The 243,793-nt window shown below is 39.0% G+C and overlaps 1 protein-coding gene across 2 annotated transcripts; it reads right to left on the bottom strand.

Moving 5' to 3' along the window:
* Positions 1-1,683: 1,683 nt before the first annotated feature.
* On the bottom strand, positions 1,684-148,534 carry NTNG1 (netrin G1; the record flags this gene model as incomplete). 2 transcript variants are annotated; one of them, XM_080348839.1, is made up of 7 exons in its annotated part: positions 1,684-1,910; positions 25,885-26,022; positions 31,577-31,744; positions 48,297-48,323; positions 58,578-58,750; positions 87,549-88,189; positions 148,289-148,534. In XM_080348839.1, 7 exons carry the CDS (start codon positions 148,532-148,534, stop codon positions 1,684-1,686), a joined length of 1,620 nt encoding a protein of 539 aa, XP_080204965.1. The 2 variants fall into 2 exon arrangements, with proteins under 2 accessions (XP_080204965.1, XP_080204966.1); XM_080348840.1 differs by lacking the exons at positions 25,885-26,022; positions 31,577-31,744.
* Between the last annotated feature and the right edge of the window lie 95,259 nt (positions 148,535-243,793).

Here is a 243,793-nt window from a genome sequence, read left to right as displayed (position 1 = left end):
CCTCTCTATTCTTGTTATCCTTTTCTGTCACACACAGTAATTGGCCTAATAAAAGGCAGAAACAAGAATTTATTACACCTTGGGCAATACTTGAAACAAACTTTATTTGCTGGAGCAGCACTTTTTATCTACTCGCTGCTGTATATTTTGACATTCCTTCTAAATATTAAATTTAACTTTATTAAAAGTTAAATCTTGGCACTTTTTTTTTTGTGATTGCTGCTGTTTTTGCAGTTTCTAAGGCAGACTAGTACATATATAAACATATTTTAATGAAGCTTTTGGAGAAACAATATAAGCTGTGGCTATATTTGCTTCACTGCTGCCAGAATCTACAAAAATGGTATGAATTAAAGACCAGCTTCTGTAATACTGGGTAAATTAGTCCTGGAATAATTTCTGTGATGAATTGAGAGAACAAAGATGAGAACTATTCAACTCTTCATATCTTTTCCAAGCTTGGGATTTGATGAGATTTTCCTCAAACAAATGATGCCTTTTACATTTAAAATAATTTGCAAAAACAATGATGGTAGTAAAAATAAAACCAGGTTAGATTGTCATGATGTAATTTCCACTGTTGAATCTGTTTTTCTTCCACATAGCACGTGGTTAAATGATCAAATTTATGTTTGTTTTCTAAAAAGGCCTTAAGAAATAGCAATACATCTTCCTGGAACTGTTTATGCAGGAATTTTTATTCTTTGAAATCTTCCAGTGTTAAAGCAACAAGAAAACATTTAGAATGTCCTTTGGTGGAATATTATTACACTCATTATATATGTAAACTGATATTCTTTGATGCCAGCACGTTGCCCATACAGAGAAATCTCTGCACAATTAAATGAAACAAAAAATAAAAGGACTAAATAAAAAGTAATATTTTTCTCTTATCTGATTAGAATTAAATACATTAACAAATTGTCTGGTAACACAAATAGGCAATAATACAAAAAATCTACATTGTACATTATTTCAAGAAAAATAACTTCATTTGAATACAAAAGGATAAATACACTTTTTTCCTATAGTCACTCTTGTACAGTAGGTGAACACAGCATCTCCCTGATGCAGTGCTGCTAAGGTATACAAGGATATGACTGGCTTGAGTGGTACTCGGGAGGCTGTTACACATGTGCATCACTAACATCAGACAAAGAAACCTTTCAACCAACAAGGGTTACAGAGCAACGTTCACTAAAGCACAGGTTGGAAAGGATTTGGGGATTGAAGCAGGCCAATATGGCAGCTTTTACAAGATTTCCTTATACCCACAATGCACTGACAGCAAAGAATGCCTTTATTTGGTCGGTCCACACACTGGGCGGAGGTACAGCGCCGCACCGTATAGGAGTAGCAAACGTCTTTTAAATTCTCTTCCCATCCTGGGGGCTGTCAAAGCCGGTTCAGTCCTGTGCAAGCTTTGCAGCCAGCAGTGGTTTGACAGAATAGGCAGGTGCCAACTTGTCTGGAGTCAGAGGTGAACAGTCTTGACTCAGAGCCCCATCCGTAACTGATTAATATGGCTTAGTTCAGTTCGGCCCTCTGATTTTTGTATGTGGTTATTTTTTTCTCTTTTTGCCTTTTTAAATTTCAGTAGCAAACGCTTGGATTCTGTTTTGTTTTCATGTGGCACGTTCATTTGCAGCAGTCTGAATGTGATGCCATCATCCATAACAGAGTCTAGCACGGACAGAGCCCCGTTGCTCCCAGCAGAGCAGTCAGCAGCAGTAGAGGCCCCTGTGATATTGCTCCCTGGCCAGAGTTCTGGCCACAGCCTCCTGGATCCCTTTCACACTTCAACTTCTCGCATAAAATGCCCGTGTAAGCTGGAGGGCACTGGCATCGCACATTGTTGATGCATGTTCCTCCATTCTGGCAATGCAGTAGTTCGTTGTCACATACATTTGCTGCAAGATAGCAGGGAAGGGAGGGAAAGAAAAGCAGAATAAATATAAATTCCTCTACAGGAGAAAATTGATGTTAAAACCAGAATTTAAACACTACCTCCCCCTTCTTCCTGAGACATGGGAACAGGAGATGTAATTTTTTTTAACACTTCAAGTCTGAATTTTTTATTTTATTTAATATTGGCTCATCCTTTTTAATTTTAAGATGTGTTCTTGAAGAACCATATCATTCATTTCAGACCACTGACTGTAAGAATATTAATGAATTAATAATAGTAAGGATTATTAATGAAATAATATGAATATTTATTTCTGCCTAGTACCAGTGTCTGCATACCTGTGTCTACTGGAACTGTAGTTGGTTGTGTTGTTATGTGAAAGGGACAACGTATCTACAGCTTTTGGAAAGCATGAATAGTGGTTAAAAATGCAACATGGCTTTGCTGAAGCAAAAAGATCTGTATGAGGAGGCAGGGGTTCATAATCAAGAACTGCATATATTAATGATCTGAAAAAATTATGCAAAAAAGGGCAAGCACAGGCAGGAAGTTCAGCATGCTATTCAATGGGGATTATATGGTATATATGTATGAAAATAAAAGATAATGTTGTTGTTTCCATTACAGATCAAATATTCTTAATTAGAATTGCTCCTTTGGTACAAGGGTAACTGGCTTCTTAAAACTATCTTAGATATTGTAGTCTGATATAATAATTTTGGAAATCAGATTTGACAAAAGAGTTAAGAGAAAGTAAGATGGGCAAAGTTTTTAGAACTGCATAATGTTGTCATATTTGAAAAACTGGCGACTTTACTTTGTATTACTTAATATCAATTGAAATACTTCACTGGGTAAAGATATAGAGAGATGAGGAACATACTACTTAAATGTGTCAATCTGTGTTTTATTCCAGGTGGTATCACTAGTAGAATACGTGCTCAATTACAGCTCTCTCTTCCATAGGAGTGGTGATTTTAGTAAAGTTTTTACATGTACTATCTAGGCAGAATGTAACAGTAAAAATTTTCCCTCAGGGAATGAAGGAAAGGGTTAATAGGTCTAGAAGCAGACGCAACATTGTAAGCTGTTTATGCATACCTTAGCCTGGCAATACCTTAAATAATTAAGAACAGGGAAAATATTGTCAATTTTACTTTAAACATTGTTACTTGTTGTTAGAAGAAAGTACAGTTTCATGAATGGTAATTTACTTATTTTTAAAAGCAACCCAAATAGTATGAGAACTAAAAGCAGTCCGGGTTCTTAAGTGATGCAATTCTACATAAATCTATACAGTTTTGTGCACCAGCAACCTTACTGGCAATCTCATCTGTCCTGACTTGCTTTCAGAAAATTAATTTTCTTACTCTAGAACAGGGGTGTCAAACTCATTTTGGGGCCACATCAGCCTCGGGGTTGCCTTCCAAGGACCGAATGTAATTTTAGGACTGTATAAATGTAACTACTCCCTCCTTAGAAGGCAACCGCAAAGCTGATGTGGCACAGGGAAAAATTAGTTTGACACCCATGGTCTAGAAGGACTCTCTGACAACTTCTTTCTAATGTTCTGCATCCAAGTGGGTGAAATAATAATGCAGTATGTTAGAAACTTGTACATGCAATTGAGAGAACAGTTAGATATTTTTTTCAGTGATTTCTTTAGCAAAGTTTTTTTACTAAGTACTACGAATTTAAGATTGTTGTCCAGTTTCTGAATCGTAATGTCAAAATTTGAATACTAAGGTACAACAAAACCCACATATTATTGACAGCCATATGTCTGTATCTTAACACTCTCTATATACATTACAGAAAAGTGTTTACATTATGTACAAGAAACAGTAAATCATCACCAAATAAATGTGATGAGATAAACAACCCAGAAAAATATACTGCCAACATGCCAAAAAAATTAACTATATTTTAAAAGTTGATATTTGAGTTACATCTCTTATAATTGCGGATGCATAGCCTTAGAGCTGACTTTATTATTCATATTGTGCATATTTAGCTGTATCAACATGCAAAATCAAAATACTTTATCTGATGGTACAGCTACTGAATCTGCTTGTTCTAGACTGCGCATTGCTGGGATGCTTCCTGCAGTTCAGGCAATGGTGACGTATCTGTCCATCAATACTGACCATTGTTTGCCTTGAATAACTGGGTGGAAATAAGTAGTTAATTACATACCACTTCTTAAACAACAAATGACATATTTCACTTTGTGTTTCGCCCTGAATAAGTTACCCAAATTTTTCCAAGTATTCAGTAAACCAAATTTATTTTCCAATAACTTTCCTCTTTTAAAACTAATTTTGATAATTATAGCCTCTTATTTTATGAGGCCATCAGCCCAGCTTCTGATCTAGAGTTGTGGGGTGCTGGATAAGCCTGGCTGAAGTTGTGCTGTGCTATGTGCCAGCTGTTCTCCTGACATGCTGGTGGAGGCTGCTATCAAATGCCTCTAATCATTGCTGTCTGCAACATCCTGGGTACAGTGTTAGAGTTTAAAATCAGCCTATTTATTTCCTCTTCATTACTCCGGCATGCTTTTAAAAGCTTGCCCGCAGAAACATTAAAGTAAAAAAGATCTTAATGGTCTCAGCAAGCTACTATGCAGCTGAAAATTCTGGAATTGCTAAACTTCTGTTGTCACAGCTTTCCTCTCTTTATTTTAATTCTTGTATCTCCTTCTCTTGCACACACACACGTACACGCATACATGTGTCATGTAGGTAGCAATTGTGGTGATTCGGAACTTAAATGAAGTTAAATTATCAAAATTTTCTGAAACTCCATTATTTATTTTTTGCCAATTTTGTTTTAATTTTATTCTGACCAACTCTAATACCATTTCCAGCTTCCCGAAAGCATGGTCAGGATTACTTTAAAAACTTTAATATTAACTAATTATGTTTACTCAGTTTAGGAATTGGATTAGTTATAGCTTATGAGTATAGCACATCAGCAGCATAAAGAAAAGTACTTTCACTGGAGCACTTTGACCAGAATTTAAAACAAAATTTATGCCTTAAACAAAAGTAGTCGGCATGCTGCCAAGACAAAAGCAAGGCAAGTATATTAACTGTTGTTATGAAAATTAACAATGTTTCTAATATTACCAGAGAATTTGGCTAGGATACATGTTCTAACACAATTAAGAAGTGGAGAAGGCAATGACCCAGGAGCTGCTGGGCAGTGCAGGAAGATCCAGGATCTTGCAGACCCCTTGCTCTGTAACCCAAGGAGAGCTGGTGCGGGGGTGCAGGCAGGGCTGGAGGGCAAAGGCAGCAGAAGCAGCGAGCCAGGCAATTCAGGGCTTTCCTGCCCCTTGTGCCCCTCCTGCCTGCCATGCCCTTGCCCCTTCTTATACTCCAAGCCCTGCAATGTTGCCTGCACTGCTGAGAGATGTTGAACCAGCTCTGCCTCATCTTCATTATTAAAAGCAACCATAATGAAAAATTAGTTTGAATTAATCTGAAAAGCATCAGGTATCAAGTTCTGATCAAAGAACAAAACATGGAGAAGTGATGCAAGTAAAAGAACGAATTCTGTAGTAATTGTACACATCTATTAAGATTTGTGTGGCTGAGCTAGTTGTGGATTTCCTGGCAGATCTTCATTAATTAGAAGATATGACATCAAACCGATCATTTAAGAAACAAAACAGAGATATCTGATTTGCTCTGGAGAGCCTTGCAGGCCTTTTTGGGGTATATTTCTGAGCTTAGTCTCCAGGTCTGTGCTACTGTGGGAAGTTATATATTTAAAGTAAAATAAAGGAAAATTATAAATGTCATTTTCATAATTCCATTTAAAATCCAAGCTATGGTCTAAGTATGGAATCCTTGAAACACTATACAAAGGAGACAGAAAAAAGCCACATGTAAAAATGAATAGCTGTTTGAAGCTTCTCTGTCCTTGGGGTAACCCCTCACCCCCCAACCAACACCTTGCAAACAATGTCCTGCAATTATTAAGAATTATTATTTTTAATTAAAATGTAAACATATTTTCCAAAGTAATCATTAATAAAATATTGAAGCTTCTTTTTTAGGATAAGACCTCTATGAATGATGATGAAAGATGCCTTCTCATAAGTCACAAAATATTCTTCATTTGTAATTCCAAAGTTGTTACATTTGGTAATGGAATATAAACAGAAAACAAGGGGAAAATATCCAGTCTTTCAACCACCTAAAGCAATTCAAGGGGTAAGTGATGTTCTACTGTTTCATAGAATTGATATTGGGTATTCAATGAAGTGTGTTAAGAGTAGCTTAGTTGTTTGATAAATGTCGACTTTCATCTTAAATGTTCAAATCTGAGTAATACATGAAAATTTCTGAGTCTGGCAAAATTCAACTCTAATACCTTTGCAGCTTCTTGAAAGAAAAGAGATGGACAACTGTGGCTGATTCTGCACATGCACAGGTCTTCTGGTCTGCCTGCTGCTCAGACAGAAGCACAATACGCTACTGGACTTAAACATAGCTTCTTTTCTCCTACTGTCTTTCCAGAAAGCCATCCAGGAAAGGATAAAATACATTTTGTTCCTTTCTTTGTGCTACCTTAATTTTTGTACAGCTTCCCTACAGTAGCATCTTATTCAGTGGGGGTTAGTCACATGAATAAGAAAAAAAGGACAGGCTATTCACCTATAAAATAAAAGAAATGAATGTATTCAAAAGGACACTTTTGTGATCTGGGATAGGTGGTGTTCACTTCCTGAATCAAGATTTGGATTTATTATGACATTTTCATTATTATAGGAACAACATAAAGACCATGAATGATAAAGTCACAGAAAGAAAACATTTTATTAGACATCCTTGCTTCTTTTCTTGAATTCAATAAATGTTTTGTATGACCTTTCTCATCACTGTTTTTCTTCAGCATGTGTTTTGGTATCATTTAACAGCCTTGTTTCTCTCTCTCTCTCTCTCTCTCTCTCTCTCTCTCTCTTTCTTTTTAAAACCATCTCTTCACTTCTCTCCTCTTTGTCTCCCAGATCATGAGTATTATAGTCCCTGGACAGGTTGGTGGGTTGACAGCTCTGAATCTATTACACAACATTTTGGTCTATTCTAAAGCACTGATGCAAGCTTTGACCCTACTGCTGCAGTGAATTTTTCACACTGTTCATCAGCAGTTTGTGTGAATGGCACTACTGAAATCATGAGGATTTTGTGACCTTGGATTCCACCTGGTGTTCATAACTTTGAGAGCATGCAGGTTGAGTAGCTGAAGAAATTATTCTTGACTGCATCTGTTTCCTTGGTACTTCTTATCTAGTAAAGAATGTGAATTCATTTATGTGGAAGTTTTCAGCACACATTCTACACATTCTAACAGAATATTCTGTCTCGGCACAGGAAGTGAGTAAAAAACCAAGCACAGTGAAACCCATATTTTCAATAATGATGTTCATAGGTAGCTTCAATATATGCAGTGGTGGTCTATATATAGACTGTGTGAACAGCACATTGAAGGACCATGAAAAAATGAGGAGGTTTCATCTCGCTACATAAAGAAGTTCAGCATATTGAGGCCAAGCACAAGTGATTTCTTGTCAAATACAGAATTAGTTCCTACGAATAATATAAAGATTCTGTAACTATCAGGCATTATTCTCTAAAAATGTGGTCACTTAATAAATGGTAAAAACAATTACTGAATGAAATTGCAACAAATGAGGAAGCTTGTGTGTATACCTAATAAGAATGCAGATATTTACGCATACATATAGCAAACATGCACAAGGAAACCTCTGCAGTTGTGAAGGTATTAGTAATATTTTCCCCATAATTTTTTAAATAAACATTAATCAAATTGTGGAATGCAAAACACTTAGGTCTCATTCAAATGCAAAGGTTTAAAATTGTTTCCGGTTGTCTGAGAATATAAGTGACCACAATAAAAATATTTTGAAGTTGCCAGAGTTAACAACAACAAATTATTTCCATTATTGAAAACAATCCTAAAACCACAATATGTGCTTACTGTGTGTTAAAGATCTCTGTGTGGAGCTCCGCTGACTCATAAGATTTCACCCATATAACATAAATGTTAGGAATGAACATACAAGGGCATGGGGAAAACTTGCGAGTAGTCAGGCTTCTGAAAGCAGCTGTCATTTCCTCTTACAAATAGTGTTGCACAGCAAATGACAAAGCAAATTTTTGTACCTTAAGTATCATATTAATTTGCATAATCAGTGGTAATAACAGAAGTATCATATTAATTTGCATAATCAGTGGTAATAACAGACTGGGAGGTTTTGTCACTTAGATTTCTCCCCCTGCCTGTCTCCAAATTAGATCTACTGTTAGATTATTGTTAGATTTTTATTGTTACCAATTACAGTTAGTGCCAAATAGTTTTTAAATGTGTTGCTACCACAAATACACGTCAGTGTTGATCAGACTTCTTCAGTGGTTTTAAATTACAGATGTACCTGATAAGAAAAGCAGCTATTGCTCTTTTAAATGAGATATTCATAATGACTTTTTTTTTTTTTTTTTTTTTTTCCAGTGATGCTAACTCAACATTTGCTGTAGTGGGATCAGGAAGACTGTCTTAGAATACTGTCAAATCAAGACGAGGTAGATGTTCTGATTGCATGAAAGGAAAACTGGTTTGTGCTTGTCTACCAAGGCACATTCTGAAGTTAGGACAAAAAAAAGCAGTTTAGACAAGTACAAGCCTAAAATGTATCTTACTGTGTCAAAATGACAAACATTAATGCCAAGATCTCCAGTGCAAAGTTGAAACAATGTTGTGATTAATTATATTGCCAACAATACAAAGACAGAAACATTGACCAGGTGAGAGTAGTTTCTAAAGGCAGACATCTGCATTGTGACTTGTCTTGGCAATGCCCACTGGAGGCACAATTGAAATAACGCTTGATTTTTTAGCAAACCAGTTTTATTAATTTATCAGGGAGTAAATGAATAGGTGGCTAATGGAGGTGCTGTATTTGCTGAAAAATTCTGGTAGAGTTTTTACGTTGTTTGCCTACATGTAATTTCTGTTCCTTCTGCACAATTCTCACTACAAAGCTAAGCCAGTTCTAACCAAATTGCAGAAAGAGCCTTCAGAGTTTCCACAAGAAGATGCAGAAGCTGTTCAGAGTTTTCCCTCATGCCCAGCCACAGAACGGATGGTGATTCCTCTTTCCTGTAAATAGGTACCAATTTATCCCAGCATCCACATGGGTACGCTTAATTGATTACGCTTCACTACTGAAAGAGCAAAATCCTCTACAGAACAAATTTTATTTTAACCATGATGTATGGATACGAGAGGCAGAAAGTTACCCTATTTCATGGATTGTGCCTGTATTTTCTCAGTTTCCATCTCTATTCTTAATCTAAAATATTTGGATTTAATTAATAAAAGATAATGAGAAGAAGCACACCAAATCTGTCACAGGGACAAGACGGAGAACTGAATTTGGAATTGATACTTGTGCATCACAGAGAAGCCATAGCAGCTTTGACAGAAGCAACACAAGATTGTGTGTTAAAATGGTTGAAAACAAATCCAGATTTAGTTATCTAAGAATTATGGCTGAGATAATACCTTTCAATCTTCCTCAGTTTCAGGAAATGATAGATTAGCCTTTCAGTTTTCTGATTTTGATGGTTCCAATTTTACACTTCTCCAAAAGGAGGATGATTCCCAAAGTGGGGGAAAAAAAATCCCCATTCTTTTTATTGCTTTGCTTATAAAGAAGGACCACTGAATTGGTATGACCCTCATCATATTTTAGTATGATCTCAGGAGAGCAATAAGCTACATCTTAGCTTTAGTTACTCCAAAGGGACTATGTACTCGCATCATTCATATTCCACTTACAAAGCTGTAAGCTGCACTGCCATTATTTCTAGGTTCCTGTAGATAAATGAACATTATTACATGATCTGTCTTCTCTTTCCTTAACTACGAAGAGAAGCAATGAATCTACAGGTTTGGGGGTTTTTTTGTGTGTGGTGGTGTGGTGTTTTTTTTTTTTGTCTAGTGTCAACAGCAAGGTCAGGGTTTGGATATAGCAGCCTTCAATAAAAACTAGCTAAGCACAAAAACTCAGATACAGAAGAAGTGGTCATCAAAAGGCCCTGTGAACAGTTGGAGGCTGAGATTTGGTTCCCTAAATATAAGTAGCTACTGCCATGAGAGGTGCCGAAGGGCATTTCAGACATTTACAGGGAGCTGGCAGGTATGTTGTAAGACCTGTGAGAGATTTTGGTATGTGGGAGTGGTGGCAGGGGTCTGCCAGGGGTGTGCCTGTCTGTCTTGGGTGGCTGTTGGGGTCCTGGCTTTGCCTGAACAGCAGCATTTTCAGTTTCATGCACAGCAACAGTATTTTCTTAAAAGTTCCCAAGAACTATCAAACAGAGCTGCAACAAGTATCGCTTCTACATGGCATGAAAAGGCAGAAAGCCTGGAGAGCAAACCAAAGCAGGAGCATGCAAAGGTCAGCAATTCAAATATGTGATTATGAGTTATATAAAAGGCTGAATGTTCTGTACCCTTGGCTGCTAGGCTGCTTGACTTGCAATAACGTTTTGGACACTAAACCCCACAAATAATTTGTTTTCAAAGATAATAGTTCCTCTTTCTGCCATTCTTCCCAATTAATGCTGCATTGAAGACTTTTGAAACTCATGAAATAGCTCCACAAACTTATTACTTTATTTGGCAGCAAAAATAGAGAAGATGATCACAACTGAAAATAGTTCCTAATGATTTGGGGGATTAGAGTTATTCTAATAATTATTTCACTTTTTTTTGGGGGGGGGGGCGGGGGGGTTGGGGAGAAGGGGAGAGAGTGAGAGAATGTGCTGGTGGCTTCTATTAATAATGACATTAATTCCACAGTAGTACTAATCTGAGGACATATGTTGGATATATTGTTATTCCTCAAAACAACGGCATGGCCCCAGATCCCGAACTTCTTTTTAGACCCAACTTAAAATTATTGCAGAGAGCTGCTGGGTGAAAATATCAAGATTAAATTGTGATCTTATGTTGTTTAATGGCAGTATTTTTAAAAATTTATTCTCTCCTAATTTTTTGCTTCCTAAATACAGGATGTTTCAAAAAGATGGACTCAATTTGAAAACACTCTTTCTTTGAAATCGGGTTCATCATTTTGAAACACCCTGCAGAAGATGCATTTGTGTGTGTACTCTCTGGCAATTTGAGCAAAAGTGTTCATTATGTGTTTGATAAAGAAAAGGAGGATGATGAGTTATTTAAAGTTTTTACTGTGCAACACACTGTAGTTGTTGTAGCTTAATAGCACATGTCCTGGCTTTGGCTTTACAAATGAGCTAAATTTTTAATAGTCAGTTTAGTATCACTCAGATGGAGCAAGGTTGGTTCTGCAGATTTTATTTCATATTGCTGTGTATAGCAAACATTGTGTAGAAAAATTCTTTGAATTCAAAGTAATAATTTTGCATTGTAATGGCTACTTTTAAAGCAGACTTAGTTGTATTTCTTTCTTTTTCACACAAAGATTGTTATATTCATGTCAAGTTAAACTTTGAACACTGCTATTCTAAAGTTGTGATCTAAAATAATTTGAATTTTGCAAACTTTCTTCTTGCTACTTTGTCTTAAAGCCAATTGCATGGGGCATTTTGAAAAAATAGTAGCAAAATCTACTAGAAATATATGTTATGACCAACTTCCACACTACATCAAATGGCATTTATAATGGAAACATCAGGAATCTTTAACTACACTATCAAAGATATTGAAATGGAATGGCTGTGTAACTAAAAAAAGGGAGTGTGGCTTATAATCATCCATGTTATAGGGGCCACAAGTAAAGATAAAGCCAAGTTTATATGTATCTGTGATTATATGTTCCTCTTGAGTGCATTTTTCAAAGCAGAGATTTAAGGTACCACAATAATCCTCTACTATAGGAGACCAAAACACCAATGTGCAAACTAATGGTGTAGAATCTCTCAGATGAACATTCAGAATTCATGTGAATGTTAATCGCAATGGTAAAGGCAAAAGGTAAAGATAAAATGTTTATATAGTTCTTACAAAACATACGAAATGTGAGGTGGGTTTGCTGTTGTTGTTAAAGCAACAATGCTGGGAATCAGGAGATCTTTCTGAATCTGCAGTGACTTGTTTTGAATGTGGTTGAAATGCTTCAGAGTGCTTTTGTTGCGCTAGCTTTGGAACGGGGATAAAAACGCTGCCCTGTAGGTCTCTCAAAGCTCTTCAGAGTAAGAATTGTTATTGCCAGCGAACAATTGAGAAGTTGATGCCAAGGAAAGTCAAATGATTTACCTACACTAACAAAAGAAGGGAACAAATCCAGGTCTTGTGAATCGCAGTTCTATTTACTAGATTCCGCTGTTTATTAGATAAATGCAACAGCAGAGTTGATTACTGTTTCCAAGGGAGTTTGGAGACTCTCAGCTAGAAGAAGACTTATAAACTACAAAGTTTAAAAAAGGAATATGCAATCTTGTCCACTTAAATGTTATGTGCAATTGCATAAGATGTCTAAATATTCTGCCAGTTAGAAATATCTATGTCATGTATGTACCTCCTTCTAATCTTGCAAGTCAGAACTTTAGCAGCTTTACCATGTTCCCAATATACAAATATAAAGATTTTCAAATGGTTTTTTATTCCCCCTTGCTTTAGCTTGGCCTTGAAAATTATCATCTGTTATTGTCTATTTTTAATTATTACAGAAAAATTAAAAAATGGCACTCAACAGGCAGATTCTTGTATCATAATTCCTTCCTGAGATATGCCAGATACTAATATGCTCTCCTGTAAGTGGGGTTTTAATTGGTGTAATGCTTTACTTTCCTACTCTTTTAATCAGAATATCAATAAGATGATTCAAACAGCTGGCATATAGCACTCAGCAAAAATGGGAACTAATAAATTAATGTATCAAATAATCAAAGCTATTAGCTGCTTCATGATAGTTTCCATCAACAGTATTTATTGCTACACACAGACTTGCTCTAGGTATCATTGTGCACTTACCTTCATGACAGAGCAGCCACTAGATGGGAAAAGAGATACAATAGACACTTTCCAACACAGACCTGTTCAGGCGCAGTAGTTTTTCTGCAATGTGCTACACAGATGTAACAATGTGGTAGACTTAGCCAATGTTTTGGCTGAAAAGAGTATTGGTGTGTGTGGGTTTTTTTTAAACTGACTTATATCATTCAGCAAAAATATCCAAAAGATGCTCGCACCAAAAGATAAAATAACTGTTTATCTAATTGCATTGCCTCTTAACAAAATTTCAGAGGCTCTGATTATTTGTCTTTTCAAAAGCAACACTTTGATAAGTATGCTGTTAGAATTTGTAATTAAATATTACACACTGACCAATACAAACGAAGACTGCATACAGGCAACCTACATATTTTTCACAATATTATTATGCAGGCTACTACTACTAAGTTATTGCAATAGTAACAGGATTGCACTAATCTCACTTAACCAACTCTACAGTTTTGCCATAATACAATGTAGAAAACACCTCAATAACAACAGACCTGGTTTAGACTCAGAAAGAGAGCACTCAACATTTGCTTGTTTGGGTTAATGTCTGAAAAGTTCTTTCTACACCTGTATGACCTAAAGATGATACCTCTAAATATGGATGTTATTGCTTACTATCACACAATGTTTAGATAATTCAGGATATTGAAAAGTACAGAGTTAAAAGACACTCATGAGTAAGAACTATTTCCCTCTGTGCTTTATATCTTGCATTACTTCTGATGTGCTGATTAACATATTTCTGTTAATCAACCCTGATGCACAAAGGTGTTAAGATTTAATTATTAGTGAAGACTAAAATAACCTGATATCCACAAGGAAAAGATAACTGCAAAATATTATTTCACTTCAAAGTACTTGCTTTATTTTATTTAAAATATTTTCCCCAGTTTTTAGATTTTCAAGTTGTGCCGGAATTGAAAAATAACAAAGCTATCTATATTAAACTAAACAAAATAAAATCCTTTATAATCACTGTGTTATATATTTGTAAAGATACATTGTAAACCTCATGATGAAAAGAGGTAATTGTGCTACTCAAAAAGTCTTCCATTCACACTTAAGACTGAAAAGCCAAGGCCTTGGTCATTTTCATAGGCTCCTGAGAAGCTGTGGACATAACAATGTTACAAACTCATATACTCACCTTTGGACTAGAGAAGGAAGGGTCACACAAGAAATGCTCAATTTTTATGAAAATGCACTTTTATAATGTCGTATATTCTTTTAATACATAATGCCTTTGTAGAACTCTCAGAGAAAATTGAAACGGATTTCTGCTAAATAGAATTTGGATGAAGCTCAATTTCCTGACAAGTTTACCTCTTTGGGTCCAGTCCCGTCCCCTGTCACCCCGGCTTGTGTAACCTGAAGCCCCCAACTCCTTTCACATGCTTATCCTTCTCTTTCAGCAGCCATGGCAATGGGAATCTGACTTCTCTGATCACAGCTCCTCCAGAACTGTGTGTATTCATTTACATTCCCTCCTACAGTGGTATCCAGCGTTTGCTGTGTGCCTGTGCAGAGTGATGGCTTATGGGTGACATGATATTGGAGGACAAGCAAAGGCTGTCATTCCAGGTAGGGCAGCTTTTTGTAGGACTGGTCTGTGTCTGGACCCTTGTTGGGTCAATCACTGAGGCTTAAACACCAAGCCTCCTCCTACTCCATGAAGCTCCATGTCAAGCCCAGCTACCCAGCTCTGGGTCAACCTCAGCACAAATGTGACATTTTCCACAGGAGAAACTTCAGTGTGATTTCTGCTCAGGTTTGAACTACAGGCCCAGTGAAGTGAGAGCATGAGAGGAGTGTGAAATGCAAAGCTCCGATGCTGCCTGCGTGAGACAGCATTTCTCAAGTGGTAACATGGCAGGTCTGAGTGGGATGATGGTTTTCTGAAGACTGCAAGAAAGCTACAGAATTGAGTAGCTGTTAGGCTACAAGAGAAAGATGCGTGCTAAAGGGAAGTGGTGGAAACTGGAACAGACGGGTTTGGGCCAAAGCCAGGATGGGTGGGAGGAGGTGAGGGAGGTACTCAACAGATCTTGGCTGGCTCAATGTTTTGTATTTGCAAAACAGTTAAGGTCTTCTAATGGTGCAGAGCAGCGTGGGCTGCAGCATCATCACTGAGCTGTCATATTGCCACTGAATAAAAGAGAAGATATAACTGGAGTACACTTCTTTAAGCACCTTTTCAGTTGTGTTTTAAATCAGTAATAGTTTTGCATGAACTAGCAAAGCTCTTGGGTCATTGCAGAAAAATTATAGCCGTGTATAGCTTTATTTTGATAGGTGGTGTAAATCTTGGCCCAGTTTTTCAAACCTATGCAGAAGTTATGCTGTGTACGTGCAGCCTTTCATGTTTCTCCCCAGTTGTGTACAAAACGACATGGTTGCATATGCAATTTGAAGCATTTCAAAACATTTGGCTCAAGTTTTGAGCCATTTGTGTTGCAATGCACCATTGTAATCTGTCTGTAAAGCTATGTGGAATAAGACACTTTTTCTGAGAACTGAAGCCTCCTTGCAGAGAGCTGCACTTCGCTGCACAATCTCAATGTAATGGGGCTGATTTACAGATGCTATGTTTGCCCTCAAATGAATTTCCTTGCACTAACGGCTTCAGTTTAAATCTCATTGTGGGATTCTCCTGTTCTTGAAATCAGTGGGAAGGAAGCCAGATTTTTGATCCTTGTGAGAGTAACTTGTTCTTTTTGGATGCTAGTCAGAGCTTATTGCCTCACTATCAAAATGCAGCTTCAGCTCTTTAAAGAAAGAGCTACATGTGGTGAAACTCTACTCTCCTTGGAAATGAAATTCTAAACTCTTCAAAGTAAGAGTCCTGTTTCAAGGATCTTCTGGCTTAAAAGGGAAGTTCATTTCCCATTTTTTTTTTTTTTTTTTTTTTCCCTAAACACATCAGAAAGAGAAACTTTCTAGGAAGTCTTTAGGACAAATGATTTGTGTTTAAGGAAGGGAAGGGAAAAATCTATGAAGTATTAACTATGGAAGAGCTGTAGAAGGTTACCAGGCTCTTGCCTATGTTGACAGGAGCATGTTCTGAAGGTGTGTAACAGTTTATACAAACCATTCTTAAAAACCAGAAGATTGTCTGTTGCATCAGGTCACCAGAAGCAAATAATATTGATCCCAAAATTTTGAAAAAATGCAGAAACAAATTTCTCGCTGTTACCCGTGATTGTACTAATTCAATTGCCAAGATGGGCTTGATAACTACAAGAAGGGACTATGGCAGATGTGCTATTTATGAAGAGCTCCAAGGAGCTTTGGAGGAACTATGGACTAGCAAGTAAATCTTCTGCAGCAAGCAAGTTGAAATGAAGACTAGAATTGGCAGATAGATGAATAAACGTGATGAGCACGGAAGAGTGAACTTTTTGTAGAGGAAACTAACGGTGTAAAAACCTAGTAGATGATTTTTCTTTAAAGGGATCAGTAAGTAAATGGATGCAAATTTTTTTTTAATTGAATAATCATGGATTGAATAATAGGAAACAGGGTAAGAATACATGTCAGAGACTACTAATCAGTCCTGTAACGACTGTGTCAGGACTTAATGCATGCAGAATTGTGCTAGAAAAGTGAGTGAAAAGTAATGTAATAAAGTTTGCTCATATTACAAAAGTATTGTGACTGTAAAGACTTTCAGAAGAATTTCTAAGGTTCAAGAACAGTGCACTTGATACTTTGCTTTTACCATTTAGGAAAGAGTCCTTAAGAGTAGTTCAGGGCATTTCATTGAAAATGTTGACTTAATGTTCTTCATCAGTCTAAAAGGCAAATAGATTCTTGAATTTTTTAGGACTGGAAAAGAAGAATGAAGTGGAAAACAGCACGATGTCAGCATGTAACTTCATGATGAGCCCATCTCTTGAACACTGCATGAAGTCCTGCATATTGAAAAAGGTATATAGTACTACCAAAAAAAAGTAGAATGAAGAGTGATGATATATATAAGCAGCTCCTGTAAAAGGAGAGCTTAAACAGATTAGGCTTCTTCAGCGTAAAAAAGGGAAGCTAGACTGAAGGAAAACAGACATCTGTAAAATCACAAATGTTATGGAAAATGTGAATTGGAAATGATTACTCATTTATTCTTATTACCTTTTCCTCCTAAGACCTAGGGAGTACCAAGTGAAATTGTCGGCCAGTCAGTTAAAACAAAGAAATAATAATAATAATAATAATAATAATAATAATAATAATGTTTTAAATATTTATTATTATTATTTATTATTATACTTTGCATAATAGTGAACTTGTGCCCAGCATGTCTGGATAAAAAAATAATAAATCTCTCAAGAAGTGATTAGGCACGTAGTGAATGAAAGGCTCATGGAGACCAAATAAATATAAACATACTGATGAACCCTTTGGCTAAAAAAAAAAATCCATAAGCTGTAGCCCCCTGCAGTTTGGATGCCTGTGCTGAATTCTAGCCCAGTACTGTCAAATAGGGGACAATGGGGTAAATTGATCCCTGGTCTAACTCAGTACAGGCTTCCTAATTTTCTGCTGTAAGATGTTCTACTGTTTATTAGCATGCAGGTGAGAAGATAACACATGACTCACAGGAGTGAAAAGTTTTGAAGACCAGCTCTAAAATGGGCTAGGTAAGGTGGCTGGAAAACAATAGAGTGAAGTAGGAATCATGAAATGTAAATGCCACTTCTATTAAGTGTTTTAATTAATAGCTCAGATCTTGAAAGGTCTTTATTTTTTTCAGAAATTCATTGCTGAAGTACTCAAGCTATTGATAATAAATAATAGCTCCTTTATTTCAACTAAATTTGTTTGAAATCTTCATGATGAGATTTTTTTCTTTTTCACCTCTATAGATTACTCATAACAAGTAGTGTAAATGAGTTAAGACATGTAAAATATTTTGGAAAGTACTTGTAATAGTAGTAGTATGTAATTAAAAAGCCTTGAGTTTGTTAGCTGTTATATACTACAATACTCAGCTCTTCAGAAATACAAACCTGAAGTTAGAAATATTGATTACTTTAGGATTATGTCCATTCAGCATGTTTAAATTCAGGGCAGAAACACATCAGGTGTGCCCCTGTACTTAAAATATCTCAGAAATCCATTCAAGGTGGAAGCTAGTCCTTTAAAACCTAAATTTACAGGTAGGCTGAATCTTGGTATACCTACTTCCATGGCATCCATTTATTAACACATTATATTAAAAGGCATTTTTAATAATACTTTCAATAACACTGGGGGGGGGGGCTTACCTTCTGTGAGGGGAGGCAGTCAGCACCTTGCAAGTTCAACCTATCAGTTCCTTCTAAACTAAACTTTGGTTTTCATATTGCCATCATTTTAAACAGGAGGACCTCTTGGGAAAGATGTGTTTGCACTTGTGTAAATGAAGCTAAAACAATAACTGAAGTCTTAGTGAGCATGTGCTGGTGTCAGCAATGCCATCAATTGCATTGATGTCAGGATAGGAAGTGTTGACTGTCTTTAATTGCCTCAGGTCAGTAGTTTTTATCTGCAGTTAAGTAGGATAGAGGTTATTTCACTTACTCCTAAATGATCCTTGTGAGTTGCCTTCATAAAAATGTTTCTGGGTGTGTCTGTGCTGCTATTACATCTTTATTTCTGTCCTCATAAAAAGGCAGCGAGCAGGCAAATTACATAGAAGTTATGGCCACTGAGCAGGCGTAAAAGGAAAACATGACAGATTTTTTCAGAGGAAAAGCAGCCCTGCTCATCACTGTTCAAACAAACATTTAAAAATTCATAACAACTAACTGAGTTATAAGTTTCCCCTTCAGTGTTTCCAAATGTGAACAGATTAAATGGTAATTGCTATCAAGCTTTATGTTCTATTTCATGTACCTAATAAAAGTTTATCTAGTGGAGCTTACTTTGTATCTTTTTGATCTATTCCTAACTGACTGCAATATACTATATTAAAATATTTATCATTGTGCTATCAAATATTAACCATTTTAAAGTCATCTGATGAAAGCAAACAAATAATGCTACTTGTTTAACTTTTCATGAATTCCTAATATTTAGTTGTTCAGAACTCTCCCATGATACAGCACAAAAAATACTGAAGACCCTAGAAATCATATTCACTCTTTTGAAGCCGAGATGTTTGGAAGTGCACTCTGCTCACGTCCATCACCACTGTTCGTTTTGACTCTGCATGCTGAATCCTAGTTTTCCCTTCTGTAAAAATTTATGATTCTGCTTCAGTACAAGAGAATTTTAGACTTCTTATTCTTATTCTTATTCTTATTCTTATTATTAATTTTGGGAGAGTAAAGAAAAGGTTTTTAGGAAGTTTCCTTAATTATCCACCTGCTCATCTATCTGAAATTGTGGCTTTGTGTGATAAAAATGCCAGTGACTTGCTAGACCAGAACATGAGTGATCAAATGATGGGAAGAGGGGAATACCGATCCCACAGATATGCTCCACTTGCCTGGCAGCCTGGTCCTGCAGAACTGCTGGCTGCCAGGGGCACATCACCCCCCGCTGAGTGCGCTATGCTCTCCCAGGCTGCTCCTGCTTGCTCAACCCATTGATGATTCATATCACAGAAATAACACAGCAGAAAACTATGATTTGTTTGGTTAGTGTCCTGCTGAGTTAGATCTGAAATGGTTCAATGAAAGGTCAAACAAATGCCTGAGAGATTGCTAGGGGCATGGGACTAAATAGCTGGGAACTGGGAGAAGAGGGATTGCAGCACTTGCAATTAGAGCAGTTTAGACAGCCATGGAATAGCAGCTTTGAAGCTGACATCAGGGCAGGATCAAGAGAACAACCTGTTTGCACCAATCCAATCCTTCACCTTGTTGGGGAAAAATTGTTCTATTAAAGGTCAGCTGTGTAAATGTTGCTACTGAAACATTTCTTTTCACTTTGGAGAAAGCAAGTGTGATCGCCAGGTTATCAGAGTAAATCTCCTGAAGTGAAGAACTGCAGTCTCTTCAGAGCCTGGTGCTTCTTAATAAGATGTTAACTGTGCTAACTAACCCCCTTTTCTATGCCTCATTCTCCACTTGATTTACGACCTGTTATTTTCTTTGGCTTCCCCACACACAGATGTTACCTAGTTCACAATCCCCATCCTGTTCATAGCAGCCTGTCTTCCAGCACAGAGCCACTGAGATCATGTCCTGGAGATCTCACCAATGCCCCTCAAGTCTATTCCCTCTGCAGGTTCCTCCATTTCCACAATATTTCACAGACTTTGTAGGCAGCAGTACTAAAAGCAGCTTGAGACTTAATCCCCAAGCTAGGCATGCTTCACTAACTATGTAGATCTGTATAATAACTATATAGAGAAAACGTTCTATATTTTCATCTTCTCTATGCTCTTCATAGAGAAAAGATGCTTCACTTAATATTTTTTGTTAAATACAGTGTTCGTATTCTGATATGTTTATTCTAACTAAAATGTCCCCCATCCAGAGAGATATCAACCTTCTTTTTCTCCTTCAAATCCAATATTTCATGAAAAAATAATACCATTCAATGAAATTCATACTTTGGTAAACAATTTTCTATGTATCCCTGCTTATGGTTATTTTGTAGGTCATGCGTTTTGGAATGAGTGTGTTACTATGCATATTCACATTGTCTTTTCTCAGGTTTAAAAGACTCAGGCTATCACTATGGCATTACATGTGTAAGTCATCAGCATGCTTCCCCTGAGGTGAGTGGCATCAGTGTTCTACATCATCTGAGAATCAGGCTCAATAACACTGTAATTTTGTTTGCCATCTTGCCTTGCTTCCCTTTTGTCTGTAAGCCACACTTGCCTTGAGTTGCAGCAGTGGGATTCTGGATTTATTTAAGGAGAATTATTCTGTATTTAAATTTGGAGTCATTTGAAGCAGAGTCTGCTCCTTTTACATCCAAACTCCTATATGCACACAATTTCTTTAGTCTGCATAACAATCATGTAAGACAGCTATTGTGAAATTGGTATTTCATTTATCAGGACCAGGGGAAGATCATTCCCTGGGGACAGCAATGTTCAGCCCCATCAGAACTTTATCATTTTCAGTAAATTATTTCTACATTTTACTTCCCTCCAGCTCCCAGAGTGGCAGTGCACTCTTGCTGCAGCTGCATCAGTCCTGGCACCAAAACACCCTGGAACTGAAAGTACATACAGCACCTGTGCAGAGGGGAAATCCCCGTATCCCCACCAGCTAAAAGCACTAAAACTGCTACTGGCAAAAAGATGTAAAAGTTAGAGATGGATTGTCTATGGCCCCCCACGCAGGCAGTTGCAAAGGTGAACTGGAAGCCAGGGCATCCTGGTTCTGAATTTTTATTTCTTTTTTTACAGAGTATAGTTCCCCAGGCACAAGTTCTATGTGTAGCTATTGAAGAACTCACAGGATATGTCTTTGCACAAACATATAAAAGATCAATAACTTTCAAGGGGGGAGACAATTACATTTATGTATTTATCTAGAAAGAAGTGCAAGATGTATTTTTCCTTTTTTTTTTTAAAAAAAAAAAAGAAATGGAAGGTAACATATCTTGCTGAATTGTAAACACAAACTTCCAAAAGCAAACGTTAATATAAGTTCCAGGGTTACAATTTCAGGCTTCATTTTCTCAGAAATTCAATCTGCATGATGATTTTGATCAAACGCCTCAGCTTCTAACATTTGTAACATATTATAAAATGCAAACAAAAAAAGCTTATATTTAAATAATCATATAATAAGTTGAATGTACACTGTGACAGAATATGAATTATCTAACAGGATGCAGAGTAATAAAAGTTCAGTCTGGAAGACAGATACAAGCCCTGAGCGCAGTTTGAGCATTGAAGATAAGAGTGTAATCCTTTGCTGGATTTAATAAAAACTATTTTAAATGAATTAAAAATGGTAAAATAAAATAAACTATTGAGAGTTTTGATGCAAGGCATTTGGGTGAAAACTCATTTGCTAATTGTTTAAGTTTTACACCATTAAACCAAGATGATTTACAACAGTGATTCACAATAAATGATGCACTGAATTTAACTCAGCTACAAGCTACCATTGGTAACTCTTGTATTCAGTCTAGGACTTTGTGGGGCTGCGTGTTCAATGGCTGTATTTGCTCATTGACTATAAGGGAGACAGTGGATAATATTAATCATTGGACCTTTTCTCACCTTTTTCCCTGTGGGATGATCACATCTAATGAAAATTTGAGCTGTGTTGGTTAACTGAGATAGCAAAAGAGTCACTTTTCTTTGGTGGATTGGACAAATATGCAACTGGTTTGGGAATCAATTCTTGTGTGTGTGAAATTAAAGGGTGTTATTTTTAAATGTTCCTGTTTGTATGCAACAGGATTTAGTCACCTGAAATGTCATAGCCAAGAAATACAAAAGATGCAACACTGTGAGCAATACACTCAGGAAAGCAAACAAATGTTTCTGCTTAATATTTTTCTGTCATCCATTTCTTTAAACTCAGGCAGTTCTTTGTGTAAGTATTTCTACCTTTATTTACAGGTTCATCATATCACAAAGCACTATGTTCAATTTAAGACTGGCCCAAAACAGTTGTATTTGCTGGTTAAATTTCTTGCCAAGCACAGAGCTTTGCCTTCTGTTTTCATGTTCATTTTTAAAGGAAATTTGTTAATTTCTATGAAATAGAAAAGTGAAAAAGAGCTATGTATTTTCTCATGTTTCTGGAACTCTAAAAGAGATCCAGGTCCAGACTCTCGGTTCTGAATTAATTCCTTGTGCTTTGATCTGTGTATGTGGCCTGGTGAGAAAACCATTGTCAGTGCCTGGGAGGGAGCCAGAGAGCTGAGCCCCAGCAGCTCCCCTGCACGCACAACGCCTGTGGCATCAACGGTACTGGGGAGGGCTTAGAAGTAGCGCAAGGCACAGTCACATCTACTGTGCCTCTTTTTCCGAGGGCAGCAAACCTTCCTGTACCAACCAGCCCTGCTGACTGCTGTGTCTATGCAGCATAAACCCTGAATTCAGTAAGATAACAGCTGTTATCACGGTGCTTTTTATCTGTGAGGCAAAGCCTAAAATTGCATCTGACCTGTGTATGCACAGAGACACGAGATCCTCAAAGGTTTTAGATGAAATCAGCAAGAGTGAGGTACCTAAATAATACTTCTGAACATAATAGCTTGTGTCTTTTGCTCATGTATGGTATAAGGTAGACTACGAACAGTAATTTATCAAATGATAAATTGTGAATCATAGAAAACACCACAAAACTTTAGTTTTTTTCCCAAATAGGATTACTAATATATAAAACTAAACCACTCCATTTACCAACACAATCATACAAGTAATTCAACGAGCCATGGTATAGATCAAACTTAGTTACAGGTCAAAATTTTTGTTGCCCTAGGTCAATGATTTTTAGCATCAAAGCTCCATAAGAATAGATTTTCTTAACAATGCCGATAGGCTATGTATAACAAAAAGTAAACAAACACATATTGGTCTGTTGAGTGTGTGTATCCATCTTTGCGTATATACATCTCTGTATAGCATAAGCTTAGGGAAATAGATCAAAACCACATGCTACATGTCCACACAAATAATCTTTTTGAGCTTTGCTTGAATTGCCACACTACAAAATTAAATGAATGAAAGGACTTGAAATGAGATTTAAATCAGTGTGTGCTTGGTACAACATGACAATTTGATGTCTGTTTCATAAAAACTGACACCTTTATCTCGTTGTTTTTCTTCTGAACTTAATTAGATAATTTGGTCTAACTTGGAGAATATCTAACAGTTGCACAACCAGACTGAGATTTGTTCAGAAAATTACAACACAGTGAGAGAAACTTAATTAGTTTTGTCAGCAAATATAAAGGCCGTAGCTTGCATTTCCAGAAACTGTCTAACGCTTTTACAAATACTCTGATTCAGCTAAAATCAGGTTAATTGTATGCTGGGCTCAAAAAATCCTCATTAAAGGAACATTATTTGGGTTATAATGTCCAAATCTGAAAAAATAAGAAATACTGCAATTAATAAGATATTGATTTGACAAGCTGGTATGTATATGATATTATATTAATTGTATGACTGTAAAATTTGCTTCACAGACCTTCAGACCTGTTCAATATCTCAGCTACTTAATACCTTTTTTTAGACCTGATGTGTGGACATGCTCTTCACTGTACTGCATTCAAATTTTACTGCAGAGAATCATATTGATTTGCCTTTTTTTTTTCTTTTCTTCCCCCCTGTGGTTCATGTTACTACAATATCTCAATGTTTCACAAATTCTACTGCTTATTTTGCTGGTATCTAGGGTAAGGTATGGGGGGGTGATAATCTCCTTCTGCATAAGGGGTACAAGGCAGAAGGATGTCTTGTGATTTCTGAGTGCTTTTTTTGAGATACCTAAGATCTGATTTTTCAAAATATTACTAAAAGAGAGCTATGAGATTCAAAACACTATCACTCCTGCTTTCTTCTGCAAGTGCTCTATAATCTTGTGACTCAAAACTCAAGTGCAAGTATCCAGAAAATGAGAATACAATTAACAACCCCATGGGAAAACTATGGTTTAAATAACCTGACAAATAGAAACGGGAGCTTTCTGGCAGAAGCTGAGAAAGTCCAATTTTCTCGGATAATATTTAATTCTGTTGCCCACACAAACTTCCTTTCTCTTCATGTACTAGCTTTAATGTTAATTGGATAAACACCACAGTCTGAAATGCCTTATTTATTGTTTTTCTTCCCAGATATATTCACTGAACTGTCACAAACCCAGATTTTCTACTTCAGAGGTACTTATCACTTGGAGAGGCAACAGTAATCACCAGTTTGTTTTGTTTTGATTTCCCTGCCCCTCCTTTTCGCCTTTTGTTGTTGTTGGTTTTGTTTGTTTGTTTGCTTTTTGTTTAAATTTCTAATATTTGCATTTGTTTTAGAGCACTTAGGCCATTTGTGTGGATGTAAAGCCAATTTTACAATAGTTGGCTAATCAGTGTCTAATTACATTCTGTTTTGTGTTTCTCAGTTAAGAATCAAAAGCAAGCTCTTGTAAAAAAAAATCTCTTTTTTATAACGCGTGTGTAAGAATGCAGAGAGGCGGGGAGAAAAGGTGAAAAACAAACATGAGGGGACTCTCCAGATTTTCTGGAAGTAGATACTTAAAATGGTTATAAAGAATTAATCTTAAGAATTTACTACAAAATGCATTTGCAATAAAAGTCCAATCCTGTACATACCAATGTGATATTTCCACTCACTTATTTACAAGACCTGTTAACCAGAAGAGAGCCTTAATATGCAATTAGGCATTGAGACTACATGTGCTCTAGCAATATTTCTGCAAATTTTCCGCTCTTATTTTTAAGGATATTAAGCATACCTTCAATTTTTTTTACTTTTAGCTTTTGTCTGGTTTCATTATTTATAACAGGTAATGAGCCAGTGTTTTGCAGTTTTATTGTCCAAGGACATAGTTTTAAGCTATAAAAGCATAGTTAAGTCACCCAAGCAATTGAAGTTTAGTACAGAAGAAAGTGAACACGCAGAGAAGTCACCTTTTGTATTTTAGTAAGAATTTTAAATTTGGAGTTAATATCCTGATGGTTTAGTATACAAAACTTATTTCATAGCTTGCAAGATACACATACTGACATATTACAGTGGGAGCTCCTCCAGGCATTAGCAAGAGAAAGAGAGAGGACAATGAATCCCTATTGAAATAAATGGATGGCACAGTCAACTTACTGTCCTCATCTGGAAGCCTCCAAAGAGGCTGAGGCATGATGTCATTCTTACAGCTCATAGAGCATTTTGCTCATTTTCTGCCCTTAAGTAGCTGCACGTGACAACATACAGACGCAGAGGCAGCAAAGTTGCGGGAGAGGGGCGACTCTGAGTTACTTACGTTGACAGCCCAAGCTGTGCCAGATATATCCCGGCAGACATTTATCACATTTAGGCCCTGATGTTCCCTCCTTACACTCACAAAATCCTCTGTCATTACAGCGATCATGGACTGAACCAAAAGGGTTACAATAACAGTCTGCAGAAACAAGACAACACATACACACTGGATTCAGGTCCACATATGGTGGCAATTCATTCAATACCAATAAAAGGTGCACTTCCAGCACTAGAGGTAAAGGAAGACTGTCTATTAAGGATATCTAGAGTAGTGAATATAACTAATATAGGTCCATTTATTTGTTTGCATATGTCATTTCAGGAAGAGATATTTTACGACGTGAAGAGAAAAAGTAAACAGAAGAGGTGTAAAGGCAGAAGATACCATGGCCTTTGAGGATAACTGATTGTAATAGATTCTCTTTTGGTAAGAAATTTTTGACAATTTAATGAATATTAGAAAAGCTTTGTATAGTATGGATATATCAAAGTGCCATCATGGTAAAATGTTTTGCATTATTAAAATAGGCTTGTTTATATTACTCAATATTTTCAGAAGTGCTGAATGTCTTTACAGGGCTATAGAAATGCACTTTACTTATTTCTAAGATAGTCTTCCTTTATAGTTTTGAGCAGTATAATAATTTCTGTGGATAGTTGCCATTAAATTGATGAGATTGTATTTATCAGTGATGTTAATAAACCTTTTACGTATTCCACAATGAAAAGCTTGAGGTGAGAAGTAACGTAATGCAAAACTTAACTTATCAGAACTGGCTTTATGCTGCCATTTTCATTTCTCTCACCTCCCAGTGTGCAGATGGAAAATGCAGTGAGGCTCATTTCCTACTGCATATTTTCCATGTGTATTCACCTAATAAAGAATGGCTAGGGTAACCCATTTCCTCCCACAACACTTACTGTGTTGTTCATTCACAGCCCTTCAATGCAATTACAATATCTGTGTTCAGCTTCCAGCTAGCTGAACAAAGAAGACAAGACAGTAGGTAGCAGAGCTCATTTTTGGCACTCCTTTGGTTTATTTATTACTTTTTTTTTTTTTAAATGAAGGGCTGATTCTTATCTGTATGTAGACCCATGTAGACCCAGAGTAACGCTACTGCCAGTTGAGATCACAGACACATTTTGGCAGCATCTGATCTCTGCTGCTGTTGAAGGCAAAAGATACACAAATCGATTCCTGAATCTGGGCAACCTGCTGAGAGTCTGGCTTTATGTCTGTGAATCAGTGGTATTTTGATGACTACCTTTGGCAATTGTTCCCTAGCATTAGGTTAAACCTCAGCAATACTGTAAATAAAAAAAAAATGGAGTTGAACTTGGAAGGAAAATATTAAAAAAAATCCAATGGAAAAACTGTAACAGGAAAAAAAATACCAGGAAGATATTTGTCATCTGTTGTCTCAGTGTTTATTAATTATAAATTACAGATGGCACTTCGAACATTTGGCATGCTGAAGAAGAATAGTTACCTTTGGCAAACAGAGTTCCACAATAATAATAGAGTCAATTAGCTAGGAACACTCATTAATGAAGTTGAAAACTGACATGCCAAAAATACTGTGCAAGACTGAGGAGAATTATAGCACAGTGAGTGCCATTTGAGAAGCTGGCAATTCTGGTGTTAATCAAATGCATGAAATGTTGATATAAACAGGCATAGAACTGAGATACATGTTGAATGCAGGAAGTAAAATTTGCTTGAAGAGTGTTTATAGAAAACCTTGAAAGACAAAAACTTTGGAATTACATTAGAAAATAGAGGGCCTGATTCTTATACATTAAAAATAACTTAGTTGGACATAATGGAGTTACAGTGATTTAAACAAGCGTTTGTGAAAGAAATCTCTGGCCTGTGATGTTGAATGTGATAGATATATAATATTTTCAAGAGAACAAGAACCTGATGCTGAACCAGTGAAAGCTTTCCTACTGAACTCTATCACATAAATACGTAAGAAGTACCAGGCCCATCTTGTGCTGTTTAAGGGAAAGTAGATATTGGAAACAAAACTTAAGCCAGGCTCTTTTACAAAAGTAGTGTCAAATCAGAACACAGACTCAGTAACCTTTAGTAACTGAATCTAGCCTTCATCTTTTCCAATACACATTTGATACAAGAAATATATAACCTACAGAGGTGCACTGAACACCTATTGTCCAACACAATATCGCAGGCTGTGGAACACTTGCTAAGAACTGTCAAATACCCAAGACCTTGAACAGCTCAAAAGCCACAATTCCAGTGTGCCACATGGAGGCAGTATCTCCAACACCCTTAAACAACAGGGTATTAAACAACATTAAATGAACATTCCTAGATCATCATAGTAAGCATATCACACACCAGGTTCCAGGGTGGGGAAAAAACCTGTAGATCTGAACTGGGAGGGAATTTTCCTCCTAACCTACATCTGGTGACTGAAGGATATGAAGATGACAGTAGCAGTCATTTGTTGACTGAGATTCAATATATCAACATGATGCTTCCAACAAAACACAATGAAAATAAGTAAAAAAAGGTGAAAATGGGCTGAAGCTTGCAGGCTTGCCGCTTATCAGTCTGAGCTGACAGTGGCTACAGGACAACCCTCAGGGTTCTCTTAACCGTATGTCATTAGGGTATCTGAAGGTCTCACGGGTGTTAATTGAAGCTTAAGCCTAAGTGACCGCAAGGTTGGCTTTCTTATAAGTGTGCCACTGATTACCATTTCAGGATTTATGTTGTAAAACAAAGGAAATGTTTTATTACTCTGGGTCTACTTGGTGGTTTCCATGCTATCCATGCTTGCCAGTGTGTATATTCACTGAAATGAAGAATTATTAGAATTTTATCAAGACCTTGTAAAAAGGAAAAGCTCTTGAAGTTGTTAAATTCTTTTTCACTGTAAGCATGTCAAGTGAACTATTTTTAACTTTAAAATACTTTATTTAGAAACTGCAATTGCCCATATAAGGTAATTTTGCAGTTAACTGACAAATCCACAAATTTCTGATGTTTCATTTTAGGAAATAAAATTTATTTTGCTTCCAAAGACATTAAGGGCATCATGAAATTAGATTTAAGCCCACTGTATAAAGAGTTGCATTTGGGTCATTGGTAAAAACCTTCTCAGTATTTCAATTCTTTGTAACTTGTTGTTTTTAAAAATGAAACATTTTACATTTTCTCCATTTAGTTAGTATCAGCTAAGATTCAAAGATGTGTTATCCATGTACTTACCACAAATATTTATGAAAACTATATAAGCAGGTTTGATAAATCAGAGCCAAAGCCCTGTTAGCTGCCATTAAACTAGCTTATCCAAACATTACTCACTTTTCTACATATATGGCTAAAGAAAAAAAAAAAAATTAACCTGACAAAATGACTTTAATACAAGAATAAGACTTGCACATGTCACTAGAAATCAGCTCATTAAAAAGTTCATGCCAATGTTCCACTTGTACTTAAAACCCAAAACACCGCTTTAAAACTTAGAGGAAAAAGAAATGAGCATTTCCAATAGAGCAAGACCCTTTGTGCTTGACATAGAAGGATGGTGAATGCATCAACTCTTTCCGAGGTGAAAATACTCTACATTTTCCCTGATTAAATCTTAGGAGCCCCAGTCCAGGAAAGCACTTTAAGCACAAACTCCTCTGTTTTCTGAAACTTAGGTATCTGCTTCCCTTCGCAGACTTTAAAAAAGAAGTATAAGAAAGTGTTCTTAAGTTGGCAAATTGGCTAGGATACGTATATTTTGTATACAGTATGATCACTATGTTCCTGAAAACTGTTTTAGTCCAACAAGAATATGATTTATTTACCTAATCTGTAGCAAAGCTGGGTTTGATTTTATAGTCACCTTGCATGGTATGATTCTTATGGGAGCCCAAGCGAATTCTGCTTGCATTAAAGTGGGAAAGTCAGCAAATGCATCACATTGCCTTCCCCCCCCCCCCCCCCCCCCCCGTTATTTTAAGATTCTTGTTAAATGAAAGAATTTTAAATTTTATTTCTGCAGAGTCTGGGCAATTTCGATGTGCACAGTAATTTTACTAAGACATTCAAAATACATCACTTGCAAATGAATTTAAAATTTACTCATTTTTGACCCCTGGTTTATTAACTTCCTTGCCTTACATAGCTGCAGCTGCTGTCTTAGCACTTCAGTGTGCAGGAAAAACAGCTTATTGAATGAGCTGATGAAAAATCCCAAATAGAGTAATTCATTGTCACATTCATTAAACCTATTTAGGCAGCTGAAATTATACAGATCTGATGTCATACTAATGATGTCCATCATCTACATCAAACAAATACGAGGGACAGTGTTTTCTTCTCCAAGAACGTTTGATTGGGTTAATCTCCTCAGCACTGTCATAAAAAATCATGATTTGTCTATTAAAGTTCTTATTAGCTCAGACTAATTAATGTTAAAGGAGATCATGCATTTTCTGAATGTGTTACCAAGTAAAGTTAAAAGAAGGACATGGGAAATGAAGTGTGTGGATGGATCTCGGTGTTTACCACAAAATAAAATGTGAATCTGTCAAGCTGCAGACTGAAAAAAATTGCAGCAAACTTTAGTTTCTAGCTTGAATCTCAGCAATTGATTGTAACGAATATTAAAAACATAATTTATTCACCCATAGTCTATTTTGGCATGAAAAGATCCTAGAAGTACTCATTATTTTTGCTTCCTGCAAAATGGAAAGAAAAAAAAAATCACAATGAAAATCCAGAACAGGTTCTACTGATGCTTATGTCCATAGGAAATATTATATCATGAATTTCTCCACCTCTGTCTGTTATTAGAGCAGTGCCTTTTGTGGCTGCCAGTTCGCTACTGGCCATTGTTTGAGGCTTCCTTCATTGACTACGTTCAGTCTTCATTTAATGTGTCCTAACTTTTGCTATGTACTGTCTGTGGTGACATGATAACAATGCATATTCTTTTAGTGTCATAGAGATCTTATATTTTTTCCTATTATGCTTTTCTTATTATGTTCTGACATTTTCTTATATTCTGCATTTTGGATGTCTGTAGCAGATGCTAGGTCCAATGCACTGTTTTCATCTAGGAATCCCTTTTCTAAATCGACATTGTGTCAAACTGATCTGACAAATTCTGCTGCCAATTATGGGCATAATTTCAGTTTCTCCTCTAAGGAGAAGGGAGGTAATGGTACACTTACAGCCCTGTGCCTGGGAGCAGAATTAGCTGCAACATTTTTTTATGAAATGTAAGTGAATAAAAGGGGTTGATAAACACCACTCCCCATTTCCTCCTTATGCAGCTGGCAACTTTTGCAGGTCTCCAGGCAAGTATTCAAGAGTCTATACTAATAATTCTGGAAGTTAGACTAGGAACAGGTATATTTATGACTCAACCCTTCAGTTTTCATGTGTGCAACTCTACAGTGGCTCCCTCCTGTGGAAGGGCAGCACAGCCAGTTTCTCATGGGCTTCCAGGGAACGTCTGGGTGGTTCATTGCACTATATAAATTCAAAATACCTCCTTGGGGCTACGGGGGCAATGAAAATGAGGTGAAAAGTCTACACAGATGCTCTTATCCATTGAAAAAGCTCATTGTGGCTCAACTGGCAAGAAAGCAGCAGTGGTCCCTAGCAGCTGCCAGTAGCTGAAAAGGCACAGAAGAAAAGCCGCAGTTATCCCGGGACTGACCTATGCACACATTTTCATCGTCCAGCTCTGCAGAAGCATTTCTGAAGTAGCCCAGCCTGCATAACTCACAGTGCTGACCTCTAGTGTTGTGCTTACAGCTCACGCAAATGACCGTATTGAGCAGCTCGATGTAACTGCACCGGTTGGAGTGCCCGAAGCATTCACAGTCTTTCAAGGAAGAACAGAAATGTATACAAAATGTATACAGCAGCAGAGTCATAGCACATTACATGCTTAGTAAAAATGAACCATGAATAGAAGTATGAATGAATGGCACATACATGTTAATCAATGTAACATGGACAACAGCAGATGTTTATCTGCAATGAAAGTGAAGTTTGTTTCAGGCAGGTTAGCGTGACCCGACGACCATGGCATGACGTCAAAGGCTGGCTGTTGTTGGCAGAGCTGATGGAACTGAAGCATTTGCAGTTGTAAACCTTTCAGGGGTACTGGAGGCTCAGTTTCTGCTGATAGAAATGCATACCTTTTGCAGTCGAGATGAGTATAAATCAAGACATGGGAAAATCTTCCTCAGATTAAAAATATTAAATGCAGTAGACAAAACTGTCAAACTTCATCATGCTTAAATCCACACCCATACGCAAAATGAAAGCTTTGTTCCAACATAAATGGTGAATATACAAAAATACTACTGAAATTGGGGTATTCTAACTGATAGGCACCTCGGGAACCAGACTGTTTTATTTCAAGACCAAACAAATCTGTATTTTGACAGTTTTGGCCAGCACCTCCTAAAACAATTTACAGAGAAGAAAAGGAAAGAGAGGTGTTATTTAAGAGCTACTTCTACTAAACTGTAAGCATTAACCCATTTTTATATTCTGAGATGAAAAAAAATAGGGCTAGAAAAGATCATGATAACTCTGAAATGTGTACTGAATAGAAAGCATGAGTACTGCAGCCATCTGAAATGCAGCTGACATGACAGCTGCTTTTTAAAAACCTCTTCATTAAACAGAGAAAGCTAGTATGTTTTAGTCTTTAATCACAAGCAATGCTTGGCTTTATGCAGAAAGACAGAAATTAGAAGTGTACCAATATAGTTAGAGAAGGCACAGCTATGTTTTTTGTACAAAGCTTGTCTAAGTCTGATCACTCAGCTCGGAGTCTGAGCCCAGAATGAATGCAGGAAAGGTTATTAGGATGATCAGAGAAGTAGAGAACCTATTTAAAAAGTGAAGACTAGGATAATTTGGCTTGTGTATTCCAGGAAACTGAAGACAAGAGATATCACTGGGCTATGCATACATCAAGGAGATAGCCTTCTGCCCTCCTAAGTGAATATCTGCACCAGTGGACACCACTGGCATAAGAACAAATGAATGTTAACTGGCCATTGAGAAATTTCAGCTGGAAATTAGGAGATGGTATCTAGCCATGAGGGCACTGGGCTTCTCGAACACTTCCAATTTGTAGCAAAACCACTGATACTTTAGAGATGTAGTTTATTAACTGGTGAAAGAGATTATGGAATGTTTCCTGCAGCAATGGAGTACTGGATGCAGTGACTTGGAAAGGTTTCAAGGTCTTGAAGTTAACTTAACCTGTAATTAGATAAAGCTGTAGCAGAGAGTGTAAAATATTTCCATATATGCCAGGGGCCAGTCCCTGTGCTGCCTTTCCTGTGGTATGCTGCTGAGTGAGTGGGGCCACCTCCTGAGCCCATGGACTGCTGGAATAGGGTGCCAAATACAATATTTGTGCCTGTCTGTATTTTTATGAAGGAATAGCAATGCACACCTAATACATACATATTTCTTTAGCTGTTGTCTGATGTAGTAGACCGTAAATGGAGAGCATCTTTTCTTACACTGTACAACAGTTAGCATAACGTGTTTCAGTGTTCAAGAGCTGCCTTTCTGCTGCCAGGAAACATTAATTCAATTTGCATATAAACATTTAGTTAACATACATGCATTCTTGTTCTCTTCAGAGTTATGTTGCTAAACTGATGTTTTGTGGTTCACACCAACCTGACAATTTTGATGCCTGTAACTGCTGGAGCACAATAAAACATTTGGTGTATCATGTTAACACTTGACATAATTGAGTGGGGAGGAAAAAAAGTGTTAATGTTTGTTGTCTTTGCAGCTGGTTGGTATGATTCAGCATCTCAGCCACCTAGCAGCATTTCTCCCGTAGTATACCCAGTTCGCTTGAGCAAAAACTGTGTGGGGCAGAAGCAACAGATCTAAAAATGGAAACGCACTAGCAAACAGGAGTTGCAGGAAAAATTATTACAATTGTAAGTTATTATGTATTTGCTTTTTTAAATAAGGAAGACTGGTTAGTGATAAGCAACCTGATCCCTCTGAATCTCAGAATGTAGGTGAATTTAGAAGAAATAACATACCTTGCTTTTTGAATCAGTAACAGGCAGCAGAATATTACATTTTTATATTTCAAAAATATGCAGACTATATAGAATTGCCAGTAAATCAGCATATATTATATAATATTTTGTGTTTAAAGTAGCAGAAAGAAATCGAGAATATTCTGTGAATGAATGACTGCACTACTTTCACCCTGAAACTGTGATATGACCTTCAATAGTATTACTACTACTCATAAATAGTCATTACAAAAGCACAGGAAACAAAGCTGCACATAAAATAACTCACTCTGATCCAAGTTCTGATTTGGACTGAAGAAACTTCTAATAATTATGAGGGATTTAGTTTGATGTACACACATGTTCCTAAATGTATACAGAAGGGCTACTTAGGTTCAGATGTGGCTTATCAACATTAAAGGTTAGCAATGAGACCAATTCTTATACTTGGTTGCACTCCTATGGGTATTCCTCTTTTGTAATAACTGTGCTGTGTGAAAGAAAGCTTTTGTTTCGAAGTTAGCTTATCAGAAAGCTACGTGAGATGCTACCCTCAACCACTCACACATAACATGTAGAATTGTATTCAGCATCATGCCAGCTGGGAAGGTAATACCTGTCAGTGCTGTATGGCCTTTCTAGCTTATGTGGTTCATCTTAACCAGCACGCCAAGAGCAGAAAACAGCCTGCTTATGGGCTTGTCAGAAACACAGCTTAAGGTTTTTAGGTACATGTCTCTGGCTACCAGCCCAACCACTTTCATGCACTGACAAAGTCATGAAATCATTGAAAGAGATAGGGAAGTATCAAAATCAGGCTGCAAATGGTTCACCAACAATGAAGTGACATGAACTTACAGTGGTAGAAAATGCTGCTTTCAGTTCTGAGTACAACATGTCAGACAAGACACAGATAAACTAGAGACAATTTAAAGCTGAATAACAATAAGGAGTAAATTGTTTGGAAAATAAAACCTCAGAAGAGAGCTAAAGATAGGTTTAATGCGAGGGAAAAGGGGAGAAGAGATAGCCATGTTAGATTTGATAATTGTCTTTGGATGATTTAGGAGCTGACAAATCCCTTGCCAACTCACAGAAAGATTGACTGTATGATCCTTTAAAGACTATTTTCAACACAATGATTCTATTGCAACAATCTTGATCCCATTGTAGAAAGCATGATAAAATTACCCATGGAAGGGAGGCTCATAAAGAAACTGATAATTTACATGTTTTGTTTCTATAAACTGAATACCTTTTTTCCCCATTATAATGCTAGGCATTTTCATCTTTGAGATGACATACTATTGTGCTGGGGGCACAAGGTTCAACTGAAGCTTCAGCTGCAACCAATAAAACATGAAACATAATCACATGAAACAATAGTAAACACATGGAAGGGAAGCATCGCTTTTCAACTAAGACAGATAATACATGAAACAGCTACCACTGTCATTTTCTAATTAAAAGCACAAAAAGTCTTTCAAGAAAAGTGTATTCAGAAATTATTATATTTTTTTCTTTTTTTATTTTCCAGTAACTCTGTGTTTCTCCTCCATACACTAACAAAAGGTAAACAAAGGAGATTTCATTGTAACCTTAGAAATGACCTGCTTCATAACAAACAGTACAGCTTGTTATCAGGATCTCATCAAATGTACCAAACTAAGTTCAAATATTTCTTAATATCCCTTTTTTTCTTAATATATATTTCATGAATAATGAGATATTCACAATACCTACAGAAAGACAAAACATCTTTATACATACTCTTTACAGATAATTTGATGAGGAAAAACAATGAGAAGGTCTCAGGGTTCAGACTGTGAATGACAGATATACAAATGACACAAGTTGCCTGTAAGAGCAAATATTGGCATCCTTCATTATGCCCATCTAATTCCATTGTTTTGATAAAACACTGAAACATCAGTTCGAAATATAATGCCTGTATTCTGAATTTGCACACTGTTACGATAAAATGAAGATGTAAGGCACACTTACAATGCACTAAAAGACATAACTATGCATTACACTCCGTGGCATTTATAGACACTTCTCGAGGATACGGACAACAATTTTTAATGTATTGTTTGCCCTCAACTAATCTGCTTATGTATCCTTTTGTACAATTTATGCATATCAGTGAGGAAAAAAAGACTCTAACAAGCGTCTCCTTCCTAGGCAGCAATCTGAATAGTCATATTCATACATTTAACTCCCTTAAAAACAAATTCCATGTCACCTTATATGCCAACAGTGACTGTCGAAGAAGCGTATTTATTATTTTATTTGTATGGTTTATGTGACTTAATGCTTCTGTTGTTGTTAATGAAGATGCCTCACCAGTAAGCTGATGGGTACACTTCACAGATATTCCAGATTCATACAGTGCAATGTTTTCACAACACAGAGCACTATGGAATCACTGTATGAATCCAAGAATTCCTACCTCTCTTGTGGTTTGCAACTTGAACAGAAGAAACAGTTGACATAGCTAATTTGGGAGCAACTGGATAGGTAATAAAATGAACAGTAAATTAGAAAAGATATCACATAGGAACAAATCAAAAGATCAAAATATTTTCTAACTTTTAAATTAACTTTAACAATGGCTACTATTTTATAAGGAAAGAGTGAAAGGGAAAATGAGTTATATACTATCAACCATTGAATCATTTGAGCTATAATATCCAAGATAAACGGAACATAACTCACATCTAGACACTTCAACAGTTTTGTGTTAGAGGTTATTTGATGATTTCTCCCAGTCCATGACTAATGACTATATGATAACCAGAATGGTCTGCAAAGGGTTTTGTTAAATTTACATGTATATTTTTTTCTGGCCTAATAGCATAAACAAAGAAAACACAATAAAATAATGTTAGGAATAGGCAGATTTCTGTAATTATTCTCTTCATACACTAGCCTTGAGTGGAATATTTAATTTACAATAAATGTTAAACACTGCAACAGCATGCTCTAACACATAATCTGAATAGAAATGCTTTTAAGCTTTTCTGTTTTGTGCTCCCTAAAAAAAAATAAATTCCTAAACCTCTTATTTTTGGGGGAGAAACACTGAATAGTAATTTTGTGCTGTTCAAGATGTATTTTGCAATGAAGTTTTAGATCCCAAGCAGTATAATTAAGCTATGAAATCCATGAGAAATGCTAATTATCATTTCAGTGGGAATGTTTTGATTTAAAATTCCTGTGAATAATGTAGGCTAATTCTTACAGAGAGCAGAGGAGCAGAGATCAGTCTGGGGTTGTTTTTGTTTGTTTAAGGAACACATGCAAAAGCTTGGAAAATATAATGCAGGCTAAATGAAGTTATCTGAATACTAAGTATCACTTAATCAGGGATATTTAATTTAGAATATATGCAGATAATGCAAACTAAAGTACATTGCTAATACTTACAGAGAGCACAGATCAATTAGTGTTTTCTGTTTTGTTGGGCACATTGAGACTTGTATATATAACACAGTAGATTCTATGTATATGTTTTGATATGGCCACTGTGATCAATAGATTTAACTACCGCCCTTCCAATGTTATTCCCCAACAGATTCCCAGTACATCTTGTTCAGTTTAGTAGCTATTTTCTAGATCACCTTTTCACTAATTTTATTCTCCATTAGTATGTGTTATAGCACAGAAAGGACACCCTTTAAGAGCCAAAGCAAGCCACAGGCCAAATTTCTGCACAGATTTTTTTTGAGCAAAGGGCAGTAAATAACGAGAACAAAAGGATGTTATTTTTTATAACGAACAATCATTTTGAGATGTGAAGTATAGCTGAATACAACTTCAAATAATAAAGCATCTTACTTTTATTAGTCATCTTAAAAAGTTGTTCTGTCTCATTTAATGCTAATCAATATGCCACCGCCTGTGTGTAATCTTTTGTGTGTCACTCACACTGCAGACAGTTGTGAATCTGTCCTGCAGAGAACCTGCTTGTATTGCGGATGGCAGGCAAGCTAAGAATGCCTCTTAGCTCATTTCGGAAAACAAAGTGGAAAGAAGACATTAAAATGGGTTTGATGTAGACAATGACAATCTTTCTCACTCAAGAATCTCAAAACTTGCTCAAAATATAGAGTGTTGTCTAAACAAGTGCAACATTATCTAGAGTTTTCTACATATCAGTACTTATAACCTGTGCATCTACTTTTCCAGACTTTTTGCAGTGATGATGTGCACAATCTGAGTGTTGGAAGACTTTTCAGGTAAGATTTTGTTTATGGTTATTTTCTCCAGAATAGTATTACTTAGCATCCTAAGAAAAATTATTTGGATTATAATTGTTACTATTTTTGCCACCACGTGGGACTTCCTGAAAGGAATTTCGGTAATTTTAGACCACTAGGAATTTTACAGCATCCTACCTTGGTTTGGTTTAGAAACCTCAAGGGAAGAAATATTCGGCCATATCCTATCAAACTTTGAAGGATCTGCATGCATCAGGAAAAATCAGGTTTTGTTATTTACATCTGTTATATTGTTCTAAACAGGCAAGCATATGGACAAAGACATAGAATACAAACACCCACTACTGGACTAGTCTAGGTTGCACTTGAGCAGTACATGACTCCACAGTGAACAAGAAAACAAGCAATTGATGACTCCCAAAACACCAAATGGACATAAAATACTGTGCATAGCAATTTATCTTCTGTTGTTTAAAATATAATTTTTCTTGGTGAGAAGATATCCTAGACCAATATATGTGATTCTAACACCAGAAACAAAACAGGAACATATTCTGTTAAATCTTTGTAGAGATAAAATGACAATATCAGACAAATATGGATGTCTTACCAAAGATTTATACCTTACCATAATAGCCTGGTTTAGGGCCTTTCGAGTAAATTATATTTGTGTTATCAGAAGAAATACATTTACCTGCAGAGAGGGCTTTTTCTTTTCCTCTCCCATTTTGTGTATTGTGGCTGTTTCCTATCACCTCTACTGCTATATTTTACAGTTTGATTTTTTTAATAAGAACATTGAATGATTCCATTTCTTATAGGCTCTACGTAATGTGTTACCTACACATAGAAGCATTGTGTCTCTCAGCAAAATAATTAATTATGTTTCTTCATAGCTTCATCTCCTTTGGTCAATGTGCTTCAGGGATGGGGTAGTGGGGAGTGATAATCCTTAGCAGAATGGTACTCAGTGTTGGAGCTGGGGTTATGTAAAGGGGATGGGGTTGTGGGAGGAGGAAAGCAAGCTTTTACTTGGGCCTTGATCTAGGAAATGGTATTTATACTCTCCTTATCTTTCTGTTATAATCTTTCATCTGTCTAGGTTTAAACGTCAGATCTGGACCACATTTTTATCATCTTCTGTGAGTACTGCAGTGGTTGCGTCCCTTCTGAGCTGAGCAGAGTCTTTCTTAATTGTCACATCAACCTAAATAGTGGTGATATTAGCTGGGAGAGAGCTATTTCTTCATTTCTCCATGCAAGGAACTTGAGCAGTGAGTAGATTGGAGTTGTCACAACCTGGTTGCCATTAAGGGTCTTCTAGGTCTTTTGGAATAAGGTGTGTTTCACTGTTATGTCCACCTTAGCAGAAGACCTGCAGGGATGCTATGACAAAAATGATTTCAAACATCTGATGTGGAAAGAGGACATGATTTTTTTTCCATAGTATTTTCTGACTCATTTGTTAAGGTGAAGAGAAATCAGCTGTGTGGGGATGGCTGTCCCAGAAGTGCTCCCCTACAGGGAACAATTCAAGGAAAGGATGATGACCTGTATTGTGCCATTTACTGTCAGATAGTCTTCTGCAATTAAATCGGTCAAGTTGTGATGTAATCTCATCATTACATCATATTCTTGCATTTTTGTGCTTTACAGTCAAGAACATGGGAGAACGAAAAACTGAGTCAGTGTGGTAGATTCTCAAACAGTCTACGTATCGATCAAAAATAACTTGCCTCTACTGGTCAGATCCACCAATTCACACACATAGGAAGTGCAAACACAGTAGGCAGATTGTATGACAAAAAGTATCCAAAAGTTGTACTTACTGAGGTGGCATGAGAACCCTAGCCCACTGAAAGACTGTAATTCCATGCACCTGAGACACCACATTCCTCCTGGAACACTGACTGGTTATGTTAAAGAAGTTTCAAGCACACACAGACAAATTACTTGCACAGTTAATTCACTGTTAAAGTTTTGGTAGCTTTAGGAACACTTAAGTTTGACCTAAAGATTTTAAAGAAACTGGACATTAGAGAATACATATAAAAATCAGGAGCTAAAAAAGGAAAAGCAATCTTTATTAACTAAATTGTCCTGTTGTCCCATGACCCTTTTTCTCTTTTAGCCATCGCGCAACATCAGGTTTATTGCATAAAACCTGTAACATTTCAAATCAGAGCTTCAAATATCCTGCTTTTGTTGTTGAATACTGTGTAGCACACCTACTCCAAAAATTCACATGCACAATGGTCTTCAACTGAAATGGCCTAGATATTACCAGAAGTAATAACATCAAAGCTTTGTAATGCCTTAGGACTAACCTTCTGGAGTATCTTTCATTTAATTCACTATAATTCCTATAAAGGAAATAAAATATTTTATATAATCGGATTAATATAATCAATAATATTTCACATACAATCTTATTCTGATGATTATTTCCCAAGTAACCTTGTCTTGTCCAAATACAATCATTGTATGACAGCAAAATCAGTGTTTCATATTTCTTACTAATCCTATAAATGTTATAGATCTGTGCTCATTTTTGCAAACTTACTTAAGATGGAGGTTGTGACTTACTGCAAAATAATTAAAAATTCCCTGACCCTTCAAATTAGATTACATAGAGCTGAGTTTCTTAATGAACACTCAAAACAATAAAGAGCATGTTTACAGTGCCTGAGGATTACCAATTAATTATTATTAGTAGTGATTATTACTAGTTATTAGTGATAATTATAAGCATCTTAGAAGGGACTTCTAAATGTCATTTGTTCCACCCTTTACTTATAGCAGGGTCAACTTCAAAGTTAGATGAGGTTGTTCAGAGTCATATCCAGCTGAGACCAGCTGCTGTCTTAAGTGTATCTGGGCTGCTTGATAATGTGGTTTATGCTCCCAAGGATTTAATGCTTCTATTATGTGCCTTTTTTTTTTTTTTTTTTTTTTTTTTTTACACTTTGGTAAAGATAGTATTTTTTTTCCTTAAATCCTTATTCATGGAATGTATTAACACCAAGATTACAGGTTTCTTGTTATCAAGGCTTTTCTTTTTTTGAAACGTTATATTTTTATTATCATTATTATTTAAATTGAGACAACATAAAATGCTTTATCTACAAAGGTAGGTGGAGATGTCTAAGTCAAAGAATGTTGACTGCCATTCCCACAAGTATATTGGAGCACATGAGTCATCCTTTGAACAGACACTAAGAAGATTCATTTAGCAGCTAGTTATTCTTTTATAACTTGTGAAAATATTTCTAGTCCTCAGTGATTACCACTAGAGTTTTATTTATAGAGAAGTTGACTCAAACCAAGCTTTTCCAGAACAGTTCCATGTATGGACACTGTATTCTGTAATTAAAGCAATTATTTGCCAGAATAGTTAATGAATTTTGGTATAGGTATTCTAGAATATATAGAGATTTACTGTAATATATTCTATGCCTGTCATTCTGGGCAAACAAGGCTACAAAAGGTGAAAAAGAGTTTCCAGAAGTACATTTTTGTGTTATTATTTAAAAGTGAAGCTACTGTAGGCAACTTTAAGAGTAGAGGTATGTGAGCTATATGAGTGAGCAGAAGATCAGATATGGTATTTTAAATTTGCATTGGAAATTTCTGCATTTTTCATTACTATTGTTCCAAAGCTGATTATATCCAGAAGGTAACTCTTGGGAAAAAAAATAAATCTTACTTTCAGGAAGTAAGGAGAAACTGATTGCATGGTATTTTTTAGGTATATGACACTTTCCTTTCTTTTTTTTTTGGATATACATTATCGGAATTGCCCATGATATAAAATAAAGTCTGTCTTAAATATTCACTGGAAATGCAGTCTGCACCATGGGCTACATTATGTTTTCAGATTGGGGAAACAGTGGAAATGAACAGGTAGTTTCAGCCTGATTCCAACCAGACAGCTGAACAGAAAAAACACCTTTCACGATGTCAGCAGAAATTAATCAGCACTTTGCCGATTTCTCACTGCAACAAAGTCCTGAGCTGACAGTAAAATGAAAATGCATTCTCAGTGAGAGGGGTGTCCTTCCTTGGGGATGAAGAGCACAGCTGATGGCCTGTATGAAGACTACATTTTTGCCTGGGCATCTGCAGTCTATGGCAGACTTAGTGCATTTTCATCTCCTGAACTGTTTCTGCTGACCTGGTCCACAAAAAAGGTATTTGCTGAAAATTACTAATACTAAATCCATAAGTCTAAAATAATGCTTATTCTGATGGCAGACAGGGAACACTTATGTTGACAACTATCGTTCCTTAATTTATAATAACAATAAGGAACCCTAGTGAGGGACTCTGATTAAGATGTTTTTTAACTTTCATTTGACTTCTATTTAAAGCACAAAAAAGCATTAAAAATGTTAATGTAAGCTTAATGATTTTAGTAGAAGTCCATGTTTCTAGTCATAGAAAACAGGCCTTGCACTCCCTGTTTTAAACCATGAATTGAGAGCAAATATCTGCTCTAAAATACAGATGTCTGCTGAGCACAACAGAATTATACTTATGAAGGTGGGTTTAATTATTAATATTAGAGAAAAAAAATAGGATTAATTAAAAAGAACACTCACTGAAATCAATGGCAGATTTAGTAACTGCTGGCATAACTGAGTATTTATATCAGATCATATTCCATCACCTATTGCAAAAATTACACTATCATTATTACAGAATTTCTATCTCATTAGATATGGTTGAATTTATGATAACCTACCTCACATAAAATTTGCCTTTCAACATTTTTATAACACTGCAAAATCTAACCCATCAAAAGGGAAGAAATAGTGAAAAAGTTTTTTAAAAAATCACCCCTTTATTAAGTTTTAAAAATATATTTGGCCAATATTAGGCAATTTTTTTGGAGCAATGTAGGAAGTTTCATACCTGTTCCTTTGAAGAAAGGAGAATTCTGCATATATGTGAAGATGTGGTTGTTTTATGGCAGCTCCTCAGCCATAACAGCTTTTCTAACTGTTGGAAAAATTTAAATGTAATTAGTCCTTTATGTGTCCACTTGTCTTAGAGTAAAATAAAGTGATCTTTTTATAGGCTTAAAAAAATATCCAATGATCCAGCTCTGGAAACTTTTAGATATCACCAAAAAAATCCACTGATTTTAACACATGTGTTGGCTAATTCTCAAACTAATGAGATCTGAGGGAATATTCTTAAATTGTAAGTATTTCCACTAAAATGATTGCAAAAGTGCGCAATGAATTCAGTTATTTTTGGAAGGAAATATTTATTTACTTTCTCATGACCAAAAAAGTAAATTATTTCATTTATAGTTTGTGGAGGTTGTTCCTTTTTATTTTGACTGATTCTGTGTTTTCCTACAAAGATGCTGAAATTGGCTGGTCAACTAGGATTATTGTACAGTAATTCACAACTGATGAAGAACAGTAAATCAAGATCTATTTTAAAAATCAGCATGCTGATTTGGAAACTTCATTCTTCCCTTACACTCTGTGAAATAAACTGATTACATGTCTAAGGGACAGAAGAAGAGGAGAGGGTAAAGTATAGAAGTGCATTTTTTCCCTGCAATTTCTTTCCAAGCTTTATAGATAATTATATTTTACAATATCTATGCAGATCACATCCACTCTCTATAAACTTCTCTGAGTAACTGTAGCTAAACTTACATATTGCAAATGCAATGTGTACATATTGAAATGTTGATATCTTCTTTTCCATAGTGTCCTATCACTTGATTGTTTATTTATGGTTAAAACAAAGATAACTGTGCACTAAGCAATTTCCCACATATTACAGCAAATAAAAAAGTACTGAAAAGACAGTTTGACTGATACATTGTTTCTAACTAATCAAAAATGCTGAAGGTAAACTGGGATGATCAATACCAAACTGTATGTGGCCATGCCTACTAGACTGGTGAGAATAGCTCTTCTTATCTGTTAAAATTGGTGGATCTGGCAAAACAAAATCAAAAGCTCCCTCAAATCCCACCCACCAACCCATCAGAGCTCCCCAGAGTAGTGTCGGTGGTTCCCAACCCTGCACTTGAAATCTCTCTGCACAGAGACAGTTTGTGCTCAGTGTTGGGGTCAGCGTAGGTGCTCTACTTACTGCTCTTCAAGGGCAAAATCCTACTTATACAGAAGAAAACTGGCTTTTTAAATGATTCCTAACAGGAAAATAAACTATTCATGATGTCTTTTATTGGAATGTTAAATTTCTTTCAGATCCAGTGTTTAAATGAGGGCATTATACCACGTAGGGTATCAGTATTTTCTTTCAACCTAGTAATGTTTTAATATAATGGAAAATCCAATTGTTAAAGTGAAAAATTCTGAGTGCTTCAAAGTATTACAGGAGGGAAAAAAAATACTGGCTTGATATTGTAATCAATTACTTAGATAAGTCCATTGCCTTTGACTAGGAGCCTGATTAGCAGTATTATTTATTAAGAAGTCAGATTTGGATAAAATTGAATTGAAATGAGAATATTTTGCTAGTATGTCCAGAATAATATAGTTTGAAGACAATATTTAAATGTTCTAAGGAGATAAACATCTTAATGGTCTCTCAACAGTACAGCTCTCTCTGTAAAACTTGACCTCAAATAATAATAGAAAGTAATGTACAACCTAGTTATGCATGTTTATATCCTACTGATGTATGTGGGTGTTGTGTATACTCTAGTTCAGAGCTTGGCATTATCATGGCATTGATCCCATAACTAAATTTAATGAGAAAACTTGGTTACTGCAAGGGAGCAAAATCAGGTCCAAAATACTTTGTATTGCTATAAAACAAACAAACAAAAAATAATCCACTAGTATTTACTCTCACAACCTTTAAAGGTATATATTTACCACATTAACATTTCATAATAAATATGTAAAACAAATAAAGCTGCACACGCATGCTGACACTATTTTAGTTCTAGAAAAATACCTACTAGATCTTTCAAGGTTAAGAAAACAATAATAGTGGTCATTCAGATTTTTTTTCACTTCTGTGTCTTGCATTTGTTGTAATAAAAAAAAAAAAAAAAGTTCTCTTAATTTAAAATTGGCTATAAAGAAGAACAAAAACATAGGACCAAAGCAGAAAATACCATCTGATTATTGTGATTGTATCTTGCACTTCAGTGCACGGTCTGTCTCTAAACTCTGGCTCATCTGCCACCAGCCGGCTTTAAGGTGATAATCACCCACACAGAGCTATTTGCACATCACGTCTATCCTATCCTGTATCTAATTATACCCTTTATAACAAACTGCTTAGCATAATTAGTGGAGATATGCTTTACAGGAATAAAGACAGAAGCTATAGTTTAGAAGATTCAGCTTTTCAAAGGCATACATGTACAGATTAGTAACCTTGGTATATGGTTACAATAATGAACATTTTGATGCTTTAGTCTATGTAAAATTGGTTCAATCATTACTTTAGCAAGTACAATAATGTAGTTTTCGGAATATTTACATACTATATATAAGCATTGTTTAAAATTATGAAGTGGTTTTGGGACTCATTAATTGCGAACACTTTCACCAGTATTTTTCCAGACATGGCTGAAAAATGCTGAAAAGGCCAGCGCTGGAATCAAGAATGCTGGAAATGATCAAAGAACCTATTATTCAACTGATAGACAACAGCAGGTACAAATGACCTTAATGGGAAAGCTCTGATTTTTTTTTTTTTTTTTTTTTTTTTTTTTTGTCTTTTTCTCCTAGATGATCAGAAAGGATGTTTACTTAATGACCACTGTCTTCAAACTTTAGTGATGAGCTGCTTTAGCACAAGATCCTTTGAGGTAAAAAAGGAATAGAGAATGATATGTGCACACAGGTAAATATATTTAATTTCTTGTTTCTTGCTTTCAGTGCAGTCTTAAATTGTTAAATGAACATCACTTGCAGTGGCATCTTCTTTGTGTGCTGGCAGTTTAGTCTTGATAACCCCCTGCCCCAGTGCCATCCTCCTCCTATACTAGGAAAAGCTTGAAGCACACAGAAGCCAATAACCCCCCGTTAGTGTTTGCTGCCAGGCAAAATAAAACCCAAACTGTATCTCCTGAGAGTAACTTGGAGACTTCCTGTCCCCAGATGGGGAAAAACTCTGCTGATATGAACGCAAACATCATATTAGCATAGACAAAAGAAGAAAACATGCAGAATCCATTAAAGCAGCCACAACTAGTCAATCTTGTTTGGTTTTATGTGTTAATTGTACTTCTGTTAAATTCTCTTAGAGACTAGGATAAATTTAAGGGTTCTATCCTTGTTTAACAATAATTCTGCTGTTTCTATTTTATAGGAAAGGTCTTCAGAACATTGTGCAAGTAGAACTATTTTCTCCCTGAGGTATTTAAGAAAAAAAATACATGACAAAAAACCAGCAGAGTATCAGTATTTACTTGTGCTCATGAAGAGATGTTCATGTTTCACCCTTTCCAAGTAGGCAAAGAAATTTGTTGAATTTTACCTCATATTATTCCAAGACATTTACAGCAGAGTAAAGATAAAGCATAGACTTGCAGAAACTCTTGTATTTCCTATGGAATGTTAAACAGAATTTTCTCCATTTGTAACAGATAAACTGTACTAATCACCCCAGTGTAAAATACAAGGAGGTCAACAATGCATCCTTTCAGGTCACCATTGTTTAAAAGGTATTTGAGTTTCCCTATTAAGTTTTCAAAGGCCAACATCTGCTGATGCTCAGAAATGGTAGATGTGATGACAAAGGCTGTATGGAGTGTGAAGTGATAAAACAACCATAGAGTCCATGCAACACAGTACTAAGATACTACAGCACAACCAAACTCCAAAGAGCTATTTTCCCATTCATCCCATTTCTGCTATTAATGGCAGGAATACTCCTGAGGACAGTGATATAAACTTCTCTTTAATTTAGTTCATTTTTTGGCTTATAAAATATGTGTATAAACACAAGGCTTTGAAAATAGCGCATCACTATGCATTTGCAGTCATGCAATACGAAGGGAGATAGTACAGTGGGAAAACTACATTATTAAGATTGAAGGCTTTCATTCACACGTTATTGATGCTGTTTCACTATTTCAAGCTGCAAAACAGATGCTGCAGCATTCAGCTGTCAAATCTCCTCTCATTTGCAAGGAGGCTACTTTTGATGGCATTTAGCTTGCTGTCTAGAGCTTAACAAATCAGCACCATTCATGAGCTTAAGTAAACTGAGCTAATTTATAAATTGACAGACCTGGCCCTGCATCATAAAAAGCTAGGCGGTTTTATCCAAATTATTAGAAACTTTTCAGTTGGACAACAGGTATGGCAAATTGCATTTTACTACTGTGATAGTCCTGCATCACACAAGTCATGTCTAAAGCCTCTGCAAAGCTGTGGGGAATATTCTTTCAGTCAACTACAGCAGAATCCCATTTCTGTCTCCCTCCTTTATTTGTAATCAGCTAACATATTGTGGCTATGTGCACTTCTCAGCTATGGAACTCGGCTGGACTCAGAGCTGAGCTACTGTGCACTTAGTCCCTTTAAGTGTTCGATGTAATCATCACTTTCACTGATATAGTAGTTCTTTACATAACAGAGTTATAGTTTTGTTGTAGTTTAAGTGTAATATTTTGGTGCTTTAATTGCATATAGGAAAGCAAGATTTTTGAAGGAACACAATTCTGTTTATTTTGTGGAGCAAAGCCCAGTTCAAATGCTGCTGGAGTTAATGCAAAGATTCCAACAGATACATTGCATTTGCTAAGCTACTTCATAAAAATGATAACTCTTCCATTTATAAACTCTTCCATTTGCTCTTCAAATTTACACACACATGAAAATTAACACTTTTTTTTTGGGAAAAGATGCTCAACAAATAGTGTCTTAATTCTCTGTATAACACTCAGTTTTATAGCGCTCAGTTTTCCTCTGTGATCAGAACTGATCAGAAAATCTGCAGTTGAAGGCAGATGTGTTGTCAGGAGTGACATTCTCTCTGACCATACAACAGAGGAAGGCCAATACACAGCCCCTGCACTACAGAGCATGTTTTCAGAGGAACATCAACGACAACAGAAAGGGATGGTGGGAAATTAGATCCAGGAAGCTGAATGACAATGCAAAACAATACTGGTTTCATTACTTACTACCAATACTGGAAATACTGGGTATACCTGTAGAGAAAGAAAACAAAAAAGTATAGTTAGCTGTTTGCTGTGGTTCACCGAGCTGTTACATCTAAGATTCTGAAAAATGTTCATCCTAATTTTCAGAATATTACATCAATACATAATTAAACCAAAGCAACTAGCAATATGTACCCAGTCCTTTATAAATGCAGAGTCTTTAGATTTTTCAGTACAAGGCTGCAGGGACCACTAAAATGTATTGACAGATGGGGATTTCTGGGACCTACACCAACTCTCTGAACTTCATGAATTTCTTCAGAACAATTTTATATTTCAACTAATCAGCCATTAGGTTTAATGCTCTAGATAAAAATATCAGTCATGCATATATTATGCAGATCTAGGAGAATAATATAACCAAGGGATAGATGCATTCCTAACTGCTTTGGCCAGCTGCTTAAATCAGTTCTGTCGCATTAACTGTGTATAGCTATTTTTTTCCTCTTTTACCTGTTGGTTATCTAAATTAAGCTATAGAAAAAAAAGGTAACTGAGCGAAATGATCTAATGCATTAGGTTGGTCTTATTGACTAAGCTTCTCATTGATTTTTTTTTTTTTTTTTTCCTCCTCTGGCTTTCATTTCAATTCCTAAGTTGAATTAATGCAAGAAAACCATTCCAGAGGCAGGTGAGCTTCACCAGAAGAGGTGGAGCTGCTGAAGAAGAAAACTCCTCTGCAGGTTTAGAAATGTGGGATCTCGTGTTGCATGATGCAGTCCCAACATGTAGCTTTTTGTCGAGTCTGTCATGAAAGGTGTTTAGCACAAAAATATGGACACAAAATCTTTCCTGAAATGCCATTTTATTTAAATTAAATGGCATTACTAATGGCACTATTGCTAGTTGCTCGGGTTAAAGTCACAAATTACATATTGATATTTATATCCTGGATATTTTCATCCTCTTAGTTAAATACAGTTTGCCTTTTGTTAGTTTTATTGATCTTTGATGGCATGCATTTTACTGCAGAAATCTGTCTGTGTCTCCATTAAACATCTGCTGTACTTCTTTCAACATCTATCTTGAAGTTCCTTCTTACTGTGAGATGCTATGGACCTCATTCTGCAATTAAGCAAACTGGAGTGAAGTTTATCTTGGAGATAAATGATATTCACTGTAAGCAAGGTAGTAGAGCCAAGCTGGGAACACTTCTGAGTGGCATCCTAAGACAATGCTGAAGTAATTGTATTTGCAAAATGGCAACCATAACCAGGTCTTTTGTGTTTCAACACAACAGTCCTGGGGCATATATTAGACTTGCAGCTCTCTGGTTTCAAATGCTATGGAACTGGTGGTCTGGCACAATGCTGGACACTGCATTGCAGACAGCACCTGCTGCTAACCGAGCCCCACACTCAGATGCTGTTTACAAACTTAATTATTTCTACATCTGCTGAGATTAACATGTATTGTCCAAAATTGTAGAATTATGAGGTATTAAAAGCTAAATAAAAATATCTAAATGTAAAAAAAAGTCTTTTTTCCAGTTAGGATAAAGTAAGAGAACTTCTGTTCTTTTGTCTTAATTGTTAAAAAGGCAATCAAATTTTCAAATAATTTTCCCTGATGTTTCAATAGCAGCTTGTTTACATTTTTGCAAGTCATTGTAGCTGTTTTAAATTAGCAGGAGTCATTTTGCTTCATACACTGACGAAAACTGCACAAATATTAGATAAAATACAGATCCTGTGTTCTCGCACTCACACTTTCACTGTGAAAATGGTATTTGTATTTCCTCTGGGTATACTCCCCCGCCTCAAACCTCTTTCTCTCCCACACTCACTCACAAATATCCTTTCCTTTCCCTCCTGAACAGATTGTAGCAAAGGGAGAGGTTTTCCTGCAAGCCTGCTCTCCTCATTTTACTGCATTTCAAAATTTTCAATGAATTCAGTGATAAATGCTTCCTGGGCAGAGAATAATGAAAACGAGATGCCTGCTAGCCTGAAGGGCTCTGTGTTAACCTTGCAAAGTTGTCTTCAGGTTCTGTTTGAAAAGCTCTTTAGCTATTTCTGTTCAGAGTTTCTGGGTTGGTGTGATCTTCTGCAAGCAGCTTGATTTTTGAAATACCAGGTATCCCTGTGTGTGGTGAGTGGCCTTGATAGTGCACTACTTTATGTTCTTTCTGCTAACAAGAGTGAGAATGGCACTTCTAAGTTTGTATGGCAAAGAACTGGGTATGTAGGGCCACAAAGCAGGATACATTAACACTCTATAAAAACTGCACATATGAAGAAAAATTATTCTTAGGAAGAGTGTTCCTGTGATATCTGGAGTTACATACTGAGGCTGTCTCTCGAATTCACCTGAGCTGTATTTGGTGCAAGACTCAGGTAAGGAGGCACAGGAGGTGGGATTCTGCCTTTCCCCCTCTGTCATTGTGGCGGCAGGTGGGGGCCCCACCACACAGCTCCTCCCGTGGCACCACCACTGGGACACCAACGGGCTGCGGGACTCATCCCACCCTGCTGGCCCTTTGGGTGGGAACAGGTATGTTATGTGACATGGGTCCTTTCCAGTCAGCCTTCCATTGAAATCTGCAGCAGTGAAATGATGTGAACAGGATGTAGAGAGAGATGAAGAATCCCATTACTTCCCTTGATGCACAGCTCTGTTCAGCTAGACATAAAGGGTAAATAAAACCAAGTGATTGCATTTATGTATATTCAGTTATTAAACCGAAGTAATGCTCTAAGTTTTCTTCCAGTTGAAATCACTGGGATGGTTACTAATGGTAACAGTTTTATAGTGAGGAAACAGCAAGTAAAGCGTGCAAAGAAAATTCAGTGGTGGCTACTGCCCCTGAAACAGCAAACATTGCAGAAGAGTCTCTAATACTATTTATTATTTTTTACTTGACTGGAGGATGGTGGTTTGGTATATTACATGTTCACTTAAGTTCATCTAAATATACATGCATTACTTGAGAGTAAAATATCTGATGTTTTCCTTTCATATGGTCTTCTGCATCTGCTCTGTAATTTTCTCCTTTCCCTTTTTTCCAGAAATGGGTTGTTTTAGCTGTTAGCTACCATGGAGCTGACTATTGAGAATGGAAAAAAAAGCAAATCAGATGCTAGCAAAGAAAGCAAGTTTTTTATTTCTTCTATAGTTTGTGTTGGTGTGAAACCTACAACACAAAGGAACAGCGTCAGCCTTTCAGTGAGAAGGGCCACACTGCTGCTTCCAGTCTTGGGGTGGGTCACAGCCTGCAGTCCCTTATTATCTCCATTGTCAATGCCTGACTGCCCTTCCCACCAGCAGCGCAATTAATGCAGTCAGGCTGCACTTCTTCCTGAGTAGGGAGCATGTGTGGGATGAAGGAATTATTCTTTGAAGTCTGTCTTGGCTACCATCTTTCTCATAGGCTTCTCTACCTCTTCACCACAGGCTGAACATACGGCTGCTGTATGAGAGGGAACCAGGGACAGGCTCCTGCTGCTACCAAAACACTACACCCAGCTCACAGCTTGCTCACATTTGGGGAAAAGTGTCAGCAAGAGCTTAGTGAAATATCCAGATAAGGTGAATACAGCCCAGAGACTGAGAATTAAGACTGCCTCCTGTGAAGACATGGCAGGATACGATAGTGAATAATGCAGTGCAAGTTTAGATTAATTTTAATTGCAGATCAAAGCTGTGTGAGAGCTTTTCTGACAAAGGAGATGTCACTCTACACCTCACATTTTAAATCTTAAACAGGAACAAAATATAGAGCTGTATTTTGTAGCAAAGAGTCAAAGCAGGTTATTAATGCCACATCTGATCTTTTGCTAGAATTATCTGTGCTGCAGCATGACAGCACTCCCTGCAGTGGGTCTTTTTCCCTTTGCAGCTCCTCCACTGACGCATGATTGCAACATCAGATCCTCAGCATCAGTTTCAGAAGTTCTCTAGTAATTTAAAGCCCTGAGAAGCTGGAGGAACCTAGGATTTTTGATCCCTCAAAGGGATTGATTGTTATGATCACAGGAGTAAACTTTTTGTGTATTTTCAAACCTGTATTCAGTCAAAGGATCATAGACAGTGAAAACCACAATTCTTAGAAAATTTTGCATGTGTTTCATTGTAAGAGTCCTAGAATTCCTGTTACTGGTAATTTTGCAGTTGCTTGCTCTATAAAGATTGAAAAATTCTCAATACCCAGAAAAATAACTGCTTAGATCAAGTTTGTTATCCTCCTCCCCTGCTTTCTCAAGCAATATCACCACAAATAAATAGGACAGAGAAAATATTCAGTTACTGGTTTATTGGGTAACTCCTTTTAAAATCTGGACCTTTCATCATGATGTTTTAGTGATTTTTTTCAAGTAATCATAATTAATTGATAGAATATTGGATATTAGCAACTTTGAAAGTCCAAAACTCAGATAATTTCTACAACTTTGAGTATCTTCTAACAGACACTTTCCTTCACATACTGCTGCTTAAGGACTAGAAACATCTTTCATTGCTCCTCTTTACTGTATATGGCAAAAACAGAGTTGTTTGAAACCAGTGACAGGGATGGAAGGAATTAATTTCCCGGCAACAGATGCCACCATAACCAGCACAAACAACGAACTCAGCAGTGTCATGCAAGAGGATAGAGTGCTGGAGCATAATTTTTCAAGCTTCATAAAAAAAAAAATACAGCACATGTTATTTATAGTGCATTGGTTTTTAGGTATGTACCTGCAGTGTCTTGCTGCCCATTGCGCTGGATACCTAGCTGGAGGCAAGTTAGTTTATCATTTGCAGGTTTTCCTGACACTTCTGTCTTCCTGAGTGCTCTTTATTCACTACACTTTGCCCCTACTGCCAAGTTTCCCAGTCTGACACAGCTCTTGTGTGACATCTTCCTGTGGCTTTATGTCTTCTGTGAGCTTCATGGACCAAAATTAATATGTAATATAAAATAGGAACAATAAGAGCTTTGTTTTTTGTAACGTATGGCATCCATATCTTACTGGTTTTTTATGGAAGATGTTAGCAAAATCATCAAGGAACAACATTTTCTCTTTAAGCTGGAGTGCCCCATTCCTTCAAATCATGCAGGATCACCTCCTCTACTTCAGTCATCAAAGTAGGCACTGAAAAACTCCTTCCAGTTGTTCGAGAGAATGGGACCCATAGAAAATGGAACACTATCTACTTTGTGAGTCTGCTTTGACAGGACAGCAGGATGTGTGGTCTCTTCAGTTGCAGGCATACATGCTATTTAGATTCCTGAGCAGAAAGTCTGCCATCACACAGTCTCTTGGCCAACTTTGTTTACCCTGGTCCTTCAAGATGGCTTTGTGTCAGCAAACATTCATGGGGAAAACTACAAACACAGATGAGGGCAATCAGTGCAATACTTCAAGTGCCACATTTCTTGCCAGAAACTCTTTCAGTGGCAGCTGTGCTGCAGTGATGCCTCGTAAGTCTTTTCCCATTCAGGCAGGATTAAGGGTGTGCTGCTGAGACAGAAACTGTACTATCACAGAGGGGGACTCACTGCAGGAGCAATTTGGTAGACTGATTGAGAGTCTCTGCCTAACTGTTGACCAAAAAGAACCACCAGTGTTCCCTGTGCCTCGCTCAATCCTTTGTTTCATGTTGAACTATGAAATTAGGAAAGTCATGTAACAGCTGGGAGGCGGTTTTGGCTGAGTGTCAAGCACTTCTGGTACACGCTATTGGTTGTGGAGGGACTGACAAAAAGTGAGCAGGCTTTGATGGGTTGCAGTCCAGCACAGGCTTAGACAGCTCTGTCTGATGGAGCAAGGAACATAAGTGCCAAAAATGGTCTAAACAACAGGAGGAAGAATAGGGCTAGTGCTGTCAGACACACACGACTGCTGAGGAGAAAAGCTATCTTGTAATACCAAGTGTAGAGAAATGCAATAAGTTCACTTAGAGTGTCAAAACATATTGCAGAACAAACTATCCATAGAATGTGGCAGCATGAGGGAATAAATGCAATCACAAAATAGTCAATAAGATAGAGTGAAAATATAAAATAAATGCTATGTGGGAGACAAATGTGGAAATATTGTTAGTGCCAGTAAACAACAGAGTACTTGGTGTCTTTCACAAGTAAAGCACAAAAAAATTGTTTTGGGTTCTTCTGAAAAACTCATCTTGACTTAAAATGAGAAGGATAAAGAAAACAGCTTTAGATCAAGATTTAGGCTATGACTGGAATATAATCTAGAATGGTCTTGTATTTCATAGGCTGGAGGTTGAAAAGGTGTAATAAAGTCTTATTGGCCACAAAAAAATGGCAGAAGCAGAACAGTGGAAACAAGAGAAGTTCCAGTTTGGAAAGATTTGGAAATGGACATTATGCTACCTGTTGAATCGGAGCAAATTTCCTAAATTCAGAGTATCTTCATCTCAAGAAAAAGGATCTTTTTATTTTGTGGGAAAAAAAAGTTACTGTGTGTTTCATTTATACAACTATTTTTAGCTGTATCTTATGTAAGCACACTTACGTAAAAAAAAAAAAAAATCAAATCTATTTAAAATTGTAAATATTTTGGTCTTAGATGGAAAAGATAGACTCTGAAAACTGGATGAAGGAAGAGAATCAAAGGGGCACTATATTACTGGATTATACAAAGTGGCCCCAGGGAATTAAAACAATCTATCACGGGAAGTTTAGGGTCAAACCAGATAAGTTAATTCTATCAACATGTTTCAGCAACTATTTACAGAATTCACACCTGACGAGGGGGAGTGTAATGCTGGGCCTGCATTGTTGACCACATGATGGAAACGGTGACATAAATGCAACAAGGTAAATGAAATTACATCGGCTGTGCAGAGAGTTCACACGATAATGCAAAATTTAATGTGCCGCAACATATGTGGCATTAAATCAGGTAGTGAAAAAAGAAATTAGACTTATGCATACCATAAATGGTTGCTGCTTGTAGCAAGTAATCAGACAACCCACTGGAAGAGAAGCTGATTTAGTTCTGAGTACCACATAGGATCCGATTCAAGTAGTTATCAGAGAAACACTTCTGGATTGAAAGTCAACATACTTGTTGAGAAGAAAAAGGATTAAAAAAACCGCCACTGCAGTAATATTTAACTTTCAGAGAGAGAGCAGATAAAAATGAGGAAGCTAGTTAAACAAATAATGAAAAGAACAGCTAAAAAGATGTAATGCAACAGCATGGCAGTAAGCCAGAGATAAAGTGTATGCGAAACTCAGAACAATCGTATGTGACTCATCAATTAAAAAAAAAATTAAAAAATCAATGATCTTATAAACAAACAAAAAAATTTGACACCCAATCCAAAAAAACAGAATGAAAATGATTTTGGGAAGACACCCTTCCAAAGTGCAAGTCATCTCAGTGGAGAAAGATAGAGAAAAATAAAAAAGGTATAAAATCTGTCAAGTTAAATATAAACCACAGTATTTTGAGAACTTACTACATACATAAAAGTTAATAAATTTTTTTTTCTTTAATAACCACACTAGAAGCAGGAGGACTCCTAGACAGGTGATTGGGTAGATAGACAATCAAAGTATGAAAGTATTGAATGCTAAATGAATTGTTTTCACTGATGTTTACAACAAGGAAATTTAGAGAGATTCTCCCAATCCGAGGAAGTTTCTCAATGTTTGTCATCATCTGAAGGTGTAGATGTAAATAATGTAAATCATTTCAAACAATAAGAATTGCCATAAGGTGATGTTCACCCAAGAAGTGCTTAAAGGAGGTCAAATATGACATTTCTGAAATAACTACTGTAACATATAACCTGTCACTTATGTCAGCCTTGATGCCAGAATAACTGTTTTAACTGAGGCACAGTCTTTAAAAAGGACTCAAGGGCCGACCTTGTAACAACAAAATATAAAGCAGACACATCTTTTGTGCCATTGTAAAAGATACATATTTTTCCCATGTCCAGAACATCATGTGTAGTTTTAGCCTCATCAGATAAAAAAATGACATCACAGAATTAGAAGAGAGCAAGGAATCACAGATGACCAGAGATGTGGTGTGTTTTTTTATATGATAAGATTAAATAGATTAAGATTTGTCATTTAGAAAATAGGTTGGAGGAGTGGACACGTCGAGTCTATGTAACGATAAATAGTACAACGGATGTAAATTCAGATGCGTTATTTTCTGCTTCTTCCTGTCTGAGAAGGTACAGGCTTAACCATAGAAAAACATTTAAAGGAAACAAAAGAAAATACGTTTCACTCATTATGTCATAAAAATGTGAAATGTATTGCCATAAGATGTCACTGAGATCAAGTATGGAAGCCTGGTCTCTCTCTCCACTCAGCAGCTAGCAACCCCTGCGGGTATGATGGAGGGTGCAGCTCAGAAAGCCAGTTTATTGCTGGCAACTGGGACAGAAAAGAAGAAATCCTTCATACTGTTTCCTGTTTGCCAGAAATTCCTGCTGCTGATCACTGCTGAAGTCAGGATTTGAGGGTAAGTGGAGCATTTGTCAGCTCAAACAAGGTTATATTTTGATGATGCTATCATAATAATAGTAAAAATAATAATTAAAACCGTAAAATACTGCCTGTTACTTGCAAAATATTTTGATTTTTTGATGGAACTGCATATCTGATGGAATTCAGTAATGCTGAAATTTGTTTTAACAAGCTTCAGGCATCCTTTTGGTGGGTGCTAATTCCACTGTTCCATCTGGTGTGTGCTTAGTGGATTGGAAATAAAGTAACTGGCGTAACAAGCTGCATTTAGAAAGATACCTGTTTTCATGTTCAGAGGCATCTTGTCACTAGTTTAGATGATTGCTGGGGTAGCAATTGCATTATATATGTGTGTGTGTGTAATTCTGTGATATTTATTTATATACACACATACATATGTATGTATATGTGAGTATGTGTGCATATGTGTGTATATATATAATATATATAAATCAAACCAATCTGGTAAAGCTCACGATTTTTTCCAAACTTTGAAGTATTAATTATGTGAGCCACACTCACTTTTTATAACGTGAAAAAATGAATACTCTTACAAAATGTTTTTTCCCTGCTTTTTGGAAGTTCATTCTTTTTCTGCTCAGTAAGAATTTTATCATAACTTCATGCCCCCACACTTCACGGTTCGTTACTTGGTCTATTACTCTCTCATTTAAGTTGATAAGGTCCCACTTCCTATGATATTTATTTTTGAGGTTTGATTCTTCACAGCTGCTGCTTTGAAGTCTTAGATAACATTCTGAGCATTGCACATTGCTCCTGGTTTTAAACTTTTCATTCAACGGCAGTACATAGCTCTGTTTCTCCAAAATATCTTTTCAGTAAATTGTTATAATCTATTATTCTAAAATGACTGTTTTGCTTTTAATCAGGGCAAAACTGTGGACTCTTTTCTTAAAAGAACCTAGTAATTTCTATCAAAGGGTTTGGTGATTTATCCTCATCTTCTTCAATCCTTTTTTCAAAGGAATTTAAGTCTGTTACTCAGTTCAGGAGGATTCTGAATCACTGTGTATTTCATACACGCATGAAAGGCAGAACTGATGCTCATTCTTGTCTTAGTGCCCTTTCTTTCAGCACCATGTTCTTTTTGACCCAGTCCTGTCCGGGATCAGGAAATGCAACTGTCAATAACTTCCTTTCAATATTATGGAAGTGTGCTGGAATAGTATGTGTGTTGTTGACTGACTATTAGCTGAAAACAAGTAGATATAAAAACTCAGCTTTTCCCCTTCAACACATGCAGTAATCTAAAAGAGTGCATGTGAATCTGGACTGCAGGTCAACATCAGGTAAAAACTTCCTTTATCAACCATTTGATCTTTAGTTATTAATTGGAAAAATGGAGAGAAAATGAGCAAGGACCTCAGCACGCACGTTGAGCTGAGCTTGTTTTGAATCTCTAGACAATAAGGCTGTATGAATGGAGAGCTGAGGGCACCATGGCCGGAGCAGTACTGCTGATACTCCCACTTGTTTCTCTGTGTGCTGTTTTTATGTGAGGGGTCATAATTTTTTCATTCCTTAGTCCTTTCTGTACAGTGTCCAGGGATTTGTCTATACAAACACACAGGTCTCATCATGCAAGTTATTTACAACCATGTGAGAACACACATGATGTATACTTACAATTAACACTTAGAATTGGACACCTTGTCAATGCAATTATATGCATTGGTTCATAAATAAATGACAAACTTTTGCCAGCATTAATCTTCCTTCAGAGTCATGATAAGGTGCAGAATTCTAACAATGAAATATCCTTATTATACAGTACTACTTACAGATATTAGCAGTGCCTTTAGGTATAGGCAGATAAGAACCAGGGCTCCATGGTCGGCCCTGGTAATTCTTCTTGCATTTTCCACAGTCTGGGCCAGTTGTATTATGCTCACATTCACAAAGTAGTCTTTTGTTTTCTTCTTTACAGCCAGTAGCATGAAGGTTGCACTTACACCTATTTTTAAAAGGCAGAAACAAAAAAAAAAAGTGGCATATTATTTAGAGGTGAGTTTTAGTTCAGATTAAGTCTTAGTAAAGCATATCCTATGGCAACCACTCTATTTCTGTGTGTTGTGCCCATATTATTGTTTCAGCATGCTTTACAAGACATCACTCAAATAGCATGTTGTAATATCTTCAGCTCATGCAGGTCTAAAAGCAATAATTTCACCAAGAGTCCAAGGTGCTGAATCTTTTCTTTTTTTCACTAACGCAGCTCCACTGAGATCAACTAAATTATTCATAATTTTCACTACAGACAGGTCTATAATCTTGCAAAAATTCAATAGTTGCTCACTACTCCTAGGAACAAAACCAAATCCTCTGCTTATGTCCTTAGAGAATCTGGCCCAAACTAAGATCCAAATTAGGCCCTGGGAGTCTGAGAAAACAGACTTCAATTAAATATCTTTTGCAATGCCACACTTCAGTAGAAGGCAAGCTCACTATAATGGTGTTTCGCCATCCTTGTTCAGCTAGCACTCTTTTGCTCAGAAAAGCTTTTTTTTTGCCTGCTTTAATTTTATATAGTTGTGGTAGGCTGGAGATCAGAGGAATTTTTCTTGGCATTTTTAGTTTTACTTAGGAAAGAACACCTGATGGAACCTTGTGAGATAATCATCAGATAAACCAAATTCTGCATCTGATCTTAGAACAATTGTATTTTCCTTATTTTCCCCTCTTCCCCTGAAACTAGGACACTTGCAGAATGGGAAGCTAGTTTCATAAACAGTAAGGTATTGTCACCTTTTCCATCCCTTTCCAATGCATGTCAAAACTGGCTAAAATCTGTTTCTGTTTGGGTCTGGAGAGAAAACTAGTGTTTAATGACGCTGTCTGTTTGTTTTCCTAACGATTGTACATCTAGTAATTTAAAGGGTTCTCATGTGGGTATTTGTCACCTGTTCCATACAGTGACCAATAATTAGAGCAAAACAACACATGGAATGGCCAAGTGCAAATTAACAGCTGTCAAGCTGACTTCCATTTGGAGGGAATATGACCTGAAGCAACTGGCCACATACATACATATCCCTAGGGTAAAACAATCTTGCAGTTGTCATAAGTGGCTGCTGGAGAATATCTACAAGAATCTGTAAGGCAGTAGATGGTGGAGCATTCTCCTCAATGCTAGAAATGAGGCAGATTACACTGCTGTTACTTGACTGATGCTCATTCTAAAGAAAAGTATGTTCAGCACCTTTCAAATTGAAATTACCAAAATGTATTGAATATGCTAGACAAAAGAAAGTGTGATTTATTTCATTTCCAAAATATTGATGTTTAAAGACAACATCAGTTGTAAAGTACGTTTTCAATGACGAGCCACTGCAGAATGAAAGATGCCTGTTTGGGTGTCAGTGGATAAGATATGCCTATTCCTATAGAGACTGAAGATTTTGGTAAGTGACACTGCTATTAAGAAAAGTAACAACTGGCTTTACTGTACACAGGAATATGAAAATGGAAGACTTCCAAACAGGAGAGACAAACAATAATGACAAGACCAGAAAATAGAGTCAGAGGAGAAAGAAGCAGGAGAATCTGTGGAGTCACGAGAATCAGTGAGACAGAGGAACCAACGGGATTTCTTTCAGGGTGAGATTTCTGTTTTATTGGAGGGACTCGTCGGTGTCAGAGGCAGCCAGTTGGTCTGGGCAGGAAGAAAATGGCAGCTGGTTCTAACGAAAAGCTGGAGGTCCAGGGGCTCTGAAAAGGTGCTGCAGATTGGTGGGGAAACATAAATGCAAGAACACCTGCTAATTGGTGTAAATGTGCACAGCTCTTTTAATAAGCACTCTTCCTCAGGTTTTTTTGCATGGTTAAAAGTCTTGGGTGGACTCTGGCCTTCTCCATCTCCCTCTGCTTCTATCCAGTCCTGCCCCATGCCTCTTCATATATATATTTATATGTATGAATGCATATACGCATACACAAACAATTCCCATAAATTCTCATGCATATTGATTTCCTTTTATTTCCCACATTCCCTAACTCCACTGTGATCCACCTCTTCACATGTTGCCTCCTCCTTTTCCTTATTTCCGAGGCACAAGAGCATGGCCAGCACAGAAGAGCTCCGCTGCCTGTTCTGCTGCCCAGTTTGTTAATTTTTTAGGGCAAGATTGCTGCAGAAGAAACGCTTCTCAGCCCAGAGTGGTGGCATCGTGCCATGGCAGCTGTTCTGTGGTCCGCACAGCAGGGCCTACGCTGTATGGTGATTGGCAGGGTTTCCGCATCTTCTCCAATTTCAGCCACCAAGCATCACCAGACAAAGGGAAACTACAGATTTTGGAGGTCTATGTTTGTGACAAATACGGGCAAGTTTTCAGAAAAACAGCAAAATGCATTTTTTGGTGGAAGTATTTGGGGACTTTCTGTCAAATTTAAAAGCCTATTAACTGAGATTTAACACAATCAACCCTCATATGGGCATTCAGAAGAAACACATAAAACAGAATGTAGGGATATCTCAGCCTTCTGAAATGTGGGAATTGCTTAAATGGCTCTTCCTGCCCTAAACCAGTAGAATAATCACAGACTCATTCAGTCCCTGCAAATTAACTTATTTAGATGCTTTATACATATTTGTGAAAGCCTCCCCAGCAGAATCTTCTAGAATGCTGCATCCTACCTTAAAAGAGAATTCCAAATAATACCATGTTTAAGAGAAAAGAGAGCAAACTTTCTACTTGCTCCAATTAAATAAGAAAACAACAAAGAATTCCCCCAACCCCACCGTACAAAACAAACAAACAATCCAAAATGACAACAAAAAACCCCACAGCAATGAAGAGAGAGATGTAGCCATCTAGGAGTATGATTTAAAGTGAATGAGAGTAAACAACAAATATGATCACTGAAGAATATAAAGGACTGATCTAAAACATTTGTGGGCAGAGGATAGGGCCAAAACCTAACATTAACCAAGTAGTAAAAGAAGAGCCAGTAACGCTACATAATCCTAAAAACCTTCAGAATAATTCAAATTTAGCTGTGTATACAATTTCCAAGCAGAAGAAAGTAATGAACAAATGTGATCACTGTGGTTTTCTACAAGACTAGCTACAGACCAAAGATCAAGGTTAAAAAAATTCATTTCTATTAAAAACATCAAATGTAGAGTTAATGAGAGCTACTTAAACCAGGCAAAAAGACAAATGTTTAAAAAACCCCAACAAACCCAAACTGTAAAAGGTCAGACAATGTGGAGCAAAAAACATTACCTTTGCCACCTTAGTGTGCAGGCAACGTAAAAGTTAGGTTTAGTTTATGATCATTAAAATTATACAAGTACAAAAAAATCTGTAGATTAATGAAATCTAGAGAGATTAAATTATTGTTCTTGTTCTTGTCAGTGTCAGTAACTACACAAAGGGAGTAAAAGACCAGTAGGATAAGAAGAAAAAAGACATTCAGGGGACTGAACCACAGAGACTGATTCTTCGCTTTCTTGCACCAATTTTTGCTGAGGTCACTTCACAGATCTCAGAGAGGTTAATCGTGATTTCCACAGCAAATCAAGGACGTAGCTGAATACTGAATGAGTGAAAAATTCAGGCAGTGCTAAAACTGAAAGAGAACAAAAAGCATCTGTAGAAAGCAAACTGAACATGAGGTAGAGGGTACCGTGTCTGGGGGAAAACAAGCCAATATCAAATTCTGTGCTGCATGTGGAGAGACATTTTTGCTGAAACAGGGAAATAAAATTTTGTATACTTCTGTTTTTTCAGGAAGGCTGCACTAGGAATTGGGCAATCTGTCCCAGGGACCTCATCAGAGTGTGGGTATGGACAATCTCAGAGACTTCTGCAAAGAAGAGAGATGCCTGTTGTGCTTGAGAGACAGACTTCTCTGGATGGATGAATGAAAAAGGTAAATGTGTGTAGCGGAGCTGAGAGATAACTCGAGTACAATAAAAAGGTACTTCTACTGGTGGGATAAGCAGTAAGAAAAACTGAAATATTTAAGGTTACAGAAAGAAGACTACTTAGGTGAAAGTATCATCCAGATGGACTAGAAGAGAACTATGCTTGTGAGATATATTGGACCGTGAGCAGTGTGAAAAGAAAGCAGCAGAGCCTGGACATTTAGGCATTTCAGATAACTGTGAATCAGCTGGGCGCCACTGATCCAGTGCAACTGACTTGGCTTTCTATCAAATCACTGTCAGGATGCGGAAATCAGTTTCCTATGGAAGACTGCAGAAATTCAGAGTTCTTCAGCTGTCTCAATATTTTTTTAAGGAAGGCTACCATTCTTTTCTGCTTCAGAGGTAAGGAAATATTTTGTTATCTTATATGAATACCCATTATAATAAACTATTACTGAAAATCCTTGGTATCGTTTGTAATGTCTTTAATCACTTACTTTGAAAGGTTGTTCCTAGCTGTTACTGGTTTAAATCTGAGACAGTAAAAAAAAAAGGCTTAATTAGATTTACATACAAAACACATTTAACACAAAATTTTGCATCGCCCTTGTAGATGTTTCCATTAGAAGAATGAGGTCACTATGGCTGCATAAGAATGGAGAAGTTCTGAAAACCGAAAGAACTGCTTCCACATCCAGTGTGCTAAATTCCAGATGACAATATTTCATGCCTATACAGTTTCTTGAAATACAAAGAAAAGTCAAAGTGCTTTATAATATATTATGTATACATGCCCAGAAATGGGTAGCAGTGGGTGGGTAGCAGCTGCTTGGCATGTCAAGTGGGTTTGCATGTGTACTGGGAAGGGATGATTGAGGGGGCTGTAAAAAGCAGAGCAGGTTTGAGAATACAGGTTAAGGTACGGCAAATGTAAGAGGATGTATGCTGCAGCCTTTGCACTGCACTGGCAAACAGCCTAAGGGCAAAATCCTGCATAAGGATGAAATAAATGTTATGGCCAAAGTGCAGTTCTGAGATCCAGTATATGCTCACCATAAATGGCATTGCTGATGTCTAATGCCTTGTACATCTTTACAAGGAATATCTGAAGTCCGTGATTAGAAATATCAGCAACTCCATAGGCAATTAGGTTATGTATGGGGAGATACAGGCCTTGGAACAGCTTTCTACCTGAAGGGAACAGCTGTTTGCCTGTTATATCTGGGGACAGTTTTCCAGATCTTTTTTTGTTGATCATTGTGGGAACAGCTCTGTCAGTGCTGAGCTTGTGGAGGTGAACATCACGTCCTCACAACACTCATCTGCGATTTGAAACATCCCGATGTTCCCACAGCTCAGCTGATATCTGTCTTTCCAGTTCAACCTGAGAGGAGTCTTCCTAAGCACCCTGGTTACAGCACATGCAAGTACACATTTCCATCCAACGTGCAAATTCAATTTTGAATCGCTGGAGATTGATATTGCTGTCCAATGCTATAAACTCTAATTGTGTGGGAGAACAAATTTGTTTTTCTGACCACTCATCTTTGACAGAGTCATTATTTTGTCATAAAGCAACTGAAATGATATTTTTGGCAGTTAGATAAGGGGTGGGAAGCACTCTGGTGTGTTGAAGGAGCAGTGCTGTTGTAGTGGGAGCAGGAGCCCCAGGCATGGTGCATTCCTCACGGACTATTTACATACAGAAAATTGACATTAAAATGATGTAAATATCGCAAAGGTAATTGCTAGTAGTGTCCTCGTGCTTCTGCATGTGAGTGCCAACCAACAGACTGGGGGTCACATGAGGGGATAATTTATGTTGAAGAGATCATTCATGAGAAAGAAAGACAAGAGAAGCTCTTTGATATATTTTTAACGACTAGCCATATGTTCCTCCCTTAGATACATCTTTGGATCATTCTAGGTCATCACCAAAGTTTAGAAAATCAACTTAAAACCAACTTGTAACCCCTCTGCACAGACTCTTCACTTTTACATGCCACAAGTCCAGTCTCTGCTCCCAGGTGAGTAAAGCCTGAACTTGCAGAGGAGTTGGGACATTTGCTCTTCACACTACTGCCCACACAACATGGTGCACACACAAAGTAAAATACCACCCTGTGCAGTTTTAATTAGGCATTTTAAATCACTGTTAGCAATGTTAGGAGCCTTAGTCAGCACCCCAGTGCTAGCAACTACCTCCAGCACCTTGTCACAAATGTCCTAAAGGACTTGGCCGTGCTTAGCATGACATCAATCGTGTTAAGGCTGTCATCTACATTCTGCCTCTTCAGCTTACTAATGACCTTGAGGCAGCTGCACCAGTGAGATTTAGTTTTGTAATGTAATGTAGACAAAGATGAAAATTCCACATTGTAAATACATTTTAAGTGACACCCCAGCCATGAAGGAGGAAAATATGTCAGCTGAGAAAGCAGGTTTGTTTTTTTTTGTTTTTTTTTACACTTTATGAGACAAATTCATCAGATTGAGAAACTGTGCACAGGTAAATGACAAAACTCTTGTACCACTGAGTGTACAAGGTAAACATCATGGACATACTTAGATAAGTCTGGTTTTCCTTTAAATCTCTCTAACAAGTGGAACATCTTTTCACAGAGGCTCACAGCCTCAGAAACATCACGTCTACTGGATATTATTGCTCATTATATCATAGTATTTTTCCATGTCATGTCAAAAAAAAAGGTATGCTGGTTCTTACTATAATTTCCAAAGCTTAATGGATATCTACACAGCCTTACTATTGAAGCAGATTTGTAGGGATGAAAACAAGTATAAAGGACACTATTGTGAAGAAATAAAATGATTGTTGGCCAATTTGTTTCTGTGAGGATGGAACAGGCAGTGAGAACACACACATAAAAGAGGTAACAAGATAATTACTGCAATCTGGGCTATCGGTGCTCACTACAGAGAATTCTGAAGAAGTTCTGAGCTAAAAGGGTGAAAAAAACTACAGACATTGGCAATCAGAAAATGGCCTGGGTTGCTGGCTGCAAGTAGGTCTGCCGAACAAATGTTCCAGCTAACACAAAGCAGAATAGTAAATTCTGGTTTTCATTCAGCATGTTTTGAGCAATATGAATATCTCAGGCCCATGTTGCTGTACAGAATCCAAGCCCAAAAAGGGTACTACATCTTTTTCTGGAAATTATGTATAAGACCCCTGTGGTCTTCTGGTAAAATGTAGCCACGGTAGTGAGAGTAATGAGATGGGAGCCCTTTCATTTGTTTATTTCTGGAAACACATTTGGTCACCAGTCTTTTTCCATGTCCCTTTTCCTGAATTTATCTAATACATCATAATCTCCCACTGAAAAAAAAGATTCCTTTGTGGAATGGGGCTACAACAATAATAAAGGATAAAAAAATTCAATAATAACAAATATAACTTTGTATAGGTAGATATATTATTCTTTCATTTGCAAAGCAAGGACTAATGTTGGATCAGGTTTTTAAGCTTCTTAAATCTGTAAGTAGCTTTGTGGCTAGAAAAGAAGTTTAACCTGTGCTCAGTAATCCTGCTGCACCTTAGTACCTTAAAATCTAGAGATTTACAGAAGCCTCTTCAACTTTATTCTTTACTGTTTAGTTTTTGCTGCTAAATTTGGGAGGAAATTGAATTAGATTCCCACAGGCAGTATGGAAAATTGGGGAAAATAGCTTCTCATCTTCCTCAGCTGAATATAATATATCTAGTGGGGAACAGCAAAACCCAGGCACAGAGAGGATGTTTGCTTTGCTTTCTCAGTGGCCTACTTCCAAGCAGTGTGGAGAGCCTGAAATGAAAAAACAAAATCCAGAAGGGCAGCATAATTCCCTTTCCCACAGGAACGAGGACTTTCCAAGACTCACAGAAAGTGTGCAGGTCATGGAATTGACCACTGTTTGCACTAAGCCAGCCCAAAAATAAGAGCACTAAAGCACTAAATTGAATTATTAACATTTTGATAAGACTTATTGTGTTCACACACTAGTACACATTTCTATATATTCTGATTATTTAAATGGGGACTACTGTGAAGTAAAATGCTGCTCAATACGAACAAGAACTACAGGATCATTACTGATTGATTTGTATCTCAGCCTGTATCTGATTCCTACATTGCCTGATGGACGGATTCCTTTTGAGGCCTGACATTAGTGGGGCAGGTCCTTTTGGCTTCACTGCTCCTTTCCCCCACCCCTTTCAGAGAGATGGCCACAAGCAACCTGATCTTGCCCAATGAACAGTAAATGTTTCTGAAATGCAGTAGTTTACTAGATGACCTCCTTCCAAACAAAGAGAGGCAACTGAAAATATTTACAGGCTATATCAGCACCACTCAGAACTTAAACACAGAAAGGAAGAGGCAGTGACCTATTGAAGCTCTTATAAACACCTTCGTATTTAAGCATTTGAAACTATTCTGATTTCTTGGCTAGATATAAAATGTTACAGACCTCAGCCTCTTAGGTCAAAAGTCTAAAAATAACCCAGCGATGCTTATACCTAGTAGAATAGAAAAGCTAATTCTGAGTCCGAGTTATTTCAGTTTACCACATTAAAAAAAACAAAAACAAACTATCCTTAATATTAAATACTTAGATACACCCAGCCGAGTGGAATGGCCAAACGCTTTTTCTAATTTCCATTCCACATTCTCTAAGTGTTAAAGCCAAAATAAATCTGCCTGGAAATATAGTTGCTGTTATCTGCTATAGAGAACTGACTTCCATCTCCTTCCCAAATACTCATTTTTGCTTTTTCCTCAGAGATATTAGTTTTCACGGAAATGTGTCAATAAAAAGAGTGGCTACAAAATCTGCTAGAGCTTGCCAGCAGCATGTTCTGCAAATAATTTCACCCATGAACACAGTTTGCCGTATTCTTAGCTGATGTAAATCCAGTAGAATCAATGAAATTATGTTAGTTCACACTGTTTGAAATGTGCCCTAATATGTTTCCAGTTTTCATTCATTATCCTAGGTGCAGTGGCTGTACTTTAAGATAATGGCAGATAATATTTTTATAATTTTAAATGGCAGGCCCAAGATCTTGATAAAGCATTGGATGGAAAGTTGGTATCAGTGGAGGATAGGGAGCCCAGGTGCCATGTGCTTTTAGGGACATGACTGCTGAGAAGGTAGGATGCTGGTATTTTACATTGTTCACATGTGTCTGTTTTGCTCTAATCTTTAACCTCAGAAATAGGAAACTATTATTAACTACCCGAAGGATGCCGAAACCGGGGACTATGGCAATCACATCTCTCCCAGAGAGAAAGGAAAATCTCTTGCTAAGGTGAAGATGAACAATGATGGTTACTTTCAGTGCTACCAACTGATTGTTTAACAGTAGTGATTGTTTTGGTAGGTTCATGTAAGAGTCCATCTCTTGCATACACTGATGGGATGGGAGAGTGGGAAGCCTGTGTGTTGCAGAGGTACTGCACAGTGTAGGTGTTCTGAGCTGTCATGGTGTATCATACATGTTTTAATTGACTTGTCATGGTCTGTCTGACGGTGCAAAAAAATAAGGGAGTATGCTGGCTGAGGCTGGCTACTGCTTATTGCCATCAGGATATTAAAGAAGCTAAGTATTTAAATTTTTTTTTGCTTCTGTCCAACCTTTTGCTTAGCCAGCCTTAGTTTGCCATCCATCCGTTGGGCAGCAAGTCAATATACACCAACAGATACCCTAGACCCACGTTCTGTTTTAATCACTATGATACCATCCGGCAGAATTTAATTACTGTATCACAGTGGCTGTAAAAGTCTGTACCACAACCTGCTAGATTGTTGTTGTGGTTTAACCTGGTAGGCAGCTAAACACCACACAGCTCTTTGCTCACTTCCCACCCCAGTGGGTTGGAGGAGAGAACTGGAAAAGAAGCAAACCTTGTAGGTTAAGATGAAAACATTTTAATAGGACAGGAAGGGAAATAATACTACTAATAAAATATTTAAAACAAGTGATGCACAATGCAATTGCTCACAACCCATTGACTATACCTAGGCAGTTCCTGAGCAGTGGTTGCTACCCTCCAGCCAACTCCCCAGGTTTATATACTGAGCATAATGTCATATAGTATGAAATGTCCCTTCGGCCAGTCTGGGTCAGCTGTGCCCTCTCCCAGCTTCTTGTGCACTGCCAGCCTCCTTGCTGAAAAAATCCTTGATTTGGTATAAACGTTGCTTAGAAACAATTAAAACATTAGTGTATTATCAACATTATTCTCATACTAAATCCAAACCACTGCACTATACCAGCTATTAGGACAAAAATTAGCTCTATCCCAGCTGCAACCAGGGCAACTATTAAGAATGTGACTCACAAGCCTCAGATGAAAGCTGCAGCAATATATCACTGCAAAGTTTCATAGCTTACAAACTTAAGAACAGAAGTTAAAAAGTCTTTAGGAGTCACTATTTCTTCTCTTTTCTCCTGATACAGATCTGAGCACTAGATTTGAAAGTCCTGGCATTGTGTTAATGTACATCACCACTTTTAAGTTTATTCAGAGACCAATTTTTCTGGATTTAATTTAATTAATACCAGTCTTACATCTGCTTAGCAGCAATCCCAAGAAAACTGCTCTAAGATGCTCTAAGAAGTGATTACACCAAACTTCCTGTCTTTATTTGTAAGTAGCATTTCACAGTATCAGCTGCCAGCTGGCACCCTGAATTATTTTTCCCAGCACAACACTGAAAAGGAACAATTTATTGTGTGGGAGGTCTAAAACTGTGGTCATTAAATTACCATCCAAGTGGACATGCTTCCAATACCATTCAAAAACGTTACTTACCTCTCTGCAATGGGAAAACTTTTATTCTCACATGTGGCAATAGCCCAACTGAGCTGTTACAAATTTGTGTCCATGACGAATGTTGGACAGACCTGGCTGAAGCAGAAATATCTTTACTTTAAGCTTACAGAAGGACTCAGGATGTAGCACCTATTGTGTCACAGTAGGGAATAAAGTATTTTCCTGAGCCATTGTCAGTGGAGCAGCATTTCTGCTACATGAGAAAAGGGCAAGGTTACTTTCATACTGATTTCAATAACTTTTTGAGGACTATAATAGAGAAAAGCAGCATAAAAATATCCATCGTGCATGCAGAATTCGACACCAGGGAAACCAGTTCTGTGAAGCAGTACATCTGCTGCTCTTTTCAAAAGATTTTAAAGCATTTCTGTTTAAGAGACCTCCTATGGACTCATTTATATGCTTGAATGTGCCCTTAGTAGTTACTGCTGCAGGGACGCTATATATGGCAGAGGGAGGTATGGGCTGTAATGGGTGGCCTCTGGGGAAGAGAAAATATGCCGTGTGCTGCTCTGAGCAATACTCCCTGGAGGAGCAGTCATCGTCAGCCTTAACTCAGCACAGGAGCACGTCATGGTCCTGGCTGGGTGTCCTTTTGCACCCAGCGAGGACAGGCCCCCCGGTCAGCTGCAGCATCTGTTGGGGCAGGGTCCCTGCCTGTGGGCACAGAAGAGGTGCAGAATAGCCCACACCACATACATCTACTCTTGGACAAGAGTTTTCACTTGAAAAAGTGAGATGTGATAACTTTAATCCATCAAACAGCTCAGTCCTGTTCCTACTGCAGTCAGTAACAGGAAAGGCCTTTCTGTGGGTCCTGTTATCAGGATTTAGTGAGGGACCTTCTCCCCTCCTCATTCTCTGATAGCTATCTGCTGTGACCAGCTTTGGTTTTAAGCCCTGTTGTCAAGTTTATGTCTGTAGGTGAGAGGATTTTATACATCAAGCAAAGCCCTGAGGAGACTTCCACCTCCCTTCAAAAAAAATACAGAGGCCAGGGAAAGATTTGTTTCCAAGAAGAAAATGAGTAATAATTCAGAGAAGAAAAAAAGCGAATTAGAACCGTTTGCTCATGGTGGCTCGTGCGCAGCACCTGGCCGGGCAGGTTCCTGCAGCCACGTGGGACATGCCAGGGAAGCTGAGTCGGAACAAGGGGTAGGAGCCAGCAGGAAAGCTTTGGGCACTTGATCAGGAGACCCCACCTACCTCCCTTTGAAAACTGCCAGAAAGAACTTTCCTCCAAAGAGAAAAGGGGTATTGAACATATCCTTGGGATTTTTTTGGTACATATTTTGGCCGTTTTTTGCTTCAGGTGTACCACCAATATGCACAACCAGCAATAAAGCACATATGAAGAACAAAGGCTGAGTTCTCCTTCCAGTTAAATTCTGTTAATAAATATAGTTACACACAACAGCCCCTGAAAATTCCAGGACTTAAGCACTTTAAAAATGACATGTACTTCAAAATCAGATTTCCTTTTTTTTTTTTTTTTTTTTAATTTGTCTTGTTTTATAGGAAATGTGTGAGGGAAAGGTAAAGAACTGTTGATAAATGCTCACTTTAATTTTCATTATTACCAAGAGATGTCTAGGTGCTGACCAAATATTTTGAAAAGCCACCAGGATAAGTGAGGGTGCAGCAGGAATGTCATTCAGTTGGTCTCTTTTAAGAATCCAAACATAAAAACTTTTGGCATATGATTTGGTGGCCTGTCCTCTTCCTAGATATTTTAAAATTATATATATGTAAAATATTTTTGAATTGTTAATACACTGCCTAGCCCCAAATTAACACTTGATTCTGAGAAGTAGTTTGTAACATTCCTCTTTTCAGGCTTATACCTTGCTCCTCATCTGCAGAGAAGCTACTGCCCAAGAATCATCTCTGCAAACACTCTAAAGGCACCTTTTTACCCAGGTAAACTGTGTCCTGCTGTTCTGCTGGTTATAGCTGATATTACTTCTAGGTGTTACCTGAGTTTAAGGACTTTGAATCACCTCTCTCCCTCTGCAGTGCTGCTATCATTACCAGAAAAAGAAGCACCGGGCAGGTTGCTGTGTGCACCAGCTCCGGTCTCCTGGCCATTGTCCTCTGCTGGTATCTCCCTTAGGTGCTGCTCAGAACTGCTTACTATGAGGACAGGTTAATTGATCTCTTGCTGAAAAATCACGTTGCTGAACTTGAACTTTAGGGATAATTATAAGGCAGCTATATTATTTTCTGGAGTGTGTTTGAAGGTATTCATGAATAAACTACCAAAGTTAAGAGTACATAACCAACTGTTCAGAGCAAATGAAGCCAACTTAAACGTTTCAAAAGTGGTTTTGTTCTGGTATTTTCATGCATTTCATGAGGGTTGATTTTGAAAATGCTTAGGCCTCATGGCTCCATCTAAAATAATTGGGAAGTGGTGGATTGGAGGCTTCTCTTTACCAAAACAGACACTCCAAATCCACTTTAAAATATATAGATATTTTTTGTTTTCTCTTTTTTTTTCCCTTTTTCTCTTTTAGTTTTCCATCTCAATTGGAGGTCATAATTTGAAGGAGAAAAGTGGGAAAATGGATCAGAACATTTCTCATTGTTTATCATGCAAGCCTCAACTTTAAAACTTTTAAATTCCATACAGTATAATCTCCTTGCCACAGAATGATTCCCTCTGGAATTATTATGATAAGAATTATTTGCCAGTAGAGCTGTGCAAATAATCGATTTTTCAGTTCACCGACTAAACTGAAAAAAAAAATGGGAGAGAAAATAATTTGTGTCAAATGAAATGTTTAGTTTTATTTTCAGGTTTTTACTCCATTTTTAGAAATTATTTTTGACAATTTGTCAAACAAAAATATTTCCAAAAGAAAAATCGTGCCTTTTTGAGCTTTCACAAAAAAGTTAGTCAAAAGTGTTTATTAATGTGGCTTGAATTCTGAAGATACTTTTAGTCATCCCTGACAGAATTTTCTTCTGTGAATAATTTATACTTAAAGAATACTAATCCTTTCTCCTGATGAAGAAAACTAGATGAGAAGTGAGCAGGTTCTGTCTGTGTGTCATGTTTGAAGTATGCCAAAAGCAACTTAGCATTCAATAGCTAACTTAGATACTGAAAAAGAGCTATTGGGTCACCTTATCTCTAACCCTGTTGGTATTAAGATAACAACATAGCAGAATGAAATTATTTGCTGGGACTAATTTTAAATTCTTCAGGAAAAAAAAGTTCTAACTGTATCTTTTCTTTTTAATTTGGGAAAATAGTTCTTCTTTCACCTACTGTATTTCAGTTCCTGGATTTGTGTAGAGAAAGCTTTCTTTTTCAAAAATACCATATGATTACTGTTTAATTATAGACACTACTTATTGTTATCTTGAAGCCATTAAATTGGTTAGCTTCTGCAAACATTTTATTATGTTTTATTAAAGTCGGTGGAATTATACAAAGGTGGGAAAATTACAAATGCTGTTTAGTATTAGAAAGCTTGAGATAGATGATATCATGGGTCAAATTTACTGGCTTTTTACAAAACAAACAAACAAACAAACAAAAAACCACAAAAAACCAAACAACTGAATTTAGCAAATTAATAGAGAGTGTGGGTATGACTCCTAATGGATGATCTGGCCTTCTCAGAGGTGGATGGCCAGAGCTTGGCAGTCCTCAGCACTTTTCAGATGCAGCTGCAAAGGACCTCTTAGACTCAAGATGGGTAGGGAGAGAGGAGACCTGGCCCCTGGCATTGGCCTTGGAGCAGCAAGCAGGAGACACGTATGGACAAGCACGTACACTGGCCCATCAGAGCACCAGTAGTGCTGACTGATTTTCCTCCAGTGCCAAACCAGGTCTGCCCCTGGCTTTAATACTTGCCCTAGCCTCAAACTCCTGTGACATGGGACAACAGACTGTGAACATCTATCGTTGTGAAATGGGGTTGATGATACTGCTTTGATATTATTCCGTAAGTTTAAGTGACAAAGGACTGGTAGTTTCAAAGCAAAGTCTTAAGATTCTGACCTAATGCCAGACTAGAATAAAATAGTGATTGCTTTTGGCCTTCAAGTGCACTGAAGCATTTATTATTCGTGTTTGTTTTTAACAAATACTGGGCAAATCAAAGAATGTTCAGACAGAGGCTAGAGCTGAGCTGCACTGTCCACTGAGGGGTCGGGAACACGTTTTTGTTGTCTATGAAAACAGGCATGCCGGGAGGTTGAATTTGATCCAGTGACTATAAAATTCCATGTCCCACAAGAACTAAACAACTTCATTTATATTTCAAATGTTTCAGATCAATACTTCCCTTCATATTCTGTGACCCCCACCAGGAAACTCTTATAACTGTAAATATAAGGAGCAGATTGCAAGTTATGAATAATGTAAGGTTTTCATGGGGGAAAGCAAAATGTGAAATACTGCTGACAAAAACAATCAGTATATGTTTATACTGAAGAACAAACCGTTGCAATTCTATTTTGTATAACATAGCTTTTAAAATTCTATGCAAACTTTTCAGTTTCCCCTGAAATGTCAAGCAGCCTTCCTCAGCCTCAAACTCCCATGGAAAATGTACAGGCTGTTTCTGTTCTCAAAGTATGTTTGAACTAATCTGGAAGTAAAAGGTATGCACATGTATAAAAAACAAATATAATACAATACTAGAGAACTGATAGATGCAGGTAAAGAACCTAGATTTTAAGGAAAAAAAGTCACTAATACAGGGATGTCTAACAGCATCTCTTTCTTGACCAGCAGCTTATTACAAGGAAAAGATCTAGCAAGGCTGGAAAGGATCCTGTGTGGGACATGGACAGTCAGATGGTGAACAATAGCTTCCTTGCATTATAGCATTCTTCAGGGCATGGACTTATGGACACTGCTGTTCAAAATGAATTGTTTTTTGTTTGCACACTGATAGAGAGTTGCCATCCACAAAAGAAGAGGAGGGATTTGTTCTGAAGACCTGATGAGCAAGAAAGAGGCGAGGTGCCTTGAGAGGAATCTAACAAGAACTCCTGCATGACACAGAGCTTTATCCTTAATGAACTTGAGCATAATTATCAGAAACCTCCTGAATTATGCCAATGAAATCCCAGAAGGAAAGAATAATGGACACTTTATTAGGAAATATTTTTGTAAACAGTACTTCTGGAGATGAAGGAGTTTGTTTCTGATGTTTTAATACTGTGTTCTTTCTCAGACACCAACAGAGTTGCAGAGATGAAGGATACAGGTCCCCTGGTATTTAGGATGGTGCCCACAGACGTCATGACTTTTTGTCCCCACCCTTACAGCTCATCATCTTTCCTCATCTATTTTCACGTCTGCTCAGCATCTCCTCCTGTTGGCCTACACAAGCCAGGAGAGGAGCATTGCACAGGACTCTGAAGTGACTCCAGATCTTGTTTAAGCTGTTCTCTGCTTTCATACAGGGCAGAAAAGCTCAGGAGATGAAAAGGGCAGAACTTTGTGTATTTTCTGCTGTATACAGATTTATCATGATACACAGCAAATTGACTGAACCAAATGACTTAGTGGCCTTATATCATGAAGAGAACAAGCTTCTGGCACTTGCCCAAGCTTCTTGTAACAGAAGTTGAATGCAACTTTCAGTATATAGCTTTTTTATTATTTTTTTCCTACGCAAATCATTCCTGTATTTTGTGTCAGTTTTAGCCCTTCATGATAATCTCTGTGCTTTCAGATGCTGAAACCTCTGAAGACAAAGGACTTCATACAATAAGGAAGAAAAGTCTTAGTCTGTAACAGGCTTCTCCTGAGATGCATGTACTGCAGACTGTGAGCTCTGATAACACTGGTGACAAAACAGCCATTCCCACCCAGTGTTATTGGCACCTGCTTCTGCAGCTGCCAGGCAGGACAGTGCCCTGGGCTGCTGCCCACAAGCTTCTTAGGATGCAGTCTCACCTACGCCTCACAGCAATTTGTTTCCTCTTCTGTTTGCCTGAAGTAATTATAGCAGCTGAATTTTCAGACCTGTTTTTTTGGTGTTTTTGTTGATGTTGTTTGTTTGTGGGCTTTTTTGTTGTTTCGTTTTGTGGGGTTTTTTTTGTTTTGTTTTGTTTTGTTTGTTCATTTGTTTTTTAATGTGCTAAGCTTATAAGGATATAAAAAAGTATACATTTTATGTGTTAGGAATTAGGCAGAAACTCCTGTATACAGGGCATTGAGACTGGACTTTATGTTCTATTAATTGTGTTTGCATTGCAGCAATATTTGCACAATACTCTAAAAGGCCTCTCTCTTGTTACAGCATACACTCAGCCCATTTTAAATTGCAGAACCTTTTCTCCGGGGGTAAGCCCTTTATTGATGGTCCTAATATGCGCAAGAGATTTTTAAAAAGTCTTGTTATAATAAAATACAGTTGAAATTTACAAAATCTTGAATTTTTTCCAAGAGCCAGCACTAAGCTGCCTTTAGGTGTTTAATTTTATGTGGCAAATGCCTCTAAAAACATAACACGACGCTTTTTGTACGAAGCCTTTAGACAGAGCATATGTACCTCCTCTCCACAATTCACAAGCAGGCTGATTGTCAGCCACACTCATTGTGCATTTGTAAGTCAAAACTGGCTGTGACTCTACAGTGAGGAAACCAATGAATTACATTCAAGGTATATACTTCACCTGCTTTTGGAATCAAGACACATAACGTTTTGTCATTCTGGTGGTATCACTCTCCTGCATCTCTCCTATTTAAAGCATGTATATTTTATGAAGCATTAACAGACAAACAAATGTATAAATGACAAAATCCAAGGATTCATTAGTCTCCAAAAGTAGCCATTGGAATGAAGAAAGATTTCAGAACCTAATCTCTCAATACAGTGCCTCTGTATCTGTAAAAACCAAAAGTCCAGATGTATATTTTAAGATATGAAGTCTAAAACATGTACATGTCAGACCTGAGGCTGTTGCCGTCATCCACCGGAAAGGGCAAGACTTGGAAAGGATCACCACATTGAGGGCTACTTCTGCAGCGATCAGCTGATCTACCTGATCAGAATGTAAAATGATACAAAAGTGGATTGGGTGTGTAAGGACACAAGGGTGTGTAAGGAAAATGGGGATGACACTTCCCCCCCCGAGATATAGTGTGTAGATTGGGTTAAACATTTTCAGTAGCAAAATATTAGCAGTTAATGATACTCAGATTGTTTGATCTTTAGCTCATTAATAACTGTAACACACCATTCTGGAACCACAGCTTCCCATCTTTTAATTCTCCTGTGCTGCAGAGAGGAAGGAGCTGCCCTTGCTGGCAGACTGCGATTCCTATGGGATACAAGTGATTAAAAATGTAACTGGCTCCTTGCTGTTCTGCTGTCCTGCTGGAAGAATTATTTCAGGAGCATTCAAAGGAAGGGAGGCATGGTTCCATAAGCACAGTATCTTTAATGAAGCTTGTTAAATGATAAACAATTTTCTGCAACAACAAAGAATAATAGGTTTGCTTTGTCATTGTAAATCGAGGTGTTCCTGCCAAAGGCGTCCATTCCTTCTTTGAGCCACACAGGCAGTGACTCCTCATGCTGTACAACTGAAGGAGTGATGAGCACCATAAGAGAAGCAAAGACAGTGAGAAATGAGCAGCTGGACACAGGCATGGTGTGGGAGGAGGGAAGGAGGATTTCCAAAAGTGGGTCACTAACAAAACAGATGAGTTCTCATACTGCAGCTCTGTCCCCATCTCAACTGACATTGCTGTACCCTGTTCTCACTATCTCTGCTCTCCAGCGGTGCAGAAAGTCCCAGGACCTGCTGTGCTCTAAAAGGGGGACAAGAAGAATAATTAATATTTTTTTTTTTACCCAAGCCAATTCCTGGTTGTGCATATATGGCAAAATCAACACCCCTAGCTCCAAGCATGGGAAGAAGAAGCCCTCAGTTTGTTAAATACAATGAGAAGATCTAGAGCCAATTAAAATGTGATGAGGCTATAAAAATACAGCCAAGGTAAGTAAGGCTAAAAAACCTCAAACCTCTCAAATGACTCTCCCCAAAGAAACAACAGATGGGAAGCATTCAATGGCCAGGATGTTTGTGTTGCAGTGGATGCTACCAGCAGTCATCAAATAAAACCTAAAGGATCAGCTACTGAGGAATGAATTTCATGTTCCCTCTCCTGCACAAAACACTATCAGAGGTTTCTGGACTTCAGTTCACACTTGTGTGGCTTGACCTGCCTTTTCTGAACAGGCCTAAAAAAAGCCCTACAGAAGCACCACCAAATTAAAGAAGATAAAATTAATATGCTTATGATGAATTTGGTAAACACCATCTCAAAGTCTAAGGATTCTTAATGCATGGGAGAGTTAAATGGGAAAATGAGTAAAATCAGTTTTACCAAATATAAAAGTCAGAAACAATAAATGATCCTGCGACCATTCTGTCTCTGGTAATGTGCATTAAAATATATATAAAGTGTTCTGGGAACTGAAGCAATGCTTCAGTTCAATAAAACTAATGCAGTTAAAGAGAAAGAAACCTGTCTTTCCCCTGCTTGCAATTTCAAATGAGAGCTTCCTAAAACTTGTGACCATTGCTGGAATCCAATTCAGGACCCTGGATTATCAAATTCTCAGCTCTGGCACTCTGCCTTTGAGGTATTATAAAGTTCTGCTCATCACACCAGCTCTGTCTATAAATGCTCCAGATAACTTTAAAGTGCAGACACACCATTTTGAAACAGGCAGGTATTCACTGTGAATCAAAATGGCATCACCAAATTTGTGCAGCCTTCAGACTGTGCTTCTTTTATTGCAGGGCAACAAAGGAAAACGTGTTAGCATGAAGTCTGCCTGTAACATTTTTTTAAACTTGAAAAGCTTTGCAGGACAGCACACCTACACAAAGCCGCAGGTTTCTGAGACCTTGTAGAGCAAGTATCTTATTCTGTAATTCATCCCAGGGCTATGAAATGGACAGGCTAATGAGCTCTCCTGCAGCCTCTTGCCCTGCAGGTGCTTCTCTGGAAGCACAATCTTAAATCAGACACTGCCATGCCAGATGTAAACCCCCAACCAAACACCAACCCCTCCTTCCCAACGTGGCTTAAGAGAGCCACAGCCACACTAGAATCTGACTGATGAAAGCACAAACTTCTTTTCCATTCAGACAGTGGGAGCTGAATTAATTCCTCAGCTTCTTTAGCGCTGAGAGCCATGTCTTGGGAATTCAGTACAGGAACGTATTAATCACTCTGATAGGCAATAATGCAATATATTACTGATGGGGGAGCCAGCACATCAGCACTGTGACAGTGACCCTGACCAGCAGATGACTGAAAGGATAAGGAGAGAAGGAGCTGCTCTAGCTTGAAGGCGCAGCCTCAACTTTGGCAGGCAGTCCTTCACTCTTGTCCCAGTACTAATTTTCCACTGCATTACTTTGCCACTTGGGTATCCAGAAATGCTCATTACTAAGGTATGTGACAGCTCCTGATAATACATGTCTGTGGCAAAATAATTGATCCCTCTTTGCAGCGGTGATCTCTAACATTCATAGGCCATGGTAGGTTATTAGATGGAAGGCATCCTTTGATGGCCTCTAGTGTAATATGTTTCCAGACAGCAATGTGCCAACTATCTATCAGTGACAAAATAATGTCATCCCTGGAAAAGGGCCTGGCAGCAGGGGCTGAGGAAGGAAGAGCATTTAGTTGTATTTGTAGATGAAAAGATGCCCTAAGAAAAGGCGCCAGCCTGATTATTTATTTGCTGTTCAAAAGTGCTCAGTACAACCTAAGAAAAAGATCAGGCTCTGAGACACGGTGGTTCACATTGCTGTTACCAACTCTAGCCTTGAAGTCAAGTTCATGCAGAAGAACAAAATTATCTCTTCAAATATGTAGTTTACTTCTGAAAATGAAAAGGGTAAGAGATGTATTAGTAATGTTGGCGTTAGTGGAAGCAGCTGGTTTTAGCTATTTGGTATTTCAGGGATGTGAGTTTAGCATCATTATTAGAAGTACAGCTTACTGTATTCCTATGCTAACTTTCCAACAGTGAGCAGATGGTTACCCTATTACCAACCATTTGCATTTAACATATTGTAATGATTTATATACCACATGTCACCTAGCAAAGTGAAAACAGTTGATGGCAACTAATTAGTTGAGTGTGAAGACACATATCTCAATGTATATATCCTTATTGTGATCAAATTTTATCTTTTTGGCCATTAATAGATTTAATGTGCAGTGTAACAGAAATATTGATGGGAGTTAAATGTGAACTGCTATGTTCCTCCGTCATCGGGACAGCATCGCTGTCATTAATATCTGTACCAGTACTCCCGTTACAACCCTGTTTTATGAGAGATGGTGCAGGGAGGACAGATTATCAAAATCCATTGTGCTTCTCTACCGATCTTTCTTAAGTGTATTTCAAAGTACTTTACAAATCTTAATATATCATACTGGCTCACATTACAGGTCAACACTCATCTAGAGAGGATGGAAGCAGGAATACTGCATGGCAGAGAGGAAAGACACTCTGCATAGCTCCCATAAAGACAGAAATGGATTTAAAGGTGAAAATGAAGAGAATCACAAGGTCTTCTAGGGCATTTACAAGGAAGAAGCAGACAACTATTGACATTCACACAAACATCAAACTTGGAGGATAGAGTCAAGGGTTCAAAGAAAAAGCATAATTTTAGAAAACTGCCCTCCAGCACTGGGATATGGGCACGTGTATGTACCATATGTATTGCATTTTCCGTAGTATGTCCCAATGCCTGATCTGCCTTAACCCACAGTATGAAGCTATGGATTATCAGCCTCCTCCTGAGATGTTTTTGTTTGTTTTTAGGCTTGTTTTAAAATAGTGGTCATCACCCAAGAAGTGTCAAAATAATCATCAGCTACATTACTCGAGTATGGCAGCATTTCCAGCATAAAAGTTCTAACAATCATTCCTTTTTGTTAGTTACTACCTGCTTACAAGTCTGGATGAACTGTTGTGCAAGCAACCAGATGCTGTTCACGGACAGACTTTAAGGCTCCAAGAACTCAATATGCTACAAAAATTAAAAGTAGGCTCATACAGGAGTGGTAGTATGTCAAGAAGTTCTCCAGTTCCTGCTCTCTCCTAATGTCATTAGGATGCCTCTTGCCGCTGAGCATCCTTTCATTTCTGCCATGTCCCATGAACCTAACCAGGACACAGCCTGTTCTCCTGCAAAGGGCTGCAGTTCACATTAAGCATTCCTGAATGCATTAGCAGCCAGACTTTCTCTTGGGAGAGCTACCTGCAGCATGACCCCTCATCTCTTTCTCCCTGACCATGTTGCTACCTGTTAAATTCACAGCATTGCAGTTCTGTTTCTTTTTATTTTATTTTTTTTTTTCCAGTAGATCCTTCTTTACTTTTTTTTTTTTTTTTTCCATTAACAAGATTATATTCTATGAAAACAGAGTTACAGCAGTGTTGAAAACTTCCCTTGTTGTTCAGCCCAGTTAACAAGATGTTTCACCTGTGTTTTACTGAGGATCTTTGGAGCTGACTTGTTTGCACTACAGCCTGCTGTGATCAGGTAGGAACAATGATGATTCCCTTTGTGCATGGGTCCCTGGTACTGCTGAGGCGCATTAATCCCAGAAAAGGACTTGAGTGAAGGAGAGGAAGGGTTGTCACAGACCTGTTAGACCTTTACCTTTACTAATTCACTTTCCAATTATCTGAATAGGTGTTTTCATGTGACTGAATCACAGGACCTAGCAGAACTGTCCTGCTTTACATCAGCCTTATTACACAAAGAGAATGAAAAGACTGAGAGGTGTGGGGTTTTTTTTTCTCATTTCTTTTAAACAGAAGCTGGGACAGCCTCCTTAGTTTTGTCTTCCCTCCTTTACTTTCTTCCTTCTGTCCTCCCTCTCCATCACTGGTTTTCTCTCACTCCTCCTACATTGAATGCATTTGAAACTCATTGGTTCAGTGTGGGTAACTTCACAGGAATTAATCCTGATTTACAGGGTGGCATCTGAAACTAGTATCAGGTCTAGTCTCTTGTTTCAATACTTCTCTTAATGTGTAGGGAGCAATACACAGTATTTACCATGGCATTGTACTAGAGGGAAATAAGATAAAAGGCAGCAAGTTTAACTCTTTTAGTTTCAAGTATTTCCCTAAATCATGGATCAATGATGTTTCATTTATTACAACTAAGAAAAAGATGAACATAAAAAGAGAAACAACACTTGTGTCAAGAGAAGGCAAGTGGATATTCTAGGTTCAACTACTATCTTCTGAGGCCCTTGACACACCGAGGAGCATCCAGGAAATATCATCTCCTAAGTGAGTGTAATTAGATACTGGGGTGGACAAAACTAACAGCAGGTAATCTCACCACACTGGCACCCTTGAAAGAGATCAGAATGTTAAATTAAAAAACAAGGAAAAAAAATTAAAAAGAAAACTCTACAAGTTGATAGTTCCTGTTACTTGTGAAATAGTTGGAAATTTTTGAACTTTTAAGATTATAATGTATTGTATCACTCAAGCTTTAACTTCAACCTGAAGGACATCCCTGTGCCAAGAATCATTTGTATATGTGATCCAGCAGATCCTTAAGCTTATTTCAGTGTTTGCATTAAATTGAAGTCTTTTGAAATGAAACGCTTAAAGAAAAGAAAGTTTCTGCAAGATATTGGAATCCCTGACTTTATTTAGAAAGGCTCTTTGAATAGCTTTTCAGCATAAAAAGTAATACAGAAAAAAAATTCTCATTTCTTTCATCAGGATTTTCATCTCTGCTCCTTTAATGTTCAATGGCAGAGTGATTTATACTACAGAAAGGCTTGCTGTCTCTCCTCAAACACACTGATCCTGCATGATACTGAGCTTCCTTGAAAGACAGCTGGGGGAGACCAATATGGAAATACTTGACATCTTGCAAAACAGGCCAAGAAAAAGTGATCGAATGCTAAAGAGCAAAGGTGGTGAGTTAAACCTGGTGATTTAAACCCATGAGTTTTTAAAGTGTATAGCAGAACTAGACACCTGGTCAGCTGTCCAGACTCTAATACTCTGCTCCCCTTCCAGCCACTACAAGACTGAGGCCACTCTGAGCTAATGTACAGGACTTGTGCCACCAGGATGGAGGGTGGAAACCAGTATTATTTGAACATGGGCAGGAGTAAAACCCACTCAGGACACCTGTACTGAGTGAACCATTGGGGAGTGCTCAGGTGTGAATAAACACAGTAACCATTTAATTATTTCAATTCCTGATGACCCTAGAAAATGAAGGACTATTTTCCTTAGTGACATATTGCAGTAGATATATTAAAAAGCTAATGGCACTTGGGAGTTAAAGATAAATTGACATGCTCTTAAATACATACATGCTTTTTTTCTTTCCCATTCTCTAAGGAGTTTTTAATTTAATTGGGGAAACTGCTAGATTCCCTCCATATACTAGTGAAAATCTCAAAGGAGAACCAGCTTCTAATGCAAGTGTTCTCATAAAACAAAGAGTATTCAAGTACAGTAACTAAATACTAGAAACTAGAATGGTATTCTGTTGTATTCTTAAAAGCTTGAAACCTACATATCTTCATATTGATGGTCTGGTTCTGAACTGAACATTAATGAAAACATTTTCTATTCTAAATAAAACTAAAGCACTTCTACATTACCACTTCCCTAGGGCCAAGTTCTGTTTCGGGGTAAATTACAGAGAGATATTATTACGATGTTGTCAAGCGTATGCCAGAATAACATACAGATTTAATCCAATCAATCCATCCATGGAATGGATCTGCAGAATTAGCAAGAGGATTGAACCTGGTACCATCCAGCTTTCCTGGCATGACCATCCGCTGAAAGCTGCCATGTGACACCCGGCTCAGGGTGCAGCTCAGCTCTTGTCAAGAGGACGGGCACCCACCTACCCCCAATCCACTGCAGCCACACTCACTTGTTCGGGGTCACAGCTGGCAGGAGGGGCAGGCCAAATAAAACAACAAAAAAGACCCAGCCTCTTTATTAGTAAATATGCTTTCCTTCAGAGTAATCTAGTCAGATTCCAAGATGGATTTAAATTTAGAAGAGAAAATGTGCGAGCAAAAAACTGTTAAAACTGAGGATACTTTTCACTTGGTAATGTTAGAGGTTTCTATTTCTGTTTCAACTGCAACTGTAGCTGAGACTGGGTCAGAAAACCCTGGGGCTTAAATACAGAAGCTTCAAGGTGAGAAGAATGTAAAAATAAGTTCAGTAACATTGTATAGAGGCTGGATATTCTGGTTTCAGAAGAAAACTGGTGGTTCTTAGATAAAAATATAATCACCCAAAGGCAATAAGATCCTTTGTTTCAGCCAGTTAGCCATTCAGTCACCCAATGGAGTAATGTTTTTTTACTAGTATCTGGAATTACAGTTAATTTATAGTGTATAAATGTACACATCACTGACAATATAACAAGTAAAACAAAAGTACTTTGGAATGAACACCATTAAACCTTTAGCAGCCTGAACCAAAAACTGCTAGGAATCTTTTGCTTGGCTTCAAAGGAATTATTATCAGCATTTTAGTGAACTTCTTAAAAAAAACCCCAAAATGTTAAAAAAGGGAGTGGTGCCTCACAGCTTGCTGCCAGGACTGTCCTTCACATAGAATTGAAGACAGGCAGAGCTGCAGGCAGGGAAACCAGAGAAACCTTCCTGAGGTTATGGCACAGCACACCCTCTGATTCTCCACAGCAAGGCCAGATGAGGGGAGAATGTCTGCTCTTTCTTGGTTTCCCATCCCAGAAGACTTTATTTATGCATTAGTTGACCTTTCTAGCCGTTAGGAACATCTTGCTTCAGCAGTTAATTAACACAAGTGCAATAATTTAATACAGCTAATGCTACTTGATGCCCTTTAATGTACCTTCCATTAGTGATATTATTGTAGTATTACCCTGTAAATTAAAATGAGATCAAGACTAAGAGAGGCTCTCTTTAATTAAGATACTGGCACACTGCATCGCCCATTATTCACTAGAAAAAATCACCAAGATTTAGTGAAGCAGACCATCGGTAAGTCAGAATTAGTTCATGTGGATTATTAGGTTTCTTGAATAATGCGTGCACAATGGGGTTGCTGAAATTGTTAACAGCCATGTTTCCTTTTTTTCATCATCTTAATAAATACACAATAGAAGTGTTAAATTGAAGATGAATAAACATGTGGTAATAGAGGATGTAAGGTGTTCATTGAGAGTGCACAGGCTTTTATCTCTAATGCAACATCCATCGGGCTTATTTCATGCCAAAATGCAAAGCAATGACAAAACAAACCCTATATTAAGAGGGTAAATGTCCTATATATAATTTATTGTGACGTATTAACCACTCTAACATCTTGCATATTAAATATGGCAGCTTTGAGACAGATACTTTTCACTGTCATGGATCTTTAAAATACAGTGTGAATCAAATTTCATTTTATGCTGCCTTTGGTGATTTTAACTATATTTAACCTACAGGTTACTTTTTTTCAGTAAAAGGACTAGCTTTAAAATGTGTCTGCTAGCATCACTCATCCACCAGGTGACAAGCTCCTTGGTAATGTTCCTTTGTATCCTGTCCTCATGGAACAGCCCAGTCTAACTTTACTAAATGTATATAAATATGTAGGTCTCAAATCCCTGAATATGAAACATTAGTAGCAAAAAAAAATAAGTAAATTGTAACTTCCAGTTAACATTGTAAAATAACTGCAAGGGCTGGAAAGCTCAGCTGAATCAGAAAAGGCAGCACAAATGCCCTGGTAACCCTTGCTCCCCTCTGTCACATCCTCGTGCTCAGGGCATGCCAGTGCACATGATTAATGATCCTGATTTGGAGACTCTTTTTGGGGGCCCTGTAAGTTTCTTGTATTAAACCAAAAATACCCCAAACTGGGTGACAGTGGGCCTATTGCAAGTTACCTTTGGTACAACTAGGTAATTGGGCTGTGTACTGGAGCTCCACAGCTACTTAGCAGTAAGCAAGGCCATAAATTCTTTAACAAGAAGGGCTCACTATGTATGCAAGGAAAGGCCACCAAATCCCTAAAGAGCTGTTCTCCTCATTAGCAGAAAAGTGATAAGAATTCACATGAATCTAATCTAGTGAGACACTATTACACATCAGATATTTCTTTTAAAGCATGTGTCCAATTACTGCAGCATTTAGACAACTAGCATCAGCATCAGATAACTTCTCTGTACAGTCATGCTTCATTTTTATAGATGTTTTCTCACAAGATTGCCATGTCCCAGATGTGGTTGGAAGGTTTCTATTTCTAATTTGCATGCTATGCACTTTTTTTTAATCCTCCAGATGCTTTCTTTGATAAAGTACTGATAGCCTAATTAAAGTCAGACTAAGATCCAAATGGGTTTTCAGATGGGGAACAGCTTTTCCTTAAAGCAGAAGGACCTTCAGATTCTGAGCTTTGATATGATACCTCTGTAGAGCTAACCTATGTGGAGGCAATGGAGGAAGGATACACATTGAATAGAACACGTTATTTTTTTTATATACTGAAGCTAATGTTACTAAACTATGTCAAAGAGTATCTGAAGCTATCCATGATCCACTTATCCCTCTCAGGAGACTTCTGAAAAATAGTTTACAATGTAACTAATGAGAGTTACAATAAGAATTCTGAAAACATTGATAGTTCTCTTATGCTTTCACATGTTTAATTAGTGATTCTGTGTGTACGCATATGTATTTGGTGTGGACAGAGAAGACTGTAACTACATGATAAATCTATGGTCCTAAGAAATGTATTTTGTTGTTACATTAGAATATATCAGCACTGCAAAAACATGCATTTAAATCTGTATACGGCATCAACTCTTCCTTTATATTAGGAAGAACTCCTTTAGAGGAATATTTTTCAAAAGATTACATCCCAGTAATTTGATTCTATTTTGAATTCGTGTATCAATTTTTGCAATATGGAAATGCTTATGAATATGAAAGGCTTGTATAAAGGTGGTAGAAAATGTCAAACTCACTACAGGAGAAATAAAAATATAGTCACCTCTGTTTTATATAATAACTGTCTCTATTTTTTTTCACTCAGTCCCATGTCTGCAAAAAACGCCCTGTCCTTCCCAGATAAATTAGCTTTTCTGTTTGTTCTGATACTTAGCTTCTTAAAAAAAAAAAAAAAGTATTTTTAAAAAGGAAGATAGGTACTCTCTGTAGAAGAAACAGCAGAAGGAAAAGGTGCAATAGAGAGGTGAGACAATTGTTAATACAGAAGGTCCCATGTATTTCTTCTGAACAGATTTGCATCCAAAATACATGTAAAGGTTATCACCCTCCTGCTTGAGATCATCAGTCAGTTGCTAGTTTGAGTTGAGAAGAAAGCTTCCTGATAGGAATGTCATTACACAGTTATTATTTTTGGGACTATGACACCTGATACTAGTCACTGCTTGCCCCAGAGGGACTATTTGTCTTGAACCCAGCTGAGTAATCATAGTTATTTTATTCAGATCAGTCTCTCCAAAACACTGTTGTTTCGTTCCAATTTACTTCAGCTTCACTTTTTTCAGAGCTAATTAAAGTACCTGGAATGGACTCTACTCTCTGCTGCCTTCCCTTTTTGTAGGCAGTTCATAGCCAGACCTAGGGGGAAGGGTCTGTGCAAAGGCTGCTGTATCAATCACAGCTTGCATTGAAGGCCTAAAAAAGTGAGATGATAAACCAGAACCTCTTTTTTCAGTTAACTGCCACCAGATGAGGCTCCTGCTGTAGAAATGCAGAAAATGTCCTAATGCCAGGGAGAATTCCTGAGCCAACACAGGAAACGGCTAATACTGTCCTGCTTGTGAGATCTAGGGCTGAAGGCCCCAGGCTAGTGGCAGTGAACACCCAGAAACTTGTGTGTGACCAGAAACAGACTTCAACTGAGCCAGATTTCCATGAACATTTCTTGGCAGAAAGTGTTGTCATGTTTGCGGAAATACATGGTTTTGAATAACTTCTAAAACCAAACATACATGCCTGTTTCTAAAGGTACATAATCTCTTACCTTCCGTATACCCTTATGTCTGAAATTGCATAAAAGTAGCGTGCCAGGTGTTGCTCATCTACATATATTTCTCCAGTTGCTGGCCTAAGCAGTCTTATCCTCAGATCTGTGATGGTAAAGAAATCTCTTAACTTCTTGGTTGTGTCAAGCTGGCCGTAAAGAGAAGCCATGTTATGAAGCCGAGGTCCAGCAAAAAAAGCAAATCGATCTTTGATTTCAAAGTGGATTATTTTACTATTTGTCATGTACCCAGTAGAGTATTCCTCTGTGCAAATGATTTCTAGGACTGTTTGCTGCGATAAATCCCTCACTGATTTTGGATCCATGTGGAAAGCATCTAAGCAGTCCGTGGCATAGTATTGGTAGGGCTGCCATGTTCGTCCATAGTCGAGTGATTTCTCCAGGATCATTTGGTCTGGACGGCCAGATTCAAAAGTGATAACTATGTTATCTGTCAGCTCAATAGTTTTGTTCCAGGAAAGTGTAATATTAACATGAAGAGGCTTTGGATAATCCTTCCAAGTTGTGGACTGCCAAAATGTGGAGGGATGTCTTCCTTCAAGATCAAACATCAGTTCTGGAGGATGAGCCAGTTCTTGGGTACTCGCATCACATTCATTGTTGCACATGTAGGGGTTCCCCTGGAAAAGAGCAAAGCAGTGTTACAAGAGGCACAGTACAGGTGACTAACACATAAAGATGTTTCTTGTCTGGCATATGAGAACTGCTGCTTTTTCTCCAAGCATGAAACCAAAAAATAAAACAGAAATGCTTTCAAGGAATACCTTTTTCTTACTGAGATTTATCTTGGGTATTTTACCTGTTGAAGTAAATGTACAAACACATACATATACAGCACCCTTGCTTCTGTAACATAATCATTTTTCTTGGTAAGTTTTAGAGAAAGAAAAGTGTTTATTTACTCTGAACGACTTAGACCAGTGATTGGGTCACAAAAGACCTAGAACAGTAAGCATGTCTCTAATAGCTTTGTAACTCCGACTCTTCCTAGAAAGATGCAGCAGCCAAAGAAAATTTATTTTTAAAACAAGTATGTTCCTCAAGAGCTCCACTCACAAAAGGAGTAATTTTTAGGGCAAGTGTTTTAAGGTCAGCTGTGCAGCCTGTGTATACTCAGTACGAACCAGGACCCAGTACACTTTCAGGTTTCCTTTCAACTGGGCGTGAAATTTATCATGCTTAACTGTGCTCCCAGCTTAGCACTGGCTTCCCTTAAAACATGTACGCTCACCACCAAAAGCCATTAGAAAAACAATGCTTTGCCAGCTCTGAGGCTTGATTTAGACATCTGCTGTCTTATTACAGGGTAGTGAAATACTTCAGGAAAGACTTTTCATGAGACATTGGCTCCGATTTTTCAGGACAAGATAATCCCGCACTTGATTAGGTGGAAGATGTCAGTGGCTCCAGCTGGAATGCTGCCGAGGTGGTTGGAGCTCTGAACAGGAGGCTGAGTTAAAAACAGCAACACAAAAAGCTTGCCAATAGTACGCAGCTTTTACTGTTGCTTGTCTTCTATTGCGAAGTGAAAGTGAATTATTCTCTTCCTGGCCTTTTGATGCATTAACTTGCACACTACGATCTTCTGCTTCTTCACAAAGGCTATTTTGTCTGTAGATTGGGGATATCTTGCAGCAGTTGCCAAGATATCAGACTCTGTAGGCTGCACTGAATTACGTCTATCAAATTTCAGCTTTCAACAGTATATTAATATTTTGCTATTTGTTCATTCTGCGTTTGTTCCAGAGAGCAACCACTGCTCTGTATCCTTCCCTCTGCCTTACACATGGATTGTGGAAGAAGCTACGCCTCTCTTCACTGACGGCCAGCACTGCCGGGGAAAAGGATGCACATGCCTGTACCTAGCAGTGCTTGATAGGGGCATAAGTGCAGCTATTATTGTCATTAATCAGAAACCTACCCTGAAAATAGGACAAGCCCTGGTATGATAATCAACCTTTTCTTTTCTTTTCTTATAATTACAGTTATGCTTCTCTCCATCTCCAGGCCTCAGAGCAATGAAGTGATTCAATGCCATCCAGTGTGGGAAATGGGTTTCAAACATGACTTTCCACCTTAGTCACTGCTCTGCTCCCACCAAACACAAGAAAAAGGCCTCTGCACTCACTTGGACCTCCCCACCAGCAACTTCCTCTTACCTGGGCAGGAAAATACTATTTGCTTTCTCTCTCTTTCCCATTGATACAGCTGAATGCTAAAACTGACAACGATTGATTGGGACTTGAAGTTAGAAAAAACTACAGGACAACAAAAAGGGTTATTTGAGAAGCAGCACACTGCTTCAAAGCCTGCAGCTGTAACTGAAAATACTCTGTAAAACATGTCTATAATAAGTCCCTATAACAGCTCTGATTTCCAGCACACGGTTGGTATTTCTATGCCTTCCTTTTGAATAAAACAGTGAAAATCAAAAATAAATTTCAAGTAGAATAAACATCATTTTTTTTATTATTATTTCAGCTCCATTTAATATATCAGACACAAATTCCAAGATTTGCTAACCTTTTTTTTTCCTTAGAGAAAATACACATATTGTGAAATCTGTAAGGTTCCAGAGCCTTTGACTATAGGTAAATATCAGTTTTGCAGAAAAGTTACGTAAATTTGACCAGAGTTACATAAATCACACCTTTCTGAAGTTTACTAGAAAAATCGGATCACTTCTGTGCCTGTCACCATGAAGCTGCCTGTGTACCTATAATGTATATGCTTCTGTCATCACTTTGGCAAAAGCAGCTTCACTGGGAGGTCATGGGTATCGGAACACAGCAAATAAATACTCCTGGGCAGGCAGACAGGTGCATTAAGCACTGCTGAGGGATGGCTTTGGTTTCCTACTCTATAAGCAGTCATCGAGCCTGTTGTGATTTTTCGTGTTGAAAACTAAAGCTGCTCTGATCTGCCAGTCCCCAGATGCTGGAGGAGGCTTGTTTTATGACTTCCAGCGGGTAACACAGATTGTGTGAGAAGTATTGCTTCTTTCTGTATATGACTTGATTTCTTTTGCTCCATTTTCTTTCACCTTTTCCTTTTTAGCAAAAGCTAAGGTACCAATATAATCAGAGAACACTGGGAGCTGGGGCTCTCAAAAAAACCAAGCTAGTGGGAATGCAGTAAGATCATGCAAACTGGTAGCGACAAGGTACCTTAAAAGAATGGTGCAGTGAACACTAAAAATCAGCCCTAATGTGCTCCTGAATGGTAGTCTATATCTCTGTTGGCACAAAGCTTTTTGGGAAAGATAATGTTAGTCCAATTAATGGCAGAATATAGTGAGAAATGGGTCAGAATCACAGTGTTGACCTGCACCTGAAACTCTTACCATTGGTAACATCAATGGCACAACCTACCACTAAAACACTGAGGTAAGAATATCACTGCAGATGAGAATCCTAATAAAAACCTTCAGGCATATCCTCCCAAAATAATTTAATTATTCTTCTAATTCTATAGCATGCAATTCTCTTTTGAGTTTTGAATGATTTGATGATGCCAAAATAACCTGTGTGGAGTTCAGTATCTTACAGAGGAAATTAGGAGAAAAAACAATCTAAGCTGATATAAACTGATAAAATAATATCCTGAATTTTAACACAGGGAGTGGGAAAGAAATTATGAGTTTAGGTAAGTTCCCCTCTGCCTACTGACATGGCAGTCACTGACATAATTTTGAAATATTTAATGTGATTATTGCTTCAGAGGCTTGGAGTCAGATTCCCTCTTTTAAACTGTTTAAACTGTTTTCAAACTATTTTTAAACTGGTTTTAAACTGTTTCTAATTAATCTTAAATAAAATTTACATGTTAAATGATACTTACATTACCAAAATAGCGTAAAGGGATGTTACCCTGCATGAACGTCCTTTAGTACATGTTAGTATGAAAACAATTAATTTAACTGAGATTAGTTACATATCTCAATGTCTTGATCTCTGTGGTAATCCTCTTTAAGACCTCTGGAAAATGAATACAACAAAGAGAAGCTTTCCCCAGTTTGTGAAAACTAAGCCCATTCTGTGTTGGGGACATCCAAAGGACCAGAGCATTAGCAGCTGTAAGTAATTTTGTGACCAGCAGGCAGCCATAAACAGATCTTAATTTAAGCCTTCCAAGTAGTAGCTCTTCAGCTGCACAAGGTGGAAAATATTTATAACTTTTCAAAATGATATTTAAGCCATTAGGAGATTTCTAAATAATTAAACACTAATAAATACTTCTAAACACTTTACTGCCAATTAGTGTAAAAGGTAGCTGAGGCTTTCCCAACACCACAACCATCTAAAAGAAACCCACTATTTTCCTGTACAGTAATTGGAGGTTGACATTAAATAGCTCCTTGCAGGCAGGAGGCAGGCAAATTAAGTTTCTATTTATTTTGTTTTAGGCCACTCAAGGAATTAAAAATATTACCAAAACTACTGACATAGTCTAAAAGTTTTGGCTTTAGGAAGAGGTACCTGTTTTGTAGGCACAGCAAGGGCACGTGGCAGTATCATGCTCAGCCCCAGCTGGATAAAGCAGAGTTACCTGAGAAGCTGCTGGATGGTACCAGTATGGCTTCCCCTCAATTAGCTGGATTTAGTTTGTTTCAGCACACAATGATGTCTGTTTGTGCTAGCCAGCTTGAACTTCTATAGTGGCGTCTGAGGTGTTCTGCAGGTGTCATTGCCTGGGATGGGGCTCTGGGGCTGGCCTCGCTCCCACTGGGAAGGAGCATGTCTTGCCAAGTGCATCTTCAGGGCAACTCACTGATGGATAGGACAGTGACCCTAAAGTGAGGATTTTGGTTAAAAGCAGAGGTCTAGCAGTAGGATGAGCTTTAAACATCAGCAGAGGAGCCAGCAGGGGTGCTGCAGCTGCCGTTCAAGGGTTGAAGTCCAAGCACTGCCATCTCTCATCAGGATGGCTCCTCAGTGGCATCCACACAGGCTTAGGGCTTGATTGAAGATGTTGTTTCTTTCAGTTCACTTCCTGTCCACACTAACACCTCATGGACTATTTTACTCAGAAACAAAGACAGAGGGGCTTAACTTTTCAGCAACGTGAATATTGGAAGATGGATCATAGGCTACAGGCTGTAATAGACACCTGATTAATTCCCTACAGAGGATTATAACTTGCATTTTCAAGCTTGTGAAGGTTGCTGAGGTCAGGCAGGCCAAGATTTTAAGAAGGAGAAAAATAAATTTTTGAGAAGCGAGTCACAGCAACCAATTTTTATATCATTGCCTCGAGGCAGTTAGCTTAGGTGCACAAGACAAGAAATAAATACAACCTGACTCACATTTGGAGTGAGGCTGCGCAGTTAATTACTGCATTCAAGTCATACTTTTGGAAATAATAGAGTATTTCTGTTTTCCTTTCCAAGAGGTCATTAGAAGTAGTTCATTTCGTACTGTGCCATACATTGTAGATGACTAATTAGACAGAAATAGCTAACAGCAACAATTGCCCTAATGCTTACATTTTGCACATGGTTTCTAACCAGGATTACATGTTTACCACAACAGTGCCAGATTATGAAACCATCAATTGGGAGAAATTAGGTATTGTCCTACTAAGGGCAAACAGTTAGCGTGATGCAGGACCGGCAAGGCACAGAACCTGTCGCGTGGTAATTGATGTTATCAAACTCACTACATTGATTAGCTGGTTTGAGAGCATCTTGGTCAATGTCTGCAGAATTATTGTGATCAAGACAGGGATGGCTGTAGACAAGAACATTTTACCATCAATAGCCTTTCATCACTGCAATGACAGCATTTTAAGTTACAGTGATTTAAGTTAAGTAATAAAAATACTAAAATCTCAGTGGAAGATTTGATGCTCTTTCACAGAACTCCCAAGTGAGAGGATGGCCAGACAAGCACTTCGAACTCTGAGCTGTAGGCTGAAGAGTGTACATCCTCCAAAAACAGCAAAAAGAAAATAAGAGCATGTTTAAATCAATAACTTCTGGGGAGACTTAAAAAGATTAAATCAGGGAGGATCTGACTGGCCAAAAATAAAGAATAATGCTTAGCAACTTCTTGCACTTTTAAAATTGAAAGTACACTGCAGATTATGGACCTGATCCTCCAACAAACTCAATGCAAGCGAGCCGTTAAAGTTCCGATACTGAAAAAATATTTAAGTCTCTGAAGATCTGGCACTTTGCCTTGCGGAACACAGACCTAGCTAATTAATCTTCATGACAACACCTCCATGAGGTACGGGATCCTATCCCAAATTTACATATAGATGCAGAATTAGAGATAAATGCTTTTGCATTATGAACTCTGTAATCCCTGACTATATTGTACTGTTTCTTCCAAAGCCTTTTGGTAGATCACGTGAAATCATTCTTGGCACTCAGAGTAGCTCTCAGATCATGAGATCATGCCTCTCTTCAATAGCATGAACTGAAAATGTATAATAGTAAAACTTTTTAATATTTGTAGCACCAAATGCATTGGTTCATTTGGCAAAGGCACTTAATTCCTAGCAGAACATTCTCTCCTTTTAGTTACTCTAGTTAGTTTTTGAAAATGCTTTCCAATTTACCTTATGAGGCAAATGGAGTTATGTTTCCTCTGAAATATCTCTACCCACTTTTTAGGGAGACAAGTCCACTTAATCATAGTTAGTAATATTATGCTTCTGAAGCTATCTTTGACTTGGCAACCTTGCTGAGGTTCTTTTGACCACTTGATCATTCTGGCATTAACAGTACCTTAAGGCAGCTCTACTGGCACTGACCTAAGTGTGGTTTTGTTATTTCAGAATCTCAATATTGGTGTTTTCCTCTTGTATCAGCAGGTATCTGGCAATATAATTGCTTTCCCATTTATAGCTTTTGCAATGTCATGAGATACATAACACTGGAACCCCATCATGCTGAGGTCTGGCTGAACAGTACAACAGATGTTCCAAGAAAACCTGGGTTTCTTTATACACCAGATGCATATTTGTGTTTGAGAAACTGAAATTCCCAGGGATGCAGCACCCCTTTCTCTCAACTCATTGGCAACTGTCCTGGGAAAGCTCCTTGAAAAGGGCAGCAGAGGGTATTATCTCTAGCTTCATGCTCAGCTCACGTTGGTGCATTTTTGTCTGAGCTGCAATTCCAGCTGTTCTGTTGCCCTGAAGGAGCTCTGGCAAGGAAGTTGTGGTGGAGATATGGAGGGTTTCCTCAACTGGGAATAGCTTCTAGTATCAATAGCAACAACCTTGGGTGTCTCTACCTTACATTTTGTTGTCTGATAACAGATTTCACCTATCTCACATTCGGATCATTTTGGACTATCCATGAATTTAGAATGGGAGCCATTTTGGGGTGTAATAGAAAAATGGAGATGTCTACAACACTGCAGTTGAAAGGTGTCATCCATCTCTGGGCAAGGCAAAGCCAGCGCAAAGGCAAGTAGGTCCCTTATCATGGACAGATGGTCTCAGCTATTGAGGTGATCATAGAGGGAACGTGAGCATCAAAAAACTGAGAAATCCAATAATTTTGGTGGTGAAAGGGGGAATCAGGGTACTGAGAACAGCCCCCCCCCCCCAATTCTTTGTATATGTGTGTGTGGTTTTTGATTATTGCATTCAGATTTTTGGTCCACAAATGAAATCTGGGGATAGCAAAAAGCCTGAGAAACATATTGTGAGAGCAAGGAGGGTCCCAGCAGCCCTTAATATCCCTGACCAGTCCCTTCTGGGCATCAGGTGCTAAGAACTCTCACCAGCCCCACCTGGACCCTGGCCCAGGCACTATTTGAGCTCAGGCTGGGTCTTTCATTTTGCCTTTTTTCTTGGGTGGGTTTGTGCTGTAACCATATCTCCTGCTGCTCCTGATGAGGCTCCCTTTATGGCTCTTCTTTCTCTACTACTTGTGCCTGGGGCTGCTGATGGGCCATTTGTGTCTCCTGGCTGTGCCAGGCCATGTGGAATGTAGGTGAGGGCATGTCTGGTGCTGGAGTGGTCCTCTGCTTCCATGTGTACCCATGTGTTGGGACACTCTGCTCCTGCTGCTTCCTGGTAATTGCTGAGGTATGTGCAATGAGTGAGGAGATGGACATAACAGAAATGCAAAGCTCTACAGCTTGCTCTAGGCAATAGTGGGGTAGATTTATATTAGCTGAGTATGAAATCAGATAATGGGATTTCATATTATGGGACCATAGAAATTTTGTGTTGGAAAAAATTTCAGGAAGACTCATGGTGTGAGGAAACTGGAACACTGCAGTCTGGGTGGGCTCCTACACCATGCTGCTGAGGGTGAGCCACCAAACCATCCCATGCAGGACAGGGTGATCACTGTGAGCTGCACTTGGCTGGTGCTTCCTCTCAATCGGTGAGATATATGCAAGTGGCATGAGGTTCTCTTCTGGTAGTTAACACAATTAATTAAATTTAACTTGTCCTATGGTTTTATTGTGCACAGACACACATAATGCCTTGCAACAGTGATGGAGGCAGGTGGGACATGATGGCTGTGGCTTCTGCAAATGGTTGCTCTTTCCAACTGGTTCCCAAGGGAGGTCCGTCTTCTGCACCTGTGGTCCCTACTTCTGTGGTAAGGGTTTCCTTGTCTTTCTGGTGGATAGCTCTTGAGTAATTTCTGTGGAGGCTCATGAGAAATATTGATGCCATGAGTCCTGGCAATTGAGTTCCTTCAGGTACAAGTCAAAAATTTCAACCTGATTTCTGTAAAAATCAAGTGAAGTGAGCACAAGAGAGCACCAATGTGATGATTACCTGATGAACAGCTCTTTACATAGACTATTCATCACAGTCCTAAAAAAGTCACAGTCATGCATATACTAACCCTTGATGAGGTTAGACATGAGCAGTGTAGAAACACAATTCTAAAGTTATTGAAAAATGAATGTGCGGGTTTGTAATGACTTAAATGAAAACTATGTGGGTCTGGATTTCTCTAGTAAAGGACAGAATTATAATTATTTTTGTTTATATGTTGAAAAGAGTTACAGTGAAAACTGTTTTTGATCAAGCTATTACTGGTTAGTAATATCTTATGGCGGTAAGATTTTGGATATAACAGGATGGGCTTACACTGCAGTTTAAAACTCTTTTGTCCTTAATATAGCTGGTCTAAAACTCTGTGATCAAATTATCACTTAAATAGCTTAATGGTAATGTTTCATGCATTATTTACTAATTGAGAAAGATGCACAAAACCCCCTTATCTTTTTTCTCTTAGCCATGGTAATTTTCAATCTGGTAGGTTTCTAAAACACTATGTTGCTCATTAGCATAGCTTCAAGAATTATCTGACTGTCCACCAAAGCAGATTGTCATGTCTTTTTAATAGGACACATCTCTTCTACAGTGTCCAGCTATTCAGAGTGGAGTGGAAGACTGTATTCGATTTTACAAAAGCACATACAGAAATGTACAGTGCAAAAAACCCAGCTATTGCTAAATAATCAAAGCTTTTTTGTCTATTCCTACTGTATTTAAGTATGGAGTAATAACAAAAGTCCATACTAGTACAGGCTGTCACTATAAAGCAAATACTATGAAGAAAAACTTCTTTAAAATGATGTCCACTTAACCTCTATATTATTGGCTTCTGTGCAAGTTCAAACTAGGTAATGGAAGTCTGAAATGCCAATGTCCCACTAGGATAATGGTAAAAACAACTTGAGCACTTAATCATGGGGTTCATACAATAGCTCAATATACCTGTTAGGCTTGGCTGACTGAACAACATGATAGGTAATATGCTTTATAATTAGTGCTGAATAATTTAGCAGTCTTCGGATTCAGTGATACTCAAATTGTGGTTACAGAGCAGTATCATACAGTTACAAATGGGTGGTTTGAAGGCCACATTTGTAAAGGTGGATGTAAGGCTGCATGTATGCAGACAGGCACAGAGGGTTCCTGTCTCATGGGGCCTTGCAGCCACTTGCTTGCCTGTGGTCATACCTTCTCATGGCACCGCAAAACAGACCAAGGGCTTCCAGTTGCTAATGCTAATTTTGGGCTAAATTGGAATAAGCCTATTCTTAAAAAACAAACAAACAAAACCATAACTCCTCTGGCTTTGAGGAAGGCCTTAAAAACATTGGGAAAAAAATTAAGAAATCCTATTGTGCCACTTTTCTTTCCAGTCTAGTAAACCTGGGACATCCCACCTTTGGGCCTAGCAATTATTCCTCTATGTGGTGAGCTGGGTGAGAGGGCTGATGTATCTGAACAGCAAGTACTTTTTTCTCCAGTCTTAGTTTTCCACTGGATCAAGTCTCTGATCTGATGTACTGCTTGGCCAGGTCAGTGCTGACACTGCCAGAAGGGATGCAACAGCTGGAGACAGAGCGAAGTAATGCAGATGGACTGAGTGGCTTAAGGGTGACATGAAAATGCACCCTAAATTGTGAACAAAGAGCTAAATTATGACTGTGCTGTCATACTCATGCTTATCTGTTAAAAGGTCATTTGCACATACAAACAGCTACTCGTGTGTGAGTGTTATTTATGTTGTGAAAGATTGTTCTGGGGGTGTAAATATGTATTGGACTTGGGCACAAGCAGTTCTGTCCCAAGAAAATTACTTTCTCTACGTATGTCACCCAAGACATCATTATTATTTTATTCTTACAAAAGGCAGTGGGATTTAGGACAACAAATTCAGATTATTTTCTTTCCCACAGATGTAAACACAGCACCTGCAAATGCTACTGGAGTCTGCGCTGAGGCTATTTCTATGGCAATCTCTACAATCTAAATTCAGGTATGAAAAATTCTGATTTTTCTACAGACAGTATTTTTTTTCTCAGTATGTACATGTCTGTGAGCATGCTTCAGTTTTTTTTTTTTTTTTTTTACTTTGCTTCAATTGAAAATATTATTCTTTCTTAAAATGGAACTGTAGTATATGCTACACCTGGGAAGTACAGCTGAGTCTGATGGAAGGTATGTTATCTCATTATGACTGTAGGTTTTGTGTTTTACTCTGAATACTGGCAAACTGTCATGATGAAGATTGAGATACCAAAATGTACTGTATCAAGCTATTTTGGCTGACGCAAAGTTTATACAAAACTGTTTTCATGCACCAAAACACACAACTCCTATACCAGGAAGCTAAAAGGTGAAATAACAAAACCAAACCCCAAACATAACTGGCTTTGTAAAGACAGAGTCCTTTTTTTAAGTATTCACCCTCAGAAAACTGACCTTACAATTTATTTCCCACTTATAATTTCTGCCAATTTAAGAGATGCTATCTGCTTGCATAAATGTGCAGCTACAACAGTCATTCTGCATAGTCTGTGGGATATTGTGTATGAATTATGGCAAGACAAGGAGCAAAAGGATACCAAATCCTCCATGGTATTCATTAATTGTTGCCAGTGACAAACCACTGTCAGCTTTAATAGTTTTCCTGGGGTGATTCCTGCTTCCTCTGTGGGAGACTTTTAAGACTGGTAGAGAAGATTCCTAAGTAGTAGGAATAGTTAAATAACCTTTGTCAAATGTGACAAAAAACATATTTAGAAAAAAAAAAGTATCTCAAATTTTGCTTAATTTCTTCCAAAAGAAATTCATCTTCTTAGAAGACATGGTCTAATCAAATACCTGTACAGGCTACCAAATAACGTGTATATTCATGAGAATAGTACCAGAATAATAAATTGATGTTTTACTGTTCATCACAATGAGACAAACTCTGAGTGCAATTCAATAAACAGTAAATTCCCCAAATCTGAAGAGTCTTCTACATTGTTGTCATTGGAAGTAGACAGTTTTGGTAAGTCAAGGCAAGCTGTCTTTCTCAACTATGATAGTCCCTTATTTTGTGATAGTAATCACACCAGTTTTAATATGCTACCAATGTAATAGGATGTAGAAATGTAGTGTACTTGCTATGAATAAGGATAACAAAACTCTATCACGTAAAGCTATAAGAAAACTTTATCAATCCATGTTTATTTAATGCCTTGCATATTACTTTTCAGCTGTGAATCTCCAAATTACTTACAAGCAGGCGTGTTCAGCTGCCTGCAGTTGCAGCTGGGGGATATCAGAGAGAGGTGAGGTAATCAGTGTTCAGATAACTGGTGGCTGGGCCTGGAACTGACCCTTTTCCTTTGTCTCACACGCCTTTTTTTCCAAAGAGAATTTTTTTTGGTCTTTGTATTAATTCTATGCCTAATGCCATAGAGAAAAGAAACTGCAAAGCCAGACAACAAATAAAAGCAACTAAAGAGACTGAAGAAATTCTTTTCTTGTTGGGGATGTCTCAGCTGTGCTTCTGGGACTGTCTGCATCTGTAGGCATTGTTCATCCCACTCCAAAGTGTTATTGATTCTGTGCCTGTAGATTCCATGCAAAATTGTATTTCTACAATAAATGTAATTTTATTTCTTATTATTAATGACAGTATTGTTTTTGACAATTTCTGACCTACTCCTGTATTACCAATGTATCTACTGCCATTATTAATAAACTTTAGAGCTGGTGGGTTAACACTGAATGTCAACACCACAATTAGAATTGTTGACGTTATGCAGAAACACTGCTTTTAATATATTAAAAAAATCTGTCTTACTATTGCCACAGAATCTGCACTCATTTCTATTGTATTTGATCATTTTCTGTAACAGACTTCCCGGGCTCAGAGGACCGTTGCGTCTATGTGAGCCACTTAAAGGAAGAATGAAAAAGAAGATAAACAAAAATGGCAAATGTAAGTGAAATCTAATTTCACCTCATTTCTCTTAAAAGGTGGACTATGCTGTTTTCCCTTAATTTGTGCTTGTCAGGATGATAAAATAAATATTTTTAATGAATCACAGTGTATACCTACATAGCATGGAATTGTTACAGAAACAAATTTAAAAGTTGAATTTGATTATACAATGGAGGGACGTCTTATTAGTATTCCCAATGAACTGTGTGATGTCTCTGCATGTTCAGATAATAGCACATAGTGCTTCGAAAAAAAATGAAGACGCTCATCAAATCCACATTAGGATACTGCACCAATATAAGTAATTCAATCAGAAAAACATACGGTATCTTTTGAGGAAGGGTTGCAAACTTTGTGATAAACTAGTAATTTGTTCAGTTCTGTGCTGAAGATTGTAATATAATTTCCTTTATTCCATATATCCATGACGAAGAATAACTGCACAGCTCTGAAAAATATACAATCATTTCCCAAAATAATTTGTACTGATTGTTATCTGCAAATTTACAGTTCAGGTATGGCATGTGTTTGCACTGACTGCTAACAACCTGTCATTTTTCAAGACTTATTTTGTCGCAGCATGTTGAAATTTGGACGGGTAGCAGGGCAGGGGGAAGGAAAGCAGCTGCTCAGCCATGCAGAGGGCAGGGATGTAATTCCTGCATGATCCCTGCCACTGCCTCTCGAGCTCTGCTGCCTCAGCTATGAGACTCAGAGCAATGGGAACTGGGAATAAAACCAGCCCCCAAAATATTTCATGGCCTCAGTTACTATCCCAAATGACACAGACTACCTCCCAAGTCTGAATGAGAATCTTCTATATGAAATAAAACAGGAGCATTTCCAAGTGTAAGAAAGGCTTATGATAGCATTTGTAATACTTTCAGTTAATGTATCAGATGTGTAGTGTGCAAGCAACTGCCCTGAACTCTGTTAAACTTTCTTCCTGAGTTGATTGTAAAGTAATTCAAATCTGAAGAGATTTCTTTAACCATGTGGTAAGACTGCTGCAATGTAATGTTCCACTTTGAATCTCTGTATGCCTCCACTCCAAGGAGGAGTTGTTGGCACATTAATTGGGCTAGGTCCTGCAACCTCGTTAGTAAGAACAGTGCAGCCTGGGCCATGTGGTGGTGCTCAGCATTTTGATGCTGTTTGCCTACACAGATGTTGTTCTTTAACTGTGCTGTTAAACTTCTACTGAGATAGAGCCTGGGTGTATATGCTAGGATGAGACAATCATAACTAATGAATATTATAGAATGAATATAACCTAGAAAAAATATTTTACATTTGGTAGACATTAGGTAGGGAAGATTCTTACAAGGAGAGACTGAATTTACTTTTTCTATAGTGGAAAAAATACACTTTCTACAATTGCCTGCTGGGACGCCTGAAGGTAAAGTTTAAGGACAGGGATTCTTTTATCCTAATACATTTCAATCTATTACAGAGTAAGTTGATAAGAAGAGCTCCAAGTATGCTTCTTTCCACCATACCAGCTTGGGAAGTAATAAATTACAGCATATTATGTTCCCTATCAGTTCTACCCATCACAGCCTTGTCTTACAGAAGAAGTGATAAAGAGAAACACCTCAAATAAAGTAATACAATTAACTGCTGCCATTTGAAATCTGAAAAATTGCATTTCCTTATCCCAGTCTGTCTAGCTGTTCAATCATTTTTTTGAGGAAAAAATGCTGTTTAATGACTAGCTGGTTTATGGTAGGACCACTTTCTAACAGTCCCTTCTTCTTGCAGTGGTACAGGAAAGGCCAAAACCTTGCACCAGCCACCAGTATCCCAGCTGCACAGCACAGAGGTCAGGGATGCTCAGGAGTGTACCAGGACAGCCCAGCTCCATCTCCAGCTGCCTTGGTGAGAAGCATGATTGGTGACATCAGCTCCCTAACACTTGGATGTGCCTCTGATGTCAGTTGCTCTTGTGGCTGGGTAAGGCAGCACTCAAAGGCAGAAAAGCACAAAGTTGCCTTGCCACAATGATAGATATGCCTCCATGTATTCCTATGGTTACTCTGTAATTTAAACAATTGTGCCATGCAGCATTTATCTTTAAAGGGAGTTTTAGGTCCCACTTTTTACTAAAGGAGCTATATGAAGTGCACTTATTAGAGGGAAAAATAGCTGTATATAAAATGAGTTGTTACTTGTAAGGGTGTAAAAATAAAATCCCTCAGAGGGTGGGGTATTCTTTCCTGACACTGAATTTAGGGCTGCACTATTCTACAAATCAAAGCCATATGCCTCTTTAGATATGCAGTATTTACATTTTTAATATAAAAATACTTTGCATATACCATCCGAGTATTTTCAGGCCCTAATAAAGTGTTTTAAGGACAAAAAGTGGCATAGCAGTACTTATAACATACAAAATCACCCTGTTTAACATGGCCATCTGTGATATGGTAATGCACAAATAAAAGAACGAAAAGCATCTTGAAAAGATTTATGCCCTTAGATTCCTTCATTTTTATTTCTCCTAAATTTTTGATTGAACATTTACTGAAAGTGCTGCAGCCAAATCAATGGAAAATAATTCTAAATCTTAGCTTATGACTGAAGTCAACAGAGAGCTCTAGGTAATTTTAAATGGATTTAAGACTATTTTTGTGAATTTTGTTATATAGCATTTTAATACATTATTGAAATAAAGAATACTTTATGTGGGCGTTTGCCAATTCAAAATGTTGGCGAACAATTAAAATGTACATAAGAAGAAAGCAAGCCTCTGAAGTTATTATATCTTTGATTTTAATAACTTGTAGTGACATACTAAGGTTATTTTAAATGACTTATTAGCATAAGTTATTTGACAAGCAAGCTGAGAGATACTTGTCTTTGTCATAGAAGATATTTAAAAGAAATAATCTGCTTTTTATTTCCTCCTTGCAAATATTTGTGACTCTACCACCATCTATATCTCTATATGTATCTGTATATATTTTGGAACACAGTACTGACTAGCTTTAGATTATAAAATCAATTCTTCCATTTGACATTATGCCCAGTAGAGTTCCTTTCTAAAGTTCCAATATTTCTTAGACAGCTTTTCTAGACCTAATTTTGTAAACATTATTTTGCAGATGTATGAGTTAGAAACTTGAGAGTTGCAATAATAAATATTTAAGTCTGCAAAAAGCTTTAACTCTAGCTTAGCATTTTCTGTAGGGTCCTGTACTCCTCAAACCTGGAGAAGCTGCCTGTGTGTATGTGGATGACTAGAAACCTGGCTGATGCCAACATTTTGTGTATGATGCTCAAAAATAGGATCTTCTGTGTTGTTGTGTGGGTTTTTTTTTTTTTTTCTGGTATCTGCAAGCACATAAGATGAAAACCATTTTAAACTGTAGGTTGAATATAAGAAGATGTATTTATTTATTATAAAATAACCTTATGCCACAGAAAATATTTTATTAGGACTATATGGTTTTATTTAAATTCACTGAAGTTCCTTTCAATAAGGCAAATCCTATCCTGGGATTCAATTAATTTAATTCCTAGTCAAGAATTCACTGAAACCAACAGATGTTCTTACTGAATAAAACCTGAATAGCAATCGAATAAAAGCTTCAGGAGATATCCCAGTATTTATGAGGTCCCAGATCATCCTGTCACTTCCCAGCAGCTTTTAGCTCCATGTACATCACACTTCTCTGAAGCTGGCCTGCTTTGCCATCAGCTGCTCTTCTCTGATGCTGGTAGAGGAAAGTGACTTGCACCAGTTTTTGAGTGAGAAAAACTAAGAGTCACCACTGTGCTCCTGGAGCTTGGAGATGAGGCAGGGCTGAGGATGAGGTCCCTGTGTGCTCCAGGGCTGTGGGGAGCCTGTGTGACTGGGGAACAGCAGGCACAGCCCCATCTGAAGGCAGACAAGTCAGAAAAGCAAGTAAGTGACTAGAGTACATCTGAAGAGTAACTGTGTTTCTCCTAGCATAAGGCAAGTCTGTTTCACAGCAGTGCTTGCCTTCCCAGGTATTACCTTTTGTTAAAGAAATGCTTTATTATAGAACAGCTGTCACAGATGATATAATTGCTATCACTTTGATATCTTAATTAAATTACACCACAGGCTATAAGTCCTTCAGGGCACCTTCATTTAAGTTGCTTGATGTTTGTCAGTCACCATCATGAATAGAATTTTGGTTTTTTTCAATACCTCCTACAAATGCATGGCTCTATTAGCTGAGGCTAGGCTAGCAGGGCAAAGCCAGGCATGGGCTGATGTAGCTATGAGAGATGAACAGACTGAAAAGGCCAATTTGTGGAGGTTCTGACTAGCTTTTTTGCAATAATGAAGATCATCCTGCAGAGGAGTTTAGGGTAAGTTATCTGGTAATGGTGCTGAAATTCTGATTTTGTACTGGACAGCCTACATTTGCTGTGAAAAAGCACATTATATGCCAAAGATGGATTCTAAACTCAGTGTTTCTCATCCCACTATTAATTCCTATTTGTAGCTGAGGAGACTGCTAGCCCATTTTCAGCCTACCTTGAGGTCCAAAAGACGTAACTATGTTGAATACCATGGATCTGAGTAAAATGTTTAGAGTTCATTTACATTAACAAGAGTAATGTTATGGTCTAAGCTGAACAGAGAAAGAAATCAGAGCTTTGTGTGGGATGTTGAATATGTTAACTATTTCTATTTGTTTACACATGGGTATTGCAGCATGTCAGTGAGTGGGCTGAGCCTGCAGCCTGCTGAGGGGCATTGCTCAAATGGCACTGAAGACAACCCCTGCATGAGGCACTCCCTCCCCATCTTGACACTGTTTTGATACACCTGATTGTCAGTTTTATTATTTTGTTGATAGCCAGCTGCTCTTCTGTCACCATCATGATGAGATGCTGTCATGCACTGCTTTTAGCAAAGCTCAGGTATTTACTTTTTGCTGTGCCTTGGAGAAGGGGATACAGAACAGTTACATTCTGGAACACAAACTGGAACACAGGAGGTTCCACTTAAATATAAGAAGAAACTTCACAGTGAGGGTGACAGAGCACTGAAACAGGCTGCCCAGGGGGGATGTGGAGTCTCCTTCTCTGCAGACATTCAAACCCGCCTGGACACATTCCTGTGTAACCTCATCTAGGTGTTCCTGCTCCAGCAGGGGGATTGGGCTAGATGATCCTTTGAGGTTCATTCCAGTCCCTAACAATCTGTAATCCTACAGTCTTGAGTAAATCAGGAGTACAAAAACTTCAGGTGTGTGGATGAGTTTTTGTTAGATGGAGATTTGTTGTTGAACTAGCCAGGCCCAAAGGAATTTCAAGGCCACCTCAGAAAGCTGAAAATAGGACCTGCTATGAGGGCGAGTCAGTTTTACAATAACAGAGCCTCAACATGACGTAAATCAACAGACCTATCAGCAGTGACACTCCAGCGCGTGGACAGCTCATGAACATAGATGATATCCAATTAGTGAATGGAGTGTGGATGCATGATCAAAGGATAGTTGCATATATAAGGAGGCTTGTTTCTGCAATAAATGGCTCTAGCATGATTCACATTGAATCAGAGTGCAGGGTCCTTTATTTGCTCCAACAGAGGTGTTGCAAGGAATAACAAGAAGGTTAGGCCTTGTATGTGTCTGGTGTTGTTACTCTGGTGTTTGGGATGGACAGGACCTTTATGTATCCCTCTTAACTCCCACTAAAGACTGTGCGAACCTTTGCATGGATTAAAATTGAAGCAAATTTGCTTCAAGACACTGAATTACGTAAACAGCACCACAAGTCTGTAAAATGAAATTATCCCACAAGAAATAGTAGAAAAAAAATAAAGGGACACATTGTGTTCAATGGGGAATACTGTAAAATCATTTTTTTTTAATGATGAATAATTGTAAAGGTTAAAAGAATGACATTATGGTGATAAGTGATGTACCCCTCCAGTCATCTCAGATGCGGACTTCTCTCCCACTGTGTTTTATTGTTTGGAATTATTTTATTACTGGACTTCACTTAATGTAAAATTAATTATTCCTTATTATATCTGCATTTTTTAAAAGAAACACCAATTATGAAGTGTGACATTTAAAATAATTCACCAAGTGAGTTTAATTAAATTATGAATAGACAGAATGTTCTGCAAATAGAACTTCTGCTTAGCGAGCAGGCTGCAGCCTGCTGCCTGCACGGTGTTAGCAGAACAGGCAGTAATAGTGTGCGGTATGCTAGACTTTGGAAATGAAACTTTGCTGAACTGGTGAAATACCAAGTATGATAATTAAATGTAAGAGAGATCTTCCAAGAAAATATACTATTCATCCATTATAGCAGCACCCAAGACTCCTTAGTGTTTCCATGCTTTGTATTTTTAAAATACTTCTTTAAAGGGCAGCAGCAGTATAAATGAAGCCAATGGTGGGAAGGCTGCATGAAGGATTTATTTTGGGTTTTGAATCCCTAGAAGAGCAGATGAGTAAGAAGGGCTGGGGAAGGCTTACTTAATTTTTGCAATTATGCAAGACAAACCAAGTACTTGCAAGGAAAATACAATTGCCTTAGTACAGTTAGGTTTTCAATTTAGAAGAAATTCATGTTTTTTCAGTTCTCACATGACATAATGCAGAAGTTACATACAAATGAGATTCTGTGCTACATATTTAAACTACTCCATAGCTTGAGGCAAGATCATCTTTAGCCTCCCGAATGGTATCAACAGTGGCTGAATAAAATCTCTGGAAAAATATACACTTAGTCTTTAGTGCTGTGAAAATCTAGTTAAAATCTGTACTACATTGCTTACATTCTCATCTTTACCGAAGTATTACGGGAAATCCGTGTCAGTCAGTATAAAGTGGGAATAACTTTTGTCTATTAAAGATACAGGTAGACCAAAAAATTAGGAGATCCTCAAACATGTATTAGGTTTCCCTGTGGTGTCTTTCATTAAAATAAATTTTCTTTGAAAAATGCATTAAGATTTCAGAAGGTGAAGATTTTGATACTCAAATATGTGTTAACTAAATTGTGTTTGGTTCCTTGACAAATCACAACTGATGCTTGTACCATTATTGGGATTTTTTCTTGTCAAAGTGCCACAAAATGGTCAACTGCTTTGGAAGTGGAATGTTTGAGGGACAGAGGAGCAGTTCTCAGGCAGCGCTTTTCATGGGAAGCATTTACTGACACATGCTGTTGCAAACCTTCTGGCCAGAGAATAAAATGTGAATTCTTTATTCACAGCTGAAAGCCTTCATTTCAAAAAGTAGCCTCCCTGAAGTCACTGCAACTATATCTGAGAGGCAATCCTGTGAACGACCTGCGATGCTGTATAAATGTGATCAGTGACCAGAGTGCTGCAGGAGTGCGTGTTTTACAGGAATCCAGCTCTAAGGCACTGCAGTCCTTCCTCCTGCTCTGCTACAGGTAGGCTGTGGGGTCTGTCCTTGGCCAAGAAAGTGCTCTGAAAAGAAAGTCACTGGGCGGGGTGGGAGTCGAGGGGAAGTGTACAACTAAATTTTGAAACAAGTTAGTGACAACTGTAGGCAACATCAGGTAAAACTAAAATAGAGAGGTGATAATGGTATGAAACAGGAAAGGAGGAGTGTGAAGAATTGAGGTAATCAGAAAAAAAAAAAAGAAGGCAAAAACCAATTGAAGTTTAAAAGTAACTACTTCTTTTTGTTATTGTGTTCCTCCTCCTTAATCCTCAATCCTCGTTTCATGTCATTCCCCTGAATATAAAAGCCATGGAGTCACAGCCAGATCTTCATTTCCTAAATGGTAAGATGGTAGTGGAAGTCCTGCTGGTTCCTCGTAAAAACCGGTGATGGAGAAGTTATGCTGTTAATGCACACCTACTTATTTGCTATGAGTATGCAGAAGGTCTGGCTTATCAGGCATTCTGAGGGAAACACCCAGAGGTAGTTTACTTATTCACTAGGCCAAGCATCTTTCCAGGCAAGACTCTGGCTAAAAAGTACCTTTTCCCGCCCTTTTCACCTTCAGCCTTCTTCCTGGTTTTCACAGATATTTGGCTATGGTTCCTTTCCTTTTCCTAGAATGTGATGCTGTAGCAAAAAGTACTTGTGCCAATTTCTCCTCATAACTTTGTTTCTGACCACTCAAGCCCATAGTCACTATTTTAGTCGTGGTCCCAATTTCTTCGCTGCAGGAAGTGGAATTGCCCTCAGAAGGACAACCATTATAATCAGCAACAAAGTGATGAATATTTCACCCACCCTTAATCCAGCGGATATACTCACATAGGAAACTCAAGGAATAACTACAACCAAAAAATGCCAATCTATGCCAGTGAGACTCTATAATGTGTTGATAACATTAGCAATGAAAGTGTGGGGTAATAGGATCACACATTCCTTGGAGTTCCCAGAGGTCTTGGCCTCTCATTCTGACCTTTTTTTAATATGTGCTAACAAAGTCCAAATAGCATAACTACATTCATGCACACAAAATCACACCTTCATTTTGCTATGTGTGAGATAAAGAATTGAGCTTCTGATATGAAGGCGGCAGCCTATCTACAAGGAGGAATTTTGCACACAAGAAGAAAAGCATAAGAAAATAAAAAGTCACTGTTTAAAGATGGGCAAAGAAAATGAGATGGAAAAATGTTAGATTTAAAAAAAAAAAAGGGAATTACCATTAAGTCATTTTCCCTGCTGCCTAATTTCTCATTCCTCCATCTTGGTGAACATTATGCTAAATGACAAAACAAGCGGTAAAGATCATGACAAGAACTCATGCAGAAAAGCCAAAACTGCAACTTTGTAAGTCCTCTTTTTCCTTCCCTCTTTTCCCCAAAAGTCTAAAGATGCTCTTATAGAGAGTTTGTGAACCAGAAGTGGGCTCTTAATTTATTTTTATGGCTTGCAATACTAAGAAATTTTACATAATGTGCCATTTTTTAAAATGTGATGCATAAGAATATCGACAAGGAAAATTTGCTGGTTTACTTTTTTTTTTTTTTAATCTTTCGTTTCAGTACCTTATACATTTGTTGTAGTAAACAGTTGTTTATGATCGTGTGGTGGTGTTTGGACAAATAATGAAGAACAGGTCAGGAAATAAGGACTGAGAATCCATCTGGCTAATTAAAATATTTCAAATGGCTACAGGAGATAGAAGAAAACCTAATGGTTCACATTTGCCTTTATCCTTCACGGAGTCCAAGGATGTCCCCTAATCTGACTTACACTTGAATTTATTATTGAATTCCTTTAAAGCTAATGTGTCTAAAAATACCTGTAAAATCTCCCAGATACTAACTGGAACATTGTGCTTTTTTTCACAGGAAGCCTCATATTCCCACTTCTGCCTCAAACCAGCCAATTTCTAGAAGAAACATCAAAGGTTCACTGTGTTTGCCTGTAAAGCCTGGGTCACTCTGTTGTCAAATGATGAGATTCATGGAAGGCATGGAAACTTGGATTTTTGCAAATGTCATGACAGGTACAGCAAGGATTCAGGTGAGCTGTTCTGTGAATCATTTTCCTCATCTACACAGTTCTGCTAACTGGCATTTTTCTGTATGCTTTTTAATTTCTTTTCCCTTACTGTAACTATGAGAGGTCCATTAGTGCCTACGGCTACATTACTATCTCTAGACTCAGGCACCTTAAATGTCTGGTTTATGCATCTTCTATATTGTATCTTGGTATTAATGCAGACATATGTCATGGCTTTTCGCTGTGGCATGTGTAGGTATCCTCACCTCTCAGTGGCCCTGCCTGGCCTCAGTACGTTTGCAAATGCTGAAGCCCAAAAGATGCTTTCCCCACAGAAACCACAAGGTATTATAAATGTAACAAGTAATCAATCTTCTAAACAGCAATCAGGAAACCTCTTAACGAACATCCTACGCAAACACAATAATTAATCTAAGCTATGACCTGAATAGCAATTAATATAATCAGCTTCAAATGCTGTGCCTACTGTACTCATTTTTTGGCTGTCACAGTTAGGATGTTATATACAATATAAACACATTGGTTTGTTTTGAAGAATAATAATTTCAGGAGAGAAAGGTGACACAAATGTTTGTTTTAGGCAGATCAGGTTGTTTGTTCCTATGTGTTCAAATTAAAGCAAAACAATGTCAATATCCCAGCAGAACAAAAGAATATATACACTTAGAGACTAAAAAAAGCCCAACCCACCAAACGTAACACAGAACACCCAGCAAACCCAGTTCTCTAACCACAAAGCCTCAGACAAGCAATTGTGGTCTGTGAACGTTAAGTGGCAGAAAAGAGATGTGTTTGGGCACAGCCTCAATTTAGGCATTGTAAACTTAGCTTTCCTTTATTAATTAGGGGGACACGTCATGTTGAAAACTACAGGCTGATCCACAGCCAGTTTAAGTCAGCCTAGTGCCATTTTACTGATCTAGTCCAGTAATGCAATTTTTTTAGGACAGTATATTTCCTTCTCTGAAATAGTACGTGACATTTAAAAATTTTACAAAGTGCGTGAATTTTGAAGGTTTTCTTCACTTTGCAATCATGTTGGGCAATAAAAGCAGGCAGGAAGGTTTCACTTCCCAGGGGGCAGGCTGGGAGCACCTGTGCACAGTAACATTTAAAAAGCGATACTGCAGAGGTGTTTTTAAATAGGATCAAGAGTGCTCTCCTGAAGGACTAAAATAATGCACTTATCTTCCATACACACTTCTAACAACATTTTCTTTTTCACAGCTTTTCTTTTTACAAATCCTAACTACTAAAATTGACATCGGAAATGCCTAAAGAAATGTGGCTGAAAATAAGCTCCTCCTCAGACAAACACAGGTGACTCTTTCTAACTTTCAGTATCTGATATGTTTAAGTATGGAACTTCCTTCATACTTTTTATTTATTTAGCTTGGCTTTCATTTCAAAATGATTGGGGGGAAAAAAGGAATTCCTTGTCTTTTCCCTGGTGGTAGCCCAAACTAAGTTGAGTATTGGGCAGATGTTCTCTAGGGACTGTCAAAAAATGCTAATCATGACATTTTTCTCAAATGACACTGAAATTTTCTTGTGAATCATTAGATCCATCACTTAAATTTAACTACGCACTTACATTTAACTATGCACGTTATACCAGGTACATGAAAAGATAGGGCTGGCCAAAGGATGGAAATCCTGGCAGGTAACCGTTGCATAGTTACATGTCAAGAAGAAAATCTGCATGATTAATTGAACTTAAAATATATTTTATTCAAAATTTTTTCTTTTCAATAATTATTTTCTGCTCTTCTCTGTGGTGTCTCCACAGACAGCTCTTGTTTCACTTCCTTTACCACACTTCAAAACACATCTATGTTTTCCTTCTCCATATAGTGTAAAAGTAAAAAAAGTTATTTTCCTAATTTCTCAGCTGTTGAAAGAGCACCTGTTGCCATTTCCATAGTGGCCTACACTTTCTTTCCCTTCATCAAAGAAGGAATTAGCAGCTCCCAAATTTTATTTTATTTTATTTTATTTTATTTTATTTTATTTTATTTTAATTTTTTGTTTTTTTGGTCCTCCATTCCACAGAAAATGCAGTTTTTAGGAAGGAAGCCTCTTTATTCCCTCTGTCCTCCCTGTAACAACACCGGGGCATCTCCTTTGGATTTCTCTTATGTGTTAGTACCAGCAAGAGCTCCTTCTTCCTCCTGACTCCCGCAAACACGTTCACATGCGGGTTCCACTGCCCCAGGGAGCCGTGCAGCCACGCTGCCCCGCAGCCAGCCTCGGGGGATCTGCTCCTCCACCTTCGGAGCCATAAGGCAGGCAGATGGGTTCTCAGATGGTGACGGGGACAGCGAGGCACAGGATGTGCAGAAGCCTCCCTTGTAGAGAGTGAATGGGAACAGACTGTGAAAGGGCGGTCAGGCAGTTTTCAGTCATGTTTTGAAGAGGACAGAAATGGTAGCTCGTGAAGGAGCCCGAGATTTCAAAGTCTGGGCTCTGAGATGGACATCAAACTGAAAAGGTTTAAATTTTAAAACTTTACTTGAAAGAAAATTTCCACCAATAATAATTTCTGTATCTAGCATCTAAGTTGTTAAAAATGTTGACACAAGACACTCTAAGATTTTTTTTGAGTGGGCATGAAAAAAGAAGAAAAAAAAGTGGAATACACAGAAGCAAGGAGTGGCAGCACTAGACAGACCATGACTTTTATTCATGAGATTTTCATAGCTGTGGCAAAATCAACCTGACATTTTATTTCAATGATAACACTTGCTATTAAAACAAACAAAAGCCAAACCAAAACCCAAATAGAGTCTATCTCTAACCAGTTCAGTTGCTATGCTATAAATGAGTAGAGTAAGGGTGTTGAAGGTATCCCTGCTGAAATGTAAAATGCAAGCACTGAGAAGCTAGTGAAGCTGCATGAAAGCATACCAGCTGGGCTGGGACAAGAAAGGAGAGAGGTCAGGAACTCTGAAAAGAATGAGGTTCAATACAGAAGTCTTGAGAGGAATGAATTCAAGTCCTATGGAGAAAAGAAAACTACCTTAGATGAATCATCAGAAGCAGTTACCTGTTATAAAAATAATAGTGCTTGCTCTGTTGCTCAAGTTTCTTTTTATTTTTTTTTTTCCTCTTTTCCTTTCCTTCTCTGCATTCCATTGATAGATAACAGATTAAAAAAAAAAAAAAAATCCATGTTTTTTTTTTGTTGTTGTTGTTTGCTTGTTTGTTTGTTTGATTTTTGCCTCTGGGTGCTATTTTAAAACTGCTAAAATCTGGCAAGAGGAAGAAGGCTAGAAAAATAAAATAGTAAAAATGTTAAAAGTATATTCAGCAGCCAGGAAGCTGACCCAAAACTTCAGGTAACAAGTTCATGCAGATGTCAACCTAAAGTTCAGATGGATCAACATTTCAAGTGAATTTTCTGCAGGGTTTTTAGAGAGAAAGGTAAGAAACAAGGCAATAAAACTAGAAGAAAGGTTTCAAGTTTACATTGGGCAGGCAGTCGGCTCTACAGCTTGACTTAGCTGGAAGGGATATTCAAATAGCCAAGATTTTTTCTCTCTGCAACTTTCTCAATTAGAAATGGTTTCTTAATCAAGGGGAAATAGTGAGGAACCCCACTAATAGACTTTCCCTCTGAAGAATGGACTAGTTTCCTTAGACTTGGCATCAAGCAAGAGCTCCAGTACCAATCCCAGGCTACGTGCGAGGTGCAGAGGGAAGGTAAGGAAGCACAAAGCCCACTCTGTCTCATCCCCTGCTCTCCCATCTCTCTGTCCTTCCTGAAGCCCAAATTTTGTCTAAATGCTTCAAGAGCCCTTACCATGGTAGGGCCTGGGGCACAGGGACCATTAGCCATTTCTGAAAAATACTACTATTGATAGAGAAAAGGAGAGCAAACCTGTACTAATTCTGGTAAAAACACTGATGTTAATCTCGATTTAACTCATGCAAATGAGAGCACAGTGTGGACCTTAAGAGCTGGAGAATAGTAATTACCATACAAAAGGCTGCATCGTGTAAAACTAACATTTATAAAGTCTCCTCATTCAAATCTTTAGCTCTAAGGAATCTTTGTATTTTCAACATAGTTACAGCTATGATGTGCAATGAGATACGATGCATACTAAAGACCTCATCTATCAACTAGTAATAGGCAGGAATGAAAGATGAATACCTAATGTATGACTGACATGTTCTCCAGTGAGAATGGCTAGATATTTTAAGTGCATGTCTGTGTTTCTGGGGAAGACGCAGTGAGCTGCTTGATGCCCACAGCAGTTGGCACTGAACAGTTGGCAGCTTTTTCATCTCCCTCTCAGGAGAGTGCCCACTTTACACCAGGGTTTGGTTTCATGTTTAAATCTCACACAGAACCTGCCATGGAGAATGACACTTCTAGTTGGGGAAGAGACATTCAGCAAAAGCACCCATGTCAGATGTTGTGAGAAAGAAATATTGCCTGTGCAGCTTAAGTGACTGCTCAGAAATAGGTTAAGCCTCCTGTGGCATGGTCATCTGAGGATTTGGTGGGGCTTAGGGGGCTGTATGCACACATGCACAGGTGCAAGCTTGCATTCTGATGGCAGGGCAAGAGAAGCCTGTCCCCAGCCCCAGCACAGGAGCACAAGGTGGCAGGGGAACAGTGAGTGGGGCCACTCTCCACTCCCATGTCTTACCAGGTACCTCCGTTCAGAGGTAGTTATATCTAAGGGGGCTTAATGCTCTGACCATGTGAATGCAAGTGCATATCATAGACCTGTTGATAATCTAAACCCTCAAGTGCATAGATGCCCTTACAGTTTACTTCATGTTTAGACACTTGAAATAAAGACCAATGAAGCTTTTCCATTAGAGAAGTTGTTTTTGATAAACACTTCACTACAAAAAGCCAAAAGCCAGCAAGACTGCATTCCTTATACACATAACAACAGCTAACACATGCAGTACAAACATATCTATTATTTACAAGCCACCTATCAGCACCAGGAGTGAACCAGGCTGAATCTTATCAGCAAAACTGCTTTGACACCAAGCTGCTTTTCTCACAGATAAAGTTTTCCCGGATTCTGCCAGGCTCTGCAATGACAATGGGAGGAATGTGCAGGACGGCATACAATGTCTCCACAAACAAGCACAGAGAAGCAGACTGTGCTAATCATGAGCTGCTGGCACACTCTTAACCTTCTCACCAGCAGCTGTGGAAATACTCTTTTTTTCAGATCTGATAAAAAAAGAACCACAGTTTTATTCTTTTCTTCAAAAAGTTCCAGAAACAGCAATATGACCTTTCATGGAATGGTATAGAAAATGGGAGAGAGAATGGGTCCTTTGAAATGGCAAATCAATGGGGGGAACAGAAACAGAATTCATCAGTGAAAAATTCTCTTATGAAATCCATTGCCCTGGTAAAATTTGCACTTGATGCATTAGGGAATAAATCGGCTATCATTCTGTGGTAGGAGAGTCACAGCAGTGAGTACTGCAGTCTTTAACAGGGACACACAACTCGGGATATTTTGAGCTCAGCATTTTACATAAGTGAAGAGCCTAATCCTGTACATGCAAGACTCTGGAGCAATGGAGAAAGCAGAAGAAGGAATCACCTAATTTTCACATGTCCCTGTGGCTCCTGCATGGAAATAAAACGAACAGAAGATAAGCTGGCTGTGTGTGCCACTAGCCAGGCGGCTGGCACGGCAGTCTTGCCAGGGCACTGCCACCTGGCTCTTCTGTGTGCTTGTCAAGGTAAAGACTGATGGTCATGAAGAAGAAAACCTGAACTTGTTGGTCCTCTCTGACAGTCTAACACACCTTTTGAGAAATGTTTTAGAAACTGTATATCACACAGTTGAGGATTTTTAAGCAGAGTTTGTGGAATTCGGTGGCAGTTAACAGGAACACTAAAGGCAAAAAGAGCTGGATTGATGTAGTGTCTTGGACTGCAGATATTAGTCATATAATCACACCAAAACCTTACGAGTTAAGCTTGTAAGATACCTAAATGTTAGAGGTACAGAGCATCAACAGCAAAAGTAAAAGCATAATTTGAATGGTGGAACAGTCTGAGTTTTAAGAACAGGGATATAACAAACACACACCTTGGTGGAGCATCAACTCCAAAACCATTGCCCTGTCTTTCCCTCCTGAGCAACCCAAGCTCAGGACAAGGCACCACCAGAGCCTGTCTTCAGCCAGCAAAGCAGCCACAGCCTGCAGCCCCACCACCAGGTCTGGTGTCTGTTATCCTTGAGGCATAAAGGGGCTATTTCTATCATCCTTTTGGTGCTGAGATATAACTTGGGAAAGAAGTTCTAGTAAGATGTAAGAGCATCATGTATCAAAGGAGTTGGTTGTCTTGGTTTTGTTAAAAACAAGTTTCTCTTTTAGTGATTTTGCCTGTCAGCTAAAGCCTTCATATTAGCTGCATTTTCCTGGAGAACCAGACACATGTTTTGGTAAACCTAGCAAAGGAATGCAAACTTATTGATAAGCATGGATGGACATCTCGCGAGAGGGGCGATGAGAAACAAGTGACCAAGAAACTGACCAACAGTGTATAACATTCCATTCACGTGAATACTTCATATAAAAGTGGGAGATCACGAGGATCTCGTCCCTTTTCCTTTCCTTTTCCCTTCTGTTTATGGCCGACATTAGGAGAGGATCTTGCTAGTCGTGCCTGCAAACTGAGGCCTAGTGAGAGACTGAATCCAGCTCCGGTTGGCTGCAGAGTCTAATCCAGGACTTTGGTTGCCAGCTCTGCAGTTGCTGAGACTTTCAAGATTGGTTTTGTATATTTTGTATTATTTTCTCTATTCTTATTAGTAGCATTAGTAAAACATTGTTAATTTTTCCAACTCTCTTCTGTCTATCCTTCTTTTCCTCCCGATCGCCTGTTCTTAGTGGGAAGGGGGGAAGAGGGAGGGGCAAAAGGGTGAAGTGGGGGGGAGAGGAGGTTAACAATACATCTGCCAGGGCTTTATTGTCACCCCGCAATCTAAACCCTCGACATTGGTTAAAGCCCTTTGTCCTACACCTGATGTGATTTATCCTCTTAATCTACATCTGAATGTAGTTGAAAGTACTCTATTTAATGTTCCACCATACATGAAAAAGGTGATCTCTGGTCCCCTGGGAACCTTGTCTTTCATTTCAGTGCAGCCCAGATTACCAGTTTGCTCTTGAATTGATGCAATTTTCATTATAGCTGATCATGGTTAATCTTATTCACGATTTCTGGGTTTCTGCGGGGAAATCTCAAGAGTGAAGTGTTATTATGTCAGACAATGTATAGATCCATTTAGCACTGCAGAGCCATACAGGAACCATGAGAAACCCACTGAAGGTACTCATGATGGGGTGAGGGGAAAATACTGTGTAGTTGGCTGAAAGCAGTTTGCAATCCAGCAAGAACTGGAAAAAAATAAATTTCCAGATACTCAATGATGCTGTGACTCAGTCACGAGATTGAAACAAGAAGTCTCAGGAAACAGCTTTAACTAATGAAAAGCAAGGTATTGAACTTAGCATCTTATGAATTGCTAACTTCTCTCTGTAAGGATTATATTCTAACTGGTGGAGGGTTTTTTGTTTTGGTTTAGATTTTTTTTTTTTTTGTCATAACCATTGAATCAGTCATAAGGAATAAAATATATTTATTAGAAAATTCATATTCATTAGAAAACGCACAAAGCCAGGAAGTATGTTTCTGTTTTTGAAATGAATATATTTCATTTTTTCTCTTGATTTCTCTAAGCAACTGCAGCGTGATATGATATCACAGTAACATCTGGTAGATAAGTAAGTCTAAATGGAAAATGCCAGAACCACCAATAAGTAAATATGTGTAAAGGTATTTGATTTTTGGAAAAGGGCCAGTAAGGTTTCAAATCTTTCCATATCACACCTATTAAATATAGCTATATGTCCAGGTGTATCAAATACAATGTAGAGTATTTGATGAAGATGGTGAGCATGCTAAAGGAAACAGGGAATTAATATTATTTTCCGATCAGAAGATAAAAAGATGTATCTGCTGAAAATTACTAGAGCCCACGCTAATATAAAGTTTTCTGTACAGTCTTATAGGTGTCATCTTCCAGCAAAGCCAGAGTCCTTTGGGAATCAGAAATACTTCATGCTTTTAAAGTCTTTATGAATCCAGTATGAAAAGAAATCATAGCACAGCAGTATGCTTAGAAGTAATCTCAAAACTAGTATTCTTTTAAAATGCTAACAAAATTTATAATTCATGGTAGTAAAACTCAAATTCAGTGCACATTTTTTTTTCCTTCTGGTGACATTATTAAACAAATAAGTAAAACACCTCTCAGATTTATCTGTGCTTTGTTATTTGAATGAGTTTTAGCCAATTAGTGCTGAAGATAAAAACCTCAAATTAGTCCCTGTATAAAATAGAAATATTCAAGGCTTTTTTTCCTCTCTCTCTTTTTTTTTTTTTTCTTTTTTTTTTTTTTCTCCTCCCTTCATCATCTATATGTAGGACACTATTTGGGATTTAGTTCACTGCTGCCAGTGTAGGTCTGCCTGATGGTTACTCAGGCTGCTTCTCTTGTGCAGGGTGTCAGAAACAAACATTAGAGAAACAAACAGAGGAAAAAAACAACTAACCGTTATAGCTAGAGCCACAGAAATTGCTGGGAGGATTAGGCAGGCACCACAGCTGAAAACGTTCTTGCCTTTTTAAAAATATAATTATGTTTCAATTTGATACTGTCACTACAAAACAACGCAAGCCAACATTTAATTGATGACAACAGTAAATTCTTAAAAGACTAGTCTTCAAGTTTATATAGATGTTGCTTTTTCAGAACTGAAATACTTCAAAGCAGAGAGATAACATGTTGAAAGGTGCATGGTTTGTTAGCAGTAAATAGAGGTAAATACGATCCCATGCTCCCCGCTCTGCCATTTATGTAGAGGAGCTGGCTGGACTGCTGGTTCTTCTGTCCAAGAATACATTAGCAATTCATCAAAAGAGCAAATGTCATTATACACTGGAAGCCCAGGGAATTATTTTGCATTTGATTTCCAGCTCTGATAGCATTATTATTGATTTAAATATTCTCCAGCATAACATGCACTAGACACAAAAGATCATTGTATTTTTGAACTGCCAATCACAGTAATCCTGAGTTGCTCGAATACTGATGGCTTTAATAAAATTGAATATACAAACCCCTTAGGGTCAGATTGCTGGCCTATTAACTAATGAACTTCTACAGAAGCTCCAAGACTAAGGTGTAATTGCTGAAATATCTACAAATGCAATCCTAAAATAGCTGTACCAGTATACTGTATACAAAAAAGCCAGGAATCCTTTACTGCAAAAATCTGTTTTATGCAAAAATAGTGCAAATGAGGAAGGAAACATTTCCTTGTGTTGCCTATCTCCAGTAAATAATGGTACAGTGAGGTCAGCACAGAGAGGTCAGGCGCAATCACAGTTCAGCCTTCGCTAGGGACTGGGACCAGGCCTCCCTGGGAGCGCAAACTGCTGCTGCCTCCATTAAAAATTTCCATTTTATGAGGAAAAACAGAAGAAGACTAAACAGGTAGAGAAAAAAATCGATAATTTTGTCTTAATGTGTAAAGGATGTTTTACCGTGTTCCTTAAAAATGCAAGTTTGTGCCTTATTTAAAGCGGAAACCTATCTTGCTGCACAACTGGAAGTTAGCCAGGTGCTGGGGCTCCTGGGCAATAAGAATGTTCCTCTGAACATCTCCAAGAGACACCATGCACTTCAGAGTCCACCTGGCATGACCTGGGGGGGACGGTGCCTGTAGTACATGGCCACAGTATCTTCGGGGACTGGCTGCTGTGGGTTCAGCAGTCTGGAAGTGCAAGAGTTACTGCTGATATGAATGGTCCAGATGAAGGAGTAAGTTGCAAGTGCACAAAATGGGCATCCCAAGCTGCCTCATGAAGCTTAGGATGTTGCAGAAAACAAGGACTTGTGAATAGCCTTTGGTCCTCTCAAAGAATAAACTATGTAAGTAATTGCCTGAATGTGAAAGAGACTTGGCAGGAGACTGGGTCACAAACCAATTTTGACAGTGGTTAGCAAGCTGTCCAAAAGAAAGATGGGAAGTTGTTTCTGCAGCTAGTGAGACACTATATTCTACCATGGGTGGGACAGGCAGGGCTATGGCTTGCAGCAATTTAAGGCTGCACATGGATTTCAATCAACACAGCTGCCGAAGGACCTAGGGAAAGGAAATAAAAAGATCTCATGGCTCCATGTAGGTGTTTCTGAGAGAGCCAGCTGGGATGTTCTCACAAGGCCAAGATAAAATAATGAGTGAGAGTGAGAATTTGGTATGAGACAGCACAAGTTTACTATTCCATGGTTAGTCTGTTTATAACTAGTATTGGATATAGAGGAGAACTGATGCTGAAGGAATTTGATCCCTATCTCTGTAAATGCAAAAACTATAAGCAAACAAACAAACAAACAAAAAAAACCACAAAAATACCCAAAGCCAAAATAAAAAACTATAACAGAGAAGGACCTTTGTTTAGATAAATGCACCCATCCAAAACCGACAGATATGAAGTGCTGCTGAAGCCAGACACAATGACACTTCCAGCTCACAAAGGGCTTTGACATCTTTTCCCCCATGACTCTGGCTGGAGGCATGGAAGTCACAGCCCCTCCCTGGAGGGCAGAGACCCCCAGCAGAGCTGGCATACTAGACCGGCTGCTCGCTTCAGTGCAAAATTCATCAGCTTACCCCAGTGGCAGCGGATTAAGCTAAACCAGGACATCTCAGGCTGAAGCAGTGGTGGAGTCCCCTCTGTGGTCTCTGCTAAGGGGAAATGGGCAATAACCACAGCAAGGGTGGAGCGGAGGAGATGGGACATCTACAGAAATGCAGACTACTGCTATTTTCCAGTGCCTGTTGGCAGATCTCAGCTTTGTCACAGTTAGCCATAGACAGGTTACAATTATTTTCTGTTTTCTTTTATTCTCACTTAGTGAATTACACAGGAAAAGTTTTGTTAATCAGAACTAACTTGTTTCTGCCACACTGGTAATTACATACATAACTGCCTACGTGCTATATAAAAATTTGATGATCCCATACCTAGAAAAACGTGTGTGGGCTACGGAAAGAGTGGGTTGAAGACAGGTACAAATAGCATTGGTTCAGTTAGCTTGTCTGAATGTTAAGCTTCAGTGTGTTATTCTAAGACACCTATTTATTTATGAGTTTGGAGTCTTACAATACAAAATACGTACTTTTTAAATAAAATTAGAGTAACCTCTACTGAGAAGCATAAAAAATCCCACTTCAGATATCCAAGGGTGACAGTGGATTTTCTCTGCTTGATTTATTTTGTGAAGTTTTATCCACCTACATCTTTCTCAGGTGCTACCATTCTGATTCTAGTTTCACATTTTAAAGACAGTATTACCCTTCTAAAAGGAGGCATTCTTAAAATCCTATGTAATCTCAACAGTAGCCTGTCACTTCTAAGAACTGTAAGTGTAAAAAAGCAGTGCACAAATATATTTTCCATTGCTTAAAAACACAATTCTGTTAGAACGCTCAATTTCTGAATAACTAAAGCGTGACTATCATAACATACATTTATATTTTCAGTCGAATTTTTTAAGTTCACTTCCTTTGAGAGCCATGGTGCAAGCCTCTCCTCACTATGGACCCAGCTTTCACGAATGAGGCAATAATTAGGTGTGGATGCTTTTCCTGTTTGAGATGCTCCACAAATTTACCCAATTAAGCTCAGTGATGGTTATTATTAACTAAGAGCTTAAATGAGCATGTCAAGGTTGGTCTGTGGGTGTTACTGAAGGTTTGGGAGGTTCTGATGGCTGTTGGTCACTTCTGAACAAGGTAAATTTCAAATTAATTGAATAGGACTTGGTTGGGTTTTTTTTTATTGTTACTTTAGAATTTTGTGTATATTAAGTTATGGATAACATACTGGCTGCCTATGAAATGCTATTTCTGTCCTTGTGGCTACCTGTAGAAATTTCTCTGTGTGTGTTGGTGTATGTTCCTGCTAGAAGTGTTCTTAGCAAGTGGTGATGTGGGAAGCCAGAGGAGTAAGTTGGTAGGGAAGCAATTGCTTGTTTGAGGTTGTGTTGTTGCTGGAGCTGGTACCAATGCTATGGGTCTGTTCTGGATGCCCTTGGTGGAAGTGCTTTGACTCAGTTATGTAGTAATGTTGGTTCTCAAGCTTTCAGGTATGAAGGATTGTGAGGTTGTGTGCTGTGTCCACTTAGCTCACTAGGAAAGGCTGCAATGGCTCATGGATAGCAAGTCAAAGAGCAAACCTGGTGTGCAGGGCAGCAGCAGGAGTGTGCCCACAGTGCTAGAGTATCCAAAATCAGAAATTCTTTTTTTCTAATATGAAATTTGATATGTTCTGTGGAAGAAAACAGACCTCTAACAATGTGTTTTAAAAACTTGCTGATGAGATACTTAAGTTCAAGTAAAAAGGGCTCTATAGTAACGAAAAGTTACCCTATTCTATAAAGGAATAGTAAGAGACTGCACTTGACATCAGATGCTCTAAAAGCACCTGGCTGCGATATCAACTGCTTTCCAAGATGTTGTGAGCACACATCTTCCAGTAAGTGATGTCAAATATCAGTTGCTAAAACTTTATCAGAAAAGCTTCTTTCTAGATGAATTTGAGAATGTCCATGCTGTATTGCACATAAAACTAATTTCTGAGCACGTCCTTAAGCTTTGAGGAGTTGAGTGCCTACTAAAACATTTTTGAAATATTTTCTATAGCAAATAAAAATCCTTTCAAGTTAATACAAGAGTCGCAGAGACGGCATGATGCCTGTGGAGCAGAAACTTCCATGGGGGGTGAAAAAACCCCCGCCATATTAGTATGCAAAAATAATAGAGTTGAAACACTACAAATATTTATATGCCACTCCATAAATCACTGTTGTGTCCTCTCTTAAAATATGCTTTTGTTTCTTTCACCTGCCATAGAACATAGCAGAAATAGAAAAGACTCAAAATCAGGTGATGGAAATAATTAGATGTCTGGGCTGGCTTCTAGAGGAGGAAAAATGAGAGCTTGGTATAATATTTGTTGTCTAGGGAGAGATACAACAGCATAGTGTGGCTTGCGCAAAAGTAATAAATGAAGTGGTCTATTGGTTCTTTTACATAATTAAATGAGACAAATCAGTGAAACAAAGAGGCAATATATTTTAAAATGTATTACTGATGGAACTTCTGTGATGTTTACTTGAAAGCCTGGGAACTGCAAAAATGATGACAAACACATGAAGTAGAAATGAAAGGGAGCACTGCTTAGGTCAAGGTAGATTCTGGATTGATGTTAGTTGTTGCAGAAAGAAGGATTTAGGACTGAAAGAGTATAAAACAGCTATTTAAAACTTGAAAAAAAGTAACAACTCTGTTTCAAAAAATGTTTTCAATTCTCAAAAGGTTGAATTCATCCCCTGAACAGCAGCTACAAAGTACACACAAGCTGAATTTGGTTCTGGAAGTGTATGACTTTCTTTCATCTTCAAGGTTTTATTATTTTTTTTTTTTTTTAAAAGCTTGGACTGAGTTGTTATTCTCAGTGCAGTCCCATATGCTTTAATGTGGCTATCGTTTTTTATTTGTGCACTTTAGTTAAATGCATTAGTAATGTATCAGAGGTGACCTTGTATGGGATAACTTTGAGAGCAGGAGAATATTACAGTATTATGAAAGCAAATCTAATTAAAATGATATCAAGTTAATAAAGACTGAGTGTTAAGTAAAAACCAAGAAAAACATATGCTCAGGGAGGGCACTGACTCTAAAGGGAACTATGTAGTGAATGCTGTTATTCTGACACAAACGTTCTGAACTGGTTTTGCTTTAAGTATGTCTATTGCTATGGGCGTTTGCAGCTGAATACAGTTAGCATGTTTTGCTTTGTCAATACAGAGCAAACTATTTTGCAGATGCCTTCTATTACCGTATTTAAAAAAAAATCCATTAGGAAATATTTAGTCAATAGTGATTGCAAAGTGCAAATCAACTGAAATAGGAAATAAGAAATTAGTACTTTTCTTAAAGCATGGTAGACTTGATTATCCATTTACATCAGTGCTACAGGACTGCAAGAGACCTGTAAAACACTAAAATACAGAAACAGCACAACTTGCTGTACAATACAGGCTCCAGCCCATTCTCTTGGATGTTGGATGAAAAACTCCCTTTATGTGACAGTGATGCTACTGGATGTACGGAGCAGCTGTGGTTACTGATAATGATGAGCAGAGCTGTGTGGAGCACAGGGCTAATGTGGCTCTTCCACGAGGTTTGTGTGAGGGGATACAGCATCACTGCCTTGTCCCAGGAGTACCATGGGCTCAGTCTCCTCCACCCAAGCTGATATGACCAGGCTGGCCCTGCCCTTGGTACCAAAGATGTGCTGCTGTGTCTGAGCCTGGAAAGCATCATAGATGCTATGAAAACCTGTTCCTTCCCTAGCCGTGTGAATGATACATAGCAGATATACAGAGGTTGTGCTTATGGTACTGGAAGCCCCAAGAAAAGAGGCATATTTATATCCACTGACAACGCAGAGCAGCAAAATGTGTCAAACTCTGGCTCCTCACTTGCACTGAAAACTCAGAAAATGCTATCATTACAGCCTTATGCACAATATTGCCTGAGGATGCAATTTGCACATCCTCAGGAAAACTAGTGATTATTTCAGCATGGCCAGAAGACAAACTCCTGACAAAATAGAAACAGAATGGAAAAAACAACAAACAAACAAAAACAAACAAAAATACCCCACCCCAACACATCCATAGCAGAAACACCAACAACACATGAATCTGATTAAATGCTGCCCTCACTGAGAACTGAGCTTTATATGCAGAAGCTGTGCCATGCGTCAAATAAACACTCAAGCTATTTAACCCACATATGGTTAAACTGAAAATTGCATTATCTCCTTTTTAGCCTAAATTACGGGCAGACCTTGGCATACGAAGCCTGACTTTGGAAATGTGCCGACCACATGTCGCTGCATCTTTGCAGTGATGATGTGATTTCGACTAGCACGCGGTGGTGCAAGAGGGATGCTGACTGTAAAGAGCAATCCCATCACCTGACAATAGCTCCATGATGAAATGGAGCTTACACAGATTAAAGAAGGAAGGACAATAACTCATCAGAAAAAGCAGAACTGTCTGCATAATTACTTGAAAAATGTCTTGGCCACCACCTTTTATGACACCTGGAGGGTATAAACATGTCCACAGTTTTAATTAATTTTACCTCTTCTTTCATTGCATCTGTATAGCCTGGAGAAATGGAATTCTAATGAAATTACTGTCAGGCATTTCTACTCTAGTTCGAAACACACTTTAGCAATAACCAGAAAATGAGGCATTTCCATGGGTTTAATTAGGGAGAGTGTACTTGGAAAAATACTTCCCTACAATTATAATTATTCCAAATTGAGCCACAGTGTAAACTCCCTTCTCTTAATTCATATAATAGTGTTTTTTCATATCCATTTTAATTTAAAAAGATAATGGAGTGAGCTTTTCCCTGGGGCAAAGCAGAGTTACGGTGAAAATCCTTCTCTTGGTATTTTGAAAGTGGCAACAGCATAAGCTCACACCTTTGACCTTGCAGTTCTGGAATTCTCATCTAAAATTGATGAGTGAGTGAGATCCTTGAATTTATTCTGCTGAAAACAACATATTTTTATAATGACGTTTATAAATGTACCACTAATTGCCCACCATTCTAAATTGCCACAGAAAAATGAAAGGAACAGAGGTCTTTCTCACCTTTTTTTTTTTTTGTTTGTTTGTTTTTGTTTTTTGCTTTTTTTTTTTTTTTTTTTTGGGAGGCGGGTGGCAAACAGGTTTGCTTGTATTCTTTGGAAACACTAAGTAGGAGCTGCTGTCTTCTCAAATACAGCCTGGTTTTGTGCTGAAGCTTAAGGTACCTCTTTCCTCTTCCACATAGGTCTAGAGAAAAGTCATGCTTGCACTGGTCTAAAGCAGATAAAATGGAAATAAACCCCTAAATACAAATTTTAGATAGAAATCTAATATTATCTAATGCTTGCAATAGTCATTTGTTATGTAACCCTTCTGCACCTGGAGTCTTTAACTCCTTTCTGAGATCTGAGCTAGCTATAAATCTGTTGTTTAGATGTTGCTGTGTTAGTTACAAACCCAAGCACTTGGGTAACAGCAGCCTAGCTTTGGCAATGCAGTGCTCATCATGGGCTAATTGACCTTGCTGAGAGTGCACTAGCTCCATCAGATGACTTATGGTATCCATGCTACATCACTATCATATTTCTATGATATGGTCTTTCCTATCCATCTTCCCAGTTAAACTCTCATTCAGGCTCTCACCATACCATGTCTTGATTACGGGAGCAACCTTTACTCTGGCCTTGACAAATGCAATCTTGCCCTGTTGATAACCATCCAGAATGCTGCTGTGAAGATAATTTTTCTAGCTCATTGCTTCAGACACCACAGGCTCCCATTGCACTCCAGCACCAATCCCCCTCCTTCATCTCATCAACCATCAGCTGTTTGCCCTCACTTTCAAAACCATTCACAGCCTATTCCCACTCACCTCCAGTTTGATATCGGGAAGCCAACTCTTTGCTTTTATCAACGCCTGATGATAAAAACCTTCGTTCTTCATCTGTTTGATTTTTATTCATTTTTTTATTACACAGACAACCTCATACTTTCTCCCATGCTGCTTTTCATGCTTGAGAGTTCTCCATAAAAATCAATAAAATGAGATAATGAATCTGCTTAAGTTGATCTCCCTAAAAGCCTCTCTTTTGCAGTAATGACTACTGGAAATGTGACACTAAATAGTAATCACGTGTTATATAATGACTACTGTCTGTCATGCTGACTAGTGTTGACCCTTTACCACTTTGTGCTTTACAACATGTCCGTACCTGTTGTCTCCTTAAAATGAGAGTCTACGTTTGGGTTAAGGCATCATCCAGATGTTTGAACAGCACCTAGCTAGCACAAGAAGGGCTTGCAAATACAAGCGGTCCTATTAATAAACAATACAGTTGTATAAATAATTTTATAGTGGTGGTATAGAAACTACTCACTTAGGAACCAGCCAGTTAAACTCCCATATTTGCTAAGTTTATGGAAATGATGTATGGTTAAGTGCTGATGCAGTGTAATACTACCCTGTCTAACTTCCCCACAACTTTTTAGCTGTTGTAACTGTTGGTTATTCTTGTGCTGTTTTGGTGTTCAGAGAACTCAGAGTCCCTTGTGACAAAAAAGGATGAGAGGCATGGAAAGATTTTTAGACTAAGAGAATCTGAAAAGGCTGGACTGCTTAGCTGAACAAGGTGATATGTGAGAAATAACAGGAAACATTGTCTATTAAGTTGCAATAACAGCACCATCAACTTTTTTGTTGTTTTAACTTATTGGAATGCATGAGTTGTAACAGTGATCTTTTAAATGTAGCTGGCATGGCAAACACAAGAGCTATTCCTTGAAAGCTACCACAGTGACTGACTTTTAAGAATTCTGTAAAAAAGCAGGAACTTTCATGTTCTGAGATACTAAGTGTAGCCTCTAAAGCTCTAAAAATTAAAAGGTACCTAAAGTGAACAGTGAGACAGTTAAAGGAAATAATAATTATGGTTTCCCGTAACTTTCTTACATTAATTTTCCTCTGGGAGAATCCTTAATCACAGTGTTAATTAAGAGCTTGCACACTAAAGTGTTTAGAAACAATGTGGGAAGTCACGAGCTCATACACGGAAATGGAGCAAGATGAGGTGTAGGTGTTCACTCCCATTCATTGTAATTCCTGAAACTACAGGGATTGTCACAAGAACTTCAGATGAACTTGAAAGATCACAATATACACCACATTGAGCCAGAGGTCTTCAGGCTTTAGAGAGTACTCCTATCACGCACTTAATCCACTACACAAATATTAAGTGCAATGGAAGTCATGAGACTGCACATCTGCATTTCTCAGAAACAGTCTTCCAACTTCACTCTGTGCTTCAGCTCACGGTAAGAAACTGAAGCATCACCTACCACTGTACATCTTCATTTCTGGCCCTTGTAATTTAGATTAATACATGCATCTATAAGATTGCTGTCAGCCTCCCCAGTTACATGTGAGTCATTGCTCTGGAGAAGGGACTGACTCCATGCACTCGCAGTTCTCCACATTTATCACACAAAACACCTACAAATGCATTGGTCTGCTCTGAAGGGCAAGAAGCAGCACTGAAAAGGAACAACAGAAGGGAGTATTTTAAACTTAAGATAATGCTATTCTTAGCTGGCAAGACTTGTGGTTCTGATCCATCTCAGACACATAGCCAACAGTGAGCTATCTGGCTGCATGAATTCCCCTGCTTTTCTTCTCTTAGTTAAATCTGATTCAAATGCACACTCTGGTACTTGGGAACATCATGTGGATTTGCAAAACTTTCTGAAAGACTTCCTGTCCATTAGCCATTGGCTGCTTTACAAAAAGGCATAAAGATAGCATTTTCCTCTTGTAACAGATGCAATCTTCTTGCAGTGTTGTTCATACCGTTCGAAGGAAAGCAATATTCCATTTCTTGGATTCACTGAAATAGTGCTATCTCTCAACATAAACTGAAAATATATTTGGAACTTAATTTGGTTCAGCCTTCAGAATTTCACACGAGGGATGAACATAGGATGATCAGCTTTCTGTAATTAGTGAGGTGTGTTAGAAGGGGCTGGATCCTGCAAGGTCATCTGTGCAGCAAACAACTGTGGTTTTGTAGTGCCAAGAAGCACCTAAGATCTGCTCTTGGCATGACCCACTAGACTGACAGTTTTATTTCAGTTGTCATTCTTGAAGCTCATATGAAACAGCTTCACATTTTTATTTTATGAATATATTGTGGAAATTGCTGCCCACAGTGGAGTGAATCCACATATTTTGGTTTCCACTTTAAGTTCCTCACAAATGAAGAGGGAGAAAAGTAGTCGTAAGAAGTGTTTCATCCTGATTAAGGCTTGGAACAACTCTAGGTGTAATTCAATGCATTCCTAAAGGCTGCTCTAGCTCGTGTTGGTTACACAAGTCCCAGCACACTGGCTGCACTGTCTGGAAGGGTTTTTCTGAGGTTCATTCCATGTCTTCCAGCTGCTGGGATGGCCTGTCCCCTGAATGTGCTTCTGAAACAGGAGGAGGATCAAAGAGCAGATGGTACTGAGCTGGCTTTGTCAGTTCTTTGTCACTGGAGGAATTGTTCTGTGCCAGTAAAAATCCTCTGCTCCATCCTCAAATCTGCTTTTTGGCTACTTTGCATGGCCAAACCAGCATGGAACAGCCAAACCAGGGTCTAGGCACTTCTACAGTGACTTTGGTGGATTCGCTCCAAACTCTCCCAGGTGTGGCTGAGGGTGTCAAGAAGCTCATGGCAGATGAAATAGGTGGTTTGTAATGAATGAGGCAGAGGTGTGCAGTAAATTCACCAGAGACACTGTGGTAAGCCTCAAAAGAGACAGAGCTCTCATATCCATTGATGAGTGAAGATAAAAAAAATATTGCACATCTGCTCTCCTCATTTTGCAGTAGACAAGGACATTTTTAAGGGTAAATATTGCTTAGAATAATCCATTGTGCAGAAGCCTTTGGATTATCCAGCACTTCTATGACACACTTCAGAATGTCTACCTTGAGTTCTATCAAAGGACTGTCCACAAACATCTTCCTAAGAAAATAATTAGGAAACCCACTCTATATTTCAAGATCTGAGCAGAATACTTTAAGAAACTTAACAGGGAGCAGGAGCAAGCTGCTGGATGAGTGGTGACAAGGTGTTTCATAACTGAAGATCTGCAAACCCTTGCTGACAGCAAGATCAGCACAGCGAGACCAGTGTTCAAGGAAAGATATTTTAAGTCTGGTAGAAATTTTACGGCTCTTCTACAACCCAAATCATTACAGAACCAGTTAAGGCAATTTTTGTTTCTGAAGGGCAGCATCTGGCCTACTTGGCACACTTTAAAATTTTAAATGTCTGTTTTTCAAAGCAAAAAGCATAACAAAAGTATATAACTCAAACTGGCAGAACACTATACTTTGGATGACATTTTGTAGTTAATAACAATTTAACACAGCATAACCTCAACTTCTGCTATGCTTCAGCCTGTTGCAACCTAGAAAAGTATCCCACAGTTTAGAATAAAATGCTAAGAGATCTTTAAAAGCAGTGGTACTACCCATCTCTGTTCTTACAGGAGCAGTGGCTTCTGCAATGTTATTACTGACTGTTTTTAGCATTTGATGTTTATTGTAAACAGACAAGATTCTGAAATTGTAAGGGAATGTGAGAGGTAACATCTTGGTTGCAGCACTACAAAATTTATGCTATAGTTCTGTCTGTTCGCAAGATAAGAAAATAAAAAGACTACAAACTTTAGAAAACTTGTAACAAATTCACTGCAATTAGTGGGAGTTTCACTTGTGTCTCCATTCACATGAAAAGCCTTCCCTGGGGCTGAACCTGACCCTGCCTTGTGCAGGACTGGCTCCTGCTTTATTCATCCCTTGCTTTCCCCCAGGTTTGCATTCAGTATTACTTAGACATTCTTTTCCTTTCACAAACTGCCCAAACATAATCTGGGCACATCTCAGAGAGCTAAGCTGTGCCTGAGCAACATGATTGAGCACCAGCTGCCTTTTTTTGTCCTCAGGTACCATGATACTCTTCTACTAGGTACATTCTGGAAAAATATGGGTAGCCCCCCCATGCCCAGGAACCATCAGACCCCAGGATGTGTATGCACACTGTGGGCTGGCGAAAAGACAGATTGGCTAATTCCTCATTTATGTTGATGTATTTAAGCTTCTTCCTAACTATATTTTGACCTCAGTAGAGAAAAAGGAGTCATGTGGCATCTTCTACCCCTGACAACTGCTGTTAGTGCAATCAGTGCGTTATCTAGGTGATTTATTTAGATTCAGCTGTGTCCTAACTTGTGGTAAACTCAATTACAATTAAGCTGTGTATTAGGCGAGGTCCTCGTATAAGCTGGTTTCATTTTTATAAGGCATTTGCATTGTATTTTCTGCCATTTCATCTGTAAGTGGTGTTATGTCCTGTTCAGGGCCATTGCCTTTTTCACATTCTAATCTGAGTTCAATGTGAATTTGTCTAGCATGCCTTCCCACCCCACCCTCCCTGTAATTGGACAGCTACAGCATCAGCCATATAGCCATGCCATAAGTACAATAAAAAATAGAATTAATGCACAACCTTCAGCTTCAGCACCTCATCTTGCTGAAGTCAGCCTTCAGATCACCACTTTTTAATTACTTTTTACATTTGTGTTTCAATTATACTGTAAGCTATTTAAAAATAAGGACAATACCTTCCCGTATTTTTGTACAATATCCAGCCTAGTGAAGCACCAAGCTTAACTGAGGGCTTTGAGAGTCAGAATAAACCACTATTTGTTTTAGCCATTTGCTGACCTATGAGGTAAATGATGGTTAAGGAAATGGCTCTGGGTGTCAGTGGCATTTTCTAAGGTGTTTATCATGTATATTTTTCTCAGAAAAGCATATATGAAATTACACCTGTTTATGCATTCTAGAATTCTGATTTCCTCGGACAGCTTTCTGTATTTAATAACAGGATGAAAGAGCTCAATAGTGTCCTCCACCAATTATGCATTCCCCCTCAATGCACTATGGACAGAAGAGTGATATCCCTTCCTTTTTACAGTATAGATTTCTGAATCAAATATTAATGCTAAGCAAAATGTAAATTGGTTCATAAAGCTTAGAAAAGAACAAGAGTGTTCGAAGTTTTCTAGGGCTATTCTAATTCTCAACTTTACTGTGTGAACATGTTACTTAACAGAAGGTATATAGTTCTTAAAAGCCTACTGCTTAAGAATACTGAATGGAAAAAATAAATTGTAGATACTGTCCAATCACACATAATCATTGCAGCTTTTTTACAAGCTTTTACTTTTGAATAGTAACCTCAGAACAACAGGGAAAAAGATCAGAGCAATCTAATCACAAAAAATGACAAAGTATAGAATTATGGCTTTGATTTAAAAATTACTTGTAAAATTGCAATGATAAACAAATTAGCACCCTTTTACTATGCAGTAAATAGCCACACTTTGTTACAGAAAGAGCAAAAGAATGTAATTTCTGTAGGCATTTAAGATGGGACAAAATATGGGGCAGCAGACAATGGAGACTTAATCCCAAATTAACACTATTAATACCATAAAAACTCAGCAATTCTGCAAATTCTCTACATCCTCTGCCTGGAAATGGAGACGACCAAAATGAGATGCAAATCAGTGCCTTTATCTAATGAATAATGCAAATGAGCGTTCCTCTTATGGTGCAGCAGTCTGCAGGAATCCTCTCTGCCTCACCTCACATTTCTTGTGGATTTAAGCACCATGTGTCAGAAGAAATTAGAGAATGGAATTGCCAAGAAATGACAAAGCCTTAGAGCCCCAAGTCAGTGCAGACAGCAAGGTACATTAAGATGCATGGTAGAGAGGAGAAGTGAGCAGACATTTCATTAAAATAAAAATGTTACTATTTTTTCTTCACCTAGTTAATGGAGTCGTATGACATTGTAGTCTGCAATTATTTGTGTGGCTACTAGTTAGAAACACCCTCTAAAATGATGCCGAGGTGGGATCTCAAAAACTTACAAAATCTCAAAATCTTTCAGGTTTGTTGTGTGTGTTGTTGTTTGTTTGTTGTTGTGTTTTTGTGGTTTGTTGTTTTTTTTTTTTTTTTTATTGCCACTGCTCTTTTATCTCTCTGGTATCAGTTAACTGCATCAGCATTTTTCTCATAGCATTACAGAGCACACTGCATCTTACCCATTAGTCACAAGCCTCTCTGTAACTCTTGATTAGCATCTAACATTACCCTCCAAAAATATTCTCAAGCAAACAAACCTGAAGGCGTGCCAGCCCTGAAATTAACTTTTTTTTTCTTCTTCCCCAATCGTTATTTTGCCTTAATGCATTTGTGATTCAGAATCCAGTACCAATTTAATCTGCTCCATTAAAACCTCTTAGCACAGGGACCAGTCGTGCTGCCACTATGGTCAAGTCCCTTTTCCTTGTAATTGAATCAGGTCCCCAACCCAGGGATTTGTGAAACCTAATGCTTTTCTGGTAATCTCTTAAAATATAGAGCAGGTAAACTCAATCTAACAAAGCCATTTGCTCCTCAGACATCTTCTTATTTATCAGTTACAGAGCAGGGAACGAACAGCCCAACTGTGAAAGGGATCTTCAAGGATCTAGGATATTGGGAGGGGATTCCTCTTTACTGAGATGCACAGGGGATATGCAGGGGCTACGGGGCTCAGGCAAGAACATTTTGGGGTGGAGGGAAATTGCCTTTCCCTTGAAAATGGAAGGTCACCCCGAAGTTCCGCACTGCAAAGCTGAGAATGTAATGCAATCACTAAACTTCAGGGTGCAAATCATACATGACACAACCTTAGGGCTGTGTTCCTGTTTTTCACTGAGCTGTGTTGTAAACTAGCAGGCAACAAATCAGGGTTTTGATTCAGTAGCCCATCAAACAGATAAATCTATGTACTAAGCAAAAGGAGAGATTAGATATATCTTACTATATGTCCTTTCAGGAAGTGTGGGGAGAAAAAAAAAACAACAACACACACACACACACAAAACAAAACAAAAAACCCAACCCCTTTTTCTCACAAGCTGACAAAGACATCATTGCTATTTATGGTTGCGCTTCAGTTCATCAGTTGGAGGCACGCTGCAGAAGATGCTAAAGCACTAGCGACATTGCTACTAAATTAAGAGCTTACAGTTTCTTTTTAATAGTTGAAAGCAAAGGCAGCTTGTTGCAAACTTCATAAGAGGAAAAAAAAGCCCAACTATATTATTTTGGATGGATTTTCTCTCAGCTTAGTCCTCATGAATCAAGGGGGAATTGCCTGGGATACAGGTCTATAAGGAATTTGGTGTGAACTCCATAAAAATGGGACTTGCAATCAATACAGCATTTTTGCTCTCCTAAATTAGAAGGACATGGATAGGTTCTCTGCTCCCATTCCTTTTAGCAGTTACCATGCCAGGAACATACAGAGTTTGGGCTTCTGAAATAACCATAGAGAAAAAACTACTGTTAAAGCAACCTATGCAGTTGATTTGAAGCAGGGAGACAATTAAAGCACAGCATTTCTGAAAGAGTAATAAAAATGTCACTGCAAATGACGGATTGTTACAAATCCTTGGCTTCTTCCTACCACTGCAATAGAATATGGTGTTAAATCAGTTCCAAGAGATTATTACTGGTATATGTTATTTTCACAAACCCAAGGAATTGAGTATTATTTCATAAATCAACTGCAGTTTAAAATTAGATTTTTTTTCCCTGACTTTAGTTCTGTGACCTTTACGCATACAATTAACCAAAAGAAAATTATTTAAAAAAATAAAAGTTGGAATCTGACTCAAACTGAGAAAAGCTAAACACATTCCACTAAAAAAAAAAAAAAAAGTCAAACAAAAAAACCAACCAACACCACAAGAAAACAAACTGGAAAATACCTCTTCTGTGGCTGCAGATCTGCCCAATGCCCATAAAGTCCACTGATTGCAGAATAAGATGTTGAGCCACAGATACTGATGAATCAGACTCTCATTTCTCATTAGCTTAAGGCCTTGCAAATTACTTGTAAAGCGTGCCTGTATTTTGTGTTGTTTACTTTCTCTATTGCTTTTTTGTATAAAGCATTAAGAAACCTAGGACAGAAAACTATAAATTATTAAAATCAACAGTAACTGAACCCAACTACCTGGCATGTGGAGATCTATGAAGTGCAAGACTTAAGGAAGCATATGTATTGTCAGATACAGCAGTATCATAGGCTTAATTATAAGTTTCTCTCCTTCATGAGCTTACTGGACAGATAGTGTCTTCTAATGAAGCCTGTATGATACTACTATTGGAAACTGACAAGAACTTCTTGCACAGCAAAAAGCTGATTTCCCCTGCAAACAAATTATCCAAGAATACTCTGAGATTTGCACAGAAATAAGGAGTCTCTGTCCTCCTCTTCTGAGATGCAACATGGGTACGTGCTTCTCTCCACACACACAGAGGTTGCTTAGGGGCTGCAGCACTTCCTGGGACACTGGGCATGAGTTGGATCAAAGACCAGTGTTACCTTGCAGATTGCCAGTACAAGCTCAAGGAAGAAGTTTTATCACCCTGTTCTTTAACTGCACACCTTTGCTATAGCTGCACTGTCAATGGCCACATGTATTTCCCAGCGGAACACTGTGGATCTGATCCTTGGTGAAGAGGGATATTTTTAAATTCCAAAGGTGTTTCCAATTTATGATTTATTTAATCATTGTAAAAGTAAACATGTTCTACCTTTCTTGCAAGGCTTTATATTTATATTTGGTTATAATTATAAACAACCCAATTACTAATCCAGAGTAAAGGAACTGACAGCAAAGGCTTGCTTAGCGTCACCCTTACATCTGTTTTGAGGCCCTGGACATTGGCTAGGTTGACAGCTGAAAAAAACCCAACTGTGACTGGCTTACATGCCAGGAGTTTACATAAGCTCATGTAAAGTGGTGTTATTTAAAAAAAAAAAAAAAAAAGTTAAAATAGGTCATCAGAGGTGCCATTTATCTCTCTAATTTGTGAAAAGTTTTGTGTGTGTGTTTTTTTTTTTTTTTTCTTTTGGTCAGCTTCTGTAAATCTTCTTTTGGGGTATCAGAAGGAACTGTACTGGCAGGAGGAGGATGCTGACAAAATTACATTAGCATAGGTGCAGTGACCTTGAGGATGGGAACTGAAAAAAGAAAAACAAACCCTGAGGCTAAGGTTAAATTCATTGGGGCTCTGCTTCTGTCTGATTTTTGTTTCTGATCTTATGCACAATTTTATCATTCCATCACTTATCAGTACAAGGCCCTTGATGAGATACAATCACCAGAATGACATTCACTCCAAATTCTTAGTTAGATTGTTATTGATCAGGAGAGTCGAATGCTGCCTGTAGAAAGGCTATGCCTGCTTTCTCTGCACTCCTGCTATGTATATATACTGTCTTGGAGACTGTGCCTAGGAAAAGCAGCATGATGGAGTCCTTATAAACCAATCCACATTTTGGTACATGCTTCTCCCATCCTACTGCTGAACTTCTTAACCTTAAGACTTCAAAAGGATTTCAAAAACATTTCACCTGTTCCCATCTAAGGTGCACAACTGAAAGTCTGCACTATTTAAAAAGAAAGCCCAAAAAATTATAGGAGAAGGGCAAGTTAGAACAAATCCATCAGCTCTGGTGGCTTCTCCAGCTGCAGAGCCCTTAAGGTGTGAGGAGAGAGGGAGTCAGGAGGAAGGCAGGCTTTTGTGTTCTTTGGAGCAACTCCCCATTTCTCTCTTCAGTCTTCCTTTTCTTCACCATTTTCAAGAGTTTCCATTTCAGCAAGGCTGGAGAGAGGGACTGGCTCTGGGGACAGGTGCAGGTGTGGCACAGGTGGCAGATGTATGGAGCCACATTCTCCATGGTGGTTGCACCATCCCATTCAATACATGTACACCACTTTACACCAGCTGAGGACTTGTAGAAACAACTTGTAGAAGGAGGGGAAACAAATATGTGCATGGCTTCAAAAACCAAAAAAAAATGCTTGTGAATTTCAGATATAAATCTTTTGTCCATTGTTTAATGATTAAAAATGGCATGCTCTCTACTACAGCTTAAAATTTCACAAAGTGTTATACTGAAAACACTATCTTATCTGGTTAATGAAAAAAGGGAACGGCTGAACTCTTGTTTGGGGACTTGCTTTTAAAGCTATAAAACCTGAGGTTCATAACTGATGATGCTTAGCTAATGCTGAGTGCTGCAACCGATGATGGTGCAATTATGGAGAACTATGAGAAGACCATTCAATAATAGCCTTCTCTCATTTTTAATTATTTACAAATAAGCCATGAGATGCATAAAGCTAAAGTAATATATTTTTATATGCAAACCCCAATATGTATTCTATGTATGTATTCTAGCTGGCACTTTCCAGCTAGAAGGTCTAGAATATGTTTTTGGTGCATGCCCCAAGATTGCCAAAACTGTACCCAAGAAAAAAATGCACCACTTTAACCAAATCCTGTCCTGTCACTAGAGATAATGAGCCTTGCACTGAAGCTCACAGGAGTAAAGTAATCCAAGACCAAGCACTAATACTATGTGTAAAGATTTTATAACTGAAAAAGGCTGGAAATAACCAAACTTCAGTGAAATTGACTCTGACAAGAAAAAAGATTAAAAGATAAAGTCATACTGTTAATTTTGCTTTTAATTAAGATGACTTTAAAGTTTCTAGTTGAGAGTTTCAAACTGATACAGTACAGAGGGTAATATGCACTTTGAGGGAAGTAATATTTGGGTATGATCCATTGCTGTCAGTAGAAGTCCTTCTTTTGACTTATACAGGGCGCATTAATTTCAATGGAAGATCATATTTTAAGTTCTGTTTATGGAAAGTCAAACACTGACTCTTAGGCATGAAATATATCACCTTTACCTACTTCTTAGTTATTGAAGGATACCTTTTTTTAAAAAAAATCATCGAAGCCAGTGCTTCAGATAACAAAAAGCTTGTATGTTCTTTTACTTTCAAAAGCTTATCTTGCTTCTATTTCAGGAAAAAGAGGACTCCAGGTACAACCTGGTAGCAAAAATTTTTCTCAGAATTTTAGTGAGGAAAGCTACAGTGCTTGAACGCCTTAAACCCATTACTTAACGGTTCTGAAAGTCTGAGCAAACTCTTGCAAAGTGAGACACCTTGCTAGGCTATTTCTGCAGGCTATCCCTACAGTATTCATACTGCTTGGCAGATCCATATGGTCAAGGAAGCCAAGAGGCATGTCAAAGTCTGGAAGGCTGTGATAAAAATAGATGAGGGAAAATAGCACATGTAGAAAGAGCTGTTTTAGCAGTCAAAAAATGATATTCTGTACTTTTTTTCTACAGCTATGCACATTGTTGTTTCTAAAAGATGAGGGCTTTTGTGTAACTCTTTGCTACTCCTTTTCTTTTACTTATTTTTTTTATCACTTATTTTTTCCCAATGATTTGTAAATGTCTCCCACAAACAGATCTGTTTCTAGCTTTCACTGGAGGAAAGTGCCTTATGAGCAGGTGTAGATGGTAAAAATCAAATTGATGAGTTAAAATGATGGCTCCTGACAGTTTTACAGATAAAAATCTAAAATGCACCAGGATGCTGGAAAGACACAGTGTGTACATGTAAGAAAACGCTTCTCTCATCATAATAGTGTTCTCTTTTAAATATTTTACAACTACTTAGCTATAAAAATTCTCCTTAGGCTGAATTCTGACATAAAGTATCTCTGATATAGTAGATTTCTTGCTTGTAATAAACATAATTAAAATTCCTTTGCAACCTTTTCTTTCCTCACCTTTTTTATTCCTAAATTCCCTATAAACAATCTACGTAAAGAACTAGTAGATAAGAAATAAAGCAATTTTACAGAAAATATGATACAGCAAACATCAAAGCTACATGAGATTACTGATGCACATTGCCAAGCCAGCTCAATGCCAAGGATTTTCACGTCCCTAGCTGTATTTGTACTTGTGGATCAAGACTGTGTCACTACAAGTGACCTGTGAAAATACAAACTTTTATAGTTAAAATGTGTATCAACAGCCATCATTTCTACATGTAAATCGGGTACAGAACTACTTCTTACTTTTCATGTAGTAAGATTAGCATCCCAGTGCATCTCATCAGTCAATGACCTTAATAGTATCTGGGATTATTTCTGACTTTCAGATCCAGCTAGTACTTACAGGCCTTGAAAAAAGTCAAGAAATACTTGTTTTAACACGTTTTTTTCCTGGTTTTAGCTCCTTTTAAATAAGTATGTGGGTTTTTTCTGTATTGGAAATCACAGCTTTGGCAAAACAGTATCGGTATTGTTTAAAAAAAAACCAAAAAACAAAAACAAAACAGCAGTGGTACTTGCACTAAAATTCAGCAGCTCCCACAATTTCAGCCCCTTCTAAACTCTGTGGATAAAAGCAAATGACAGGTTTTCATCCTTGCATAAGGAGATGGGCAATTTCCATACTTTGTCAACAGGGACTGCTAGTGCTTGTCCAGATTTCTCCCCCTCTGCCCCAGAGCATAGAGCAGAAGGGATGAAAGAGCCTGATTATCATTTCAGTCTGTACATTTATTTTTTTCCTTGAATGTTCTGGCAGAATACTGTGGACTTAAATGTTTGCGTGGGGCAACTTTGAGCTGTATTTGGGAGTGTTTGGTTTGTAAGTAACATACATGTCTAAATGTTAAAATCATTTGGGAGTCCACTTACTGACTTCTGCTTTCTTGAAGGACTCCAGGGCAGCCCACTAACTAGAAGATTTGTCCAGACGTACACAGGGTCTGCAGAACTCTTGGCTGAGTTCACTTGGCTTACTTTCAACTAAGATGCTTACAAAGGGAAATTTTAATACATGGAAGTGCCTGAGGAACCTGCTTTTAGTTTCCAGTGATCCTTAGCTGTTACATAGTACAAGCCCTGTAAAAAAAAAAAAAAAAAAAAAAAAAAAACCAAAAAACAAAACAAAAAAACGAAACATGACACTATGGGGTTTAGAGATGTATAGGTACTAAATGAAGGAAAAATTGTTTGTCCAGATAATCTGGACAAACCTGAGCAGGATAAAATCAGTAGCTCTGCTCAGTTGTGCTAAGTAAATCCAAAATTCACATTCTGAGAATTGTCCATCACAATGGGAGGAAAAATACTATACTCCTTGTATACTGTCCTCAAAATGAGACAGCAGCTTGGAAAGCCCAGTGCTGCACAGCTCACTTGGGACCATAAGGCATCACACCCCTGACCAAGATGTGCAAAAGTAAAGCAGCTGCACCCCATGCAGGGAGTGATCCCACACCACTGCCCCTCTGGGCTGACTGTGTGACACCAGCAGATTAGAAAGCAAAGGTCATTCTGCTGAAAGGTGGATTTATCCCCCTGGAAAAATACAATCTCAGTTTAAGGTTTCTAGGAGAGAAGGAGTGGGGTCACCTGCTACCATCATCCCTGAGCCCAGGAGGATAGAGGGTGACATGCTGTCTTACTCCAAATGAGGAGTGCCAGCTAGGCTGCTGCTTTACTGCATTGTCCCTCTAACCCAGCAAATCCTGTTAGGAGAGTCTGCCTGCAGTGAGCTACAGGCTTGAGATCACCTCTGCCTCACCATAAGAAGTACAAGTTACAATACATTGCTAGTAAAGATTTTATTTATAAAGTAGTATTGTTTTACTGCAGAAGGTGGCACTAAAGGTGCTGCTGAGAGGACATTTCTGATCCAGCTGCACTGACAGCAAGCCATTCAGATTCCTCTGTGGATGTCAGAGTATCCATTTTACAGTGGAAGCCATTTATTTCTTTATAAAATTGCTGTTTCCACACCAAAATAAGACTAACTGGTCAAGTTTCTGCAGAGTACTTGGGCAGCTTCTCCCAGATATTCCCCTCAGCTGGTTGGGGAAGCCAATTCGGAGGGCCTAGGGTGCTGAGGGCAGCAGGGGGTACACCAGCTCGCATGTTTGCAAGAATCTCATCCACAAAGCCGAAATTGCCCCAGTGAGAGGATGCACATGGCTTTCTGGGCTGTAAGCGCACATTGCCCGATCATAGAATAGTTTGCGTTGGAAGGGACCTTTCAAGGTCATCTAGTCCAATCCCCCTGCCATGAGCAGGGACATCTTCAACTATACCAGGTTGCTCAGAGCACTGTCCAGCCTGGGACCTTGAATGTTTCCTGGAATGAAGCATCTACCACCTCTCTGGGCAACCTGTGCCAGTGTTTCACCACCCTCATTGTAAAAAATGTCTTCCTCATGTCCAGCCTGAATCTCCCCTCCTTTATTTTAAAACAATTACCTCTTAACAGGCCCTGATAAAAAACAAAACAAAAAAGATGTCCCCATCTTTTCGTATAGCTTTTCATCAACAACAGCCCCAATTCCCTCTCTTCAGGGCTGCTGTCAATCTATTCTCTGCCCGGCCTATATTTCTGCTTGGGGTTACCCCAACCCATGTGCAGGACCTTGCACTCAGCCTTATTGAACTTCATGAGGTTCACACAGGCCCACCTCTCAAGCCTGTCAGGGTCTCCCTGGATGGTGTCCTTTCCCCTCCAGCATGACTGCTACACCATGCAGCTTCATGTCATCAGCAAACTTGCTGAGGTTGTACCCAATCCCACTGTCCATGTTGCCAACAAAGATGTTAAACAGTGCTGGTTCCAATACTGATCCCTGAGGAACATCAGTCATTGCTGATCTCTACTGGGACATTGAGCCATTGACCGCAACTCTTTGAGTGTGACCATCCAGCCGATTCCTTATCCACTGAATGATCTATCAATCAAATCCATGCCTCTCCAATATAGAGACAAAGATGTTGTGTGGGTCAGTACTAACTGCTTTGCACAACTCCAGCTAGATGATGTGAGTGGCTTTTCTCTTATCTGCCAACACTGTAACCCTGTTGTAGAAGGCCACCAAATTTGTCAGGCATGATTTGCCCTTATAAGCCATGCTGGCTGTTGCCAATCATGTCCTTATTTTCCACGTGCCTCAGCATAGTTTCTAGAAGGACTGGTTCCATGATCTTGCTGGGCATAGAGGTGAAGCTGACTGGTCTGTAGTTCCCTGAGTCCTTATTTCACTTTTTAAAAATGGAGGTTATATTTTCCCTCTTCTAGTCAGTGGGAACTTCACTGGACTGCCGTGACTTTTGAAATATGATGTGGCTTAACAACTTCATCTGTCAGTTCCCTCAAGACCTGTGTATGCACCTCATCAGGTCCTATGGACCTGTACACCTTCAGGTTCCTTAGATGGTCTCAAAATAATCATTTATTGATCACTGTGTTAGCTACAAATGTCTAATATTTTCAGTTAACTTCAGGGGAATAAACAAAATAGGAGAGCAAGTACCAAACAGAATAAAGGCAGTGTTAAAAGCAGCAGTTAAACAGTTTCTATTAAGTGAATTTATAAAATATACATCTTGTTAAAAGAATGTGCTTTTACCCATAGTAGTGATATATGCCTTAAAACTCTGCAACTGAAAATAAGTAGAAGTCCTTGACTTTGTTTAGGAGCCTTATTTCACTCCCAAATATTTTTAACAACTTAAGTTTTTGTGGGCGTGCTTTTGCTTTGTTTAAGGTTTGAAAACATTCCAGTACCCAAAGTGTAACTGAGGAGAAAAAAAAAAAAGGCAACCGGGTAGAGATTTGTTAATGATTTACTGGGGAATCTTGATGTGTGATAATGAATAGACTGCAAATCTCTTTTACTGGAAATCCTCAGTTTTGTTTTATGAGAAATTTTTAATTTGCTTCCAGTTGGAAGAAAAGAGATTTTTTACCAAAACATTAAAAAAAAAAATAAAAAAAATCCTGCTGTCGCTAAGGATATATTTTTTTTCTCCTCTTTTATGAAATGAAGAACTCCTTTCCCAGGGGCCTGAGGAACAAGAAGCCTTGGAAGTGTCTGCGGGCAGGCTGCTACCACAGGCACAGGTAGGCTGTCGCCTCCGCGCTGCCCCACAGGAGGGAGCTGGGGGGTACAGCAGGAGCAGAGGGTGTGGTGCGTGTTTCTTGCTCTCCTCCTGCTAGCTGCTCTAGTCCGAGGCTGGAAGTTAGGGACCAAAGTGCTGCTTGGATGGGAGCAGCCACGTCAGTGGGGCAGTGAGGGTGTCCTGCCGTATGCGGGGGAGAGGAGAAGGGGTGGTGGGGCTGTAGCTCACCACATAGGTCTTGTGGTACTAGAAATGAAATACCAAGTAACTTAAGAGGAAACACTAAAATACAAACTCTATCTCCTGAAGGATAATGTTCTTTCCAATAATGACAAAACAACACTTGTATTAATTAAAAGTACTCAAAACAGTTCAAAATAGATGAATGCAGGTATTGTACAACTCAAAGTTGTTGCAGATTTACATACTTTTAAAGATTGCAACTATGAAAATCCACATTAAACAAGACAGTAACAATAGTCTCATCTTTAACTCCCTGTTCCTGTTCTACCCCATGCTACCTAATAAGATTGCGTAGATGGAACTAAAATGAAGGATTTGATATCCTTATTCAGCCCATGAAAGAAAAAAAGATTTTTTTCTATTCAACATCTCTTAATGGTTCAAAACTGTTTTAAAATGTCTTACCCAATAATGCATTTATGCATGTCAAAATGCTTCCAAAACTATATTTCACATTTTGATTTATATGTTACTTAGAAGAATATCTCTTCATTTAATTATTTCAGTAAACATAATAATGGTATTGCTAACTACACTATGGAGTATTTTCCCTTTTTTAAGGAATATGAGCCTACTTGTAATTAAAGGAATGCTATATTAATGATGCTGAATGTCTCAGAGGGAAAAATTTAATGTCTACCTCATAATATTATACCAGAATTACATGCACAGAAGACATTTTAATAATCTTTGTTTCTTAATTTAGTTTTGATTTGCTATGAAATACAGAGGAGCACTCAAGGGCTCAAATTTCTACTGTAATCAACATTTCTGCTTTATAAATTGTACAAATGCACAGGACTCCTGTCTGTAGCCTTCTTTTCAAGCTTCTGTTTGAACTATGAAGGAAATTAGATGCAGGCAGTGACAATTGCCAATAATTTCATTATTTTTTAACCACTGGGATGTGGGATGGTGTTATGATAACTAGATCAAAGCATAAGCAGAAAATTGTATTTTTATGTTGCCATTTCAGCTGCAAACACAGCTCAGTAATGTAAATTTCACCTCCAGTTTACAAATTAAAGGAATAGCCACTAGGAGTCTCCTGGTTAAGTTTTTGATAAATTTGCACACTAATCTTGGCTAAGGGAATACAAACCCCATACTAAAAGCTGGATTTCAGGGCACTGGGACCCCTGAGCCATGAGCAGCACCGCAGGGGCTCCTGATGCTCATATTGAGGCCACAGCCAGCAAATGTCTTAGAAACAAATAAGTCAGAAGCATCCTGTGTGCTGTTCTTGCAGGGCAAAAGATGAAAAGTCAGATTTGTTTCATTTTATAACCAGAGTTTTGTGAAATTGTAACAGGCACTTAGAAAGAGGGAAGTAGAAGATTTCACTAACTGTTAGTTACTCCCAGGGATTTAAAGGAGATTTGTTTTGTAAACTGCAATGCTGCAGGCCACAAGAACTAGCACCCCCCAAGTACTTGAAAATTTGCTTACAGTACCTCTGCAAAGTGAATCCTGCAGTTCTGAAAATGTGAAGTAGCTTCTTTGTCTTCTCCCTTTCCCCTTCCTTCTCCTCCTAGGCCAACTAAGCACAAGCGTGTGGTGCCAGACACATTCTTACCAATGCCAAATGCTCCAAGTTCATGAATTACAGACCCACAGGAATGGTCACACTGGCTCAAACACTGTGACCATCCAGTCCAGTTCTGTGACTGACAAAGAATGGCCAAATTTCCTTGAAGAAATGCCACAGAAAGCAGACATGCATCACCTGCCAGCACATATGCCTCACTCAAAGCAGCAAGAGATTGCTTTAAAATGTACAGTGAAGCCAGAGGTGACCAGTCAACCCCTTCTGCAGGGGGCTGGTTATCCCACAGATAGGAGGAATGCTGCCTGTTGGGGAAGGATGTTGTCACATCCTCCTTACAGACACAAGCAGCTCTATGGCCAAAAACCATGAGCATTCACCACTCTAAGCCATTGGTTTGTTTATATGTTTCTTTCATGTCTCTCTCCTCTTAAGCAAAATCCTTTCCCAAGCTCTAAAAATCCTGAGCAACTTTAAACAAATTTTAAACAAATATTTTAGATTTTAAACAAATAACAATTTAGAAAGATATTTATTTGGCTTCTGCTTTTTGAGCCTCTCTGTTTCATTTTCAAACTTTTCTCTGCAACCAGAAGGACTAAGAAAATAAAGACGATGTTTTAAATGAAAGCTGAGAATCTCACATAATCACAGGACTCCATGGGTTTGAAGTTTCAGAATAATATCACGAGTTGTCAATACTGAATGTCACTAGGAACTATAATGTTATTCTCAGAATAGATTGCATAAAAGCAATTGTGGGATAGTTTTCCTGATGCATGTTCCCTGTAGTACCTACAGACACTGTGATGGAGGGACAACCCAAAGGTACTTACAGGTGGTGAGCTGCCACATTCTGGGTTTAGCTACTTGACTAGAGGAGTATTGCACTTTGCAACAAATCTGCATGTGCAAAACCTTGTTATTTGGTCTGTTAACTAAATAAGCTCATAGAGTAAAAATTTGTAATGGACTTGTAGCAACACTTAAGTCCCTGGGGAATATGCAGAAATAAGTAGGAAGCAAATTCTACCATTAACTTCCCATCTCCTCTGTATTGTATGCTTGCACGCATTGCAACACACAATTGCATTGTGCATTATTGTAGATTCTTATCATGTCCCTCTCACAAAATGCCTTAGATTTTATCATAATCTCCCAGCAGGACTTGGGTGAACATCTCAGTCTGGTTGTGTTTCAGGGATATAATCTATACCACACTGATAGCTGACACAGACTCGAAAGCTAGTACCTAAATCTGTGGTGAACAGAAAGTTACTAAACCTGATCAGAGAACTGACATAGAAACAAAACAGGAGGCTGCTTCAACCTCCACCTCTTCCTGTAGAAGCAGTCCCGGCTGTTCGGCACCCTTGCTTATTGTTAGGATATCTGAAAGGATCCTCATCTCCTCCAAGGCAGCATTAACCTGATTTCAATAACAAAACACCAGTACGCAGGTTTACCATGGAAATATTAAACACTTACAACAATAAAACTAAACATTTGTATAAGTCTGTTTGGCACTTCACCATGCTGAAAAGGAACCATTGGATCTCCGACATTTCAAATTTGGGACTTCTTTAGTGAAAGGCCAAGACTAACAGAAAAGCATTCTTCCCCACTGCACATCTTCTCCAAGTATGCCAGTGCTATCTTAACTGACTTTCTAAGACTAAAAATGAGCACAAAAATAAAAGATCTAATTGGGAAATGCCAAAGGTTTGCCCCCATAAATATGTAAAACCTCATTTTGAAGAAAATGTGTAATTTCTACATGTAGATACAGTACACAGACATGAAGCATTTTTAGGGATGAGAATGCTCTACTGCTGTGCGATACCTCAGAAACATCAAATATTTCTGTCATTTTCCTAATGTTTCAAGTAAGTCAAGCCATTACCATGCATATCTGAATATAGTGTTATATGTACAATATAAATCTACACTGAATGAAAATACAGCAGCTTATGATATAGGAGTCGGTCACTCTACACTCACAGCACTAAATACACACTCTCACTGTGCGCTCGCTCTCTCCCCAGTTCTTCCTCTTTCCCTACTTCTCACGTCAGGATTCTGATGGCCTTCTGCATCTCAAGGGCTTCAACAGCAAGTGAACTATAGTTGTAACCTCAGTTCATTCCCAAGCGAACTTTCATCCTCCATCAAAGACCTTGCTAGGTGAAATGTCTTCAGAGGGAGATCTGGCACCATTTTTAATGCTTAATCAAAATGTCTTTTGGTTGTTTTGTTTTTTGGTGTTTTTTTTTTTTTAATTTGTATTTTTGTTGCTTTTTTTGTTTTGTTTTTTGTATGGCATGGTGTTTTGTTTTGGTTTGGTTTTTTTCTGTTTTGTTTTCTGGTTTAAAATAATTATTCTAACTAGAGAGTAGACTGATAACCAAGGCATTCAGAAACTTAATTACTTAAGACAAGAACTGCTGCAATGTTTATCTGCACTAAAAGGAAGAAACAAGTTTTGTTGGGCAGTTTATTTTGCATTAAAAGAACATCTTTTCTTATTCACTACAAGATGAGTTACTAAATGTCACTGATTGAGGGCTAAATCACAGCTATTATTATTGCAAGGGAGAAAATACATTTCAGGATAAAGAAAAAGACCATATTATCCAGGGCATGTTGTTTTTATTTGTTTCTAAACAGTGGCTGCTTGAAGCTGCTTGGAGCTTTAAAGTGTTAAAGCCACATCAGCAGAGATGGATTAGTGGGCAGAGAGCACATGGTGCAGTCAAAGGTTCACAGTGAATATAATTTATTCACATAGCTCTGCAAGTTATCACGTGGCTGTTACCATAATGTATGTGGGAAGCAGCTTCATGTGTGCACATAATGCCCTAAATGTATATGTGGTTGGACCTGAACTCCTTACAGAACAGTAGTGGTTGAAAATGATACCATAAGGCATTTGAAAGCAAATTTCCTTCCTGTGGGGATGTTGTCACAAAGCAATGATGACTTGTACACAGGCAAATAAATATCTTGTAGACTTTTTTCAGTTACGATAACATCACTTACTAAAACTCATTAGGTTTTGAAATCTAAATTATGTAGGTAGTGATATATGTTCCTGGTGTTTTATTAATAGATTTAGGTACATATGTCTTGCACCTCAAACTCATGTTTTTTAGTCAAGGAATACTGTATTTTCAACTCAATAATTAACAAATATTCAGTGGCAAAGAAAATCAATTCTCCATGTCTGAAGGAGAAATAGGTTACCTACAAGCTGAAGATTTCCTTTAACTTGAATGACTTCTTACAGGACAATCTAGGAAACACTTTGGAGAACCACAGCTGTAAAAGGCTGATATATATAGCATCTGCTCATTTTTTCATACCTGTACAGTTATTTACCAAGCTCAAAATTTCCAAAACCAGTCTCAAATTTTAGAAGCATCTGAATTAAGGGACTTGACTTTGGTCTCTTTTAGTTGGTTGGAATGCCTACAATTTCAGTTAAAGAAGAAAGCTGTCAGTAGGTGGTAGAGGTGGCCCCCACCTGGAGGTGTGTCTTCCTCCACTGTCCATACACGCAGGTATGGACCTGCTGTGCCATAGCAAAGCTTCAGCAACACCTCCTGCAGCCATGTGGGCTTGCTGGAAAGACTCCACCAGCCCAGCTCCCACCACCACTTTTTAAGCTTCTGGGGTTTGAGTTTCTAACAACAGTCTCATGTTTGGAAATGATGCTGCATTATACCACTCTATGATGCTTTCAGGTGATCGTATTTGAAATAATTCACTCAAGTCTTTTGTGACCCAGGCAAACACACCCCAGCTATGGGTTAATGCACTAGGAGTTTTATGCTGCTTTCTTTCAAGTCATTAAAAGTTGACCTAGAAAGACATTGAATTCAGGCAAAGTCATGTTAGGTCCCTATAAGCAGAACATCTCATTGCCCAGCTTAATGTGCTGCTCAGCATCTTGCTCAGCAGAACCTTTCACATTTGGAGTAAGATGCAGGTTTTCTTGGATAATTACACGTGCACACTAGAGCTTCCATTTTGAAGCCATCTATCACAAATATATACTTGCTAATTATGTAAAATGAAAAGCTTGCCTTACCATTGCGCAGAAAGTCTCAGGAGGATCTCCACACGTTATGTCTGGGGGATCCAGAGTCACTTTTACATATTTGATCATGTCTCTGGCTTCTGGCTGGCAGGCCATGTAATCCCATACTTTTCCTTCTTCTGTGTAAATCTGTGTCTTACATACGTCATAGTGTCCCCACACAGAAGGGTAGTGCTGCATCACGGAGGATACGGTAACCCAGAGGGTGTGAAGTGACAGGAATCTTGACAAATACATTTCTAAATCCTTGTACGTCACCTTCGTAAGGAGGCTCAGTACTGGTATATGTGCAGTCTATAGATTATACATATACATACATATATATGTATATATTTTATAAAATAGGTTCCAAGTCAAATGTGAAGCATTAGGATAGAGTGTTCATTTCACTAATTGAAGACTTTGGTAGAAGTCACCCAGACCCCAATGACAGCTTTTCACAGCAATGCAGTGCTTGTCCTTTGTCTCATAACTTATCTGTCAGGGCTTCTTGTAAAAGATGTCCAATAGCAGATAATTTGCAAAGTTGCAGGTCTTCAGCTACACTGTCGATAACCCTGAGTGATCCTCCGTGTTCAGGGCTTGCAGGGGATACCCAGGCACACTGATAAATCAGTATCCGAAGCAAAAGAATGAGTGTCTACGGGCTGGTGTCTGTTTCTCATCAATCATTCTCTTCTTCTGGCACCAGCACCCTTTTAGAAACAATAAGAGTTAGAGTTATTGTCCAAGAATCAATGCATTACAAAATATGAGATATGTTGACATTTTGGAGGTTTGATGCAATATAAAGCAAACTGGTATAACATGGCTAACCTTTACTGTGGGTGCTGTGCTAGAATGAACAAACTACCAAAATCATTCACAGTGAAAAGTATTTTGACATGAAGGATCTAACTCTTCTCTAACAAAGACAGATTTATAACATTCCAGGTGAGTTACAGGTTTATGTTTTCAAAACTGTATTTTCACCCTAGCAAAACCAGAGAGTGAACTACCAAGCAAAACCGTTGATCACAGAGGCAGGCAGGAGAGCAGGCAGCCCAGCTCTGCGGGGCAGCTGCAGGAAGGCTGTTTTATAATATTAAAGTGACACAGAGATGGGTAGCAGTGCTACCAGGTGCTGATAGTCCCCTGATAAGATGACCTCAGCAAGCTCCAAAAGCCTTATCTTATGCATTTCTTAGTTGTGTTTGGGTTTTGGTTGGTTGTTTGTGTTTGGTGGGTGTTTTTGTGGTTTTCTTTTTTTTGTTTGGTTGGTGGGGTTTTTTTGTGGTTTTTTTTGGTTGTTGTTTTTTTTTTTTAATTTTATTTTTAATTTTTCTTGGTTTTTTTTTGTAACAGAGATATTGCATGCACACTTCCGTTTCCTTGAATTTTTTATTAGTATTGGAAGAGCTTTGCTGCCTTTTTTTTTTTCTTTGAACTGTATTTGCTTATCACACTGATGATAAACTACTGATAAAGATAATGGTTCATTTGTAGGTTACTATAAGGATGCTTTCCCCCTCTGTTATGGCAGTCTTATTTTCCTAGGTTTGTGGGTGGGGGGTACCTGTGTACTCAGTGTTTATTTCATAGCTGGTATACACACTTTTCTCTCATCAGAAAACAACTAGAAATTCCCTCAGTTTGTACTACCTCAATCATGCTATCAAAGGTACAAAATCCTAGGATGTTATTAAAATGACTTAAAATATATATATTTGCTAAAAAACACAGGTAAAAATACAAATTATGTACAAGGGAAACTGCAAAGAGGGAGGAAGTACCCTAAGCATGGAGAAGGAAAACCAGGGCTAAGTACTCCAACTCTTTTCTCCCAGCCTGTGCTGGGTGTCAACCCATGCCAGCCACGGATGGGGAGCCAGGACACAGGGGTCTCTGCAGGAGAAGGATTTCATCCAGCTGCTGCAGCACCTCTGCACTCGTCTGGATGATAAAATCTCAGAAAACCCGTCAGACAGAAATTAAGAAACAACCGTAAGCCACCACTTTCTGCAGCCTGCTTTGTTTGTTCCCCGTTTTAAATTACACCTAGTGTCATAAGCTCCCTTCTGTACCCCCAAGCCACAAGAAGGGTATATGACCTAATGAGCTCCTCAGCATGTTACTTTGGTAATACACATTTTTAAAACTTCAAAGCTATTCGCAAATGGCCTCCCTGTATTTAAATAATGCTTCATCTTAAATTGAGCTAAACTACAGATACTGTGAAATGCCAACAGATGGTTGAATTGTGTTTCCATAGCAAAGTAATTTACAATAATTGCTGTATGGACGTAAATGCAATTTTCTATTATATTCATTTTATCAAGTGTTACCATACAACTCTCATATACTTTATCAGAATATGCAGAGAACATTTGAATTTTCATGCAATAACAATTCTTGATTAGTTCAAATATATTTAAGCTTCAAATCTGAATTTGACACAAAAGCAGGAATATCTAAGATCAAATTAAAATCAAATCTTTTTAAGAAGCACACTGTGTAGTATTACTGTTTTGGTCAGTGACCTTATATCCTTTTTTTTTTTTTATTTTCAGTGGGAATGTTTACTTATTATATTGAAATTTAGTAATTCAGAGAACACTTTCTGTGTCATTCTAAAGACACCTTATGCACTATTCCTCTAGTCCTTTCCAATGTTTTCACTATTTTGCAGGTGAAAAAAACCACCCCCCAAACTCCATAGCTTAGAAATACTAAAGGGCAACAACTACTCTGCTAAAAATGGAGCCAAATTACTTTAAATTTGTGACAAATCAAAACATACTCTGTATGGGAGAAGGCTTGGTCATAGCTGTAATTAACAGAAGGGGAATATCATGTTTCTGTGTAGAAATAAGAAGTTACTGTTTAATTGTCTTTAGACTAAAAGCCTGTATATTCAGGCAAAAGTAGATTTGTTTTTTTTATTATTTTCCTTGATAGCTCTTCAGTTGCCCAAAACCTTTTATAACTGCTGAGACTTGGATCCACTAATAAACAGGACTGGAATAGACTAAAATAACGCGAAACAAGCCCCTACCTTAGCACAGTGTGCTAAAATACTTCCCATATAACGAATTCTCATTAAAGTAAGCTAGAGTCATAATGATGGTCGTTACACAGAATTATACACTAAAACATCGATCGAATTTAGTGCACTGACAACGAAAAAGCGCAGAGGAGCGCAAGACATCTGAGCATTAGGCAGCTGTAGCAGTGTACGACAGACATTCCTGACAAGAAGCCGCCAATTACAGCTTAAATTTCTGGCATATAACTGGTTCTGATTAATAGTTCTCCATTACATTACAGACATATTATTAATGTATTAAAAATGTCAAGCTTTGGCAAGAACTAATACGGCATGGCTCAGTTAGTCTGCAATATCTTCTTTTAATGAGCTTCCATTGATACAGATAAATATATTGACCAAAGCACATTAAGGATCATGTGCTGAGCACTGCTGGGGTTTTTCTGATGGAGCTATACGATTTGTCTTGCTTATACTTGTTCCTGCAGAGTCACCTATGCTATACATTCTACATTTCAGTGGTCTATTGCTAAGGACACATCTATTTGAATTATTCTGTAAAAACAAAACCCCCACAACCAAAAATGTTTAGAATGACATTTCTCAAGTTTACAGCTGTACCAGTTGCATAGCACAAAGCTTCTAGCTGTAGGCAACACAAAGCAATGGTTTTTTTGTCCCCTGTAAAGCCTGTGCCTTTGACCTTACAAAAAAGCAATTAAACAAATCAGGAATAACTAATGTCTGGTGCCTCAATCCCCTGAAACCCACTGTGCTCTGCTAGTCACATACCTCAGGTGTTAGGGGGCCATGGGGCTGGCAAAGAGGGGGAGCAGCACCATCCTTACTGACTGAGGGTGAGGGAATGGGGAACTGCTGGGAGGACATTAGGTAAAGTACGCAGAGCCTCTGGAGCATGGTGTTCCTGGAGATCTCCATTGTGGGGCAATAGCGGTATGAACCGCAGGACATTTCAAGCCTTGAACATTCTCATGTGCTATAGCCTCTGATAATATGGAAAATGCTGAGACACATGGGAGGTACCAGTGTCAAAGGCCATTTCTGCTGTCTCTGCCATCCCCCAGAGCCCTGCTCTGTCTGCAAAGTGCTGGACGCTCAGGCCACAGTGACTATGTTATAGCCGTTTGAGAAGAATGGCACGCAGCTGATCCCCCAGACTAAAATCAGCTGTGAAGGCAGCTCTGAGCACATGCATCCCTTCCCAGGTGGGTAAGTCACACCTCACGCTGCAGGTTGAGCAGATACCCCCTTCACAAACCAGCTAAAATGCATCTTGGCAGAATGGGTGCTAGTAAAGAACTTCAGGTCTTGTCAGGGGTTGTTAGAAGACACTTCTCTTTTTCTTTCCGTCACTGTGAAAATCCACTCCATTCCTCAAATCACTCCCTCAGCACAAACAGTGTTGATTTGGTTCAAATTGGAACACAAAAGGTTCCACTTAAATTTGAGAAGAAACTTCTTCTCAATAAGTGTAACAGAGCACTGGAACAGGCTGCCCAGGGAGGTTGTGGAGTCCCCTACTCTGGAAACATTCAAAACCTGCCTGGACACCTTCTTGTGTAACCTCATCTAGGTGTTCCTGCTCCAGCAGGGGGATTGGACTAGATGATCTTTCGAGGTCCCTTCCAATCCCTGACATTCTGTGATTCTGTGACACACTACACAAGCTCCCTGCTGGGAAGTCCCTGTGCCTGCTGGGAGCCCACTGTGAGCTCCTGGCCTCCCTTTTTGGCAAACAGCAGGTAAAGGAGGTAATAAAATAGCAAGGGATTGCCTCTCACATAGAATGTGCCTTTGATAAAGTGTAAACTGCCACTGTGCACAAGTAAGAATGAGAGCCAAACCCCCAGTAATTATAACGGATGGCAGCCTGAGGAGAACTGGCTAAAATTATGAAGCACGGCAAGGGGTGCTGGCTGCAACCTCCCAGCACTGGCACCTCCAGAACAGGTTTGTTTTTTTTTTTTCCAAAGGATACATGTTTTAAGTTTTTATCCTTAACAGCTTCACCAGATGAATGTATCTAATCCAGGTCAGATAAAAAGATCCTTTGTGTCCACTCCAGTTCTTAATTATTTAAAGGCAGTTTACAATGTATAAAAGTACCTGCGAGTTAAAATATTTAATAAAAAACAAGTGGTTTATACTTTGCTACACCTAGAAAACTTGAGAACCTGGCACATGTAAAGTTCCAGTACTTAAAATAAACCCATACTAGCCTCTTTTATAAATACAAAATTATTCAGCTATGCAAAGAGAAAGAGACCCTGTACTTAATGATTTTATACACACCTTCCACCATACTTGCATGAAATACAGTATATTCCAAACAATTGCTGTGGTGCCTTTGGATTCAAATGCTGCTCCAAAGTTTAGGTTCTATTTTTATCTGGCTTATTTAACTATTTAGCAGAGAAAGATTTCTTTGCCTCAGGAGGAATTTAAAATGTCAATACCTATTGGCTGAAGAAAATAAAACACAGCATTCTGCTAGAAAACAACTGGGATTCAGCACTATACTTAAAGTATTTCTGGTTTTCCTACATAATTCTTTGCTGAGTGACACCTACTGCCATTATTTGACAGGTACCATCAGCTGTCAGCATATAGAGTAAAAGCACTTCGGCTACTAAAATTTTAGAGCCTTCATACTTACCTGTTTTAAGTTCTTCCTCCAGAATCTTTATAATTGTGGCTTCTTGCCTCAAATATCTCTGTACCTAGTATCAATCTGTTCTGCCAGTTTTTTTCCCCAGAGTTAGCATTTGGAGCAGTTGCAGGTTTTTTTTATTGTTATTTTTCACCCTCAATAAGGTAATACCCGCTCCTCAAGCAGTGTATCCTGGGTACAGGGCTACCAGGCTTTCAAGTTGTGATGTGGGTGATGTCTTTCAAACTGCAAGTTCTTAGCCTAAAAAACGAATGAAAATGAAAGGCTACTGGACCCTAAATTTTTTCTGTGCTATTGCTGGATTTTACATACGGAGCTAGAAAGTTCATGCCACTTCTTATCAGTGTCACAGGGCTGAGGGTGGATAGGAAAGTCCATGACTCCATGAGAATATCCCCACTAACTGCTGGAATCGCTCTGGTAAACATCCTTTAAAACTCCAAAAATATGCCAGAAATAAATATTTCTTTGTTTCCAAAAAACCCCGAAATGAAACAACCCCCACATGCGCACAAAAAAACAAGCCAGGGAAAGTTCTGCTGTGGTTTTCTTCCCTTCAACTGGCTGCCCAGCCCACAGCTTCTCATCCTTAACCGCATTGTCCTTAGGCATGACAATGATTTATTCCCTCTTTAAAAGCATCTCCGCTGTTTGTTTCACTCACTGTCTCTGCTAACATCTCCGCAGAAGTCAGGCTGGCTCCTAGCACATCAGATCCAGAATATTGAGAAGTTGATTGCAGAACAATAAAAGTATATTCAGCAGAGGCGGAAAATGCACATGCACGAACTTTGAGAGTACAAAAGCATCTGTTTTATCGGGTTTAGCTGATCTGCACCGCTCACCGCCATGTGGGGTTTTTTAGAGGCTTTTTGTGTGTGAGCGGTTAGAAAAGCCGCCTGCAGTTTCCGATGCCAGGGAGGGAACTGTTTCCAGGTTCAGCACCAGTGAGCTGTCCGCAGCTCCCCGGCCAGCGCGGCTGCTCCCGGCACCACCGCTTAAACGGGACTTTCGTTCTTCCTCGCCCCCGTCGGGCGGGAAAATGCGCGTGGAGGGGCGGGTGCCGGCGCGCGGGCCGGGCCCGGCCCCTCCCTCGGGACTCTCCCACCGCCCGCGCGCCGCGGCCGCGCCCCTTCAAAGCCCGGCGCGAGGCCCGGGGGACCCGACCCCAGCTCCGCGGAGGAGGCAGCGCCGCGCAGGTACCGGCGCCGCGCAGGTACCGCCCCGCCCCGGTCCCGGCCCCCGCCGCGTTTCGCTCCGCGCGGGCGGCAGGGGGCGCGCGGCCCGCGCCGATCCGCCCTCGGTCCACGGCCCGGGCCTCCCGTGGGAGGTGGGGGGACACGGTGGGGGACGCCGCGCACACAGCGGCATAGCACAGAGCCGGGCCGCGCAGCCCCGCGTCCCATCCCATCCCGTCCCGGCGTGCGCGGGGTTGCGGGCGGTACTCACCCCTCGAGCTCGCCCTCGCCTCACCGCGGGGCGGCGCGGAGCTGCCGCGGCGCCGGGACGTGCTGGGGCTCCCTCGGCGGCGGCATGAGGGGCCGCGGCGCGGGCGGGGTGCGCTTCTCCCCGGGAAAGTTGCCGGCGAGGCGCGAGGGCTCGGCGGGGCGCGGGCGGGCGGCCCTAGGCACTTGTCGGCGTCGAAGTTTGGCGGTGCGCGGGCGGCGGGCGATGAGCGGCGGGTCGGGCGAGCGGCTGGGCGGGCGGGCTGCCGCTCTCCTCCGGCGCTCGGCGGTGCGCGGGCGCGCAGACCATCGCCGCGGACGCGGGCGCCGCGCAGGTGCTGCCCGCCGGGGCTCCCCGCCCGTCGCCGCCTCTCAGGGCGGGGGCGTCCCCGCGCGGAGCGGCCGTTGCATGAGGCGCTGGGCGCGGGGCTGCGGCGCGCGGGTCTCCGGCTTCGCGGCCAAACTTCGGGCGGCGGCGGCGCCTCCTCACTTCGGAGCGAGCTCCTCGCGACTGCCGGCGCGCGGGGCGGCGGCGGCTACCCCACCTCCGGGCCCGCGCCACGCGCGGCCCTAGCGCCGCCGCCGCGCCCGCCCCCCCGCCGCCGCGCTCCCCGCCCCGCCGCCCCCGCCGAGCGCACCGCCGCGGCGGGGGAGGGAGGGCACCCTCGGCGCCGCCCGCCCCGCGCAGGGGACCCGCCGCCCTCCTGTCCGCAGCCCCAGTGGGAACGGGAGCCGCCCAGCCCGGCAGCGCCGGCTCCGGCGGGGCTGCGGCTGCTCCGTTCCTGCTGGAGCAGCCTTAATTTTCCTTTGGGGTTTCGGGTTCAGCCCGATAACACGCACACGGAGGCCGCCTGAAGTGCTTCTGCTGTCCGAGCCCGGGCGGGCTGAGCCCAGCGCCCTCCCGCAGCGGCGCTCGGGCGCGGGGACAGGGCAGCGTCTCACCCGCCCCGCCGGAGGGTCCCTCCGCAGGGCTGGAGGTGCCTGGAAAGCGCTGGTCTCTTCTCTGCCCACAGCACCAAAGTGCCAGCGAAACAGAGAGAGCGCGTTACTTGTGCTGTTGTGGTGCTACTGTGACCGCCCCGCTCGTACCAGCTCTTCTGGGCTCCAGAAAGATGTGAAAACTCCGGCCTCACGGTGTGCTTTGCCTGCCCAGTTCCCTCCTGCACCCGCTTCGCTTCTGAGAGGCGTACACAGTTCTCCCCTTCAGACTTCTCCAGGCTGTAAAACGGTGTCTAATAATGATTAGTGAGTCCCGTGTAGGAATTGTGCTTACTCCTGGCAGCTACCTGGTTACTGAATTTGACCGACTCCAGATGCCAGCTCTGGGAAGCCAGGCACTGGTTGTATTGTGAACGCCCAGGAGCCTGCGTGTTTTGCATTTTAAGAAGTGTTAAATGCATTTATGTAGGTAATGTTACCATTGTATTTGGTTGACAAAATTTGGCATTTTGAAGTGCCAATATGTAACCAGATGGAATGAGACAGTGGATTTCTGGTAGACTAACAGACTTGTTCTCCATTTGGGCTGTGGAATCTGGTAGGTTGTGTGAATAACTGGCAGGATCCATTTAGAAGGACTTTTTACTTCTTCCCTTTATGGACAGGTAAACCAGCAGAATCAAAAGTATGCCTTCTAGTTCCTCCCAGCTTTTGTTTTCTCATGTGGGCAGTGGTGTTGCTTTGCACTTTCCATTCGTCCTCTGGCATCTCTGTGGCTGTGTTAGCAGAGGTGCCACATACATGGAAAAGCCCTTTTTGTAGGAAAGCCAGGAATGATCAAAGGGGTGGGGAAATTTAGCTTTGGGGTTTTTCAGCCCCTAAAGCAGTTCTTGCTTTGTTTGCAGCCTCCTGGTGCAGGAAAATTGTCCTTGAGCTGGTACAAAAGGATAGAAGATGAAAATCAGTAGTTTTCTTTTACAACTTGAGCTGGAAGTGTGTCAGGCATCAAGGCTCCTTAGGGTCTTTTGTAAAGGAAAGGGGCATGGTTTCACTGCAGTTGAAAGAAATGGGTTGTTTCCCTATTTACAAGACGGATGGCTGTACGGCAAAATGCAAGACACTGTATGCAGTGAGCCAAGTCCCTGCAGCAGCACGTGCGGGTGGACCAGCCCTGCTGCCCATGATAGCTGTTGGGGATGTTTGCCCAGAGGTGCCCCAGGCTGGTGGCTTTGGCTGGCTGCAGACAGGTCTGGCTTGGCTGTTTGCAGATGCCGCAAGGTGAAGGCTTTGTGACTGCTTGAGGATGGCTCTCTTGCTTTATTCTTGAATTGGGAAGAGAAAGCCTCCTTTCCATGCATGGAGAGCACAGCTCTTCATGTTATGATAATGCCAGTGACAGAGGTGTACTTGGTGGACAGCAGAAATGAGCATGCCATACGCACCCACTCTGCACCTTGTGCTGCTCAGGTGACATGCCCTAAACATTACCTATGAGGTAGTGTTGGAAGTTTCCCGTTCTCTGTGCCAGCTCTTTGGCCTGTCTGCTGAGACTATCACTTGGCTGGTGGGACTGGCTGTCCACAAAGATTAAAGGCAGGACCAAGTCATTTGATATGTCAAACATCATTAAGTTCTTATGCTAATGATATTAGCCCCTTCTGTATCAAAGCTGGAGCAGCTGGTTTGAGTGCAGAGTCTCCAAGTCTGAGATCAGATGTCCCATACTGGTGAAAATGATGGCCAAAAATCAAATCCAGTCCGACAATGAGGCCAGACTTCACAGCCAAATTTTAAGCTCATCAGAAAAAGGGATCTGATTTAAATTCTTTGTCAAAGGCTGTTGCAAGGATGGAAAAGCAGATGGAATTCAACAGCTAGAGGAGACTTGCCTGTGTTGTTTTTGTTCTTGTTGGAATCATAAACTAGAATAAAATAGGGAAAAGATTATGCCTTTTAAATCAAACTGAAAATACTGCACGAATGCCTGTATTGAATTTCTGACAGTCCCTTTAGTAGTGAGTAACAGTTGTTCACATGTAAATGGACTGGGCAACTTGCTGCCGCATCACCTTGAGACTGGTCTTTAGCAGGATTCCTAAAGCAGATTTGATATTTAGACAGAAATAAGATTATAAATATTCCATTCTAACTTTGGTTAAAGGTAAAGGCTACTGCAGGTCCCATTACCTGCCTGAGTAGGTTGGAAATTGGCTAAAATGAAGATTTAGCCAGTCAATAAATACCAAAGCATGGAAAGTCACAAAACTGAGAATGCGTTATCTTGAAAGTGCTTCCAGCAGTATTTCTTATGTCTTCCCAGTAATAGCTGGTATTGGCCTCTAGCGGAATGAGGGAAAGGGATTAATTTTTGATTACTGGCCTGAACATGGGAGCACCTATGCCTGTTAGGATACTCCTTGCTACAAGGCATAATTTCTACTGGAAGCAGCATAAATTGCTGACACAGAAGTGGTATCACTGATTACAAACTTTTCTGTGAAACACCAGCTGAACTACGAGTTTTTAACCAAGTCCTAAACCTAATCAAGCTTTGCATGATTTCAAGCTGCAGTTTAGATATTTAATGCATCCCCTCATGTGCCATTATGAACCTTTTATTACCTGCTCTAGTCTGAGTTGACCTCTAATGATACAGCAGAATTATTTTACAGATGCATTTCCTGCAGCAGAGGACCACTGCACTGGACAGCAGCAGAGTCCCCTGACTTTACCTGAAGTAGCAGGTGTCCCTGGAAAAGTGTCTGAAGTCACAGTCAGTAGTGGTATTGGAGGCCTGAAGTGAAATATGTGGACATTGATGTGATGCAGTTGCTGAGGCCTGACCTCAAAACAAAGAGGCTGATCACGGTGGGGCTGGTGCCCTGGCAGGGCAGCAGGATCAGGCAGTGGGCGCAGCCGCTCAGGGCTGAGCGGTGGCAGGGGAGGTCCCCCTGTGCGGAGCAGGGATCTCTGTGCTGTGGAGCTGCTGCCCGCTCCATGGGCTGCTCTGCTCCTCCAGCACAGTACACGCACATTTCTGAACTTCTTTTGCTGTTGGCTAAAGGAGTTTTGCAAAGGTTTTGCAAAGCAGCAGGCAAGAGGTGCTGGAGGCAAGAGCAGGAGGAGTGCTAGTTTGCCCTTGCCTCTCCCTGCTGGCCTGAGACAGGGGTAGAAATAGCCAAGAAATAGCAAACTCTCCCAGAGGCAGAGTTTGTGTGTCCACTTTATTGCTGGTTTGCCCACAGTAGTTTAACCTTCTATAAAGTCAAGTGGTTGGTGAGGATTTGAATGTTGGTCTGGACTTGCAACTTTAGTGCCTCCAGCAGCTTATTTTCCAGCAGAATGATTGGAAAACTGTATTGAGATAAATGACAAAATCAAAAGGTTTCTGCATTTGTGCAGTCAGGGGGACAAATCCTGACTCTATTCAGGAAGACAGCAAAAATGCAGACATCTCCAAGCAGTGTTTTGCCACTGCTTGAGCTCCAAAACAGCTTGGAGGCAGCGAACAGGGAGACTACTGAAAAAAAAAATGTCACCCCTTGCTCTTAAACCTCCATCACAGTACACTTTGCAAGAGGTTTTCTCTGAGCAGGATGAATGGCAGAACAGAAAGATGCTGGCAGCTACAAGTGCCTTGTCTAGACCAGGACTTCCATCATAGCGCTCTGCCCAGAGCCAACCCGTCTAGCTGCGCTGGGAAGTTTTGATGGAAAAGGCCAGTGGAGGCACGCAGCACTCTCAAAAGCCCTCCAGCCCCTGAGTAAGGTAATCTGGGTGGCCACCTGGGAGTATGATGTTGCACTGATGAGCATTACACAGAGAGATATGTGAGTCTGACATCCTACTCCTGCCTCAATTTCCATATGGCTTGATAATGACATTTTCTCCTTAGAGAGTAAGGAGATCTTTCCCAGTCATGTTTCAGGGCTGAAAGCTACTCTGAACAGGACATCTTGGTCTGAAATCTTGAAAATGGGTATGTATGAAATCTGGGAGAGAGGCTACCTCATCAGCAGGGCTTTTCATTTGACTGGGATTATTTCCTGATGGCAGGGCGCAGGACCTCATAACTTATTCCTCACTTTAGGATAGAAAATGAACCATTTCAGGTCTTCTGGGAGAAGTGCTGTTGTAATTCCTGAGCAGATCTCTGGGGAATGAGGACAAAGGAGTTGCATGAGGTGTGCCCTCAGTGAGAAGGCAAAGTCAGTTATTTGATATACAAAGGGTTATTCTTAAATATTGGACTTGTTGATTCAGAGGTACATGTAAATTACAGACTGGATTTCCACTCGCAGGATGAAAAACGTTTTGTCCTAATAATAAATACCAAATCTCTGCTGTTTCCATTTACATAACACACATGACACAATGTATAAATCCTTGACAATATTTTTTCAGAATTTAGCAGCTTGTTTTTCTGCAAACATAAACATTTATTTTTGGTGTTAATAATTAATAATATGCCACATGCCCATAATAAATGCAAAACCTAATCTTGTATAGACATAAATGTGTCTGCCAAAGTGGTCTTTCTATGCTGTAAATGACTTTCACAAAGTGGCAGCATACATCCTATTTTCAATCACTCGTGATTTGTTTTGTGAACAAACATGTCATTAAACTAAACGTTTTCTTTTCAAAGGAACTAATACTTCACACATTCTTTTTTTTTTTTTTTTTTTTTTCAGAAGAAAATTAGTCTATAATTATTAAAAAAGAGGAAGTGGCTAATATCAAAATCCCAGCAATGGAGGGATGTGAACGTGAGATACAAGAGCATCAGTGCTCATCTCTCCAGTGGAAAGAGTGAAACGACCTCTTGGGGTCAGTCACTCCTGTGGTTGGGCAGAGAATGACTCCACATGGTGCAGAACAAGATACTAGAGTGGTGCAGAGTGGCAGATGTAGGTACACCCTTCTCTCACCTACTGATTCCTCTCTTCAGAGCTCAGTATTTTTAGGTTTTATTATTTCATAGAAACCAGCAGTAGCTGGGTAACCTCCTGACAAAGCCTTTGGGTTGTATTGCTCTTAATGGCTGTCCCACTGGCGGCCGGCAACACAGGTGCTCTGGGTTATGGTGTGACGGCCCTTCCTGACTGTGAGCACAGCTGGCAGCAGCCACCGGGCTGAGAGCTGGAGCTCTGGTCATGAGCCCCACTCAACAAATTGCACAGTGTTTTAACACTGGTAAAAGATGGAATGTAGTTTGTCTTCTCATCAGTTGAGCCACATGTAACTTCGGTTTGCTAAACTGCACTGGAAATAGCTGACTTTCCAGAGGAGGTTGAGCTGACGCTTTGGGAAAGGTAGTGATATGCTCATACCAGAGACTGATTTATTAGTCTGTTGTGTGAAGACTTCCTAGTTTCTGTGCTTTTTCTGCTCTTATTCATTCTGTTCCAACCAACTGATAACTCTCATCTTTGTCGAAGATTTAGCTATTCAGTTCATTGGTTATGGTTAGTAGTGTGGATGACATGAGGGTGCCCAGAAATTCGTCAAACCATCCAGAAAAAGTAAACCTTAATATTCCAGCATGAAATAAGAGAGGAGATGGAAGAGATTTATCTGGAGCATTTTCACGTTATCATTATGCATTCTGTAGAAGACAAAGATCATAAAAGTCCAATTGCTATTCATGGGCCAGCCCTTACTGATCAAATGAAAATAGAGCGCCCTAATGAGGGTGGTTTCAGAGTAACCAGGCTGTGCTGACTCACCCATTTTTACAGTGACGAACTCCCTGACTGGTATTTCCAAAGTGTTTTGGAGGAAAGTGTTCAAAATTTACTCTTTTCTGAATTTCTCTCTGCTCACTTCACCTTCTTCTTGGGCACCTTTTCTGCTGGAAACCCACAGGCATGTAGAGCTTCATGGAGGCTCATGTTGCTGTAATGTATCTGAGTCCCGGGGGAGCCTCGTCACCCGTGTGGGTGACCATAGGGTACAGCTGTCAATACAGTTGATTAAAAATGTACACAGCAGAGGTTTTTTTGCATCTTCAAAAAAGGCTTTTAAGAATGAGATGTTCTATAGCAATGGCCAGCACCAATGCAAACTTCAGCAATTTTTCAAGCATAATAGTAAGCATAATATATTATAAAATGGAATAGATTATTTGCTCCAAAATATTGAGCCTGTTTTTGAAATGGAGGTTCCTTTTTTTAACTCTGTGTTTTGAAAATATTTCGTGTGCTTTTAGGTTTTTTTTTTTTTGGGTTGTTTGTTTGGGGTTTTTTTGTTTGTTTTTAGCAGATAGACTTGTCAGATTTTGGAGTCAGGCACTGTTTCTTACATTTATATATAGAACCTAACACTGCTCTCATCTGAGTTATGCATCTAAGGCTGGACTGGCTATATATATTACACACAGTCATTAACAAAAATTCATCACCTGTTTTCAGATATCTTCTAGCTGTTAATACTATCCTAAACATCTTTCCTTTTCAAAAATAGCTGTTTAAAGATGCATAGCTCTCATAGTATGTATGTGATAGGTAGCCACTCCAAATTCAGTTCCCAAATGGAGCCTAATGTTTGGGTACAATGATGATTACATTTACTGTGTTAAAGAACTAGCTATATTCTGTTCCCTCAGCAGGGTAAAAGGCATGCATTGAGAATGACTGGTAATTTTTCCAATCCCACATGCATTCCTACACAAATATGGACATTACTTAGTACCAATTTTAATCAGCCCAATATTCTAATATTGAATAGAAAGACTCCAGGGATGATTTTCATTGTTCTATTCTTGATGAATTTCTTTCATGAAGGAAAAGCAAAACCTAACATTCCAGAGTGAATTACAGTAGTGCTCTGACATGGGATAAAAATACAAGAATATTGGGCAGAGGCAGTATTTGAAATTGTCTTATCCCTCCCAATGAAAAGGAGAAATAAGTATATAAAAACATTTACTGCTTGAAAACATGGATTATGAAGAGGCGGTTTTGGTTGTTCATATGACAGGAGTTTGGGACTCCTGGAAAGAGTAGTAGGGAAAACTCAATTTTCATATGGTTGAATGACACTTTTGTCAGGTAACCATTAGTTTTGATTTGTGATATACCATTATAAGCCAGTGAAGGGCAGCACTAACCAACTGTTTTAGGTAACTAGAAAGATCACTAATTTTATTTTAAAGTTTAAAATGATATAAACATTAATTGTTTGGTTGGATTTGCTATGAAATTGTTTGCATTCCTGTGTTAGTGCGAAACAGTAACTTTAAGAGCATTCTGTAATCATCAGAGTGGAATCCTGCAGCTACAAATTAACAGCTTACTTATAATGGATTTTAGGAAAGGGCATTTAATTTATTGAAAAGCTGAATCTCTTGCTAAGAGTATGGTCAGTTCAATTGCTTTATTAGGTTATACCATAGGATCTACGCATCAAAACAGATTTTAGCAGATTGAATTATGGTTCATATCAGAAATATGTCAAGGATAATACAGATATTTTTGTAGTTCAAAACTCTGGAGGTATGGTTTTCTACACAAATTGGTAGATGAGATTAATTCATTTATTTCTGAAATTTCCTTCAGCATTTTTTTATAGGAAATAATGATTGCTATATCTGATAAACTCATCTTTATACTCAATATAGCAGGATATTGGAAAGAACTTTCATTGGCAAATTTTTTTCCTCATGTCTGAAAATTTAAATGTAAACGGGTACAAACTCTTTCAAAATTCTGTCTTATTTACTATGGTGTTTGGGAGGGAATAAATTAGAAGGTATTCTACCATTTAGTCTCATTTTAAATATTCTATGCCCATGTGCACATCTAAAAATCACTTTAACAACTTCCCCCCCCAACACCCGCCCCCAGCAAAAATGTCTTGGCTTTCCATAGGAAGATGTGTTATACTATAAGTTCATGCACACAATAGTTCATCTATTGGCTTGTAAAAGCAAAGCTGTACATCATTCTGAATTTGAAGTATTTGTCGTGGCTGTGAAAAGCAGATGAATCAATCCTGTTAGATGATTAACTGAATAACTGAATACCCTGTAAGTACAGAACTTCACTGTGATTTTATAGTAGGGAAGGGTCTCTCCATTCGTATTCAAATAGCTATCAACAATATTAATTAGCAGCATTGTTCCTTTTTACAGAGCAAATAATTATTCTAATACTAGGAGTATTTTAGCGCTAAAGAGATTGCAAGCATACACACACTCAGGCTTACTGTCTTCTTCCCCTCTGCGCTGCCCGCTGTCGCCTCTGGCTGCCCTGCCAGTCCATGGTGGGTTGTGCAGACCCAAGGTGGTCCCAAGGCTGCAGAGAGATGGAGAACATGCCCAGGGTCTCCAGGAGCAGCTCTGAGTGGCGTGACTCCTGCTGACCCTTTGGGTGGTACACTGCCGATTAGCTTTGTAGGCACATGGTAAAGATTAGCCTAAGGCCCAGCCGTCGGGAAAGCCCTTACTTATTAATCCAAAAGCACCTATTTACCTCAGAAGCTTTGGGGTGTGATACATGTATGAATAATCATTCTGTATACCTCTGCTGTGAGCAAAAAGCCAGTTTAACAGAAAAGTTATAAACAGTTGCTAGAGTTAACAGAACTTCTTGCTTTATCTGGATTTTTTTTGTTGTTGTTTTATGCACTCTGAATATTTAAGGTACCAATGTGAATTCAGATTGTGCCTCTTAATGTGTACTTGCAATGTTTTGCAGTAGGGCTTTTTAAAGATGTCTTCACAGAAGTCTTTCTGGTGTACAGCTGGACTACCTGCCAAAAAGGGTCCAAGTGGTGGAGAACAGGGTAGGAATGACATCCATGGCACTCCAGGCACAGAAAAGCAGGTATTTAATTTAAGCGAGTTACTTTGGCTCTCTGGTGTGAGGGGATGAGGTAGGTGAAGGTTCCTGTCAGGAAAGAGAGCTGAATTAGGGAAGATTCATTGCAGAGAGGACTCAACTGGGAGCCTTGTGGCTTGGGGCAGGCTCCAGGAGAGTGATCCCCTGGGCCCTGTCACTGCAGCCACAGGACAGCTCTGCTAAACCACTTTTGAGAGTGGTGCTGCTTTTATTTCCTCACCCTCTCTTTCACACACATATGTAATACCTTCAGCCTTGCGGTAGTGGAGGGAGGTTGCCAAGGCCAAGATGACTCTAGTTGTTTTCTTTCTCTAGCAGGCTTGTGTACTAACTAAACATAAATATCAGGATTTTCACATTCCTATAGTCAACAATATTTATTCATATTTTAAATTTCACCTGTGTTGCAAGACATTTATTACTATAGTTAATGTGCAAGAGTGTCCAATTAAGTCAGGAAAAATTCCCCTTCTCCTTTTAAGGAATTAAAATAATATTTTGTGGGATGCATCTGAGACACTGGTTACAAATTAAAATAGCCACATTTGCTGCAATAATGGTTTTTATGTTGGAGAACCACACCAATAGATAAGATTATAGAGAAGACAAATCAATCAACAAATGAATTAAATTATTAAAAGCTTAAGCTGACACTGAAGTTTATATGTTTACTCTGATATGTAAAACATCTATTGATCTGAAGTTTCATCAGTAATATTTACACATTTATTCTCATTTACATCATTATTATTGTGTTATCGTGTTAAAAGTATGCTAGGTTACCCACGTGGCCCCCTGGCACTTCAGCCTGAGCACTGATTACCCCTGATTGCCCAAGCTGCTGCTGTTGTTCAGAGACCTTGAGGAGCTCTGCATTCCTTGCTTCCATGCATTGGTGGGGCTTCCATCTAAAAGAAACACCCAAACAAAAACAAACAAAAAACCCAGACAAACACACACTCTCCTCCTGCTTCACCCTCCACCCCAACAAACATGGCAACAACCAACCAACCAAAAAAACACAAACAAAAATAATAAAAAAAAACCTATTTCCCCCAGGTGAAATGATACCATGTCTGTACCTTGGCTCACTAGCTGTGGTGCTTGTTGTGCATGAGGGGAAGCTGAGAAGTGCAGGTGAGGCTGTCCCTGGGTATGGAAAGTGCTGCCACCTCCCAAGTGGCTGTGTCCTCCCAGACAACATTGTCTTTCTCAGCAAGAGAGCAGAGAAGGCCAGGGAGCACAGACTGCCGGTGTCTGGCATGAACAAGAGCTGGAGGAGAGGGAAGGCAGGAGGAGGTCAGAACCGTCTAAAACATGGACCAGCCTCAGGCTTGTGAGCTCAGACCACAGGGCAGTCTGTCTCTGGAGATTTCTTTTGTTTGTTTTCTGTGTTTCTCCAGGGCATGTAAAAGTAAGGTTTCTGTGGGTAAGTATTTTTCTTAATCTCTTCTTCTTCATTTTCTTGACACATCCTCTGAAAAGGCATTGTGTTGGACATCACACACAGTTGTGACCTTGATGCTGCTGGGGAAGGGTACATGCATGCCCTCTCCTCCTCTGAGTTTGGACCTTTTGTGGGGTCCAAGGACTGATTTTGGGAACTGAGAGGATGGGTACTTGCTGTACCAGGCTCCAAAAAGGCATGTGAAGAGAACAAAAGATGTGAACCTTGAATTTTCTCTTATAAAAGAGAGCTTGAAATAGACTGCTTACAACAGACAAGTAATTCCAGAAAAGCAAAACTGGATCATGCTGAACCTGGGATTTGTTAAGAGCAGAAGGCTGGGTGATGGGCACAGTCTGCTGGTAAAGTATGAAAAATCTCCAAAGGCAAATAGTTTAACAGAATTTTATTTTTTTTTTCTTTTTAAGACTTAAGCACAAAGAAAAAAGATTAGAAATAAAAGTTTCTGAAACCAGAAGTTAAATGCCAAGGGCATGCATCTAACATCCATCTGTAGTTGGGGCTAAAGCCATAACTGCTTTCAACAGATGCAGGGGCAGATTTGGCTCTTCTGAAGAAACCTGCAATGTGTCCTTTGGGCCTTCTACCCCCTATTTGGCTCTTTGATTTCAGCAGCTTTGTTTACTGAAGCTGTGACTTTAAGTATTGGCCATGTGTATCCTTCTGACTGTCTGGTTTTCAGTGCCTCTCTATATTTTTTCCTGAACAGAAAAATTGCAGTTAAAATTATACGAAGAACATACAATTCGCCATTGAAGCAGTAGAGCACAAAGAGCATAGCCAACATATGTTAGAACATAGACTGAAATACTTGTTCTCATTTTTCATATTCTTCACCTAATGCCTGAAATCACAAGCTATATCCAAGCTGAGAAACATTGTATGCTTGACTGATATATATTACAACATATAAAAAATATATTATTTATAGTGAGTCATAAATATATTATTTTACATTTGTAAATATTTGGTGCCATGGATCTAACCAATATTTTTACAGGAAATAAGAGTATGCTACTTTGATTGCAATCTGAAGTGAGCCTGCTGGAACAACCCATAACGGGCACCACCAGCAGGCAAGATGGGGCAGGGGAGCCGGTGGGAAGATGCTAAATACTGCTATGAGAGTTGAGGCAGTACAGCTTGTAACTGCACATGCTGAAGCTTGTAGGTAACTCTACTTAGGTGAGTTATTTCATTTTAGTTCCTAAGGGTTCTTTTGTCTTTGTAATTGCGTTCTCTTGTAAAAAAAATATGGAGGATGTCTTACCAAACAGAAAACACAGTCTTTTACAATAGGGAATTGCAATATTTAGGGTCATGTCATAGCAGAAGTTGTTGCCTGAACATCTATTTACTTCTGAGGAACTTGGTCCAGCTGCCCTGAAATAGCTGCTTACTCTTTTCAGATTCTTATAAAAAATTCTATTATAATGGGGATCTTAACTAGTTTTTGGTTGAGGTTTTTTTGTTTTTTTTAAAGGCCACATTTTGTTCAGCCCAGCAATCTGAGAGTTGGAAAGATGAGAATTTCTCAACATGAACAGCTTGAAATGTATTTTAAGAGAAAGCCATTAGAAACATTGTTTTCTAATACATTTCACAGTTTATTGGTGCTGAGTAGTGCAAAAAATCTTGAAGAAATACATCTAGCGTCATTTTGTCACTGGACCATCATAGAAAGTGTGATTAGTCTCATAATGAATAATAAACAATGTGCAGCTGGAACTGCAGGGAGGAAGCATGTGCATGACTGCAATAGCAATCTCATGGGCTAATTGTGGCTGTTATGGCTCTCCCCTCCCCCAAATGCAGAAATGAGCAACTAGTGGCATGAACAATTGCTGTTCCATCATCTTTCAAATACAGGCTGCTAAAAGAGTATGGGAAGTGAATTGAGATATGTGTAAAAAGTGAGATTAATATGGAAAGTCTGTTCCCTTGGTGTGGTGCTCTCTAGGATAACTTGTGTGTGATTGTCTCGCTGCAGCCAAGGTCTTATCATTATCACCATCAGATTCATCCACTTGCTTATTTCTACATCCTTTTATTCACAACAAATAAAACCCAAAAGGTCCATTTCAGCTGTATGTATGTCCTCCAGCCGACCTAATAACTTCAGCTGTTTTCTCCTGCAGGTAGGCTTCTTTACTCTCATCTACCATGTAGATCTCTAAAACGTTGTGGGAATTGCTTAAGCAACATTGGTGCATCAGATAAGAGAGAGGCATTTACTGTGGAACAGATAAAGAACATTTCTTGCCTTTTAACAGTTTGGCATCAATTAGTTAATAGATGGTTAGTGGTTCATGTAGCTTGATGGATCCTTGGCAGCATCCTGAGAAGGTCGGAATCCTTGGGTGGTGGTATTGCAGCATGGTGACATAATATATATGACATCATCCTCTACCACAGTGGTTGTTAGCAGGAGGATAGAATTAATCCAGCAGCCTGAGGATTTCTGGAGAAAGTATTCTAGTTATTTTTTTCCTGGCAGATACTGAAAAGCATAAAGGTACAAGTAGGATGAAGTTCTTGTTAATGCCATCTTTGCTCCACTCTGTATGGTTTATTAACCATAGCTCAGTGATCTCTCCATATCTGCACTTCTCAATCCCATTGCCAATTACTGGAACCAGCCACTCTCCATATGTATTTTAGAAGTTAGTCTCTGATTATTAAATCATGACTGCATGTTAACACCCATTATTTTTATAAACCCACTGCAGATTCCCATGCATTATAAATAAATTGTATTAACTCCAGTTCATATGAAATATTTATAAATATTATGGAAAGGGCTCACTTTCTGTGCGTAGTTATTAGACATTTTGGATTATAGAAGATTGCAAATGGTCAATTATGTAAAATTATGAGAATACAGGCTTAAAGCTAGGTTCATAATCCTATGATGAGAGACACACAAAACCAAGATTCCAACTGGGTTCAAGAAGAGTGACATGCTTTATGTTTCTTAATTATCTTTATTTCCCAGTAGTATTGCTATTGCCAGAGCTCAATTTACTATGTGCCAATGAAAGAGTAATAAGTTGCAGAGACACTCCTATATCAGATGAGAGAGTTTCACTCTCCTCTGTTGTCAGAACACAAACCCGTAGAGGGCAGATGATTTTAACTATACTGTGTTTGACTCCAAGCAATTTTGGAGTTTGGGCAAAATTCAGTTGTGAGGTAAATGATTCTTACCAAAAACCCTGCTGGACATGGGCCATGAGTCTGCTGATGTCACTGAATGTTCAGCAGCTAACAGGAATTACAGTTTTTTATTTTTTAAATTTTTTTTATTTTTTTTCCAAATCTAGGTCATAACTCCCAACTGAGTCTTTCAAAATATCCCCCAGTGCAGTAATAAAAACTAGAAGCCAGAGCAGGAGTACTGAGGCCGATGGTTCGCAGTGCTCTGGTTTATAGAGTAGAGAAGGACATGGCTGAGTGGCAGGAAGAATTTCTCTTAAATATTCATCCAGGTTGCACTGAATCCAGTGGAAAGCATATTTGCTTCCCTGGGAGAACCTGGGGAGACCAGTGACAAATACCTCCAAAACTCTCTGACTGGTCTGTCCGAGCTGACCTGTTGTACAGCTGCCCATTAGGTTGCCTACCAGGGATTAGAAGCTTTAGAAACTTCTCAATTTTACCTTTTTGTTTTGGTAAGGAAGCTCTTCTAAGAGGACTTGGTACAGTCTTTTACATAAACATGATAAATGTGTTTACCCAACCTCCTCTCATCCACAGCTACCTTCTAACTAAATCTAGGTTATGTCCATAGTTAGAAAACTTTATTAATAAGCAAGTTAAATGTTTGTACAGCACCTTGAAGCTGTAAAGTGTTGTCTAAATCCTGAGTACTAGCAAGTCTCTCAACAATCATGCAGCATGTTTATAAAAATGTTTGATGTCCTCAGAACATTTTGACTAAGTGGAGCATATTTCCTGTTGAGAATAGATTTTGCTGGTTGGAAACCATGCCGTATCAAATGCAGACTGCTGTCACAGCATCCAGTTCAGGAAAATAACAACATAAAGAAACATAATTTGAAGTGTTAAAACTGCATTTTCTAAATATTTGGTAGCAGGAGTAAAAGATTTCAAAGAATCCCCTCTTCCTTGTTTAATGTGAATCATGTCGCTTTGATGATTCTAGGAGCACCTGTGAGTTCTATTATAGTGATATTGCATTTGACTGTAGTTAATGGTCTGACTATTTTTATTATGTATTTTTGTGAGTTTATCATTTGGACATTTTAAAATGGAAACATAATGAAAATCGTAATAGAATTAGGAAGCTTTTCTCCAGAAGAATAATTTTTTCCATAGCTTGCTCCCACTGATACCATTTTTCTCATCCTAGTTCAGCAGAGTAGTGTGCTGCCTTTGGGAACACCAGGACTCGCTGTGACCTCCAGAACTGCAGTCCTGGAAAAGATTTGCTCTAAACTGGTCTTGCTGTCACCATAGTTGCAGGAGAGATGTAATAAGATGCATTATAGGACTAAGAGAAAATATGGTGTAAGTCAGAGTCCTCTTCTATTTTCACACTTAAGACAGTGACTTCTTCCTGTATATACTGGGCTGTACTTTATTACTATAAGCTTTCTTTGACTTAAAATATCTTTAGTATTCTGATTCTTGAGTGTCGAAGCTGTCAGGCAGTGCCTCAGCAGGCAGAATCTATTTTTTTCCAGGGAAATATTCCACATCATTACAATGCTTTTCAACCCCAACTAAAGATAGTTTATGAACTACAATGCCATTGCTAATGCCAGTAAGAGGTCACATTTTGCCATAACGGGGAAGAAAAATTGTGCCTAAGAACACCAGAGAATGCAGGTAAATTTTGGGTAAAGAGCTGTTAGACTTCTAACAGCCATGTCAGAATTCATATGCTTGTAATTGAAAACTGATACTGGATAATTACGCCATGCCAACAGATAGCCTCAAAGACATGCTGCCAAGGATACAGCCTGCTATTCATGGCATTAAAAAAGCATTAAGCTAGAAAACTCTGAATTGCTCACCATTAGGCTGGCTCTGCTGCCACCGAAGTCAAAAGTAGAACTGTCAGCCTCCATAGGAACCCTGCTGCACTACTGACACACGTGTCAGATAATTTCATCATTAATTGCATGACCAAATATCTTAATTGTAAATCTGACTCAGTCTTACTTATCGGTAACATATTAAAAGTACAGAGGGGCAAAGAGCAACTGTTCTTGCTATGAATATCAAGCTTTCAGCATTATGCTTTTTTTTTTTTTTTTTTTTTACCAGATGAAATTAAAGTTTAGAGGAGACAGAGAAAACCCCATTCAGAATAGCAATCTGATAAGAAGTAGCTGTTTGCGCTATGATTAGCAAGTCGCCTAAGTAATATTTAAGAGAATAATTCCATGAACTATTGCACCAGTCTGCTTATGTTTTGCTTTCCCTCCACTCCCTGGGAGCCACTTGGCTCTAGCACAGGAGATAAATCATGACAGGTCAGGCTGCCAAAGGCTGCCCATGTACTGCTGATACTGTACTGATATAGTACTGCTTGGGTCCCCAGCACCATCCGGGTGGCACAGCGGCTTTTCTGGCAAAAACCAGCCAGCCTAAAATTCTCCTTTTGCAGCTTCACTATCTTTTGTCATACTACTCTCTGAGACCATTATTAATCCCCATCTTTTATGTCAACTGTTACCCTGAAAAGCATTTCTAAATGGTGCTCAGGTCCCTGGGAGCTCCCCCCTTCCAAGCTTCTGCCAGTTGCTTCCTGCAGTTGCACTTTGTAAGCCAAAGGCAAATTTTTTCTGCTGTTCTTGCTTTTAGTTCTATTTTCCCTGATATTTTCTATCCTATGGAAATCAGATGGCAGACAGAACTACAGATGGAATTGAACTGAGTAATACTCAAATTTATTATTCCAGACTTCTACCTAAGTTTTGCATATCTGAAAGATGGTAATGATTTTAATGTGGGTAATTTATAATTGGTACAACCTTTACTTGTCTCACCGTTTCCCCTCTCTTACCAACCTGAGGCCAAGCCCATAGAATAGAAACATCTTCCACTTCTCTGCCTAATGCTGTATTGAGACCTGCTGGTTTCTCTGCCTATGGTCCCACACCTGCAGCATGGCTCTACATCCTCAGACTTTGCTTAGCTATCTCATGGGTTTTGTATTAAATATATGAGATGGTGTCACAGACAAGTTAAGCTGTCTTCAGCATGTGCTTTTTGCTCCCGTAACACAGCAACCACAGGAATAAGCTGCTCTGCTTTAGCCTACTCGTGCTAATCTGGACACCTCATACCCTGCCACAGGGCTTCTGATTAGCCAAATACGTATTCATCCCATACCTGCCTAAATCTCTGATATTCTGTTTACTTTAAACCTTCTTTTGCAGATGAATCTTTTGATGTGTCATTTGGGTGTAGAAGCTTCTCTTCCTTTTCTGTGGATGCCTTTCAGTTGAGGTAGCCCATCAGTGCAGGCTGCCTGGTCCTGTGTGACCTCAAAGGACTTTTTGTCCACAAGAACTTCAAATCACTATTTAAGCTGATTAGTAAAGAGCATTTACTACAGATATGAAAATCCTGAACACTTAAGAGATCTTCACACTGCATAACGTATTATGCAGCATCTACGCTGTTTGTCTTTTTTTTTCTGAGATAGTCAAATAGGTTTTATAATTTCAGCTCTCACCATGAACAATTTCCATTTCTAGTGTTGGTCAAATGTTTTCTGGTGATTCCTGAAGCTTCCTGGCTGTCACTTGGGGTAGCGACCCAAACTGTGTTTTTGATGCATGCAATTTCCTTCTTGAGAATTATTAGGAATCCTAATACAGAGTTGGGAGATAGCTGTAATTTGTTTCCAGGCACCGAGCTTCTTCACCCACCAGGTTGTCCAGTTGGGCAAAGTTGCAGTATCTAAAGTACCTGTTTTGTTTCATATGGAACAATGATCACAACATGGATCCTCTTCTTGTTTCTTCAGTAAATATTAAAACCTTTTTTCATTCTTTACTGGGTGAAATCCTGTACTAATTTACATGAATGTAATTGTACTGATGTCTATTGGATTATATGGTTAAAACTGAGCAGAATTTAATTTATTACATTTTGTTAAGTTAAATGCAATTTCTAATTAAAAAGTAGTAGTTCCTATGATACTCTTTGCATTCTTTGTAGCATGTGTGCATTTAAAGAAAAGCACAGTATATATTGAGATCATAGTAACTGGCATGAGGGTTTCCAGAGCAATTACTTTAACTGAAATCTACAGTAAATAGAAAAATAAAGCTCAAGGTAAATATCGGTAGCTTTATAGCTCCCCATAGCACAACAGGGAGTGCTACGGGAAAGCAGTCAATTTCTATGCAGGCTTTATTTTTCAGCACTTGTTTTCTGGTGGATATAGCGATCTGGAACTGAAAATGCACAAAACCAGTTGCTTTCACATAAGCAAAATGCTTTCTCCAGCACTCCTGTCCAAGTGCCTGATCAAGAAATGGCCGGTGGGACATGGAAGAGAACCCCAAGCTACATCTCTCTTAGCCTGGCTGGAATGAGGCCCCCATGGCACGTTTGTGTTCTGCTGGTCACTGTGAGACCCCTGCCTGTCCCAGCCGAGGTGGTGCGTCCACAGTGTGAGGTGGGCTGGATCCGTGTGGGATGGGGAGGGGCCCAGGGGGTGCAGCTTGGCCTCTGCCAGAGGTGAACACTGCTGCTACTCTTATCCCTTGGAACTGTCCCATCTAATCAACCTTTAAACCTTCCTTCACCTGGTTCCAGTTCTAGCTCTCTAACTTTATTCTTCTGTTACTATGGACAACACTTACAGATAGAATATTCCTCTGCAAAGTATATGAAGAGAATTGTACTTCCCAGTACTTATTAACAGGCTATCTGGATGTGACTTCATTAGGAGTTATAATAATAAATTTGCATTAAAATACATGAATGATTTAGCTGTTGAAATATTCTTAATTAACAAAATTAACAATATCCGTTTCACCAACAAGTGAAAGAAAGTAATCAAGCATAGGTGGATGAAGTTGTTTGATTTTGACAAGAAGTATGAATTGCACTTTCTTAAACCAGAGTGTTTCCCAGTCCCCCACCCCACTCTGAAATTCGGAGTGCAGGGCCAGAAGGAGCCTGAGATCAGCCAGTTAAACCTTCTCTTTCTGTTACACCTTTCAGTTTCTCCCCATTTGCTATCAGGCTCAATAACTTGCTGAATTAATAATTAAAAATATGTTCTTAATTTTTAGTTTGAATTAATCTGCCTTTGCTTTTCAGCCCTTGCTTCTTGTTACACTTTTTTCTGCTAGATTAAAGATCCCTTTAGTGCCTGGTATTTTCTCCCCATGAGGTGCTTATCTGTTGTAATCAACTCACCACTCAATCTTCTTCTTGGTAAGATAAACAGATTGAGCTGTTCAGGTCTCTCACTGAAAGGTATTTCCTCAGCCTAAAATAATGTATGTGAGCCTCTTCTGCGCATTTTTTTTTTTTTTTTTTAATATCCTCTGCCTTACACAGTTTCTCATATATAACGGAGCAATCTACCACAAAAATAGCCTCCTTTTGTTTTTTTTTTTCTCCACCGCTGAGGAACAATCATCATACAATGACCCTATGCAAGCCTCAAAATAACAAGAACTGGATTTCTTTTGACAGCATTCATTTATTAAGCAGTGAGGCCAGATGAACATATCTGAATCTTCGTCCTTTGCTTTTGTGTGAACAAGATTGCAGTAAAATCCTCTGATTCTTTGGAGGGGCAGGGTGAACAGTGGACCATGTCCCCAGCAGAGTCCATCTGGCTGTGTCACAGCTGCTCGCATGTTGGACTTGAACCTGGAAGCTTTGTGGAAGGAACAGGAATCGTGCCCAGCACTGGGACAACATTGGGGATCACACTGTGGCCAGCCCTGCTGCACCCAACCTGGGAGCACGCTAATACTATAGAAATGTGGTGTTTTTAAACATATCCAATACCAACCAGTAGCAAACATATTGTGGGTGCTAAGCGCTCTGGAGCGCGAGGCGAGTCGGCGAACTGAGTACAGCTGGGACTGCAGCTGTTGGGTTTGTCCCTGCTGTGCAGGGCAGGGCTGAGAGCAGAAAGAAACTGCTTCCACCCTTGCAGACCCCTTGTTTACTACTCTTGTGATACTCACTGTTATGGTTGTTAGAGACATGGTTCAAGAACCAAATGATATCAGCCGTCCTAAATTTAAAACAATTGCAATTTGCCCAGATTTGGTAATTACCTCACTTTAAAACAAAGAGTAAGTTGTACATAATGAAAAAGACAGTTTTAGGGATAGTAAAAAGAGCTGAAGAATAAAAGACGTACTAATTAAGTTTCTCTCCAATCTATATACCTAGTGGAATCAAACTGCCTTTTAGAAGTCAAAGCAAATTACAGGTGAGTTCCTCCTGATGCTGTCACACAGAACCTGGCTTTTCTGCTGTCTGCACCCACAAATCTCCATGTGAGTGCAGGGAAGCTGCCTGCAAAGACTTCACTGCATGGCCAAAAATTCCTGCATTCTTATACGGGAATGCTGTATATGGTGAAACACGTGGCATTCATGCTTTCAGCTACTGAGGAACTGAGGAGATAATGTGCTGGGTTTTCAGTAGTCATCTATGACTGAACAGTCATGGTTCCACAGTTTTTCCATGCTGTTTAAAAAAAGGTATTTAAGAAATTGTTAATACCACATTTACAAACCTTGATCCTTTTGATGTGATGACAGGAGGTCAAGCTTGGAGGTGGTGTCACAAACAGAAAGATATGAGTGTTCGCATATAGAAGTATTCATTAATGACTCATAAGCTAGTATGCCTGGCTACTAATTGGAGATTTTTGTGCAGAAGGATTGTGTTTATGGGCTCCATACAATCTAACTTATTTTCATTCTGCTGCTTGTGAGGCTTTTTGGCAGGAAGAACTCATTAATCAAAATCCTTCCTTTTGTAAATGATGGTATTGGGAGTGTAGGGAGAGATGAGGGCAGGTAGAACATGCATCTGAAATGCCAGAAAGATGCTGCACTGATATAGCTCATACCACGAAATAGTAAAAGGGATGTCAGACACAAGCAAAGGCTCTATTCTAGTGCTTCTTATGTCAGTGCATCATCGATGAAACCCAGTTCTTCTGCGTGTGAAATCTGAAATTACACTTTTATGATCCTTTTATATTTGTTAATTTTTTTAAAGCCATGCAAGCTGAAATCCTGTCTGCTTATCATCCAAGTATTTGAATTAACATTTTACGTTCCTGGCTAATTCAATTTTCTCATTGTCTCAGGGTTCTTGTTGGAGTTGGGATTTGTTGAGGAGCTATGGGATTTGGACAGGGAGCCTGATCCTGCTCCAGTAGGGTACGGGGTACCCCCTTTCTGCTCACCTGCAGTGGTTGCTCTCCAGCTGCCAGAGGCTGCGCAGGACAGCAGTGGAGTGTATGGAGTACATAGAAACAGAGTACTGCTATATATGGGCTTAACCACATGCAAGGGAAAGCTGCAAACACTTCCTTGGCTTGCGTCCCCTCAAGCTAAGGCCTCTGCTGTTCTCACATTTTATTGTTCTTGAGCAAGAAACAGATTAATTTAAACAGATTAAAAAGACATCTCCACCCTTTTAAAGCACTGAATTATGCATTCTCTGAAACAGTTTACTTGGCACAGAAAACTTGGTATTTAAGCTCTTTTTGCTTACATCGTAGGCTAACAGATAGGGATTTCACATGTTTCTATTGGCAGAACCACCTTTTAAGCCAGATTGATCTATTTTTAAAGACAATAAATACAACATTGACCCTGTCTGCTAGCTTACTTTACAGATTCATTAACACTTCCCTATGTTGTATTATTTATTGTCCTATATAGTTATGCAGAGAGAGCTCCAGCCGTTGTACTGTAAAGCAGATACACAGACTAAAAGCAGTTGCTGTTAACGAGAAAGCTCACCTACCACTCACATATCAAGGATGTTATTAAAAGCAGTAGGATGTGTGCAACTTTGGTGGAGGATGAATTTTTGTCTGTAATCAATATAGGAAAAATGGGCTGGATGGTTGGCCACAAACCTGACCAGATCATCTTCCATGGCAGCACTTTGTGAAGAATGTTAGAGAAATTAACTCATATCCTTCTGATTAACCAGCTTTTCAAAGTGCAACATAAGCTCTTTACTCTTTGGAATGGAATACTTACAAGGAGGGTAGAGATTTGGTTTTAATGGAGGTAATCATCTAATAAATTACTTCTGACCAAGGGGAGACTTGGAGGGGCAAGGTAATCCCAGAGTAAAGTTGATTTAACTTCTCCATTATCCTCAGGAAGGCTCTGGGATCTGAGTTTTGAAGGGCTGTATATGATGTTTTTAAAAGGTTTCAGCAGAGGCTTAAACTCCTATAATGTTAAATATGTTTTCTGAAGCAATCTGATTCTCACACCAGGGGTGAGACATGAGCAACGTTTTTGTGCATACCCTAGCGCAGATGACATTTGCTTTTTGACAAGGTTACAAGATGCAAATATATATATATATATTTTTTTTTTTTCTCTAAGTACAGTCCATTACTTTCCCAATTAGCAACAAACAGGTGTTTTACATTTTCTTCCAGAATGCAGCAATGTAGGCGTAGGGAACTTGTGCTTTCAGTTTGCTTCCTAGTGGGCACCACTGTCCGTCAACGCTGCACTCAATGCAACCCCTGCCTGGGTGCCTGAGGTCTGGCATGCAGCATGTTGGCAGGGGATGCTGGCAAGTCTCTTGGTGTAGCTGGCTGCCCTCACTGCCCTATGCATAAAGAGCATATGACTCTGCAAATCTTGAGAGCCAGCACCTTTTTATTTGGGTACAAGAAGGAAACCTGAGGTTGTCATTTTTCAACAGGACATATTGATTTGCATCACAAGGCTGGGAAGAAAACATGCATTTCATCTGCTTTGACAGTTGGCCTTCTGAATTACACTTATAAGCCGTATTAGCCCAGTGCCCTTTGGCAGAGAGGAGCAGGGGTTGGTAGCGTTGTTCTGGCTGATCAGGGACAATGCATGGCTCTGGATTTCTGCATTCTCTTCAGCACTTCAGTGGCATTTATAAACGTGATGGTTACGAATTAGCTCAGCTATTTACAGGCTGGGTTGCGCATGGCTCACTGACAGGGATGGTGCAATAAATTTCTTTTCTTCCCTTCACTTAGTGTTTGATATCCACCAGGAAAGCTGCAGCAGCCAAATATGATAGTGGTCACAAGCCTCGCTAAGAGACTGCTGATCTATTTGCCTTGCTAATTTCTGTAGACAGTTATGTTTGCATCTGCGGTCAGTCTCGGCAGGAGGATCTTCCTTTTACAACCCTATGCAGTCATGTTATGGGATAATGAAGATGAAGGAGGCTGCACAGCTGAATTCCTGCCCTTGCAGAGGGCTGCACCTCACCTTTGTTAGTTGTTGTTCGGGTGCTAATGGTGCTTGCATCTTTCACATGGCCTGTTTGATTGGTGTTCCCTGCTGGATGAGGCTCTGTGAGGAACAGTAACGCATGGTGAGAAGTTCACGTAGCCCCTGCACCACTACTTTGTCTTCCTTAGTAGGAATAGGGGAAAAATAAACCACAACCACTCAGCTATTTCTTTCCAGAAATTTGTCTCTATATTCTACTTAGCTTGAAAGTTTAAGTTTTTGCTGATTTTTTTCTGTTGTAATAGAAGTGAGCTTTTCCTTAGATGGTACTGGTATGTCTGTATAGGAGGGTGTGCAGAAGGCACCTGGTTAAGTGGGAAAAGTGGAGAGGGGAGCTCAGCTGTAAAAGCGGGGGGAGCAGTGAGCAGCCACAGCCTCAAGTATGCCCAGGATGTGGGAGAGAGTAGGCTTCTCCAGCCCTGCTTTGTCTTGCAGCAGGTTGTGTGCTATCAAGGTTGAGCCTAGGCATTCATCCAGACTGGGCCACGCTATGAGGGGCCGGCAGGCACTTGCCCATGTCCCCTTTCCTTGGCAAGAGTTCCTGCAGGCCACTAAGGGGTTAAGCAGAGGAGGCACATTCCTTCCTCCAGACACTAGAAAGGCTGGCTGGTGCCTCCTATATCAGCCATTAAAATTTCTGCGTCCTTATTGATGCTGGTGAGGTTCCCTGCTGCATCACAAACATCTAATGGTCTTGCAGTAGGGAGATGCTTCCCCCCACTCAGTGCCGGGCCAGACCTGGGCTCCCCTTGTCAGACCTCGCCTCTGCAACACCTGTTGTAAACGCTTAATCATACCCCTTATGTTACATATTGTGGGTTTGTGGCACCAAGTGGAGAACTGGTGTGGAAAACTACTTTCTGTCTTATAAGAGTTATTTCTGTGATAAATGCATGTTTACACATGCACATCCCTTCAGACTGTTAGAAAGTGATCTCTTTTAATCTCTGCAATACCTCCTGTACAGTTCTGCACAGTCACCACCAAAATCGGTTATTGTGGAAAATCCTTCCCCTTCTGCCCCCTCACATTGCTAAAATCCAATTTTAGCCTGGGAAAAAATGATTTAAAGGATTCATGTGGGCAGGGTGAATTTTGTGACAGACTGGTCCAGAGCTCCATCCTGGAAGCAGTCCTGCCTCTCAGCTGAGCCACTGCAGGATTTGTAATTTTTATGTATTAGTGATCTGGCACCTTTCTCTGGCATCTTATGCCATACAAAATTAGCCCAGCATATGGGTACTGTAAATTGGAGGACATAGGTTTGAGTAATGAACAAACAGTGACTACGCTAATTGGCTTCATGGGCACGGAGTTCGGTGTCTGCAGAGTAGAATCACCTCAGCTGTTTTACAATGAATAATAAAAATGAGAGTTCCTGATTTGGGGATTTTTTATTTGTTTTGGCAATGGCAAATATTTCCAACCTCCTACTTCTTGTGATGAGAGTTTGTGCAACCCAATTCTCTGCATGTTGTAATGAATGGCTCTTACAAATAGGTGAGCCAACATCTTTTTCCTTTGAGTTTTTAATGTAGCTGAGGTTGATCATAAATAGCAACACATCCAAAGGTGTTCATCAAGTTCTAACATCAAAACAGTAAGGAAAGCAGGAATCGCTGTGCTCATAAGAGCTGTAAATATAAGACTGAATATCAATTTTCAAAAAATAAAGCTTGCTATAAAAAGAAAACCCCAGAAAGATATATTTTACAATAAGATTTATTTTACAAATTTCTACTGACTACAGTGGTTTCTAAGCTTGCCAGGCTGAATTTTGTTATTTTTTTTAGCTGCAAATATTTTCATGACCCTTATTCTTCCTCTACCTGATCCTAGTTTTGCAGCCCATGATCACTGCTGGCTCCTGTGCCGGGGTGACCTGCTGCACCCACAAACACGGAGGCAGCAGCAGCGCCAACTCCCTAACCCAGCCTGGCTCCTAAATCCCACTCAGCAAAAACACCCGATTGTTGCAGGGCTGAGCATGTTCTTTGTCCTTCCAAAAGTCCTGGGCCCTGCCAGGTGGGAATGGCAGATCCTGTGTGGATTGGGAAGCTGGGATGTGTGTGGGAAGCTGTTTGCTGCCATTGAGGTCCCTGTTCTCAGTGAAGCTCTTGCCAAACACCAGTATTGGGATTTAGTGCTTCTGCTCTTTGTTACTTTGATGCAGGCTGATCTTGTGCAAAGTGAGTGCAAGGAATTTCAGTTATTCTCTCACTATTAAAAAAAAAAAGGGGAGGGGAGAGAGAAAAGGAGGGAAAAAGATGACTTTGCCTTGCAAAAGCTAGTTCCCTGTGAGCAAGTGTGCATTTTCCTCAATGCTGTACAAACACTCTTCAGTACTCACATTTAATTTTATGATCTGTGTTTTGGGGAACATAGAAAGTGATATTCCAAATAGGGTATTTTGGATGTGGTTTCTTTGGGTTATGGAGGTATTCAGAAATTGAGAAGTGGGATCTAAGTGCAGTCTATGGAGGGCTAGTCTTGAACACCAAGTATCTGCATTTCAGGTGCTACTCCTGTAGTTTTAACTGCTAATAAATGAAGGTATTTGATAGTTATATCTGTCCTGGATGAGAGAGAGCTGTTGCAGCTCTCACTTAAATATTTTTCCAAGTTGATCATAAATCATAATTAATAAGGATAGATTATTATTTATAGCAAATGAGCTAGATAAATCCTTAGAACATCAGTACTACAATAACAATACTATTAGGCTCTTACATATACATGTACATATATACACGTATATCTCCATTATAAAGGCTTGTATTCATAAGCAGATTGTTTAGGATATTTCTTAAGGGTTTTAGCTTTGTAATGATCATCACAGTATCAAGTAGGGGCATAACAGAAAGGAGAATTGAAGTTTTTAGGAGAGTTTATTTTAGAAGGATAATGTATTTTATTAGATCAGCAGTTTTAGTTGGAAAACACTGGCATATTTTGGTCTTAGGTCTCTCTCAGCCTTGCAACAATACTGCCTCTTTAATGCAATGCGCGCACTCTTTTTCCTGTTGTTATTTATGTTGCTGCTTGGGTTCACCCGCTAATCATGAACAATTAAAAACACTTTTTTGTTCCTTCAAATTGCACCTCTGTGTAATCATCTGTGGGAATTAAGTCCTGACAGTGGCCTCTCTAGCCAGAGCCATGCTCACAGTGTATGTTGCTTAGGGATTTCCTGTTTATGGCTGTACGTAGCTCTCCTTGGTTATTTTTCAGACATACTGTTCTTTTCTTAAAATTGGATTGCAGAGTGCTGCTCGTCTCACAACTCATGCAATAGGATCAGGAGAGCAGCAAATGCTCCTGGCCAGTGTTTTATATCACCAGCTGATCTGCTCTTTGTTAGAGGAGTCTGTTTGTTACTCTCCATGTACCTCCATTGGTGAGCAATGACTTCATCTGCTGGGAAAGCAAGTAACCTAATTTTGAGTAATTTTTTAGAAGAGTCATGGCTACAGTCTCCTGCTGGCTTTGATATCTGCAAGATTTTATGAAGTAAAGGATCTGCTCTCCTTCCCAAATGGTAACTTCTGTCTTGATGACAATCTGAGGATTATGAGAAGAATCAGGTGGGTGATGCCATGGTAGTGAGAAGTTAATCTAAACATGAGCACAGGCCTTAAAAGCAAAAAATCATGATCTACACTTGTTATTTTGGCTGTCCTGTAGTTATAATGAATTTTTATATACAGCACATGCAACAATAATGTATACTTGATACTCTGATAGATGACTGAGAACAGCCACTTATTTTGCAACCTGAGCATCAAACACTTTCACCCTTTCTAGTACATAATTTTTAATCCTTTCCAAACAAAGCAGCACAGTTCAGGCAGTGCAAAGCTTGGAAGGTAGCATGATGATGAAGATTGAACAACTTAATTGTGTTCTAGATAGAAAGTGCCAAAAGGAATCAATGATACAGGAGCCAATAAGAAGCACAGCTTGGGCAGTCACACTCTCGCTTTGCATCAGAGAATAGGGTGGTTTGTAATTTAGTATTGCTGCACCAAGTATTTTTTCTTTTTCTTCCACAGAGGTGCTCATAGGAGAAATTCACAAACCTTTACAAATGTTTAAAGTAAGTTTCAGGTTACCTTTATTATTATTCCATTTTTTTATGAGTTTATCAAGTGAAACACCATTTTTTTAGATGATCAGACTTTGGTCCAATGCATAAAATAAATCTGAAATGCCTCATTCAATTTAATAGTTGTCTATATATCCTAAAAGGAAATCATAAGTAAAATAGTTTAACTGCATTTTTCAGGTCACAAGCAGAAGCTTGGTGAACAGCATTTTCCGATTCTAATATTTTTAACTGCTTTGTTTTGCACAAAGAAATTAAGTGCACAAATTATAAGTGTGTTTAATTATATAATATGTAGCAATTTCATGCAGACAGTAAGAAAGTAGCTTAATATGTTTTCAAATAAATAGAAGCATACCCTTTATGTTACCTGCTTGATGTGATCCATTGAATATCAAGGGCTACAGTGGCAAATCTATAAGAAAAGAAACAATAATGAAGATAAAAATGCCTGAACGAGAGAGACATAAGTTTCCAGCTAGAGATTAACCTCTCTATAGGCCCTTTTAGAACGTAATGGATTTACTCATCCCAGAGCTGGGTTGATGGTCACCCCCACACAAGTACTGTTAGAAATAATCAAGTATACCATAACAGCACTTCACACATTATTGCTTTAATTGTATACAAATAGACTGAATAGATGTTGTATCAGTACTTCTAGATATCCATTTTAGCTGCTCCATGAGTTTAAAAAAAAATAGAAAAAGAGGATGAAAAGACACTTTTCATCCCGAGGCAAGAATCATTTCACTTGCTTCTGGTCTGGGCCACAGTAGCTCAGAAATACCATAGAACAATTTAGCAGAGAACGAAAAAATATTTCTGCATCTGACTGTAAATCCAGCAGTAATTTGGTTTATCCAAACTGAATTATCTCACAGGTACTGTTATGTTTAACACTCCCAGACTTTCAGCAAATGCCATGGGCTCTTTAGCAGTCACTGTCCCTGGGACCATGGCTTTGTGATTCCCTGCAGCTTGGCTGCCTGGCAGCACAGCCACCTGCTTCCCACACACGCACTGGGATTTCTCCTGAGAGATTGTGTTGGATCTCTGACTCTTCCTCTCACAGACATTTTTTATTGTGTGAGAGTAGCAGGAGCATCCCTGCTGGAGCTGGAACCTCTTGGCATAGCTTTTGCTTGTGACATTGCCATTCTGAGATGCCCCAGCCAGGGTCTCTGCCAGGAGCAGGGCAGCAGCCAGGGGCGGAGGGGCTGGGGCAGCCATCCTGCCAGCATGGGTGCCCATAGAGGCTCCTGTGCATCACTTGCCACCTTGGCAGCTTGCTGTGTAAATGCTACACTGCTCCCTGCGCAGTGATATACCTCCAAATCAGCCCTTGGAGGGCCTCATTTGACCAGTGCCACCTTCCATCTTCCTATGTCTTTCTGAAGCTGAAGGAGAAGAATGTTGGTGTGATGCAGGGTGCCAGCTGCCCACTCTGTCCCTCCTCCCCAGGGCTCTAGGTGGGTTCCTGATGAAACAGTGATGCTGGGACAGATCCTGTTCCTGGAAGAAGCCGCCTTTCCTGGTGGATCAGTGGCATGGTTTTCAGGAGCTGTTTAGGTGTCTCCCCTCTGTCTTGTGAATCAGTGAACCTCAGGGCACTTTGCGTGTTGTTTGCCAGCTCTTGTGTTACTGGCAACACTTGCCATGCTTCGCTGTCGGATGTGCCTTGAACATGATGGGGTGTGTAGCCAGGCTGGGCAAGTGTCTTCTCACGGATGTTGCAGGGCATTGCTGGCTCTTCCACTTCATTTCCTTAAACTTAATTAGATGCAAAATGGAAACCTGTGCCTTTAAATGCTGAGTATAAAGCTTGCATTAGTCTGGAACTGGAATAAACCGTGTACATAATTCTCATTAAAAAAGGCAGTCTGCTCAGGTAAAACAAGCAGATGAGTATATAAGGCAGTAAAAAGCAAAAAATCAGAAAAGCACGAGCAGTTCCTGTACTCATTCATGGCAGCAATTTACTGTTCCCTCCCTGCTCCCACCCCCTGTCTGAAACCAAATTGTACTTTCATGGAAGAATAGTTATAATTTGGTATTACCTCAGGTTCAAATTAGAATGGAAGCTGGTATTTTCAACAGCTCTGCAAGAGAAAAGTCTTCTAAAGACTTTTAGATCAGAAATGCTGCTCCATTAGTCAGAAGCAATTTCACATGTTAACATAAAATCTCTCATTTAGAATCAGCAAACAAAAATAAAAATAATTATTTCAAAATAAGAACTATCTTGAAACTTTACTTTAAAGCAGTTGTTCTTCAGTTGTCCTGGGTGGAAGATAAAGACCTTTAAACAAAATTGAGTTATTCCTATGGAGAAATAATATATTGACAATGCTGTATTTTGCAAAGGAAGAATCTTATTGCCTAAGAGATGTGAAATTGGAGAAAGAACCAAAGCTATATTGTTAGGCCATGTTAAAATACATTTGAAAGTGTTGGTGTGCAAAAGCTGGAGCTACAGTCTGCCTGCTCTTTCTGAAACCACAGAGAGTGGCCTGAACTCTGGTGATGGTAGAGATTTAGTGTGGTGCAGGGGCAAGAAACAATGATGTTTGTCCAAGTAACCTTGGCCCCAGCTGGTGAGCAGGTCCCCTGTCTCTGCTGGTGGCACCTGTCCTGTGGTGCCACTGACACCGAGACAGCAGCCCCAGCTCCAGCCTCTCTGGCTGACGGGGCTGGTGGGACAGGGTTGGATGGCCCTGCCCTCAGAAATGACCCCACTGCCCCGTATGCCCTATCCAGGTTTGAGCTGCCAGTGAAGGAGAATCAATACTGCCTGGGAAAACTTGTGTTTCTTTAATTGCCAAAATGTGTTGATTGATACATTTTATATGATTGCTACTAATTTACCGACAAATCATGTTGGGGAAAGCTGCAGAGTGCACTGACTGACATTTCTATGCTTTGACTTACTAGAAGCAGCACCAACTCGCTTGCTTAAGACAAAAAGATCTGAATTACGTTTTAGCAAGTGTTAGGGCTCCCTTGGGCAAAAGTCTTACTCGAGGAGGGTAAAGGAACAGAAAGATGGTAGCTCCCCTGGGTAATCATACAAGGAGCTAAATTCAAAACAGTTGTAATTTAGCAAAAAAAGATAGATTCATTGTGACAGTTTATTGTTTGGAGTTTATAAAATGCAGGAGGAGGAGGCCAAGAGACCAACTAGGGGAAGGACAAGAGCAGCTTTTCTAGTACATGCTCATAAATTATTTCCCCCAGTAGACACATATGCTGTGACTATAATTTCATCTACGAGTTTTGGCAACATAAACCAAAGTCTTGAGCATCACTGCCAGTGTTGCTGCTCTCACCAGAATCTCGAGCAGGAATTAGAAACTTGTGCAGGAAGGAGTACATATTCCTCCTTGTGTCCTCTCAACTCTCTTTAAGGACTCTGCATTAAGTGCAAATTTAACATTTCCATATATTAACAGAATGTATAAACAGGAGAATTAATATTGCCGCCTATGTTGTTTGCACTACACTGTTCCAGTAAAGGTGTTAATATCAGGAATATACATAACTGGAATCACTTTCCTGATGTGGTGGTTATTAGAATATATAGGTATAGGTGCACAAGGGCTGAAAGAGGGAGTTTTTCTTCAAAATATAGTGACTGATCCTACATTTTAATACTTCCTACTATATATACACTTGTTTTTTATTACAGCATAAAGTGCTTTTCCATGGTACAATAAAGAGAAATGCAGCATATGCAAGTGTATTTATCACATTTGTGGCTGATATACTTCCAGTGAAAATTAGGAATAGAAAAAGGACTATGAACACTGGGTCAATGTGACAAGTAAGCCCAGGAATAATAACAGTGTGGCCTGACTTAATATGAATTCATTAATTATATCTGTAGTTCTAAAAAAATTGGATGTAGTCTAAATTTTGAGGAAAACAACCGTTATTCAAATCCCACTTTAATGTAGTCCATGCCAATTTGCCTTCCATAACAGATGTTACTTCTCTTGACAGTTTATTGTGGCCAAACCATTTATTTCTAGCCAGAAAACTGAATAAATGATGAAAGCCAGAAGAGATGAAGATGCATGTGTTTGTCAGTGCAAAAGCTTACTTTTTCCCCAAGATGATGTTTGGTACACAGGAGGTTGAGTGTCTACCCAGGTGCATGTGCAGACAAGTATTTTCAGTGTTCTTCACTGCATCCATTAGCTTAAGACTCATTTGTTTACATTTTTGCTCTTCTAGCTTTTTTTTTTTTTTTTTTTTTTTTTTCTCCTCTGTCTCCTCAAAAATCCTCTCTGTCCTTTCTATCCTGCTCCAGAGGAATGCTTTTGGCCAGCTCAGAACATTTTGTCCCTGTTTGATCTCATGACCCCTTTTGTCCTCCTGCATCCATGAGCACTTTTACATCTCAGTTCTCAGCCCTTCCACACACTGTCTGACTTCTTTCCTGGACTGAATGCTTAACCCTGCTCTGTAGGGCAGAGTACTTTGAAACCTGAACTCCTGCTTCTGGAAGGCAATGATCAGACTCTTCCACTCAACATCAAAACACCTTTGATAAGAACTTGCTGCTAAACCAACATTGCAGCCTGATGTAGGTACCATTGTTTAGAAGGGACTGAAAATTATAACTACATGATGATTTACTAATTTATATTTTTTCCTTCTCAGAGATTCTAAGCAGGTAATTACAATGCTCCATTTGTGACTGCAGCAAAAATTTTAGCATGGTATAATACTTCGTGGAAGTTAGCAAAGTTGTCTCATAATACCACATTTTATTAGGTTGTATGGTTATCACAGCCAACAGAGATAAGAAGGCACTTTAGTACACAATAGTTGCATAAAACAGAACTGATAAAGTCTAAAGGAATGTTCCTGAGGGAGTCTTATTGCCATGCCAGTGTGCCCAAATTTCCCTCTGCTGTTGAAAGAGCAAGTGATATATATGTATTTCACTCTTAAATCAGGAAAAGGGTCCATGACCTTTGAGTATTAACTGTCCTCAGAATGCTTGCTTTCTCTGAGCCAGTTGTACGTCTATCTTGCAATGCTTACAGTGTCCTTTTCACAGGTTTATCAGACACACGCAGACAAGAATTGTGCAGAGGCTGAAAGCATCTTCGCTACGGTTCCACAAGAAGGCCTAAGATTTCAGCAGAAATTCCAAGGACTTGAGATATTTTTCCAGAAGCCATTGGGAAATGGGTGCAGCAAGAGGTAAGCATTTTGCAGTGGTAAAGATAAGAACAAATTTCAGATTTTGGATTTACAGAGAGGCTGTAACTTTCATCATTGGGAGTTCTTCATCTGTGCTGAGCCTCCAGGACCCTCCTGCCTGGGTTGTGCATGTCCAGCCACAGCCCAGCACTGGGGCTGAGCGCTTCTGCGAGGGTCTGAGAACAGGGTTCTGCCTACAGTTTGCAAGAGTGAGTTGAATCCCTTCTGGACAAAGTGATCTGTGGAAAAGTAAGATGTTATTCTTACTAGCAATACTTTTCATATGCCCTTTCTTAGAATTACTTTTACAACGTGACTGAAAGATATGTTGCTAAGAACAAACTTGACACTTGCAATGCATTATAATAAAATTGAAGATAATTTTCCATAGAGAGAGTAAAAAGAAACATTTTTTTCTTTAGTGATGGCATAGCAAACTACCAGCTGTTCAGCCTGCCACCCTCTCACACTGCTGCATTGCATGGGAAGGAGGCAAATGTTTCATGCACTTTGAAACCTTTAATTTCTCTGACTAAGAAGCCCATTTTGCATTATTTGTAATTTTACATATTTCATGACTTGTCACAACCTTAACTGCATTTGAATGGAGTTTCTGTGTGTGTTAAATATAGCCTTTTAAAAAAAGTGACATTTCCCATATTTTACGCAGTGACAAATTGAAATTGTCTTAGTAAGGATCTTAAAAATATTAAATGACATTCATGGTAGGCTGGTGAAAACAGGTATCTTGGTGTTTCACCTTGTCTAAAGGGTTCTAGCAATATGTGGTCGGCATGCAAGGTGTTAGCAGAGACACCACAGAACGTCACCTAATGGGCTTAATGGGCATCATCTCTTTATGCCGGTTCCTCAAGTTGGAGTCATGACTTGGGTACTGTGCAAGAAGACAGTCGTTGCCTCAAAAAGTTTTTCATCAAAGCCAATCTCACTTTGAATCTTGGATTTTTTTTTCCTGGAATATTATAGTTAAGAAAAAATTCTGCCACCAATGGTGCAAATAGTTTCTCTTGATTTCACTGAATTAGCACTGAGCATATGAAGTGATTTATTTTTAATCAGGTTTTGGAAGCATTTAACCCTAAATTGTCTTATTCTATCCCACAGTTATAGAATCATAGAATCATTTTGGTTTGAAGAGACCCTCAAGATCATTGAGTCCAGTCATTAACCTAACTCTGGGACTAAACCATGTCCATAAGAGCCTCATCCGTATGACTTTTAAACACCTGCAGGGACAGTGACTCAGCTACTTCCCTGGGCAGCCTGTTCCAGCACTTGACAACCCTTTCCATGAAAAATTTTTTCCCAATATCCAATCTAAACCTCCCCTGGTGCAACTTGAGGCTATCTCTCTTATCCTATCACTTGCTACTTGGGAGAAGAATGCACACAAGGAACCAGCATGAACTGCAGTATCCTTACAATATTATAATTTAGGAACTGCTGAACCAAGTTTTTCCCTCAGAATGTCAAGGCAACAGATTTCAGTTTCTCTGGCATGGGAAACGTCGAGGGAAAACTTTGGTTGAAATTTGTTAGTGAAATTCACTGACCACACTAATAGGTGTGGGCCTGCATTGAACTAAAAGAATACAAAAAAAGCCCACAATAAAACAAGCCAGACTTGCACAAAATTAAGCTCAAAGATGATTCTAAGTAGTATAGCACATCTCTATTGCATATTTCCTTATCTTGTTAATGTCAGCCTGAAAGTGTTCCAGGCAAATCTGTTCAGAAAAAGAGCACAATATGTACGAATCTCTCTAATCTAAACAAGAGAGCATGCTTCTTACAGGTATGGAGTTTAAAAGACATGGAACATACGCTGAATGATGAAAACAAAAGAAATCGTGGTCATGAAGCAATCAACCATTTGAATAAACAAGAATGTGGACAAAAATCTTTCTTCAGTTAAATGATCACAGACAGTGCAAATTAAGTCTACACTTTCAAAAGGCTTTATGAATGTATTTTGGCAACTTTTTAACCTGTAATGTTATTGGTTTTGTATCAAATAATAGTACTATTTAGGGGGACATGAGACACTCACTGTCACTCATGCACACAACAATATTCTTAATAAACTAATAAAGAATTCTTTATAGGCTGTGATTATAATGAAGTATCTTGATCACAAAAACCCCAACACCCCTAACCTGCCAAATCTGACCTGATCATAACAGTACATTTGCCAGCTGTTCACATGGGGGTAGGACAAGATTTATCATCTTAAGTAATACCTAATCAATGCTGTTTCACAGAAGATGTTAAATATTTTTTTTTTTCTAGTCTTGTGTGCATGTAACTTTTACCTTGTATTAATCATGTCCTCTGGATCCTATTTATGTTGTCTGTTTTGGTGCAGCACAACTAAAGCTTGCCATAAAGGAATAGCTGAGGATCACCCTCATGTTCAGAAGTGCAGAAGTCAGAGTGAACAGCAGCATTCCAGGGACAGAGCTGGGTCACGGATCTGCCCTGGGGTACGTAACACAGCACCCGGGTCACAGCCGGTCACTGGCTTCTGCTGCACTAATTCAGCTCTTAGGATAGCAGGAGGCCAAGGGCATAAAACTTTGATGATTATTTTTTCCTTGCTTTTGTCCATTGATGGGCCAGTCAGTTCTGCCTGTGTATTCCTGTAGCTTTTATGCTGTGTGTGTCCCCGACAGGTGCCTGCAGAGAGGCTGTTTGGGACGAGCCCACGTTTTAGCTAGGCAAAGCAAAGTGATTCAGCTGTAGCCTGCACGCAGCGCTGAGCTGTGTCTCAGAGCTGGTGACGTGTCCCCGGCCTCCCACTGCAGGTAATTTTGTTCTGCAGTCAAGAGAATTTGCTACAATTCACCCATCCCTTAGTAATTCCCCTCCACTGCCCCAGCTCACTGCCCCTTGGTGCTGTCTGGTGGCACTTGCTGTCCTGCTCACCAGCAGCTTTGGGGGTTGGTTTGTGCTCTTCTTCCCAGGGACCATTGCATGCCATTGTGTGCCTTTCTACCAAAGCCACATGTATACAATGTGCACAGGGAATTATTCATATGAGTGTCTGAGGAATTTTACAGAGAAGGTCCATTTTAAAGACTCAAGACAAAAAAAACCCTAAAACAGAACCATAAGGAAAAAATGACAAGAAACACGAAGGAGATGGAAACTGGAGAGAGAGCAGGGAGTGCAATGATAGGGGAGGGAGCTCTGAAATGCTGCATGCTTTTGTTTTCTCTCATCTCGTCTGCTGTCTAATCTGCAATACTTCCAAAAAGAAATAATGCACAGCTTAGTTTGTGGAATTAAGGAGAGCAAGTTTTGAAGTGGATATGGCCCTGTACATCTTTACTTCACGCAGGGCCCCCAAATCTTGGAATGCAGTGTAAGCCACAGGGTGACAAAGTGTAATGAAACACAGACAGGCAACAAGAGATGCCCAGCAGGGCAAGCTTGATATATTTAAAATGAAGTACAGTAGCAAAAGGCATGTGTGCATGTGTCTGTATACACATACCTGAATGTATCCAAAATAAAAATAACCAAATTTTTCCAGTGCAATCATAGAAGCTCAAGAAAAGACTGATGCTTTCCTTCTCCAAACCTTATCCTGCTTCTGTTTTCACCTGTGAATGGAAAGTGAAACACAAGTGGAGTCAACCCATCTTGTAGTGTGAGTAAGATGATACTTCTACAGCCTGACAGCCCTAGCTAAGCCCAATACTATGAACTGTGGTTGTTTGTTTGTTTGTTTGTTTTTGGTGTTTTTGTGTGTGGGTTTGGGATTTTTTTGGTTTTGTTTTGTTTTGGGTTTTGTTTTTATTTTATTTTATATTATTTTATTTTATTTTATTTTTGGGGGGTGTTTTATTTTTTACTGCTGCTTTTACATATCCTAAAGGCAGCGACTATTTACAAGTGGCAGATGACATGAAGGAAACAAACTTTGGGATGTACAATCTATATGGAAATTTTAAAAGCCTAATTTCTTTCCAATTTAGATGTTAAAAATTGCTTTGGCCAAGAAAGACTATTGTTCTTTCTTTTGAGCTTCTCTGCTTTTGTTGACTTACAACATGCACAACTATAATAAAAAAAAAAAATGTTTGGCATGTACTAAACCTCTTTAAAATTTGACATAAAACCACAAAGTATTTACCTTCTTTAAATAACTTATTTATTTTTAGTACCCCTCCCTTTCACTTCTCCCCCAACAATTTATATAGATGCATGGGGAAAATTTAAAAAATGAAAACTTTATAATGATAGGATGGCTTGGCGGACATTTATCAACAAAAACTGAGCTCTTGGTTTCAGGCTGTTTTTCTACCTTGAATGAATTTTTATGGTTACATCATAAACCTTTGAAAATCATAGTTCATTGGGAAAAGGGGGACACAACCTTAGTTATGATATATCATGAACTGTAATTCTAAAAAAAAAATAAAATTAACTCCTTCTGGGAACCCAAGAATATATTGTGATGTTCATGCACCATCTGCTTGATTATATTCCAAAAAATGTGATAGTGAAATACGTATAGTTAAAGTGTCAGTTTAGATTAATTTATCAGCTCCATAAACTACAAATACAGACAGGTACCTAAGCAGCTAACCAATCTGTACTTCATTTCTCAGTACAGTGTGTTTCATTTGGAGGGTAGAGGACAAATGCATTTGTTTAAAGTAGTTAACTTTGGAAAGAGATGGCTTTTCCTGGGGATATGTTTTCCCTGGGCTATAATTCCGCTTTGGTGACAAAATTTGAAGTTTGCAAGTCAAGCTCTCAGGAACCTTGATATAGGCTTAGAAATCACGACTTTTCAAATGTAAAGACTTGGAAAACTTTTTAATTAGTTCCTAGACTTTGAGGCTTTAGGATTTGTGTCTCAAACTCAAAACAAACAAACAAACAAACACTCTTATAAACACAGCTATGATTTTTACAAATTAGTAGACATCCAGGGGTTGGAACTTTGTACTAACAATTGGTGGTTAGTTTGACAAACAGATATTTTCAGTGGTTAGATAATCAGGGTCTGTGTGCCCTCCAACACCCACAGTATGTGTCAGACACCATCTAGAACAGCAGCATTGAACTCTCAGTCATCTTTCACTACCGCGCTTCCACTGAGCACACGCTGGGTGTTTGTGGGTCACAAAGCTGACAAAACTGCAGATACTGGGAAATTTTATTCGTTTAGTGCAGCTATCAAAAGTTATTGACCAAAGAAATCTCAGCAGCCAAGGATGGATCTATTGGTAGAACTGCTGGCTGAAAGAAGTGAAAAGGATCTCCCTCCCCCAGTTCTGCAGATGAGGAATGAGTGAAGCATAGGAATTTCAGTTAATGCTATGTTGGCTGACATACAGGCAGCTTCAATTCTCTTTAATTAGTTGAGTTAAGTGACAAAGTATTTAATCAGCAAGCTAACAAGTGCTCTGTGCATGCGTGCGTTTGTGTGGGGGCGTGACAGAAAAAAGGTAAATAAAATTACTTTTCTTGCTCTAGGTGAAATGGGATCCCTAATTTTATTACAGCTGCAATCAGTTTAGAGGCATGATAGAACAATAAAAATTGATTCTATCCTGTTTTATTACTTTAACAAAGTATTTCATTTAAGAAGATAATAGTGTAATTTAACTGTTTGGCTTTTCAAAGTATGAATTTAGGCCTTTTTTCCACAGTGTCTCTGTTAGGGGAATGATCCAGCAGGTTTATCTTGATGTTGTACTGTTGTATTTCAAGCACACCTATTTCTGTTTGCCACTGATCAGATTAAAGATTGAACCTCCTTTTCTTAGAAAGGTCTAGAAATCATGATCCACGTACATAAGCTTATTAACTTTCAGTATTGCAATTCATTACATCAAGGTCTTAAGATAAATACTGTGAAAACCCTCTAACTGCTGCAAGTCACTTACCGGCTTAGTAATGCAGATTACCATCAACACATCCCCTTGCGCTGCCTGTCTGCCAGAGTCCCTGTTGAGTAAGGTCCAGTTCATGACTTCTGCCTCAGATCTAAAGCCCTCTACAAAAATTTGCAGTTCCTTACAAGACTGTCACTCTAATGCACTGAACCGAGAACACATCACCCAGCAGAGGATGGCATATATGGTGCTTTATTGGCACCAAGCTCGTGAATCTCACACACCTGAGCTAGAAATGACCTGTGGACTTTTTCACTTTCAGAGTCATTAGTTCCAAGCCGAATTATTACTGTAGCCGCTGCTGCAGGCACAGAGGGGACCCCATGTATTAGGTACACATGGAGCAGAAAGACAAACCTTTTCCTAAGCAATTTCTGAAACTAAATCAGTCAGGAGGCAATGGAGTTAGGTGGAGGAAATCAGAGAAATACTGAGGCTGTACCAATTCATATGCGCAACAGTCTGCAGACAGTAGGAACTCAAGTGGGCTTTGAAATAAAAGAATCTGCTACTTTAAGTAGTAGCCAACTACTTTACCTAATCAAAACCTGCCTTTACAAGTCTCTACAGAATGTGAGAAGAGACTTTTCCATTAACTGCTAAAAAATATGGCTCACAAGCACAAAGTGACCCTTCCCAGCCGAGTGGCAAAAATCCTGAAAATTCATTGAGATTTTTGTCATTGGTTTCAGAGGCCACAATTTCAGCCATAATCAATAATTTATAGTAGAGGCCATCCTGGAAACGCAGTTTCAGATCAGCAAGAGGAACTGGAATAGCTCCACTGTGGGTAGCTGGTTTATGGGGGAGAGGTGCAGGGCGTACTGGCACAGCCCTGGGAGCAGCAGAGAGGGCACACCCCCAGCGTCCCCACAGCTCTTCTGAACTGCCCACGTAAGTCCACACCCGAGACAGTGGAAGCGATCAAAAATCCATAGTGTTGTCACTGCTCTTGAGCAACAGCCACAATCTTGGGAAGTTCATTTTTTAATTTACATTAGAGTGCTGAGAGAGGTTAGTTTGAGAAGATAGACATGGAAAACAGACCCTTGAATATGAAGCTGACAGGTTTTATTTAGAAAGCCAGCATATGCACTGGCTGCATTTGTATCTGCAGTGTTCCCCAGCTTGACAGGCAATCTCAAGTATGGTGTATGTTAAAGGGTAGTTTTGAATTCAGATTTTGGTTTTCTTCATACAATTCCTGTAACACTGAACATTTTTAGACAAGTACTGGTTTTGTTTCTCAGTAGAGACTACAGATTCAGTTTCTATCAGTTCTTTTTATTTAACAGCTCACTGAAAAAAAAAAAAAGAAGTGTTTTAGCATAGGTCTGGCTGCCTAGTTGGGCAAGTTTATTTGCATTCTTTCTATGCAAGTAAAATGCCATTGGAGTTGATCATAAAGCCCTGCCTGAAGAGACTATAGGAATGTATGACAAAGTTTTTTATGGTTTTAATTTAATCTCAGAAATAATATCCAGCAAGTAGAATGGTCTACATAGGTACATAAACAATATTCTCATATTCATAATTCTCTTGAATTTCCCAGTGACCTTAGGAGGATGGCTTGATATTGCGAGTTTTCTCAGGCTCATTCCACTCGTCTGAGATGACAATGTGAACAGCATGTTCACAAGAGCTTATGTCAGGTTATGTCATCAGTCACAAAGAAATGCATGTACAAGAAATATAGGATTGAAAACCACATGCCATGGATGTCAGTTCAAGTCCTGACTCAGGAAATATCTTTAGGAGAGCACTTAAACATAATGTGTGTTTTTACATGCTTCCTTGAGAGGAGGTGGGCTGCAGAATATACAGAAGTTCTTTCTTGAAGTAAGATCAAAGAAAATGCATGTAGTACTGTTTGTAAGTCTTCCTAGAACTGGAAAAAATAGGAAACCCTAAAAAAAAAGCACCAGACATAATTGTTGCAGCATAGTGGTCCAGAGTCAAGGTGTCGCTAGTTCTGTGCGATAAATAGTACCAGCTAAGGAGTAAGACCACAAAAGTAGAGAACTGATTTAATGTTTCTTCAATCAGTATTCTGTGAAAGGTTTAGATAAAGCACTCTGTTTACAGAATCCCCTAAAGATAAGAATAGCCATAAATGTTGCACTTGAAGAAATTCCTCTCAGTTATTACAGAAGTGGTTCCCACACAAATCTTCTCTTGTGTGTAGAAGTGTTCCTAAGGCATCTATCAGATAATTTCTTAACCTGGCACCTAAAAACACATGCAAAATTTGACTGCACACAGAGCACAGTGATGCTGATGTGGTTCATGACCCTGGAAGCATGTGACAAGCTACTTCTGCCCTTCTGTGCCTCTGCTACAGGTGGAGGTGACCTGGACTAGCTACACATGCACGGGGAACTGGGACAGATGCTGGGAAAGAAGTACATGGATCCTGGAAAAGCAGCTGAGCAGGTCTGTAGATCCATTTAAGTTGGTCCCAATGATTAAACATTATTAACTATATTAGAGTTAATATGACTTTTGTAAATTAACAAACAGAGAAGCCTTCTGCAACTTTAAACTAAATTCAGAGATGGTTAAAAATCAAATAAAAGTAAATGGAAGCTGAAATACTGTTATACAAGTTACATCAATTTATGTTTCCTGTTAGACTCTGCTCAGTTTTCTTTCTTTGACCCATAGAGACTTATGAACATATGCCATGATTTTTACAGCTCTTACAGATCTTCATTATATTGATTCAATGAGTGCAAGTGTGAAAAGAAGAGAAAATAAGAATATGGCAAAAATGAACTATTAGGATTTCACCCAAAGGAGGATCTTAAGACATGTAAGTACTCTGACATGAAAATAATCCCAGGTAGTAAAGGCCCTTTAGCTGCTGAGGTGACAAAACAAGACCCAAATTCTGGTACCTGATTGACTCACCTGATCCTTATAAATCTGCAGATGGGAATGATTTTGCTGTGGCAAATCAGGCCATTTCCTAAGTGATATCAGGAAGCCCTCAAGGCAATTGTTGCTAAGAAAGAGATTTTAAGAACAGGCTTTAGAAAAGTAAGTATTTTAAAAAGTAGAGGAGTTATGTAGTTTCTGGGTGTAGCTGTAAAGCCTGAACAACTGGAAGAGTTGCTGAAAGCTGATTGTTTAGTGGCTGGTAAGTGAAACAAACTTGTGTTTTTAATCCAAGTCCCACAACTGTGTGTTCAAATAAGAAGTCCTGCAGCTATTATTGCTTGTGTTCTGGTAATCTTAAAAGAAAGCTCCCTGGAATTGTAGTTTAGGACAGAGGTTGGAACACAGAAAGTAGGGGGCAATGATCACACTGTCAAGAAGGTTTCCACTTTCATTTGTCTACTAGGTGCTATTTCTGTGTGTAGCTAATGGTAGCTCATAATAAAACAAAAGGCTTGACTTTCTGTGGAGGAGCATGCTACTGCATGGACTGAAAGGTCTTATTTAAATGAGCATCTAGGCACGGGAGTAATTATTCCCTGTCAGGAAACTGAAGCTTCTGGAGAGCCCTGGACATGGAGAGGACATGTTAACAGTGCTCTGCCCTGCTACAATATAGGTAACATATGTGTTTTCTGTGGACTGACTGATTTCTGGCAGGGCTAGCCATGCAGATGTATGGCACCTCAGAGTTTCATACCACTGCTTGCTGTGTAAACCCAGGAGCTGGTTTCCGTTGAAAACTGAGCACAGCAGTACAGTGAACACAGATACAAATAGATGTGAGAAGTACAAATGGAAATGATAATTTTGGAGTGATCCTTCCCTGGATTTTTAAAACTGTTGCTGTAATCCACTGGTATGTAGGAAAAAGTTTTGATATGTATTTGTTTTCCCTTGGTTAAAATGAAATATTTAACCTAAAGTGTTAATTTGTGTACATAGACAAAAGGGAGTAACCAGAAGGGGGACAAGGACAGGGAAAGGGGAGAAAAGACAGTCTCCAAGGAAGCTGAGGAGCTTTCCAAAGAACAAATACTATCATCTACTTTGTGGATAAACTGATTAGCTCTCTTACAATCACATCTCAGCTGATGAACTTTGCGATCTTCCTCTGTAAGAGCCTTCTATGGCTGTTCTATTTCATTCTTTAAGAAGATTAAGTGGGTAATCCTAAAGCTCTACAAAACCAACTGCTGTTTGGGCCCCTGTGTAATATGGCCTTTGAGCAATGCTTCACCAGTTTAGCTGTAGGGTTCTGAATAGGCTCACTTATTTGTGTGCCTGTGGTTTCCACTCTGCATGGCACAGTGTGCTAGACTTCTAGCAGCATAAGGAGATGACCCTTAGGAAAGCTGAGCCCAAATAACCTGTCCTCTCTCCTCCTTTCCCTTCCCAAGGGACAGTTTCTGTCTGCAAGTACACTGCTTTCATTACTATAATGGCATTTGCAGAGAGATGGTCTCTTCACCATCTGGCTGTTCCAGGGTTTAAGATGCACCAGGTGCTGGTGGAAAGATCTACTTCATCAGGAAGTGTCCATTGTAGCCTGCCTAGAACAGAAAATCCTATTTAAAAAAAACCCACAACAAACATTGGAAAGAGAAAGAGGTAAAAGCAGGAGACCCAGTCAACTGCAGGCTGAGCTTTAAACAACAGTCATGCCAGAATTGGTTCAAAATACTTGTTCTACATAACCTGCTGGGACACAAGAGCAGCCACTCAGGCTGGCATGTAATTCCTGTAAACCACACTGACCATCCTACTCAAATGTCACTCACTACAAGTGAAATTACTAAATTTAAACCCACAGCCTTCAGTCCGGAGGAATACAGGAACCTCTTTTTTTTCTGAACAGTTCAGAATCCTGCAATCATGGAATGTATTTGTAAGATATGAGTTAAATGTTCAGCATCTCCCACTTTTTCTGCTCTACCAGTCTTAAGGCCACAATCTAACAATAAGTTAAGCCTGTGCTTAATTCTAAGCATCTTAATGATCCGATGGTAGTAGCCAGTAGTGTGGCTGTTTATCTGCTTTGATGTAAAGACTTCCTTAAATACATTGCTGACCTTGGCCTTCTCTACCACAGGTTAAGACATTATGATAAAAAATGAATAAGTTCAGTTTCATCATCATCCACAAAACTGTCAATCTGTTAATTTAAAGTTCTTCTGATCCACATGTTTATTCTTCCCTATCTCTCCCTTAATGAAGCCTGGGATGTGGGAGGGGAGGAATAATTTTCAAGTTATAAATATTATAATAAATGGTAGAGGTATTTCAGTCAAAGCTCTTACACTTAGTGACTCTTTACATGAAAATGTAGGCCAGATGTTGATGGTCTTAAAGTAGTTCTCTGATATCTTGCTTGCACATCTGCCTTTCTGTCCCACTCAGCATCCAGCAACTCTAAACCAGCATGTTTCAGTCAGAAGGCTTTCCAGCACCAGAGGATACATCCTGCACAGTGCTCCTGTCTTCCCTTTGTGCTGTGGTGACTGGTAGAACCACAGCTATTTGCTGCAGATTGATTACAAACACAAGATTTTGTGAGCCATGAGTGCTGAGAAAATCAGGCATCGACTTGTCTGTGGTTTTCTGACTGTGGAAACCTGATTGCTTACCAAAAAAAAGTAAACATATGGCCACTGTGTTTGATTGATCTGTTCCTTCACATTCCCTAGCAAGGAATGAGGGGATGACCAGACTTGATCATAGATAAGTAACTTCTGGCTGCCCTTCAATTTGATCTCTGGTGATCACCCTTAGTGTTGTGTGCAGTTTAATTGAATATTTTATATTGCAAAATGAATCAGTAGGATTAACACTTATCATGCTTGAAATGGCTGCTGAAAAATGCTTTTGTCAGGGTGTTTTAAGTGGCAGAGTGAGGGACTAAAACAAAAGATTATTGTTGAGAGAATTTATTTGTTCGGTGGTGCTAAGGGTAGATGAAAAATGGATTAATTGTCCCATTCTTGACACTGCAGTGTAGACAGTGTTAATAACAGGAGTATGCTTTCACAGTGCTCTTCTGCCTGAGGAAGTTCATGGTAAACGAATGTAGGGATATGCTTTGATTGACAGTTTATTCTTCAAGGTGTTGATTGTTTCCTGCCATTCAGGTTGAAGGTAGGTTGTCCAGTAAAGCAGTATCTAATTAAAATTCCTCTGTGGTGTAATTCCCTGAGAAAGGCATGAAACCAGCAGCTGAGATAGCAGGAAACTTTAAAAATTCTGTGTTCCAGGATTTCAAAGTATGTGTTTTGCATGATCAATTTGGAAACCTGATTTTGGGGTTTTGTCCTTCAATGTAGCTGCCCTGTGAAGTTTCAAGGCAAGCAAGTGCCAGTGCCTTCGTTTTGGCTTTTGGCTAATGGCTTTGTATTTTCTAAGGACAACTTGCTGGGGGAGAGCAGTGATAAACCTGACCTTCTCTCAAGACAAAGAGCAAAACAAACCAAGAAATTTACTTAGTTTTTGTTGAGGTGAATTTGAATTGTTGATCACTCCTTTTCTTTGCCAGAAATTGACCCATAAACTCAGGAGTGGAAGGCAGATTAATTGTCATAGCTGGCTGAAGGGTATAGCCTGTGATATAGGAAGACAGCTATTTCTATCATAGCAGTTGTGTGAACAGCAGCATTCGTGACATGCTAATGAACACTGAAAACTCTCCCATTCCAACAAGTCACTGTGCTATAGCTCAGCCTTGTTGCGGCTGCTCCTGTTGTGTACTGGACTGCTAGTAATTTTGTGTGCAATATTCTCTGTAAGCTAAATATCCTCTATATTGTGGATGTCTCTTCCTGTGTTACTCAAAAAAAGAATTACAGTAACTGTTTCCTAGCCTTCCTATCTCCTGAAGTGTTATACTAACTAGGCTGTCACAGGGGTAGTAAAATCCCAAATGTTTCATATGAAGAGGGCTTTTAAAGCATAAATTAATGCTGAGCAAGCACAAGTGTCTATCCTTTGTTAGTCTGTGTTGTACATATTTTAATCTCCTGTAAGTAAACAAACCTCTTCCTAGTAATAACTCTAGATTGTATCTTGAAGAATGACACAACAGTTGAGTGGCATTATGTTCCAGAGTACTGAGATATGGCTATGAGATCCTCGCAGGAGAAAGAGCTGTTGCATATATAAAGAGCACTAAAAAAAAGTTGACTTTTTTCCTCATGAATTAATAGGTCCTATTCTTCAGCTGGCAATGGTCATATTTTTCACTGCGATGAAATATAAGCATACAGACCCATGAGGATAAACGTGATTGTAACTGTATTTAATACAGGTATTCGCATATTCCAGATGACAAAAGGATCAAATGAGACTTCTTTTAGATCAGTATAAGTGGCGTTTTGATATTGTGGTCATTAATTCTGGCTTTTACATAAAATACTTGGAAGTCAAGCAGTCTTTCTTCATGGGTAGGTATTTCTAGAAACTGGCTGCTGCTTTATTGAACTGTTTACTGGAAATGAGGGGGAAATAAGGGCTGTATGGCTTGAGATGGTGGGAAAAAAAAAATCTAAAAGTCACCCTTTACAGAAACAAGGCCTGAACAGATGAAGAAAATAGGTTACTAGTAGCTTTATTTCTCAGTAAAATGTTTGGCTGTGGAGAATCTGTGCTTTTTTAGCAGGATAATTCCTGAATCTTTGTTGTAATACTTTTGTGAGGATAAAAATTGACCACAAACCATTGTGCTTCTAGATGTACAGATGCCTGGTACAAAGCAGTATATACAACCACCTTCACTGGCAGGCAATGCCGTGCACATTCCTGCTGCAAAGTCTTTTACCTAAAGAAGATGTAGAAATCCTCATTTGGTGGGTAAGCGAGATAGGCAGAACAAGTAACAGAGATCTGGAATTACCGAAGTATCTAGATGTACTATCTTTAATTTTCTTAATGGAAGATGGACTTAAGTCACAAATGTGCCAAACAAAAAATTTCACTGTATTTCAGAACAATATGAATAATTCTGTGGTGTGATTTATTAGGTGTCATTGAAAACAACTTTGGTTTAATCAGAAATCATAGTAAGTATGTAATTAAAAAGTTCTCAAAATGTATGGGTTGAAAATGTCAAACAGCATTGGTTGGTAACAGCTTCATTTGTCTACTTTGATGCTTGGAATTGTATGGCAGGGCACAATCACATGTACAGATCAGTGATTTATAGAACTGAGAGCAGACACTAATGAGAAAAAGCTTTTAAAATGGAGACTTCTATTATAACGCTTACGTAGTTATGCCTATAACAGTCAGGAAAAGAAAAAAACCTGAACAGATGGACACTTCCAAGTTCAGGCATAGAAGTTAAGGTTATACCGCTGCACACATAAGTATTATAGAAGGAGAGTCAACAGTAAATTTGGAGGAAAGGTATGTCTTGCTGAGTGGCACTTCAAGACTGGTATTAATTCTAAAAGCTAATGTCAAACTTGCTTTTTGCCTCCCTTAACTAATGAGGAATTTGGTCTTCAGCTAGTAATATTTGGTTTATTTTGTGTTTTAGATGAACAGATACACTTGCATACACCATAGAGGCATTGATCAGGGAGAAGTGTATGTTATTTCAATACAGCACAGGCAGTGAAGCATTTTATAAATAATTTATCTGAAGTATTTCTGTGGTAACGAAGGCAGTGTCCAGCTCTGACCAGTACAAATCAGTGCAGCAATATTGATATCGAAAGGACAGGGCTACTTGCATCTGCTGCAGAGGAAACACAGCCCGTCATCCCAGTTGTAGCATCAGCTCTTGCTCCTGTCTAGTGGTTGGGTGGAATAAGGCTGTAGTGACATGGACACTGGCAATCTGGTTCCTAGTTCTGCACACAAGTGCAAAACAACTGCAGAGGGAATACTGTTGCCTGTTTGTCCCAAGTTATGTGGATCTTCTGCCGTGCCTGCCTGCTTGGAGTGGGCTGGGTATGAACCATACTAGATGTCTGTGCTGCCATCAGCAGTTCTGTATCTATCAAAAAATCCTGCTTGTGCTATTGAGATGGAAAAGGTTTTGCTAAAGACAAAAAGAAAAAGTGAAGAAGCAAAAAATGCTAAATAAAACTTCTAGTAGACAACTTATGCAGCAAGAAGGTTACAGGAGAATCAGGTGATCTACTGTCTAGGTACTTTCATGTACAAATAATTACCTATTTCTTTAATCACAATTTGCCAGGGCATGTAATGCTATGGATGTTTTTGTTGCCTTTTTTTTTTTTTTTTGACTGACATCTAGTAACTGACTTGGTCATACTGTGCTGTTGCCAGATAACTGCTCCTAAGCGTATTGCAGGGCACACTATGCATTTAATAAGGTATCTGTAAGTAATGCTGCAAACACTACATTGCTATTCCATCTGCTAGCTCAAAGCAGGGCCAACTTCAGGTCCCTCTCCAAGAGGAACTTGAATGATGGTAGTATATATCTATGTGTTACAGAAACGAAATGAACTTCTATCACACTTTCTTTCAAATAAAAAAAATCCAACACAAAAACCCCCAACCAAGCAACCAAAACTGAAAAGGAATACCTGTGTTCAAGGACTCTGGAACATGTATTTTAATTGGGAACAGGAATAGAAGAGTTTTTGCTTTTAAAATTGTTTTAGCAGCAATTTTGGGTAGGAAGCTATCTGAGAAACTGAAGTAAATCTCTTCCTAAACCAGGAATAGAACAGACTGATAAACCTAGCTCCTATCTGTGCCTTTATGGTAGGAGTCAGAGGAATTGTTGGAAAGCCTGTAAGGTGGATGGCTTTCCATTGGTTTCATGCTTTCTAGAAGCTCTGTAGTAGGAAGACAACTCTTGTCCCTGTGATATATCCTGGTGAGTATTGCCTCACCTGGTAAAGACTTTGCCTGCCTCCCCAGGTAAATCCTCTTGGGAGATTACAGCTGAGAGGTGAAAGAGCCAAGTCTTTTGCCCAGTTTGGGAGCCTGAGCTGGGCTGGAGGCTGGTGGTGGCTGCTGTGTAGTGTTGCATGCTGAGTGACCACCCATCACCTAGTGAAACCATTGCCTTGTTCAGATATCCAAAGATATAGTAAGTTTTATCCTGGCACTGTGTTTACGAGGCAAGTAGTTAGGAAGGGTGGTCAGAACCAGCCTTTGAAAGCTATCAGGTGAAGAAGAGCTATTGCATTCCCAAGTATAACCTCTAAGTTTTCTGAACCTCAGTAGCTACTTCAGCCATGAGGACTACTTTGTGTGCCATAAAGCCCAGCGTGATTCCTTTGTATGATGTAAAATGGGTGCGCTTTTACGAGGAGTAATTGTAAAAATGGTGATATTAATATACCTGTTAGTTCACACACATGATGAATTACAAGTTATGCTAATTACAAACCAATTTAACTTTCTTGTTTAGATATCCTCTTTACTAAGCAATAGTGAGTCTTAGAGCAAGCTACTGGGAGGCTTCTTTCTTTTTGGCTAATTAATAAAAAAAAATGCAGAATGTGTGTTCTTTGCTTGGCTTTTGTTAGATTAATAATTTAGCAAATAGAGTTGAGTCTGTTTAATGTAATTTTCTCCTCTTTCACTTCAGTGTTTTTCTGGTATGTAAAAGAAAAATCACTTCTATTCAGGTTTTCATGAAGTGAATCCCATTTTCCCCTACTTTGGGATGATCTAATGCTGCAGCAAAATAGGCTGGGGGAAGGTTTGAGCAGCCAGGTTATTCGAGCATAGCTGTTAGGTTTGAATGGCCAATGAAAATTAATTGCTTTTCATAGCTTACATCTTTAAGTACTTCGCATATCACTATAAAGTGTAACGGAAGAAAACTTGGTGACAGTGCCATGTAAAAACAGGTGATAGGTCTGGGTGAGCTTGCTCTGAAAGTAGTGGTGAGATATGAGGACAGCTGGGGATGCCTGCTTTTGCTGTGTTGTTCCCACCAGACACAGCAGAACTGGAGTGTTTCATGGGCTGGGATCCTCTCCTTTGCTGCTGTGCATGCAGTGTGGTGCTGAGGTGGTGCCAGATGTGAGAGCACTGACAGGGAGAGGCACCTGGAGCTCTTGCTGGGTTCTTCTGGCCTGCTGCCCTTGCCCTCTTCCCAAACAGTACTCCTTCCCTGTGTGCTGATCATATCAACTGCATAAAAGAGGGAAAGTCTATGGCTGCTTCAGTCAGTGCCAAGGAGGCTGCGGAGGGTCAATGTGTGCTGTTGTGACTGTCAGCAGGTGACCCTCCCTTATGTGCCTGAAGGGCTCCAGGGCAGATCATGTCACTAAAGAGACAAGGAAGGAAGGACATGGCCACCCACCCACCAGCAGCTGGGTTGAACTGAACGTTACGTAAAATGGGTCTCCTGCTTTCTGCTGGAAACAGAAATAAACAGTAGGCAAGTGAATAACTCAGTAGCTACTTTTAGCATCGGTTTTTAGCAGAGGATACTTTTCTCTTTTTCCCCATAGACTGTCCAGCACATGGTCTGCTGCTGCGGGCTGAATGCTCAGCAGTCAAAAATTGTCACTTGGGGAACAGCTGTTAAGTATTTTTCCCTAATTCTCTAGAATTACTGTTGAAAACTAGACCTGGAATTACACTTCCTGGTATGTAAATTATATTTTGTGTAGTTAAAATGCTCAGTCCAAAAAAATAAAAAACCTCACCCCTTCACAACTGGAATATAGAACAGAAAATTCAGGTAAAAATAATTTATGATAGTAATTATAGTATAACCAACTTGTCAGCAGCTAGTTGTTTAAATTCCTTCTTCTCTACTCCAGGCTTCTCAAACCTGTAGGGAAATCACTGTAAGAAATACCCCTTCTGCTTGCTATATTCATCAGAAATAGGATGCTGTATGTGAACACTTAACTGTGTAATGAAAAAAAGGATCTCATTTGCAGTGATCTGAAGTTTAGAGAGGTCAGCCAGTGTTCTGATAACTAAGCTTAATCTTTACTGGCAACATCTAATATTAATTACTAACACTCACACCTTTCACCATTAAAATCGGAACACTTATGCACGTAATTATGAGTCATCTAATGGCTCAGCAGCTTTAATTTTTTTCACTGCGTGCATTTCATTTTGTTTAACCATGAGAGAACTGGACTTCTATTTATTATGGGCAAAGGTGATTCAGAATAAATCCTGACAGTTTGAGTTACTCCTGAGCTTTCACATTTAATGGGAACAGCATGAAAGCCCTTTCCTTGATCCCTGCGTGCAAAGGGGAAATCTGGCAGTAGGAGAGCTGATACCACTGGTGGAAGTGACAGCATGGCAGGGTTGGACAGACACATGTGGCTTAGCTCTCTTTGCATTGGGAACCCTGCCCTAGCAGGGAAATACCAGTACCCTCACAGTGCATCCTTATTTTGAATGCATCTTTGGCCTAGCTGCTTTACCACAGAACTAAGAGCAGCTCTGATGGGCGATCCTAGCTATACTGATAAGTGTGCAAGATTGCTGGTGTCACTGGCTTTACACCAGGGGTTTCTGCAGACAAGGTATAGTTGATAGATCATCAGGCATCCCTTCTTCCACCCATCTCTGGATATCTCCAGGCAAACTGAAGCCTGTATGGTAGAAGCAGATGCTGCATTTAGACAACAAGCATGGTTTGGTTGAGCAGTTCTTGCTTGTCACAATCACGTCACAGAGCAGCACCTGAGGTCTGGCACTTGCAGGACTTCAGATGAAATGCTCAGTCTCGTGGGACAAGCACACGTGTTGGCTGGGATAATGGATTTATTGATGCAAAGTTGGAAAACGGTCACCAACTCATTTCACATAGGCTACTGGACGGACACTGACTGGATAGAATGACATGAACTTGTTTTGGGATTTAAGACACATTAAAAAAAGCACCATTGAGAAACAAAGCATAAATGAAATACTGGCCACTGAAGAAGGCTAGTGCAGGACAGTGCAAGGCCCCAAGGGAATTTCTTACAGGAGAACAGTTGCTGCAACAGATTTCAGAGATGGTGGGGACGTGCTCAGCAGGAGGGAGAGGGTGGAAAGTGTAGGTGAACAGTCCTTAATAGGTTTGTGACTATTAAATAGCAACTACTGCCATTGCTTGCTTGTCTACCTTTTTTCACTTTGACTAAGCGTGAATAGTAGCTTAATAACTACTTCAGCATAGGTAGTCCCTTGAAAGCTAGAGTACTGTAAGGCTGGAGAAATTGTGAGAAATTCTGGACTCCTGAATGCAGAGATGACTCTGTCCTCAAGTGATGAAACTTGGTCCCTGCCCTGCTGTAGCTACTCCTGCTCTCACTGCCAAGGAGAAGGTATCTCCTCACTAGTTCTCTGACACTTTTCAGTCTTTAAGATAGTTGTCTTTTTTTTTTTTTTAAACATGAATGTCATAAGAGAGTCATATCTAAGCTATCTGGAGCTCAGACTCTTCTGCAAGGAGACTGCTTGACAGGGGGAGAAATTCTTTGTAGTTCTTACCCCACAATAGCATAAGATAGTGAGCAGGAAATGGTCTGATACTTAAAGCAGATGGTTTCTCAGCAAAAAGCCTTCTGTGGCTTGTGTTCTCTGTAATTTTTTTAGTGAGACAAACCAGCTTTCCTGATATGACAGCTTCATTGCCATGCCTTGTGGAAACATGCTGCCACTTATACTAATTTTACCTTGTTAAAACATAAGAAGAAGAGCACAGTGGTAAAGCAAAAAAACGTCAACATCTTTTTTTTTTTTTTTTTTTTTTGGACATAAATGGTTGCCAATAGAGGGAAGTAAGTTATAAAAGCTATGCAGAGAATAATAACAATGTTAAAATATAGAAGTGTTCCTGCTGCTTGTGATTTTGTTTTTTTTTAACATATGCACGTGATGAACCAATGTAGTTGCTAAAAGAGAACTCCCCACAAGGGCTGTTCTACATCTACATGGTTTGTAAATGACAATAGCGAGGCGAAAAAATAATGAAGACAAACTTATTCCAGAAGACTGCACTAACAGGTTTTAGAGTCTGAAGGCAGGGTGCACGGAAGTGAATGCAGAGCACTAGTGTGAGTGAAGGCCAGAGACTAATGCTGGCAGAGCGCTGTGGAGCTGGGAGCTGTGTGAGGGGGACTGGTCTTATTGGGGTGGGCAAGGAGGTGGTGACACATCTACCCTTGGTCAGTGCAGACCAAGGGAAAGAGTGACACTTCTGCCTTTCCTCTGGGTGTGGTGTAAGGCAGGACCATACTGATTCACACTGTCTTCTCCTCTAACTGTTGTATCACAACTCTGTAAATCAGAGTTGAAGATAAAATAATTGGTTTCTTTTAGGCTTTGCTGACTTCTATTGAATATATCCAAGGGTTTCAGGTTAAAGCTTCAGTGGACATTGAGGTCTGTCCTCCTACAGCGCCGTCAATGATGTCACTCTACAGTGCCTGTTTTTGTTGGGAATGGTTCACAATGGTACCTCGTTACACTTGTGTTTTGTCCCTAGACTTCTCCCTTTGGAGTGATTTTTGAGGTCCCTGAGGGTCCAAGTACAGGAACTGAAACAATGTGTAATCATTTGTCATAATTCAGAAACAAACTCTGGAAACTGATTTGTTAATTATCTGCCTTCACCACATTCATTTTTGAGGTAGAATAAGATTTCTGAAATTATTGTACATCCATCATTCACATTTACACTCTATGTGAGTTTTAATTGCTTATGTTTGCATGGTGTCTTATTTTGGGTAGGAGTTTAAGTTGAACTCTTATCTGCTCTGGGGAAATATAGAATCCAAAGATAATGCAGTTAATGGGGTTAACCCTTTTCACTTTTAAGACTGCATATCTGAAATCAGTTTCAGAATTTAAATTATGGCAAACAAAAACTCAATTAGAGCTGTGTGGTTCTTTTCTTGACAATGTCATAATCATACTTGACCACTCTGAATGAAGAGGTAGGAAAAAAAGTTCTTTGATTTAAAGGTAGACAGTGTATCCAAGAATATCAATGCAGAGAGACTGAAAATGGACTTTTGAAATAAGTCTCTATAGCATCTGCATAAAAGCATATGCTCTGAGGAATTGTCTGTGCCTTTCCTCACATTTTTTTGTTCACCATTTAAAGAAAATAAACCTACCTCAAAATTCTGAAAGCAATGACTTTTCTCGAGACACACTGCAGTTCAGTTTCTCAAGACACTTTAGTTACTTGACCTTGCAGTAGGGCTCTGAATGACAAATTGATGACATAATATTTTTTCTTATGTAATAAATGGTGAAGCCATTAACATAGGACTATATGACTTAACTGTAGACCAAAGAGAATTAACAGTTTGCTTCTCAAAGAAAAAAGCTCTTATTCAAGCACATGTATCTTCAATAATAGCAGAGGAAATACAAAAAATTACTGTCAAAGTAAATTGCATTTTGTATGAATGCCATCATCTTTCAAATTTACCCCAGCACAATAATCTTTCTTTATTTAGTGGTGTTGCCCTTTTCTCTTTAGAGACCTTTAGTGAAGTTGTCTTTTATATTTCATGTAACATTAAAGTGACTTAAATGATCAGGGATGTGGTAGGTCTGACATTTATTTTTAATTATTAGCATAAATAAGGAGGCATCTATATTCCACACCTGCTGCAATTATAAAAATATATTTTCTTCATTTATAAAACAGAATATGTGCTTCAGGGAGTCAACCAGAGAGATGAGAGGCAGATCTTTTTGGTAATCTCTATATATTTTCAACATTTATTAGATCTGACCACAAAGGACCAACAATGTGGTTTTGATGCCACTGAACTCATGGCTTCTGTGCAGTTTCTGAGAAAGATATGTGCACAGTACTGAAAAAAAATTGTAGAAGAAAAACACTCCAGAAGTTTTTTATCACAGCCTCATATCTACACTGTTAGGGAGTGCAGCCTCACAGACGTTGTACCTCTTCTGAAAAGAGCAGTTTGGTGAGAAAAGCTATGTTAGTCACTAAAAAATTAAGCTAGAACAAATAGAAAAGAAGCCCCTTCAGCCATTTAGACACCATCTAGAAAAGCACTTGAGTCTAAATTTTGGATCACTTTAAAGATGGGGGGTTTTATATGAATCCAAAAAGCTGAGCTACATTTTGCTGAGTAATGCTTTCCATTTTTCATTCCATTTGTATGTGTAAGTCAGCATTACTTATAGAATGTATAAAAAAATACAATAATTACAATTAATCTAATTTGAAACTCCATTTGTCAAAGTGCTCTGCTTTAGTATTTTATACTCCTTTCTCATGCAGGGTGTCCTATTTCTTTTTTCTTACCAAAAAATCTGTCTTGAAATAGTAATGGTATTACCACTCTTGGCAAGACTGGCTACAGCGCAACAGCAGAATCAACTGGTTATAACTAAATTGTTCCTCTTCAAACTACAGTTCAGTAGGTTAGACAGTCTCATCTAACAAGGTTGAGAGAAGTTTTTGTCCTTTTCCATGTTCAGTGGAAGACAGAAACCATCTAGTGTAATATAAAGGAGGCTATTTCCCAAGCTCCTCCTCCTGCTCAGCAATTAACAAAGTGGATTGTGGTATGCTGTAGTGTGAGTGAAGACGATGACTTTCTTTTGGATGTTTTGCATCTGGAGGTTTCCTGTGATCCTCTTAGATGTAAAGGAGCTAAACTCCAAGTCTACTGAGGTCCATGTAGCTCTTGGTCTCTGCTGAGGCTTCTCTATCTTACAGCATGTCAAAACTCTTCAGACTTGCAAAGGTTTTCCATGGTAGTGGCTGTCAATTTGACATATTTGCCTCTCATGCCATACCTAGATTGTCTCTAGCATTTGGCAGAATGCAAGATATTAGTTGAATACCTATTAAAATAAGTTACGGTAATTTACTAATTTAGTAATTTAGTATAAATCCATGAAATTGTTGTTTAAAAGTTTAAGTAGTTAAAGGCTTTTTGATTAATGGTACCTAACAGCTTGTATGTATGAATATTATAATGCTGAGTGGCTAAATTCCAGGTGAAGTGATTGAGTGTGTTCTGAGGGTGCCCATATGTTCCTGGGTGTATATAAATTATTGTTAGTCATGCAGTTTCAGTAATAGGATTATTTTCAGTGATGTCTCTTCCATTTTAATGTCTTCACTTTTCAGTCAGATTCTGGACATCCAAGCATCTTGCATAACTCCCTTTGTAGTTATTCCCTTGTTCTCTTTCGTGTAACTGTCATAACTCAAGAATGATGACAACAAGAATGAAAAGAAAATTTATTTTGATGTCTCAATGAAATATCAATTTACACAAAACAAACCCAAACAACAACAACAAAACCCCATCACCTTTACATTTTAAGTGACTAAAATGTCTACTTTGACTTTGTTGTGACAGGCAATTTCACTTTTAGGATAATGTTTTCACAAATGTTCAACAGCCACATAGGTAAAACTATTTAGATGTCTGTCTTCTGTTTGCTTCTCTTAGAAATAGGAGTCCAGACTATATGTTGAAAGAAACGAGTCTCTAAACTGTTTGCACAATTTGCTCCTCAGGATGTAAACCTCTATGTACCTTAACATTCAGTGAAACTTGTGTTCTTTTGTTACAAAAACACTTCTTGAGAAATTGTTTGAAGTCAGTGAACATAACTGCATGGGCTAGTTTAACAAGTGTGTTACAGTTGTGCTGGCTGTCTTGCTGGCACCCGTAGCCCACCTGACACCTCTGGCTCACACCAAGAGATCTGTGTGGACGCTGAGCTTAAAGAACATGGCCAGAGCTAAAGAGTTTGACTGAGACTTTGCTGTATGGTGTCAGATATCACCCTGACCCACTGTGGGTTTTGACATTTAGTGTAAAATGGAACAAGCTATGAGGGGTGCAATTTAATATCATGCCAACGCAGGGCACAGGGAATGCAAAGGTGGTACCAGTTCAGTTTTGTCCCCAACCTCTGACTTAGGCAATAGTTGCAACCACCATAGAAAGAGCTATATGACATTGTCCTGAAAAACAAACCAAATGTGCTAGACTGACAGTAATTGCTGTGGAATGCTCAAATGCCTCAGTGAAGCAACCAGAAAGGCAGCAACCAGCCATGTCTTCCACTGTTCCCTGTGCTGATGAACCTCACCTGGGATTTGGCAAAGCCATTTTTAGACATAAAAGGTGTCCTCATGCCCTGTCAGGATTTGGCCTCTGTGTTCAGCCTGTTGTCTGGAATTTTGTGAGAAGGATACCTGTCTCTCAGACCCCAGACTGGGACCATACACGTACTTCACACAGGGTGCAGAGCAGCTGTCAGATAGTAACTGCTTTCATTCACCAACCCTCTCCCTCTGTCATTTGCGTATTAGTGTCATTTCTGCCTCGCTTCTCATGTGCTACATATCAGTCTCTAGATGTTCAGTGGAGTTTCTGCACGCAGATCTGGAGTAGGTTTGCTATCAGAAATCAATATTTTAAATGATGTTTTCCCCAGAAGATTATTATCATTGTAAAATCAAAATATTTTGCAATTCCTGAAAGCTCAAAGAATATTCTGTGTATGAGCTGACAGGAAACTGTAATCAAATTGTCAAGAAATTGCTCCTACTGTGGCAAAGTGAGAATGTTAGATTACATGTGTCAGCATGTGAAGATAAAGACTGCATAGTGAACAGCACACTGAAGGCTTGCTAGGAGATGGGAAGTTTATCGCTGTACGCTGTAACCTATTGCAGACAGTTCTGCTACCTCAGCAGTCCTCAGTTTGCATTAAAAACCCTTATAATCAATAAAATGCCTCAGTTTTGTCATTTGGAAGACATTTTAAATTTTCTACCAACTTTATTTGGTCGATTAAACTGAAGACTAATTGTTATTCCAAAGGGTTAAGTAATAAAAGGTGTGGAATACAAATATATGTACACTAGTTGTTTACTGACTTTAATATTATTATCACTTCTCTAATCTCTTCAAACAGGCACCCAAATGCATGCTGCTGTGATTATTTGAGTAAGAAAAATAGCTCATTTATTCAACATATGCATTGGCTGCTAGTCTGTGTTTTTAGATGTTTAAAGATTTATGTTCAAATTATCTTTCTCCAGTTTTCCTGTCCTTTTGCCTGTTCTTCTGTAAACTCTTCAATCTTCCTACTTTCTGTGTCTGCTCCGCACAGTGGATGTTCACTGAAAACATCTCACCAGTGGTTGGTTCTGAACTTGGGGGCTGTAACTTGAAACATGCTGAGAACCTGAACTCTCACTAAATTCAGTCAGAATTAATGACTCATCACCCTGCAAGATCAGGCTTGTGGGGCATGTTCTCAAGCAATCCAATCATTCCTCTAGCTCTTTCTCTTTTACAGGTAGGATCAGAAAAGGGATTTTCAGGAGTGAAAATAACCAGATTGTCATTCAGGCTGGTTAACTGCAGCACAGAACAGGTACTTAACGTCAGTGGAACAAATTCAATCATTTTAGAAAAGTACGGTATTTAGCCACTTAACTAGTACAGACTTTTTTGTCTGACCCTGAAATAGCTTACAATTCTCTAACAAATTTTGAAAGGGAAAAAAAAATAATACGCGACAGAAAGAAGAAAATAAATAGTATACAATCAGAATTAGGTGACTAATGGTAGCTTAAACTGGTATTGTACATTGATAAGATGACTGACAAAGGCAATACACTATATATTTCATCATTTTGGTTAGCAGGGAAGTATTTGGAAGGGTATTCTTTAAAAAAATCTTGAGGGAAATACAGTAGAGAATCACAAATACATGAGAACTGGAAACATCATTCATGTTTAATTTAATGTCAAGAAAAGAAAAAAATGGATAAATTGAGAATGTTTAGCTTGATTTAGAAATAGCTTTCTAATATTCCTGGAGTAAGGACCTGGAGCATCCTTCCAGCAAGACTAGTAAGTGGGAAATTAAGCCATATGGCTGCAGGGGAAAACAGAGAGGGGCTGAAAGATCTTTCCTCTGACTTCCACTAGAAAGGGCAAAGCAGCCAGGCTTGGCTGTGCCTCTACTTTCCTGTTAGAGGGTGCAGCAGGTGGACAGTCACCTTCATACTAAAATTAAGGTAGACTTACTTTTAAACTGGAGATTAGGCAGCTAGTAAGACAATAATGTAAGTCAGGTCTGGGACTAGATTGGGTGTCCAGTGAGTCAGTTCCGTACTGACTTACATATTGTATTCTGAAGAGCACATTCTTTCTTAGAATTATTGTATGTCTGGTGAGTGCATTTAGTCATGCTTTGAAGGGCAAAATCTGTACCTCTGTAATCAGTATAGCTCATTGTGGCACTAGAGTGTATCATTTGGAGAGTGTGTATTGTGGAGCAGTTGGGTCTAGGCTTGTACATCTACTTAGTACCTAGCAGGGGAACAGACTATAGATTTGGCTTCCTTTGCTGCTTATGGAGGTCACATGCATTTATAGCTGAATCGCAGCTCCATTAAAACAAAAGGAAGACTACAGATGAAAGACAGTAACCTCTTGATCTGGAGAAAATATTGTTTTTCAGGGTCTTGAAGGCTTATCAAATGCTAGAGGCTGAGACTCAGAGGAACAGAAAGACTGAAGCTGTGACTGGTCCAAGATCTGAGTGCAATGCTAGGAAAAAAAATATTGCTTCCACTCCAAGCTACTGTTTCTTATAGCTGAGCACTTCACTCTCTTCTCTCTCCTTTATCCCTCTCCATGAAAACACTCTTTTCCTGCAGTCAGCAGCAAGGTATATCTCCTCAATATAAGCGATTTGAGAATGTTACTGAAAAAGGTATGATTTTAACATGTAGAAAAAAATGATCATCGATCACAGTATTCTAGAAGAAGATTGGAGTTTTAATTATAAAATGAAAGTTAAGAAAAACTTGTGGGCTGAAATCTTGCTGATTCAAGGGCAGTACACAGTAATTGGTCTGAATTGACCTGCGATCTGCAGGTTGTTTCATTAGTCAATTAGTATTCATTGTCAATCACGGTCTCCTCATCCCAAAGGTTTATCAACTCTATTCCACTAAGTAAATGCATCCCTTCAGTGAAGGTAAGATTCCACTTAAATATGAGAGGAAACTTCTTCAGAGTGAGGGTGACAGAGCACTGGAACAGGCTGCCCAGGGAGGTTGTGGAGTCTCCTTCTCTGGAGACATTCAAAACTCACCTGCATGTCTCCCTGTGTAGCCTCATCTAGGTATTCCTGCTTCATCGGGGGGATTGGACTAGATGATCTTTTGAGGTCCCTTCCAATTCCTAACATTTTGTGATTCTGTAAAAATTTGTTGATCATCTTGGTTGACGACTGAGCAGCTCATCATTTCTGTGTCACATGAGCCTGAGCAGTGAATCCCTAGCTACTTCCTTTGTGCTGCCCCAACAGGAGCTGCAAATGAGTAGGAATTAAATAATAATTACTGTTGCTTGGGTTGAAACTGCTTACTTGTGGTTTATTTTTGCACAGTTCTCCAAACTGCTTCGCTAAAAAGGCATTTAAAATGTTTGTTGTATTGCTGGGAAGGATAGCCTGCCAAGGGCTATTATGATGATAAAATAAATGACAGTGACTGTACTTTGCCTTTAGAGTCTTTCCTTAGAGGACCTTAAGCAAACATCTTCCTGAAATGAATCCTATACAGGACCTTCCTTCATCTTCCCATGTCCTTCAGTTTCTTTGGTAATGAGCAGAATTTTAGCATTAGAAGAATGACTTTGTAGTATAATTCAGGGAGGAGTCTTTGTCATACATCTTAATAATTTATCATGCTTTTGATTAGAATTCTAAAGGATCAGTATATAAGAGTAAACAGGCTCAGGGAGACAGCTCTTTGCACACGTTAATTTTGCAGCAACTGAATTGGTCTTCTGTCATTACAACTCAACGTGTGTAATTGCAAGATCATAATTTTGGGGAAGTTGCTACTGCCAAATATCTTACAAAATGACTGTGTATCAGTTATGCAGTTTAAAACAAGAACTACACCTTTTGTTGTTAACACACAAAGGAGGAAAAACCTGGAGTAAAGAGACCTTAAAACATTTATAAGTGAGAAGTGAGTTACAATCTCTTTTCTAAAATAAGAAAGAGGTGGGTTTTTTTGTTTTGTTTTTTGTTTTCAGTTTGGTGTTGTGTTTTGTTTTGTTTTCTGAATATAAGCCAGCCATTAGATATGGGCAGAGTAGTTCAGATAAAAATAGAATTAAACTGAACTAATATTTAATATTCAAAAATACTGGAGGCATGAGAAACTGATAATCATTTTTGCATATCTCTGTATCACCTGGGGTTAGTAGGGACTAAAAACCATGGGAATGCGCATAAATAAGGTAATTCTGGAGAGGGAAAAGTTCTAGAGATCTAACCTTAGTGATTTGGGGTATGACATTTATTTTTGTGGTCTTAGGTTTTTTTTGTCTTTTTGCTTCTGCATGTGTAGTTTGGATACTCAGTTGTGTGTGTGCTTGGGTTTTTGGAGAGTTCCTTCCCACCTCCCAAGACTGTTTGCAGAGAGCTTTCTGGGTGCAATGCACTTTTTGTCATGGTCTTGTCTGCTGTATTATATACAAAGAGCTGTGGCAGGAAATGGTATGGAAGAAGAGCATCCCAGTATCAGCTTCTGGAGAAAGAAATGCCTGCAGTTGTTTGTGAACCTGGCTGCCTTTGGGAATGGTGCACTTTGTAATGTACTTTGTCAATGGTAAAGAAAAAGGTGATGGTTCATAATTCCCTCTGGCACACTTCTTACCAGAACTGACAGCAGAAGTGAGTGATCTCTGACAATGCAGAGCACAAAACCTGTGACTTCTACCGAGTTTGTGACTGAGTGCAATGACAGGAGCAAACCCAGCTGCTGGATGTTAATGGTACCTACTTGTACCTTATCAGCATACTGTTCTTAGTTACAACAGACTTCTTGCTGCTGGCAAAAAATCCATTTGGGAGAGAGCTGACAATTGTAGCTGGGGAGATAAAATTACAGTGTTATGGAATCAACCCCTTGAGAAGCTTAACAGTTTTGGAGCATAATGGAAGTGAGATAGTGCAAAAGAGGGTTGATTTATTTATTCCTATTAGAGAAAGCTAGAGGTTAGGTTCTGGTCTAAGATGCAGTGATAGAAGCCAGGAATCACCTCTGGAATACCATACATTTTATGAAATATGACTAAAAATCTCACCTTGTAGCTGTGGTGACTTGAGTTCTGCTTATGGAGTTATGTTTACACTTTAAATAATACATGTTCAAGTGTTTGACTCATGATTTCTTGGAACCAGTTCTGCTTCTACCTATAGATATCTAGGTAGAGCCAGGTGTGTCTTGTCGATTTTGACTAGAGCCCCATACTCAGACCAGCTTACTGCCCAAAGGCAGGAGAAGCCTGGCCCATAAATGTGATTCTCTGTGCCTTTGTAATCCAAGTCCCTGTTCCAAGAGCACTGATTGCCTGCTAATGTTTCAGGTATGAGGATAGCAGTAAAGACAGCAATTACGGTGGAAATGGAACCAGGCACAGCTAAGAAAAAAGCTAATTAAAAATGAAGGGGATGAGGAGACTGGAAGATGTAATGGTCCCAGAAAACATTTTGGTCCTAGAACAAAGGGTATCTTTTGAAAGGTTTTCTTAAAAGTGTTGTCAACATAAGTTCATTCTGTTCTGTAGATATCTCGTTCTGTTTTGTGTATCTGTCACAAAACTGCTGGTCACTGTGTAATTGTTGCCATGTCATCTTGTCCATCTGGATGTTTTCTCTTCTTCAAAGTGATTTCATTTATTTCAGTAACATAGTTATCGTATGGATCTCCTTTGTTGCATTCTCTAAGAACCCTTTCTCAGTGCCCAAACAGGGTTGAAACTATCCCTCGTGAATCAAACACAACGTAGCTTCATAAACAGCATTACTGAAAAGACACTTTGTGGTTTCAAGTACCCACTTTACTAGCACGACTGTTCTTGAGTAATAAGGGCTGCATTTGATTCTTAGGGAACAATTTGAGGGCCAGGGTCTAGACTCAGTTACACTAGGATGAATGTAGAGGAGTATCACAGAAGTCAGTTGTTGTTATGGTTTTGTACGGGTGAATCAAGATCAAAATGTTTTTCTCTGTACTGCAAATAGGGCTCTCCCAGGCCCAATATGTAGATCATATTTGTTAAGAACTTAGTATCAAATAGAAGAAATCAGTATTTAGCAACCTGAGAGAAATTAAAGTGGAATTTAGTAATTTTTGTAAGATATTAAGATTTTTTTGGCCAACTTCCAGTTGTTTGTTTGTCCTTTTTCTATAACACTATTTCATACATCTTCGTATTTTATTTGTGAAAAGAAAGATCAAAAAGAGTAGTAATATCTACTAACATTTTTATGGTAACAGTTACGGCAGTTTTAGAAAATTGTCATGCCAGTCAGTGTGTTAAGGTAATTTGAAAACATTACAACAAGATGAAAAAAAATAAATCCTTTATGCTGATCATGGCTGCTTGACCAGCAGGAAACCTGAGTTTTCATTACTGTTAGTGTAACAGGCCTGCAGTTACACTGCCTCACTACTTCACAAATAAAATATGAGAGGCTCTTTGAAAGAAGATTGAGAAACTTAAAACCAAGAATATCACCTATTATAACTTCTGGTTTTGGGACACTTTTGTCTGAGCCCCTACTGCTGAGACCAGAGCCTGATTTATTTTGAGCTGCACAGCAATGTGCCGCATCCTTTTATTGAAGAGAATTAAAGGCAAAGAACCTAAGGATATTTTGTCAAAAATCGTGCAAGAGTCTCTGCTAGAGTTTGAAATGTGTTTGTATGTGGTGCTTTTGTTGTTGTTTTGGGGTTTGTGTGTTTTGTTTGTTTGTTTTTCATCTCATCAAGAGCCTGGGACGTGTTGTAATGCTGCTGAGGTGCTTCTAGCCTGCACCCTGGGCAAGGCAGTGTCCCCTGCCATTTTGTGTCCTGTTCCTCTTGCCTGGCCCTCCTCCCTCTCATCTCAGTGTGGGCAGAAAGTTGTGATTCTCTTGAGATGAAAAGAAGAAAATGTTACTTTTTCATCTTCAATGTTTTAGTGACTTTAATGAGCACAGCAGGTACAGGAGAAGGGCTGGAACTGGCTGAGAGGGAGAGGTTGCTGTGGGATTGCCCTGGAATGTTGAGGTGGCACATAGGGCCATGCCCTCAACCAGGAGCTTTGCTGAGGAAGAATGAGGCTCCCCCGCAATGCTTGTTTTCCTCCCCAGGAAACAAGGAGACCTCATCACAGAAGTCATTGAACCACAAAGTCTGATCAGTTTACATGTGCTTTCAGCCCAAGTGACTTCCCTCAAGGGTTGTTTGTGGAGTCACCTCTGCCTTGACCCCATTTTCCAGAAGGGTGCGATGTGGGTGACCATGCATCAGGGATAGCAGAAAGGGGCCATTGGCCAAAAAATCTGGGTAAGGGCTTTGGAGATTTGCAGGGGATGTCCCCAGGAAGTGAGCTGTTCCTGAGCCAAAGCTTCCTGACTGATGCAAAGACTAACTGCTCCTCCCTTGAGAATGCCTGCTTCTGGGCTGGTGCCAGTGTCTCTCTGCATGTAGGATTTAATCTAGAGAACAGGCTCAAGCTCCCAACCCGTGGTTGTCTCTAGGAGGACAAAGGTGTTGGCTTTGCCCATCCTGTTTAGCAGGCTGATCACAGGAGCTGACACCTTGGACACCCTCTGCCCATGAGGGAGCAGATGCATAAGCCAGGGGAGTGCGGGTCTGCAAAATCCTTCTCACACCTACACAAGGAGCAGTGGGAAAAGAGAAACAGGAGCAGCCTGTCAAAAAGTTAAATCTTAAAGCATCCTTAACAGGAGAGTGGGAGGGAATACCGTTTAATCTCAGAGTTTTACCACTCTCTCAGGAGAGAGGAGTGGAAGAGTGAGGAAAGTACATAGTGACATGCCCTGTAACATGGCAGAGAAATGTACTCTTCTTTACACTGCAACATTGTTAAAAAGCACCAGTTATTGACTTGTGTTCTGTTGTGGCCAAGTACTGTACGAACACAGCAAAACCCCTGTAAACGCCTGGGGATGGGAGCTGTCTATGTAAACTGCGGAGTGTAGACTCCTTTTGTGGTCTAGCAAGCTGGCTTTCCTGCAGTTTCCATAAAAATCAGAAACAGGTGCCTGTTTCAAGTGTGTTACAAGTAGTGCTCGGCTTGTCACATCCTCTGTAAATGTGTGCACTGTGTGTGCGCCCAGGGGGCTCAGCTGCTTTTTCCACAGTGATTTACCCATCGGGCTTATCTGAGGTTTCTGTGGATTTACAGCAAATAACTGAGCAAATAATTCTCTAAGAATCAGAAGTTTTTACAACTTGTTACAGATCCCTAGATTTATCAACAGTTATTAAAAATGGTGAAGATTGTTGGTGCACAAGACATTAGTATATACTGTTCTCATAATACAGCAAGAGCAATTCATTGCTGTCTTTCCCATAGCTTCTGGTACAAAGAAGAGATTAATGTAGGGTCCATTTAATCTAATCTTTGCTCCGAATGACATTTTAGGTGTGTCTACACAATTCCCTGTGCCATTTGAAGTGCAGTGAGCCATCCACAATGGGCAGGGCATCATCATGTGGAAATGGTTCTTCATGTCTCAAAAGCAATGTGTTCCCCTTAGCACTGTGCAGCTGGTACCTGCCAGTTTTGGTAGTGGTGTAATTGTTGTCTGAGTTTTTTATTGCTATATGGTGTTGATTTGTCCTATGGGACTTCCATGAGTGATTTTTGTTGGGGACTTTGCAAAGATCCAACAAAGGTGTTTGAATTGGTGTGGATAGTACTTATGAGCTTAGAGAGCAGAACACCCACATTGCTTTAGTGGCTATAGTCCTGCTTCCTAGTATAGTTTGGAAACGGTTAACTGCTTCTTTCACAGCCCATTTCCTAAATATGAGGGCTTTGGTGGATACAGTTTGCAGTACCTATTAGGAAGTGACCTCACAGAATATCAGCTCTTGAAAGATCCTTATATTCAGCAGCTGGGAATACCTACTTGATAAAGTGTTGTTTTATTGGCTAATCAGGAATTTCAGCATCTTCTAGGTTTGTGGTGTGTGTGTTTTTGTTTGTTTGTTTGTTTATCTCTAAGGAGAAAGCATGACTTCACGTAGTTGAAAACATCATGTCTTTTACTATTTGGAATCTTCTGAGTGTGTATCCTCATCCTGATGCTGAAGGATAGAAGTGTACAAATTATATTACCTTGAAATATAGATATACCAATACCTCTGAAAGTCTCTTTTTAAGCCTTGAAACTTTTCAGGGAACAGGAACAAACCACAAAATAAATATTACAGTGCATTCTTCACATTGTAGGTTAAATTTTCCTTAGCATCGGTACAGAGGTGTTCTCAATTGCTCCTTCCACCCCACCCCACGCCCCCAGGTTTCTGCTCATTTTCGAGTGCAGGCAGAATGAGTGCATTGGTGAGAATGTGGAAAACATTTGTACAAAGTTACTGCTATGTAAGTGGCACAGATTTGGAATGACCTAGAAGGTACAAGAAAATGCTCTGTCTCAGCTGTGCTGCTCAGCTGAGATAATGTTGCTTTGGTTCACTTTCCCTTGCTTGAACAGTGGTGAAATTTTGGGCAAGATGTTGTACCTTCCTGTTTCCTTCTAACCCTATAAAGGCATCGTCATAACAAGAGCCTTACCTATTCCAAGGAACAATCTGCCTCTTAGTGACCAAGCAGTGACTGTGCCATGCTGGGCTTTTTGTGGCTCAGCTGTTGTCCTGCCACAGCCCTTCTGCACTGCTGCAGCCTGCCCCACCTCTGCAGCCTCCTCCTGAGCTGCTGCTGGGTTTACCCCTGGCTCATGTACTGGCTTTGCCCCTGGCTGCACAACTGCAAACCCCATACTGGGGGGCTGACAGTTTTCATGGGAACTGATCGCTACCAACATGACACTTGTCTCTCACTGCCCACCTGCTTTTTCCTGACAGGTGGCTATAGCTCTTGGTTTAATGCAGGGAACTGAATGATACACAACTGTAAAGATTACAAACTATCTGGTGTGCAACACCTGCCCCTGATTACCATGTGCTCCAGTCAGTCCAAGCAGCATCATGAGCAGGAGCAACCTGTTGGGAGTTCAATCAGGTCCTGATGAAAACAGGATAGCTACTGTGGGACATGTATTGGGGGTAGCCAAACTGCAGCACTAGAAAGGATGTCCAGGGTAGGATGCTCATCTCCCTTCTGCTGGACACTGGGGAGAGATTTGATTTCCCTTTTCTCTTTGTCCTTTTGTTGTACTTTTTTTTCACCAAACTAATTTTATCCATTAGAGTCAATGTATGCCATTAGCTATGTACCCTACTAATAAATCTTTGTGTGTTTGGGCCTCTCTCAACATCCTTTGTGTTACAATTAGCACGTTAGGACTCAGTATCTGTTGGAATAGTTGGCTGTAGTACAGTAATACAATATCACAGAGCTCATTTGTAAAGGCTGTCAGATGTTACTGTAGCACCACATAACCTTTTCTAGAAGTATGGGAGACCTGAGAATTTTGCAAATAAACTGAAGAGGAAAAACTTCAACTTCTGTTCATTTATAGTTAGGATGCTTGGCCAGTGCACACTTCAGATAAAGCAATAAGCTTTCAGTTTCTGTGTAACTATGCACAGCAAGTCACCCGGTTGGTCTATCTGGATTTAGATGAGAAAGGAGTTTCTTGTCAGTAATCCAAAGAATGCTCTATGGACTAGATTTTTAAAAGAAAAGTCATTATCTGCAATACAAGCCAGATTTCCTTCAAAAGCTTATCCCCAGTTTAGGCACCAAAACAAAGTGACCACAGTAAGTCAAAATGCTCAGTGGAGGGGAATGTGTGCAGAGTTTTGATCTCTGTGGCACTGCTGGGGCAACAGGGAGGGAGAAGCTGCTTCTGCGGAAGTGTCTAAATATGACCTTAGAATATTGAAAATCTGTCCACAAATGAGGGTGCTGAGCCCTTGAAAATAACTCCCTGAGCTCTTAGGAAAGCCTGGTCCTGCATCTGTTTGATCTGCAGATGTTGAGAGTGAGCTCTTGCTGTGCAGATTTGCATTCTTTGTTGAATTTATTTAGAATTGGTTATCTCGTTTTGTAATTACGCCGTGTGTGTTAAAAGTATAAATACATTTGGGGGAGTAAGAAAATTATTATTAATCTGTTAACACGCTATTGCGAATCTCTTTGGTGTGTTTTGCATCATTTTCTGTTTTGTTTGAAGAATGTATCTTTTTCACAGCAAATAATACAGTTTATTTAAATGCTGGGAGAAACTTTGTTCATTGTTAGTGCAGCAGTATTTACTAGGAAAGTGGTTGTTCTACAATTTTCACTTTGTCTAATTTCAGAGAAGTAAGGTAAAGAAATAGTTACAAGTAGACTGTGTCTGAGAGCATTTCCACGCCACACAAGCCCTTGGCTTTACTTCCTGGTGATGTTGATAAAAGAGCTCTGCTCAAAACTCCCTTTCAGCCTCATCAGATCAGGAAGTCACTGCAGGGCCCAAGAGTTCTCTGTGGCAGACTGTGGTCTGCCTTTACCTGACTTATTATATTTGACTTATTTTGTTACTTCCTTTGTAACAACACAAAAAATCTGGGATGTTGCGAGGGGATCCTGAGAGCGCTAGCCTGCACTGGGGAGAATGAAGGCAAGCTAATAGCTCAGTGAATGTTGTGCACAACTGTTATCAGTGCACTCAAGAATGAGGATGAGTCTTGTAATCAATTATTTCTTCAATGTTTTCCAGAATGAAAGCCCACTTATGCAGACACTGGGTTTGTGCCATGAATACAGAGAGTAAAATACTCAGTGATCCTCTGGCTGAAAGAGTTCAACCCATATATGGAACTGTGGTTATTATTAATGATACACTTTACTCATTGTTATAAATAATTTGTGGTTTTGCTAAAATGGTGCCTTGACTCATTGCAAATCATAACATACTTTTGATATATACTTTAATGACGGGTGTAATCTTTAAAATCTTTTAATTTTGTTCTATAGATTCTTATGATTGTGTTGATAAACATTTAGATGTAAACTGTCACATATGGCTTAGATGGTGTGCATTACTTCTTGGTTTCTATTGCATTGTTGAATAATTTTCCTGAATATAGGCAGTACGGTAACTGAGCAGACCTTTATGTTATGCTATTTCCAATTTGCAACAAGGTAAACACTGGGAGTCAGATTCTCTTCTGGCACAGTTTTGACCTCACTGGATGTACCCTAATGGAGAATATCATCCTCCTTATGCAGAAATACTTTAAAATGATCACATTTTTTTATCTGTAGATATTCATTAACTTAAGGGAACATCTTAAACTAGTCCTGTGGTGAACCTTTTAATACCTGGAGAAACAGGAGTATTGAGAGCATGACATCTGTCTGATAAATAATTACTCATTCTTCTTGATGCCAGGGATTCGAAGATTAGGTCACTCAGCTTAACCAGTGATAACTTGCCATCCATTAAATGCAAAGACTGCTTCTTTTTGAGACCCCTTTGACTCATAACCTGTGTTGTTGTATAATAGATACCACTCATCTCTAACTTCTGTACATCCCATGGATAGCCTATGTTGTCTGTAAGTTATGTGTAGTCTTTCCTGTTTTGTGAATTGTTCCTGTGGTAGAGAATAGAAATAATGCTGTTCCCCATTTCTGTAAGTCTTTACTGAAGAGGGAAGACTTGTAGAGTAACTGTACTGTCCCGCCTCTCTCACAAAAAGAATGTGCAGTGAAAGGTGGGTGAATGGGTTACTTAGCAGTATGCATTTTCCTGCCTGGTGCCTGGAGAGAGCTTTTTCTCTCAATCTCACACCCCTTACAAACACTGGTCAGTGTATGCATGTATTTTACATGCAAGGATATGAGAGACAGATGTAAGTTATGACTTCTTTAAAAACAAACAAACAAACAAAACAAAAACCCACAACACCAAAAATCAAAACCAACTTCTGATGCTTGGATGCCTCAGTTTTTCTGTAAGTGATTGAAAAATGACTTTTTTCAAGAAATCCCATGGAGTTTTATCCTTGTCTGCATTTTCTACATTTCTATAGGCCTTGGACTAAGCTTTCTAAGTAGATTAATATTTGAAAGGTTTGTTTTTGTTGTGTTTTCTTTTATAGGTTGTTATTACTTGGTAGTATTTTCAACAATCCCATTGTGATTTTTGTAGAAGGATAGGGAGAGATGCTATGTTAGTTTGCAGGCAGTAAAATGTGAAGAAAGACAAATAAAAAGAATAGTTTGGATTTGGTGTTTCACAATGATAAGAGATTGAGATCATATTGTGGGTTTAATGTTGACATAACCCAGGGGCACTTGTAGAAGGTGGTGAAATTCCTGCAGTGCAGTGTGGATTCGGGCTTTTACTGACCTAGTACAGAATAAGTAATAAGTCCATGTGGTGCCATTTCAAAAAGGAAAAACAAGAAGGGAAGTTAACCAAAACACCAATCAAAACAGAAAGAAAAGTATTTCTGACAGGCAAGAAAAAAAAAACATGATTTCATTCATAATCAGCCTTGGAAATAAGAGGATCTAATCCCAAGGCCTGCTTTTCTTGTTATGGTGTTTCATCTGAAATGCACAACATAAGTTTTCTCTGCCACTACCTTCACATAAGATTTTGACATTTGCAGTCAAAATGTTACTATAATAATTTATTGTTCTTTGTGCAGTAATTCTGGGTATCTTTTCAAAGGATACTCCCACGGAAAGTTCATGTTTTACTCTTGTATTCTATAGTATTCCCAATCTTTTTTTCTGAGTGGTTACAATTAGCTTGGTAAACTTCTACTCTGACTTTTAGAGCATGTTTTATTTGACTTATAGCACTATTATAATATTATTTGAGTTGGTTAAAAAGAAAATAGCCATTGGTGTTATTACATAAAAATTTTGCAGCAAATTAAGTTTCAACTTAACAATTTCAGATAACACTGTCAAATGCTTAAGGCAAGTGTGTCTTGATTTGATTTCACTTCGGCAAAAAAAGGTGAGAGAAAAAAAAAAAAGGCTGTCTGCAGTTATTCTTTTCCTGGGAAGCAGGCTTGTGGAATTAGGAGCTCTATGAACACCTGCAGCAACATTCAGTATTTCTCATATACTCAAAATCAGCAGCCACACAAAGTGCTTTTGCCCAGGAGACATGTTCTCCAGTGAGCTAAACAAGAACTACAGATAACCTCCAATAACGTTAGATAGGGTGTATCTCCACAGGTGATTACTGTGCAACTTATACTGTTAATAGGTATGCATCCCTGGCATGTCTACGTGCTCAGTTCTATGCAGTGTGCTAATGAGTGCAATGTACAATGGCTTGTGAAATGGTCTCTCTCAAACTGGTTCCTCAAGTGCTCCAGCAGAATGAAGGCTCTTGAACTTCTGTCTTTCATTTAGGCACTTCCATGTGTGAGACATGTGACTGTATAGATATAACAACTCATTTGTAGATAAAGTTTATAGAAGGATATCCACTATTTCCTATAGTTATTTCAGGAACCCAGACTGACTAGTTCACCTGTAGTCTATTAAGTAACTAAAGTATTTTTTTTAATAATCAAGATATAAACTTAAAAGCTTTATAGCGCAACTTTAAAATAGGCAAAATAGATCCTGCAGATGCATTCACAGTGTTAAACAGCATTTAACAAGGCATCGTCTATTAAAATCATAGGTTGCTGTCTGGAAAAGAGCAGCAAGAGTGTAGTGGTAAGGAAAATAAATCAAACAAATGCACATTGAATCTTAGCTATGAATCTGGCCTTAGGCAATTTGGCACCAGTTTGCACCCTTGGAGAGCAGCTGCATTGCAGAGGAGCTGCTCTCTGACGGGCGGGTGGCTTTACAAGCCTGTTCAAGGCTCCACTGCAGCACTCTGCCAAATGTCTCCTCTGCCCAGGGACAGGTGCTGAATCATATCTCTCTTGGTCAAACAGGAGCCATCTGCTTCTGTACCATCACTGTCCTTTCCTGGTGGTGTTGGCCTCCCTTCTGTGATGGAGACACTGCAGGATAATTGTGATTCTGGACCTAAAAAGAGGGATTGATGACTGCCCAGACAATCTAATCCTGTATTCTAAGTCACATGTTTGTTTATTTATTTTTTTTTTTCCTCCCCTGTTAGCACGGTGAGATTGTCATTCCTTTCACTAACAAGCTCAAATGAGAAGATGATTCTGGAACTACTGGTATAATATCTAAACCTTTTGTAGAACTGGTTTTTAACCAACACCCTGAGGTTGCATAAACTTCTGAATTTAAGCAATAAGCAGTGGGTTGGGAGCAGTGGTTAAACAGGATGATAAAGTCAGTCTTATAATAAAGGAGGAGAAATCCCACCTGACTGAAGTCTGGGTTGTTCCTACAGCTCCAGAAAAGGGTCAGATAGCTCATATTCAGTTCTTGGTGGTTATGAAGTGCAGTAAAACAGCAAAACATAGGTCCTGTGTGGTTTCATCTTTAGTGGCATTGTCTGAAACTGTCCTGCTTTAATTCCTTCTTAAAGATGTAAACGTGACTTGTACTTGATACTTTTGTGACTGAAGTTTTAAATTGACACAAGGATTCTACAGAAAGGGTGGTTTTGGGGGAAGGGAGTTGACTGTGGCCTAAAATAAATGACTGGTCTCAGACTCCCCAGGGCAGCTCGCTTTTCTTGGGCAGTGCAGGACACCAAGCTTCATATACTGACAAATGTTTTTGAAGTGTTACTAGCTATATTAAAACTGCAAATGCTTACAGTAGCCCTATTTTAGCCACTTACCTGTAGTTTTCATGTAGTCATTGTTTGTTCCCATTATTTTCCTGTAGCTCAGCAATTCTCTGCCATGAAAATAGTGCACAGAAATAATATTGACAAAAAAAGGGAGGATAGATTGAAAATATCTATAGATGTAAACACTTATGCATCCCACATTGGCTATTACTATACAACATGCCAATTAAACAAGTCGTCATTGATAACTGCTATAGGTGACTTGAAAATATTGCAAAACAGCCACTCAATCTGTAAAGAGCACTGAAGAACAAATGCAGGAAAACATTCTGGTACAGGGAAGTATATATTTAGTTTTAAGCATCTTTAAGCATTCTCACTAAATATCTTAGGACTTACTTGCACACACATTTAAATGCTTTACCAAATTATGACCTAAAGCTCTCCAGCTACCAGGGGACAAGAGTGAAAATAAGAAGTGCATTTAATAAGAAAAATATTTTAAAAGAATAAAAACAACAACGATGCTGGATGTGTTCCTGGGTTTAGTGAAAGGCCTCTTACCTTGCCCATTCATTCATTAATCCAGGAGGAATTAATGAACTTTGGTTGTCACTCACCTCTTCCAGATGAAGAGTAAACCTGTGCTTCTGAATGGCACGTGAAGATCTTGGATACCTCCCTTTGCCTTTTATAAGCACAGAGGTGTTCTTCCACTCTGGGAAACAAAAGGTTGGATCCTTATTTAAGGCCAGCCTAAATTTTGCATTTTGCCAGTCTGAACAAGGACTGATACCTGTCCTGGGCTATTAATAATAACTAATTATTCCATTTCTCAAAAATATGTTATTCTTATTTATTGTAAAACGATTTATGACATTTTATACATAAATAAAACTTGCATTTGAAAAGCTATTAATTCTTATTGACAGTGGTGAAAGAAAAAGTTCTTAACTCATTTCTAGATGCTATGAAAATGTTTTGAAAGTTTTTATAATAAAAATAAGCTTCATAGCAGAATACTAGCCTTCTACAAATACCTTTTCCCTGTGAAACATTCGATAGCAAGAAAATTCTGGCTGAAATCAGCACAAAGAAAAAATATTAGATTGTTGTCAACTAGAGCAGAGTGCCTGCCAGAAATATTTAAAGCAGGTATTGATTGAGATACCATCTTACAATCTTGGCAGCTAGATGACTTTTACACTGAACAAGGAAAGCCAAAAGGCTAAATCCTTCGAAGAGAAGGGTGTTCAAAAACCTTCTCAGACTCATGACCCAAGAGCAATCTTTTCAGAGTACTTCTGAGTGAAATAGCCACTTATTGATTCAACAGGCTTTCTTGCTTTCCTTGTCTTTAGTTTCCTCTGTTGTTCTTCAGTTCAGCCATTTGGGGGCTTTTCAGGAAATCTCAAAGAGGAAATATCTGATCTCTTGCTTTGCAATTTCTTATTCCCAGTCAGAATACCTTGTTAAAGTGTTAAGAAGTCTGAGAGCACAGAAGTAATTTCGGGATGAAGAACATTTGAAGAATATTATATGCATGTTGTGTATATATACTGTGTGATTTTGTGTACTTACATGTATTTAAATATATATTAAAAAAACTCAAAACAACAAAAAACCAAACAACCACAAAACCAACTTGCAGTATTCTCACAAAGTTTAAAATGTTGTCAAATCCACTGTCAAGGCTGAATGCCAATGAAACCAGAGAATTTTGGATGACAGAGGTGTGTGGTTAAGTTCACCCTGGCAACTTCTGTGCTGTTCTTGTTAGTAGGACTACAAATAGCATTTTTTGCCGTTTAGGGGATTAACTTGAGAGGAGGAGCACTTGCAATGTGCAAGATACTGTCATTTTGTGGGGACTTCATAGAAAGTTTGCCTAAAGCATAAAGCTAGATTGTCAGCTAAGGTGAATTGGTCTCTTTTCTCCTGAAAGCAATGGGCTGTGCCACTTGTGTTAACTGAGTAATCCGAGTCAATTTTTTATGAAGAAATACCAGATCAGTGTGGCTGCTGCTGCCCCATGGCAACTGGAGTCTTAGTTGGTGGTGTGGTGTGTGTGGTGATTTTTTGGTTTGTTTGTGGTGTGTTGTGTGTTTGTTTGTTTGTTCGGTGTTTGTTTGTTTTGTTTTCTCTCCCAGAACACTTCTATTCATTGATGATTTTATTCACTGAGGTCAGTCAGAGCTGTAGCTCTTGCTGAGCTTTTTAGGAATGTGTTATTTGGTGTATATAAACACAGCTTTTGGAATTGAGAAAAATGAGGCAAATCAAACACTGAAAGACTTTTTTTTTTTTTCCTAAACCATGTGATCAATACTTACTTTTTCTGAAGGACTGAGTTACAAAATAACAAGCACAGAATACAAATAAAAAACATGAAATGGAAAGAAGCATAGGAGAAATTTGGAAGAAAGGGGTGGGGAAGGAACACAATCAAGTTTATAACAGTCTTTCTGGTTATGATCAGATTTTTTTTAATCAATTCAGGCACTTAGGAGTATATGGTTTATATTTACCTCTTAGTGTTGGGTTCAGGAGTGAAGATATGGTATTTTATTTGGTATTCTAGAGCCATTTACTTCATTTTCATCTTCTTTTTGTTTCCTTTGGAAGGCTTCTATTTTAATACAGCTTTTTGGAGCAAAAATCTGTAACCTTTTAAATGTAAGTTTCATCTTAAATTGACCCTACAAAACAAAGAACTGGAAGACTTGAATTAAAACTGGTTGGGTACATCTAAGCTTCCATCTGTAGCAGCACATTTTTACCCAGTGTAGGTTATTCTCTGAGTGGCTGAGATCAAGGTACAAATGTTTTTATGAGGACCTGGCTTGAAACAACTCAGCCGAGGGCTTTTCCAAGGTGCCTGTCCCACTCTCTCTACATTTTGGTACTTTTGAGTCCCACTTCTTTTTATAGGGCTACTCTTCACAAAATGTGTGAAATATGCTGTAGTCTTTTAAACACTTCTGGCTGTTTATTAATGGTTGATGCTTAGTGGGAATGCAAGACAGAGTAGGAGCATCTTTCCAGTCGACAGTTAACACTAAGTCCCTTAGACTGTAAGTTTTTACCCAGTGGGTATCTGTCATGTGCCTAAAGACTGTGACTCCATGGGGACAGGCTGCCTAATGAACTGCCTTTTTTTTTTTTTTTTTTTTAAACCACTTAAGTACAAATCTCTATACTGGGGTATAATTTATAGGATTACAAACCCATTTAATTTATCATAACCTTATCAATAGCTGGCTCTATCTGCTTGACTCTAATATGCTTAACAGTATGGTGAACGGACCGAAGATCTTACAATGTAAAATAAATAATGTGTTTGGGTTCAATCCTTAGAGATAAAAGGCTCAGTAGATCTACTACAGCTGATCTTCCTTAAATTCCTGTGATTTACTAAATTCCTTAGAACTAGAGACTTTGCATGCTGTATAGGAGACTACTTAAAATGATTTCCTGAATGTAATATAGCAAGTCAATTATATTATTTCATTTTTTTGGTGATTTACTACTAGTTACTTATTGATCTCTGATGAAACTTTATGGCAATAGTGATAAACAGGATTTGCATGCAGGTATAGCTACTGCAGAAAGATTTTATTGCTTCACTCCAGATGATTGGAAGTGAGAAACAGTGCTCCACCTTCTAGATTCATTATTTTGGTGTATGTCTATACATATGTGCATGCGTGTAATATACTGGTCATATGGTATATTAAAGATGTTTAGCTCTTTCTTTCACATTTAGTGACTGAAATGCATATCTTGGGTCGAACAGACCTGGCAGTTCAGATTCATGCTACTGAAACAATTTCCATACAGAAAGCAGACCCCTGTTTTTCGGACTTCTCATTTCCATTCTGCTGGCAATATCTCCAGTAGGCTGCATGTTGTGTTTTTTTCTTTTTCCTAAAGATGGACAGCTGGTTTGTACCAGTATAGTTTATCATGGGGTTGGAGGTACTATACATTGAGGTTTGATTGAGGCTGTTACCCCTGAGTATTTGGACTGGTACTGCTGTCAAATCAAGATTAGTTGCTGGACATGTTCATGGCACTTGGAGAGCTCCCCATGAGGATGGAGGACAAGAGGTAGCCAGGCCTTTCTGCAGAAACCTCTGGTGCAAAGGCTATAGGGCTCAGCCAAATACAACATTGCACCAGCAGGGGCTACCCTTTGTTGAGTTTCATGATTTAAAGTAGAAGTCATAAAAACTGGTGACATATAATAACCTTGTGATCTGTTCTCAAGGTGTTAATCATCCTCACAGTGCATTAAACAGTCAATTTTATCTGTGCATCAATCTCCCACAAAATGGTGGGAAAAACAACATCATAGTAAGACAGCCCATGATAATAATTACTATGCAGTATTAAATCTCTCCATAAGTGGATAGTAAGGAAAAGAAAGCTCAATCATTACATTGGATTTAATTTGCTGAGGGAAACAGCCTTCACACCTGAGCCACAGTCACAGCTTGGTTTTCTCTCAATTAAATCCATGCTTGTCTAAAGCAATGAGGGTTTGGAGGACAAGATCAGGGTGCATGCTAATGAAATTCCCTGCAGTACAAGGGCATTACGCACAAACTGCTACAAGGCAGACATCACATAACCTGTATTTAAAATTCTCTCTAAAGCAATGAATGTAAGAGCTTGGTGAGTGTTAGATGTAGGCCATGCTATTAATAATCAGAGTTGTTTAGTCAAAGTAGAAATTCTAAAAGTGTAAAAGCACATTTATGACATGGTTAAGGACTGGAAAATATATGATGTTCATATTTAAAAATATTTACTCATAAAATACAGGTATTTTAAATTTATAGCATTAAAATACAGATTTTTTTCTGTATGGTATTGCCACTGAAGAACATTTATCGCAGAATATATATTTTTACACTTACCCTTTTGAAATCTAATGTGATAACAAAAAGTTGCTGCTTACTCCTACCCAGATCCATTTTGAATTCTTCCCTTCGTACAGTATGTGGTTAGCCAAATCGAACTATAGCACTATGAACAAGTGTGATACTGCTCTACTAATTAGGTTTTCTTTCCAGACTGTTAGAATTTCTGGCCCTATCACATAACTTCCAGTGAATTTCAAAGCTGGGGCTTCCAGAAAGTCACTGACAGTAACTATTATTGATTGCTTATCTTTTACTGAAAACCATGCCTTGGAAGGATGATGAGTGATTGCATTCAAAAAGACACTGAGATATGCCTATGCAATCACAGAATATTTTTTTTTTTTTCCCCTCAACTATGGAAAAATGTTTTTTTGGGAACTTTTTCAAGGTACTTCATCTGTATGCACACATAAGCAAGTACCCATATTAAATAGTTCTCCACCAAACGTGTATACATTTGTGCATTCCATCCCTGAATATTCCTTCAATGAATAGAATTTGAACTGTTTCAAATCACTCCTAACTAAGGCATTTCTCCCATGCTGTAATGCATTATTGCTCTTCTGTCTAGCTCTAACCTTAAGAGAATTCCATGAAGGAATTATTGAGTAGCTTAAGAAGTTTTTAAAGCTAATGGGAGTGCTTTCATTTGCCTTCAAATATTCAGAGATTTTTTCTTTTTTGAACCAAAGTCATGAATCTTGAAATTTGGCATGAAGGGAGAAAGAAATAATTACAAATCACAGCTGTAGGAATCCCATTCTGATTCTGACTGGCTTTACATGATCTCCACTCCAAGCAGGTCATTTAAATAGAAATACGGTATAGTCAAATGACTACAACTGATTGGAAACAGGACACCTGTTTTCAGGATATGTTTCTGTGGAAAATACTGAATTATAAAAATCTTCAAGGTGAAAAGAGAGGGTGTAAGAAGTCAATCAGTTTTTTTCTCTCCCTTCTCTGCTATTCCTAGGTTTTTCTTGAATCTGTCTAGTTTTATGCAGGGGGTCTAGATTACCTATTTCCCTCTGTGTCAGGACAATTTGCCAAGTATTCATCTATTTTTATCATATTCTTAATTTGGTCCAGCTTTTACTTGTGTTATATGTCACATTTATGTCATTGAAACTTTTCCTCTAGTTGTGGTGTTCAGACATAGGACAAAAAACTTCCTAGCTGAGCCTAGTTATTTCGCTCCTATCTGTAAACTGAATTTCAAAATAATGAGCTGGGTTTGAAACAGGAAACAAAACCCTTCAGAAGGGATTTAAAAACAAACAAACCCATCAAGCAAACAAAGCCCAACAAACCAAAACCCAACAAAAACAAACAAAACAAAACACACCACAAGGAAAGAAAAACAAACTCCAAACAAACAACAAAAAAGGCAAACAAATGCATGAACATCACCTCCCTCCAACTCTGACAAAACCACCGCTGCCATATGTTGATAGCGACTTTGGGTGACATCTTTGGGACGTGCTGAAGTACTTCTGCTTTAAACACTGCTTAACTAGGCTAGTTAGAGATTTGCTATTTAGTCACTTAAGAAAATCTCCAAACTAGTAATTTACACCTTTTTTCTTTTTTTTTTTCTTGCATTTTCTGGGTTGGTGGTGTGGGGTTTTTGTGTGGTAGTTTGTGTTTGTGCAGTCTGACTAGTTGTCAGGAAATGGACTATGAAATCTGTGCTTATGGTACCTTATTTGCATATGAAGCCCAAACTGGCAGCGATCTGTCCATAGAATAGTAGAATATCCTGAGCTGTAAGGGACCCATGAGGATCATTGAGTCCATCTCCTGACTCCACATAGAGCAACACGTTAAACCATATAATTAAGAGCATTGCCTAAATGCTTCTTGGACACCCATAGGCTTGGGGCCATGACCACATCCCGAGGAGCTAGTTTCAGTGCTTGACCACTGTCTCAGAGGGGAACTTTTTTCTACTATCCAACCTGGACTTCCCCTGTGTGGTGGGTTGACCCTCGCTGGGTGGCAGGTGCCCACCAATGCTGCTCTGTCACTCCCTTCCTCAGCTGGACAGGGAAGAAAAAACATTTTAAAAAAATAAAATAATAAGGCTTATGGGTTGAGATAAGGACAAAGGAGGTCTATCAGCAATTACCATCATGGGCAAAACAGACTTGACTTAGGGGAACAAAAAATAATCTAATTTATTACCAATCAGATCACAGTAGGATAATGAGAAATGAAATCCTGAAAACACTCCCCCCCTACTCCTCCCTTCTTCTCAAGCTGCTTAACTTCTGATTTCTCTACCTCCTCCCCTCTGAATGGTGCAGGAGGATGGGAAATGGCGGTTGTGGTCAGTTCATCACATGCTGTCTCTGCTACTCCATCCTCCTCTGTAGGAGGACTCACTCACAAGTCCCCTGCTTCAGTGTGGGGGTCCCCCCTGAGGGACACAGTCCTCCATGAACTTGTCCAATCTGTGTCCTTACCATGGGCTGCAGTTCATGAACTGCTCCAGTGTGGGTCCTTTGCACAGGGTGCAGTCCTTCAGGAACAGACTCCTCCAGCATGGGTCCCCCGCAGGATCACAAGTCCTGCCAGCAAACCTGTTCCTGCACAGGGTCCATAGGTCCTGGCAGGAGCCTGCTCCAGCACAGGTTTCCCATGGGGTCACAGCCTCCTTTGGGCACCCACCTGCTCCAGTGTGGGGTCCTCCATGAGCTGCAGTTGGATCTGTGCTCCACCATTAACCTCCATGGGCTGCAGAGGGACAGCCGGACTCACTGAATCTCTGCTCTAGTGCCTGGAGTACCTCCTGCCCTCCTTCTTCGCTGACCTTGGTGTCTGCAGAGTTGTTTCTCTCACCCGTTCTCACTCCTCTCTCTGGCTGCAGTTTCTACTGTGCAGGGTTGTTTGTTTGTTTTTCTGCTTCTTAAATACCTTATCTCAGAAGCGCTACCACTGTTGCTGATGGACTCAACCTTGGCCAGCAGCTGGTCTGTCTTGGAGCCAGCTGGCACTGGGTCTATTGTACATAGGAGAAGCTTCTGGCGTCTTCTCACAGAAGCCGTCCCTGTAGCCCCCCGGTACCAAAACCTTGCCATGTAAACTCAATACGCCCTGACACAGCTTTAATTTATTCCCTTGTATCCTGTCACTGGATGCCAGAGAGCAGAGATGATGCCTCTCCATTCCCCCTCATCAGGAAGTTGTACACAGCAATGAGGTCACTCTCCATCTTCTCTGAGCTCTAGACAAACCCTGTATCCTCAGCTGCTCTTCATAAGTCATGCCTTTTAGTCTTTTCATCATTTTTGTTGCCCTCCTTTGGATACATTATAGTAATTTTATAGTCTTTTATTGTGGAGCCCAAAACTGCATACAGTACATACCGTATCCCATCAGAGATGTAGTTCTACTGTCTTTTTCCTATTTTTCACACATATGACTCTCTGACACTACTACTTTCTCATTTCTTTTTTTTGTATTGGCTGTTTTGGATTCTTCCAAAAGTAAATGGTCCACCACTTTTTCTTTTTTCAAAAGCCCTATCATAACCCCACCATTGAAAATTAATGCTTGCAAAAGAAAAATTATAAATTCTTCAGTCTATGTAATGTGTACAAGTTAGTCTCATAATATTTATATAGCCAACCCCATCTCTGGGATGCCATGTTTATGCCACTTTCCTGGAATTATCTTGCATTTCCTAGGACTGATAAAAATTCTCAGTAAGACCTGAAAACAAATTTGTGTAGAATAAATAACTAACAGTCTCAGTGGCTCTGGGAATTCTGAGATTGATGGTTATGGCAATAGCCAATACGTGACTCTGCAGATTTAATTATGCAAATATAAGCGGAGTAAGAGATGTGGGAAAATTAGTCAGAAACAAAGAGAATTTAAAAAAAACTTTCTACCCCAAACTAAAAACAGAACTCAGAGCTACAGTGTCTATAAGTCAGAAGATAAACAACTAAAAAAGGATGGGTCTGTAAAGGACTTCGCTGTTGTGTATACATTGGAAAAAAAACAAAACAAAAAACAAACCAACAGAAAAAACGCACACACATCAAACCAAACCAAAACAAAGCCCCCATTTCAAGCACTAAAAATTATTCTAGAAACAGAAAGAAGGGCAGTAATGTGATACTAAGTCAAACTAGCAGCATGACTGGAATTCTAACCAGTATTAGTGGTCACAGAGTTGAAAAATGCAGAGTAAGCCATCAGTACAAAATGTTTCCATGGTAGTATTTGATATGAAGTAGCTGATATGTTTTTGTTGTACTCTGTTTTGCCCTTCTGATGCATAAATGTTATGATAATACAAGTCAATATTTGTTAATTGAATGTGGACAGAATTACCCCAAGGGAATTTAAGAGAAGAAAATAGTGCCTTATACCCACTCAGATTCAGGTTTCATTAGCAGCACCTGACCATGACAGACACACCAAATGGGACTGAGAGTAAAGAATTAGAAAGTACTATGGGCACATAAATGAGGGAATCAAGCTATGAGTGTGCTCAAGCAGTGGGAGCTTTAATGGATCAAGGGTCTGAAGGAGAGTGAGGTAATGATCTATATGAATGTAACTTAATATTTTAAAAACTCTCTTAGATATGTTAAGAAGGGAGATGAGAGCTTGGTGGAAATTAAATCATTTGAAATCGCTCTGTTAGTAAAAAGGAAGGTATATTTTTCTATTATTATTTATTTCCTAAAATTTAGAGCGTGAGTTTTAAATAAGTAAATAAAGTACATGACATGTCTGAAGGTGTTTTTTCATATTATGCCAAATTTAAGATCTTGGGGAAGCGAGAAAAGAAAACTCAAAGGTTAAGAGTAACTAAACTTCAGTTTCTAAAAAGTGAACTGAGAAATTGCTTGTCTCTTTTTTTTCCCCTCCCTCCTTGTGGGATTGCAAGGACAACTGTCCTCCAACCTTTCTCCTTCTGTGAAAGAATTCCAGGAAGAAGGCATGTAGGGTGGTAATTAAGTCTGCTTCACACTGTGTGGTTTAAAATGCAATGTAAAAGCAAAGCAGAGAGAGAAGATCCTTCTGCTGCACCTATTGAGCTGCAGAGAATTAAATTCTTTTTGAGCATCCTGTTATCTCAAAAGGACTGTTTCACAGAAAAACCCAAGTAAAATCTCAATAATTACAAATGTTCAGTGGTTTATGAACAACTTCTTATAGCGGGACTAAGGCATGCTCAAAACAAATTTCAGTTTAGGGATGGAAAGCAGTCCTCGTGCTCACTGCCATGCTACAAACTTAAAAAGTAAAAGTTCAAGGTGAATTCAGTCAGCTGTAACTCACTATATTTTCATATTACTGTTGAAGACTATTAGCCTAAAAAGAAAAAAAAAACAACCCACAAAACAAAAAAAAAAAGCACATAAACCCCAAACATAAATCCCTCCAAAACAAACAAGCAAAACCCCTATCTAAAACAAAACAAAAATCCCCAAAACAGATACCATAGTTTCCATATGTGAGTAATGTTTACAAGTACTTTCCCAAGGCTCTCTCAGTGAGGAGATAGAATGAATAGGATATGAAGTGATCTCATTTGGGAAGAAAGACTGAACAAAGAGGTGGTGTTTTGTTTTTTTTTTTTTTTTTTCCTCATCAAGAATCTGCTTCTGAGCGAAACATTGGCTCTGAAACCAGCTGTAAACATTAGAGAGAGGTAATAAGAGGTACTGTTGCCAGGTGTTCAGGGTAGAAATCAGGCAGACCTCAGATACTTCATATATGAAGATTTTTAAAGGTTTGGCCTTTATAAATTCTAGATGGGACTAAATATCAGATTGATTGTCAAATGTATATTAGTTACTGAATAGGGATGAAGTCATGCTATATCTAGTTATAATATTTGGCCCAAATCCAGTAAAATCTTACTTTATTCAGATTTTTACTATACACTTGCTAAATTAATCTCTACGAAACCCACCAACTGGAAGAAGCAGTAGAAGCGGTGTATGGGGGAGGTATGCTACAGCATATGCTTTGGTTCTGCCCTTGAATAGGACAGTTTTGAAAACAAATTATATAATGTGTTGACAGAAAACCATAATCTCTGAGGTAAATTTGGCTTCAGAAAATATTATCTAAGAATCATTTGACAGGTCTTTTAAGAACAAGGATATGGTTAGAATGGTATCTGATACACTGTTAGCAGACTTGAATCTATCCAATCTTTTTAAAAAGATCTGAAGTATCCATGATTCATGGTAGACATAGGGCAAATACTATAATATTTGCTTAATTTCGATGGGAAAGAGAAAGCTTTTTAGCCTACAGGGTTACGTTCTAACACATTTGTTCTTGATCCTCCATCTAGCAAAAGGGCCCAATTCTGACTCAGAAGGAGTCCTGCTGAGAATTTGGTCAAATTTAGCTCTCAGCTGAACTGTTGGAAATCCAGAATAACTACTTCAGTCAGTGAAGTCTATGTGGACTTGCACAAAATTTACTGATAGAAGAACCTGACTCAGTCAAGTGTTACCAAGTGATGTGTATTTTATAAATGACTGGTATCAAACTTAGCATTTCCTCATTGATGTAAACTGAAAAGGCAGTAGAAGTGGGGGAGAGCACGTGGCACCGGGGCATGACTCATGCTTCAGTGGATGGTTTTCAGAGGTTCTTATGTAAGACCGTTTGAAGGAGAGTGCAGTTTCAACAAGGAAGGTTTAATACCGTTATTTTGGTAATAGCTGGATTTCAGTGAAATGAAAACTGTATAACCTTTCTTATGTTTTAAACCCCTCGTTAGTCATAAGAAGAGTATTATGTACTACTATACTTGCACTGAACACCGTTTAACTGCTATTTGGTATGTGAGCCTGGGACTGGGAAGCTCATTTACTTGAGACCATTATCACCACAAAGTCACTGGCTATGTCAGGACTGATCACGTGTGCACGTGTTCTGTAGCTGATTAAGTATGATTGCCACTTTAAGTTTTCCCATGAAAAATAGGAGTTCATATAACAGAGAGTTATATTTCCTTAGTAAGAAGAGGCATTGAACTTCCCAATGAGTTAATAAACTCTTAAAGGTTTAGTGGATTTGGGGAACAGTCATTAGCAGTCTGCAGAGAAGGCGAGACAAGCCCAGAGGTTCAGTGACAGAAAAGGCCAGACCCCTTTCTGCAGGTGTTAACGTACATGTATGGAACTGGATGTCAACAACCAAAGGCCCGTGGTGCTGGAAACTGAGAAGTGTACTCAGATACAGAGAGTATTTGAACAACTAAAAGTTAAGTGCAAATGGTTGTTTAAAAACTGTAGCATGGATTTCCATGTTTGTTAGTCTCCCCCATTTTTTTACTAAGCTATCTCATAAAATAAAAAGACTTTTCTTCATGGTTATCCCTGTAATCTGAGTCTGGAAATGGAAAGTCTAAGGTAATACTTTCTGGATCCCACGTAATTACAGGGAGACTTGATTTGGTGTTGTTCACTTCAATAAAGTCCAGGTTAAATTGGTATTACGTGAGTTGTATCAAAACCTTAACGTGAATTTTAGCATGCACACAGGTTCTGCTTTAGCAACGCATGCTGATGCATGTGTAATTTGTAGAATTTAGTAGCTGTGCTTAATCTTGCTCATGGAAACATGCATGTGCTTTGCTGAAAATGAGCTTGTAGTTATTCATGTTTTTAATACTACTTTATGTTTATGCCTTAAAACATAGGCAATGTACACATAAAGGTCAAAAGTTGTATTTCTCTGGTGAAAGCGTTTAAAAATGAAACAAAGACTCTTCAAAGGCTTTGTCGAAAAAGATATACTTTGCAGCAGATGGGTTTTTTGCTATTTCATTGTGTATGTTCCTCTTGTTCTTTTATATTAGACTGTGTGATACCACTGTTTGGTTTTTGATCATTCCAGTGGATTAAATCGCAATTGAATATCCCTGGGAACCCTTTCTTCTAGGTAAAAGGGTGAAATATGATGGTTTGAATTCAAGTTCTTGCATTCTTGAAACAAAGGAAGATCTCACCAGTCTTTGGGTCCACATTTTAGTTAATCCATAATTACTAAATCTGTTATTTGATGTGTTATGGAGAATTTAATCTCTTTATTCTGAGTAGCTGAAACTTTGTCTTGTTAGGCATTTATTTAGCTCGCTGGACCAAGCTATGATACCTCAAACACAGCCCAGCTTTAAAAGGAGTGCAAAATGACAAAGATCCTTCTACAAACCTCACATATATCCTATTAGAAATGCTAAAGTACCAAGGAAACATGTTTCTCCTTGCATAGTCTATTGGGAGGGGAATTACTATTATTTCTATTTGAATTATCATTTCACTAAAATATACCTTTTAAAGAAGGGGGAGCAGAGCATTAGAGCACAGCAAAACAGTGCTGGCTGTAGACTATTTTACAGAATAAACAAGATGAAATTGTTTAGATTCTTTTGTTGACTTTGTTCCATGTGAAATACTAAAAGGATTAAATTCATCCTTGCTGCCAGTTTTAACAGGAAACTTATTTTTGGTGATGGTTTGTATTTGCAAGCTGGCTTTTGTTGCATATACATTCTCTTGTGGCATGGAGAGCTATGCACTTTGACAGCCAGGGATTTCATAAAGTAGTAGGAGGTCTTTTTTTTCCTGCCTCATTTTTGTCTGATGTAAATATTTTTATTTATTTAACATATCCTCTTTTTTTGCGCCATTCTATGTTTATTCTGGTAGTAACAGCTATTGCCCCAGAGGTACCCCTGCCCTCCTCTTGCAAAGAGAGCAGAAGTTCTTGCAGACTGGGCATCAGGAAGTATTTTGGGGCTGTGGAATTTTCACACTTCCCCTATTATAACCAAGTGTATGTGACCCTATCCCAGATATGACACCTCTTTATTCTCCCAGGGTGCAGAAGGCCCAGCTGCCCTATGGAGACAGCAAGAGTACCACAGCATAAAGATCTTTTTCACTTCCAGAAAGGTATTCTCTGTTTTTGTGTTAAGTACCAGCACTTTTTTTGGAAAGTTCTTTTACTTTCTTTCAATATTCTGTTCTTACCTTCAAGGTATTTCCACTCTGCATTTGTGAGGTCTTTTATGATATTTATTTGGTCCTTGCAGGGGAATCTTTTACCTTCACAAACTAAAAGCAAGTCAAAGGCCACCTTGAGGAAACCGCGGTGGATGAAGTTGCAGTATAACTGTATCATGCTCAGAATAATGATCCCTCTTCAAGTTTCAATGGAAATCAGAAGCACTTCTCTGCAATGTAGAATTTTCATTCTGTTCACATTCCTTATTGATTTTCCAGTGCTCAAATCCTGTTTTATTGAAGTATCCTCCCCATCAACTGCAAAATGTCAACACAGGTTACGAAATATTTAATCTTTTCTATCATCAAATTCTATTCAATTAAATGTATAGCATCAGCAAACTTTAAAACTCCAGAGCTTTCCAGAGGAAATAATGCAGTATAGGGTATGGGATTTTTGCCCTTTTATTCCCCCCTACTGTGCAAGTTCTCCATTCAAATGAAGTAGAGTAAGACAACTGTCATAAACTCTTGGCTTTTGCAGCAGCTGAAAATAACTGTAGGGCTGCTGAGTATCATTTGTATTTTAGACCAAGTCAATCTTAAATAATTATTTATTCAAATTACATGACCTGACACTTTATGTGACTTCCAAGGAGCAGAGTAGCTGTGAATGGGAAAGTACTTAACCACTGTCTATGCTGGGGTTGATTTTTGGTCTGACGTTTTTTGAAAGCATCTTGCCTAAGAACTAAATTCTGCTGCTTTACTGATGTTGAAGAGTACTAATAACAGGAGTTAAACAGTGTTTGCTTAAAGAGGTAGTAGAGTCATGCTATATAATATGAGCCAATTTAATCTGCATATCAGGGAAAATCAGGATGTCATTAATAAGAAAATAAAAAAGCATATTTCAATTTTTTTCAGTGTTGGGAATATTCAGCAAGGAGTCAACTGACCCTTGGAAGCATATTCAAAAACCCAAGTAAGCTGCAAAGGTGTGTTAAGATGACCATACAGTGACAAACTTGCTGTTCAGGTGTCTTACTCCAACAGCCCATGGTGCCTGAGGCAAGGACGTTTGCGTGTTGGCACATAGTGAAACTCTGGTCAGTCCAGCTTGGAGGGTATGAAATGATTGTTCTGCTGAACCCAACTCTTCAGATGTGATTTTTTTTTTTTTAATATATATTTTTTTTTCTCTCTCTCTTAAAGGACCACATGCATTTGAGTCTCACCTCTTAAACTGTTCCTCCTTTCTGCCTTAGCGGACGGCCAAGTTTATGTCTGGCAACAATAAATCAGATACCTAGAAGGGAACACACAGGGAAGCTGAGTCACAGCTCTTGCAGCAGACACAGAGCACAGCTCAGCAGCAGATTTTGGTGGCTGCAGGCAAACATCCTCAGACTCATATGCACATCCTTCTGAGCACACTGAAGAGGGGATACACCTTTCTGCCCCAGAAGAAACCTTCCTGGTGAGGGTGAGAATAGAAATGCAACCTGTAGATTCTGGAGTCTCAGTTTTTAGCTTTCTGTACCAGCTTCAATGAGGCTGGCCCTGTAATATAAAGTATTGCATAGGCAGTGACTCAGACTTGTTGATTTAGAGTCAGGTTGGATCAGCTCACAAGAACTTGAGTGCAGCAGATATACTTTATCTGACCTACTTGAAAAAATCACATTTAAAAGGAAGATGACTGATGTCATGGGAGGAAAAAAAATGAGCTGCGAGTCTGACCTGTACTTAATTTTATAGTGCTTTTTCACTTAAATCAGTTCACTTCACATAATAGT

Source organism: Nesoenas mayeri (genome assembly GCF_963082525.1).
Source record: "Nesoenas mayeri genome assembly, chromosome: 8".
Taxonomy (NCBI): domain Eukaryota; kingdom Metazoa; phylum Chordata; class Aves; order Columbiformes; family Columbidae; genus Nesoenas; species Nesoenas mayeri.
This window is presented reverse-complemented; position numbering and strand designations above follow the sequence as displayed.